Source organism: Pan troglodytes, chromosome 10 (assembly GCF_028858775.2).
Source record: "Pan troglodytes isolate AG18354 chromosome 10, NHGRI_mPanTro3-v2.0_pri, whole genome shotgun sequence".
Classification (NCBI taxonomy): domain Eukaryota; kingdom Metazoa; phylum Chordata; class Mammalia; order Primates; family Hominidae; genus Pan; species Pan troglodytes.
Window position 1 is genome coordinate 45,574,070 of NC_072408.2, and position 265,077 is coordinate 45,839,146.

At 45.8% G+C, this 265,077-nt stretch overlaps 6 protein-coding genes and 2 non-coding genes across 35 annotated transcripts; 4 read left to right on the forward strand and 4 right to left on the reverse strand.

Annotated features, from left to right (window-relative positions):
* Positions 1 to 14,808: 14,808 nt before the first annotated feature.
* On the forward strand, positions 14,809 to 122,587 carry LIMA1 (LIM domain and actin binding 1). 7 transcript variants are annotated; one of them, XM_054664247.2, is made up of 12 exons: positions 44,077 to 44,202; positions 45,162 to 45,209; positions 49,479 to 49,620; positions 66,555 to 66,600; positions 75,781 to 76,245; positions 92,223 to 92,307; positions 93,591 to 93,739; positions 97,405 to 97,512; positions 102,417 to 102,474; positions 105,819 to 105,928; positions 116,324 to 116,457; positions 120,310 to 122,587. In XM_054664247.2, the coding sequence occupies exons 1-12, from the start codon at positions 44,172 to 44,174 to the stop codon at positions 121,313 to 121,315; spliced, it is 2,382 nt and encodes a 793-aa protein (XP_054520222.2). In that variant the 5' UTR covers positions 44,077 to 44,171; the 3' UTR covers positions 121,316 to 122,587. The 7 variants fall into 7 exon arrangements, with proteins under 7 accessions (XP_063641754.1, XP_024203635.3, XP_063641752.1 ...); XM_063785684.1 differs by lacking the exons at positions 44,077 to 44,202; positions 45,162 to 45,209 and adding an exon at positions 14,809 to 14,959; XM_024347867.3 differs by lacking the exons at positions 44,077 to 44,202; positions 45,162 to 45,209 and adding an exon at positions 14,821 to 14,959 and having other exon boundaries at positions 105,816 to 105,928.
* LOC112205079 (U6 spliceosomal RNA) lies at positions 41,920 to 42,028 on the forward strand. The gene has a single exon (XR_002938943.1). It is a non-coding gene; the product is annotated as a U6 spliceosomal RNA (small nuclear RNA).
* On the forward strand, positions 64,059 to 64,127 carry MIR1293 (microRNA mir-1293). The gene has a single exon (NR_035646.2). It is a non-coding gene; the product is annotated as a microRNA mir-1293 (primary transcript).
* An 8,052-nt stretch (positions 122,588 to 130,639) lies between the features above and the next one.
* Positions 130,640 to 168,174, forward strand: CERS5 (ceramide synthase 5). 12 transcript variants are annotated; one of them, XM_016923425.4, is made up of 12 exons: positions 130,640 to 130,968; positions 154,021 to 154,126; positions 154,877 to 155,007; positions 155,971 to 156,028; positions 159,447 to 159,497; positions 160,244 to 160,336; positions 161,993 to 162,121; positions 162,221 to 162,327; positions 162,507 to 162,623; positions 163,297 to 163,453; positions 164,930 to 165,032; positions 167,282 to 167,443. In XM_016923425.4, the coding sequence occupies exons 1-12, from the start codon at positions 130,775 to 130,777 to the stop codon at positions 167,293 to 167,295; spliced, it is 1,260 nt and encodes a 419-aa protein (XP_016778914.1). In that variant the 5' UTR covers positions 130,640 to 130,774; the 3' UTR covers positions 167,296 to 167,443. The 12 variants fall into 12 exon arrangements, 10 of the variants coding, with proteins under 10 accessions (XP_016778914.1, XP_016778913.1, XP_016778917.1 ...); XR_010148304.1 differs by lacking the exon at positions 164,930 to 165,032 and having other exon boundaries at positions 162,406 to 162,623; positions 167,282 to 168,174; XR_010148303.1 differs by lacking the exon at positions 162,507 to 162,623 and having other exon boundaries at positions 163,297 to 163,599; positions 167,282 to 168,174.
* A 9,359-nt stretch (positions 168,175 to 177,533) lies between these two features.
* COX14 (cytochrome c oxidase assembly factor COX14) lies at positions 177,534 to 185,859 on the reverse strand. 4 transcript variants are annotated; one of them, XM_063786684.1, is made up of 3 exons: positions 185,707 to 185,773; positions 179,440 to 179,498; positions 177,534 to 177,961 (listed from the first exon to the last, which is right to left on the reverse strand). In XM_063786684.1, exon 3 carries the CDS (start codon positions 177,951 to 177,953, stop codon positions 177,780 to 177,782), a length of 174 nt encoding a protein of 57 aa, XP_063642754.1. In that variant the 5' UTR covers positions 177,954 to 177,961; positions 179,440 to 179,498; positions 185,707 to 185,773; the 3' UTR covers positions 177,534 to 177,779. The 4 variants fall into 4 exon arrangements, with proteins under 4 accessions (XP_063642754.1, XP_063642753.1, XP_063642755.1 ...); XM_063786683.1 differs by lacking the exon at positions 179,440 to 179,498 and adding an exon at positions 185,014 to 185,060; XM_063786685.1 differs by lacking the exon at positions 179,440 to 179,498 and having other exon boundaries at positions 185,707 to 185,859.
* An 829-nt stretch (positions 185,860 to 186,688) lies between these two features.
* On the reverse strand, positions 186,689 to 194,027 carry GPD1 (glycerol-3-phosphate dehydrogenase 1). The gene is made up of 8 exons (XM_001154939.6): positions 193,920 to 194,027; positions 193,260 to 193,437; positions 192,323 to 192,463; positions 191,588 to 191,726; positions 191,097 to 191,209; positions 190,214 to 190,447; positions 189,884 to 189,990; positions 186,689 to 188,585 (listed from the first exon to the last, which is right to left on the reverse strand). Exons 1-8 carry the CDS (start codon positions 193,958 to 193,960, stop codon positions 188,489 to 188,491), a joined length of 1,050 nt encoding a protein of 349 aa, XP_001154939.1. The 5' UTR covers positions 193,961 to 194,027; the 3' UTR covers positions 186,689 to 188,488.
* A 3,347-nt stretch (positions 194,028 to 197,374) lies between these two features.
* On the reverse strand, positions 197,375 to 212,823 carry SMARCD1 (SWI/SNF related, matrix associated, actin dependent regulator of chromatin, subfamily d, member 1). Of its 6 annotated transcripts, XM_063786678.1 has the most exons (14): positions 212,455 to 212,800; positions 211,653 to 211,840; positions 211,335 to 211,377; positions 211,120 to 211,242; positions 210,513 to 210,635; positions 209,360 to 209,476; positions 208,011 to 208,112; positions 207,592 to 207,753; positions 207,404 to 207,501; positions 203,414 to 203,549; positions 201,011 to 201,133; positions 199,202 to 199,303; positions 198,451 to 199,070; positions 197,375 to 197,963 (listed from the first exon to the last, which is right to left on the reverse strand). In XM_063786678.1, exons 1-13 carry the CDS (start codon positions 212,629 to 212,631, stop codon positions 199,017 to 199,019), a joined length of 1,548 nt encoding a protein of 515 aa, XP_063642748.1. In that variant the 5' UTR covers positions 212,632 to 212,800; the 3' UTR covers positions 197,375 to 197,963; positions 198,451 to 199,016. The 6 variants fall into 6 exon arrangements, with proteins under 6 accessions (XP_063642748.1, XP_016778920.2, XP_063642749.1 ...); XM_016923431.4 differs by having other exon boundaries at positions 197,375 to 199,070; positions 212,455 to 212,818; XM_063786679.1 differs by lacking the exon at positions 201,011 to 201,133 and having other exon boundaries at positions 212,455 to 212,760.
* A 1,555-nt stretch (positions 212,824 to 214,378) lies between these two features.
* On the reverse strand, positions 214,379 to 240,378 carry ASIC1 (acid sensing ion channel subunit 1). 3 transcript variants are annotated; one of them, XM_016923434.4, is made up of 13 exons: positions 240,058 to 240,378; positions 238,840 to 239,217; positions 238,019 to 238,214; positions 220,934 to 221,026; positions 220,631 to 220,781; positions 219,867 to 219,994; positions 219,417 to 219,573; positions 219,014 to 219,070; positions 217,939 to 218,092; positions 217,405 to 217,496; positions 216,812 to 216,891; positions 216,629 to 216,733; positions 214,379 to 216,447 (listed from the first exon to the last, which is right to left on the reverse strand). In XM_016923434.4, the coding sequence occupies exons 2-13, from the start codon at positions 239,199 to 239,201 to the stop codon at positions 216,343 to 216,345; spliced, it is 1,680 nt and encodes a 559-aa protein (XP_016778923.4). In that variant the 5' UTR covers positions 239,202 to 239,217; positions 240,058 to 240,378; the 3' UTR covers positions 214,379 to 216,342. The 3 variants fall into 3 exon arrangements, with proteins under 3 accessions (XP_016778923.4, XP_001155207.4, XP_009423708.5); XM_001155207.6 differs by lacking the exon at positions 220,934 to 221,026; XM_009425433.5 differs by lacking the exons at positions 220,934 to 221,026; positions 238,019 to 238,214; positions 238,840 to 239,217; positions 240,058 to 240,378 and adding an exon at positions 223,733 to 224,433 and having other exon boundaries at positions 214,381 to 216,447.
* Between the last annotated feature and the right edge of the window lie 24,699 nt (positions 240,379 to 265,077).

Consider the following 265,077-nt stretch of genomic DNA (forward strand, 5'->3'; position numbering starts at 1 on the left):
AAAATAAATAAATAAAAAATCTGCATACTCAGAACCTGACAAAATCCCAAAGGTTTATGAAGTACAGGAATATTCGTGTATGTGTGTTTAACATCCTAAAAGAGTGAAAGGAAGTACACTAATCCTGCCAACAATAAGTTTTTTAAAAAGGAAAATCACTTCCTCCTTCATTTATTGGAATTGCTTGGAAGCGGAAGTCAGGAAATCCCCTTCCTTGATTTGTGGTATTTATGTGGCTAACTGTTGTTCCCAAAGAACAGAATTTATTCTAGTTTACCCTTTGAAATGTTCTATATATTTTTTCATTATTCTTTAATAGAATCTGGTTTTGGTTATTTTAAAGATTTCCACATGATGAGTTTATTTTACTCCCTTTTTTATATTTGGAGAAAAATGAAACTCAGGCAAAGTATGCCTAATTACTTCTTACGCATAAAAATGCACATTCAATACAATGATAACTTACTATCCTAGAAATTAGTTACAGAAAATACCTTTAATATACACATATATTTCCGGTTAGAGTAAGAGATGTTTGGGAAGAATGCAAATTGTTCACACGTATAACATTCAGCCTGGCCGGGCGCGGTGGCTCTAGCTTGTCACCCTAGTACTTTGGGAGGCTGAGGCGGGCAGATCACCTGAGGTCAGGAGTTCAAGACCAGCCTGGCCAACATGGTGAAACTCCACCTTTGCTAAAAATAAAAAATGAGCCAGGCGTGGTGGCACATGCCTGTAATCCCAGCTACTCAGGAGGCTGAGGCAGGAAAATTCCTTGAACCCAGGAGGCAGAGGCTGCAGTGAGCCAACATTGTGCCACTGCACTCCAGCCTGGGTGACAAAATGAGACCCCATCTCAAAAAAAAAAAAAAAAAAAAAAGATTCAGCCTTTTTTCATAATACCTAAAAATAACTTCAGAGTTCTTTTCACCAAAGTAAAATAGTTTTCTTTATTAAAAAGATTATCATAGACATATAGTAAAACGGAATAGAACAGAATTTCCAAAAATGGACCCACACAAATATATTTATTTAACTTTCAACAAAGCAGCCAATGTAATTCAATGGGGGAAAAGATAGACTTTTCAATAATAGTGCTGGAACAACTGGATATTCACATGGAAAAACTCTGACCCTTAACTATAGGTTAGAGCTAAAACTATAAAACTTCTAAATCTATAAAACATAGGAGAGAATCTCTGGGGCCTTGGGTTAGACAAAGATTTCTGTTCTTTTCTTTTGAGACGGTCTCCCTCCATCACCCAGGCTGGAGTGCACTGGAGCGATCCCGGCTCACCGCAACTTCCGCTTCCCAGGTCCCAGCGATTCTCCTGCCTCAGCCTCCCGAGTAGCTGGGATTACAGGCACGTGCCACCACACCCAGCTATTTTTTTTGTATTTTTAGTAGAGATGAGGTTTCACCATGTTGGCCAGGCTGGTCTCAAATACCTGGCCTCAAGTGATCTGCCCACCTCAGCCTTCCAAAGTGCTGGGCTTATAGGCATGAGCCACCACACCTGGACAAGAAAAAGACTTCCTAGGTAGGATGCTGTAATCCCAGCACTTTGGGAGGCTATACAGAAAAATACAAAAATTAGCTGGGCGTCATGGTGTGCACCAGTAGTCCCAGTTACTTGGCGGGCTGAGGTAGGAGGATTGCTTGAGTCTGGGTAGTTGAGGCTGCAGTGAGCCATGATCATACCACTGCACTCCAGCCTGGGCAACAGAATGAGACCATGTCTTAAAAATAAAATAAAACAGGATGCAAAAAGCACAAGCCATAAAAAAAAAATTGGTAATTTGTACTTGAAAATTTTAAACTTCTGCTTTTTTTTTTTTTTTTTAGATGGAGTTTTACTCTGTTGCCCAGGATGGAGTGCAGTGGCACAAGCTCGGCTCACCGCAACCTGCAATTCCCGGGTTCAAGCGATTCTCCTGCCTCAGCCTCCCGGGTAGCTGGGATTACAGACGCAGACCACTACGCCTGGCTAATTTTTTGTATTTTTAGTAGAGATGGGGTTTCACCATGTTGGCCAGGCTGGTCTGGAACTCATGACCTCAGGTGATCCACCTGCCTTGGCCTCCCAAAGTGCTGGGATTACAGGCGTGAGCCTCCACGCCCAGCCTAAACTGCTTTTTGAAACACACTGTTGCCGGGCATGGTGGCTCACGCCTGTAATCCCAGCACTTTGGGAGGCTGAGGCAGGCAGATCACCTGAGATCGGGAGTTCGAGACCAGCCTGACCAACATGTAGAAACCCCATCTCTACTAAAAATACAAAATTAACCAGGCGTGGTGGCAGATGCCTATAATCCCATGCCTGTAATCCCTAGGGAGGCTGAGGCAGGAGAATCACTTGAACCTGGGAGGTGGAGGTTGCAGTGAGCCGAGATCGTGCCATTGCACCAGCCTGGGTGACAAGAGTGAAACTCCATCTGAAAAAAAAAAAAAAAAGAAAGAAAAGAAAAATTAAGAAATAAGCTACAGACTGGGAGAAAACACTTTCAAAGCATGTATCTGATAAAGGCCTTGTATCCAGGCTATATGGACAATATTTTCAACTCTATAATAAGACAAATAACCCAATTAATAAATGGGCAAAAAAATTGAACAAATACTCCACCAAATAAAATATAAAAGCAAATAAGCATGTGAAAAGATGTACAACATCATTGGTTATTTGTGAAATGCAAATTAACCACAATGGGCTATCACGGCACCCAATAGAATGGCTGAAACTTAAAAGACCAGCAAGATCAAGTACATTAGAGGATGGGGAACAACTAGAACTCTCATGCATTGCTGGTGGGAATGCAAAATAGTACACCACCTTTGGAAAAATTTGGCAGTATTTTAAAAAGTTAAATGTACATTACTATACAACCCAGCAATCCCACTCCTAAGCAGTTATCCAAGAGAAATAAAAACACACGTCTATATGAAGACAGTTATGTAAATGTTCACAGCAGCTTTATTAATAAATAGCCTAAAACTAGAAACAACCCAAATGTCCATCAACTGGTGAATCGATAAATTGTGATATGTGCCTATAATGGAATATATTACTTGGCATTAAAAAGGAATTAACTGGCTGAGCGTGGTGGCTCATGCCTATAATCCCAGTGCTCTGGGAGGCCAGGCAGGATCCCTTGAGCCCAGGAATTCAAGACAGCCTGGACAACATACTGATAACCCATCTCTACAAAAATAAAAAAATTAACTGGGGTTGGGCACGGTGGCTCATGCCTGTAATCCCAGTATTTTGGGAGGCCAAGGTGGGTAGATCACCTGAGGTCAGGAGTTTGAGACCAGCCTGGCCAACATGGCGAAACCCAGTCTCTACTAAAAATACAAAAATTATCCGGGCATGGTGGCGGACTCTTGTAATTCCAGCTACTTAGGAGGCTGAGGCAGGAGAATCGCTTGAATCTGGGAGGTGGAGGTTGCAGTGAGCTGAGAGCCATTGCACTCCAGCATGGGTGACGAGCAAAATTCCGTCTCAAAAAAAAAAAAAAAGAAATTACTTGGAAGTATTGTTAAAAATACAGATTTGGGGACTTCACTCCAGTGATTTTGATTTTTAGATCTGGGGCAGAAAATAGAAATGAGCATTTTTTTTTTTTTGAGACGGAGTCTCGCTCAGTCACCCAGGTTGGAGTGCAATGGCACGATCTCCTCTCACTGCAAGCTCCGCCTCCCGGTTCACGCCATTCTCCTGCCTCAGCCTCCTGAGTAGCTGGGACTACAGGCACCCGCCGCCACGCCTTGCTAATTTTTTTGTATTTTTAGTAGAGACGGGGTTTCACCGTGTTAGTCACGATGGTCTCGATCTCCTGACCTTGTGATCCGCCTGCCTCGGCCTCCCAAAGTGCTGGGATTACAGGCGTGAGCCACCATGCCCAGCCAGAAATGAGCATTTTAAACCAGACCTCTAGGTGATTCTGATATAGGTAGTCTTTAGCTTTAAGGCACAGGGTTAAGAGTTCCCCAGTTCTCCTAAGATAGAATTCAAACTCCTTAACATGTCTTCCAATGCCTTATAAGATCTAGTCCCTGCTTAGCTTTTCACCTTCATCTGTAAGTACCACCTCCTACAACCTAGACTTAAGCTATACTGTATTTTCCCATTTTTAAAGTAAACATAGCCCTATAATGCTTTGTTCTCCCCTGTTGATCCTACCCCATCTAACCTTTCAGCGAGCCAACCAAACACACACACACACACATAATGATACACACCTCTGCCTTGCTAATACCTATTTACCATTCAATTTAGACATCAATTCCTCTACTACGAAGACATCCTTGATTCCCAACTCTGGGATAAGTACCCCTCCTAAGGGCTACTAGCCTCCTGTATTTCCCTTACCATAACACAGTTATCTAAAGTATTCCACCTATTTAATTATTCATCCCACTGAATCACTGTCTTGTTCTCCAGTGAATCCTCAGTGCTTCACACTGTACCTGGCATATTGTATGTACTTAATAAATATTTATTGTATTTAAAAATGAATGACTTTTACCTATAGAAGTATGAAGTAAGGGAAGCAGAATTTAAAAATTGTACTTACTCCAGCCTGGCTGGAGTAAGTACAACATGGTGAAATGCTGTCTCTACTAAAAATACAAAAATTAGCCAGGTGTGGTGGTGCACTCTTGTAATCCCAGCTACTCAGGAGGCTGAGGCAGGAGAACTGCTTAAACCTGGGAGGCAAAGGTTGCAGTGAGCCAAGATCATGCCATTGCACTCCAGCCTGGGGACAAGAGCGAGACTTCGTCTCAGGGAAAAAAAAAAAAGAAAAAAGAAAGTAATCCTATTTACAATAGCTACAAATAAAACAAAATACCCAGGAATTAACTTAACCAAAGAAATAAAAGAGCTCTATAGTGAAAATCATAAAACACTGAGGCAAGAAATTGAAGAGAACATGAAAAAATGGAAATATATTCCATGTTCATGGATTGGCAGAATCAATATTGTTTAAATATCCATACTACCCAAAGCAATCTACAGACTCAATGCAATGCTATCAAAATATCAATGACATTCTTTACAAAAATAGAAAAAGCAATTCTAAAATTTATGTTTCAGATATAAATTTATCTAAAATTTATGTTTCAGATATAAATTTATCTAAAATTTATGTTTCAGATATAAATTTATCTAAAATTTATGTTTCAGATATAAATTTATCTAAAATTTGTTTCAGATATAAATTTATCTAAAATTTGTTTCAGATATAAATTTATCTAAAATTTATGTTTCAGATGTAAATTTATCTAAAATTTATGTTTCAGATGTAAATTTATCTAAAATTTATGTTTCAGATGTAAATTTATCTAAAATTTATGTTTCAGATGTAAATTTATCTAAAATTTATGTTTCAGGTGTAAATTTATCTAAAATGTATGTTTCAGGTGTAAATTTATCTAAAATGTATGTTTCAGGTGTAAATTTATCTAAAATGTATGTTTCAGGTGTAAATTTATCTAAAATGTATGTTTCAGGTGTAAATTTATCTAAAATGTATGTTTCAGGTGTAAATTTATCTAAAATGTATGTTTCAGGTGTAAATTTGTCTAAAATGTATGTTTCAGGTGTAAATTTGTCTAAAATGTATGTTTCAGGTGTAAATTTGTCTAAAATGTATGTTTCAGGTGTAAATTTGTCTAAAATGTATGTTTCAGGTGTAAATTTGTCTAAAATGTATGTTTCAGGTGTAAATTTGTCTAAAATGTATGTTTCAGGTGTAAATTTGTCTAAAATGTATGTTTCAGGTGTAAATTTGTCTAAAATGTATGTTTCAGGTGTAAATTTGTCTAAAATGTATGTTTCAGGTGTAAATTTGTCTAAAATGTATGTTTCAGGTGTAAATTTGTCTAAAATGTATGTTTCAGGTGTAAATTTGTCTAAAATGTATGTTTCAGGTGTAAATTTGTCTAAAATGTATGTTTCAGGTGTAAATTTGTCTAAAATGTATGTTTCAGGTGTAAATTTGTCTAAAATGTATGTTTCAGGTGTAAATTTGTCTAAAATGTATGTTTCAGGTGTAAATTTGTCTAAAATTTATGTTTCAGGTGTAAATTTGTCTAAAATTTATGTTTTAGGTGTAAATTTATCTAAAATTTATATTTTAGATATTTTAGCCAAAGCTATCCTGAGCAAAAAGAAAAAAAAGTGGAAGAATCACATTACCTGACCTTGAATTATACTACAGAACTATAGTAACCAAAACAGCATTGGTACTGGCATAAAACCAGGCACATAGACCAATGGAACAGAATAGAGGATCCAGAAACAAATCTATACATCTATAGTAAACTCATTTTCAACAAAGGTGCCAAGAACACATATTGGGGAAAAGACAGTTTCTTCAATAAATGGTGGTGGGAAAACTGGATATCCAATATGCAGAAAAATGAAACTTAACCCCTACCTCTCACCATATACAAAAATCGAATAAAAATGGATTAAAGACTTAAATCTAAGACCTCACACTATGAAACTACTAAAAGAAAACATTGGGAGAACTCTCCAGGACATTGAAATGGGCAAAGATTTATTGAGTAATACCCCACAAGCACAGGCAACCAAAGCAAAAATGGACAAATGGGATCACATCAAGTTAAAAAGCTTCTGCATAGCAAAGGAAACCATGAACAAAGTGAAGAGACAATCCACAGAATAGGAGAAAAATATTTGCAAATATTTTCTCAGGATATATAAGGAGCTCAAACAACTGTATAGGAAAAAAAATCTAATAACTCAATTAAAAATGGGCAAAACATCCGAACAGACATTTCTCAAAAGAAGACATACAAATGGCAAACAGGTTTACGAAAAGGTGCTCAACATCATTCATTGATCATCAGAGAAATGCAAATGAAAACTACAATGAGATATCATCTCACCCAGTTAAAATAGCTTTTATCCAAAAGACAGGCAATAATAAATGCTGGCAAGAATGTTGAGAAAAGGGAACCCTCGTACACTGTTGGTGGGAATATAAATTAGTACAACTACAACAGAGAACAGTTTGGAGGTTCCTCAAAAAACTAAAAATAGAGCTACCATACAATCCAGCAATTCCACTCCTAGGTATATACCCAAAAGAAAGGAAATCACTTTGTCAAAGAGATGTCTGCACTCTCATATTTATTGCAGCACTATTATTCACAATAGCCAAGATTTGGAAGCAACCTAAGTGTCCATCAACAGATGAATGGGATAAAGAAAATGTGGTGCCTATACACAATGGAGTACTATTCAGCCATAAAAAAAAGAGAGATCTCATGGGTGCAGTGGCTCACACCTGTAATCCCAGCACTTTGGGAGACCAAGGCAGGTGGATCACTTGAGCTCAAGAGTTTCAGACCAGCCTGGGCCACGTGGTGAAACCCTGTCTCTACAGAAAATACAAAAATTAGTAGGATGTGGTGGCATGTGCCTATGTAGTCCCAGCTACTCAGAAGGCTGACGTGGGAGGATTGTTTGAGCTCAGAGGTTGAGGCTGCAATGAGCCACGATCACACCACTGCATTCCAGCCTAGGCAACAGAGTGAGACCCTGTCTCAAAACAAACAAACAAACAAAACCCCCTAGAAGTTCATATTTTGGTATGTAAAAAATAATTTGGAAGTGGATAGTTACTCTTTGGTTGACTCAATTCTTCCAACTATGGAAGGCAAGCAGAAGAGAGAATATGGTTAAACAGATCTTGATTCTCAAGTTTATAATCTAAGGTAAACAATATTTTTTCAAGAATGTTTACTGCCCAGGTGTGGTGGCTCATGCCTGTAATCACAGCATTTTGGGAGGCCAAGGAAGGCAAGTCACTTGAGGTCAGGAGTTCAAGACATGGTGAAACCCCATTTTCTTTTTTCTTTTTTTCTTTTGAGACAGAGTTTTGCTCCTGTTGCCAAGGCTGGAGTGCAATGGCGCAATCTCAGCTCACCTCAACCTCTGCCTCCCGGGTTCAAGTGATTCTCCTGCCTCAGCCTCCCGAGTAGCTGAGATTACAGGCATGTACCACCAAGGCCGGCTAATTTTGTATTTTTAGTAAAGACGGGGTTTCTCCATGTTGGTCAGGCTGGTCTTGAACTCCCAACCTCAGGTGATCCACCCACCTTGGCCTCCCAAAGTGCTGGGATTACAGGTGTGAGCCACTGCGAATGGCCAAAACCCCGTCTTTACAAAAAAAATTAGCCAGGCGTTGTGGTGCACACCTGTAATCCCAGCTACTCGGGAGGCTGAGGCATGAGAATCCCTTGAACCTGGGAGGCGGAGGTTGCACTGAGCCGAGATTGTGCCACTGCACTCCAGCCTGCGTAACAAAGTGAGACTCTGTCTCAAAAAAAAAAGAATGTTTACCTATCTATCATAGCTTGCCAGGAATAAGAACAAAATAAAAAACAAGAATATTTACCTAACAAAAAGACATCTGATTGATCAACTATAACTATAAACTGAAATGAAAAAAAAGTTTGGCAGTAAGTAGACTAGATCTAGATAAATAACAATATATGAGATTATTAACTATAAATAATTTTGGAACATTTTTCTTTGGTTTATTCCTAAGGACATGGCAGAAGTTTCATTTTACCAAATGCTTAATGAATTACACCTTTATATACTAAAAGAAGAAGGAGGAACAGAAATCTAAGCTCCTAGTTTGTCAGCTAAGTAAGACATGCCATTTTATTGAATCCCCAAAAGTCAATTAGGAATGAACCTGTAATTCCCATTAGGAAACTATGGTTGAAAAGTTAAGTAACTTGTCCAGGAAAGAACAAAGCAGGTAGGGTGGAAAGTGGGAACAGAGTTAACATTTATTATCAAGTCTGTAGTAAGCAATACCAAGTATTTTACATACATTTTCTTGTTTGAGCTTCACATTACCCCTAAAAATATATACTACTCATTAATGTGCTAATAAACAACCAGCTCCCTGGGGAGATAATGTGTGCATATCTATATCTATCTATATGAATCTATAAAAATGTTACTAATATAAAGCATGTGTAGCTTACAGCTTACAAATAATAAATATAAAATACTCTTTTTGTGAATTCCACACAGCCAGTTGATTCCACAAGCTTTCAGTAATTTTTCCAAACTCTTCTACCTCAGCCAATTTATGATGGCAATTCAACCATCATTCGATGTTTTCAATCTGCTAATCTTTTCCCAACATATTTCTTGTCCTTAAGTCTGACATTTGATTTACTATTAAACTACCATTCCTCATCCATTACCATTTTTCAACCTCATACAAACTTATTAAAATGAAACTTCTTTCAGTTTTAGCACTATTGATTGCAATAATGCTATCTTTTTAGCTTTTTGTATAATTGCAGGGATTGTAATTTTGTTTGATTCTACATTATTACTTGCAAAATCTTGAAAATAACTCAAGGCCAGGCATGGTGGCTCACACCTGTAATCCCAGCACTTTGGGAGGCCGAGGTGGGCGCATCACTTGGGTTCAGGAGTTCGAGACCAGCCTGACCAACATGATGAAACCCTGTCTCTACTAAAAATACAAAAAATTGCTGGGCGTGGTGGCAGGCGCCTGTAATCCCAGCTACTTGGGAGGCTGAGGCAGGAGAATCGTTTGAACCTGGGAGGTGGAGGTTGCTGTGAGCTGAGATCACGCCACTGCACTCTAGCCTGGGCGACAGAGCGAGACTCCATCTCAGAAAAAAAAGAAAAAATAATTCAAAATACATGTTTTAAAATTTCACTTAAACGATATTATTTTCCACAGTGAAGAAGTCCAAGAAGGTGATTTTAACAAATAAAAACAACTTAAAATGATGTTTCTAATAAAAGACATGTATTCATTACTTTTTGGTAATACATTCTCAGGCAGAGGTTTAAATCTATTTTTGACTAGGTGTGGCAGTTCATGCCTGTAAGCCCAGTGCTTTGGGAGTCCAAGATGAGAAGATCGCTTGAGGCCAAGAGTTCAAGACCAGCCTGGGCAACATGTGACACCCCCATCTCTACCAAAAGTTTTTAAAAATTAGCCAGGTGTAGTGGCATGTGCCTGTCGTCCCAGCTACTTGAGAGGCAGAGGCAGGAGAATCACTTGAGTTAAGGAGTTTGAGGTTGTAATGAGCTATGATTGTGCCACAGCACTCCAACCTGGGCAACAGAGTGAGACCCTGCCTCAAAAAAAAAATTATTAAATGGAATGACTTCAAACTGATGACTTAACCAAATATTCAACTTGAGAGTCATGCTTTCTAATGCCAATTTTTAATTTTTCCAAAGCTTTTATAGTGCATTCTATTAATTTTTTAATTTTCTGAATGTTAGTTGATCTTAACTGCAGTGCAACTGAAAGTAATGAAAATTATTTAAGAATATCAATCATTAAAGTAAGGTACTGCAAGAAATTAATATTAGCTGATCTTGTTGCCAGGCCAGAATAAAAAGAATGAGATAAATGCATTTATAATGTAGGATATGTGTGCCATGTAGCATTAGCGGTTGGTAAAGTACATGTCCACCCATCTCAACCTAAGTACTTGGCTAATTTTAATAATTTCGGTTTCAAGTTATTTAGCTATAATTTCCAACTGTTTCCTTTTTTTGAGTTGGTGGTAAACAGAATAAATTTTATCCATAATATTGTTATTTTTTCTTGAGACGGAGTCTCACTCTGTCTCAGGCTGGGGTGCAGTGGCACAATCTCAGTCCACTGCAACTTCCGCCTCCTGGGTTCAAGTGATTCTCCTGCCTCAGCCTCCCGAGTAGCTGTGACTACCGGCGTGCACCACCACGCCCAGTGAATTTTTGTATTTTTAGTAGAGACAGGGTTTCACCATGTTAGCCAAGCCAGTTTTGAATTCCTGACCTCAAGTTATCCGCCTGCCTCGGCCTTCCAAAGTGCTGGAATTACAGGCATGAGCCACCGTGCCCAGACTATGCAGAATATTTTTAAATGATTGACTTGTTTTATTTCAGATACTGAATTATAATTGGTAACAGAACCAAAGATGACATTAGGAAATTTTTCTGACAAATCTGTGGCCACTCCAGTCTTCTTTCCCATTATTGTGAAAGCACCATTAAAACAAAATGCAGCTTACTTTCAACTATTCATTATTAAATTTCAAATATTCATTACTGAAGCCACATTTAAAGTAGACAATATCGGCTGGGCGCGGCGGTTCACGCCTGTAATCCCAGCACTTTGGGAGGCCAAGGCTGGTCGATCACTAGAGGTCAAGAGTTTGAGACCGGCCTGGCCAACATGGTGAAACCCTGTCTCTACTAAAAATACAAAAATTAGCTGGGCTTGGTGGTGCACGCCTGTAATCCCAGCTACTTGGTTGAGACAGGACAATCGCTTGAACCCAGGGGGCAGAGGTTGCAGTGAGCCGAGATCGTGCCAGTGCACTCCAGCCTGAGGGACAGAGCACGACTCTGCCTCAAAAGAAAAAAAGTAAAATAGACAATAATGTAGTAGAAATATAATCTGTGTGGCAGACACCAATTCTTTTTTTTTTTTTTTTTTTTGGAGATGGAGTCTCGCTCTGTTGCCCAGGCTGGAGTGCAATGATGCGATCTCTGCTCACTGCAACCTGTGCCTCTGGAGTTCAAGCGATTCTCCTGCCTCAGCCTCCCGAGTAGCTGGGACTACAGGCGCACACTACTACACCTGGCTAATTTTTGTATTTTTAGTAGAGATGGGATTTCACCATGTTGTCCAGGCTGGTCTCGAACTTCTGACCTCGTGATCTGCCCACTTGTGATCTGCCCACCTCAGCCTCCCAAAGTGCTGGGATTATAGGCGTGAGCCACCATGCCCAGCTGACACCAATTCTTTTAAAGCAACAAATATCTTTACCAGTACAGAAGCTTATTCAACTGTGTACTGGAGATAAATCTCTAGGTAATTTTCTTCCAATATGTAGATGTCTCATCAATTATAGTGCATATTTGCCATTCTCTTCCAAGATTCTTAAATATGTTGACATAATTTCTTTTGCAGTATGTTCTGCTATTCTTGTTGCACCGTATCATGTATGTAAACATTTGCCTGTATCTACTCCATTTTTCCCTTTCAACTCTATTGTTCCCTTCACTATCAGATAAAGGCCTATGAGTTTTTTGTTTGAGACAGGGTCTTGTTCTGTCGCCCAGGCTGGAGTGCAGTGGTGTGATCTCAGCTCATTACAATCTCCAACTCCTGGGCTCAAGGCATCCTCCCACCTCACACTCCCAGGTAACTGGGATTACAGGCACACACCACCACACCCAGCTTTTTTGTCTGTTTATTGTATTTGTTTGTAAAGACAGGGTTTTGCCATGTTGGCCAGGCTAGTCTCTAACTCCTGGCCTCAAGTGATCCCTGCCTGGGCCTCCCAAAGTGCTGGGATTACAGGTGTGAGCCACTGCCCCTGGCCCATGCCCATTCTTTATGTATTGTCTATGACTACTTTGGCACATTTGGCACTACAGTGAGAGCTGAGTAGCTGTGACAGAGACTTTAAGTCCCACAAAGCCTAAAATATTTACTATTTGGCTGTTTACACAAAAGGTTTGCTAACATATGGTCTAGAAAAATCAACAAAACAATAAATCACGCCCTGACTTGCTGCATTTGCCCATTTCCATGGTGTAAATACTCCCCTTACAGCCAATTTCGTGCTACCAATGTGACATTTCTGAATAGAGTTGGGAAGAGATGCATACAACATATGTAGTATTTCCACAGGGGATACAATGGACAAATAACCTCAGGAGCAGAATTATTAGTAAAATGAAGAAAAAAACCACAAAGTGATGAGTTTTTAATATTTATTATCTTTATTAAAAAAAATTTTTTTAGAAATAGGGTCTCACTCTGTTGCCCAGGCTGGAGTGCAGTGGTGTGATCATAGCTCACTGCAACATCAAACTTCTAGCCTCAAGCCATCTTCCCGCCTTAGCCTCCCAAAGCACTGGGATTACAAATGTGACTCAACATGCCTGGCCTATTACTTTTATTTTTATGATAATTTAATTGTAGCTTATATAATTTGATTTCTAATAATGGTTGTGCTTATGAACTGGCTCATAAAATCCCTGAAAATTTAGCAATCAACCTAATGCTAGCTCTATCTTCAAAAGGAGGCTTTGGGAAAGCAAGTAATTTTTGTATCCACTAAAGCACAGAGCTAAAAAAAATATTGGGGGGAGGGGAGACATCTATTGAGGGAACGCCACACGCAGGGTAACGTATTTTCTGGAGTACTATCCTGTATTGATATTGTATGCTCTTTAGCATTCCCATGCTGTCTGCCACTTTTGCTGGAGTCTTGATACTTGATACTGTTAATGCAAAATAAGTAGCAGGCCATTAGTTTGGAGTTGTTTTTGTACCCAGAAAGCAACCCAAAATTTAGAGGTATTCCTTGCACCTTTTGTTTGTTTTGTTTTTTTGAGACGGAGTCTCGTTCTCTCATCCAGGCTGGAGTGCAGTGGCGAGATCTCTGCTCACTGCAATCTCCACTTCCCGGGTTCAAGTGATTCTCGTGCCTCAGCCTCCCGAGCAGCTGGGATTACAGGCACTTGCCACCACGTCCGGCTAATTTTTGTATTTTTAGTGGAGACGGCACTTCGCCATGTTGGCTAGGCTGGTCTCGAACTCCTAACCTCAGGGGATCCACCTGCCTCAGCCTCCCAAAGTCCTGGGATTACAGGGGTGAGCCACCGTGCCCGGCCCCTTGTACCTGATTTTGAATGGAGTTTCAACCAATCACAAACAGACAACCAGCCAAGTGGTTATATAATTAGGGACCTCCCATGTGACCATACCCAAATAAGGCAAAGGCTTAGCTGTAGCCAATCAAATTTCTTTACTTTCGTGTTCAGCCTATAAAGTTTGATGCCTAGGCTGCTAGAGCAGGGGTGTCTGAGCCTCTTCTGGTTTTGACTGTTGTCTGATTCAAAATCTAAGTTTGTTTTGTCTGAAATTTTTATTTCTACAATACCTATCCAGAAATCAGTCTAGGCTGGATATTTGAAGGAAGAAGGCAATAACTGGCTGGCATATTCATCATCTGTTGGAAATCTCTCTTCTCCTTACACATTTTCATTAACTTCTTGAGGAAGTGTAATTACAAGCGTTTTCCCACGAGCAGCCCCTACTAATAACACATCAAGCTGCATGAATTCCGAAAAGCTTCAGAAAACTTGTGGTCTGAAACCCTACTATGCTTGAGGTACAGGAAAGAAGGATACTATCAAAAGGCATCATGCAGCTGGCACGGAACTGGGACAAGAATTTGGGGGCAGGATGGCCAAGTGCTAGGCCAATTGACGGTCTCCAAACCATTAGCACAGCTCCTGTTCTGAGTGGAGGAGTAAAAACAGCTGTTGGAGAACTTGGACGTCATCCGCCCTTGTCAAACCGTTTTCAGGATTAATGTACTTAATTCAGCTTTTTCCACTACACCACACAGCCTCCTGTAAAACACCCTCCCTGCACAAAACTTACCCTCAAAGCACCAGGAACCTAGCCGGCTAGAGTTGAGCTTAGGAAAAACCTGAGTGGCTCCAGAGTCAAACTGCGATAACTTTGAGTCAGAGGAGTTAAGGACAAAGTAGAGCTGCACAGAGGCCCACGTCGTGCAAGTGCGTGTCTCCTTCAGAGAAAGGCGTGCCGAGGTAGACTAGGCCCCGGGCAGCAAAAACCCCGTCCCATCGCCAGCACCCCGCACCGCCAGAGCGACTGGAGCAGACGCGAGCGCTGGGCACGTAGCCGGTGGCGCGCACGCTCAGCCCGAGGCCGCACGGGAGGCTGTCTGGCGTGCGCGCCCCCGCGGCAGTGGGCGGGGTCCGGGGCGGGGCCGCAGGAGCAGTAGGTGTTAGCAGCTTGGTCGCGACAGGTGCGCTAGGTAGAGCGCCGGGACCTGTGACAGGGCTGGTAGCAGCGCAGAGGAAAGGCGGCTTTTAGCCAGGTAAGGGCCTTCTCTCTCCACAACCGGAGAGTGCGGGAAGACCCCGGCTTCTCTCCACACCCTCTTTCTCCTTCGACTTTTGGGGCGGGGGGAGTGCAAGGACTGTGAGTCCCTCCCCCTCGAGATAAGGGGTCGAGGGAGGCTGATCCTCCGTTCTTTCCTCACTTCTGGGGCCTGCGCTGGGTGGGGAGTGCTTACGTCGGGCTGAGCCTTTGCTGCACAAGGGCGGGAGCTGCAAATACCCCGTCCTCTCCCACCGAGAACACTGCATTCTAACTGTATACTTTCTGGTGTGGTGGAGGAAGGTGGCAATTCATTAAAACTCCAAATACCCTCCTTCCAGGGAAATACTCTAATATTCAACTGCTCTTTTTCCTTCATTTTCAGCCATTCCCTCTCTTTTCGATTTTTTCTCCCTTCCATTACGCCAGCTGAACTCTAAGACACTTACACCCTTTTGAGGAATGTTGAGAATATAGCAGTCCTTGCAGCCGATGTGTCATCCCCGAATCGCTATCGTGTATATATCGCTGGCACTTGCCCCCGACATATGTTGGTGTTAATGTAAGGTAATTGTACACCCCTGGCTACACATACTAAAGCTTGAAGTTGTTGCTGCTAGGAACGAACCATCTGGCACCCTTCCTAGCCTCCTTACTGATGCTTGCAAGAACGGTTTAGCTGATCCTGGTGAGAGATATTTGAACTACTATTGTCTTGCACGTAACTCCAGCTTTCAAAAGTCTGCCTTGGACGGGCGCAGTGGCTCACGCCTATAATCCCAACACTTTGGGAAACTGAGGCGGGAGGATCGCTTGAGCCCAGGTGTTTGAGACCAGCCAAGGCAACTTAGCGAGACCCTTGTCTCTACAAAAAAAAAAATAAATAAATAAAAATAAAAGATAAGTCTGCCTAATCCAGATCTGCCTAATCCAGATGGTTCAATTGACTTGACTTTTCAGGTTAGTCAAAGGTAATTAGGGAGTTATCAGTTTTTAAGGCAATGCCCATTTTGGGGAGAGGTTTTCTTTTGCATTAAGTATTCTTTCTTTTGCTCTTGATTTAAATGGTTTAACACAGTACCTTTTATCTGCTTAGTTACCAATACTATTCACAAATGCTAAATATTTCAGGAGCCATGAAATAACACCAATCCTTTCTTCTGAGGTATGATGTAGACACAAAAGAACATGACCCCTAACAACATGTTCTAAGTTCCTGTAGAGGTATAACCTGGGTGCAGGATGATCACGTTTTAGATAGATCTTCAAAAAATTATAGAGTTGGCGTGAAAGAAGGCAAAAAAAAAGTGTGTGTTCATATATGTTTTCTTGTTTTGCATTGATAGAACAACATATATGTACTAGGTAATTAGTTTAGGAACTTATTTCATTCTTTGGACAAAATATTGAGTGCCTTTCATGTCAGTCCTGCTGTAGATTCAAAGTGCCAAACGTCTTTACCCTAAAAGAACTTAAAATCAAATGGGTTAGACAGATCCACATACAATTTATGGTATTAGTGAGGTCATTTCTATACTAGAGGTCAGCCCAGGGTACTGTAGGAGCATAGGGAATATAGGTGTTTTGTTTTGTTTTTTAATTCTCTCTTCTGCTTTTCCTTAAAAACAAAAACCTCTGAGTAATAATGAGTGATTCTCTTCAATCTATGTGTTTGTATCACTTTCATATTTCTTACCCTCTCTTCCTCCAATTCTATGGCCTATGGAAAATGGGATTAGACCCTGTTGTTAATGTGGCATTTAGTAAATAGTTGGATCTGTTTCCACTGTTCTGTATTGGGCTGGGAAGTGTTGTTATGAGGTAGTCCCTGGGAAGAGAACAGTATATTGGCAACATTAGCAAAGGAGTGCCATTTTGTAAAAATTACCTCATTGTATAACTTTCTTTAACTTGGTACACTCAAGCTTTGTTCCAGACTCTGGTTAAAGGTGGGGCTAAATTTCAACCTAATAATTCTAAAAGAAAGCTTCAGAAGCTAAAACAATTCACATCTTGGCGACGGGATACTTTTTCCTGCTAAGATGCCCTCAAAATGTTTTTCTCTTTCTTTTTTTCTTGGGTGGGGAAGACAGGGTAGATAGGTGGGTGGGGAAAATGTTTTTAAGTATAATTTTGACGAGTGTTTCTTCAGGTTTCAAATTCTTATATTTTCTCTGGTATTTTTCACCAGTTAACTGCAATTAACTTAGAGCCCTCGTACCAAAAAAATTTATCAAAGACACACACACAGACACAAAAGAATATTGAGAGTGTGGGAGTTCATTAGACATCTTTGGCATAATAGGGCACCTAACCACAAATTGGAAGAGTTTATTATTTAAATTGACAGTGAAACTAGTTTCAGGCATTCTTAATTCCATACATTATTAGATAGATGACTTTTAGATTAGAATTGTACCCTTTCTGCAGATAGGAAAATGTATAACTTGAGTCCTAAGTCAGTAATTTCCATTAGAAAAGGCAATTGTTTTTTAAGTTTGCTATTGTCTTTCACTGTATGTTTTTTGATAGAAAATTAAGGTACTTCATTTTAGATTGCATACAGTAATCTCCAGGTGAGGTTGCTTAACACAGCCTCTTCAGGTTATTAACAAACCAGTGGTTGTAAATGAAGTAGTTTCTACTTAATGATTATGGAGTTGAGATTCTATGGTGGATGATAAGGTAGGACCATACTGATGAGTTTATTCTGAAGCTGGGTGCAGAGTCCTCAAGACTCAGTCAAATTATTGTGCTACTGAAGACCTCTTTTCATAAAAAGGATGGAGTTTGACCTAACAAGCAATCCATTATTCAGCATGTCAGATGATTTCTTGACACGTGAAAACTTTCTAGAGACTTCCTGTGTCCACTCTTAAGAAGTTAACATGATACCATGAAAATTTTACATTCTTTTGATTTTCTTTTAAATAATTTCTTAATACTACTACCCTGGGCCGGGCGCGGTGGCTCACGCCTGTAATCCCAGCACTTTGGGAGGCCGAGGCGGGAGGATCACGAGGTCAGGAGATCGAGACCATCCTAGCTAACATGGTGAAACCCAGTCTCTACTAAAAATACAAAAACAAAATTAGCCGGGCGTGGTGGCGGGCGCCTGTAGTCCTAGCTACTCGGGAGGCTGAGGCGGGAGAATGGCGTGAACCCGGGAGGCAGAGCTTGCAGTGAGCCGAGATCGCGCCACTGCACTCCAGCCTGCGTGACAGAGTGAGACTCCGTCTCAAAAAAAAAAAAAAAAAAAAAAAAAAAAAAAAAAAAATACTACTACCCTGAAACTAAGAACTTTCATCTTTAGGGGAAAAAAAGATGCAACTTTTTTGTACTTCTGATAACAAGTGTGGATCTATTTTCCCCCTTAATTATTCTGTAACAGAGCTTATGATATGGAAAACTTTACAGTCCTTCAAATATGTTTTGTCTTGCACAAAGTATTGCTATTTTTGTTTCATTACCCATAAATTAGTCCCAATATCCGCTTTACTTAGTTTTAGATTTCCACAATCTTTTTTTTCTCCATAAACTGAAATTCAAGCTAATGCCCCGGGACTTCTTTATTTCATAGTCAGTTTTACTAAACAGGTAACATTTGCTCAGATTTGGCGTCTGAGCAAAAATTTGGCTTCCAGCACTACAGGAAAGCTGTCTGTCCATGCATAGTATCCAGTGGCTTCTGTCTAAGGGTCCTTACCCCTTGGCAATAATTGACCAAGTGAACAACTTGTCTAGTTCTTCCTTTCATTTGCTTTTCTTGACATGACTACTATCTGGTTCTCCACTTTCTAATCTAACCACTTACTCCCATACTCCATTAACTCAGTCTTTTTGCCCCTTAAATGCCGGGTTCACCATAGCCCTGCTCAGCTTCCTATTCTCACTATACTTTCTCCCTTTATAATCTGATTTCTTTCCATGACTTCTACTATCACCTCCATGTAAGTGGCCTGAAAATTTATCTTTTTAAAAAACTTTTTTCATATTGTATATATAATTCTTGTTTTATTTTCATATATGCCAACACATTTAAACATAAAAATTATAGATATTTATATTATTATAAAATAAAAATTATATATGTTTATTATAGAAAATGTGGAAAAAACAGGCCGGGTGTGATGGCTCATGCCTGTAATCCCAGCACTTTGGGAGGCTGAGGCCGGTGATCACTTGAGGTCAGGAGTTCGAGACCAGCCTGGCCAACATAGTGAAACCCCATCTCTACTAAAAATACAAAAATTAGCTGGGCATGGTGGCGCATGCCTGTAGTCCCAGCTACTAAGGAGGCTGAAGCGGGAGAATCCCTTGAACCCAGGAGGCAGAGGTTGCAGATAGCCAAGCTCATGCCACTGCACTCCAGCCTGGGTGACAAAGCAAGACTCCATATCAAAAAAAAAAAAAAGAAAAGAAAAAAAGAAAATGTGGAAAAAACAAATTATAAAGAAGACAAAATAACCCATATTCCATAATCTGTTCCAGAGAGATCTATCATTTGATATATTTCCTTTCAGTGGTTTTGTTTTCTTTGATATACACACACTCACATAAACACAAAGGTAATTGAACTCATACTGTTGCAGTAGATATAGTTTTGTGTCTGCTTTTTTTGCTTTATATTATTTTTCATAGCATCAAAAATTTTTGAAAACGTTTAAATGGATATTTAATCTCCATTGTAATCTATTTAATAATTTATTATATTGAGGTTGCATAATTTATTTGTGTTTTGGTTTTACATTAAATGAAAACAATTGAGAACAAATTTATGCATAAATCTTTGTGCAAATGACTCATTATTTCCTTAGGTTAGATTCCCAGAGGTTGAATTACCAGGTCAAGGAGTGTGAAAATTTAAAAATACTAAACCTGCTCCCAAATTGCTTTTTGTAAAGATTAGACTAATTAACATTCTCAACTGCAGTGATTGTGAGTGCCCATCTTAGTGCAGCCTTGGTAACATTGAATATTATTATTATTATGATTTTTGAGATGGAGTCTCGCTCTGTCGCCCAGGCTGGAGTGCAGTGGCACGATCTCTGCTCACTGCAAGCTCCGCGTCCCGAGTTCGTGCCATTCTCCTGCCTCAGACTCCTGAGTAGCTGGGACTACAGGTGCCCGCCACCACACCTGGCTATTTTTTTTTTTTATTTTTAGTAGAGATGGGGTTTCACCGTGTTAGCCAGGATGGTCTCAATCTCCTGACCTCGTGATCCGCCCACCTCGGCCTCCCAAAGTGCTGGGATTACAGGCATGAGCCACCTCGCCCAGCCCGTCTGGCTAATTTTTGTGTTTTTTAGTAGAGACAGGGTTTCACCCTGTTGATCAGGCTGACCTCAAATTCCTGACCTCAGGAGATCTGCCCACCTCGGCCTCCCAAAGTGCTGGGATTACAGCATGAGCCACCGCGCCCGGCCCGAATATTATTTTTTGATCTTTACTAATTTGATAGGCAGAAATGAACTAATTTGTATTTCTTTGCTAGTGAGAGAGAACATTTTTCATACATTCATTTCTGTTTCTTCTGTGAATTATGTCTGGGTTAATCCCACTCCCATTTTTATTTCGGCATTAACATTTTAATTATGTTGGTTTTTTGTTTGGTATTCTTTTATTTGGAGCGTTTTGTGGGGGAAGCACAGGCTTTTATTAGACCAAATAGAGTGAGTGGAGTGACAAAGTGGAAAGTATACAGAAGTTGGAATTGTGGTGTTAAAAATGCCCATTGTTTTGAGGGGCCAGAGCTTGTGATCAATGAAGCAGTACTGCAGAATGGAAAGGGTGCTGTTTGAGAGTCAGGATTCCCAACTTAATGTTGTCATCAGCCAATCAGGCGATCTTGGACAAGTCATTGATTCATTGACTCAGAGCCTCATCTGTAAAATGAGAGGGTTGGGCTTTTGATCCCCAAGACTGGACAACCTCTGTGCTGAAAGGATGCCTTTGGAGCTACTACTGTTCACTAGACATTCTGGAATTACTTTCTGTCTCATCTCTAACCTTTCACCTAATTTTAGATATATAGAGCCTGAGGAAAGACTGGATGCAGTAAAGGCAGTGTCCACCGGAGTAGCAAGGGGAGCCTGGGGACAGCTTAATTTGTTTGTGCCCTTTAACTTTCAGGAAAATAGAAGTATAAAAAAAAAATTGAATGGGGTTCTTGCTGTGGGGGTTGGGGGTAGAAAAGAAAAAAAAAGCAGTCAAAAAGATTGGTATTTTTTTAGTCATTCCCATAGACTGACACTTGGAAACTGGTAAGATAAAATCACAGAAGCCCTGCTGACCTGTGCCACAAAACTCCATTATCTACAATGTATGTGAAAAATGTCTCATTTTGTGACTAGAGGGTGTACGTCTCCAAGGCAAGTTATTTAACAACTTCTTCTACTTCATACAGAACCATTCTTAGTGTTTTTCTTTGTGATTTGTATAAACTCTTCTAAGAATATTAATTTTTTGTCCTGTGGTCAAATATTTAACCAGTTTGCCTTTTAATTTTGTATATAGTATATTATTACTTATCTATAGATTTTTTTTTTTTTTTTGAGACAGGGTGTCACTCAGTCACCCAGGCTGGAGTGCAGTGGCACAATCTCGGCTCACTCTAGCCTCCTCCTCCAGGGTTCAAGTGATTCTCGTGCCTCAGCCTCCCAAGTAGCTGGGATTACAGGCACATGCCACCACGCCTAGCTAATTTTTGTATTTTTAGTAGAGACAGGGTTTCTCCATATTGGCCAGGCTGGTCTTGAACTCCTGACCCAGGTAATCTGCCCGCCTCGGCCTTCCAAAGTGTTACAATTACAGGCGTGAGCCACCACACCCAGCCTGGATTTTTAAATTTGAGATTTCTTCTGGTGCTGTGATGTTTAGAAGGCCTTCACCATCCAGAGATTGGTTAAATACTCACTTTCATTTCCTTCTGATTTTTACCGTTTTACACTTTATATTTAATTCTTTAATTTGTATTGAACTTACTTTGAAGTACCAAACCAATATGTTTAATGCCTTTGTATATCTGAGCTCCAGATCTGTATTTCCAGCTACCTGTTAGGCTATGTGGATAGTCCCTGTACGCCATGCATCTGCGTACACCCAGATTCACTAAGGAGAAAGCTTGAGGTTGTACTTACCACTTTAATACTTTTCTCCACCCACATTTAATCAATCCCCAAGTTTGGCTGATTCTGCCCCAGGAGTGATAAGAGTTCTTTAATCAGTCTTCTAATTCAGATTCCCCTTTTAGTTTTTTGCCAGAGTCCTTGAGTCCTTGAGTAATCCTTAGAGTTGGCTTCAGTTTTTCCCTTGCAGAAAAGTTATCAGAGTTGTCATAAAAAAAAAAAAAGCACTGATTTTCAAAATATGGTTCCTTTAACTGCCTGTGTTAGAATTACCTGGCAGTGGTTAAAAAGGTAGAGTCTCAGGTCCCACCTAGACCTGCAGATCAGTGTGTCTGAGGGATGGGCCTGGGAACCTGAAGTTTATCAAGTACCTCAAGAGATTTATATACAAACTTAAGGGGAGACAATGCCTAAGTAAATTCAGTCTAACTTTCTGACATGCTCTTCAAGACACCCACACCCCCACTCTGACAGCCTATTCTTTTAGGCTTATCTCCCACAACACGACCCACCCACCTGGCACTGTGACCCTACAATAATTCTCTGTTTCCTGGACCTGCCCAGTTCTTTCCTGCCTCTGTGCCTTTGCTCATGCAGTTCCCACAGCCTCATGCTCCTCCCCTTCCCCACCCTCTTGTTGAAATCCTTTTCCTTAAGAGCCCAAATCAAATGCTACCTTTTTAAATTTTTTTAATAAAAAAAAAGCCTTTTCTAATTTCTTCTACTTGAATCAGTGGCTCCCTCCCCAGTCTTTATACTTAACACTTGATTTTTGCTTCATTTCTTACCTTAATTAATGTTGTCACTATTTATAAATTATTGCTTCCTTGTAAGATTACAAGCCTTTTAGGTATGAGAACCTTTCCCTTCCTTTTCATTTTGTGGCCATTATGCACATATAAACAATTAAGAACTCACTTATTTTATTTTATTATTTTGAGACACAGTTTCATTCTGTCCCAGGTTGGAGTGCAATGGCGCAATCTCAGCTCACTGCAACCCCCACCTCCTGGGTTCAGGTGATTCTCATGCCTCAGACCTCCGGAGTAGCTGGGACTACAGGCACGCGCCACCATGCCTGGCTAATTTTTTTTTTTTGTATTATTAGTAGAGACAGGGTTTCACCATGTTGGCCAGGCTGGTCTAGAACTCCTGGCCTCAAGTGATCTGCCCACCTCAGCTTCCCAAAGTGCTGGGATTATAGGCATGAGCCACCGCACCTGGCCAAAGTACTCATTTAGTACATGAAATATATCTGATCTTGCAAACACACTTTTATATAATAATGTTTGGCTTTGTATCACACATAGAATAAAATTAAAATCCTTTAGCATTGTTATTAATCCGTATTTAATCTGACTACTACTCATCTCTGTGTCATCGCATACTTCTCACTCACTTCCTAGCTATATTATTCCTTCCTCAGGGCCTTTGCATTTGCTTTCCTCTGCTTGGAAAACTCCCCCATCTATTGTCTTCACCTTGCTGGCTGCATATGTTCTCCCCATCATTCAGGTTTCAGTTCAAATGTCATTCACTCAATGAGGCCTTCCCTGATCACTGCCTAAAGAAGCTGTTCGTGTCCCTGTTCCTACCACAACTCCAGTTACTCTTTTTGTATTTCCTTCACACCACTAATCACAGTCTTTAATTGTCCGGCTTCTCCAGTGGAATGGAAATTTCATGAGAGTAGAGACCATGTCTGTCTTTTTTTTTTTTTTTGAGATGGAGCCTCACTCTGTCACCCAGGGTGGAGTGGAATGGCACGATCTTGACTCACTGCAACCTCCAACTCCCAGGTTCAAGAGTCTCCTGCTTCAGCCTCCCAAGTAGCTGGGACTCCAGGCGCCCGCCACCACACCCAGCTAAATTTTTTATTTTTGGTAGCGACAGGATTTCACCATGTTGGCCAGGATGGTCTGCATCTCTCGACCTCATTATCCGCCTGCCTTGGCCTCTCAAAGTTCTGGGATTACAGGCGTGAGCCATCGCGCTCGGCCTTGTCTGTCATTTTTAACATTATATCTTCAGCACTTGGAACACTGCCAAAGACTTGGTAAATGCTAAATAAATATTTGTTGAATGAGTGAATAAGCCTTGAAGATGGACTTTTCATTTGGACAAGTCTTGTTTTGTTTTGCAATCCAAAGTGTTGTATTTTTTTTAACTGGACAACAGCTGAGGTCGGTCCATCTGGGTTCAAATTAGGTAGCAGTCTCTGAGGAGTTCGGAAGGTAGCAGGACAAAAGTTTGGATACTGTGACAACCAGGATTAAGTTCCATCTGAGTGCAAGTTTTCCAAGGTGTTTCCAGGATCCAGGCCACTATTTTCCTACCACTATAGCCATCTACTTCCCAGGTTGTTACTCTGGATTATACTAGTCTATCAACTCCTATTACATTTTCAAAAGCCAGTGTGGCAAAACTAAAACCCAATTACTGGAATCCACAAACAACCAGAAGTTTTCTTCTGTTTTCATTCTCTAGGAGAAAAATTAAAAAGCTATCTAGAATCTTCAAGAAAAAATGAAATGATTTTCATTATACTTACTATTAACACATGCTCTGAAATAGGACAGTGTACTGATTAGAAAGATTTTCAGCAACAGCTTTAAACAAAAGGTTTCTTATTAACATCTAGTTGAACCAGACATTATAATGAATTAGTTCTAATTTCTATTTCTTTTCATTGGTTAGTCTTTTTTAATTCCATTTTTTTTCTTAATGCTGGCTTGAAGTTTTATTTAAAATAATGCTTTGTAGAGTAGCTGACAGTTTTCAAAGTACTTTTGCTTTTATCCTTTCATTTAGTCCTCATAAGCATCCTGTGTGAATCAATACCTGTTTTTGAGATGAAGAAATTGAGGCCCAAAGACAGTGATGATCTTTCCCCTGCCAACTGAAAGACCACTACCCAGCAAATGCCTCTCAATAACTATTTTCTACAGTCCCGAATTAAATATAGCTTTTAGAAGCTAATCATTAAAATTCAATTGAAACGGTAACATTAATATGTTTATAACCAGGCCAGGTGTGGTGGCTCATGCCTGTAATCCCAGCACTTTAGGAGGCCAAGGCTGGCAGATCACTTGAGGTCAGGAGTTCGAGACCAGCCTGGCTAACATGGCAAAACTCCATCTCTACTAAAATTACAAAAATTAGCCTGGGAGAGTGAGTAAGGCTCCCTCTTAAAAAAAAATGTTTATAACCAATTCTTTTTTTTTTTTTTTTTTGAGACAGAGTCTCGCTCTGTTGTCCAGGCTAGAGTGCAGTGGTGTGATCTCTGCTCACTGCAAGCTCCACCTCCTGGGTTCACGCCATTCTCCTGCCTTAGCCTCCCGAGTAGCTGGGACTACAAGCGCCCGCCACAACGCCCGGCTGATTTTTTGTATTTTTTTTTAGTAGAGAAGGGGTTTCACCATGTTAGCCAGGATGGTCTCGATCTCCTGACCTCGTGATCTGCCTGCCTCGGCCTCCCAAAGTGCTGGGATTACAGGCGTGAGCCACCACGCCTGGCCCTATAACCAATTCTTAATAAGATACCTAGCACTGGTCCAGATAAGTAGCCAAATTTTTTTTTTTTTTTTTTTTTTTTTTGAGACGGAGTCTCTCTGTCGCCCAGGTTGGAGTGCAGTGGCGCGATCTCGGCTCACTGTGGGCTCCGCCCCCCGGGGTTCACGCCATTCTCCTGCCTCAGCCTTCTGAGTAGCTGGGACTACAGGTGCCCGCCACCTCACCCGGCTAATTTTTTGTATTTTTAGTAGAGATAGGGTTTCACCGTGTTAGCCAGGATGGTCTCGATCTCCTGACCTCGTGATCCGCCCACCTCGGCCTCCCAAAGTGCTGGGATTACAGGCGTGAGCCACCGCGCCCAGCCAAGTAGCCAAATTTTATCACTTGTGTGGCGGTGTGATTTGGTACATCTTTATGTGATCAGCCTCAGTGATGCTTGTCCTTTATTAAGGCGTTGTTATGTGGTAGCTGCTCAGATTTTTTTTTTTTTTTTTTTTGAGACGGAGTTTCACTCTTGTTGCCCAGGCTGGAATGCAATGGCACGAGCTCAGCTCACTGCAACCTCCACCTCCCGGGTTCAAGCAATTCTCCTGCCTCAGCCTCCCGAGTAGCTGGAATTACAGGCATGCACCACCATGCCTGGCTAATTTTTTTGTATTTTTGGTACAGATGGCGTTTCTCCATGTTGGTCAGGCTGATCTCGAACTCCCGACCTCAGGTGATCCGCCCGCCTCGGTCTCCCAAAGTGCTGGGATTATAGGAATGAGCCACCGTGCCCGGCCAGCTTCTCTTTTAAAGAAAGGAAGGATTAAAGAACTTGCCTAGAGAAGAGTCACTTTTTAGTAAATCCATTTTAATTCTCCTGCTTGAAGGTATTGGTTAAACTGATCTGAACTGACTCTTCAGATTGAGCAAGTCCTGAAAAAAAGCACATCATCTAAAATTTCAGATAAGAATGGAAGCCAGGCCCTTCCTGGAAATGTCCAGAAGTGAAACTAAGAAGCCCTGTATTTGGAGAAAACTTGATTAGTTATTAAGGACAAAGGGCTGCTTTAAGAAGTTTATATCTTTAACAGAAGGAGCCTTCCTAAAATAAGCGTATGTGTTTCTTTTGCTTTGAGATTGTAAAGAAGACTCCTTAATGAACTATTTTACCTTAATTAGGCATGTAATTGGCAAGACTTGTGAGCATGTAGTTTCTCGGCAGATTTTCAGTTATGTAGGTGGGCCTTTGCTGAGATGTGTGGCAATTCAGTACTAGTGTAACACTGTTTTTCATTCATATAACAGATATTTATTGAGCCCCTACATGTTCCAGGCACTGGTATTCAGTACATCTGATGTTAAAGTATGGAAAGGTACAAAGGTTAAAGGAGAAATATGCTGTTCAGAGGAAGTCTGTGCTTTGTCGTGATGGTCTTGGTCAATTGTAAATTTCCACATTCTTTTTCTAATTAGCTATGTTTTTCTCTACTCTTTACTTTAAATTTGAAGCTAGTGACTTAATGATCTGTTTTTCTACTTACTGAAAGAGATTTTTCTTACTATGTGTGAAAAAAAACTACTGGAAAAATAAGAAAACCTCACTTCATTGGATTATGTTTGCCCTTAGAATAAGTTAATGATCAGCTGGGACGGGGAGGGAAGGAACCAAATGAGCAAATAACAAATTTTATTAATTGGGAGAGAGGTGGAGTTAGACTTGAATTTGATCTGGTAATTGTTTAATTTAAAGGGAAAAAAAAAAGATTAGGAAAGTTCTTGGGTGGTTCTTCATGACCTACAAATTTTAGACCAAAGTCAGTTGTTTTTGTTTTTCAAGATAGAGTCTTGCCCTGTCGCCGAGGCTGGAGTGCAGTGGCATAGTCACGGCTCACTGCAGCCTCAAACTCCTGGGCTCAAACGATCCTCCCACCTTAGCCTCCCAAAGTGCTGGGATTACAGGCGTAAGCCACAGCACCTGGCCCAAAGTCAGTTTTTTGTTTGTTTGTTTGTTTGTTTGTTTTGAGACGGAGTCTCGCTCTCTGTCGCCCAGGCTGGAGTGCAGTGGCACGATCTCAGCTCACTGCAAGCTCCGCCTCCTGGGTTCATGCCATTCTCCTGCCTCAGCCTCCCAAGTAATTGGGACCATAGGCACCCGCCACCATGCCCGGCTAATTTTTTGTGTTTTTAGTAGAGACAGGGTTTCACTGTGTTAGCCAGGATGGTCTTGATCTCCTGACCTCGTGATCCGCCCACCTCGGCCTCCCAAAGTGCTGGGATTACAGGTGCCCAAAGTCAGTTTTCAAAGGCTGTAACTGGGGTTACTCTTTTTTACCTGTCTAAATAAGATATGTGAAGATTACCACAATTATGTAAAAAACTAATTTGGGGTTCATAAGCACAAGAAGATAAGATATTCACACAAATGAATAAGGTAATAGAAGCCCTGTGGGAAGGTTATAGTTATGTTCTCTTCAACATAGAGTTCTTTTTTTTTTTTTTTTTTTTTTGAGATAGGGTCTCACTCTTTTGCCCAGGCTGGAGTGCAGTGGCGTGATCTGGATTCACTGCAACCTCCACCTCCAAGGCTGAAGCAATCCTCCCACCTCAGCCTTCTGAGTAGCTGGGATTACAGGCTCAAGCCACCACACCTGGCTAACTTATTTGTTTGTACTTTTTGTAGAGATGGGGTTTTGCCATTTTTCCTAGGCTGGTCTTGGACTCCTGAACTCAAGCAATCTATCCTCCTTGGTCTCCCAGAGTGCTGGGATTACAGGCGTGAGCCACTGTGCCTGGCCCAACTTAGAGTTCTGACAGAGGTGTTGATGTGTTGATAATACCTAAAATTTTATCCCTTTTTTTTTTTTTTGACAGAGTTTCACTCTTGTTGCCCAGGCTAGAGTACAATGGCGCGATCTCGGCTCACCGCAACTTCTGCCACCCAGGTTCAAGAGATTCTCCTGCCTCAGCCTTCCCGAGTAGCTGGAATTACAGGCACGTGCTACCACGCCTGGCTAATTTTGTATTTTTAGTAGAGACGGGGTTTCTCCACGTTGGTCAGGCTGGTCTTGAACTCCCGACCTCAGGTGATCTGCCCACCTCGGCCTCCCAGAGTGCTGAGATTACAGTCATAAGCCACCGTGCCTAGCCTTTTTAATTTTTTATTATTATTTTTTATTTTTTTGACAGAGTTTTGCTCTTGTTGCCCAGGTTGGAGTGCAATGGTGTGATCTCAGTTCACTGCAACCCCCGCCTCCCAGATTCAAGCGATTCTCCTGCCTTAGCCTCCCAAGTAGTTGGGATTACAGACATGCGCCACCACACCCGGCTAATTTTTTGTATTTTTAGTAGAGACAGGGTTTCTCCATGTTGGTCAGTTGGTCTCAAACTCGTGACCTCAGGTGATCCTCCCGCCTCGGCCTCCCAAAGTGCTGAGGTTACAGGCATGAGCCACTGTGCCCGGTCCTAAAATTTTATCCTTAAGAGATATAACTTTTACCAATTTAGACTTTATGGTGCAGAGAAATGGTGTCAGGTCTTTGATCAGATCTGGTGTTCCTGGTAGTAACCATCAGTTTCTCAGAGATTATTACATTAGAGATATTCTCTTTTTATTGGTGATTTAACAGAAATAAGCTGACCCTGAAATATCATGTATGCTAGAACTGCTTTTCTGGTTTATTTTCCGTGCTGCAGATCATTTTGTTTCCAGGCCAACCTCCTAAAAAATGAAAAGAGCTAACATTTATTTAACTTCTTTGGGCCTCAGTTTCTTCATCTGAATATTATTCAATAATACACTTACATAAAGTGAGTCGGTAATAATTCTGAGTGTGTTACTGTGAAGATTAAATAAGTTATATATGCAAAACAATTAAGACAGTATCTGACACATGGTAAATGGTCGATAAATGTTAGGTATTTTTATTACCACCACTGCTATCATTATTAAGTACTTATTTTAGCAATGTGCTAAGAGAACATTTTAGTGATGATGAAACTAAGGCTTAGAGTAATTTTCCTCATGTTACCCAGTAAGTGTGTGGTAGACTCAATATGCAGACTTGAGCCAAAAGGAGCCTTGGGCAGAGTTGGCTTAGATGTGGAATAGGCTGGGGCATCTGGCCCAGCCTTTAATATTCCTAGTTTCAAGACTCTTATAGGATAAGACCGGTCCAGACAGCCCCTAAATACCGGGAAGATGTGGTTTGTAATATGTCATTAGAACATGGACATTATGGTCTGTGGGATTGTTTCAAATCCTAGTTCTATCAGTTATTAGCTCTGTGACCTTGAGCAAGTTATTGAACATTTCTAGAGCCTTAGTTTCTTCCTCTGTAAAATGAGAATAATAAATATTTGCTGACCCGGTGCGGTGGCTCATGCCTATAATCCCAGCACTTTGGGAGGCCAAGGTGGGAGGATCGCTTGAGCCCAGGAGTTCAAGACGAGCCTGGGCAACATAGCAAGACCCTGTCTCTTACAATAATAATAATAATAATAATTGCTTCATGGCAGTGTAAGAATTAAGTGAATAAGATCAAATGGAATGAGATAACATGTAAAGCACCTGGCATATGGCCAGTACTCAATAACCAATCCTCAGGCTTATGCTCAAGGGGTTCAAACTTGTACCTGATTCTGACATTATCTGTCTAGATGGTGAGCGTTTAGGTTCTGGGTCTGCAAAAATTAACATGTTTGGACTCCATATGAGAGGTTCAGATTCCATAGGTGATCCTGATACTCAGAGTACCACCCTTATCTGAAAGCACTAGACTGGGTGGTGGAGGGTAGCAGCAGTGATCCTCTCTCAATGCCTGGGCTGTCAGTGTCAGTCAGGCTTCTTACAGGGCTGTGCTCTGCCTAGAATATTAATGAGCAGTCAGGGGTGGGTGTCCTGCAAAAGGGAACCCCGCAGAAACGAGGCACTCATCTGTATAGTCAAGCGGCATTTTTCTTTGGAAAGAATATTAATGAGATCTGGATAAGAATCAGACACTAGGAAAGGACAGCTGCTGTGAGAGGCAAATCCAATTGTACAAGGAGTTACACATGATATTCAGAAAGTCCTTGTGTAATTAAAAAAAAGTAAGTTGTAGAGATAATAAACAATTTATAAATGACGTTAAAAAAAATAAATGTGGCCGGGCACGGTGGCTTATGCCTGTAACCCCAGCAGTTAGGGAGGCAGAAGTGAGAGATAGGTTGAGGCTAGGAGTTTGAGGCCAGCCTGGGCAACATAGTGAGACCTCATTCTTCACCAAAAGAAAAAATAGGCAGGCTGGGTGTGGTGGCTCATGCCTATAATCCCAGCACTTTGGGAGGCCAAGGCAGGTGGATCACAAGGTCAAGAGATCAAAACCATCCTGGCCAACATGGTGAAACCCCGTCTCTACTAAAAATACAAAAATTCGCTGGGTGTGGTGGCATGCACCTGTAGTCCCAACTACTCAGGAGGCTGAGGCAGGAGAATTGCTTGAACCCAGGAAGTGGAGGTTGTAGTGAGCCAAAATTGCACCACTGCATTCCAGCCTGGCGACAGAGTGAGACTCTGTCTCAAAAAAAAAAAAGTAAATGTGGCCAGGGGGCACGGTGATTCACACCTGTAATCCCAGCACTTTGGGAGGCCAAGGAGGGTGGATCATCTGAGGTCAGGAGTTTGAGACCAGCCTGGCCAACATGGTGAAACCCTATCTCTAAAAAAAAATACAAAAATTAGCTGGGTGTGACCGGGTGCGGTGGCTCACGTCTGTAATCCCAGCACTTTGGGAGGCCAAGGCAGGTGGATCACGAGGTCAGCAGATCGAGACCATCCTGGCTAACACGGTGAAACCCCATCTCTACTAAAAATACATATAAAATTAGCCGGACATTGTGGGGGATGCCTGTAGTCCCAGCTACTCGGGAGGCTGAGGCAGAAGAATGGCGTGAACCCGGGAGACGGAGCTTGCAGTGAGCCGAGATTGCGCCACTGCACTCCAGCCTGGGCGGCAGAGCTAGACTCCGTCTCAAAAAATAATAATAAAAATAAAAAAATTAGCTGGGCGTGGTGGCACGCCCCTGTAATCCCAGCTACTCAGGAGGCTAAGGCAGGAGAATCACTGGAACCCAGGAGGCAGAGGCTGCAGTGAGCCAAGATCAGGCCACTGCACTCCAGCCTGGGTGACAGAGTGAGACTCTGTCTCAGAATAAAAAAAAGTAAATGTATTGAGTGGCCAACACATATTTGAAAATATGCTCAACCTCACTCATGATTAAAGGAGTGAAAACTAAAACAATAATGTACCATTTTCACACATCTCCTATCAGATTGGAAAAAATAAAAATAATGCTTATTACTGACAAGAATGTGGAGAAAGATTCAAATATAAATGGATGTGACTTTTTTGAGGGAAATCTCAGAATATCTATTTAAAAATTTAATGCATAGGCCTTTTAAACTAGAAATGCTCCTCCTAGGAATTTATGCCATAGATGCACCCCACCCCAGGTAGGCAATAGTACAAGCATGTTCGTTCCTTTCTTATTCATAACAGTGAAGAAGCAAAAGCAACCTACATGTTCATCCACAGGGGCCTTGTTAAATAGGTTTTAAACTATTACAGAATGAAATATTATGAGGTACTGAAAGATTGAGATAGATCTGTATGCCCTGAGGTGGGATGTTCAAGAGGAAATAAATAATTGCTGAACAGCACATTAACATGAAACCATTGTATTTCTAAAACATGTTTGTATTTATCAATTTCTCTGTGCCTCAGTTTTCTCATCTGTAAAATAGGCATCCTGATGGTACCTACCTCATGACTTCATTTCTCTTCAACTAATGTTACTACTTCCATTATATAGTGATGAGCAATTTTTTTTTTTTTTTTTTGAGATGGAATTTTGTTCTTGTTGCCCAGGCTGGAGTGCAATGGTGTGATCTTGGCTCACCGCAACCTCCACCTTCCTGGTTCAAGAAATTCTCCTGCCTCAGCCTCCCAAGTAGCTGGGATTACAGGCATGCGCCACCACGCCCAGCTAATTTTGTATTTTTAGTAGAGATGGGGTTTCTCCATGTTGGTCAGACTGGTCTCGAACTCCTGACCTCAGGTGATCTGCCCACCTTGGCCTCCCAAAGTGCTGGGATTACAGGCATGAGCCACCGCCCTGGCCAGCCATGTTTTAAATAATGACAGCAATTTTCAAGCTAAAAAGTCAAACAGCTGAAGCAAATGTAACATTTTTGATTTTTTTTTTTTTTTTTGAGACGGGTCTCACTCTGTTGCCCAGGCTGGAATGCAGTGACACCATCACAGCTCACTGCAGCCTCAATCTCCTAGGCTCAGGCAATCTTCCCACTTCAGCCTGTCAAGTAGCTGGAACCACAGGCACCCACCACCACACCCGGCTAATTATTAAAATTTTTTTTAGAGATGGAGTCTCACCATCATGCCCAGGCTGATCTTGAACTCTGGACTCAAGTGATCCTCCCACCTCAGCCTCCCGAAGTGTTAGGATTACAGGTGTGAGCCACTGTGACTGGCCAGGAATTATTTTTAATCACAGCCTTATTGATCTAAACCTTGTTAAGTCAATATGACACATAAAGTAAGCTAAACCTAAATAGGAGTTCTAGTATCTGAACCTTTAGAATAATGTTTATTGAATGTGGCTTAGACTCTGAAGCATGCGAAGACTGACAAGATCTGCCTCTGATCTCAAGCAATGTGCTGGGCACTGTTTTACATTTATTGTCTCCTTTAGTTTAAAACAACCCCGTAAGGCAGATTTATCATCTTCCTTTTACATAGAAGGAAAGTAAAGTACAGAGAGGTTGCCATGCATCTGGTAACACTAGAATGGGAATTGGAACCAGCTGGTATTTCCATTCTACTGTCCTGCCTCCAGAGGGTCATGGGGTAAGGGTGGGCAAGGTGAGCCCTGGGGGGGCCACATGAGAATTCTCAGGGACCTCAGTGATCATCTGTTATCTAGTCTAATGATTTTCAAGCCATCATTTAAAAATTATAAAGTTTTATTGAAAAATTATATACCATACAATTCACCTATTTAAAATGCTCAGTTCAGCGGTTTTAATATGGTCACACAGTTGTGCAGCCATCACCATAATCAATTTTACAACATTTTATCACCTTCCAGAGAAAACTCATACCCATCAGCAGTCAATTCCTTGTCTTCCTACTGCCAGTCCCAGGCAACCACTAATTCTTTTTCTGTCTCTATAGATTTTCCTGTTCTGGACCTTTCATATAAATGTAATCATACAGTAAATGGTCTTTTGTGGCTGGCTCCTGTCACTTAGCTTAATATTTTCAAGGTTCATCCATGTTGTAGCATGTGTCAGCACTACATTACTCTTTATAGCCGAATAATATTCCCTTGTATGGGTATACCACATTTTGTTCATCCTTTCATCAGTTGACGAACATTTGTGTACAAGTTCTGTGTGGACATGTGTTTTCATTTCTCTTGAGAGTATATATATATACAGACACACACACACAGAGGAATGGAATTGCTGGATCCCATGGTAACTCTGTGTTTATAATCTTTTGAGGAACCACCAGACTGTTTTCCAAAGTGGCTGCACCATTTTACATTCCCACCAGCAGTGTATAACGGTTCCAGTTTCTCCACGTCCTCGCTAACACTTGTCAAACTATATTTTAACTATACCCCACAATAAGAAATATTTTACATTCCTACTCAGTTTATACACATACAAATAACTGAAACAAAAACTTTTAAAAAAATCTACCTATACTATGTCTGATGCACTTTGACATTTTCGATTGCATTCTGTTCTTTTTCATCAAAACAAACATGTTGGTTCTGATCGCTCAAGTTGCTTTTACAACTCACTAATTGTGACCTGCAGCTAGAAAAACACTAGGCTATTTTAACCCCTTCATTTTGCACAAGAAGAAAGAGGACCCAGAGAAGTGGCTTGTTCATGGCCATACCACTAATTAGTGGCAGATTCAAGATGAGAGCACAAGCCTGTTGGCTCCCTGTTTTAACTTTGACCTCTCAGTAAATTATAGTTGCCCTCTTATTCAGTAGATAAAAATAAAATAGTTTCTATTTTTTAACCTTCTTATCTTTCTCAAGCAGCATTTTAAATTCAGCAACAAACCTGGCTAGAGGAAAAAAAAGAATGAGAATAACTCAATTTTATTATCATGAGTCATTGTTTTAACACAATGATTTTGTGCCGTCTGGACAGAGAAGTACTAGGTGAACCTAGATGATGGGCATCAAATTAGGCAGATTGAATTAATCAGTGCAGTGTCTCAGATTCCTTTTTGTCCAAACCTCAGTGTACTTTTAAAGAGCAGCCATTTTCCTTACACTGTCAAATTTGAATGGCAACATGAAATTGAAGTGGGCAATATAAAAAATATTTTATGTTGCTGTCTTTCCATTTTTCTTAGAATACATGTAGGTCTTAAACCCTTTACTTACTTATTTTTGAGTCAGAGTCTTGCTCTGTTGCCCAGGCTGGAGTGCAATGGTGTGATCATGGCCCACTGCAGCCTCGATCTCCTGGGCTCAAGTGATCCTCCTGTTTCAGCCAAGTAGCAAGGATCACAGGCATGCACCACCATGCCCAGTTAATTTTTATTTTATTTTATTTTACTTTACTTTATTTTATTTTTTGGCAGAGAACAGGTCTCACTATATTGCCTAGGCTGGTCTGGAACTTCTGGCCTTAAGTGGTCCTGTCTCCTCAGCCTCCCAAAGTGCTAAGATTACAGGCATGAGCCACTGTGCCCAGCCTTAAACCCTTTAATTCAGTGTTTTCCAGCATTTGATGAGGGAACCTCTGACACTAGAGTTGCTTCAACGTTCTTCTTATTAAAATGTGGGTTTTTTGAGCCCTTCTCCAGACCTAATGAATCAGAATCATGGGATGGGACCTGAAAAATCAGTATTGTATACAAGTTTCCTAAGTGATTCTATGTACACTCAAATTTGTGACCAACTGAATTAAGTGTTTTTCCCCCTTTATTTCTCATCTTCCTTTTGGTTTCTAAAATTACTATTTGGCTTTGTTACCTGTAGAGCCAAATAGTAATTCATTAGCATTTATAAGAAAACACCTAAATTATCTCAGTAGAAGGAGTTAACTAAAACAATATTGATGGGTTTCAGTTTTATTCTACCTTAGTAGAATACTGGAGACCATTTTTTTGATGGCTATCTCCACTGGTTTCCCATACCTTGGAATGATTTATTTTGGAATAAACATAAACAACCTACTCTATTGTTTGATTTCTTTTCCCCAAAAACACTAGTCTCTAAAAATAGCTGAATCCAAAAAATTATTTCAGATGCCTGGGATCCCTCTCTTCATTAACAAATACTTGAGTGCCCCCCATGTGTCAGGCACTGTTCTGCAAGTTAAAATACAGTGTGATTTTAAAAAATTACAGTGTGAGCCAGACACAGTGACTCACACCTGTAATCCCAGCACTTTGGGAGGTTGAGCTGGGAGGATCGCTTGAGCCCAGGAGTTCAAGGCTGCAATAATTATGATCACACCACTGCGCTCCAGCCTGGGAGATAAGAGTGAGACCTTGTCTCAGAAAAAAAATTACCATCTGATCAGGTAGGGATAGGTCTAATACTTTGAGAACTTACAGGGAACCTTTTAGCCCAAGCTTGAGGGGTCAGGGAAGGCATCTGGAACAAAGTGTCACCCAAGCTGGGACCCATAGCAGAAGGCCAGGGAGGCTCAAGCATTTTCAGACAGAGGGTAGCAGTGTCCTTGGGGGGAGTAGTGTGCTCAGAGAATGGCTTGCATCAAGAAATAACTTGAGCATACCTAAAGATGTGAGGAAAAGCTTGTGCAAAATCCATATGTGCAAAGCTTTGTCCAATTTTATTCAAGCTGCATTTATAGAGTTCCTTCTACTTAGAAAGCAATACACTATCACGCCTGTAATCCCAGCACTTGGGGAGGTCGTGGTGGGCAGATCACAAGGTCAGGAGATGGAGACCATCCTGGCTAACACGGTGAAACCCATCTCTACTGAAAAATACAAAAAATTAGCTGGGCGTGGTGGTGGGCACCTGTAGTCCCAGCTACTCGGGAGGCTGAGGCAGGAGAATGACGTGAACCCGGGAGGCGGAGCTTGCAGTGAGCCGAGATCACGCCACTGCCCTCCAGCCTAGGCGACAGAGCGAGACTCTATCTCAAAAAAAAAAAAAGAAAAGAAAAGAAAGAAAAAGCGATATACTAGATGTCAGAAAAGCAAAAGACAAAGCAGGGAGAGGGGTAAAATAGCATTTATTGATAAGTAAATAAGTAAATAAATGACTTCCTTTTTTTTTTTTTTGAGACGGAGTCTCGCTCTGTCGCCCAGGCTAGAGTGCAGTGGCGCGATCTCGGCTCACTGCAAGCTCCGCCTCCCGGGTTCACACCATTATCCTGCCTCAGCCTCCCGGGTAGCTGGGACCACAGGCGCCCGCCATCACACCCGGCTAATTTTTTTTTATTTTTAGTAGAGTTGGGGTTTCACCATGTTAGCCAGGATGGTCTTGATCTCCTAACCTCGTGAACCGCCCACCTCGGCCTCCCAAAGTGTTGGGATTACAGGCGTGAACCACTGCGCCCGGCCAATAAATGACTTCTTAAGCTCTTATTGGGTGCTAGGTAGAGTTGTACATACTTGACACTTAAAAACTTGTTTAATTCTTGCCGCAGTGAAGGAGTTTCTTTTATCCTCAATTTATAGATGAGGAAACTCAGAGTTTAATAACTTGCCCAAGATCACTCAGCTAGTGTTCGTGGTGAGAGATCTCAATAGCTAGATTCTAATCCATGCCCCATGCCCTTAGCCTCTTGCTATTTTCTTTCCAAAATGTGTCCCTGTGTTAGGCATTTTATATAGAATTTTTGACTAGCTAGGGTAGGTAATGGTATATGCCTCAGAGAAGTAAAGAAATTTGCACATGTCACCACAATTAGAGGCCCAGTGAGAACCTGTAAGTTCTCCTTTTAACTTCAAACTTTGTGTACATTTTGTTATACTATGTTATGTGTTATTTTATTTGATAGAAACAAAAATTCATATACCAATTCTTTGGAGAAAAATGATTTGTAATTAAATGAACTTAATTTGAAGAGTAGAGGTTAAAGAAAGGATAATACATATGATTTGGGTTATGTTATGTTGCATATTGGACATATGAAACTATCCAGCATGGAGTAGAAATTCTAGGACTGGGCTGGGCGTGGTGGCTCACGCCTCTAATCCCAGCACTTTGGGAGGCCGAGGCGGGTGGCTCACTAGAGGTCAGGAGTTCGAGACCAGCCTGGCCAACATGGTGAAACCTCGTCTCTACTAAAAATACAAAAACTTAGCCAGGTATGGTGGTGAGCACCTGTAATCCCAGCTACTCGGAAGGCTGAGGCAGGAGAATCACTTGAACCCAGGAGGCGGAAGTTGCAGTGAGCCAAGATTGCGACATTGCACTCCAGCGTGGGCAACAAGAGTGAAACTCTGTCTAAAAAAAAAAAAGAAAAGAAACTCTAGGAGTGGAAGCCAGGAAAGTTAGGCCTTAGGATCCAGCTTTGGGAATCATGTGGAATAAGTGACTTTTGATGAGTTGAGAGTAAGTGAGCTCGCTCAGAGAAGGGAGAGAGACTGACTCTTTATTGATTCCTGGGAGTAAGAGTGGAGGTAGGAAAAGAGGATTCTGCAAGAAAAGAGAAAAGTGGAATTTATTCTCAATTACACAGCCTCATTTTTGTTGCTTTTGCTCTGGGTCTTAGTGTTTTTGAAGGCACAAAATATCCTTTAAAAGGAGATAAAGAGATCAAATATTATTGAAGTGAGTCTGTCCTGATGTAAACATTTACATTCTTGTTGACCCCTGGGAATTTGGTCAATGTTACAATTGTCCTATTGTCTAGATTCATGTTTCTACACATACCTGAAGCTCTTCCAAGAACAGTAGCAGTGATTATTCTAACATGCCTGCAGACTTGTCTATCATCATGTTTCTGAATAATAGAGTAGTGAGCTTGTTATGTATAACATTTGATGTTATTTAGTGGTTCCATTTTTTTATATTGTGAATTTATATGAGAGTTTGAATAAGCTAAAATTACTGGGTAATTCACAGTTCTGAAAAATATATGCTTCCTCATAACTAGTCTTGGGACTGCAGGATAAGCATTCAGTTTCTGTACTAATTGTGTTTCAGATAAAACTTAAAGCTATGTGTAATTTTATGGAAGGCGTATTTATAGAGTTCTTTCTATTTAGAAAGCAATGTATTAAATACTAGATGTCAGAAGGTTAAAAGGCAAAGTAGATCTGTCCTCTGACTTCAAATATCTTGCTATTGAGTAGGAATTATGAAATTATTATAAGGCAGGGGGGATTGACTTATGCTGATTAGGAATAGGGCTAGGGCAGTTTGGAAAAGGGCTATGTGTGTTCTTTCACTTGAGTCTTTTAAGGTGAATAGGTTGAGTACGGGATAACATTTCAAATGGAGTGAAAAAAATATACGGTGTATCATGGGAGGAGAAGCTGGTTATGGCATAATTTTAGAGATTCTAGATCTCTTTTCAGAAATCAAAGTTCTGTGGGGTTAGGCTTTTTACTATCAGAGAAAGAAGTTATAAATAAGCCAAGAGGGAATACTAGAATGAACCTTGTGATGCTGGATTGGAGTCAGAAATATCAGTATGAATTTATAGTTTATAAAATTTTTATAGGGCTGGGCGCGGTGACTCACACCTGTAATCCCAGCACTTTGGGGGGCCGAGGTGGGCAGATCACGAGGTCAAGAGATCGAGACCATCCTGGCCAACACAGTGAAACCCTGTCTCTACTAAAAATACAAAAATTACTCGGGTGTGGTGGCGCATGCCTGCAGTCCCAGCTACTCAGAAGGCTGAGGCAGGAGAGTGTCTTGAACCCGGGAGGCAGAGGTTGCAGTGAGCCGAGATCGCACCACTGCACTCCAGCCTGGTGACAGAGCGAGACTCCATCTCAGAAAAAAAAAAAAAAAAAAAAGTATAGGTAGATATAGAGCTAAATAAAGAAATGTGTGCGTATAGGCCAGGCACAGTGGCTCACACCTATAATCCCAGCACTTTGGGAGGCTGAGGCGTGAGGATCACTTAGGCCCAGGAGTTTGACACCAGCCTGGACAATATGGGGAGACTCTGTCTCTACAAAAAAATTTAAAATATTAGCCAGGCGCGGTGGCATGTGTCTAGTCCCAGCTACTTGGCAGGCTGAGGTGGGAGGATCATTTGTGCTCAGGAGGTAGGCTGCAGTGAGCTGTGATTGCACCACTGCAGTCCAGCCTGGGTGACAGTGGATTCTGTCACACACACACACACACACACAAAAAGCAGTGTGTATACATGGGCCAGTATACATACATATAATTCTTGGTTTTGTCCACTAAGACGCCTAGAAGCAGTGACATCTCAGTGGCAATGAGCATAACTAGTAGTGCCCAGATGTTAACTTCTCCCATAAAAGAAAACAGGGCTCCTTGGGGAAATAGTTGATTCCAGGGCTGAGGCATGGTAAATACAAGACGAGCCTGGAACATCTTGCAGTGCTAGAAAGTAAGGAAGTGCTAAAAACAAAACAAACAAAAAACAGGGCAAGTTGAGAGAACACTGGAGCCAAGCCAAAAACTCCAAGAGCTGGAACAATTTAAGCAATAAAATAAGGATAGTATTGGATTATAATACAGGGAATAAAATAACTATCTATGAAACCATCCTAATATAAATAAATGGTTGGGCTGGATATGGTGGCTCATGCCTGTAATCCTAGCACTTTGGGGGGCCGAAGCAGGAAGATCATCTTGTGGCATACTGCCAAGGTTACTACTTGAGACCATCACTATGACAGTTACTACTGTTACTACTTGAGACCATCATTATAAGACCGAACTAAGGGTGTGGAAAGCAGAAATGAAAACTTAAAAGTAACTATTTTAAAGGAAGGGGTCAGAGGAAGAAAAAGAGAGTTCCCTGCTTCTAGTGAGCAAAGGCAGCCCACTGAGCTTCCACAGCCCTTCATATTTATTGGGTAGAAAGAGCAGGGAGGAGGAGGTAACGATTGGTCAGCTGTTTAATTGATCACAGGTTCATATTACTGTTAACAGGTATCAATTATGCCTAATCACAAGAAACACTGCTGGTGTGACTGCCCTCAGCATTCCTTCTGGGTGGCAGATGCAATTTGTCAGTTTGCCAACATTCTGCATTCATGAGAACAGTTTGCTGTTTACTCATATAGCCTCCAGTGGTATAATGAGTTGATCACGACCCTCACTCTTTCGGCCTTCAACATCATCTGAGCTCAGGAATTTGAGACCAGCCTGGACAACATAGGGAGACTTCATCTCTATGTAAATGGTTCTAAGTAATGTAAAATCTTCTAAGTAAATGGTTGAATAAATGAGGGAGAACAAATCTTTGTTATAGAAGAATTTCAATTAATAAATGTAGAAAGGATGAGAGTAACAGAAAATCACCATTAGAATACCAGTAATAATTGCCATAAGCAAGACACACCCATGAATGCTAAAATTAATGGGAAAAAGTTTAAGGAGAAACAGAGTCAAAGTTTCCCTCATATATTTATGAATTACAAAGGGAAAACAAATAATAACTTTACAGAGGAGAAACCTGATATACTACATTAACCATGTGATCAAGGCTAATGTCGTGAGTAATAAGACATCACATCAACATCATGTACCCTCTGATATGATGCACTGTGAAGGGAACATCAACTCTGGATTATTCCTTTCAAACATTTATAATCTCAATCTAATCTGAGAAAATATCATGTTTTTTTAAAAAACTTTTTTTTTGTTTTGTCTTTTGAGTATTGCAAGATGTTCCAGGCTGATCTTGTATTTGCCCTTCCCCAGCTCTGGAATCAACCACTTCTCCAAGGAGTCTTGATTCTATTTTATTGGAGAAACCAAGAAACCCAAATTGAGGAACATTCTACATAATATCTGACCAATACTTTCAACAATATCAAGGTCATGAAAGACAAGGAAAAGCAGAGTAACTGTCATAGATTGGGGGAGACTTAGGAAGACACGACAACTAAATGCAGTGTATGATCCTGAAACAGAAATAAGACGTTAATTAAAAAACTGGTGGAATTTCAATAAAGTCTATAGTTAATAGTATTGTACCAGTGCTCATTTCTTAGTTTTGCTAATTGTACTATGGTAATATAAGATAAAGCTAGTGAAATGTATATGGGAACTCTTGTACTGTTTTTGCAACTCTTATGTATGAAATTGTTTCAGAATAAAAGGTGAGTGCTCACTTCAGTCATACATATACTAAAGTTGAAATGATACAGAGAAGATTAGCATGGTCCCTGTGTGAGGTTAACACACAAATTTGTGAAGCAGTCCATGTTTAAAAAAAAAAGTTTTTTAAAAAAAAGGTTAAAGAACTATTAACTTCCAGCCAGGCGCGGTGGCTCACGCCTGTAATCCCAGCACTTTGGAAGGCTGAGGCGGGCGGATCATGAGGTCAGGAGTTCAAGACCAGCCTGACCAACATGGTGAAACCCCATCTCTACTAAAAATACAAAAAAAAATTAGCCGAGTGTGGTGGCACATGCCTGTAATCACAGCTACCCAGGAGGCTGAGGCAGGACAATTGCTTGAACCTGGGAGGCGGAGGTTGCAGTGAGCCGAGATTGCGCCACTGCACTCTAGCCTGGGCGACAGAGTGAGACTCCATCTCAAAAAAAAAATAAATAACTATTAACTTCCAAAAAATGTTCAAGAATGTGAATTTAGTCACTATTTTTGTACAGAAATATAAATTTAGAAATGTAATTTTCTGAAAAAACATTATGTAGCAATGTATTTCATGTTGCTTTTATTTAAAATTCCCTTTGCATCTTGAAGTTTTTTAGTTGTTTTTTTTTTTCTTTTAATTGCTCCCTTTTACCTGATGACATTCAAATTGGGAAGAGAGGTTGGTAGAAAAACTAAAACTCTACAATCTATTTCTTAAAAATAATGTTTTTCTTTTCTTTCTTTCCTTTACTTTTCTTTCTTTTCTTTACTTTTTTTTTCTTTTCTTTTCTTTTCTTTTTTTTTTTGACAGGGTCTGGCTCTATAGTCCAGGTTGAATACAGTGGTGTGATCACGGCTCACTGCAACCTTAACCTCTAGGCTCAAGTGACCCACCTCAGCCTCTTGAGTAGCTGGGACTACAGACACACCACCATGGCCAGATAGTTTTCTGTATTTTTTTTTTTGTAGAGACAGGGTTTCACCATGTTGCCCAGGCTGGTCTCAAACTCCTGAGCTCATGTGATCTGCCTGCCTCGGCCTCCCAAAGTGCTGGGATTACAGGCATGAGCCACCACATGTGGTCCATTTTTTCTTCATAAGTGAGTTTGTAGTTTTCACTTTGTTCTAATTTTTTGAGGCTATGTTCAGGAAGCCATACAGCTTGAATAAGTAACCGTCTCAGGAGAAAAAAAAGAGAGGAGGCCACTGAGATCGGATATATAAGAACAGGATTTTATTAGTGGCTTGGGGAGGGCTGGTTGCAGGGCCAGCTCATTTATTTTTTGGTTTGGTTTGGTTTGGTGGTTTTTTTTTTGTTTTTTTTTTTTTTGGTTTTGTTTTGAGACAGAGTCTTGTGCTGTTGCCCAGGCTGGAGTGCAGTGACACAATTTTTCTTCTGCCTCACCCTCCCGAGTAGCTGGAATTACAGGCATGCATCACCACGCCTGGCTAATTTTTGTATTTTTAGTAGAGACAGGGTTTTACCATGTTGGCCAGGCTGGCCTCGAACTCCTGAACTTAAGTGATCCACTCACCTAAGCCTCCCAGAGTGCTGGGATTACAGGCATAAGCCACCGCGCCCGGCTGTTTTTGTCCAAGCCTGGTTTCTGAGAGACAGTTTCCTTGGTCAGGAGAGTCTGTAAATGAATTTATTAGAATAGGTTTCTTGGAGCAGTTACCGGCCTAACCATAAGCAACAGCTTGAGGAAGCAGATACCTGGGGCAGATTTCCCAGTGAGTCACTCTTCAACTTTTCAAGGACCTTTGTTCGAGAGATCTTTATCTCCAAGCTACAGCTTACCCTAGGACAGTTTAGTGGCCCATCTCAAGCTACCTGGTTTGATAAAAGAACATTGATCCTGGGAGTTAGAACTCTAGCTCTAATACTAACCAGCTGGTGACTTTGGAAAATGATTGGAGCTTTATGCATCTCAGTTTCCTCACTGTAAAAAAGGGGATTTGGTTACTTGATTTCCAAGCTACTTTCTTAATGAAAAAAATCTGCCATTTGTATCTGAAACTGAAGGCATCTTCCTTCTCAGCAAACTGTTCCCCTTTCCATGTATACCATTTATTTGTCATGCAACGATCCTTCTAGTCTCTGAAGCTAAAAATCTGTGTTTGTTTTTGTTATATGTTTCCTTTAACTCTTGCAGCCAACTGTCTTCCAATCCAGCAGTTCTTCCTTCACAGTTCATGTGGTAGTAGAATGCATATGACTGAAGAGAATGGGTTTTGGAGTCTGAAAGTCTGAAAATGGAACTCATATCTGAGAGAGACTGTGTGGGTGAGGAGAGATAATATACCTTTCTTTTTTTTTTTTTTTTTTTTTTTTTTTTTTTGAGACAGAGTCTCGCTCTGTCGCCCAGGCTGGAGTGCAATGGCATGATCTCGACTCACTGCAACCTCTGCTTCCTGGGTTCAAGCAGTTGTCCTGCCTCAGCCTCCCAAGTAGCTGGGATTACAGGTGCCTGCCACCATGCCTGGCTAATTTTTTGTATGTTTAGTAAAGACAGGATTTTGCTACATTGGCCAGACTGGGTCCGGAACTCCTGACCTCAGGTGATCCGCCTGCCTCAGTCTCCCAAAGTGCTGGGATTACAGGCGTGAGCCACCATGCTGGCCCCAGTACCACACCTTTAATGCAGGCCAATGAAAGCCAGTTACTACAATGGAGGGTATTCCAAGTGGGCCCAGGATAACTTTTAAGTTTCCCTGAAAGCAGGAATGATTATCTCTGATATTCACCACTCTGGGAAGATACTCACCACTATTCTCTTACTGAAAAATAATTTGTATGGGTTTTCAGCTAGGTGGTTCAGGGATTTTTCTAGCTGGTTTTCTACATTGGCTAAAAGTGGCGGTTTTAATCATTCTTCATTAATTGTAGTTGAAAGAAAATGGACTTTGGAATCAAACAGAATATGCGTTTGAATCCCAGCTCTGCTACTTTATAGCTAAGTGATCTTTGTAAAGTTAATATGTCTGAATCTCAATTTTGTTACCATAAATATAAGACAATTCTGTAGAATGATTGTGAGGATTGAGATATATGCAAAGCATAAAGTTAGTGTCTTAAAATCTTCCAAGAGTCGGATTTCTAACTTTAGCTTTGAATTTGTAGTTTCCTATTGTATATAATTTGGATTTCTCTTGCTGACATGTATGTCTCAACATGTGAAAATCAACAGTCATCATTTTCCCTCTTCTTTCTATATTTACTGTCTCTGTTAATGGAATCAACAGCCTTCCATCATTCGGGTTTGATGATGCCAGCTTTGATTCTCTTTTACCGTAAGTTCATTTTATTCTAAGAACTGTCAATTTCTCTCTTCCCACTTTTCCATTTCCACCTACCCTAGTTAATTTACGAATTTAAACCTTGATTACCTCTCACTTAGTTTCAGGATCTTCTTGACTAGTAATTTAGACTCCAGTCTTTTTCCCTCTTAGCAAGTTGCACACTACTGCTGAATAATATTTTAAAATATGATGTTAGTCATGTTACATGCTTTTTCAGAAACTTTCTGTGTTCCACCAGAGAGACTGTGGTTAATCCATTACAGAGATCTTATCTTACAGGTGTGGATATTGAGGATCAGAAACTTTTTTTGTTATAAAAACCATGCATGTGCTAAGTAAATAGCACATTAAGATTAGACCTAATCACCGATCACTCATGGGTTACTTCTTCCCACTATTGAAATATGGTCCAAACTCCTTAGCATGGTTTTCTTCCCAGTCAGGCCCCATTATGTCTTTTTTTTTTTTTTTTGAGACAGAGTTTCGCTCTTGTCACCCAGGCTGGAGTACAGTGTTGCAATCTCGGCTCACTGCAACCTCCGCCTCCCAGGTTCAAGAGAGTCTCTTGCCTCAGCCTTCCGAGCAGCTGGGATTACAGGCGCGTGCCACCACGCCCAGCTAATTTTTTGTATTTTTAGTAGAGATGGGGTTTGGCCATCTTGGGCAGGCTGGTCTCGAACTCCTGACCTCAGGTGATCCGCCTGCCTCAGCCTCCCAAAGTGCTGGGATTATAGGCGTGAGCCACCACACCTGGCCAAGTCTTGTCTATCTTCAACTTCTCTTGAACCTAGAGTTTAACTCACTCCCCAAAGGTGCTAATGCTATTCTCCTCCTTCCTCCTCCTGCCTTCACTTTGATGAAATTCTGCCCGTTCTTTAAGTCCCAAGTCATCTGATATTTTTTCCTTTCCCTCTCACAAAGCCAGAAAATCAGGTCTTGTATTCCTACACCACGCATAGCCTCTAACCACATTCTGTCTTGTACTATAAATATTTGTGTGTGTGTCAGCAAGCACAGTAGATTATGTACACCATTCAGGCAGGGACATCTCCCTACATCTCATAGGAAGTAGTTATTCAATAACCTGGTACCAGAGTCTATCAAAAATCATGTATTGATTCTCACCTTTATCTGTTTCATAGGTACTAATCACATTGCTAAGAAATAACATTATGCTTCTGTGAAGACAAGTGTGGTCAGGGTGAGAGTCATCTCATTCCCTGAGTGTAAGAACTCTAAGAACTGTGTGCCTCTCCTAGCTGTATACCAAAATAGATGTTCTGACTTTTCTTAACTTTCTGGCTGGGAGTAATCAAAACCACGGACTTAGACTTGGGAGTTAACCTTTTTTTTCTTTATCATGCTCGGTATCTCAAATAATAAATCCTTTTCCTTTTTTAGAAACATACCTTTTTTTTTTTTTTTTTTTTTTTGAGGTGGAGTCTCATTCACTCTGTCACCCAGGCTGGAGTGCAGTGGCATGATCTCAGCTCACTGCATCCTCTGCCTCCAGGGTTCAAGTGATTCTCCTGCCTCAGCCTCTCAAGTAGTTGGGATTACAGGGGTGTACCACCACACCTGGCTAATTTTTGTATTTTTAGTAAAGTCTGGGTTTCACCATGTTGGTCGGGCTGGTCTCGGACACCTGACCTCAAGTGATCTGCCTGCCTCGGCCTCCCAGAGTGCTGGGATTGCAGATGTGAGCCACCGTGCCTGGCCTGCAAATGTATCTTGTATATTTTTTTTCCCCTTTGATCCAGAGTTGATCTTTATGGAAGAACTGACAGTATTTATACCCACAACTATATTGGTAGTATATTTCTACCAAATAATATCTTAAAGCATTCATTAGCATTTCCTTAACTTGCCTTACAGAGTTTTAAAAAAACTATGATAGTTTCATATAGTTAAGTTTAGCTGAAATGTTTGTTGCTTCTGTGTCTTTTTCATCTTAGAGAAGGGGCTGGCATTGTTTGGTGAGTCTGCCAGTTTAATACCAGATAGACAAATAGGTATCATGTATTATTTGGTACATTCCAGTTTATTGCAAAGTACATGTATAGAATTACGATTATTTTGTTCAGGAAGAAAAGAAAACATTAAAAACACTAAACAGTAACTTTTATTGCTTACTTATTCTGTATCAGGGTCTTTTCTTCTTTATCTTATTTATTTCTCATAAGAATACTGTGAAGTAAATGCTATTATTATGGATGAGAAATCCAAGTTTTAGGGAAACTTTTCATTAAGCGATGAGGCCAACATTCCCACTTAGACTTATCTGTCTCTAACCCAGAGCTCCTTACCATTAAAGGGCATACTATGCCTTCCAACATGAGGATTAAAACATATTAACAAAACTAGTATTATTTTCTGACAAGGATTTCATTGGAAGAACAAATATTACATGTGGAACAGTAGTAGTGTGGTCTTTTAGAATTGTCCATTGCTTATTCTGCATCACGGGACTTTTTTTTTTTTTTTTGAGAACATCTTGGTCTGTCACCCAGGCTGGAGTCCAGTGGCGCAATTCATAGCTCATTGTAGCCTCCAACTCCTGGGCCTAGTAGCTAGGACTATAGGTGTGTGCCACCACGCCCAGCTAATTTTTAATTTTTTGTAGAGAAGAGGGAGTCTTGCTATGTTACCCAGGCTGGTCTCAAACTCCTGGCCTCAAGCTATCCTCCCAAAGTGCTGGGATTACAGGTATGAACCACCATGTCTGACCCAGGACCTTTTTTTTGAAACGGAGTTTCGCCCTTGTTGCCTGGGCTGGAGTGCAATGGTGTGATCTCGGTTCCCTGCAACCTCTGCCTCAAGCAATTTTCCCGCCTCAGCCTCCCAAGTCGCTGGGATTATAGGCATGCGCTACCACTCCCGGCTAATTTTGTGTTTTCAGTAGAGACAGGATTTCACCATGTTGGTCAGGCTGGTCCTAAACTCCTGACCTCAGACCTCAAGTGATCCACCCACCTCGGCCTCCCAAAGTGTTGAGATTACAGGCGTGAGCCACCATGCCCAGCCTGACCCAGGACTTTCAATGTGAAATGGCAGCTTGAGTTGCTGGATTTAAATACTCTCTGTGTTCTACAGCTGTCAAGGTTATTGAAAGCAGTACCTGATGAACCATACATTCAACCAGATCAGTTATGCTCTTCGGTTGCCAAGAGCTGCAAGTAGTACTTTATTTTTCTTTTACTTCTGGTAAGCTGTGAATTAGCAGTACTTTATTATTATTTTTTTTTTAGTTTTCAAGACTCCTGGATCAGAAACAAAGTGGTACTTTATATTTTTCACTCTTCAAATAAGGAAACTGTTGACTCATTTCTAATCTCTCGTCTTCTGGACAAAGGTTGGAACTCCTTTCCTTTGGTAATTAGTGGGGCAAAATAACCAAACGATCCACATTAATGGGTAGGGACTAGGTGATATCAAGGGTATGGCTTTATGTATTCTTTGGCTGAAAGGGATGTTAGAAAATAGGGTTTGTCTCCTGAACTTAAAGTACGTTATACTTCTCCTTGATAAAGACTTTAAAATGATAATTATAACAAGAGTTAATGATAATAATTATACTTAAAATGCTCTTAATACTACTGTAATATACCCAGTATTTTAAATATATTATCTCCTTAAATCTATATCAAAACCTCCTAAAGATAGATATTATCCTTATTTTTTAGCTGAAGAAAGTGAAATGGAAAATATTACATAATATGTTCAAGGTAACAAAGTTAGGATTTCCCCGAAGTCTGTCTCACCTTAAAGCCCTGCTTTTCCTATTACACCACGCTGCGCCCCCAGCTCTCTCCCTGGCACTGAGTGGCCAGTGCTGCAGAGCTTGGGGAGAGAGGGCAGCCAAAAGAAACTTGAATGTAGGTAGAAACTAATTTGGACCTGGCTCTACTGAGATTCTGACTGTACCTCCCCTGGGATGTAATTCAGAAGAGGGAAACATTTCACTCCAAATGTGACTTTGGAACAGACTTCAGTTCAGGGAAAGGCCAATTGATGTTTGCACAGTGGGGTCAGTCATAAAATGGAACTGGAAGGGACCTTAAAGGTCATCTGGTGTAGCCTCCTTTTATAAGAAACCACAACCCAAAGATATTGGATCATTTGACCAAGGTTACACAGTTTGGGGGAGAACAGTGGAGGAATGTGGTCTGCAAGTTTAGGGCTCTACCACACCACTGCCAATCCTTGGATGTTGGAGAATCCTCTTCTGTGTCTAATGTTCTGACTTTCTTTATTGCATAGGTATTTCAGTGTCTGTAGACAAGATGGAATCATCTCCATTTAATAGACGGCAATGGACCTCACTATCATTGAGGGTAACAGCCAAAGAACTTTCTCTTGTCAACAAGAACAAGTCATCGGCTATTGTGGAAATATTCTCCAAGTAAGTGCTGATCCTGGTCCAAAAGGACCATCTGTCTGGAGCACACATTGCCACCTGTCAGGGAAATTGGTGAAGGAAGTACATAATGTAAAATAATTTTATTGGGCGCCTCGTGGATTTTAAACACTATATGAGGCACTGTGGAGAAGGAGGAGGAGGGTAATAATCAGAAGATACATTCTATTCTTTGAATTTTTGTTTAGTTTGTGGAAGAAACAGTTATAGACACAAAAATTATTTTAAAAAAGATAATTATGAAATAATTATAAAGCAAAATATCAGCAAGTCTAAAATGAATAGGAATGAGGATTAGGTACAGAATAAGAGACAGAGCATCACGGACAGGAGCTCATCAGGAAGGCTTTCTGGTTGAGATGAGTTTTGAGGCGAGTTTTGATTTGGTTGAATGGTGCGTTAAGCACTCTCTATACCTGCACTTTCCAATGTGGTAGCCACTATATAGGTGGCTATTTCAGTTTAAGTTAATTAAAATTAAATAACATTTAAAATTTAGTTATAAATGTTTACCAGCTGCATTTATCACTTTTCAAGTGCTCAGTAACTACTTGTTGTTGGTGACTGTCGTATTGAACAGCACAGAAACATTTCATCATTGCACGAAGTTCTGCTGAAAAGTGTAACCTACACAGGCACACTACAGCCCACTGGCTGCTGATTAGTAAATAAAACTTTATTAGAACACATCCGGTCAGGCGCGGTGGCTCATGCCTGTGATCCCAGCACTTTGGGAGGCCGAGGTGGGTGGATCACTTGAGGTCAGGAGTTCAAGATCAGCCTGGCCAACATGGTGAAACCCTGTCTCTACTAAAAATACAAATATTAATCGAGCGTGGTGGCACATGCCTGTACTGTAGTCCCAGCTGCTCAGGAGGCTGAGGCAGGAGAATTGCTTGAACCCAGGAGGCGGAGGTTGCAGTAAGCTGAAATCGTGCCACTGCACTACAGCCTGGGCAACAGAGCGAGACTCTGTCTTAAATAATAATAATAATAATAATAATAATAATTCCAGCATTTATTTTGCTTTTGAATCTCCAGTTTGGGCAGGATCTCTGCTCTACTTAGCATCAGCCAGGGTGGCCCAAAGGCTGGGAGCTGTAATCATCAAAAGGCTGGCTCACTCACAAGTCAGGCGGTTGATGCTGTCATCTGGGATCTCAGCTGGGGCCATGGTAGGAACACCTACACATGGCCATTCCATGTGGCTGTTTGGCTTGGTGGCTCAGTTCCCAGGGCAATCATCCAGAGACAGAGGGAAGGAGGGAAGAAAAGGGGGAGTTCAAAGTTGTGTTGCCTTTTATGACCTAGCCTCGGAAGTCATACAGTATCACTTTTACCACATTCACTTCATTAGAAGTGAGTCACTAAAGCTGACTCATTTCGGGGAAGGGCAATTTGACTCCACCTTCTCTGATAGGAGGAATGTCAGAATTTTTTGGACATTTTAAATTTTTTTAATTAAAAAAAAAATGTTGAGACAGGGTTTCACTCTGTCACCCAGGCTGGAGTGCAGTGGTGTGACCACACAGCTCAGTGCAGCCTCAAACTCCTGGGCTCAAGCAATCCTCCCACCTCAGCCTTCTGAGTAGCTGGGACTATAGGCACACACCACTGTGCCTGGCCTGGACATGTTTTAAAATCATCCTATATTCTGATTCAGTATGTGTGGATAGAGTCCAGGAAATTATGTTTTTAACAAGTATCCCAGGTAATTTTTACCTTCAGGGAAGTTTAAGAAGCACTGGTAGTGGAAGGGATGGACTTGTGGAGTCAAAGCACTGAGCTTGAAGTGGAATGAGTCGAGTCTAAGATAGGAGATTGAAGCAAAGGATTATGGAAGCCGAACACGAATAAAGGGAATAGGAAAGCAAGCAGTCTGCCATGGAAAAATACAAAAGGGAGAAGGAACTGGTGTAATTCATTTAGGGCCAGATGGAAGACCTCGGATGCTCTGCTAAGGTTAGGATTTAGTAAGAAAACCAGGGAACGCAATTGGTTTTCATGTGGGGAGAGTGACATGATCAGACCGGTATTTTAGAAAAAGCCTTCTGGCAACAGTGTAAAGCTATATTAGAAAGGTGAGAGATTGGTAACATGGAGACAATTTATGAGGCTCTCTTGGGAACCCAAGTGAAAGCTGTTGGGGGTCAAGGGGGAACAGGAATAGAGAGAAAGGGAAGGATATCAGACGGTGTTGAGATGTGATTATGGGACTTGGAAACTCCCTGTCCTGCACAGAAACTTCTCCACGTTCTTACCCTTTTCACCCTCCTTAGCCCTACCTGTCTTTAACTAAACTTGGCTTTCCCTTGACATGCATGACATGCATTCTGTGTTTGAGCAGTGGCTGCCTGCTCTTTCTTTTTTTTTTTTTTTTTTTTTTTTTTTGAGATGGAGTCTCACTCTGTCGCCCAGACTGGAGTGCAATAGTGCAATCTCAGCTCACTGCAACCTCCGCCTCCTGGGTTCAAGCGATTCTCCTGCCTCAGCCTCCCAAGTAGCTGGGATTACAGGCACATGTCACCAAGCCCGGCTAATTTTTGTATTTTTAGTAGAGATGGGATTTCATCATATTGGTCAGGCTGGTCTTGAACTCCTGACCTCATGATCTGCCCACCTCGACCTCCCAAAGTGCTGGGATTACAGGCGTGAGCCACCACGCCCAGCCTGGCTGCCTGCTCCTTCTGCACATGCTTCCCTGAAATATTTTGGGGGCCAGGGTTGCTACTCTTCTATATCTCCAATACTGTTTCCCATTCATTGTTTCTCATGCCTGCTTCTGAAGTTCTAGACATGTGCTTTCAGGCTCACATCTAACTATAATGCACTGTTATCCTCCCCTTCATTGCAGTGGCGTGCCAGCCTCCAGGGGACGCTGGCTTCTAGCATCATTTTTTTTTTTAGTGTTTCTCACTGGGGGTGCTATAGCATTTGGGGTAAGGCAGATCTTCCCCATGCAGGATATTCATCATCATGCCCTCCTCTAAATGAACCCATGACATTGTGACAACCAAAAAAGAAAAAAAAAAGTGATAGGGGAGAAAACCCAACAAGATTCTAACACGTGTGTCTAAATGTCCCCCAGGGCCATTGGCACCAATGGTGTCCTCATTGAAGAATCACTGGGTCCACATCAGTGACCTGTCTGATACTTTGGGCTCATAATTTCTTTTCTTTTTCTCTCTCTTTTTTTTTTTTTTTTTTTTTTTTTTTGAGACAGGGTCATACTCTGTCGCCCAGGCTAGAGTGCAGTGGTGCAATTATGGTTCACTGCAGACTCGACCTCCCAGGCTCAAGCAGTCCTCCTGCCTCAGCCTCCCAAGTAGCTGGGACCACAGGCATGCACCACCATGCCCGTCTAATTTTTTATTTTTGTAAAGACAGCGTCTCACTATGTTGCCCAGGCTGGTCTTGAACTCCTGGATTCAAGCGATCCTCCTGCCTCAGCCTCCCAAAGTGCTGGGATTACAGGTGTGAACCACTGTGCCCAACCTGGACTCATAATTTCTTGATCTTCCCTGTTTCTGCAACCTGCATGTTGTCTCCCATGCCTCTGCCTCCCGTCTCAACCTATCATCACTCAGAATCCTTCTCTGAAATGGTGCATTTGGAGAACCTACTGTTTGATTGCAGCCTTCTGTTTTTCCACTTGTTTAACTCTTATTCCCAGTGACCCTGTGTTTTGACCTCACCAGGACACCCAGCCCTGGATGTCAGTCCCCTTCCTGGCCTCACTTTCTTCCTTGCCCAGCTCAGTCACTTCAGTGAGGCTCTCACCTCTTCCCCAGTGCCTTTCTCACCACTCTATTCTGTCATTGTCCAGCCCAGCCAGTTCTCATTAGGATTTGGGTCCTATAGTAGCACTAAGGAGAGTTAAGAGGTTGGAAAAGGCTTCATCTTTAGGGCCTTCTTAATCTTGCAGAGAGAAAGTGCAGAGGGATCTCACAGGTCCTTCTCACGGTATACTGGGTTCACTGTCTTTTCTCCATGAAGGCTGAAAGGATTGCAAAACTGTCAATCCTGAACCCATTAATTACAATCAGTGTGCCAGGCACCATGCTAGACCCTTGATAGAAACACATACTATTTTGGCTGGGCACGCTGGCTCATGCCTGTAATCTCAGCACTTTTGGAGGCCATGGCAGTTGGATCATTTAAGGTCAGGAGTTCAAGACAAGCCTGCCCAACATAGTGAAACCCCATCTCTACTAAAAATACAAAAAAATGGCTGGGCGCGATGGCTCACACCTGTAATCCCAGTACTTTGGGAGGCTGAGGCGGGCAGATCACGAGGTCAGGAGTTCAAGACCAGCCTGGCCAACATGGTGAAACCCTGTCTCTACTAAAAAATACAAAAATTAGCTGGGCATCGTGGCCCATGCCTGTAATCCCAGCTACTCGGGAGGCTGAGGCAGGAGAATTGCTTAACTGGGACCTGGGGGGCGGAGGTTGCAGTGAGCCGAGATCACGCCACTGCACTCCAGCCTGGGCTACAGAGCGAGACTCTGTCTCAAAAAATAATAATAATACAAAAAAATGCAAAAATTTAGCTGGGCAGTGGTGGTACGTGCCTGTAATCCCAGCTACTTGGGAGGCTGAGGTGGAAGAATCACTGGAGCCTGGGAGGCGGAGGTTGTGGTGAGCCAAGATCATGCCACTGCACTCCAGCCTGGGCAACAGAGTGAGACTCCGTCTCAGAAAAAAAAAAGAAATATATAAAATATATACTATTTTGAATCCTAACAAAAACTATATGAGGAAGGGGCTTTACCCCTCTTTTATAGTTGAGAAAACTGAGGTAAAGGAAGTAACCTGCTCAAGTTAATATTTGAGTTTGTTCCTGTCACATATTTTTCTTCTGATGTGCTTAACACATGGAACTGGTTTGGAAAGATGAATAGAGTTATTTGGTAGGCTTGGAGAATGCTGAAGACATTCCAGAGGAAGGGGAGCAACAGGAGGTAAAGGCATAGAAGTAGGACAGGTGGTGGTGTATACTGAAAGGAGTGAAAACCAGGGAATCAGCCTGGATTTCTGTTCTAGGTTTTATACTCAGTGGAAACACGTTGCTAATATTACTTAAGGTTTGTAAGGTTCACTCACTGCAGCTTCCCAAAGAAGACTGCAGGACTATTTTCCGAGATCAGTTGAGATCAGGCGCGTTGAGGGTGGTATGCCTGTAGACTACAGGACTATTTTCCACAAAGCGTATACTAATGTCTGTTTCCAACACCTAGTGGCTTTATATTATGGGGTTTGCAAATAGTGAGTCCTATACAAGCCTAGCTAAAAACAGTAGGAAAACTTAGGAGGTCTCTGATCAGAGATTAATATGAAAGTGTTGTTTGGAGGAAGCTTAATCTAGCTGATGTTTGTAGATAAGTCAGCTTTACTTTCTAATTGTTAACAGTGCATTTTGTGTTTATATGTATAGAAGAGTACTTTTTCTAGCATCAGAGCTTGTGTCCCATGGTCCTTTATAGCTGCAGGCTTATTTCTCTGACTAAGCCTCTATAACAGTCGTTAAATTTGAGGTAAGAAGTTCCTATTGATACATCCATTTGAATAGCTAGCTTTGGTTTCACTCACCACTGACTTCAGCATAATATGATCCTTCATTTGATAACAGTTGACTCTTTGGGTGGAATTTGTTTGACTCATACATTTTTGGAATTAAAGAGAATCTAGCCTGGTAGTTTTTAAACTATCTTAATTGCGGTCTTCAGAGGAATCTCAGGGCCAGTTCTCCAACAATTGGAACACCCTAAGGGCTAAACCCAAGCCCAGATCCCAGGCCCAGATCCCAGTCCCAGATCCCAGGCCCAGCCCTTTAGATTTTCCATTCCAGCAATCCTGCTTTGATCCCTTGTAAAGGTTAGGTTCTATGTAAGACAGCATTTGAAGAGAGGGTTCTGCAGCTAGCAGAGCTTGAAACCACTGGTCTGGCTAGCATTTGCCCTACTCCTTTGACAGATTAGGAGCTTGAGGATTAGCAATTATGACTGAAGGTCATACACCAAGATGGTAGAATTGATGAACACAGCACGAAGATCCCTAACCTAACCCCCTGCCAGCATGCCTCTACCTTATCACAGCTTCTCCTGTTTTTGTTATAACTTTACCCATTCCTAGTTCCAGGAAACAGGAGGAGGCCGGGTAGAGAGGATCACTTGAGTCCAGAAGCTCAAGGCTGCAGTGAACTATGATTGCACCACTGCCTTCCAGCCTGGGTGACAGAGTGAGAACCTATCTTAAAAAAAAAAAAAAAACAAAGAGCATTCATATTTAGTTTTCTGTGACTATTCTTCCTTCAATAAGAAAAAAGTTGACCTTCAAGTCAGCCTGGTTAACTTCCTCTTCTTTCGCTTCTCTGTAGCATTTTAGTGTTGAAATTTTTCCAGAAGAAAATACATTGCTTAAACCTTGGGAGTTTCTGTTTTCCCTTTTTGGCTCAGCATTCCCTTTGCTCTATTTGAGGGCATACAAGCAAGAGTCATGGCTCAGGAACTCTGTTTTCTGGCCTTAGAAAAATTTGAGACACTGTTATTACTCCCCAGATAATTTTAGCGTCCTCCATCAGCTGCCTGCCCCACAGCTGAGCATTAGTGAGCAGTTGCAAGATTAAATTCCTTATGTAAAGAAAAGGAGGCTGGACCGCAAAAAAAAGAAAAAAAATCTGGGAAGGAAAGAGGAACAAAATTTTAATTACAGAAATTTTATTGTAAATGTTTTATTTTCTCAAATTTGGATCTTCAAAATGGTGCCCCCATTTTGTGTCCTTCACATTTTGTGTCAGAAGAATGCTAGTTGCTGTAAGGGCCTCTGAGAAAAGTCTGAGGCCTGAACACTGAATTCAGAAGTATTGAGCCTCAGTCTTGTGGCAATCTAAGAGTACAAAATATAAAAGTACCAGGGATCTAACTTGGAAGAAAGAGGTGGTGTAGAGCCTTTCTCCCTGTTATCTACTATTTAGCAGGAACTTCATTACAAATAAAAGGTGGAGATATTTGAGTAGGGGTTTGAGAACAGGATTAAAGACAGCCTTTGGTGTATACACCTGGTCTTACAGATGCCTCCATGCTAAAAGGACAAGGCTAAAGATGAGAACTATTTTTATTTTTTTTTTAATCTATGTTTCTATTAGACACTAAAGGGAAGGGAACCTCTGAGCTTATTTACTCAACTAACCACAATGTAAATACCTTGCCTTGGAGAACAGTTGGCTAAATATAAACCTGTCTGCCAATTGGTTCTAGTTTTCATATATTGTATTATTGCTGTAATATACTGTAGATGATTATCCAAGGGGTGTGGAAACGCAAGTTCAAGGCCAGTTCTAAGTTCCTTTTTATAATAGCTACAATCCACTGTATCCCTGAATTCTCACTTTTAGGGAATCTCTTAGACAGATATATTAGTACAAGTGGGAAAAATATACGTACAAGGACATTCCCCAAAGCGTTATTTGCAATGGTGAAAAACTGGAAACAATCCAAATGCCCATTAAAGGAATATGGGTGAATTAATTATAATGAAAGAGGATTGCCAAGATTACCAAACACTTCCGTGTTGCTAAATCAAAGGGATGTTTTTTGGCCTTTATCTTACATGAACTCTCACCACTTTTTCCCTCCCACATTTTTGCTTCTCTTGGCTTCTCTGGCAGTCTCATCATTTTCTTCCTCCCCCTCTGTCTCTTCCTTGTCAGTCTGTCTTATCATTTGTTCTGACTGCTGAAATGTTCGAGTCTCCAGGACTGAGTTCCAGGCATCTTCTCACACTACACACTGCTTGCAGATGTCATCTACTCCTGTGGCTTTAATACCATCCATGGGCACACAAGTCCTAAATGCATACAACTAGCTCAGAGCTTTCTTCTGAGCTCCGGACACATGCATCTCATCACTGCTACCACCAAATGGATGTTTTAGTTAACATGGCTAGCATTGAACTCTTGATCTTCCCCGTTTCCAAATTTGCTCTTCTTTCACAATTCCTCGTCCCAGGAAGCATTACTTCCATTGACTCAGCTGCCAGAAACCTAGGAATCATTCTCTCTTCCCCATCTGATTACTACCCTACTGATTCTTCCTCGAAATATATCTCAAATCTATTCACTTTTCTTTATCTCTAGTGCCATTATCTCTGCAGCCCAGCCAGCATTATCTCTCATTAATGCCACCTCCATTCTCAGCCCCTCCAGTCCATTCTCCACACTCCAGAGCACTCTTTAAAAACACGAATTGAATCAGTGACCATCCTACCATTAAATTCAAAGTCCTTAGCATTACCTGTATGGCCCATCCCTGCCTCCTGCCTCATTGCCTGCCCTTTCCCCTCTCAGTGAGCTTCTGCAACACTAGAGTTCTTTGTGCACTCTATATACATGAGACACTTTCTTGCCTTGAGGCCTTTATGCATGGTGTTTTTCTGTTCCTGGAATGCTTTCCTCCCTTCCTTTTGTCTGGCTAACTTCATCTGGTCAAACTTCACATCTCAGCCTACAGGTCATTTTCTCAGTGAGGCGCTCCTTTTAAAAATTATTGTATTGTATTGTATTGTATTGTATTTTTATTTTATTTTATTTTGAGATAGAGTCTCACTCTGTTGCCCAGGCTGGAGTGCAGTGGCGCCATCACGGCACACTGCATCCTCAAATTCCTGGGCTCAGGTGATCCTCCCACCTCAGCTTCCTGAGTAACTGGGACTACAGGCGCATGCCACCAAGCCCTGCTAGTTTTTTTTTTTTTTTAGAGATGGGGTCTCGCCATGTTGCCTAGGCTTTTCTCAAACTCCCGGGCTCAAGTGATTGGCCTGCCTTGGCCTCCCAAAGTGCTGGGATCACAGGCTTGAGCCATCGTACTCATCCATTTGTTTTTAGCTGACAAAGAATAATTTTACATATGTATGGGGTCCAATGTGATGGTTTTTTGTTTGTTTTTTGAGACAGAGTCTCGCTTTATCACCCAGGCTGGAGTGTGATGGTGCTATCTTGGCTCACTGCAACTTCCTCTTCCCAGGTTCAAGCGATCCTCCCGCCTCAGTCTCCGAGTAGCTGAAACTACAGGTGTGCACCAACGTGCCTGGTGGCTAATTTTTGTCTATTTAATAGAGACGAGGTTTCTCCATGTTGCCCAGGCCAGTCTTAACTCCTGGCCTCAAGTGATCTACTCAACTCAGCCTCCCAAAGTGCTGGGATTACAGGCATGAACTACCACATCCAGCCAATGTGATGTTTTAATACATGAATACGTTGTGGAATTATCAAATCAGGCTAATTAATATAAGTGAGGCTTTCCTTGATTTCCTCTTCCTTTCTCAATTGTATTCCTTTGTTATTTAATAATATACCCTGTTCTTTTTTTTCAAAGGACTTACCACTCTGTGTGTGTGTGTGTATGTGTATGTATATTTGTGTGCTTCTGTTTTTAGTGTCTAAATTGTAAGTGTCGGAGAGCAGATATTATGTCTGTTTTGGTTATTTCTTTTGTTACTTTTTCTCTAGTGCTTGGAACATAGTAGACAGCAATAAGTATTTCTCGAATGAAAATGTCAGCTTCTCTGAATTTCTCTCTGAAATGGAGAAAGGGAGAAGCAGAATAGTATGTATCACATTATCTCATTTTTGTTACTTAAAACTCAAATATGAGTTGCAAATATTTTCTCCCACTCCATGGGAACTTTTCACTTTGTTGATAATGTTCTTTTTTTTTTCTTTGTGATTTTTTTTTTCTTCGTGAGACAGAGCCTGGCTCTGTCGCCCAGGCTGGAGTGCAGTGGTGCAATCTCAGCTCACTGCAACCTCCACCTACCAGGTTCAAGCGATTCTTCTGCCTCAGCCTCCTCAATAGCTGGGATTACAGGTGCCCACCACCACACCCAGCTAATTTTTGTATTTTTAGTAGAGACGGGGTTTTACCATGTTGGCCAGTCTGCTCTTGAACTCCTGACCTCAAGTGATCCACCTGCCTCGGCCTGCCAAAGTGCTGGGATTACAGTCATGAGCCACTGCACCCGGCTTGTTGATAGTGTTCTTTGATGTGCAAAAGTTTTTTTGTCTTTTTTTGTTTGTTTTGTTTTGTTTTTTTTGAGACAGAGTCTTGCTCTGTCGCCAGGGCTGGAGTGCAGTGGCGCAATCTCGGCTCACTGCAATCTCCACCTCCTGGGTTCAAATGATTCACCAGCCTCAGCCTCCCAAGTAGCGGGGATTATAGGTGCCCACCACAACACCTGGCTAATTTTTGTATTTTTAGTAGAGACAAGGTTTCGTCATGTTGGCCAGGCTGGTCTTGAACTCCTGACCTCACATGATCCGCCCACCTTGGCCTCCCAAAGTGCTGAGATTACAGGTGTGAGCCACCACGCCAAGCCTCAGAAAAGTTTTTAATTTTACTGAAGTCTAGTTTGTTTTTTCTTTTGTGCCTGTGCTTTTGGTGTTGTATTCCAATAAGGCATTACCAAATCTTGTAATGATGAGATGATCAAAAGATAATAAAAAATTAAAATAAGATGAAAAAATAAGAAAAACAAGAAAAAGAAAAACGACAAAAAATAAATTTCAAAAAATCATTGCCAAATCCAGTGTCATGAGACTTTTCCCCTATGTTTCAACCAAGAGTTTTATAGTTTCGGCTCTTATAGTTAGGTCTTTGATCCATTTGACTTAATTTTTGTATATGGTAGTCCAATTTCATTTTTTTGCATGTGGCTATCCAGTTTTCCCAGCACCATTTGTTGAAAAGATTTTCCTTTCCCCACTGGATGGTCTTGGCACCCTTGTCAAAAAATTATTTGACCATACATGTAAGGGTTTATTTCTGGGCTGTGTGTTCTGTTCCATTGGTCTGTATATCTGTCTTTATGCCAGTACCATACTGTTTTGTTTTAACTGTGGTAAAATACACAGTATATAGCATAAAATTTACCATTTTAACCACTTTTTTTTTTTTTTTTTTTTTTGAGACCGAGTCTCACTCTGTTGCCCAGGCTGGGGTGCAGTGGTGTGATCTCAGCTTACTGCAACCTCCACCTCCCAGATTCAAAGGATTCTCGTGCCTCAGCCTCTCGAGTTGCTGGGACTGCAGGCATGAGCCACCATGCCCAGCTAATCTTTATATTTTTAGTAGAGATGGGGTTTCACCATGTTGGCCAGGCTGGTCTTAAACTCCTGACCTCAGGAGATCTGCCCGCCTTGGCCTCCCAAAGTGCTGGGATTACAGGCGTGAGCCACTGCACCTGGCCAACCACTTTTAAGAACACAGTTCGGTGGCATTAAGTACATTCATATTATTGTACAATCACTACCACCTTCCCTTTGTCCTTTTTGTTGCTGCACAGTATTTCATTATACATATACATTATAATTTACCACTCCTCTGCTAATGGACATTCAGGTTGTTCTCAGTCTTTTGCTGTTATATTTAATGCTATGATAAATAATCCAATATGAAAATCTTTTTTTAGTGTATCTATAGGATAAATTCTGGGAGCAGAAAGAATTGGTAAATTATAACATTTGTGCTTTTATAATTTTGGCAGATATTAAAGAAGGCATAGACAAAATGCCTTCTATAAAGGTTTTACCAATTTACCTTCCCACCAGCAATGTAAGACAGAACCTGTTTCCCCATACCCTCACCAATGTCCCATATTAGCCTTTTTTGTTTGTTTATTTGTTTTAAACAGAAGTTCGGTGGTACAATGACAGCTCACTGCAGCCTCGAACTCCTGACCTCAAGCAATCCTATCGCCTCCACTTCCCAAAGCGCTGGGATTACTGGGATTACAAGCATGAGCTACCCAACCCAACTGCATATTAGCTTATTAGCCGTGTGCGTGTGCGTGTGTGCGTGTGCGTGTGTGTGTGTGTGTGTGTGGTTTTAAGGAGCAGAGAGTGTTTAATAGGCAAGAAAGACGGAAGGAGCAGCTTCCCCATACAGAGACAGAGGGAGAAGGACTCCAAGCCAAGAAAGGGAACCCCCTGCATATTAGCTTTTTAAGAAAATCTTTTCTGGCCGGGTGCGGTGGCTCACGCCTGTAATCCCAGCACTTTGGGAGGCTGAGGCAGGCGGACACCTGAGGTCAGGAGTTGGAGACCAGTCTGGCCAACATGGTGAAACCTCATCTCTACTAAAAATACAAAAAGCTTATCCGGGTGTGGTGGTGCATGCCTGTAATCCCAGCTACTTGGGAGGCTGAGGCAGGAGAATCACTTGAACCTGGGAGGCAGACGTTGCAGTGAGCCGAGATCACGCCACTGCACTCCAGCCTGGGCGACAGAGTGAGACTCCATGTCAAAAAAAAAAAAAAGAAAAGAAAAGAAAAGATTTTCCTACTTAATAGGTAAAATGTTGTTAGCATTGTTTGAATTTGCATTTTGAGGTTGAACATCTTTTCTGTTTAAGAGTCATGAGATGTTCTTTTTGTGAACTGTATGTTTTTGTTTTTTTTGAGATGGAGTCTGGCTCTGTCACCCAGGCCAGAGTGCAGTGGTGCAATCTCGGCTCACTGCAACCTCCACCTCCCGGGTTCAGGCGATTCTCGTGCCTCAATCTCTCTAGTAGCTGGAATTTCAGGTGCCTGCCACCATGCCTGGCTAATTTTTGTATGTTTAGTAGAGACAGGGTTTTGCCAGGTTGGCGGGGCTGGTTTCCAACTCCTGACCTCAGGTGATCCACCCACCTCCATCTCCCGAAGTGCTGGGATTACAGGCGTGAGACACCGCACCCAGCCGTGAACAGTATGTTTATATCTGCCTTTTTATTTATTCAGTTGTCATTTTCCTGTTGATTAGTAGTTATTTATATTCTAGGGAAATTAATTTTTTGTCTGTAATATAAGTTGCAAATATATTTTCAGCTTGTCAATTGAATCACAGCAGTTCTAATCCCACTTTCTTCCTAGTTATGGTCAATGAAGTGCCAGAAATTTTTGGTAGCCCTTTTACCCTACCCCATTAGAGAGTTCTGCTCAATTGCAGAGCAGTACTACATGGCGACTGAGATGCTTGTTAATATCTGATTATTAAAATTAGACAGTGATAGGATTGGGGGCTGGGCACGGTGGCTTACACCTGTAATCCCAGCACTTTGGGAGCCCAAGGCTGGTGGATCACTTGAGGTCAGGAGTTCGAGACCAGCGTGGCAAACTTGGTGAAACCCGTCTCTACTAAAAAAACAAAAATTAGCCGGGCATAGCGGCGCACACCTGTAATCCCAGCTACTCAGGAGAATCACTTGAACCCGGGAGACAGAGGTTGCAGTGAGCCGAGATTACGCCACTATACTCCAGCCTAGGAGACTGAGCAGGACTCCTTCTCAAAAAAAAAAAAAAAAAAAAGTGATAGGATTGGAAGACCCTTTATGTAATACTCTTTCTTGGCTGGGCATGGTGGCTCATGCCTGTAATTTCAACACTTTGAGAGGCTGAGACAGGAGGATCACTTGAACTCAGGAGTTTGAGACCAGCTTGGGCAACATAGCATGACCCTATATCTACTAAAAAAAATTTTTTTAAATTAGTTGGGTGTGATGGTAGACGTCTTTAGACCCAGCTTCTTGCAAGGCTGAGGTAGGAGAATTGCTTGAGTCCTGGAGGTCAAGGCAAGCTACAGGGTCTTACTCTGTAGCTCAGGCTAGAGTACAGTGGCATGATCGTAGCTCGCTGCAGCCTCAACCTCCCTGGCTCAAGGAATCCTCCTATCTCAGCCTCCCTGGTAGCTGGGACTGCAGGCGTGCACCACACCTGGCTAATTTTTGTATTTTTCGTAGAGACAGGGTTTTACTGTGTTGTGCAGTCTGGTCTCGAACTCCTGGGTTCAAGCGATCAGCCCAGCTTGGCCTCCCAAAGTGCTGGGATTACAGGTGTGAGCCACTGCACCAGGCCTGAGGCTGCTTTTTTTCTTCTTCTTTTACCTCCTACTCCAAATGCCTCGTGAATTCTGAAATTCTACCTTTAGGCAGAGGACAGTGCCCTTTGAACAGTGCCCTTTTCCAGGGGTGGGGCTGAGTTCTGCTAAGGCAGGCCCAAGGAGAGGCACATAATGGTGATTCTCCACGTGATGGTGCTGACTTCAATGCATGACTCAGAGGTCTGGAGGAAGCCAGGTTAAGGTTGTTCTAGGGCCAGGCGTGGTGGCTCATGCCTGTAATCTCAACACTTTGAGAGACCAAGGCAGGTGTATCTCTTGAGGCCAGGAGTTCGAGACAAGCCTGGCCAACATGGTGAAACCCTGTCTCTACTAAAAATGCAAAAATTAGCCAGGTGTGGTGGGGCATGCCTGTAATCCCAGCTACTTGGGAGGCCGAGGGATGAGAATCACTTGAACCCAGGAAGCGGAGGTTGCAGCTAGCTGAGATCGTGCCACTGCACTCCAGCCTGGGCAACAGAGCAAGACTCTGTCTCAAAAAAAAAAAAAAAAGGTTGTTCTGGGTGGTCTGGAGATTTGTGCAGCTTGTACCTGCACAAATCTCCGGACCACTTAGTCTTTAAATGGAGAAAACCTGTTCCTCCTTGAAAAGGACTTTACTTTTTTTCTCAGAGGTCTTCCAATCCAAGTAATAAAAATGACAAAATGATAAAAGTAATAACAAATAATTATTTATGAAATCTAAGATGTCATCAACTATAGCTGTGCCACTATTTTTGCATCTCTAAGAAAAAATGCTGATTAAACTAATCACTGCTTATTGCAAACTTTTCTCACATATCACTCTTGTGCATATGTAAAATAATTTTTCCTTAAATGCCAAACATAGTATAATCTTTTAAAAGACATTTTTAAGTGGCATTTAAAACATATAATAATAGCTGTGTGCTGTGGCTCAAGCCTGTAATCCCAGCACTTTGGAAGGCTGAGGCAGGTGGATCACATGAGGTCAAGAGTTCGACACCAGCCTGGCCAACATGGTGAAACCCTGTCTTTAGTAAAAAATACAAAAATTAGCCGGGCATGGTGGCACATGCCTGTAATCTTAGTTACTTGAGAGGCTGGGGTAGGAGAATGCTTGAACCCGGGAGGCGGAGATTGCAGTGAGCCGAGATTGTGCCATTGCACTCCAGCCTGGGCAACAAGAGCGAAACTCTGTCTCAAACAAAACAATACCATGTAGTACAATCAAATACTTTTAACTGAGTTAAAATGACAATATCAATAACTTATACTAAATTCAACATGTACAGGCAATGTGACTATCTCTCAACCATTTGGCTGAGAACAATTGTAAGATATCAGGCATAAATATGGGAGGGGAAATGTATATGTTGGAATTAATGCATTGCTGTATGGACTTAACTAATTTCAAAATGTTTTTACACGTGATTACATTTAATCTTCCTGGCAATCCTGAAAGTAGATTGTAACTTCTTTCTAGATAAGGAAACTGAGGCTTAGAGAGATTAAGTCACTTGCCAGAGATCACATTTAATAAGCAGCAAAACTGGGGCTTAAAGCCCAGACTTTCTGCTCTATCCAATTGTTTCAGCATTTGACCTTATCCACGGGGATCTTGTTGTTATATCAGAGCAGATGACTGGAATAGCTGCAGGAAGTGAGGTCTGCTCTGATTTACAGCTTCTTCTGATAGAGTTGATTAAAAGCAACTGCTGGCAGAAATAGGTATGCAGACTGTTTTTTTGGGTTTGTTTGTTTTGAATCTCGCTCCGTCACCTAGGCTAGAGTGCAGTGGTGTGATCTCAGCTCACTGCAACCTCCGCCTCCTGGGTTGAGGCGATTCCCGTGCCTCAGCCCCCCGAGTAGCTGGGATTATAGGTGTGCGCCACTATGCCTGGCTGATTTTTGTATTTTTAGTAGAGGTGGGGTTTCACCATGCTGGCCAGGCTGGTCTTGAACTCCTGACCTCAGGCGATCCACCCACCTCGGCCTCTGGAGTGCTGGGATTACAGGCATGAGCCACTTCACCCAGCCCAGAACTGGTTTTCTTAAAGATTAAAAGTGGCTGGGGGGCTGGGCCTGGTGGCTCATGCCTGTAATTCCAGCATTTGGGGAGGCTGAGGCCAGCAGATCACTTAAACTCAGGAGTTTGAGACTGGCCTGGTCAACATGGTGAAACCCTGTCTCTACGAAAAATACAAAAAATTAGCCAGGTGTGGTGGTGTGCATCTGTGGTCCCAGCTACTCAGGAGGATGAGGTGGTGGGATCACTTGAGCCCTGGAGGCGGAGGTTGCAGTGTGACAAGATCACGCTACTGAACTTCAGCCTGGGTAACAGAGGGAAATCCCATCTCAAAAAAAAAAAAAAAAGAAAAAAGAAAGTAGCCAGGCTGGTGGCTCATGCCTGTAATCTCAATACTTTAGGAGGCCGAAGCATGAGGATCACTTTAGCTCAGGAGTTTGAGACCAGCCTAGGCAACATGGCAAGACCCCATCTCTACAAAAATAAAAAAATTAAGCCAGGTGTGGTGGTGTGCACTTACATAGTCCCAGCCACTCAGGAGGCTGAGACAGGAGGTTCGCTTGAGCCTGGGAGGTCAAGGCTGCAGTGAACCATGATGAACCATGGTTGTACCACTGGATTCCAGCCTGAGCAACAGAGTGAGACCCTATCTCAAAAAAAAAAAAAAAAACTGGGCACGCACTTTGGGAGGCCGAGGCAGGTGGATCACTTGAGGTCAGGAGTTCGAGACCAGCCTGGCCAACATGGTAAAACCCCATCTCTACTAAAACTACAAAAATTAGCTGGGCATGGTGGTGGGTGCCTGTAATCCCAGCTGTTCTGGAGGCTGAGACAGGAGAATCACTCGAACCCGGGAGGTAGAAGTTGCAGTGAGCCGAGATCGCACCACTGCACTGCAGCCTGGGCAATAGGAGTGAGACTTCATCTCAAAAAAAGATAAAAAATTGAAAGAGTAAAAATATAAGTTTAATTTGAGACATTCTTTCCTTCCCTTCTCTGAAGGTACCAGAAAGCAGCTGAAGAAACAAACATGGAGAAGAAGAGAAGTGTAAGTATTCAGAAATTCCAGGGCATGTGGCACTTCTTGAGCAGAATTGTGTGGCCAAGCCACCTGCAGCCTCTGTGGGGCTTGGGTTCTTTGTCAGCTGAGTGGACATTTGTGCCAGCTGGTGTGATCTCTGAGCCATTTGCTCAGGACAACTTGGCTCAGTGCAGGGAATCTTATTTTTTCACTGCTTTTTTCCTTTTGAACCACTTTTTCTTTCCTGTGTTGAGTGAAGGACAAGAGGCCAAATGCTTGCCTGAGGTTAGTAAAATGGCTTCTACTCAAATGAGAACACAGGGTTTCCTAGGTGGTCTTCCTTTTTTCCAAATCAGACAATCAGAACTTCTACATCTGTGCATTTAAATGGTAGTAGCTGTGCAGTTGTTGTCATCTTCTGGGTTTTTTGTTTAAAGCAAACTTCTTGACCCAATCTAGTTAGCAAGTTTCCTAGCTGCAGGATCTACCAAAGACAAAAACCTCCAGAATAAACTCTCTGCTTCTACCCGTTCTCTAGTCTCTGTGCTTGCTAACTTCCGGTGAGGCTGAATAATACATGTCTTTTGAAATTTTACTTGATTTAATCTTGTGAGGAAAAAAACTCATATGTTTGGTCAATAATTCCTTAATTTGGATGGCATTACAAAAACATCCTCCTGGCAGTTTTCAGTAGCTAACCTATTTAAATTAGTGCATAATATGTTCCTGTAAATTTGTTCTAAGGCTAAGGTCCTTGGCTTCATTTTCCTGTAATTAAAAAATGGATCTCCTCTGGTGCATTATAAGAAAAAACTGGCCGGGTGTGGTGGCTCACGCCTGTAATCCCAGCACTTTGGGAGACCGAGGCGGTCAGATCACAAGGTCAAGAGATCGAGACCATCCTGGCTAACACGGTGAAACCCCGTCTGTACTAAAAATACAAAAAAATTAGCCGGGCATGGTGGCGGGCGCCTGTAGTCCCAGCTACTCGGGAGGCTGAGGCAGGAGAATGGCGTGAACCTGGGAGGTGGAGCTTGCAGTGAGCCGAGATCACGCAACTGCACTCCAGCCTGACTCTGCAGTCAGCCAGAGCGAGACTCTGTCTCAAAAAAAAAAGAAAAAGAAAAAAAGAAAAAACTACCATTACTTTACTCAACTGCTGGTTTCTTTTCTTCCTTCCCTCTTGCCTCTGTTTTTCCCCCAACTTGCTCCTTTCTTTCTTCCTTCCCTTCACTGTCATCCATTTAACAAGTTTTCACTGAGCACCTACTACATGTCAAGCACAGACTACATCCCAGCCCTCGTGGAATTTACATTCTAGTGCAAAAGACAGACAAGAAATTGTGTCAGTATGGCTGGGCGCGGTGGCTCACGCCTATAATCCCAGCACTTTGGGAGGCCGAGGCAGGCAGATCACCTGAAGTTAGGAGTTGGGAGACCAACCTGGCCAAGATGGTGAAACCTTGTCTCCACTAAAAATACAAAAATTAGCTGAGTGTGTTGGCACATGCCTGTAGTCCCAGCTACTCTGGAGGCTGAGCCAGGAGAATCACTTGAACCCGGGAGGCAGAGATTGCAGTAAGCCGAGATAGCGCCACTGCACTCCAGCCTGGGCGACAGAGTGAGACCCGGTCTCAAAAAAAATAAAAAAATTTAAAAAAGAAATTGTGTCAGTAGTGATTAGTGCTGTGGAACAGCATGAGGCAGGTAAGGAGGATAGAGCCTAGGGTGGTCAATGAAGGCCTGTGGTGAGGAAACGTTTGAGCAGAGATTTGAAGACATGAGCCAGGGAGAAGAGTCAGGCAGAAGGAACCACTTGTGCGGATGTCCTCAGGCAAGAACAGTCTTGGTGTGTTTGAGGAATAGAAGAGAAAGGTCAAATGGTGTCATTGTAAAGACCTGGGCTTTAACTCTGAATGCAAGGAGGCCTTTGGAGAGGGTTTATATGCAAAGGAGTGATGTGGTCTGACTTAAATTTTTTTTTCTTTTTTTATTATTATACTTTAAGTTCTAGGGTACATGTGCACAACATGCAGGTTTGTTACATATGTATACATGTGCCATGTTGGTGTGCTGCACCCATTAACTCGTCATTTACATTAGGTATATCTCCTAATGCTATCCCTCCCCGCTCTCCCCACCCCACGACAGGCCCCGGTGTGTGTGATGTTCCCCTTCCTGTGTCCAAGTGTTCTCATTGTTCAATTCCCACCTGTGAGTAAGAACATGTGGTGTTTAGTTTTTTGTCCTTGCGATAGTTTGCTGAGAATGATGGTTTCCAGCTTCATCCATGTCCCTACAGAGGACATGAACTCATCCTTTTTTATGGCTGAAGAGAAGGCTCTAATCCCAGCACTTTTGGAGGCCAAGGCGGGAGGATCGCAGGAGGCCGAGGTGGGAGGATTGCTTGAGGCCAGGAGTTCAAGACTAGCCTGGGCAACCTAGTGAGACCCTGTATCTCTATTTTTTAAATGTAAAAAAATAGAAGGAAGAGAATGTAGAGGAACAATAATGGCAGGAGCATGGAGACCAATTAAGAGACAATTATAATGATTTAGGCCAGGTATAATATGGTTTGGACTAGAGTAGTAGCAGTATAGGTGTTGAGAAGTGGTCAGGATGTATGTTGAATGTAGAGAGAAAGAAGAATCAAGAATGGCAGCGGTGGCTCTGCCACAGTGGCTTGTGCCTGTAATCCCAGAACTTTGGGAGGTCAAGGCAGGAGGATCACTTGAGGTCAGGAGTTCAAGATCAGCCTGGGCAATATAGCAGACCCCATCTCTATTACAAAAAGTAAAAAATAAAAGAATAGCAACAATGTTTTTGGCCCAAACACAATTAAATTAAAATACCATTAATTGAGATGGGGAAGACTACAGTAAAAGCAGATTAGAGAGGGAGAAATAGTAGAAGCTCAGTTTTGCACATGTAAACTGTAACATGTTTTTTTAAGACATCCAAATGGAAATGTCAGTAGGAACTTGGATACTATATAAAAATCTAGAATTGGAAGAGATCCCCGCTGCGGATAAAATGGACATGTGTCAAAGTGTCAGTGGTACTTAAAGCTATGAGGTGCGTGATATAAGCTAGGAAGTGAGTGTAGACAGAGAAGTGGTCTCATGACTTAGCTCGGGGCACCTTGGTGTTTAAAGGTTGGAGATATAAGGAGTAACCAGCAGAGGAAACAAGTGCCAGAAGCCAAGTGAAGAAAGTGTTTCTAGAAGGGGAGTTAACAGAATCAAACACACAGGTAAGCTGAGAATTGACCATCGGATTTGGCAACATGAAGGTCATTGGTCATCTTGTGTTGTTTGGGAGTGGTAGAATAGAGGCCTGAATTGGACTAGGTTCAAGACAGTGGGTTAAGAGAAGTTGACCCCACGAGTATAGACAATCATCTGTGGAGCATCTCTTATGTTCCAGCTCCTGAAGACACAAGAAGAATAAGATGTATTCTCTACCTCCAAAGGGACTGTTTAGAATTTGGAAAATAGAATTACAACCCAGGTGTGATAAGTACCATATCAGGCCGGGCGCGGTGGCTCAAGCCTGTAATCCCAGCACTTTGGGAGGCCGAGGCGGGCAGATCACAAGGTCAGGAGATCGAGACCATCCTGGCTAACACGGTGAAACCCCGTCTCTACTAAAAATACAAAAATTAGCCGGGCACGGTGGCGGGCGCCTGTAGTCCTAGCTACTCGGGAGGCTGAGGCAGGAGAATGGCATGAACCCAGGAGGCGGAGCTTGCAGTGAGCCAAGACTGCGCCACTGCACTCCACAATCCAGCCTGGGTGACAGAGCGAGACTCCGTCTCAAAAAAAAAAAAAAAAGAAAAAAAAATTACCATATCAAATAAATACTCAGAGTGGGCTGGGGGAGAATTTAGGAGGGACCTGAACTGTGCTACATCTAGAAAGGCTTCCCAGAAGAGGCAGTGCCTGACTCAACCCTAAAGGACCAAGAGGAATTAGCTAAGCAGAGGCGACAGGGAGTGGCAGAATCTTTGTATTCTAGATGGAGGAAGCAGCACACGCACAGCATGAAGGCATAAGAGAACAGGCCTACTTGACAGATGAAAAGATGGTTGTCGCATTCACCAAGATAGACAATTCAAGAAAAGAAACAGGTTAGAGAGCGAGGAGTAAAGGGAAGACTTCGGGCCTGGCATGGTGGCTCACATCTGTAATCCCGGCTGAGGCAGGTGGATCACCTGAGGTCAGGAGTTCGAGACCAGCTTAGCCAACATGGTGAAACCCCATCTCTACTAAAAATACAAAAAATTAGCCGGGCTTGGTGGCTCACGCCTGTAATCCCAGCTACTCGGGAGACTGAGGCAGGAGAATTGCTTGAACCCAGGAGGCAGAGGCTGTGGTGAGCCGAGATTGCACCACTGCACTCCAGCCTGGGTGACAGAGCAAGACTCCATCTCAAAAAAAAAAAAAAAAGAAAAGAAAAAAGAAAGTGAAGACTTCAACCTTAATCAAGAAGGAGTTTAAGATGCCTCTAGCACTTCCAGGTAGAATTGGTAGAAAAGGAGAGATGTCTGTCTAGAGATAAGTTCTATAACTCTGTCTATATAGATACACAGTATACATCTATCTATGTATTTGTTGATACTATAATCTATATGGTGGGTGAAATCGGGATGAATAACATCATATACAGAGAATATGTAAAGTAAGCAAAGCAGAAGACCTAAGACAAAAACCCTGAGGGACCCCACCATATAAGGGAGGGACAGAGGAGGAGAAACCTGTAAAAAAAAAAAAAAGAAAGAAAAAGAATTACTAAATTATGAAACTGAGTAGTGGCTAGATAAATGAGAAGAAATCTTTTTTTTTTTTTTTCATATGGAATCTTGCTCTTTCGCCAGGCTGGAGTGCAGTGGCATGATCACAGCTCACTGCAACCTCCGCCTCCCGGGTTCAAGCGATTCTCCTGCCTCAGCCTCCCGAGTAGGTAGGATTACAGGCGCACGCCACCACGCCCACCTAATTTTTGTATTTGTAGTAGAGACAGGGTTTCACCATGTTGGCCAGGATGGTCTCAATCTCTTGACCTTGTGATCCGCCCGCCTCGGCCTCCCAAAGTGCCAGGACTACAGGTGTGAGCCACTGCGCCCAGTGAAATCTTTTTTTCATTATTGTTTTTTTCTACACCCTTCTTGCATCTCAAAATGGGAAGAAATCTAAGAAAAAGGGGTATCACAGAAAAGTTGGAAGCAATTTTTACCAGGGAGAGTGGTCAGTAATGTCAGATGCTATAGTGAGATAAAATAAAGCAGAAGCCTCCAGTGCTTTTAGCAGTTGAGGTAAGTGGACGTGAATAGGTATTTAAAGAAGAGGGTGGGCATGGTAGCTCACACCTGTGATCCCCACACTTTGGGAGGCCGAGGTGGGAGGATCACTTGAGCCTGGGAGTTTAAGCCTGGGCAACATCGTGAGAACCCTCTCTATAAAAATTTTAAAAATTTAGCTGGGCATGGTGGCATGGGCCTGTGGTCCCAGATACTTGGGAGGCAGAGGTGGCAGGATCACTTGAGCCCAGGAGGTCAAGGCTGCAGTGAGCCGTGATCATGCCACTGCACTCTAGCATGGGCAATAGAGCAAGACCCTGTCTCAAAAATAAATAAGTAAATAAATAAATAAAATAGATAACAAAGAAGTAACAGTGTAAAAAAATGCTTAGCCTCACTGATGATCAGATAAATGTAAATTAAAGTAATAATGAGATATAAATTGTAATCTAAACAGTTGGCAAATAATTTTGAGCAATACATATATTCATCAGTGGGGGAATGGTAATTGCACATACAGTATAATATACTATATGGTTATTAAGATTTTGGCCAGGCGTGGTGGCTTACACCTATAATCCCAGCACTTTGGGAGGCCAAGGCAGGTAGATCACCTGAGATCAGGACCAGCCTGGCCAACATGGTGAAACCCCGTCTCTACTAATAACACAAAAATTAGCCGGCATGGTAGTATGTTCCTGTAAGCCCAGCTACTTGAGAGGCTGAGGCAAGAGAACTGCTGGAAACTGGGAGGCAGAGGTTGCAGTGAACCGAGATCGTGCCACTACACTCTAGCCTGGGTGACAGAGTGAGACTCCGTCTCAAAAAGAAAAAAAGATTGAAGATTTCATGTATGGGCATGAAAAGATATCAAAAGCACATTAAGTGATTAAATGCAAAGTGTAGAACAGTAAGTACAGTATGATTTTGTACAAAAAAATACATATAGTGTACAAAATAGAAAAAAAAGACAACATATATACCATATAAACTGTCAGGACTGGGTATCTAGGTTGGGAGAGGTGGGGAGTCAAGTAGGGAAAATGGCATGTATTATAGCATCTATTCATGTCGGGTACATATTTCTATATTGATTGAGAGTTTTTCCCCCAATAAGTTATTACTTTTGTAATTGAGAAAAATAATAAATTAAAAATAAGATAATGTTATGAACATTTTAAAGAGACAGTTGGGGCCAGGCACAGTGGCTCATGCCTGTAATCCCAGCACTTTGGGAGGCTGAGGCAGGCAGATCACCTGAGGCTGGGAGTTCGAGACCAGCCTGACCAACATGGAGAAACCCCGTCTCTACTAAAAATACAAAATTAGCCAGGTATGGTGGCGCATGCCTGTAATCCCAGCTACTCAGGAGGCTGAGGCATGAGAATTGCTTGAATCCGGGAGGCCGAGGTTGCAGTGAGCCGAGATCACGCCATTGCACTCCAGCCTGTGCAACAAGAGTGAAACTCCGTCTCAAAAAAAAAAAAAAAAAAAAAAATGCCAGGCATGCTGACATACACCTGTAGTCCTAGCTACTCAGGAGGCTGAGGTAGGAGGATCACTTGAGCCCAGGAAGTCAAACAGCTGCAGTGAGCTATGATTACACCACTGCATTTCAGCCTGGGTGACAGAGCGAGACCCTGTCTCTAAAAAAAATTAAAATAGGATCATGCTGTCTTATAATTTGCTTTCTTCATTCAAAAGTATCCTATGAGCATCTTTTCATGTCAGTAAGTATACTTTGATCACATGATAGGTATCTGAGAAAAACAGTGTCCACTTACCAAGGCAAAGTGCCACTTTGATTGTCAGGGCTCCTGTGTGGTTACAGTAAGGGCAGGTGAAGTCAGAGACCTAGATGACTCATCCATTGTGTGGCACGAGACCTTACAGAGCCAAGAATGCTGCTGGCAGTTAGGGTAGAACCAGCTTCTGGAGCTGTTCTGTAATTCCCTCTTTTCCAGCAAGAAAACTTTTTAAGCTTCTTATATCTCTGATGCATACATTCTTCCCCCAATGGATCATTTTGTAAGCTAAAATTTAAACACTAGAATCAAGCAGTTCTATAATTTCTTTTCAAGCCTTATTTCTACTTGATGAAGTGGCTTTCAAGAGTATATTCAGAAGAGTAATAGGGTGAGAGACTTAATTCCCAAAATAGCTGCTAATCCTGTTTAATTCCTAGGTTGTTTGTCCTTTCTTTCTTAGTTGAAAGACTGGTGAGTCACAGACTACAGGAGAGAAGGTATTGGAGTTTGCAGTTTGTTGGGAAGGTGGTGCTGTTCAATTTATTTAGGAGTACAGTCCTTTCAAAGTACGGGACATTTAATTTAATTTAATTTTTCTTTTTTTTTTTGAGACAGAGTCTCACTCTGTCACCCGGACTGGAGTGCAGTGGCGCGATTTGGGCTCACTGCAACCTCCGCCTCCCAGGTTGAAGTCATTTTTCTGCCTCAGCCTCCTGAGTAGCTGGGACTACAGGCGCGTGCCACCACGCCCAGCTATTTTTTGTATTTTTAGTAGAGACGTGGTTTCACTGTGTTGGCCGGGCTGGTCACGAACTCCTGACCTCAGGTGATCCACCCGCCTCGGCCTCCCAAAGTGCTGGGATTACAGGCATGAGCCACTGCGCCCAGCCGGGACATTTAATTTTCAACAAGCGTGTTTCCTCTATTATGGAACAACAGTGACAATTTCCAGGTTGTTTTCAGTCTGTCTTACATGTATAAATTAATTCCATTTTTGGCCCTAGTGAAAGTGAACTCTCTTAGATATGTAAATATGTGTCCTTTGATCATCTGAGTGATAAGTAGTGGTATTTGCATTTGAAGCCTGCATATTTTACAGCCAGAGGATCTGTAATACAGTGAATTTCTTGATAACTGAGAATTTTTTTTTTTTTTTGGTTGGGGGATGGCGTCTCACTTTGTCACCCAGGCTGGAGTGTAGTGGTGCAGTCTTGGCTCACTGCAACCTCCATTTCCCAAGTTCAAGCGATTCTCCTGCTTCAGCCTCCAGAGTAGCTGGGACTATGGGCATGCACCACTGCGCCCAGTTAATTTTTGTATTTTTTTTAGAGACAGGGTTTCTCCATGTTGGTCTGGCTGGTCTTAAACTCCTGACCTTGTGATCCGCCGGCCTTGGCCTCCCAAAGTGCTGGGATTACAGGCGTGAGCCACCGTGCCTGGCCCTGATAAGTGAGAATTTATACACAGATAAACTTGTAGAGAAGAGCAGGGAAAAAAAAAAAGATTAAATTCTTATGAAAAATAAAATTTGACTGCTCATATGCATGTAAATTATGTCAGATATAACTAAATATTTATGCAAATACTTGGAAAGTCTGGGGACTTCTCCAGGGTTCTACAAATTGTTTCAATCCTTGCTGCCACTATCCGTAATTAATGGTATAGTTTCAACTATCCTGCAACTATCCTGCATCTTTGTCTTATTTAAAAGAAGAAAAAAAAACCCAGCAGAATTTACCATGTTATTTTATGGCAGGTACTGATGAACTTTGCTGATGTGTAGTTACAGTGTTTCAAGCACTTGTATTTTGCTTTTTCTTTCTTGTTTTTTTCCCCATTAATCTTTGGGTAAAAATCTCTTGTTTCGCATGTAACTATCATTAGAGCTGGGCTTGCCTTTCTTCTCATTTTGTCCTTATAAGGCCATCCTGTTTTATCACTTCCTGCTTCAGCTCCTGACTTTTTCTCTCTTCCCCTCTCCCTCTCCCTCTCCCGGGTGGATGCTTTCTCCATGTGGCAAGGCTGTAACTGTTCACAGCTGTCTGAAACAGCAGTGGACCAGGAGCAGCTTGGAGTTTTAACTTTCATTTTACAAAGAACAACATGTTTGAATGTTTCAGCAGGCAAGTTATAACTGGCATCTACTTCTTGTTCTTCTAGAACACCGAAAATCTCTCCCAGCACTTTAGAAAGGGGACCCTGACTGTGTTAAAGAAGAAGTGGGAGAACCCAGGGCTGGGAGCAGAGTCTCACACAGACTCTCTACGGAACAGCAGCACTGAGATTAGGCACAGAGCAGACCATCCTCCTGCTGAAGTGACAAGCCACGCTGCTTCTGGAGCCAAAGCTGACCAAGAAGAACAAATCCACCCCAGATCTAGACTCAGGTCACCTCCTGAAGCCCTCGTTCAGGGTCGATATCCCCACATCAAGGACGGTGAGGATCTTAAAGACCACTCAACAGAAAGTAAAAAAATGGAAAATTGTCTAGGAGAATCCAGGCATGAAGTAGAAAAATCAGAAATCAGTGAAAACACAGACACTTCGGGCAAAATAGAGAAATATAATGTTCCGCTGAACAGGCTTAAGATGATGTTTGAGAAAGGTGAACCAACTCAAACTAAGGTAAGAATTGGGCGGGTTTGAAACTTGAGAAAGCCAATTCAAGCACTAAACAAAGCTGTTTTTCCAATCTAGCCATTTTGAGTAGAGGCGAATATGTGGTCAGTATGTCTTGATTCCAGTTAGATAAGTTAATAGTCTCTCAAATGCATTATTTACATAGATGCTAAGATTTGTGAGTCTCTGACACAATTTCATGTTAAATCAAGTTCACACTGGGATTCAAATTGGTATCTAGAAATGAAGAGAGTTTAATACCGATTGGATTATGTGTTTTTGTACACTTGCCCTTTTAAATTGTCTTCCTGTGTTCTTTATCATTTGTAGCTTTGGGGGTGGAATTACTGCCGAATAGCTCTCTGCTTGGACACAGCTGCAGACTGAGTGTTAAGGCCGGAGTTTAACATTAAGACTGAGGCTTACTTGTCTCTGCTAGCTGAATCCCTTCTCTTCTTCTCAACTTCCTCATCTGTGCCTTCCAACAAATGTTTTCTATCAGCTAAAATCCTCTCTCAGGCAAAATCAATGAAGATAGCCAGACTAGCTATAGCTTTCGGGAGTTTTGACTTGCAAATGCACAGGGTTGCGTTTTCCTACAACTGCTAATGAAATTTGATCCTTCATGTGGATTGCAGACCTCGTCCCCAGAGGGAATTACTTAACTAGAAAATGAGTTACATATGCTGGTGATTTATAACACAATCCAGAGGCCACAGAGCTGGTAAATTTTTCCAGTTTTCTCATACTTTCCTATATATCTGGCTTTGTACATGGGGATGGTTCGTTACAACAGTTGTTATAATGAAATAAACAGACCTGATGGGGAGCAAAACCATCTGTTACTCTAGATTCCACCTAGATGGGAAAGCTGGATTTTTTTTAAGCTAAATATTTGGCCCAAGTCCCTATGTTTGGAAAGTAATATAATAATATTAAGCATTCTTTCTGAGATAAAAAATAACTCATCCTGTAGTCTTCAGTTATATTAGGTGTGATATTGTCAATCCCTTCCCATGACTTGCAGTGCCAGTCGCTTTTCTGCTTAGAATTAGAAAAGTTCTTGAATGTTTGCGGGTCATGTTTGAAGTTGTGCGAGTTTTTGACGATGTGTAAAGCTACAACACTTCTCTGTGCATGAGCTTTAGCTCTACTTTAACAGTGAAACCAGTTGGCAAGAGATGTAACCACAAAGCAGTTTTATAACTTTGCTTAACTCTCTTCCCTCTCAAGTTTTTAGACCTTTAGTCCTGCCAACTCCTTCTTTCCCCTTTATGGTTTTAATTTAAAAAATTTTTTTATTTAAATGGGAAGAAGAATTTTAAGTGGAAGGAAAAAATGTCAGAAATCCTAAATAGAGAGGAAGGGGTTTTGTTGTGACTCAAAGCACCATTGTAAGTCTCCTCCTCCCAGACCCTGCTCGGAACAGGACAGCTGATGTCATGCCAGTACACACAATGTAGATTCAGTGTAAAAGGCTGCTGCATGTTGAAACTGGCCAAAGGTAGGAAATGACTGGGACTGTAGCAGACAAAAATGCTGATTATGTGTAAGGATATGGTGAGACACTTTTTCTCATAAATATCTGTGAGATATGGGTCAGAACAAGCCTATCTCCCTAAGGCTGCTTGGAGAGGAGAAAAACTTTCCATATAAGATCTTACTAGTCCGGGCGTGGTGGCTCAAGCCTGTAATCCCAGCATTTTGGGAGGCAGAGGTTGAGGGATCACTTGTGGCCAGGAGTTCAAGACCAGCCTGGCCAACATGGTGAAACCCCGTCTCCACTAAAAATACAAAAATTAGCCAGGCATGGTGGCATGTGCTGGTAGTCCCAGCTACTTGGGAGGCTGAGGCAGGAGAATCACTTGAACCTGGGAGGTGGAGGATGCAGTGAGCCGAGATCATGCCACTGCACTCCAGCCTGGGCAACAGAGTGAGACTCTGTCTCAAAAAATATATAAAAATAAAAATAAAGATCCTACTAAGATGGCTGATAGCACTGGGCCACCAGATTGATTGCTAAAGGTATAGGAAGATGGAAGAGGCTGGGCACAGTGGCTTACATCTGTAATTCCAGAATTTAGGGAGGCCCAAGGCAGGAGGATTGCTTGTGCCCAGGAGTTTGAGACCAGCCTGGGCAACATAGTCAGACCTCGTCTCTACTAAAAATTTAAAAATTAGCCAGGTGTGGTAGTAGGCATTGATAGTCCCAGCTACTTAGGAGGCTGAGGCAGAGGATTGCTTGAGCATGAGAGTTTGAGGTTGCAGTGAGCCATGATCGCCACTGTACTCCAGCCTGGGCAACACAGTAAGATCCCTGTCCCTTAAAAACAAGAAGATGGAAGAGACATAAGATTCACCTGGGCTTCTAGGTTTCATTGCTTTTTGTGTGTGCCATTTTTAATTTCCTGATTTGTCACTTAATGGACTGCTTAGGGAGTGGAAAACACAGCCACCCTTGGTTTTATTGCTGTTTGTAAATAAGCATCATTGTCCATACTGAAAACAGTCTAGATTATATTTATTTATTTATTTATTTATTTTTGAGACAGAATCTCTCACTGTTACTCAGGCTGGAGTGTATTGGTGCGATCTCGGCTCACTGCAACCTCCATCTCCCAGGTTCAAATAATTCTCCTGCCTCAGCCTCCCAAATAGCTGGGATTATAGGCGCCCGCCACCACGCCCAGCTAATTTTTGTATGTTTAGTAGAGACGGAGTTTCATCATATTGGTCAGGCTGGTCTTGAACTCCTGACCTCAGGTGATCTGCCTGCCTCAGCCTCCCAAAGAGCTGGGATTACAGGCATGAGCCACCACGCCCAGTCTCAGTCTAGATTATTTTTAACAGTTCTGTCAGGTATTCTACAGTCTGAGCTCAACCTACCTGTATAGTCTCACAGCCAATCTTATACTCAAACCTTGGAATACTCATCCCCCAACTGCTACTTTTTGAATCTTTTATTCTTAATATTTCATGTTTTAACTTCAGTGTGTTTATACTTTTTGAAATGAGACCAGAACATAGTAGACTTTATAGAGAAGACCAGTTTTACCTAGATTCCAAAGGAAGAATTAAACTGCTGTTATTGTTTGAAATGAGTTTTTTTTTTTTTTTTTTTTTATGGAGATAGGGTCTTAACTCTGTTGCCCAGGCTGGAGGAGTACAGTGGTACAGTTATGGCTCACTGCAGCCTTGACCCCCCTGCCTCAGCCTCCCAAATAGCTGGGGCCACAGGTGTGTACCACCACTCTCAGCTAATTTTTAAAATTTTTTATGGAGACAGGGTTTCGCTATGTTGCCCAGACTGTTCTTAAACTCCTGGGCTCAAGTGATCCTCCTGCCTTGGCCTCCCAAGCTGGTGAAATTACAGGCATGAGCCACCACACCCAGCCTGAAATTCTTAAAGGATGAGAGTGTCAATGACAGAGCACCTTGGCATCATTGTGCCTAACCTGGGAGACAGGGAAGAAGCACACCATGGGAAGTGTTTACACTTGGGTACAGCTGTGCTAAGTACTGTGGAGCCCATAGCCTTGAGGTAGACGGCTACTTTGCCTTTTTTCTTGAACTGTCTTGCAGAATGTGGATTTGGGGTAAGTGGTCTTGAAGCACTCATTTAGTCACCCTCAAATTAAGATTTTTACTTCATCTTGGGCCTGTACCTCCAAGATGACAAAGAAAAGAAGAAACAATGGTCACGCCAAAGAGGGCCGCAACCAGGTGTACGCTATTCACTGCAGCCAATTTGCTGCATAAACTGTGCCCATTGTGTGCCCAATGACAAGGCTTATTAAGAAATTCATCATAGGCCGGGCACGGTGGCTCACGCCTGTAATCCCAGCACTTTGGGAGGCTGAGGCGGGCGGATCACGAGGTCAGGAGATTGAGACCATCCTGGCTAACACGGTGAAACCCTGTCTCTACTAAAAACACAAAAAAATTAGCTGGGCGTGGTGGCGGGCGCCTGTAGTCCCAGCTACTCGGGAGGCTGAGGCAGGAGAATGGCGTGAACCCGGGAGGCAGAGCTTGCAGTGAGCCGAGATCGCGCCACTGCACTCCAGCCTGGGCAAGAGTGAGACTCCGTCTCAAAAAAAAAAAAAAAAAAAGAAAAGAAATTCATCTCTTGAAATGCTTGAAATGTAGAGGCTGCAGCAGTCAGCGATATTTCTGAAGTGAGCGTCCTAGATGCCTGTGTACTTCCCAGGCTGGATGTGAAGCTACATTACTGTGTGAGTTGTGCCATTCACAGCACGGTAGTCAGGAATCAAGGTCATGAAGCCCGCAAGGATCGAACACCTTCCCCCCACTGTAGACCTGCGGGTGCTGCCCCATGACCGCCAGGAATCAAGGTCATGAAGCCCGCAAGGACCGAACACCTCCACCCCACTGTAGACCTGCGGTGCTGCCCCATGACTGCCACCGAAGCCCATATAAGGAGCAGAGTTCTTAAGCACTGAAGAAAAACTAGCCTCTGGAGAAAAATAAAATTGCAATTGTACTTAAAAAAAAAAAAAAAAGAAGATTTTACTTCATAGGCCAGGCTTGAAGTTCTGAACACTTTGAAGTCTCCAATTATGAGGGATCCAGTCTAAGCCTCTGGCTTTTGCTATTTAGCAATAGGTGTTCTATGATGGGCTGATTTGGAAGGAGGGAGTCAGCCACTCTTGAGCCACTGCAGTGAAGTCACTTGATCTCAGTCTGGAGAGGAACACTTTAATAGCTAAACATTCTAGCTTTGATTTTTCTGAAGGGAATACACCTGTTTTCAATTCTGGGGTTTTTGGGGTGCTTGCTTGACTGTATATGAACTTGTGATCCAAGGAAAAAATAGGAGAAAGAACAATGTTGGCTTTTTAAGTCAGGATAGTTTTATGTTTGCTACTAGATAAGGCAAAAATAAAAACTTATTTTTATAAATTCAAGAAGAAAAGTAAGGATGTTTTTATACCCTAGTGGTCAATAACTTAGTTCATAGTATTTATTTAATAAAAGGAAGGTGGCATTGGTGGTATAGTGGTAAGCATAGCTGCCTTCCAAATAATGAAAATGGATTAAAGCCTATTTCTCATTTATTCTCTACGTTTGATGAATAGATAGGTTATTTAGGTCAGGTGGTTTAGCTGAATATGATGGTTTTATTTATTTATTTTTGAAACAGAGTCTCATTCTATTGCCCAGGATGGGGTGCAGTGGCACGATCTTGACTCACTGCAACCTCTGTCTCCTAGGTTCAAGCAATTCTCCTGCCTTAGCCTCCGAGTAGCTGGGATTACAGGTGTCCGCTGCCATTCCTGGCTAACTTTTTTTGTATTTTTAGTAGAGATGGGGTTTCACTATGTTGGATAGGCTGGTCTTGAACTCCTGACCTCAGGTGATCTGCCCCCCTCAGCCTCCCGAAGTGCTACCGCGCCCAGCCTGAATGTGATGGTTCTACATCCTATGAGTGAATGAGTGGTATATGGATTAATGTAACCTATCGTCAAAAGAAATGCCACAGTGGGCCGGGAGCAGTGGCTCACGCCTGTAATTCCAGCACTTTGGGAGGCCAAGGCAGGTGGATCACCTGAGGTCGAGAGTTCGAGACCAGCCTGACCAACATGGAGAAACCCCATCTCTACTAAAAATACAAAAATTAGCTGGAGATGGTGGTGCATGTCTGTAATCCCAGCTGCTCAAGAGGCTGTGGCAGAAGAATCACTTGAACCCAGAAGGCAGAATTTGCAGTGAGCTGAGATGACACCATTGCATCCCAGCCTGGGCAGCAAGAGCGAAACTTCTCTCGAAAAGAAAAGAAATGCCACGGTGACACTTAGCGAATGTGGTTTAGCATTCCTAATTCCTTATATGTATTAATCTGGATTTTAGGTGGCCAAGATAACCATTCAGGACAGCCTTTTATGAAAAAGATAACTGACCAACTAGTTATGACCTATGTTTAGTTATTGTCATGTTGCCTTTTTTTTTTTGAGACAGCCTTGCTCTGTTGCCCAGGCTGGAGTGCAGTGGCACCATCTCAGCTCACTGCAGCCTCCCAGGTTCAAGCAATTCTCTGCCTCAGCCTCCTGAGTAGCTGGGATTACAAGTGTGCACCACGAAGTCCAGCTAATTTTTGTATTTTTAGTAGAGACGGGGTTTTGCCATGTTGGCCAGGCTGGTCTCGAACTCCCAGCCTCAAGTGATCCACCCACCTCGGCCTTCCAAAGTGCTGGGATTTTATATTATAAAAATAAAGCAGGCCAGGCGCTGTGGCTCACGCCTGTAATCCCAGCACTTTGGGAGGCCGAGGCAGGCGGATCACGAGGTCAGGAGATCAAGACCATCCTGGATAACACGGTGAAACCCCGTCTCTACTAAAAATACAAAAAAAAAAATTAGCCGGGCGTGGTGGCGGGCGCCTGTAGTCCCAGCTACTCGGAAGGCTGAGGCAGGAGAATGGCGTGAACCCAGGAGGCGGAGCTTGCAGTGAGCCGAGATTGCGCCACTGCACTCCAGCCTGGGCGACAGAGCAAGACTGTCTCAAAAAAAAAAATAAATAAATAAAATAAATAAAGCAATATATTCAGGTAAAATAGACATATATAAAATAACAAAGGAAGTTTCCTTTGACTCATCACCCTTTTCTCTTGTTTGTGACCTCTCCCCGTAGACTCCCAGCCCTTCAGCTTCCCTCTGAATTTCAGTTCTTCTTATCACCAGGATCATGATATGTATAGATAGCATCAAAATGCCAACAAAAACTTCACTTGTTCCAACATCTTTGTGGTTTTTCTTCTTGTAAGTTCCTGGAAGTGACACTTGGTATTTTGTTTAGTTTTGCATAACACTCGTACATAAGAGCGTATATGCGCTGATGTAGTAGAATGAGTCTTTAGAGAGTAAGGCAACCAAGCTAAAGTGTGATGATCTCTGTTCATCAGGTACTTATTCATAGACAATTTGTAATCTGCATCAAAGAAATAATTTATATAGGCCTTCTTGATGAATGGGTAGGTGTCCATAGGGAATCCCCAGATTGTTGCAGAAATTATTCATAACATCTTATCTTCCTCTTAGTTAATAATTGTATGTGTTCCTTTATCTACTTAACGTTAAGATAAAAAAATTTTCTTCTGCTTTCTGAATATGTCTTATTTAGAATTATATCCCAAGAAGAATACAATTCTGAGGATGTTCATAATTGTATTAATTGCATAGTTTTGTTTGTTTGTTTGCTCTGTCTCCCAGGCTGGAGTGCAGTGGCACAATCCCAGCTCACTGCAACCTCCACCTCCCGGGTTCAAGTGATTCTCCTGCCTCAGCCTCCTGAGTGGCTGAGATTACAGGCGCATGCCACCACACCAGCTAATTTTTGTGTTTTTAGTAGAGACTGGGTTTCACCGTGTGGGTCAGGCTGGTCTTGAACTCCTGACCTTGTGATCCCCCCACCTTGGCCTCCCAAAATGCTGGGATTATAGGTGTGAGCCACTGCGCCCAGCCAAATTGCATGGTTTTAAGTTAAAATTTTAAAGTAAGTTTGGGGAGGAAAGGTATTTGAATAACTATTAACATCAATGTGGAGTCTATACAGTCATCTCAATGTAAGGGAGTATATCTTTAATTTGCCTGTCAGTGAATCTTGACTTTTACCTTGACCTAACATTTAATCTTCAATAGATACATTGCTAGTGCTTTAAATGTGGATAATTGGTTTTGCATGTTATTGTTAATTGTACACAAGAATTGTCTTTGTTTTTCTATCAATGCATTCTTCCTTACATATCTTGGTAAAACTAACTTTTTGCTGATTTAGCATATTCACCTATAGTTTGTAGCTTCTCTTGTCATTTCAAAAATGTAAATAAGGCTATCCTCAGCATTATTTTGACTGACATCTATTTATAGTGGTACCTTTCTTGTAAAGACTACATATCAGCATAAATTTTTTATTTACTCTTAATAACTCTGAGTAATCTCTTGTGTGTGTGTGTGTGTGTGTGTGTGTGGTAAGATAATAATTGATCCAGGGTAAAGATGCAGTCAAAGAATTCCAATCTTTTTAACTGTTCCTTGCCCTAAATGACTGTCCTTGATGTGCCAGCTAGAGACCACTCATCTCTTCTTCTCTGCTTACTTTCATGTCCACTAACTATGTACTGGTTTTTAACCAGTTTCATTATAGTAAAACATATCAACAAGCAATGTTGGGGGACTGGAATATTCTTTAAGCAATGTTGGCTATATTAGACTTCAAGGGGGCTAGAAAGACTTCATCTCCCCCCAGTACAAATATTACTACCTTTGTCTTCCTGCTAGTGGGCTCATTCCTAAATTAGACAACACAGGTGTGTATCCAGATGAATATATTTACAAGTCATTTCCTCTAGCCTTCTAACTCATTCTAACTCATCAGTGAGTTACAATGAGTGAGAAATCGCTATCAAAATTGTTGACATATAGATCCTAGAACCTTAAGAGAGTTTAAGAAGTTATTTAATCCAGCTCACTGCCCTCAGTCAGTTAGAACTTTACAATCCCAATTTTACAGATGCGATTAGATGAGGTCAGAGAAGTTAATTGATATGCCCCATGGCATGTGGCTAATTAATATCAGAACAGGATTGAAATTGGGTAGTACCCCTTCTACCATATAACACTATCTTCATGGATATTATAATAACTATTTATTGGATAGAAACAATGGGCCCTACATATCTTTGAAATCTAAGGAAACTGGCAAAAATTGAAAACATAAAAACAGCTATGTTCTCAAAGACTTTAACTCTGTCTTCCCACAGTTTATGCTTAACTAATTGAAAAGCATCAGGACAGTGAACAGAAGAAATACATTGGAATGCAAGAGATATGAATGAAAGCACTGGAGTTAGAAGCTTGTGAGTTTGGGGCCTGGCGTGGTGGCTCACACTTGTAATCCCAGCACTTTGGGAGGCCAAGGCACAAGGCACACTTGTAATCCCAGCACTTGAGGTCAGGAGTTCGAGACCAGCCTAGCCAACATGGCAAACCCCATCTCTATTAAAAATACAAAAATTAGCCTGGCATGGTGACATGCGCCTGAAATCCCAGCTACTCAGAAGCCTGAGGCAAGAGAATTGCCTGAACCTGGGAGGCAGAGGTTGCAGTGAGCTGAGATCATACCACTGCACTCCATCCTGGGCGACAGAGCAAGACTTTGTCTCAAAAAAAATAAAAAATAAAATTAAAAAGATATAATTCATTAAACATTGTTCTTACATCAAAAGGTATGATTTATTGTTTATTCTTATATATTTTCAGCTTGTTCTCAAGATTATAACACCACTAGTACAATATAAGGACACATTCCCCAAAGCATTAGCATTTGGTTTTACCATTTTTGTCTACTTAAATTAATAGATATGACTTGTTATCCTTTCTTTTTTTTTTTCTTTTCCTAATTGTAAGACTAACACAAAGTATTTGCAGAATGCTTGGGAATACAAAAAATGTAGAGAAATCCTACCACCTGGAGATAAATCTCTTTTTATGTGTATTATTTTACTTACATTAACTCTCTTTCTAAGAGAGTCCCTGAAGAAAGAAATTTTTCTCTCAATACTTTAATAAATCAAGGCTAGGTTTTATCTATGCCCCGATTTCCATGCATAGTTCAGCAGAGTTCCATTTTTCCCTAAAAGCCAACCTTCCTCTGCCCTTGACTTTGGTGAGATGACAGCGTCCAAAGGAAGCTGAAGTTGAAAGGTTGAAGGAAGTGGCTAAGTGAGGTAGGGGACTCTCAGTAAATTAAAGTGTTGAGAATCAGCTTTTAAAGATAATTTTTTCTGAAGATAGGTGTAGAAAAGACAGGAAATCCTGCTTTGTTACTTATTTAGAATCTAACTTACTTTATTTCTGTTTTAAAAAATACAGAAAAAAATTCTACAGACTACTGTCTAAAAGCCCCAAACTTTTATCCTCTTACTAGTACATCTTGGTGCATTTGATTTATGGATTCACAGAGAATATTTAAGGGATGTTCATACTAACAAGAGTTATTGTCAGCTGACAGGAAGGAGGACTTCAGGATAGGGTGAGGCCAGGCCTCAGGAAATTCCAGAAAGTCTTAAAAGTATCTTGTCTATTCTCTTTCCTTGACATTAGAATGATTAAGGCTCCCTCAAGTGTCTGAGTAAAAAGAGCTAAAATGTGATAAAAGTCTGTTACAGAAGAGTATTTTGGTATCAGATTTCGTGTGTGTGTGTGTGTGTGTGTGTGTGTGTTTTGTGTTCCTTTACTTCCTTGAGAAATATTGGAGGAAACCCCTCCTTCTTCCTGTACCTCAGATTACCACTTGGAAAATGTGGATCATAAAACTCATCTTAAATGCATTTGAGATCATTTTTGTTTGTTTGCTTGCTTTTGAGACAGGGCCTTGTTATATCGTCCAGGCTGGAGTGCCCTGGCACAATCATAGGTCACTACAGCCTCGACTTCCTGGACTCAACCAATCATCCCACTTCAGCCTCCGGAGTAGCTGGGACTGCAGGCATCACCACTATGCCTGGCTAATTTTTTTTTTTTTTTTTTTTTTTTAAAGCAGAGACAGGGTCTCACCATGTTGCCCAGGCTGGTCTCAAACTCCTGGCCTCAAGCAACCCTCCTGCCTCTGCCTCCCAAAGTGCTGGGATTACAGGCGTGAGCTACCACGCCCAGCCTTGTTGTTATTCTTTTTTTTTTTTTTTTTTGGGGGGGGGGGTGGGCGGAGTTTCGCTCTTGTCGCCCAGGCTGGAGTGCAATGGCGTGATCTCGGCTCGCTGCAACCTCTGCCTCCCAGGTTCAAGCGATTCTCCTGCCTCAGCCTCCCAAGTAGCTGGGATTACAGGTGTCCACCACCATGCCTGGCTAATTTTTTGTATTTTTAGTAGAGATGGGGTTTCACCAGGTTGGCCAGGTTGGTCTTGAACTCCTGACCTCAGGTAATCCACCTGCCTTGGCCTCCCAAAGTGCTGGGATTACAGGCATGAGCCACCATGCCCAGCCAAGCCTTGTTATTCTTAATGTTTGAGTGGTTTAAAGGTGAAATATATTGAAAGTAATGCTGTGCTTCACTGAACCTGCGATATCATGAAAACCCATCTTACCTCACAGCTGTGTTTCTCCTCAGAGCCACAGTCTGTATGAGGGATTTTTCAGAGACAGTTCTCTTCCTATTTTTCTCTGAGACCAAATGGCTTTGTTCATGTACTTTTTTAGTACTTGAAATAAATTAATGCAGAGTTTTGATACCCCCATGGAGCAAAAGTCTTCAAAAAAAAGGTAAGGGGGCCTTATTTTATTTAACCCAGCAGTTTAAATTAAAAGCTAACAAAGATGGGAAATTTTATGCATTTAAAACCAAAGAAAGCCTCTGCCCTGGCAAGGTGTATGCTCTGGTTCTAAATGATTATGCTCCCAATAACAGCAGTGCAGGGACTTCACACAAGACAGAGAAGGATGTGTAGCTCCAACTAGACAGAAAACAGCTCTCTGCAGGTTGTAACATGTAACACATATTCTTGGAATTGTGCTTGGACTTTGACAGAAAGCAAATATCTGTATTAAGAACACAGAACCCGTTTCCTTTTGGTTGTTCTTTTCTTTTTTTTTTTTTTTTTTTGGAAATGGGGTCTTGCTCTGTTGCCCAGGCTGGAGTGCAGTGATCTTGGCCCACTGCAACCTCTACCTCCCTGGTTCAAGCGATTCTCCTGCCTCAGCCTCCCCAGTAGCTAGGATTACAGGCACATGCCACCATGCTCAGCTAATTTTTGTATTTTTAGTAGAGATGGGGTTTCGCCATGTGGGCGAGGCTGGTCTCAAACTCCTGACCTCAAGTGATCCACCTGCCTCGGCCTCCCAAAGTGCTAGGATTACAGGTGTGAGCCACTGCACCTGGCCCCTTTTGGTTTTTCAAAAGAAGTTTATCAGTAGGCTTTCTCCCATTTTGAGTTTTGAAAATTCTAATTTTTGTAGTGGTTATCTTCCAGCGCAGCAGCATTTGGAATAAATATGTGGAATTTTCTTTATTTTAATGATCAGCAAATAAGAAGTATGTTGAAAACAATATAAAAAGGTGGGCCAGGCGCGGTGGCTTACGCCTGTCATCCCAGCACTTTGGGAGGCCAAGGAGGGCAGATCATTTGAGGTCAGGAGTTTCAGACCAGCTTGACCAACATGGTGAAACCCCAACTCTACCAAAAACTCAAATAATTAGGTGTGGTGGCAGACGCCTGTAATCCCAGCTACTCTGGAGGCTGAGACAGGAGAATTGTGTGAGCTTAGGAGGTGGGGGTTGCAGTGAGCTGAGATCACACCACTGTATTCCAGCCTGTGTGACAGAGTAAGACTCTATCTCAAAATAAATAAATAAATAAAAATTAAAAATGTGGATTGAGGGTATCCTGCCAGACATATCTTTTCCTCTTGACCAAGATCTTCATTATCTTTTCTTTTCTTTCTTTTTTTTTTTTTTTTTGAGATGGAGTCTCGCTCTGTCACCTAGCCTGGAGAGCAGTGGCACAATTTCTGCTCACTGCAACCTCCATCTCCGAAGTTCAAGTGATTCTCAACCTCAGCCTCCTGAGTAGCTGAGATTACAGGTGCGCACCGCCACCCCAGCTAATTTTTGTATATTTAGTAGAGACAGAGTTTCACAATGTTGGCCAGGCTGGCCTCGAACTCTTGACCTCAAGAGATCCACCCACCTTGGCCTCCCAAAGTGCTGGGATTACAGGTGTGAGCCACCGCACCCAACCACTTCATTTTCAGATAGCGGCTGCTCCTAGAGCAAGAGTATGTTGAGCTGTGTGAGTCATATGGATGTATAATAATTCATGAAAGTATGCCTGACCTGTGTGTGATGTAGCACGGATAGTGTTGTTCCAGCTTCTTTTAGTTTTTATTAAAAATAGACCAAATCAGGCCGGATGCAGTGCCCACACCTGTAATCCCAGCACCTTGGGAGGCCGAGGCTCCTTGAGCCCAGGAGTTTGAGACCAGCCTGGGCAACATGGTGAGACCCTGTCTCTACTTTAAAAAAAAAAAAAAGAAAGAAAGAAAAAATAGACTTAAATCAACAATATAAATTGCAAAGCTGACTGGATATAAATTATTATTATTACTTTTTGAGCAGGGTCTTACTCATCACCCAGGCTGGAATGCAGTAGTGCGGTCACGGCTCACTGTATTCTTTTTTGTAGAGATGGAGTCTTCCTATGTTGCCCAGGCTAGTCTTGAACTCCTAGGCTCAAAGGATCCTCCTGGCTCAGCCTCCCAAAGTGTTGGGATTACAGGCATGAACCACCAAACCCAGCAAGGAGACAAATTATACACACACACACACACACACACATATATGTAATATGTATATAATATATTTTTATTTTTATTATTTCTTTTGAGACAGGGTCACACTCTGTTGCCCAGGCTGGAGTGCAGTGGCATGATCTTGGCTCACTGCAACATACACCTCCCAGGCTCAAGCAATTTTCCTACTGCAGCCTTCTGAGTACCTGGGACTACAGGCGCGTGCCATAATGCCCAGCTAACTTTTGGTTTTTTTTTGAGAAGGAGTCTTGCTTTGTCACCCAGGCTGGAGTGCAGTGGCCTGATCTCTGCTCACTGCAACCTCCGCCTCCTGGGTTCAAGCGATTCTCGTGCTTCAGCCTCCTGAGTAGCTGGGATTACAGGTGCGGGCCACCACGCCTGGCTAATTTTTTTGCATTTTTAGTAGAGATGGGGTTTCACCATGTTGGTCAGGCTGGTCTCGAACTCCTGACCTCATGATCCTTCTGCCTCGGCCTCCCAAAGTGCTGGGATTACAGGCGTGAGCCACCGTGCCCAGTCTAACTTTTGTATCTTTTTTGTAGAGACAAGGTTTTGCCATGCTGCCCAAGCTGGTCTCAAACTCCTGGGCTCAAGTGATCCACCTGTCTCAGCCTCCCAAAGTGCTAGGATTATAAGCTTGAGCCACTGTGCCTAGCCTTGGGAGATATATTAAATATATATTGAATTTGAAAGAAACTATTCTTACTGGTGTGGTATAAACAGACCAATCCTTGGCTCTGATTTCTGATGTGGTATGTTTTCTGTCTCCAAGGAGGGGGTATAAAAAATATGTAAAAGTGATAGTTCACTTTCTTTTCTTTTCTTTTCTTTTTTTTTTTTGAGACAGGGTCTCACTCTGTTTCTCAGGCTGGAGTGCAGTGGAGTGATCTCTGCTCCCTGCAACCTCTGCCCCCCTGGTTCAAGCAATCCTCCCACCTCAGCCTCCCAAGTAGCTGGGACCGCAGGTGCATGTGACCACACCTGGCTAATTTTTTGTATTTTTAGTAGAGACAGGGTCTCACCATGTTGCCCAGTCTGGTCTCAAATTCCTGAGCTCAAGCAGTCTGCCCGCCTTGGCCTCCCAAAATGGTGGGTTTACAGGTGTGAGCCACCATGCCCAGCCTCACTTTCTCAAACTTTACAGTAAAGTTGATTAGTCCATTGAACTTAAAGATTTAGTAACTATTTACTAATGTTAAACTCAAAAGGGTGCTAAGTGTTTTATTCTTATCTCCTGTCATACTGGATTTCAGATATCTTTTTTAACCTCAAGTTGTCTGGAAATAAACTGAGATTTGAATGATAGGATCTGATGTAAGGCTCTCATTATAAGCTGAATAAACATGATATACTCCCTGTGTACTATGTCTGGGAATATTCTTTGACACTACAGTCTTAAAAATTATAATTTGTAACTTTCATTAAAGATCTACCCTAGATATGACAGAGATAAATGTAGTAATTTAATGGAATCACAAAACACTTTATTAAAAAAATCTTTGTTGGCCAGGCGCAGTGGCTCAAGCTTGTAATCACAGCACTTTGGGAGGCCGAGGTGGGCAGATCACCTGAGGTCAGGAGTTCGAGACCAGCCTGGCCAACATGGTGAAACCCTGTCTCTACTAAAAATATAAAAATTAGCTGAGCATGGTGGCAGGCGCCTGTAATCCCAGCTACTCAGGAGGCTGATGCAGGAGAATCACTTGAACCTGGGAGGCGGAGGCTGCAGTGAGCCAAGATCACATCACTATACTCCAGCCTGGGTGACGGAGTGAGACTCTGTCTCAAAAAAAAAAAAAAATCTGTGTCATCCACTTTTCTGTAAGTCCTGGAAATATATGGACAAAAAGGCATGGTCTCTGCCCTCAGTGAGCTTACAGTGCAGTAAAGGGACAGTCACCCAACAGTTTGACCAGGTACCTTGAGAACAGAGGAAAGATTACCTAAATTTATGTTGGCAAGGTACTCAGACTTCATAGTGCTTACACTGAGTCTTTGAAAGAACAGGCATTTGTAAGGCAACAAAAGGACAAAGGAGGCTGGCTCGGTAGGGATCAGATCTAGAACAGGACTTCTGTGACTTACTAAGCACTTCGAGTTTAATTTCAGGAGTGAGTAGGAATGCTGAAAGAATTTTGAAAAGGAGGGTAAAATAGATTTATATTTTTGGATAATTACTTTGTATTATTGGGGATAATGGTAGCATCATAGAGACTGGATTGGAAGATAATGAAGAACCAGTTAAAGAGGTATAATGCAGTAGTCCAGGGGAAAGATGATGAAGACATGAACTAAGGCAGCAATAGCAGAAATAACGTGAGACGGAGAAAGGAAACAGCAGATTCTGCATCAGCACTTGGCAGTTTAGAAGGACATGTCATTGTCATCTGGTATGTGAGGATTCCCCTCCAATAAGTGTTACAAAGCTTGCTGGTTAGGAAGCCATCTTTAGCAGAGAATATTACCTATATAGGGTTACTTATTTTTCCCTGGGCACCTGTGAATATGTAGTGCTTGATATTTGTAATTTTTAAAAAATTCTATGGAATATAAAATATAAAATCAAATCTGGATTTTATTTATAAAGAAGGTTTGCAAGTTGAACCTTGCGTCAAGATTTCCCATTGTTTCTGCAAAACTTATCGTTGGGTTTCGTTTTCCAGATTCTCCGGGCCCAAAGCCGAAGTGCAAGTGGAAGGAAGATCTCTGAAAACAGCTCTTCTCTAGATGACCTGGAAATAGGCCCAGGTAAGCAGAGAGTTCCATGTGTATGAGGTCCTTTAGGAAGTACTCACTAGTAGTAACATCTTTTGGACTTGAAGCCAATGCTTTTAAAGGAAGAGTGGCACAAATTAAAAGGAAGTCTGCCTATTAGATGCAAGCCATTCTCAAATCTCATTGCTCTCGATAAATAGCTTTTTTTTTTTTTTTGAGACGGAAGGTGACGTGCTCCCAAAGTGCTGGGATTACAGGCATGAGCCGTCATGCCCGGCCGCTTTTTTAATATTTTTAATCCACCCTTGTTAGTGGTAACCTATGGTAACCAAAGGGTACTTTGAGGAGCTATAAGTAAAGTGCTACGATCAGTTTTGGCTCCAGTCATCTGGGGTTTGAGGGCTTCAGTAGATGGGCTGTGTCCCCTATCAGGTTTGGTTACCCTGTATTACCAGTGATAACATAACACTTTGAGAGTGGAATTATGTTTTAAAGGGGACATATACAGGCACTTCACAAAAGAAAAAATCAGTAAAAACAGGAAAAGCATCGGCTACCTAGTCGTCAAAGAAATGCAAATTAAAAAGCATTGAGATCTCTTCTTTTTCATGTTAAATTAGCCAGAATTTTAAAATACGAGCCCAGGCATGGTGTCTCAGACCTGTAATCTCAGCACTTAGGGAGGCTGAGACAGGAGGACCACTTAAATCCAGGAGTTTGAGACCAGCCTGGGCAACATAGACCTATCTCTACAGAAAAAAAAAAAAAAAAGCCCAGCGTGGTGGTGCATCCTTGAAGTCACTGCTACTTGGGAAACTGAGGTGGTTGGATCATTTGAGCCCAAGACTTCAAAGCTGCAGTGAGCTATGATTGTGCCACTGCCCCATACTCTAGCCTGGGTGACAGAGTGAGACCCTGTCTCAAAAAATAAATAAAATATGCAATCCTCAATTATGGTAAGGTTCTTTTAATGCTAAGAAAGTGAGTGAATATTACTTTATAAATGACAATTATATTCCTGATTTTCTTCTTCGTGCTTTTAATAGAAGATATTGGCCATTAGATAACAGTAACCCAAAATTTAGAATTTTGAAATTATTTGAATCACTTTTATCTTCTAATAAAACATGTTGGCCAGTCACGGTGGTTTACACCTATAATTCCAGCGCTTTGGGAGGCTGAGGCGGGAGGATATCTTGAGCTCAGGAGTTCAAGGCTGCAGTGAGCTATGATCGTGCCACTGCACTTCAGCCTGGGTGATAGAGTGAGACCCCATCTCAGAAATAAAATAAAACATGTTATTTGGATGCTTCCAGGTCAATTGTCATCTTCTACATTTGACTCGGAGAAAAATGAGAGTAGGCGAAATCTGGAACTTCCACGCCTCTCAGAAACCTCTATAAAGGATCGAATGGCCAAGTACCAGGCAGCTGTGTCCAAACAAAGCAGCTCAACCAACTATACAGTATGTGTTCTGCATCATTCATTCATTCATTCATTCCATCATCCAGCAGATGGTCACTGAGTACTGGAATTAGGAAATGTCACTAGACCCTTATATCTGAGCCCTGGTCCCCTAGCTGTTCTCTTTTCACATGAACCCTACCCTCGCTGGATTTGCAGTTCTTACCATGGTCTAATCCTGACTTTGCTTTCTTAGTCCTGGTTCCCACCCCACTCACTTTTTAGTGATGTTACCAGTGAGTATCATTGAGAGTTTCCCTGGCTCTTCTACTTAATCTTTGTGTTGTTAAAGAAGTAGTATTTTATTAGTTTTAATATAACTCTTATTTTATCTTGGTTGTTGAGGGAAGAAGGAAGAAGACTGGAGAGCTTATTTTGGCTTTTGAGGGAAGAAAGAAGAAGACTGGAGAGAAATATCAGCTGTGTTCATTAACGAGGGTTTTTTTTGTGTGATTTTTTACTGAGATATAACTCACATAATATAAAATCACCATTTTAAAGTATACAATCTTGTGATATTTAGCATATTCACAAGGTTGTACAACCATTACCACTGTTTAATTCCAGAACCTTTCCATCACCCTGAAAAGAAACTTCATACCTGTGTAGTCACTCCCAACTTCCCCTGCTCTCATCCCCTGGCAACCACTTATCTACTTCCTGTCTTTATGTATCTGCCTATTTTGGAAATTTCATATGAAGGAGTCATACAGTAGATCGTCTACTTAATCTTTAATCCTTACGATGTACTGTTTTCCTAAAGAAGTAGAATAGTAGATAAGAAAAAGGGAGAGATCACAAGAAGGTGACGTGCTCAGTAAGCATGAAAATTTTGATATTCAGCTGGGTGTGATGGCTCACGCCTGTAATCCCAGCACTTTGAGAGGCCGAGGTGGGCAGATTGCCTGAGGTCAGGAGTTCAAGACCAGCTTGGCTAACATGGTGAAACCCCATCTCTACTAAAAATACAAAAATTAGCCAGCATGGTGGCAGGCACCTGTAATCCCAGGTACTTGGGAGGCTGAGGCAGGAGAATCTCTGGAACCCAGGAGGCAGAGGTTGCAGTGAGGCAAGATTGCGCCACTACACTCCAGCCTGGGCGACACAGCAAGACTCCATCTCCAGGAAATAAAAAAAAGATTGGTATTCAAAATACAATGGAGGGTCCTTCCCCTTTACATTGTCCTGTGCTTAACGGGTAAGCTGACACTACGGAACTGCTAAATTGAAGTTACCTTATAGCCAGGCGCAGGAGCTCACACCGTAATCCCAACACTTTGGGAGCCTGAGGCGGGTGGGTCATTTGAAGTCAGGAGTTCAGAACCAGCCTGGCCAACATGGTGAAATCCCGTCTCTACTAAAAATACAAAAAAAAAAATTAGCCATGTGTAGTGGCACACACCTATAATCCCAGCTACTAGGGAGGCTGAGGCAGGAGAATCACTTGAACCTAGGAGATGGAGGTTACAGTGAGCTGAGATCGCACCACTGCACTCCAGCCTGGGTGACAGGGTGAGACTCCATCTCAAAAAAAAAAAAAAAAAAAAGTTACCTTTCAAATGCCATTTGTTCACATATATATGTATACACACACATAGATACAAATGTACACACACATATTTTTGTATCCTTCAAGCATTTGTTCTAAGATTTCAAATTACAAACCATTAATCTCTTGATGTCCTAATTGTCTAACAAAATCAAAAAGAACAATATTGAATTTTATTTGTTCTTAGGCAGATCGAAATTGGTGCATATTGGAAACCATAATGAATATTCTGGGAGTTAAGCCTTCTCTTCCCCACATTATTAAGTATACATTCTCTAATAATATTTGGTGGACTAATTCTCTGGGCAATGAATAATTTCATCTTGGTTTTTTCACTGTAATTTTAACAACTTTATGTTTTAAGAAGAGATGATGTGTGTAAATCAATTAGCAAAGTGGAGTATCACAGGCTGATTATGCACCGTGAATGTGAAAAGCGAGCAAATTTAGACTTCCCTTAGAAGGCAGGTCAGGAGATACAGCAAATTGGGATCTGCGAAGCTGAACTTCCTCTTGTTACCAGATTTTACTGCTTCTCAGTGCCCTCCTGCTGTAAACATTCCCACCAGGTGACTCCCTATGTGGGGAAACCTGTTGAGTAACTTTTTTTTTTAACTCCTAACCATTTCTGCATTACAGTTCTCCTGCTCTGGAGATTTTAAGAGTTGAAAACTCTTCGGGAATTCTTGTAAAAAGTACATTTTGTCTCATCCCCAAAGAATTTCCCAGGCCCCTTACAGAATATGGTTGTAACAAGGCACATACATACTCTCTGGCAGCAGTTCTGGAGGTGGGGCTTTGAGATGGGGTCAGGAATAAGTTGTTGGGCTATATAATGTTCTGCAGTGCTAGCTGCCAGCTCCTCCTCACAGATGCACCTCCGGAGCTGTGGGCCGTAATCTAGAATACCATCCCTAGGTGACTAAGTCATACTCACATTCCTTTCATTGACCCGGTGGCCATAAATTGTTTCCTCCCATGCCTAAAGATTCACAGAGAACAGAAAAGTACTAGATTACTACATTATTAGCAGACTAATGGTGGGAAATGTCTATAGTCATCGGCCTCTATGTTTATTTTATTTTATTTTATTTTTTTATTTTGAGATGGAGTTTCACTCTTGTTCCCCAGGCTGGAGTGCAGTGGCGTGATCTCGGCTCACTGCAACCTCTGCCTCCCTGATTCAAGCGATTCTCCTGCCTCAGCCTCCCAAGTAACTGGGATTACAAGTGTGCGCCACCACACCTGGCTAATTTTTTGTATTTTTAGTAGAGACGGGATTTCACCATGTTCGCCAGGCTGGTCTTGAACTCCTGACCTCAGGCGATCCACCCACCTTGGCTTCCCAAAGTGCTGGGATTACAGGCATGAGCCACTGCACCCAGGTTCTATGTTGATTTTAGATGTAATAGATGAGTTAATTGTAATATTCACCCCAGTGTCCTTTGCAAGGAAAAAAATGCAATTATCCTTATTCCTTATGACAATAAAATGCATGTTCTTTTATGTTGAGGCTCTGTTATGAGAAGTAAAATAAATTATGTCTTTAGTACAATATATGAATTGTATACGGAAAAACATGCTTTTTGAAAGTCCCACCAAAAAGGTTGCTTTATGGTATCATTAAATATAATTTCAGTTTTTATATGTATACATCATCCCTGTCTCTCTTTCCAGGCCGGGCATTTATATATGTATGGTCAGTATATTTTCTATTATTGGCACTTGGCATCTCCTTTCCCCTGCTCCAGAATGGTCTTTTCTGATAAAACTCACAAGCTTTGCATTACCACAAGCTCTGCTGCTAGAAGAGTGAATCACAAGAATGTTGTATGCTCGGGGTGTTCTGTGTGCCTGTGTTGATGTGTCTGTATTCTAATGAGCAATCCAGTTTTACACTAGCGTACAGATATTTAACTCTGAGGTATGTGTCCACAAAGCTGCTTTTGTCATTTCACTAGTCAATGGGTTTTGCTTGTGAGAGTTAGGGGGTTGATTTGACCTGAGGCTTCTTAGAAGAATTTTTTAACATTCCAAGTTTATCTAATAGATGTGCTATGAAGAGAACAGAATGATGGGACTTTAAAAAAATTTTTACAGTTATTTTTATTTTGTAGAATGAGCTGAAAGCCAGTGGTGGCGAAATCAAAATTCATAAAATGGAGCAAAAGGAGAATGTGCCCCCAGGTCCTGAGGTCTGCATCACCCATCAGGAAGGGGAAAAGGTAGGTTGGAAAGTCTGATGTCCAGTTGCCAAGGAAGCATGTGTTCTAAATTAGATGCTTGAAATTAGAAACAACTCTAACTCTAGGCTGTAGAGTGTCTGGGAATTTGGTAACAGCTGCCAGGACAGATTGCCATTTTTGCAGGTCACATAATTTCAGTTGAGTAGCTCTGCAACTTATAGCTGACCAAATAATGAGCCTTCATTAGAAAATTATTTTGCTCAGCAGATGCTCAGAAGGCAAAGAGCTGAAGTGATTTTTTAAAATCTATTTGGAGGCTGGGCACAGTGGCTCACGCCTGTAATCCCAGCACTTTGGGAGGGTGAGGCAGGTGGATCACCTGAGGTCAGGAGTTCGAGACCAGCCTAGCCCACAGGGTGAAACCCCATCTCTACTAAAAATATAAAAAGTAGCCGGGTGTGGGGGTGCATGCCTGTAATCCCAGCTGCTCGGGAGGCTGTGGCAGGAGAATCGCTTGAACCCAGGAGGTGGAGGTTGCAGTGAGCTGAGTGCACTGCACTCCAGCCTGGGCGACAGAGCAAGACTCTGTCTCAAAAATAAATAAATGAAATAAAAATCTATTCGGGCCGAGTGTGGTGGCTCACGCCTGTAATCCCAGCACTTTGGGAGGCCAAGGCAGGCAGATCATCTGAGGTCGAGAGTTCAAGACAAGCCTGACCAACATGGAGAAACCCCGTCTCTACTAAAAATACAAAAAATTAGCCGGGCATGGTGGTGCATGCCTGTAATCCCAGATACTCAGGAGGCTGAGACAGTTGAATCGCTTGAACCCAGGAGGCGGAGGTTGCAGTGGGCTGAGGTCACACCACTGCACTCCAGCCTAAGCAACAAGAGCAAAACTCCATCTCAAAAAAAAAAAATCTATTTGGGAGAGCATAGATTCAGGGCAACTTGATTCCATGCTCCTGGGAAGAATAATTTACAAAAATAAAATAAAAATATATTTGATTAGAGATTATCTTCAGATACTCATATATTCTTAATTTAAGTATACATTTAACACATTTTGTGCAAGAAAATCTTACTCTTCCACTCATATTATTTTGAAAGGCAGTCACTATGCTAAGTAAGCATAGGAAATAATAAGCTTAAAAACTTATTGACAAACCATTCCATGTGGTCTTTATGTGCAAGAAAACAGAGGAGAGATTAATAAGAGGTCAGCTATCATAAAAATGTATGATAGGTGCTGTGAGGCTGTGAGAGGGGTATACAGGACCACAGAAGCTCAGAGTAAAGATATTTAACCTGACTTCCTCAAGAAGGTGATGTCTGAGCTGAGTCTTGAAGAACGTGTGGAAGTAGCCCAGGTGAATGAGGGGAAGGTTGAGTTAGAAATAGAAGGCTATTCCAGGCAGATACAACAGAGATTTGGAAACCAGAGATGATGGCTGAGGAATTACAGGGATTGTTTGTTTGTTTGGAGATGGAGTCTCGCTCTGTCACCCAGGCTGGAGTGCAGTGGCGTGATCTCAGCTCACTACAACCTCCACCTCCCAGGTTCAAGCAATTCTCCTGCCTCAGCCTCCCAAGTAACTGCGATTCCGGGTACGTGCCACCATGCCTGGCTAATTTTTTGTATTTTTAGTAGAGATGGGGTTTCGCCATGTTGGCCAGGCTGGTCTTGAACTCCTGACCTCACGTGATCCACCCGCCTTGGCCTCCCAAAGTGAGGGATTACAGCTGTGAGCCACCGTGCTTGGCCAGAATTACAGGTTTGCTGACTTGGCTGGAGCATGAGGTACACATAGGCAGCAGTGAGAGACAGGTGGAAGGAGAGGGCTAGGGTAAGGCCTGGAAAATCTTTATGTCACCCTTAAGGGTTTGGATGTAGTGGTGCAGCAGGAGAAAGCCACTGAAAGATTTTAAGCAAATCATATTTGTGTGTTATGTATTAATCATTAGATGAATGGCTTAATTGAAATAAGTAACAGTATTTATGTCAGGGGAATTATCATGTTCTCTACCATTGCCCATTGTCCAATTCTTTTAGTCTTTCAGTCAATATGATAATCGAATGTTAAATGAGATGAGGAGAAAGGGTTTTCAAATCTATTACAGTGATTTAATCTTAGGAGAAAAGCCATTGCTTCTGTTACACGTATTGACACCCTTGACGCCATTCTTCCAAAAGACATGGAGATCATTAAATGGATTAAGAGCAACAGTTCTCAAGCTTAGTTGGAATTTGTATTTTTTAAATTTTTTTAGAGATGAGGTCTTGCTCTGTCACCCAGGCTGGAGTGTAGTAGTGTGATCATAGCTCACTGTAGCCTCCAACTCTTGGGCTCAAGTGATCTTCCTTTCTCAGCCTCCCAAGTGGCTGGGACTACAGGTGTGCACCACCACATCTGGCTAATTTATTTTTATCTTTATTTTTTGTAGAGACAGGGTCTCGCTATAATTCTCAGAATGGTCTCAAACTTCTGGCTTCAAGCAATCCCCTCAGCCTCAGCCTCCCAAAGTACTGGAAGTACAGATGTGAACCACTGCACCCTGTCTCAAACTTATTTGACTACAACAGACTTTACAAAGTAGGATGGTATATTGTCAGAATACTAACAGGAACTCATGAGATATACTACACTCTTGGATCAAAGCAGACCCACAGAAAAATGGTCTCAAACTGATGGCTACAAAATTTGATTCAAAGACCAGAACAGAAAAAAATATTAGAATAGTTTATTTTATAAAAACATCACAAATGTATGTTGGAATAACAAGACAAAATACTTGGCAGTCATGTGTTACATGGTCATATAATCCCCCATAAATTGCAAACATCCTTGCAGCAGTGGACTCAGGCATTAGCCCATGAGGCACATGCCATGTATTAAGTGAGTTATCTTGTTAAACTGTCTTGTTTTCTCATCTTTTAAATGGGAGATTATTTCTTAAGAATAACTGACTAAATATTTTTGAAGTTTTTCTTATATACTGTAAAAAAAAAAAAAAGAAGAAAGAAATTTTAAGAGAAAAATATTCCCAGCGTTGAAATATCCCCATCTTTATCCCAGGAGCATAGTTTGGGAAACAGTCATTTGGGAAATAATGCTTGAATTGTCCCTGTATCTAAATTCATGTTTCCTTCTTCATTGTCTTCATGCTGATTTGCAACTGGAACTCTGAACTGAACTGGAAGATTAGAACATTTTAATTATAGCCTAAAAGGACATTAGTGCGACTGTGAATCATGAAGTGGGTGGGGAAGAAAGGAGATAAAGACAATACATATTCTTCAAGCACATGCTGCAGGTTTACAAACTCTCAGCTGCCTTAAAATTCGCAATGTTTTTCAGACCCTTAGCTATCCTTTTGGCTGTTTGCCTAGCTTTTGTTAACCAATACCTAAGTGTTATTTGAACTTCAGCTTGTTAAAAAAAAAAAAAAGGACATGTGCCTGGTGAGGTGGCTCATGCCTGTAATCCTAGCACTTTGGGAGGCCAAGGTGGGCAGATTACCTGAGGTCAGGAGTCTGAGACCATCCTGGCCAACATGGTGAAACCCTGCTCTACTAAAAATACAAAAATTAGCCGGGTGTGGTAATGGGCACCTGTAATCCCAGCTACTCGGGAGGCTGAGGCAGGAGAATCACTTAAACCCAGGAGGCAGAGGTTGCGGTGAGCTGAGATCGCACCATTGGATTCCAGCCTTGCAACAGAGCAAGACTCCATTCAAAAAAAAAAAAAAAGCAAAGATTACCTCACAGGTTCAAGGTGACCAAATTAAAGGTGAGAGAAGAACATCCTGGGATGGAGGTACCTACTAATTCTCAAGAACTGAAGAGCTTTTTGTAGGCATGCACAACTTTCAGAAAATTTATTTCATATCATTAGATAAAATAGTGCATTTGTAAGGCGATTAGTTGAATACCTGGCACATAGTAAACACCCAGTAAATGCTGGTTGTAATTATACCGGTTTATTTTATGCCATGTCAGAATTCCTGTAATGAAGAGAGTAGTGGAAAAAATAACCATGCTGGAATTCAGGTGCAGTCAGCCAGCAACTTAATCTTCATTGTAAATCTATTCAGTTTGTCAGACATCCTGATATAAACACTCAGCATTGCCCATAAAATCCATGGCATCTGAATAAAAGGAAATTATGTGAAGAGTGCACATTGGGTCACCTGTTGACTCTTCATGATTTTGGATGTGGAGTAAGATACCAGGAAGGCGTGGGGGCCAGTAGAAAGGAGGGAGAGCTCTAATAGAGAGTTCTTTTATTTAAATTTGATGGCTTTTGAGAAAATGATATATACACCTATACGTAAGATCTGCCATCTTTTTAAACATTGCCATTTTGAGACTGGGATTAAAAGAGAAACTGTCCTCAAAGATAATACTGAGGTTAGTTTTAGGTAAATTTGTTTTATAACTATCAAAAGGTCTTCTATATAGGCAAGCTCGTTTCAGCAGGATGTAGTTGGTTGGGAAATAAGAATTAGGAAAATTTAAAAATAAGAATGGTTCCTATATTTAAATACTTTATCTTTCCTTGGAGTGGGTTATGGTTATACGGTGAGGAGCTTTGCTCTCCTTGATAGAGGGCTTTGTTTTGCTTTGTTTTTTGAGAGCAGAAAAATATGGTTTAGAAGTTGTTTTATAAAGGGAGATGATGCACACTTTTGGCAGTTGAGTGCAGTCTGTTTCTCGGGTTACTCTGTAATTGAGAGGCATGTTAATATCCTCATAAAAGACATTTTGCTGCCTCTTGTTCAAATGCTCAGCTGTTCTGGTGCCCGTTATTTCCCCTAGGCAGCCAGTGACTGACTGGAGTCAGCAGGTTTTTATGGCATTAACAGCAGTTTGCTCTTTTATTTTTAATATGACTCTTAATCCCTCTCTAACTTTTTTTTTTTTTTTTTTTTTTTTTTTGTAGATTTCTGCAAATGAGAATAGCCTGGCAGTCCGTTCCACCCCTGCTGAAGATGACTCCCGTAAGCATTCTTTCTTAGATCTGGAGGATGAGGTTCTTGTTTTCTATCTGTATTTGGTTCAGGGGTGTTCCCATTACTGTCAGTGTTGAGAAAATAACGTAGTAAATCCTCTACTTGAATTTAAGGGCTAATGCTTGAATGTCCTTTACACACTTCATGGCTTAGGGAGAAGTTAAATTCAATTAAATATAGTTAACTTGGGACAAACTGAATACTTGTAATGCTTTTCTTATTGAATTTATCCTACTTTTTGCACCAAACCCTTTCAGAATTAAAGCTGTATAAACTAATTTTGAAGTTTCATTTTAACAGAAGTTTGGCCAATACAGATTTTATTCATTTATAATGTTATTCATAAATACCTATTCTTTAGTGAATAAGTATTTGAATAATCTGTTAAAGATACATGTTTTTTCCCTGTTTATCTAAATGTATATTATAGTCAACCTCCTAGCCAGGTTCTAGGGATTTTCCTGCTGACAGTGAATTTTGTCACCTTTCATCCTATTTTGGAGTCATTTTGAGCCTCCCTTTTCCCAAAGACAAAAATGTTTTGTTTTGTTTTTTACTTGACTATGTCCACTTTTTATTCTGATTTTCAGTATAACTTTTAATTTTCATTTTTTAGAGACAGGGTCTCTTTCTGTTGCCCAGGCTGGAGTGCAGTGGTGTGATCATAGCTCACTGCAGCCTCAAACTCCTGGGCTCAAGCAGTCCTCCCACCTCAGCCTCCCAAATAGCTAGGACTACAGGCACACACCACCATACCCAGCTAATTTTCTTTGAGGGAGTCTCACTCTGTCACCCAGGTTGGAGTGCAGTGGCGCAATCTCGGCTCACTGTAACCTCCCCCTCCCAGGTTCAAGCGATTCTCCTGTCTCAGCTTCCTGAGTAGCTGGGATTACAGGCGCACACCACCATGCCTGGCTAATTTTTTGTATTTTAGTAGAGACAGGGTTTCACCATGTAGCCCAGGCTGGTCTTGAACTCCTGAGCTCAGGCAATCCACCCGCCTCGGCCTCACAAAGTGCTAGGATTACAGGCGTGAGCCACCATGCCTGGCCGTACCCAGCTAATTTTTTAATATTTTTGTAGAGAAAAGGTCTCACTTTGTTGCCCAGGTTGGTCTCCAACTCCTGGTCTCAAGCAGTCCTACCACCGCAGCCTCTCAAAGTGTTGAGATTACGGGCGTGAGCCACTGTGCCCAGCCCATTTAAAAATATATGTTGCTGGGCCAGGCGCAGTGGCTCACACCTGTAATCCCAGCACTTTGGGAGGCCTAAGTGGGTGGATCACTTGAGGTCAGGAATTCAAGACCAGCCTGGCCAATATGGTGAAACCCCGGCTCTACTAAAAATACAAAAATTAGCCAGGCGTGGTGGTGGGCGCCTGTAATCCCAGCTACTCAGGACACTGAGGCAGGAGAATTGCTTGAACCCAGGAGGTGGAGGTTGCAGTGAGCTGAGATCGCACCATTGCACTCCAGCCTGGGCTACAGAGCGAGACTCCGACTCAAAACAAAATATATATATATATGTTGCTGGCCAGGCACGGTGGCTCACGCCTGTAATCCCAGCACTTTGGGAGGCCAAGGCGGGTGGATCACCTGAGGTCAGGAGTTCAAGACCAGCCTGGTCAACATGGTGAAACCCCATCTCTATTAAAAACACAAAAAGTTAGCCGGATGTGGTGGTGGGTGCCTGTAGTCCCAGCTACTCAGGAGGCTGAGACAGGAGAATTGCTTGAACCCAGGAGGTGGAGGCTGCAGTGAGCTGAGATCATGCCACTGCACTCCAGCCTGGGCAGCAGAGTGAAAATCCATCTCAAAAAAAAAAAAAAAAAAAAAAAAAATATATATATATATATGTTTCCTGGGCGCTATGGCTCATGCCTATAATCCCAGCACTTCGTGAGGCTGAGGCAGGCAGTTTGCTTGAGCTCAGGAGTTGGAGACCAGCCTGGGCAACATGGTGAAACCCTGTCTCTACCAAAAGTACCAAAACTTAGCTGGGCATGGTGGCATGCATCTGTGGTCCCAGCTACTTGGGAGGCTGAGGCAGGAGGATCACTTGAGCCCAGGAGGCAGAGGTTGCAGTGAGCCGAGATCATGCCACTGCACTCCAGCCTGGGTGACAGAGTGAGACTCTGGAAAAAAAAAAAAAAATATATATATATATATATACACACACACACGTATATACATGTATATATATACACATATATACATGTATATATACACATATATACATGTATATATGATATATATACTATATATGATATATATATCATATGATATATATATCATATATATGATATATATCATATATATGATATATATATCATATATATGATATATATCATATATATGATATATATATCATATATATGATATATATCATATATATGATATATATATCATATATATGATATATATATATACTATATATATAAATTTCTTGTAGGTCACAAGACAAAAAAGAAAAACATATATATGTGGATTTCTAGCATCTCCCCAGGCTAGTTTACTGGACACTGAAAACCCTACAACTGAAATAAAATGATGAATTAAACAGATCTCTAGTAAATCCTACCTTAAAATTTCAGAGAAAAACTCCTTCTGCTTGAATCCAGAAACATTCTTTTTTTGCAATCATTTTTCTGGGACTAGAAATGTTTCTGAGTTTTGACTAGGTTTATGAAACATTTTTTTGAAAAATAAGCCTTAATATTTTAGTACTTTGTTGACTCACCTCTTCATTTTGGCAGGAAAGTAACTCATGTAGTTGGAATTTCAATGATTATGAAAAAAACTTCATGGAGCCCTTTTCCATAATCTTCATCCATGGGTATCTGCTATAGAACTGACCAAAAACAGTGTCAGGTTACATGTATACACAAATGCGCACGCACACACACACACACACACACGGTACAAAATTTCTGCCCTCACATCTCCCCCTTTTTCCAACTTCAGTTGAAACACTTCAGAAAAAGTTATTAGGAATGTTAATGACCAAAAAGACATCTAAGTCTATAAACGGCCTTTAAAAATGACAAATGGTACAAGGAAGAAAGTTCTTTATACAGAGTGGTTTGGATTTCCGCTACGTGTGGCAGAGGGTAAGAAAGCCTCCTCACTGAGAACCTGATTTCTGACAGGACCAGAGAATACCTGAGCCATAGTTGTTAGTGTTCGAATATTCTTCAACAGAAAAGCAGTGTTTTTCCTGGTGTTGGAAGGATCTGTCATTAATGGAAGTGCCCAAACTTTGCTTTTCGGAAGAACACTTTCCAAGACATTCCATGAGATACTGTAAAATGTCTTCCTTTTGTAACTCAAGCAGGTGACTCCCAGGTTAAGAGTGAGGTTCAACAGCCTGTCCATCCCAAGCCACTAAGTCCAGATTCCAGAGCCTCCAGTCTTTCTGAAAGTTCTCCTCCCAAAGCAATAAAGGTATGATGGCAATTTCTCTCTGAGCCTTTGGACATTGGTCTACTGGTGAGCTAATTGTACCTTTTATGATGATGATGTTGATTATAACCTGGTTTTGCTTTCCTGTGGATGATAATGCCACAGAAGAGCACACTGAAGCCAGTCGCTTTCCCTGGAAATCTTGCTGCTTCAGCTCAGGTCTTTGGCCCGGGAGCGAGAAGCCTCACTAATGACTCTCAGTTTGAACTCTGGAAAACTCATGAAAGTTTTAAAATAATGTGGGTTTTTTTATTTTTGTTTTGTTTATTTATTATTATTATCTTTTTTTTTTTTTTTTTGAGACAGAATCTCGCTCTGTCACCCAGGCTGGAGTGCAGTGGCATGATCTCGGCTTACTGTAACCTCCGCCCCCCCATGTTCAAGCAATTCTCCTGTCTCAGCCTCCTGAGTGGCTGGGATTACAGGCATGCACCACCATGCCTGGCTAATTTTTTTGTATTTTTTGGTAGAGACAGGGTTTCACCATGTTGGCCAGGCTGGTCTCAAACTCCTGACCTTGTGATCTGCCTGCCTTGGCCTCCCAAAGTGCTGGGATTACAGGGGTAAGCCACCACACCTGGCCTTGTTTTTGTTTGTTTGTTTGTTTTTGTTTTGTTTTGAGACAGAGTCTCGCTCTGTCGCCCAGGCTGGAGTGCAGTGGCGCTATCTCGGCTCACTGCAAGCTCCGCCTCCCGGGTTCACGCCATTCTCCTGCCTCGGCCTCCCAAGTAGCTGGGACTACAGGCGTCCTGCCACTACACCCGGCTAACTTTTTGTAGTTTTAGTAGAGACGGGGTTTCACCGTGTTAGCCAGGATGGTCTCAATCTCCTGACCTGGTGATCCGCCTGCCTTGGCCTCCCAAAGTGCTGGGATTACAGGCGTGAACCACTGCGCCTGGCCTGTTTTGTTTTTTTGAGACAGGGTCTTGCTCTGTTGCTCAGGCTGGAGTATGGTGGTGTGATCACGGCTCACTGCAGCCTTGACCTCCCAGGCTCATGCAATCCTCCTGTCTCAGCCTCCTGAGTAGCTAGAACTATACGCACATGCCACCATGCCTGGCTTTTTTTTTTTTTTTTTTAAGAGATGTGATTTTGCCATGTTTCCCAGGCTGGCCTCAATCTCCAGGCCTTGGGTGATCTGCCTGCCTCGGCCTCCCAAAGTGCTGGGATGGGATTATAGGCATGAGCCACTGTGTCCAGCCAGGAAAAATCTGTTCAACTAAAATCAGCACATTGGACGAGATGTGCAATTTCACCTTAAAGATAATGGCTTCCTAATCTGCAGAGCTTGATCTTAACCTGTGGTTAGCTTTTTTTTTTTTTTTTTTTTTTGAGACAGGGTCTCACTTTGTCACCCAGGCTGGAGTGCAGTGGTGTGGTCACAGCTCCCTGCAGCCTCTATCTCCTGAGCTCAAACCATCCTCCCGAGTAGCTGGGACTATAAGCACATGCCACCACACCCAGCTAATATATTTTTTACATTTTTACAGGGATGGGGTCTCACTATGTTGCCCAAGCTGGTTTTGAACTTTTGGCTTCAAGTGATCCCCCCACCTTGGCCTCCCAAAATGCTGGGATTACAGGTATGAGCCACCAAACACACCTGGCCCTGTTGTTCCCACCTTTTTTTTTTTTTTACGACCTGTTGTTTACAACAATGTCATTAACATTTTTAACGAAAGAATGTGTCCACTGGAACGGGGGCTGGCCAGCCCATTTTCTGAAAAAAAAAAAAAAAAGTGAAGCCGGGTGTGGTGGCTCACGCCTGTAATCCCAGCACTTTGGGAGGCCGAGACGGGCGGATCACCTGAGATCGGGAGTTCAAGACCAGCCTGAACAACATGGAGAAACCCCATCTCTACTAAAAGTACAAAAAAAAAAAAAAAAATTAGCCGGGCATGGTGGCACATGCCTGTAATCCCAGTTACTTGGGAAGCCAAGGCAGGAGAATTGCTTGAACCCGGGAGGCAGAGGTTGTGGTGAACCGAGATTATGCCATTGCACTCCAGCCTGGGCAACAAGCATGAAACTCTTGTCTCAAAAAAAAAAAAAAAAAAAAAAAAAGACATTCAAACAACACTTATACTAAGAGTATAACATTAGATATTAAGAATTGAGGCCAGGCACGGTGACTCACAGCTATAATCCCAGCACTTTGGGAGGCCGAGGCAGGCGGATCACGAGGTCAGGAGTTCGAGACCAGCCTGGCCAACATGGTGAAACCCTGTCTCTAAAAATACAAAAATAGCTGGGCGCAGTAGTGTGTGCCTGTAGTCCCAGCTACTTGGGAGGCTGAGGCAGGAGAATCACTTGAACCCGGGAAGCGGAGGTTGCAGTGAGCCAAGATCACACCACTGCTCTCCAGCCTGTGTGACAGAGTGAGATTCCATCTCAAAAAAAAAAAAAAAATTGGCCAGGCATGGTGGCTCACACCTATCATCCCAGCACTTTGGGAGGCCAAGGTGGGCAGATCACGAGGTCAAGAGTTTGAGACCAGCCTGGCCAACATGGTGAAAGCCTGTCTCTACTAAGAATACAAAAATTAGCTGAGCATGATGGCAGGCACCTGTAATCCCAGCTACTTGGGAGGCTGAGGCAGGAGAATTGCTTGAACCCGGGAGGTGGAGGTTGCAGTGAGCCAAGATCGCGCCACTGTACTCCAGCCTGGGCAACAGAGCTAGGCTCCTCAATCTATAATCTGCTTTTATTACCCAAGTTTTAAAAGTCGTCTTTTCCTCTTCTATGGGCAAATATATATTCCCATAAAAATAAGCCAAAAAATGTTTATTAAAAATGCAAAACTTATTTTAGGTTTGTTAGCTGACTTGTTTTAATTGACTAGCTTGCTAATGAGGGGCTACTTCACTCGTTTGGATTACCCACACTTCTTTAGTGTCTTTCTCCTCTAGTGCTCTTTTAAGTAGCAGGGTTGTGTTTCAAAAGTTTTAGCATTTGAGAGAAACTCAATAAATAGAATGAGTTTTAAGGTGGTTTGTGCTGCTCCCAACTCATGCTCATATCTGCCGTGCTTATACCTCTGACTGTGAGCATGATTGGTCCACAGATAAAAGTTTTACTGCACACAAAGCATGAAGAGGAGGGGACATCAGGGAGGGTTTGGAACAAAAGGAGGAAAGGGGAGAATCCAGGATTTAAAGAGTGGATTTAAAAGGTGAGCAAGGTGAAAAAGATAAAACATGAAAATTTTAAAGGAGGCAGAGATTTATGAGAAGAGTAAGGTTTATTGAAAAGGAACAAAAGGTAAAGAAAGCAGAAAGAGAAAGCAAGTCCAGGAAGAATGGGCGGGGTCATGGTGATTGAATCTGTACATGTGCTCCGCATGGCTGTGTTCTGGCCTTGAAGGTTGGCTGATGCTGCCATCAGCACTTTCTTTGTCAGTATCTGGAGTCTCACAAAGTAGCAAACCCCACAGGGTTACTTTCCTCTCTGACAGCAATGCTGCCTAGATGTGAGTGCTCAGGTTGTGGTTGGGGATCAAGAACAGCTAGCAAATCTAACTTGGTGATGGATTCTGTGTAACCCAGGACCTGGGGAAATATAAGAACTAAAATCTGTTCTTGTGACTATTTGAATTCTCAATGCAGTCTTGCATCCCTTGTTCAACTGCTTGGCCAGACTTCCTTGTACTGGGTGGGGATCCCTCCCCACTCAAGTTCCATGGTGTGAGCGGATGAGTGGTATGTGAAAGGGCACACCTCACTTAGGTCTCCTTTGGCACCAGGGAGAGGAAACAGAGGTAAAACTGTCTCTGTCTCTGCCTCAGACCCATGCCTACTCCTTTGGCACTGGTCACTCAGCAGTAGAATAGTAGTATAGTAGTAGATGGCCCTATCTGCATAGTCACACACCTCGGGTTTTGAGCATTGTGTAATGACCAGAGTAAACTGGCCTGGCTGTTTGCCTCTGGTCCACAGCTCAGATGATCATGGTGTACAGAGCCTGGTGGAACCCAGTTACATCTCCACTGTTATTTAAGGGCAATTTATTTGCTCTTCCTCAGAGTTCCCCTTTACAGTCTGCAGGCAAATATACAGATACTTTAGTAAATGTTTATAGGAAGACCTGCTGGCAGAACTGGTCTCATGGCTGCAGACTATGAACAGAAGTTGTTTCTCCACTTTGGGAAATTACATACAGCTAAGAATAAACTTGTTCACTCAGAATAGATTTTTGGATCCCACACATCCTGGAAAAAACTGTTTCTTAGTGCCTGTCTGTTATTGAAAAGAGGACATCTAAGGTAGAGATTCAATTCATTTCAAATTTTAGCTTAATAAAGTAAAAAGAAATGATGGAGGTCTTTAAGGATTCTGTACACTTTGAACACTGGCCACAGAGCTTACTTGGTAAGACTTGGTACCAATGAAGTTACAGGTTCATTCTCAAAAAGGGTGTCGTTCTGAGAGCAGAGCCTAGTGGACCCTGTGAGAAGTATCAGGCCTTTCTACTTCAAGAGACTCGGAGATCTCTTAGGCTTTATGTCCTCCCATTTGAAAGAAATCATCCCCTAAATGTTCCCAGAGGAGAGGATAGGGGAGGAAGAGGCAAGGAGATGTGACTGGCCCTAGGGAACAACTGTCTGCCCTCACTGTGTACGGGACAACCAAGTCCCAGGCCTCCTCACAGCGTTTTGCTGATGAATGTTGAGAGAGAACATGGCAGTCTACGTGAGAGGGCAGCACACACTGCACTGCCCCTCTCAGTACCCTGCCAGCTGTTCCTCCCCCTGAAGACACAGTGGGAGGTTTTATGCTGGCTTGCAAAGCTGTCAAAATTATGCTAGAAGAGCATCTAGAATCTTTTCTCACTCACTCACTATTACTGCCTTTTCACAGGACTGTCCTTTCTTCTCTGTGTAGAGCACTCTATTTAAGATATGAATATTCCCCAAAATGCTTTCATAAAGAGTTTCACAGAAAACCAGAGGAAGGGTTAAGGCTGCACAGGGCTGGCCCAACCATTTGCTGTGTGGTGAAGAATTTCAGTTTCATTACCTAGATATTTTACACAAATTGGAAGGAATGAAAGGCATTTTGTGGTATTCTGAGGAATAGAGGCTTGACATCAATACAGAATTTTCATCTTCTTTCACTATGTCTAAAGGCTAGTTAACATCAGTGTCTGTTGTCAGCTGCTCCCCCCTACCTCCCACACACACCACAACTGGGGCCTTTATTAGACTAAAAAATATATGAGACAAGAGGGTAAAAGAATGTAAATGAAGCCATGCAAATTTGTTAGAAAAACAGCTTTAAGTAGATGGTAATCAACAGAGGGTCTGTAATATCCCTCAAACGGGAAAGACAGTATTTATGAACATCAATTATTTATAGATTACCTCATTCACTCTAGAATATCCTGAAGATATTATCTACACATTTTTATTTGAAACAAAGGGAAGACCATAGTTTGTTCAAATTGCTGTCGTGGGATTAATTTCATTTGGGTTAGCATCTGCTCTCCTCCCCAAAGAGTTTCCCTTGGCTGTGGAAATTTAACATTCCAGAACAATTTAGAAAATGCTCTCTTGGTTTGTGAGTCAGGAGTTCTGAGTTTGTGCAGTGAGCAGGTCTATGCAGACCTACCCACAAAGCCTGAGGGAGCTGAGAAGCCAAAGAAAGAGGCTGACAAATCCAGTTTCTCAAAAAGAAACATTTAATAAGAGCTTATGAACAGAAGTGATGTCTAGGAGGCCATGAGACAGTGGATCCCTGCACCAGCCCTCCAGAAAATATCCTTTATATAGCAAGGTTTTAGGATAAAACATGTGCAGCTGGTCACGCTTGACTTTCTTGCAAAACTTATCACTGGAGCGATTGGATAAGCATCTTTATGAGGGGTTGTCTATGCTCTGGGCACTATCCCTTTATGAGGGATAATCTATGCTACAGGCATTGTTTAAAGACTTTGCTGCAGAACAAACCACCTTGGTATGCAGGAGTCAAACCACCAGTTAGCATGGTGGTTTCACTCCAAGATGGCATCACTCCTGCCATGCAACAGGCTGTTTTCCTACAGTTTTAATTCTAATTCTGTTACTGACTATGTGAACTTTGATAAGACCTGGTGTTTAACTTTCTACTTGGTAGGGGCAAAATGGTGGGAGAAGGGGAATGAAAAAAAAAATCTCTTACTAACTGAAAAAATATACTGTGAAGATAAAAAATGTCTAACATTGTCGTATTGGCAGTGTTTTAAACATGGCTGTGCCAAGTCTGAGCATGCCATGAAGGCATGGGCAGGATGTATGCCAGGCCTGTGATAATGGTAGAGATTTTTAGGTACTGACTATGCTTCCCGTTGTCTGAATAGACATGGGGGCAATTACAGAAAAGTGGCTGAGAGCCCAGGACATAGAAAATAAAGGGGAGGCACAGCCGCAGCCGCTGTGAGTTGGCATTTTACCATGTCGGGACCCTCTTGTCTTTATGAAACTAGAAGGGGCCCTTAGGCAGCTGCTGCTGCGTAAACCTTAAATAATATTGAAAAGGGTTGATGTGAGAAATGAATAGGAATAATGGGACTCTGATAGGTCTGGCTAGTTAGAAGCTCAAGGTTAGTCAATTATGTGAGCTAGCAATCTATTAACTTGATGTTAAGGAGGAAGACAGACTTTTTGCTCCATGTGGGTGAAGGCTCTATTAAAGAGAGAGCCGATGTGGGTCAGGTGTGGGAGGTAGTAAGACACTAAAGAATTGTTAATGAGACACTCCTTGTGTGGGTGAAGGCTCATAAAAGCTCGCTCTCCTGAGCTGGGATATGTTCCAGCCTCAGGTAGATACGAGTGAGGCTGATTTTGCCATGATTAGCAGAGTTACTTAAAAAGGAAAAAAAGAAAAATGTGGTCTTATTCTTGGATCTGAGTCTCTGAGTTTCAGCTCAGCTGCAGTAAAGCTCTCCAGGGCACGCCAAATGCTGTGTATTCATTGAAGGTTCCTGTTTGTCTCTTCCAGCTTCTGCCTCCTGCTCCTGGTACCTAATTTCTGCTCCTGCCTTCCACTTTCCTCCTAATGTGAGCTCAACTTTCAGCTTTCTCACAGGTTCTCCTTTCCTTCTGTTCCCTGGGCTGCTTCCCCCTCCCACAGTGTGCCTCCCCTCCGTGTGTTTGTGATGGAGGCGTGCTCTGCGTCCTTCAGTTCCCCTTTAGCAGAACAGTATCCATCTCCTCTTATCCCATGTGAAGTTTCTGTCTCCTGCTGTGTCTTTACTGACCAGAATGAGCACTTACTCTCCTACATCTATTTCAAGTGTTAAAAAATACAGAATTCCGGGCCAGGCGCAGTGGCTCACGCCTGTAATCCCAGCACTTTGGGAGGCCGAGGTGGGCAGATCACAAGGTTAGGAGTTAGAAACCAGCCTGACCAACATGGTGAAACCCCATCTCTACTAAAAATACAAAAATTAGCCGGGTGTGGTGGTGCACGCCTGTAATCCCAGCTACTCAGGAGGCTGAGGCAGGAGAATCGCTTGAAACCGGAAGGTGGAGCTTGCAGTGAGCTGAGATCGCGCCACTGCACTCCAGTCTGGGTGACAGAGTGACACTCTGTCTCAAAAAACAAAACAAAACAAAAAACAAAAAATGCAGAATTCCCTTTCTGCAACTGAAAATGATTTTTAATCTAATAAATACATTTGTCCTACTTTTACATTATGTGAATTGTGATTTGTATAGGCTCTCTCCAGTAGCATCCATTATACTATTACACCAAAAATTTGTTCTGCTTTTTAATATCTCTCCTTTTGTTGTTGTTGTTTTTGAGACAGAGTCTTGCCCTGTCTCCAAGGCTGGAGGGCAGTGATGAGATCTCAGCTCACAGCAACTTCTGCTTCCTGGGTTCAAGTGATTCTTGTGCCTCAGCCTCTCTGGTAGCTGGAATTACAGGCGCCCGCCACCACGCCCAGCTAATGTTTGCATTTTTTGTAGAGACAGGGTTTCACCATGTTGGCCAGGCTGCTCTGGAACTTCGACCTCAAGTGATCCACCTGCCTTGGCCTCCCAAAGTGCTGGGATTACAGGCCTGGGCCATCGCACCTGGCCAGTGTATCTCCTACCTAGACAAAGACCTAGTCCTTTTAGAGAAAACTTAATTAAAACTCTGCAAAGATATCTCCATTTAGCAGTGTCCATATAAGAAAAAAAGAATTCTGAGCTCCAAATACGATAATGTGTTAATTACTTGCAACAACATTCATTACAATAACATTTGGTTATATTTAAATACCTCCCTTATGCTTGGTAAACTAGGTTGTAACCTGTGGTCTTTTGATTCTTTAGATGTTTCTTTTTAGCACATTGCCCCTAGAATGAAGCAGAGTCCTGGTAACTAGCCATTTCCACTCAGCTTTGTTCCTTCCTTCTTAAATCCCTTGGGCACTACTTGGGAGTTTACCACTAATTTTATTAAACTTCCTTTTATAGATTTCTTTATTTTCATTTTATGCACATTTTCTGCTCTCACTTCCTGCCCAAATCTACTTGGAAAACCATTTTTATTTTTTGCTTTACCTCCTAGTGAATCATGTGGCAAGTGAACCAACAGTCTGAATTTTTTATGGGCCTGTTTTGGGGTTTTTTTTTTTTTTTTTTTGAGACCAAGTCTCACTCTGTTGCCCAAGCTGGAGTGCAGTGGCTCAATCTCGGCTCACTGCAACCTCTGCCTCCCAGGTTCAAGCGATTCTTGTGCCTCAGCCTCCCGAGTAGCTGGGACTATAGGCACACGCCACCATGCCCGGCTAATTTTTGTATTTTTAGTAGAGATGGGGTTTCACTATGTTGGCCAGGCTGGTCTTGAACTCCTGACCTCGTGATCTGCCTACCTCAACCTCCCAAAGTGTGGGATTATGGGCGTGAGACACTACACCCAGCCTATTTTGGGTTTTTTTTACTCAAAATTCTATCTTGCCCATAACCTGGTTCATTTCAGGCTTAACTATCCAGGTCCTGGGCCTTGGGATTAATTTGCATTACTTACCATCATGTGTTTTCTGGTGAGAGCCCAGGCTGATCATGGCAGCAAAAGCACCTCCTAATTGCTGATGGAGCTTCCTGGCCACCTAAGCTGTCTCCTGCATCTACTGGTTGAGGTGTTTGTGTTGGGCAAGTCAAGGGTTAACTCCCATACACCTAGGGACTTTGCATTCCCATCTACTCCCCACCCCTTAGTAGCCATGTAACTATTTCTTTTCTTTATTTTTTGAGATGGAGTCTCACTCTGTCGCCCAGGCTGGAGTGCAGTGGGGCCATCTCGGCTCACTACAAGCTCCGCCTCCCGGGTTCACGCCATTCTCCTGCCTCAGCCTCCCGAGTAACTAGGATTACACGAGTGTACCACCACGCCTGCCTAATTTTTGTATTTTTACTGGAGACGGGGTTTCACCATGTTGGCCAGGCTGGTCTCGAACTCCTGACCTCATGATCTGCCCACCTCGGCCTCCTAAAGTGCTGGGATTACAAGCGTGAGCCACCGCACCTGGCCCATGTAACTATTTCTTATCATGTAAAAGCTTATAATATTTTTGGAGTTCTGGCTTTTACCAGTGCTAGAATACCAAGTGTTTAATATTCTTTAGGATTGAGTTTATCAGGTAGAACCACTGTGCCCATGTTTGTTCCAACTTTACAAACAGTTCATGAATTCCCAGTCATTAATACATTAACCAGTGTGTTTCCCATTGCATTAGTTTTTCTCTCCATTGGTTTTTAGAAATATTATAGAACCTATAGCTTTAATGGGCTATGCTTCCCTCTGGTGTCCTAATAAAATAGTTTGTGTCTCTTATAAATTGTTCCACTCGTGTGTCAGTTTTGACTTGTTTAAAAAGAGTATGTCTAGTTGATTGAACAAATCAAGATTATAAGCAGAGGAGAATAAAAGGGGCTTTACTGAAATGTCTTTCCTAATTCCCAAGCCAAATGCTCTTCCTCTCCTTGAAATTTATCCCCTTTAGAATCTGTCTTGTGTTTACTTGGCACTTGAATCAAACTTCTTTCTTCTGTGTGTGATAACATTTTCTCCTAATCCCTGCGCCTCCCCCCACCCCTTCCCCCATCCCCTGCTCCTAACATTTTTTATGTGGGTCGTGACTTGTCTAAGCCATTCTTTGTAATCCAGACGTAGCTCCACCTATCCTTGGTGGCTGCTACATTTAGAGCAGCCAGACAGTTTGGGAAGGGAATATCAAGAGAGCCTCTTGGCTTTAAAGAGTCAGCTGATAGAATTGTAGCAGGTTTAGTGCTCCATGAGAATTGACTGACCAGCTAAGGGAGCCCTTAGACAAAGTAAATTCTAGGGTCCATCTCAAGACAGTGCTAACTCATCGCTGCCCATGCTAAAGTTGTCTTTTTGTTTTTCCTAGAAGTTTCAGGCACCTGCAAGAGAGACCTGCGTGGAATGTCAGAAGACAGTCTATCCAATGGAGCGTCTCTTGGCCAACCAGCAGGTGTTTCACATCAGCTGCTTCCGTTGCTCCTATTGCAACAACAAACTCAGGTAAGTCAGCCCAAAACAAGCCATCTGTCTGTAACTGGAACTCTAGAGGGAGTCTTTGGCTTTTAGAGCACTGGTGCTTAAAGCTACTGTGCTAATGATATTCTGTTGAAGGCTCTTGAATAAAGTAAAAAGCATCATTTAGTGACAAGTCTTTCATACCAAATAATGATGGTGTTTGGAACTTCTTGGTATATTGATATGTTAATTTACATGTTAGGACCGAAGCTTAAATAATATGAGTTGCAGGTAAACCCCCCTGTGACCTAATTTAATAGAATGTTTTCCCTTGGTATCACAGAATCACAAAGTTAAGAAATCTCAAGAGGTTACTTGTTTAAGCCCTTACTTGTCTTAACCACTGTATAAATGATAATAATGGCAATAATAATAGCCCCTGGAGAGCATGTCTTTTTCTCTATGTTGCCTCACTTTATTTCTGAGAAAATAGTTGTTACATATCACTTCTTCCAAGTAACTCAAAGTGCAAATATAAATGTGACAAATCGGGGAAACATTCCAAATTAACTCATTTTAATCATAGAGTCTTACAGAAGGAAGTAACCAAGATGTCACTTTCTCCAGCTTTCCTTCCTGAGCAATCCTTCCTAAAATACTCTTGAAAGATGTTTTGGCATCTGCGTGACATTTCTAGCTATTAGATAGCTCTAGCTAGACAGCTTCTCCAAACATGCAGCCAAAGTGTACCTCAGTCACTTCCACTCATTAGTTCTTCTGCTGCCCACTGTGTTAATTTTTTTCTCCAAAGCACCTTTTTTTTTTTTTTTTTTTTTTTTGGAGACAGAGTCTCACTCTGTTGCCCAGGGTGGAGTGCAGTGGTGTGATCTCAGCTCACTGCAACCTCTACCTCCTGGGTTCAAGCGATTCTCCTGCCTCAGCCTCCCAAGTAGCTGGGACTACAGGCGCCCGCCACCACACCCAGCTAATTTTTTGTATTTTTAGTAGAGACGGGGTTTCACTGTGTTAGCCAGGATGGTCTTGATCTCCTGACCTCGTGATCCACCCGCCTTGGCCTCCCAAAGTGCTGAGATTATAGGCGTGAGCCACTGTGCCTGGCTTAAAGCACCTTATTTCTTTTGTGGAAGTGCTGCCGTTTTATACCCCCTTTAACATTTGTCACTCTTCAGAATGGTTCGTAACTTAAGGGAAAAAACTTTAAAAAGATAAAACTTATCATCCTGCAAGAGACACCAAATCTCCTAAAGGCTTGTCTAGGACTGACATTAGGGAAAGACTACCTCCTGTCACCATTCTTCTATTAATCAAGCTTATATCTAGGTGTGGATATAAGGATCACACCTGTAATCCTAGCATTTTGGGAGTGCCCAGGTAGGAAGATCACTTGAGGCAAGGAGTTCAAGACTAGCCTGGGTAACATAGAGAGACCCCATCTGGTTTTTCTTTTTGAGATGGAGTCTCACTCTGTTGCCCAGGCTGGAGTGCAGTGGTGTGATCCTGGCTCACTGCAACCTTTGTCTCCCAGGTTCAAGCGATTCTCATGCCTCAGTCTCCTGAGTAGCTGGTATTACAGGCGGGCACCACCACGCCCAGCTAATTTCTTTCTTTTTTTTTTTTTTTTTCCGGAGATGGAGTCTTGCTTTGTCGCCCAGGCTGGAGTGCAGTGGCATGATGTCAGCTCACTGCAACCTCCACCTCCCAGGTTCAAGCGATTCTCCTGCCTCAGCCTCCCGAGTGGTTGGGACTACAGGCGTGTGCAACATGCCTGGCTAATTTTTGTATTTTTCATAGAGATGAGGTTTCACCATGTTAGCCACGCTGGTCTTGAACTCCTGACCTCAGTCAGTCTGCCCTCCTTGGCCTCCCAAAGTGCTGGGATTACAGGTGTGAGCAACCATGCCTGGCCAATTTTTGTATTTCTTAGTAGAGATGGGGTTTCACCATGTTGGTCAGGCTGGTCTCAAACTGCTGACCTCAAGTGATCTGCCCACCTTGGCCTCCCAAAGTGCTGGGACTGCACCTGGCCGGAGATCCCATCTCTATGAAAAATTTGGGGAGGCTGAGACTGAGGCTGGAGGATCACTTGAGCCCTGGAGGTCAAGGCTGCAGTGAGCTATGATCATACCATTGCACTCCAGCCTGGGTGACAGAGCAAGACCTCGACTCAAAGAAAAGCAAAAAACAAAAAATGGCCGGGTGCAGTCGCTCATGCCTGTAATCCCAGCACTTTGGGAGGCCGAGGTGGGCAGATCACGAGGTCAGGAGATTGAGACCATCCTGGCTAACAAGGTGAAACCCCATCTCTACTAAAAATATAAAATATTAGTCAGGTGTGGTGGCGAGTACCTGTAGTCCCAGCTACTCGGGAGGCTGAGGCAGGAGAATGGCGTGAACCTGGGAGGCGGAGCTTGCAGTGAGCTGAGATCGTGTCACTGCACTCCAGCCTGGGTGACAGAGCGAGACTCTGTCTCAAAAAAAAAACGAAAATGGCTGGGCGTGGTGGCTTATGCCTGTAATCCCAGCCCTTTGGGAGGCCAAGGCGGGCAGATCACAAGGTCAAGAGATCGAGACTATCCTGGCCAACATGATGAAACCCCGTCTCTACTAAAAATACAAAAATTTGCCATGCATGGTGGCACACACCTGTAGTCCCAGCTACTCGGGAGGCTGAGGCAGGAGAATCGCTTGAACCCAGGAGGCAGAGATTGCAGTGAGCTGAGATCATGCCACTGCACTCCAGCCTGGAGACAGAGCGAGACTCTAACAAAACAAAACAAAACAAAAAAATACAAAAATTAGCCAGGCGTGGTGGCGCACTCCTGTAATCCCAGCTACTCAGGAGGCTGAGGCAGGAGAATTGCTTGAACTTGGGAGGCAGAGGTTGCAGTGAGCCGAGATTGTGCAACTGCACTCCAGCCTGGGCGACAGAGCGAGATTCTCTCAAAAAAAGAAAAGAAAAAGAAAAAAAAAAATATATATATATATATGTTTTTATATACCGTTAAGAATAGAGTTAATTCAAGCACAAAAGCTTGATGATGACTACCCAGAAACACTGACTCCAAATGAATGGGGTCAGCATTCCAAAGTGGAGAAAGTTAAAAGTTTCACTTACACAGAAATTTTAGCAAAGATTATGACATTTTTCATATAAGACCAGTGCATATACCACAGTGATTTGATTGGGTACAGATTGGTACATTCCAAGGAAGATTATCACTCGCAAAGAAGGGATAGTGATCTGAGGGGGTCTTATCTCTGGTGCCCTTTGGTCTTCATAATTTATAGTGAAAAGAAAGAGTTGCAGCTACATGCTGTGTGACCCAGGTTGCATAGCCACATTCCTCTCAAGGCTCAGAATGATTTAAAGTTTCTATTACTGTTGTTTTTTTTTTCTTTTTTTTTTTTTTTAAGACAGTCTCACTCTATCACAGTGGCACAATCTCAGCTCACTGCAACCAACCTCTGCCTCCCGGGTTCAAGTGATTCTCCCACTTCAGCTTCCCAAGTAGCTGAGACTACAGGCATGTGCCACCACACCCAGCTAATTTTTAAATTTTTTGTAGAGATGAATTCTCACTATGTTGGCCGGGCTGGTCTCAAACTCCTGGGCTCAAGCGATCCTCTCACCCTGGCCTCCCAAAGCGCTGGGATTACAGGCATGAGCCACCGCACCCAACCCGTGCTTTGTGTTATGATAAGAAAACAAATGTGCTAAAATGGGGGTAAGGAATTCCTGGTCACTGAAGGGCTTTTAAAGATCTTTTTCTTACTTGGCATCTTCTGAAAATACTGGAATTGCCAGGTTTTAGCCTCCTGGTATAAGTGAGAGTGTGAAGATTTGCTAACTTTATGCTTTTTTTCTTTTAATGACAGTCTAGGAACATATGCATCTTTACATGGAAGAATCTATTGTAAGCCTCACTTCAATCAACTCTTTAAATCTAAGGGCAACTATGATGAAGGCTTTGGGCACAGACCACACAAGGATCTATGGGCAAGCAAAAATGAAAACGAAGAGATTTTGGAGAGACCAGCCCAGCTTGCAAATGCAAGGGAGACCCCTCACAGCCCAGGGGTAGAAGATGCCCCTATTGCTAAGGTGGGTGTCCTGGCTGCAAGTATGGAAGCCAAGGCCTCCTCTCAGCAGGAGAAGGAAGACAAGCCAGCTGAAACCAAGAAGCTGAGGATCGCCTGGCCACCCCCCACTGAACTTGGAAGTTCAGGAAGTGCCTTGGAGGAAGGGATCAAAGTGTCAAAGCCCAAATGGCCTCCTGAAGACGAAATCAGCAAGCCCGAAGTTCCTGAGGATGTCGATCTAGATCTGAAGAAGCTAAGACGATCTTCTTCACTGAAGGAAAGAAGCCGCCCATTCACTGTAGCAGCTTCATTTCAAAGCACCTCTGTCAAGAGCCCAAAAACTGTGTCCCCACCTATCAGGAAAGGCTGGAGCATGTCAGAGCAGAGTGAAGAGTCTGTGGGTGGAAGAGTTGCAGAAAGGAAACAAGTGGAAAATGCCAAGGCTTCTAAGAAGAATGGGAATGTGGGAAAAACAACCTGGCAAAACAAAGAATCTAAAGGAGAGACAGGGAAGAGAAGTAAGGAAGGTCATAGTTTGGAGATGGAGAATGAGAATCTTGTAGAAAATGGTGCAGACTCCGATGAAGATGATAACAGCTTCCTCAAACAACAATCTCCACAAGAACCCAAGTCTCCGAATTGGTCGAGTTTTGTAGACAACACCTTTGCTGAAGAATTCACTACTCAGAATCAGAAATCCCAGGATGTGGAACTCTGGGAGGGAGAAGTGGTCAAAGAGCTCTCTGTGGAAGAACAGATAAAGAGAAATCGGTATTATGATGAGGATGAGGATGAAGAGTGACAAATTGCAATGATGCTGGGCCTTAAATTCATGTTAGTGTTAGCGAGCCACTGCCCTTTGTCAAAGTGTGATGCACATAAGCAGGTATCCCAGCATGAAATGTAATTTACTTGGAAGTAACTTTGGAAAAGAATTCCTTCTTAAAATCAAAAACAAAACAAAAAAACACATTCTAAATGCTAGAGATAACTTTACTTAAATTCTTCATTTTAGCAGTGATGATATGCATGAGTGCTGTAAGGCTTGTAACTGGGGAAATATTCCACCTGATAATAGCCCAGATTCTACTGTATTCCCAAAAGGCAATATTAAGGTAGATAGATGATTAGTAGTATATTGTTACACACTATTTTGGAATTAGAGAACATACAGAAGGAATTTAGGGGCTTAAACATTACGACTGAATGCACTTTAGTATAAAGGGCACAGTTTGTATATTTTTAAATGAATACCAATTTAATTTTTTAGTATTTACCTGTTAAGAGATTATTTAGTCTTTAAATTTTTTAGGTTAATTCTCTTGCTGTGATATATATGAGGAATTTACTACTTTATGTCCTGCTCTCTAAACTACATCCTGAACTCGACGTCCTGAGGTATAATACAACGGAGCACTTTTTGAGGCAATTGAAAAACCAACCTACACTCTTCGGTGCTTGGAGAGATCTGCTGTCTCCCAAATAAGCTTTTGTGTCTGCCAGTGAATTTACTGTACTCCAAATGATTGCTTTCTTTTCTGGTGATATCTGTGCTTCTCATAATTTACTGAAAGCTGCAATATTTTAGTAATACCTTCGGGATCACTGTCCCCCATCTTCCGTGTTAGAGCAAAGTGAAGAGTTTAAAGGAGGAAGAAGAAAGAACTGTCTTACACCACTTGAGCTCAGACCTCTAAACCCTGTATTTCCCTTATGATGTCCCCTTTTTGAGACACTAATTTTTAAATACTTACTAGCTCTGAAATATATTGATTTTTATCACAGACAGTATTCCCAGGGTGAAATTAAACCAACTATAGGCCTTTTTCTTGGGATGATTTTCTAGTCTTAAGGTTTGGGGACATTATAAACTTGAGTACATTTGTTGTACACAGTTGATATTCCAAATTGTATGGATGGGAGGGAGAGGTGTCTTAAGCTGTAGGCTTTTCTTTGTACTGCATTTATAGAGATTTAGCTTTAATATTTTTTAGAGATGTAAAACATTCTGCTTTCTTAGTCTTACTTAGTCTGAAACATTTTTATTCAATAAAGATTTTAATTAAAATTCGAACTTTTCAATGTTTCTCTTCCATTATTTTCTTACGTTATTACTGTCTCTCAGGATCTACTTTTGCAGTTTGGGAAGAAAAAAATGGTACCACTTTTTTAAGTTTTAGTTGAATAGAAGCATTATCAATACATCTCACCACTAGATGGTAGTGTTGGGCTGATCTTGGATTTCAATCCTCCCTGAAGGAAGACAAATTTTTCTGGAAAATTGCAGGCAACTTGGCAAGAGAATTAATGTGTGCATTCAAAATGAGGTATTTTACCAATTCGAAATCTAGTGGTGGTTTTTATTGTTTATAACACTCAATATTGAATAATTCACCTTACAATTATGCCTAGCATGCTGAATGGATTTCCAAATGTCTCTGCTGAAAATGGACTTGTTTTTCACTTTAGGCAGATGCTTTTTTTTTTTTTTTTTTTTTTTTTTTTTTTGTAGACCGAGTCTTGCTCTGTCGCCCAGGCTACAGTACAGTGGCACCATCTCGGCTCACTTCAACCTCCGCCTCCCCGGTTCAAGTGATTCTCCTGCCTCAGACCTCCTGAGTAGCTGGGATTACAGGAGCCTGCCACCACGCCCGGCTAATTTTTGTATTTTCAGTAGACTCAGGGTTTCACCATGTTGGCCAGGCTGGTCTCAAACTCCTGACCTCGTGAACCACCCACCTCGGCTTTCTAAAGTGCTGGGATTACGTAAGGTGTAAGCCACCGTGCCTGGCGCTTTTTTCTTTTTTTTTCTTTCTTTCTTTTTTTTTTTTTTTTGTTGTTGTTGTTGTTGTTGCTGTTTTAAGATCAATGTTTGGCCGGGTGCAGTGGCTCACGCCTGTAATCCCAGCACTTTGGGAGGCCGAGGCGGGCGGATCACGAGGTCAGGAGATCAAGACCATCCTGGCTTACACGGTGAAACCCCATCTCTACTAAAAATACAAAAAATTAGCCGGGCGTGGTGGCGGGCGCCTGTAATCCCAGCTACCTGGGAGGCTGAGGCAGGAGAATGGCGTGAACCCGGGAGGCGGAGCTTGCAGTGAGACAAGATCGCGCCACCGCACTCCAGCCTGGGCAACAGAGCTAGACTTTGTCTCAAAAAAAAAAAAATCAATGTTCACACCAAGTGGGCAGATGCATTTTTGATTGATTGATATCCTTGCCTGTAGAGGCAACTGTCCCAATTGTTCAGGCTTTCTTTTTAATTGGTAGGGTTGAAATGTGGATTTCCTTGGAGAGTTAAGGCATGCTTTTTGAGTCATCTGTTACATTTTCCAGGATCCCTGTGTTTTCTAGAGTCTTGCCTGGTTTTCTGAGTGGTTGGTAGGATACTACTTTCTGCTCTTGCCCCCACTGAGTCATTTAAAGATCCATGTTCAGACCGGGCGCAGTGGCTCATGCCTGTAATCCCAGCACTTTGGGAGGCCGAGGCGGTCGGATCACCTGAGGTCAGGAGTTGGAGACCAGCCTGGCCAACATGGAGAAAACCCATCTCTACTAAAAATACAAAATTAGCCGGGCGTGGTGGCACATGCCTGTAATCCAAGCTACTCAGGAGGGTAAGGCAGGAGAATCGCTTGAACCCGGGAGGCAGAGGTTGCAGTGAGCGGACATCACACCATAGCACTCCAGCCTGCGCAACAACGGCGAAACTCCGTCTCAAAAAAATTAAAAGCCGGGTGCGGTGGCTCATGCCTGTAATTCCAGCACTTTGGGAGGCAGAGGCGGGAGGATAACCTGAGGTCGGGAGTTCCAGACCAGCGTGACCAACATGGAGAAACCGCGTCTCTACTAAAAATACAAAATTAGCCGGGCATGGTGGCAGGTGCCTGTAATCCCAGGTACTAGAGAGGCTGAGGCAGGAGAATCGCTTGAACCTGGAAGGCAAAGGTTGCGGTGAGCCAAGATTGTGCCATTGCACTCCAGCCTGGGCAACAAGAGCAAAACTCCATCTCAAAAAAAAAAAAAAAAAAATCCATATTCACATTAATCCAAAAGCTCCCATTGATATAAAATATCCAATCCTGGCTTGAACTTCTGTGACTTGTGTTTTACTATAATCCATCCACATGATACTCACATTATGCACTGACTTTATACAAAAAAGTTTAAGTACCTGTGGATATCAGTTGAGTGGGCCACCACTTGGGGACTGAGATTACCCTCAGAAGAACTCTTTTTGACTGGGTGCGGTGGCTCACGCCTGTAATCCCAGCACTTTGGGAGGCTGAGGTAGGTGGATCACAAGCTCAGGAGTTCAAGGCCAGCCTGGCCAGCATGGTGAAACCCCATCTCTACTAAAAATACAAAAATTAGCTGGGCATGGTGGTACATGCCTATAGTCCCAGCTACTCAGGAGGCTGAGGCAGGAGAATCACTTGAACCCAGGATGTGGAGGCTGCAGTGAGCCGAGATTGCACCACTGCACTCCAGCCTAGGCAACAGAGTGAGACTCCATCTAAAAACAAAACAAAACAAAACAAAACAAAAAAAACCTCTTTTCTATGCCTTTCAAGGGCTAAGATATAGACATATCATGGGTACACAGAGTAGGAACAAGGAATAGCTCCAGAGTCAATATAAAGAAAGGATGTCCTAGCCAAAAGAATGACCAGATAACACCGAACATTCTTAGAAAACAAAAGCAGCCAAACAGAAAAAGCATTAATCATTTGTTCTTTTAGCTCTCTAAATGAAGGCTACCTTGTTTGGACCTGGTATATCACTGGTGACTATAGGGTGATGAGAGCTTTTCTGTAAAGCAGAAAAAGGGGCCAGCTTGGGACTTATGATGGTTAAGGAGGCTCTGCTCATGACTGCTACAAGGCCAGCTTGGTTCCAGTGACTTGCTGGATCACTCTTGGGCAAGGTGAAAGTAAATTTGCTTTGCATTACATATTTCATTAGCAATGTTTCCCAACAGCCAAGAGACTGGGAATTGGTACATGCTCATTTTTCTGGGGATAGAATCATGAACAGGGGCCAGGCGCAGTAGCTCATGCCTGTAATCCCAGCACTTTGGGAGGCCAAGGTGGGCAGATCACCTGAGGTCAGGAGTTGGAGACCAGCCTGGCCAACACGGCGAAACCCCGTCTCTACTAAAAATACAAAAATTAGCCAGATGTAGTGGCGTGCACCTGTAATCCCAGCTACTTGGGAGGCTGAGGCAGGAGAATTGCTTGAACCTGGGAGGCGGAGGTTGCAGTGAGCTGAGATGGCGCCACTGCACTCCAGCCTGGGTGACAGAGCAAGACTCCATCTCAAAAAAAAAAAAAAAAAAATCATGAATAGGGTCTCAGACCAAGATCATTGTGTACTGGTGGTTCCTGTATGCTAAGTTAGTATGTCCTCTGTTCCTTGAGATGCTGATTGAAAATCCCATGGGGCTGGGTTTATTACTTCCTTTTAAAATACATCTTTTTTTTTTTTTTTTTTTTTTTGAGATGGAGTCTCCATTTGTTGCCCAGGCTGGAGTGCAGTGGCACAATCTCGGGTCACTGCAACCTCCGTCTCCCGGGTTCAAGCGATTCTCCTGCCTTAGCCTCCCGAGTAGCTGGAACTACAGGCACCTGCCACCATGCCCAGCTAATTTTTATATTTTTGTACAGGTGGATTTTTGCCATGTTGGCCAGGCTGGTCTTGAACTCCTGACCTCAGGTGATCCGCCTGCCTCAGCCTCCCAAAGTGCTGGGATTACAGGCGCGAGCCACCGTGCCCAGCCCTTTAAAACTGTATCTTAATATAGTGTAGTTACCATGAAGCTATTCCTGGGTTTGGATGGAAGTGGCTTCAGGCAGTGGTTCACAGAACAGCAGCAGTGGCATCACCTATGAGTTTGTTAGAAATGGGAAATGCAAATTCATAGATCCTACCCCCAAACTCATGAAAGCAGAATCTCTCTGGATGGGGTCCAGGAACTTAAAGAAACTCTCTTTGTGCGAGATGGGACAAGCTGATATCTGAGCTGATGCTAAAGTTTGAGAGGCACTGAACTAAAATGAAGCTAACCAGCTGGGCTCGGTGGCTCACACCTGTAATCCCAGCACTTTGGGAGGCCAAGGCGGGCGGATCACCTGAGGTCAGGAGTTTAAGACCAGCCTGGCCAACATGGTTAAACCTCGTCTCATAAAAATACAAAAATTAGGCCGGGCGCAGTGGCTCATGCCTGTAATCCCAGCACTTTGGGAGGCCAAGGTGGGCGGATTACAAAGTCAGGAGATTGAGACCATCCTGGCTAATACAGTGAAACCCCGTCTCTACTAAAAATACAAAAAAATTAGCCAGGTGTGGTGGTGGGCGCCTGTAGTCCCAGCTACTAGGGAGGCTGAGGCAGGAGAATGGCATGAACCTGGGAGGCGGAGCTTGCAGTGAGCCGAGATCGCGCCACTGCTCTCCAGCCTGGGCGACAGAGCTAGACTCCGTCTCAAAAAAAAAAAAAAAAAAATTCGGCCGGGTGTGGTGGCTCAAGCCTGTAATCCCAGCCATTTGCGAGGCCCAGGCGGGTGGATCACTTGGGTCAGGAGTTCCATGGCCAACATAGCGAAACACTATCTCTACTAAAAATACAAAAATTAGCAGGGCATGGTGGAGCCTGCCTGTAATCCTAGCTACTCGGGAGGCTGAGGGGAGAGAACAGCTTGAACCCAGGAGACGGAGGCTGAAGTGAGCCGAGATCCCACCAGTGCACTCCAGCCTGGGCTACAGACCGAGACTCCATTTCAAAAAAAAAAAAAAAACTTTAGGCTGGGCGGAGTGGCCTCACGCCTGTAGTCCCAGCACTTTGGGAGTGTGAGAAATCGGAAAGTTCTTCAAAGATTATAAAAAGTCACAATTTCTTACTATAAGATTGCTATCCACTACGTGTGTGTGTGTATGTGTGTGTGTGTGTGTGTGTGTGTATATATATATATATATATTCCAAATCAGCTGTCCTAGATTGCTCCTGCGTGCCTGGACAGAACTAGACAAGCCCCAGTCCACAGTGCATGCCATTCCTTATTTGGTGATGCTTCCTTAATGATCCCTGGGCAACTTCCTTTTCTTTCTTTGTTCTGTTCCCCTTAACCAATTTTAAAAGTTTTAAACTAACAGCCAATCAGGTAAAGTGTAAAATGTGAGGTCCTATTCCAGCCAATGGAAAACGGACACAGCAGTAGGGTAGACGCCTCAGATTATAAATAACTCTGTCTCCTTTGTTCGGTGTGCTCTCATGGCTAGACAGCTTTTGAGTAGCAGCACCCTTTCTGCAGAAAGTAAAGCTCTCCTTGCTGAGAGATCATTTGTTCCCGTGTTTTTTTTTTTTGTTTTTGTTTTGTTTTGTTTTCTTTTTGCAACACCAAAAACTTCATTCCCAACAGGGAGACTGAGACAGGCGGATCACTTGAAGTCAGGAGTTCGAGACCAGCCTGGCCAACATGGTGAAACCCCAGGCTCTATCAAAAAATACAAAAATTAGGCGGGTGTGGTGGTACGTGTCTGTAGTCCCAGCTACTCGGGAGGCTGAGAAGGGAGGATCTCTTGAACCCAGAGGTGGAGGTTGCAGTGAGCAGAAATGGCACCACTGCGCTCCAGCCTGGGTGTGAGACTCCTTCTCACAAAAAAACATGCAAACAAACAAAACAGCCAAATTTAAAGGAGTTTTTTGTTTGTTTGTTTGTTTTGTTTTTTCTTTCCAAGACGAAGTCTCACTCCATTGTCCAGGATAGAGTGCAGTGGCGCTATCTCGGCTCACTGCAACCTCCGCCTCCTGGGTTCAAGCGATTCTCTTGCCTCAGCTTCCCAAGTAACTGGGACTACAGACACGCACCACCACGCCCAGCTAATTTTTGTATTTTTAGTAGAGACGGAGTTTCACCATGTTAGCCAGGATGGTCTCGATCTCCTGACCTGTGATCCGCCTGCCTCGGCCTCCCAAAGTGTTAGGATTACAGGCGTGAGCCACCGTGCCCAGCCTAAAGGAGTTTGAGCAATGTATGATTCTCAAATTGGGCAGCCCCTGAATCACAGCACATTCAGAGAGACCCAGCATATCCACAGAGACCCAGCATATTCACGTGGTGGAAGATTTACGGACAGCAAAATGAAAGTGAGGTACAGAAACAACCAGATTGGTTACAGATCAGCGTTTGTCTCATTTGAACTTGGTTGGAACAGTTGGCTACATTTGATTGGCCAAAATTCAGTGATTGGCACCGGTGTGGTCTACGTTCGATTTACACCTCCACTTGTTACAGTTCACAATGTACAGAAAACCTTCAGGCCGAACTTAAATATGTAAGGAGGCAGCTTTAGATTAAACTTGACTTAACACTAGCTACCACTTCTTACCTACATAACTTTGGGCAAGTTGTTTGGCCTCACTGGACCTCAGTTTACTTACCCAGTGGGGATAACAAGATCAACTTTATAGGGTGAAGGAGTGAAATAACCTGTGTAAAATGTTCCATGCAGTGCCTGGCACACAGGAAACCTCATTAAACATTGGCTATTTATTTTGTTTTGCCTTTAGGTCCTTTAGATATACTTTTTTTTTTTTTTTTTTTTTTTTTTTTTTTTTTTTTTTTGAGACGAGTCTCACTTTGTCGCCCAGGCTGGAGTGTAGTGGTGCAATCTGGGCTCACTGCAAGCTCCGCCTCCCGGGTTCACGCCATTCTCCTGCCTGAGCCTCCCAAGTAGCTGAGACTACAGGCGCCCGCCACCATGCCTGGCTAATTTTTTGTATTTTAATAGATATGGGGTTTCACCGTGTTAGCCAGTATGGTCTCGATCTCCTGACCTCATGATCCGCCCGCCTCGGCCTCCCAAAGTGTTGGGATTACAGATGAGCCGCGCCCGGCCTTTTTATGTTTGTTTTTGTTTTGAGACGCTCTGTTGCCTAGGCTGGAGGGCAATGGCGCGGTCTCGGCTCACTGTGATCTCCGCCTCAAGCAATTCTCCTGCCTCAGCCTCCCGAGTAGCTAGGATTACAGGCATGCACCACCACACCCGGGTAATTTTTGTATTTTTAGTAGGGACGGGGTTTCACCATGGCCAGCCTGGTCTCGAACTCCTTACCTCAGGTGATTCTTCCGCCTTGGCCTTCCAACGTGCTGGGATTACAGGCGTGAGCCACCACACCCGGCCTGCCTTTACGTATACTTTTTGAGTGCTTCCCTTTTCACTTTGTTTTTCTTCCATTTCCTTTTCCCCAAGAGAAGAATAAAAGGATTTTTGTAAACTTTTTTTATTTTTATTTTGGGACGGAGTCTTTGGTCTGTCGCCCAGGCTGGAGTGCAATGGCGCGATCTCGGCTCACTGCGACCTCCGCCTCCCAGGTTCAAGCGATTCTCCTGTCCCAGCTTTCCGAGTAGCTGGGATTACAGGCACAGCGCCACCAGGCCCAGCTAATTTTTGTATTTTTAGTAGAGACGGGGTTTGGCCATGTTGGCCAGGCTGGTCTCGAACTCCTGACCTCAGGTGATCCGCCAGCCTCGGCCTCTGAAAGTGCTGGGATTACAGGCGTGAGCCACCGCGCCCGGCCTTTTGTAAACTGTTAAGTCCATTTTTTTCTGAGGAAAAGTGACGAATTTTTAAGGGATAAAGCAGTGAAAGTAGGCTGAGGTCACGGGGCACGAAGGGAAGAAAAGGTTGGGAGCGAAAAGAACTCTAGTGGCGGACAGTAGTGGGCAGGACCAGCTGACATCCAAGAGAAGCCCTGACCTGAGAGATCGATCTGGCCTCCGGGAGTGGAGACAGAGGTACCGCCTGGGTGGGAGCCGGAACGGATTCGATTCCAACAGGCTGAGAAAGGAGAATGTCCCTGTAAAGGAGCTAGGCCTGAAATAAGGGGTGTGGCCGTGGCTGGATGGAAGAGTGAGGGAGGAGTAGAAGCGTGGCCTAGACCAGCAGCAAAAGAGGGCGGGCCCAGGGCCGCCCGAGGCGTGGTCCCAGGGCCGGGCTGGGCGAGTCAGAGGCTCGGGAAGGGGCGTGGATCCCCGGAGGCGGTCCCCGGGTTGCAGTGAGGGAAATGGGCCGGGAGGAGAGATGGGCGGTGAAGAGGCCCGGCCCTGCCAGGGAGGCGGGCGGATCCGTGGCAGTGACCAGAAGGGGCCGGAAGGGGGTGGCCGCCGGCCGGGCCCCGCCCTGGGGCCGCCTCCCCGCGGGTTCCGTTGGCTGTGGCGGCAGCTGACGCTTGTGGCGGCGGTGGTTTCGGGGTGGGCGTAAGATGGCGACAGCGCAGGGACCCCTAAGCTTGCTGTGGGGCTGGCTGTGGAGCGAGCGCTTCTGGCTACCCGAGAACGTGAGCTGGGCTGATCTGGAGGGGCCGGCCGACGGCTACGGTTACCCCCGCGGCCGGCACATCCTCTCGGTGTTCCCGCTGGCGGCGGGCATCTTCTTCGTGAGGCTGCTCTTCGAGCGGTGAGAGCCCGGGAGCGAGCGGCTCGGGGGCCGGGCGCGGGCCGGGGGCGCCCCGCTGTGGGAAGGGCCGAGGGCCGGAAGCAGAACTGCAAGGAAAGCCCGGAAGCAGGGGCTGGGGGAGCTTGGGCCGCGGCGGGTGATGCTAGGCGCGTGGGCGAGGTGGTAGCCTAGATGGAGAAGGAGTTTGGGGCGTGGGCAAGAGAAAGAGTGAGGGTCTAGGGGAATGCTGGGACCCTTCAATGTTAGATCCGGAGTTGGATTGGGGGGGTTATATAGGCCTCCTCCCAACCTCCAAGGGTCCTACAGATGAGGAAACAGGTTCAGTGTGAGCTCTGGCAGAGGCCCCGAAGAGAGGGATAGGAAGGGGCCAGGAGAACCAGAGCTAGTTGTGACCATGGAAGCCGAGGGGTCAACGCAAGGGCCAGACGTTCCAAGGGAAAGGAATGGACTCATCAGACTCTTAAGATTTGTTAGGACGCTTGAGTTTCCGAGAATTGGGGGGAACAGGATTAGTTTGGCCCTAAGAGTTGGTTTGGTATGTCAACTCATGCACGTTTGTTGGTAGGAGGGTAGAAATCTGGTTGGGATAGGGTGTGGTGGAGCCCTAGGCTTCCAAAGTAATGGAAAGATGTCAGATTAGTTGCAGAACAGGCCTTGGGGCCTGAAATGGAAGGAGGAGTGTTCGAAGGCATGGAGGAGAGCCACAGGGCTTTATCAGAGGACAGCTATATTGAGCCAGATTCTTTTTTTTTTTTTTTTTTTTTTTGAGACAGAGTTTCGCTCTTGTTGCCCAGGCTGGCGTGCAATGGCACGATCTCGGCTTACCGCGACCTCCGCCTCCCCTGTTGAAGCGATTCTCCTGCCTCAGCCTCCCGAGTAGCTGGAATTACAGGCAGGCGCCACCACGCCCTGGCTACTTTTTGTATTTTTAGTAGAGACCGGGTTTCGCCATGTTGGCCAGGCTGGTCTGTAACTCCTGACCTCAAGTGATCCGCCCGCCTCTGCCTCCCAAAGTGCTGGGATTACAGGCGTGAGCCACCGCACCCGGCCTTAAGCCAGCTTCTAAATGAGTTTAGCAGAATTGCAATATACTTTGTTCAACCACGTGATTTCACCTTTAAGTGAATGGATCATATGTTTGTCCAAGATAAAGATATTCACTGAGGCTTTGGTGTGTGATATTATAATGTGAATTTATACCTGTGGGTGATTTTGATCAAGTCTACTCAGACTCCAAGAAAGGAGACATGTTTCTGCCATAGGCCAGGTAATGAGGGTGGTTCTTGGACATCTGTTCGTTTTGCCTTTATCCAAGCATAAATGATTGTAATGCAGGAATGCCCTTTCTAGGATGGGAATATGTTGCAGGTGAAATAATCTGTTAATTTCTGAAAGATAGCATCTGTTTGGGATTGCTTCTTTGATTTGCCTACTGTTTTTGACTCAAGTCTTTCAAAATCTTGTGTTCTATTTAGCTAGTCACGCATCCATTTATTCGTAGTATTTGTGCATCATCATCAAAATGCTCTGCCAGACGTTCAAGTGCAAAAATAAAGATGCTTAAGTGAAGCAAATGAAACCCAAAGATCTAAATGGCTTTCCTTGGCCCTCAGGAACTTGGTGTAGCAAGGTTTTCTTTTTTTCATTTTTTTTTTTTTTTTTTTTGAGATGGAGTCTCGCTCTGTCGCCCAGGCTGGAGTGCAGTGGCGCGATCTCAGCTCACTGCAAGCTCCGCCTCCCGGGTTCACGCCATTCTTCTGCCTCAGCCTCCCGAGTAGCTGAAACTACAGGCGCCCGCCACCATGTCCGGCTAATTTTTTGTATTTTTAGTACAGACGGGGATTCACCGTCTTAGCCAGGATGGTCTCGATCTCCTGACCTCGTAATACGCCCGCCTCGGCCTCCCAAAGTGCTCGGATTACAAGCGTGAACCGCCGCGCCCGGCCTTGTTTTGTCTTTTTATGTGTAATCGTTGTATTTAGTCATCCTGGAGTGGAGGCACAAACTGCTTGTCTGTCTTTGGAATAAACTAGATCCAGGTACTCTCTTCGATAGTCTCTGTATATGAGGGCCAAAAAAAAAAAGGAGGAAGGCAATGTAATCACTACAAAGGAAAATACACAAGTCAGGACAAAATTTTTTTTTAAAAGGTGATTTTCATAGAAAAACATCTCTGCTTTTCATATAAATATGTGCCAATATGGAAATTTCCCCATGTTAGTAATAAGAGGAAATAGTTTGTTGCTTATAAACACCCATTTTATATAAACTTACGTATCTCTTGAGATTCCAAAGTGTTCCCTCAGATGGCTGAAGACATATATCCCCTGGCAGAGCTGCTGGAAGGGATCCTTTACCTGTGGGAATTCTATCTGAGTGTTTCTATGGTGCTCCAGTGTCAGAGGAGTACAGGTGGATGGGAATACTGAGCTGAAAGCATTCTAGTATGATAATTCTTGGCTAGTAAGGACAGGCACCTTGTTTGTCTCATGTTTGCTCTTAGGAAAGTTTAACCCTAGAAGCACTCTTGCTATTTTGTTTCTTTTAAGACCCATTACCTCAGTAATATAATTCACTGCTGAATTGCCAATTCCTCTTTTACCGTTCTGGTCTTCCATAAAGAAAATAGACCACTCCACTCTTATTGTTGTTTTTGAGACAGGGTCTCAGTCTCACCCAGGCTGGACTGCAGTGGCACGAAGCTCACTCCAGCCTCGACCTCTTTGGCTCAAGCAATCCTCCCACCTCAGCCTCCCAAGTAGCCAGGACCATAGGTGCACACCACTATGCCCAGCTAATTAAAAAAAAAAAAAAAAAAAAATTGGGGGAGCGGGGCATGGTGGCTCACACCTGTAATCCCAGCACTTTGGGAGGCCGAGGCAGGGAGATCACTTGAGGCCAGGAGTTCGAGACCAGCCTGGCCAACATGGTGAAACCCCATCTCTACTAAAAATATAAAAATTAGCTGAGCATAGTGGTACATGCCTGTAATCCCAGCTACTCAGGAGGCTGAGGCATGAGAATTGCTTGAGTTGGAGAGGCAGAGGTTGCAGTGAGCCAAGATCACACTGTTGCACTCCAGCCTGGGCAGCAGAGGAAAACTCTGTCTCAAAAAAAAAAAAAAAAAAATTGTAGAGGCTGGGCATGGTGGCTCATGCCTGTAATCCCAGCACTTTGGGAGGCCGAGGAGGGCAGATCACTTGAGCCTAGGAGTTTGAGACCAGCCTTGGCAACATGGTGAAACCTTGTCTCTACAAAAAAATTTAAAAATTAGCTGGGTGTGATGGTGCATGCCTATAGTCTCTAGTCTCATCTACTTGGGAGGCTGAGGCAGGAGGATTGCTTGAACCCGGGAGGTTGAGACTGCAGTGAGCCATGATCAAACCACTGTACTTCAGCCTGGGTGACAGAGTGAGACCCTGTCTCAGAAAAATAAATAAAATAAATTTTTGTAGAGGCCTGAGCTCCTGGCTTCAAGCCATCCTCCTGCCTCAGCTTCCCAAAGTTTTGGGATTACTGGCATGAGCCACTGCCCCTGGCCTAGAGCCACTTGTAGAATGCAATAGAAGGCATATCAAAAATATCGGGGCATGGCCTTGCATGCTGGCTCACACCTGTAATCCCAGCACTTTGGGAGGCCGAGGCAGGCAGATCACTTGAGGTCAGGAGTTTGAGACCAGCCTGGCCAACAACATGAAATCTCATCTCTACTAAAAGTACAAAAATAGCCCCGCGTAGTGGCGGGCGCCTGTAATCCCAGCTACTTGGGAGGCTGAGGCAGGAGAATGGCTTGAACCTGGAAGGTGGAGGTTGTAGTGAGCTGAGATCGTGCCACTGGACTCCAGCCTGGGCAACAGAGCGACACTCCGTCTCAAAAATAAATAAATATTGGGGCCTGGCATGGTGGCTCACACCTGTAATCCCAACACTTTGGAGGCCAAGGTGAGAGAATTGCTTGAGACCAGGAGTTTGAGATCAGCCTGGGCAACATAGCGAGACCCTGATTCTACAAAAAATAAAAATGTTAGCCAGATGTGGTGGCATGCATCTGTAGTCCCAGCTACTCAGGAGGCTGATGCAGGAAGATGGCTTGAGCCCAGGAGTTCAAAGCTGCAATGAACTATGATAGCACCAGTGCACTCCAGCCTGGGCAAAGGAGTGAGACCCTGTCTCTTAAAGAAAGAGAGGCCGGGCGCAGTGGCTCATGCCTGTAATCCCAGCACTTTGGGAGGCTGAGACGGGCTGATCACCTGAGGTCAGGAGTTCGAGACCAACCTGGCTAACATGGTGAAACCCCATCTCTACTAAAAATACAAAAATTAGCTGGGCGTGATGGCATGTGCCTATAATCCCAGCTACTTGGGAGGCTGAGGCAGGAGAATCTCTTGAACCCGGGAGGTGGAGGTTGCAGTGAGCCAAGATCACACCACTGCACTTCAGCTTAGGCAATAGAGCGAGACTCTATCACAAAAAAAAAAAAAAAAGGAGAGAGAGAGAGAGAAATAAAGAGGTATATTGGGACAATTAGTCATCTTTCCTACATTTTCTCTTTTTTTCAGAGCCCAGAATACTTGCATACCTTTTCTCATTCTAAAATCCTACCTATTTAGTTTTTTAGAAATGATTTATGTAGTAATCATAGACTGCTAAAAGCTAGAACTCCGACCTCCTTTTACAGACAGTTACTAAGGCTTAGAAACATCCTTCAGCTTTTTAGAGGTTGCAACATACAACTGGTCTTTTTCCCCAGCCCAGTTCTCTTTCACTGATAGGGCCGTTCATCTTTTCCTATTCCTTAAACCCCCTTTCAAGTGTTAAGATTTAACCTCTTGTTCTAGTATTCTAGTATTTGAAGAACAAATTTACTTCCTGTTACACACTTCATATACATTTAAAAAAAAAAAAAGGAACAAATCAGCCAGGCATGGTGGTTCACGCCTATAATCCCAGCACTTTGGGAGGTCAAGGCAGGTGGATTAACTGAGGTCAGGAGTTCGAGACCGGCCTCGCCAACATGGTGAAACCCTGTCTTTACTAAAAATACAAGAAATTAGCTGGGTGTGGTGGCACGCGCCTTAAGTCCCAGCTACTCGGGAGGCTGAGGCAGGAGAATCGCTTGAACCTAGGAGGCGGAGGTTGCGGTGAGCTGAGATCATGCCACTGCACTCCAGCTTGGGCAACAGAGTGAGACTCTGTCTCAAAAAAAAAAAAAAAGAAGAAGAAGAAGAACAAATCTGTATTCATCCTGTTCTTAGTTATTTAACATTATCCTTTTAACTTGAACTTTGCTTTTTTTTTTTTCTTTTTTTGAGACGGAGTCTCATTCTCTCACCCAGGCTGGAATGCAGTGACTTGATCTCAGCTCATTGCAGCCTCTGCTTCCCAGGTTCAAGCAGTTCTCATGCCTCAGCCTCTCGAGTAGCTAGGAGTACAGGCACACACTACCACAGCCAGCTAATTTTCATATTTTTAGTAGAGACAGGGTTTTGCCATGTTGGCCAGGCCGGTCTTCAACTCCCAGCCTCAAGTGATCCACCTGCCTCGGCCTCCCAAAGTGCTAGGATTACAGGCGTGAGCCACCGCATCTGGCCAACTTTGCTTTGTTTGTTTGTTTCATATCATTGCATATTTAAATGCATCTTACTCTATGTGCCTAGATACATAGTCTCTATTTGTGTTTCAGGAATCTCCCAAAGAATAAATATAGAGGGTACAATTTGGTCTTACTTTCTCTTCCTTCTCATCAACCACACTGAGCATTTATTAAATATTTTTTAAGTTTCCATATTCCCTATAGAGAACTGTAGCCTCACCTGATGGGGATGACTTGGAAAGCCATCTGACCATAAGTTAAGCATATTTAGCTATTTTGTTAAAGAACTGCAGAAAGGTGATTATTACCCACCAAAGCACAGAGGCTTGCCTTTGTGGGCCTCTGTTGACTGGTTCATTGCAGTGGACTGTACTCTTGCACAGTGCCTCAGTGCAGCATGTGAGTATTTACAGAATGATTGAGAAGGGTCTATTCTTGTCCACTCAGATGCCCTGAGGAGTAACCCAGAATCTAATTCTTCAATCTGAAATAGATATTTGGCTTAAGAGAGGTGAAATTATAATTTCTTTGTTTCTGTTGTTAAATTTCACCATACTATGTTTGCATGTTGTACACTTTTCTACAGCTTCTCTTTCTCCCCTTTCCTCTTACACACACTCAGGCTACCCACTGTTACCTATCGAAAGAGAGATAAGAAAGTCTTCCACTTGTTGCTTCTTTGAATATTGTGTGCTGATTAGGGAAAGAATAGTCCAAGGTGTGGTCCAAGTCCAAGTAGGCCTCTTGGATCTGACTTAAACTGAATCTTAAAGATAAAATTGTTTGAAACTTAGTATTTTGTCCCTTGAGCATATTTTCCCTGGGATCAAGTAGGAGTTTGAGACAATATTGATACCATCAGATCTATATAGGTTCATTTATTTTAAATACGGTACTATAATAGGAGCTTTATGTTGCCAGAAGAAAGTAATTTTGCGAATTATACAGGAGATAGCTGAGAGCTTTCACCGCTGCTTATTCATTATTCCAATCCCCTCTTCTCTCTTATTACTTCAAGGCAACCTCACTGGGGTGTCTAAAGAGCCCTCTCAATGCCATTCTCTCAGTGGGGATTGAACAGACTCATTCGCTGGCCTGTCATGTAACTGACAACAAGAGTAGTGATTCATTTTCTTGTGCATGTTTCCATTTATTTCCTTTTTTCTTTTCTTTTTTTTTCTTTTCTTTTTTTTTTTTTTTGAGACAGAGTCTCGCTCTGTTACCCAGGCTAGAGTGCAGTGGCACAATCTCAGCTCACTGCAACCTCCGCCTCCTGGGTTCAAGCGATTCTCCTGCCTCAGCCTCCTGAGTAGCTAGGACTACAGGTGTGTACAACCACGCCCAGCTAATTTTTGTATTTTTAGTAGAGATGGGGTTTTGCCATGTTGGCCAGACTGGTCTCGAACTCCTGACCTCAGGTGATCTACCCACCTCGGCCTCCCAAAGTGCTGGGATTACAGGTGTGAGCCACCACACCCGGTCTCAATTTTTAATTGATTACATATTGACAGTACTTTTGACATATCAAGTTAAACAAAATACATTGTCAACATTAATTTCACTTGTTTCTTTTTCACTTTTTAAAATGTGGATATTAGAAAATTTTAAATTACAGGCTGGGCACGGTGGCTAATGCCTATAATCCCAGCACTTTGGGAGGCTGAGGTGGGCAGATGACCTGAGGTCAGGAGTTCGAGACCAGCCTGACCAACATGGTGAAACCCCATCACTAAAAATACAAAAATTAGCTGGGTGTGGTGGTAGGCACCTGTAATCCCAGCTACTCAGGAGGCTGAGGCAGGAGAATCGCTTGAACCTGTGAGGTGGAGGTTGCAGCGAGCCAAGATCGCACCATTGCACTCCAGCCTGGGCAACAGAGCGAGACCCTGTCTCAAAAAAGAAAAGAAAATTTTAAATTACATATGTGACTCACATTATATTTCTGTTGGATGGTGATGACAGTAATTCAGACAATATTAATAATAATTGAGAAAATAATTTTAATGTAAATTCACATTTGATATACTTTTTAGGATCAAAAGATGATGCAAAGGTATTAGATGTTCCTTTAAATAATGAATCTAAGACATTTTAGTAAAAATAAGATTTTTAAATGTAAATTATTTTCTGAAATATTCAAGTGACTGGTCATATTCTATTTTGAGTAATTTTTTGTTTTTTTGAGACAGAGTCTCGCCCTGTGTCGCCCAGGCTGCAGTGCAGTGGCGGGATCTCGGCTCACTGCAAGCTCTGCCTCCCGGGTTCACACCATTCTCCTGCCTCAGCCTCCCGAGTAGCTGGGATTACAGGCGCCCGCCACCACACCTGGCTAATTTTTTGTATTTTTAATAGAGATGGGGTTTCACCGTGTTAGCCAGGATGGTCTCTATCTCCTGACCTCATGATTCTCCCGCCTCGGCCTCTCGAAGTGCTGGGATTACAGGTGTGAGCCACCGCGCCCGGCCGCTTGAGTAATCTTTGATTGACAGTTGCTTCTAGCCAAGCATTGCTCTATAATTTTGCCTTTTTACATCTATCTTCTCGGTGTTAATGATCTATAAGAAAGTTTGTCAAGTAGGTAAATGTCCATGCAGAACTGCATAGCTCTGATAAGGCATTGAGAATAATCACACTCTTACTATATCTCTTCTGGAAAATACAAGATTTCTTGTAAGGATATTCCTTGTAGTTTTTAGTTTTTGGGTATTGTCAGCATTAGTAAGCAGTCGCAATTACAGGCATAAAGTGTCTCAAACTAAATCAGATTGTTATGGTTGTGTTTAGGGCAATCTCCAGTTATAGACTGAAATCGGTTAACTTGAATATCTACTGATTCCCCAGAAATCAGTCATCTCCTACACTTGATAAACACCAAGCTGGTAGGTTATCTGATGACCCAGGAGGATAAGGCTGAGTTTTAATTTCATCCTTACAAGTGGCACACTTCCATGAAACACTTTGCCTCTTAGTTGAGAATTAAGTTTTCACCCATTTGTTCATCTGTTCATTCTTCAACATCTATTTATTGAAAGCTTAGGATATGTCATATCAAACTATATGTGATGGTTTTAGAAGTTGGACAAGATAAATGTAAAAATAAATAAATAAAAAGGTATCAAACTATGTGCCAAGGATTAAAAGGTGAATAAACCATGATTTCTACCCTGGAGAGAGCAACAAAATCAGTGGTTATCCCTTATGTGTGTTTGTGTTTCTATTTTAAGCAAATGCATTAAGTTGTATAATTATCCATTGAAAAAAGGTAAATATGTTTAATGAAAGGAACAAGTGGGTTTACCCTACCACTTTGGCCTGAATTCACTTTAGTGTCCTCTCAGTAGAATTCTTCTAGTACATTAGAATGATTGGATTTACAAAAATATACAATCTACATGCATTCCTTGAGAAAAACATCTATTACAGATTTTTTTTTTTTTTTTTTGGTCATGGTCTCGCTCTGTCACCTAAGCTGGAGTGCAGTGGCACAATCTGGTATCACTGCAACTTCCACCTCCCTGGCTCAAGCCATCTTGCCACCTCAGCCTCCCAAGAAGCTGGGACTACAGGCATGTGCCACTGTGCCTGGCTAATTTTTGTATTTTTTGTAGGGATGAGGTTTTGCCATGGCTGGTCTTGAACTCCTGAGCTGAAGTGATGCTTCCACCTCGGCCTTCCAAAGTGCTGAGATTACTGGCATGAATCACCATGCCTGGCCTACAGTAGATTATTTTGCTTCTGTCTAGATAGTGTCAATTATTGTTTCAGGTTTGATCTTTTTTTTTTTTTTGGACAATTTCTTTTTTCCTCATCTAATATTCTCCGTTGTATGCCTTTAATGAAGTCAAGGATCTAGGTAAAGTGAATAATGTCAGAAACGTTTGTCAGGTCACAGCTGGAATTTGAAGAGAACCACTTCAGAGATCTTGAATGAACTGCCTTATTTTTGGGGAAAGACCTTCAGATTGGGCTCTGTTTATGGACTTGTCTCCCCCATGAAACTGTAGGTATCTAATGCAGTGCTTTGTACATTCATATTAGCTATTCAGTAAGTGTTTATTGAATGAATCACTCTGAAACCTACTTCTGCTTGAGATGTTGCGACTCTAGTACAGTAATTACTTTTTTTTTAAATTTTCCTTCCTAAGAGATGGAATCTTGCTATATTACTGTATCAGTCAGGGTTCTCTAGAGGGACAGAACTAATAGGATGGATATATATATGAAGGGGAGTTTATTAAGTATTAACTCACACTGTCACAAGGTCCCACAATAGGCCGTCTGCACGCTGAGGAGCAAGGAAAGCCAGTCCAAGTCCCAAAACTGAAGAGCTTGGAGTCCGATGTTTGAGGGGAGGAAGAGTCCAGCACGAGAGAAAGATGTAGGCTGGGAGGCTAGGCCAGTCTAGTCTTTTCATGTTTTTCTGCCTGCTTGCCATGCTGGCAGCTGATTAGATGGTGCCCACCCAGATTAAGGGTGGCTCTGCCTTTCCCAGCCCACTGACTCAAATGTTAATCTCCTTTGGCAACACCCTCACAGACATGTGCAGGATGAGTGTTTTGCATTCTTCAATCCAGTTAAGCTGATACTCAGTATTAACCATCACAATTACCCAGGCTGGAATTCAGTGGCCATTCACAGGGCTGATGTCACTACAGCCTTGACCTCCTGGCCTCAATCAGTCCACCTGCCTCAGCCTCCATGGTAGCTGGAACTACAGGCCCAGCTACATAATTCCCTTTTTGACTCCTGAGATTCCTATGCTGTACAGCAGTGGGTTCTCAAATCTTTTGCTCTCAGGACTCCTTTATATTTTAAAAAATTATTGAAGACCCCAAATAGCTTTTGTTTATATGAGTTATATCTATCAATATTTTCTCTATTAAAAACTAATACTGATAAATTTTTTAAGTATGTATTAAGCCTCACTCTGTCAGCCACGCTGGAATGCAATGGCATGATCATGACTCACTACAGCCTCCACCTCCTGGCTCAAACAATCCTCCCACCTCAGCCTCCCAGTAGCTGGGACCAGAGGTGCATGCCACCACACCTGGCTACTAATTGTTTTATATATATATATAGTTTTTTTGTTTGTTTGTTTTGAGACGGAGTCTTGCTCTGTCACCCAGGCTGGAGTGCAGTGGCGTGATGTTGGCTCACTGCAAGCTCTGCCTCCCAGGTTCACACCATTCTCCTGCCTTGGCCTCCCCAGCAGCTGGGACTACAGGCGCACGCCGCCACACCCGGCTAATTTTTTTTTGTATTTTTAGTAGAGACGAGGTTTTACCGTGTTAGTCAGGATGGTCTCGATCTCCTGACCTTGTGATCCACCCACCTCAGCCTCCCAAAGTGCTGGGATTACAGGCATGAGCCACCACGGCCGGCCTTTTTTTTTTTTTTTTTTTGAGACAGAATGTCGCTCTGTCACCCAGGCTGGAGTGCAGTGGCACGATCTCAGCTCACTGCAACCTCTGCTTCCCAGGTTTAAGCAGTTCTCCTGCCTCAGCCTCCGAGTAGCTGGGACTGCAGGTGTGCCACCACACCCAGCTAATTTTTGTATTTTTAGTAGAGACGGGGTTTCACCATATTGGTCAGGCTGGTCTCAAACTCCTGACCACAGGCGATCCACCTGCCTTGGCCTCCCAAAGTGTTGGGGATTACAGGCGTGAGCCACCATGCCCGGCCACTAATTGTTATATTTTTTGTAGAGACAAGATTTCACCGTGTTGCCCAGGCTGGGCCAATTTTTTTTTTTTTTTTTTTTTTTTTTTTTTTGAGATGGAGTCTCGCTCTGTCGCCCAGGCTGGAGTACAGTGGCGCAATCTCGGCTCACTGCAAGCTCTGCCTCCCGGGTTCATGCCATTCTCCTGCCTCAGCCTCCTGAGTAGCTGTGACTACAGGCGCCTGCCACCACGCCTGGCTAATTTTTTTGTATTTTTAGTAGAAATGGGGTTTCACCCTGTTAGCCAGGATGGTCTCGATCTCCTGACCTCGTGATCCACCTGCCTCGGCCTCCCAAAGTGCTGGGATTACAGGCCTGAGTCACTGTGCCTGGCATTTTTTTTTTTTTAATGGCCCTCAAAGGAAACTGCAAAGATCACTTGAGCACAGACCATGCAAGAAATGTTGGGTTTGGTGGTATAGGTATCTTGAAAAGTGCAATACCTTGTATACAAGGAATCCTCTTCTTTTAAGAATTTACTCAGAAGAATACATTGTAACTTTTTGTTCTCAGGGATTGTTTTTCACTTTTAAAAATTACTGAGGACTCCAAGGAGCTTTTGTTTATGTGGGTTACATATACCCATCAACTTTACCATATGTTAAATTAAAATTGAGAAATTTAAGAAATGCTGACCGGGCACGATGGCTCACCCCTATAATCCCAGCACTTTGGGAGGCCTAGGTGGGTGGATCACCTGAGGTCAGGAGTTCAAGACCAGCCTGGCCAACACGGTGAAACCCCGTCTCTACTAAAAATGCAAAAATTAACCAGGCATGGTGGTGCACGCCTATAGTCCCAGCTACTTGGGCAGCTGAGGCAGGAGAATCACTTGAACCTGAGAGCAGAGGTTGCAGTGAGCCAAGATAGCGCCACTGCACTCCAGCCTGGGTGACGGAGCGAAACTCTGTCTCAAAAAGAAATTTAAGAAATGCTTATTAATTCATTAAAAATAACAACAGGCCAGGTGCAGGGGTTCACACTTGTAATCCCAGCACTTAGGGAGGCAGAGACAGGAGGATAGCTTGAGCTCAGGAGCTCAAGACCTGTGTGGGTAACATAGCAAGACCTCGTTCTCCACAAAAAGGGAGAAAATAGACAAAAAATAATAATAAATTGATTTACATGTTAACATAAATAAGCCTTTTGAAAAATATTATTTTCCAAAAGAAAAAATAGAAGAACAGCATTGATTTTACATTTTTGCAAATCTCTTTAATATCTGGCTTAATAGAAGACAGCTGGATTATCCTAGCAGCTTCTGCATTCAATCTCTTCTGATACATTGTTTTGATTGAAGTATATGAAGAAAAGATGGCCTCACACAGCTTTGTCATTGAAAAGCAGGAAGTATTTTAATAGCCCTTTCAAATAATTTGATATTTATCTTTGATACTACACCAAAACACAAGTAGCAGTTTTTTGTTTTGTTTTGTCTTGTTTTGAGATGGAGTCTTGCTCTGTTCCCAGGCTGGAGTGTAGTGGCGCGATCTCACTGCAACCTTCGACTCCCTGGTTCAAGCGATTCTCCTGCCTCAGCCTCCCGAGTAGCTAGGATTACAGGCATGTGCCACCATACCCAGCTAAGTTTTGCATTTTTAGTAGAGATGGGGTTTCACCGTGTTGGCCAGGATGGTCTAGATCTCTTGACCTCGTGATCTGCCTGCCTCGGCCTCCCAAAGTGCTGGGATTACAGGTGTGCCACGCCCAGCCACAAGTAGCAGTTTCTTAAACGTTGATTGCTAGGTAGAATCTGAAGCCATATTAATGAGCTTTTCATTTTATTATGTTAAAATCCATTGTTCTGTGTTCATTGTGTTTTGTTGTTGTTGTTTTGAGGTGGTGTTTCGCTCTTATCGCCCAGGCTGGAGTCCAATGGTGCAGTCACAGCTCACTGCAACCTCTGCCTCCCAGGTTCAAATGATTCTCCTGCCTCAGCCTTCCAAGTAGCTGGGATTATGGGTATGCGCCATCACGCCCAGTTAATTTTGTATTTTTAGTGGAGATGGGGTTTCACCATATTGGCCAGGCTGGTCTCAAACCCCTGACCTCAGGTGATCTGCCTGCCTCAGCCTCCCAAAGTGCTGGGATTATAGGCGTGAGCCACCATGCCTGGCCTATATTACAGTTTGAATGGACATCATGTATCCATCATTTGGAAAATACTGGTTCATTCAGTTATGCAAATGTCCCACATGTCAATATGTGACATTATACAATATTTAAAAATCTTGCCTGTAATCCCAGCACTTTGGGAGGCCAAAGTGGGCGCATCACGAGGTCAAGAGATTGAGACCATCCCGGCCAACATGGTGAAACCCCGTCTCTACTAAAAATACAAAAATTAGCTGGACGTGGTGGTGCATGCCTCTAGTCCCAGCTACTCGGGAGGCTGAGGCAGGAGAATCGCTTGAACCCAGGAGGCAGAGGTTGCAGTGAGCCAAGATCATGCCACGGCACTCCAGCCTGGCAACAGAGTGAGACTCCGTCTCAGAAAAAAAAAAAAAAATCATATTAGTTTATCTCATTATAACTAATCTCATCAGAAAAGTCTTAAGTATTGAGAAGTTGTCAGGCTGAAAGGCAGGTAAAAGTTTTCTAAACATTCTAAGTTTCACTTGAAAGCTTGAATTTTATCATTGGCAACAATGCTTTTCTTGAAATGACGGGCTCACTTATTATAATTATTACTATCATTATTATTATTTTGAGACAAAGTCTTGCTCTGTCGCCCAGGCTGGAGTGCAGTGGCAGGATCTCAGCTCACTACAACCTCCGCCTTCTGGGTTCAAGCAATTCTCCTGCCTCAGCCTCCCGAGTAGCTGGGATTACAGGCGGCCACCACCACGCCCGGCTAATATTTATATTTTTAGTAGAGATGGGGTTTTACTATGTTGGCCAGGCTGGTCTCAAACTCCTGACCTCAGGTGATCCGTCCGCCTCCGCCTCCCAAAGTGCTGGGATTACAGGCATGAGCCACTGCATCTGGCCTCATTTATTTTTGAGAAAGTGTTTGCTAAATACTCAGAGCTGAATAACGTTAGTTTGTCAGTCCTTTCAGGTAAAAGTGGTATTCTATGGAAAAAGCGACTTAGTTTATTCAGCTTGCAATAGTCATACAAATGGTTTTCCTTGAGAGCCATATACTTTGGTATGCATCAGAAGTGCCTTTTGGGTACATCCATTTTATCACAGAATAAGTGGAGACTGGGTTTCACTATGTTGGCCAGGGTGGTCTCGAACTCCTGACCTCAAGTGATCTGCTTGCCTCAGCCTCCTAAAGTGCTGGGATTACAGGCATAAGCCACTGTGCCCAATCACAGAATACTTTTAAAAAATATATTCAAGGGTCAAGATTTAATAAAAGTAATAATTTGTAGTGCTTCATCAAGGACATTCTTAAGCAAAACTGGCATGTTTTAAAAATTGAGAAGACATAGCTCTACAGTATAGTAACTACTAGTATGGTTTGGTGTCACTACCTTGATTTGGTCTAAAGTACCATAATGTTTTACCTACCATTGATTTGCACAATCACTGCAAATGTCAACACAGTGAAAAAGGCAAATAATAATATTGTTATGAAAATAGTTTAGTTTGTAGAGCCCCTGAGAGTGCCTCAGGAACCCTCAGGGATCTGCAGTCCATACTTTGAGACCCTCTACCGTAACTGAATGAGGTTACTGAGGGTGAGCGTGTAGAGTACGAAAAGAACCTCTAAGTGAACCCTGAGGAAACACCATGTTTCAGGAAAAGGCAGAGGAAAAATAAACTGCAAAGGAGATAGAGGAATGACAGCCATACGTTATTTGATAATATTAGTAGTTGGTATAGGCCGCGCACGGCGACTCACGCCTGTAATCCCAACACTTTGGGAGGCCGAGGTGGGTGAATCCACTTGAGGCCAGGAGTTCGGGACCAGCCTGGCCAGCATGGTGAAACCCGTGTCTACTAAAAATACAAAAGTTAGCCAGGTGTGGTGGCGGGCACTTGTAATCCCAGCTACTCGGGAGGCTGAGGCAGAATTGAACCTGGGAGGTGGAGGTTGCAGTGAGCCAAGATTGTGCCATTGCACTCTAGCCCAGGTGACAGAGGGAGACTCCATCTCAAAGTGGGTGTTTAATAAGTGTTTACTTTGTCCTAGGCATTGTTCTAAGTGCTAAGCTTGAATCCTCTTTAGTAAGTTTATGAGGTAGGTAGGCATTACTGTTATCCTCATTTTACAGATGAGAGAACTGAAGCACAGAGGAACTTGTCCAAGGTGACTCAACTAGCAGTGCTTACCAGGCAGTCTAGTTCCACTGCCAAAGAGTTAGAGGGAGAAGACTAGGAAGAGTGGCAGTAAGGAAGAGAAAAGGGCATTTCAAGAAGGAGATTAGTCATTAATGTATTTGGTTGGTGCAAAAGTAATTGTGGTTTTTGCCATTAAAAGTAATGGCAATTACTTTTGCACCAACCTAATAAAATGCTGCTGAAAGGTCAAGTAAGATAAAGGACTGAAAAGCATCCATTTGTTTTCACAATATGGAGATCATTGACAACTTTGGCAAGAACAGCTTCAGTGGAGTGTAGGGACAGAAGCCAGAGGGGAGAGAAAGGAGAGTTGAGGAATGAGTGGGAGTTTAGTTGTGAGGTTGGGGAAGGCCAGAGGGTGCTAGGGACCAGGAGGGCTGTTTTAAGATGTGAAAAACTTGAGCATATTTAAGATCTGATGAGAAGAAAAAAGTTGAGAGTGAGGCTGAAGATAATAGAAAGAAGGAGGGATAAGTAGAATGAAATTTCTGATCAGTAAAGGGTGGGTCTAAAGCACAGGGAGATTGGTTTTAGATGTGATTAGTTTAGATTGAGTGATTCTGATGCCAAAGTTGAGGACATTCCATTTTCTTCTTAGCCTAAATGCTTGAGGGTTTGGCTATTTCTACTTCTTTCCTCCTATATCTTTAACTGCTTTAACTCACTGCTGTGTTTTAGAGTCTTTATTTTACTGGAATTTCTTTAGTGAAGGTTACTACAGATCTCCAAAAATTGCCAAATCTAGTAGATACGGAAGTCCTTGTCTTGGTCTTTCCCTTATTTGATACAACTCCACCTCTGACCTTCCTGTCCCCTAAATTCACCTTTTATGCTGATGTTATCCAGGGTTCTGACCTCAGTTCTCTTTTAAGTTTATATTCCTTTCATATGTAATCACAGCCACCCCCACAAATTTAGCTACCACTTATATTCTCATTCATTTGTATTCGTATATTCTGTTCTTTCTCTCTCTCTGTATATCATACCCAAGCCCCTTTTCCAAGTGTATTTGCATCCTAGACAGTTCCATTTCAGTGTCCCATGGGTACTTCAGATTCAGCATACACAAAACTCAACTCATCTTTCACTCCCAAACTTTTTTTTATTTCATTATTTTATGTTTTGGAGATGGCGTCTCACTCTGTCACCCAGGCTGGAGTGTAGTGGCACAATCAGGGCTCACTGCAGCCTCCTCCTGGGCTCAAGAAGTCCTCCTGCCTCAGCCTCCCCAGTAGCTGGGACCATGGGCACATGCCACCACACCCAGCTAATTTTTAAAATTTTTTATAGAGACGGGGTCTCACCATGTTGCCCAGACTGGTCTTAAACTCCTGTTCTTTTTATATGTCTACTTTGGCACTTTATATTTTTCCAGAAATTGATCTAAGCTAGTACTTCTCAATCTGGAAATATTGCTGCACACATAAAAAATAACATTTGTGGCTGAGTGTGCTGGCTCACACCTGTAATCCCAGCACTTTGGGAGGCGAGGCAGGCAGATCACTTGAGGTCCGGAGCTCAAGACCAGCCTGGCCAATGTGGTGAAACCCCGTCTCTACTAAAAATACAAAAATTAGCTGGGCATGGTGGTGCACGCCTGTAGTCCCAGCTACTACTTGGGAGGCTGAGGCACAAGAATTACTTGAACCCGGGAGGCGGAGGTTGCAGTGAGCCCAGATCACGCCACCACACTTCACTTCGGCCTAGGCATCAGAGCGAGACTCTGTCTCTAAATAAATACATAAATAACATTTGCATTATACAGTAAGGTATATGAGGCCAGAGACTACAGACTAAAGGTTTCTGGCTACCCGAAGGCCCCATGGATCACCCTGAGAGCTAAGATCAATATCTCAGCATAAGTATAGCCCATTTGTGTTACTTGCCACAAGAGTTGAGAAGCTTAATCTAGACTTTGGTTTTATTTGTGTATAATTCATATTCATCAGTGGTGTAATGAATCACAAAAGTAGCATTGTGAATATACATCCTGTCTTTGATAGGAAAAAGTGAAAGCACTAGGTAATTTCATCCTAATTAACCCAGGCTTAGGTCAACTGCTGCCATGTATCTGGAGAGCAGGAAAAGGGCAGAGTGAAATGATCTCTACAAAGCAGGACAAATCTAATACTGTTAGGATGGGTCACTAGACTTGTGTTCTTGGAGTTACAGGTGGAAAGTAGTAGCTTCTTTTTATAGACCACTAAATGCCTACTTACTAAAATCTGCCAGGAAAGGAAAAATCTTGTCTGACAAATTATTTTGAAATGTGGATTGATCCTGGAGAAGACAGAAAGCCACACTAAAAGTATAATTTCTCAGTATCATCTAGCACAGCAGTTTTCAAACTATGATCTCAGGACTCCTTTACAATCTTAAAAAATTTTCAAGGATCCCAAAGAGTTTTTGTTTATGTGGATAGTACCTATCAATGTCTACTGTTTTAGAAAAAAAATGGGGAAAATGTACATGTTTTCTACATGTATTTATACATGTATAAAATGTCTACACACACACACACACACACACACACATATATATATATATATATATATATTTTTTTTTTTTTTTTTTTTTGAGATGGAGTCTCGCTCCGTCACCCCAACTGGAGCGCAGTAGCGCAATCTTGGCTCACTGCAACCTTCGCTTCCCGGGTTCAAGCAATTCTCCTGCCTTAGCCACATGAGTAGTTGGGAATACAGGCGTGCACGACCATGCCCGGCTAATTTTTTGTTGTTGTATTTTTAGTAGAAGATGGCATTTCGCCATGTTGGCCAGGCTGGTTTCAAACTCCTGACCTCAAGTGATCAGCCTGCATCAGCCTCCCAAAGTGCCGGTATTACAAGTCTGAGTCACCACTCCCGGCCTATTTATTTATTTATTATTGAGACAGAGTATGCTTTGTCGCCCAGACTGGAGTGCAGTGGTGAGATCTCAGCTCACTGCAACCTCTGTCTCCCGAGTTCAACAAGAGATCCTCTCACCTCAGCCTCCTGAGCAGCTGGGACTACAGGTATGTGCCGCCATGCCTGGCTAATTTTTGTATTTTTTGGCAGAGATGGGGTTTCACCATGTTGGCCAGCCTGGTCTTGAACTCCTGAGCTCAAGCAGTCTGCCCACCTCAGACTCCCGAAGTGCTGGGATTACAGGCATGAGCCACCGCATACAGCCTATTTATTTTTGAGACAGGATCTGGCTCTATCACACAGGCTGAAGTGCAGTGGCGCAATCACAGCCCTGCAGCCTCGACCTCCCAGGCTCAAGTGATCCTCCCACCTCAACCTCCCAAGTTGCTGGGACCACAGGCATGAGCTACCACACCTGTCTAACTTTTGTGTTTTGGGGAGAGACAGGGTTTCACCATGTTTCCCAGGCTGGTCTCGAACTCCTGGGCTCAAGTGATACACCTGTCTCAGTCTCCCAAAGTGCTAGGATAACAGGCATTAGCCACCATGTCTAGCCCATATTTATTCATTTAAAAATAGCAATGGCCTGGGAAAGAAACATGGTGAAACCCTGTCTCTACAAAAAAAAATTTTTTAATTAGCTGGGCATGGCCAACACCTGTAGTCCCAGCTACTTGAGAGGCTGAGGTGGGAGGATCGCTTGAGCTTAGGAAGTCAAGGCTGCAGTGAGCAGTGATCACACCACTGCACTCCAGCCTGGGTGGCAGAGTGAGACCCTGTCTCAATATAAATAAATAACAATGAACTCATTACATTTTATGAAAAATAACTATTTTCCAAAACAAAAAACTGTGAGAAGAGTAGCATTTTAACATTTTTGAAACTATCTGGCAGCTGTAGTCTCATGTCAGCGTCTGCATTCAGTCTGTTGTTATATGTCATGTAACTTATGGAAAGTTCCACTGTACTCTCATGAGAGAGAATAGATTTTTATGAAATTATAGAATTATTATGAAGATAGTTTTGACCTTGTAGACCTACTGAAAGGGTCTCTGGATCCCCCAGGGGTCTCTAAACCACACTTTGAGAAATGCTGATGTAGCAGAAATGATGAATGCCAGGCTCTGGAAATTGACCACCCTAGGTACCTTTTTTTTTTTTTTTTTTTTTTTTGGAGATGGAGTCTCGCTCTGTTACCCAGGCCAGAGAGAGTGCAATGGCATGATCTCAGCTCATTGTAATTTCCGCCTCCTGGGTAAAAGCAATTCTCCTGCTTCAGCCTCCTGAGTAGCTGGGGTTACAGGCACACACCACCACGCCTGGCTAACTTTTTGTATTTTTAGTAGAGATGGGGTTTCACCATGTTGGATAGGCTGGTCTCGAACTCCTGACCTCGTGATCCGCCCGCCTCAGCCTCCCAAAGTGCTGGGATTACAGGCATGAGCCACCGCGCCTGGCCTAGATACCTATTTTATAAGTTATACCAAATGCCAGCCTTTTGTATGATGTAGAATTAATACTTTCTCAAAAGCTATAATTTCAAATAATTTCATTTTCTTCAGTAAGGTAATTCATTAACTGTGTATAACTAAATCTATATTTAATTTTTATCACAAATTAGAAAAGATTATTTTCCAATCACATCTGGAAAATATAATAAAGCTTCATTCTGTAGCACAAAATAAACACTCAACAAGTATTTGTCAAATGTTCTTTTTTTTTTTTTTTTTTTTTTGAGACGGAGTCTCACTTTGTCGCCCAGGCTGGAGTGCAGTGGCGCGATCTCAGCTCACTGCAAGCTCCGCCTCCCGGGTTCATGCCATTCTCCTGCCTCAGCCTCCCGAGTAGCTGGGATTACAGGCGCCCGCCACCACGCCCGGCTAATTTTTTGTATTTTTAGTAGAGACGGGGTTTCACCGTGGTCTCGATCTCCTGACCTCGTGATCCGCCCGCCTCGGCCTCCCAAAGTGCTGGGATTACAAGCGTGAGCCGCCGCGCCCGGCTGTCAAATGTTCTTAGGCTCCATATAGCTGGAACTGACTGGATATGAGTAGCTTTATGCTTTTCACCGAACTCTGAACTAACGAGGGCAGGATGTGAGCTAATGACAATTCTAGATTGTTAAGTCCACTCCATGATCCAGATAATAGTAATTTTAAAATTGGCTTCACCGAGGTGAGCAGAATATAGACCTGTTATATCAAAGAGTATTTCTTGCTTCTCACTTTCTGCTGGAGGTACCAGAGAGTACCCAGACTGAAATATGTTTCTAGTGAAATAATAATAGCTACTCTTTAATGAATGTTTGCTAAGTGTCAGGTATTGGTGTAGGCATACATTGTTTCATTTTATCTTTAAAATAACCCTGTGAGGTAGATATTATCTCCATTCTATGGGTATGTAACAGTCACAAGGTCTTTCAGCTGGTAAAATCTGTCTAACTGCAGATCTGAGTTTTAATCACCTGATTGCCTCTGGATTAAAGAAGCCTGGGTTAGGGGTAAGAGTAGGAATTGGAAAGGCTGTTTTCTGCCTTTGGATTTTCATGCAATTATGTCGATAGGAGAAAGGAGGAGACAGGGTTTTTAGATGATTTTTATCTCTGATATGGCATCAACTCAACAACAAAGAATGACGGCCTCATTTACTCTTCTGAATGCTGATTAATTTTGGGTCAGAATTGACCTCCAATACAACAAGAGTGGGTTTCACTAAAACATGTTGCTTGTCAGTTACTGAGCAACTGCTGAGCACAGTACCTTGGTAAATATAAAAGCAGTCTATTTGTGTTTACAAGGAGTTTAAACATGAGTTGGGGTTTAAATATTATTGGTATACAGAATAGTATACCAGTAAATGTAAATTAAGGTATCCACTGGCATTGGCCTTTGAATGGAACTATTTTTTTATTATTTTTTTTTTTTACCACCTGTGTAAAAGAGAATGTGTTACAGATGTGGCTAACTTTATGCTCTGAATAAATATTACTCTATGGCTCAGGAACTTTGGTGATAAGGTAAAAAGTTTTCATAGAGGGAGATAAAGTTTCTTATTCTCAATCCCTCCTTTAGAGATAATATATTCTAGGTTCAAATGCAGCTCAAGAAAATAGGTTAACGGCACTCCATTTTACACCTCCCAGTCATATTTTCATTATGGGACTCCTTAAGATGCTAAGGGCTAAAACTGGTTTTGACTTATCCTGAAAGTGGCAATATAGAGTTTTCCTAGTGCTGATGTTCTTAAAAATCTCTGATTACGGGGGAGAGTGAGATCTTTCTTGAAGAACCAAGGAATAGTTCCTCAATTTTCAAAGATTCAAAAGTTGGAAATTAATTATAATCAATCAATGATAACATCATAGAATCTTAGATATAGAAAAAAATCTTAGAAATCATCTCATATAACCTCTTTTTATTTTTTATTCTTCTTTTTTTTTTTTTTTTTTTTTTTTTTTTGAGACGGATTCTCACACTGTCGCCTGGGCTGGAGTGCAGTGGCACAATCTCGGCTCACTGCAACCTCCGCCTCCAGGGTTCAAGCGATTCTCCTGCCTCAGCCTCCCAAGTAGCTGGGATTACAGGCGCCCACCACCACGCCCAGATAATTTTTTTTTGTATTTTTAGTAGAGACGGGGTTTCACTATGTTGACCAGGCTGGTCTCCAACTCCTGACCTTGTGATCCTCCTGCCTCAGCCTCCCAAAGTGCTGGGATTACGGGCGTGAGCCACCACGCCCGGCTTTTTTATTCTTTTTAAAAATTTAAATCCTTGGGACTCTGCTTGATATAACCTCTTCTTTTAGATGATGAAACCAAGACCCAAGAGGTAAGTGATTTTACCAAGTTTATATGCCTTATTAGTAGATCTGAGACTACGATAGAGTGCTAATAGGTGATTTCCTTCTCACCTTTCCTAGCTTCCTGATTTCTTTCTTCTCGACTCCTGAAAGAACTAAGTATTTCCATAATCTCTTGGTTAGGCAGGAAGGTATCCAAGATCCAGGATATCTATATGCAGGAAGAGCTTAGTCTCAGTTCTACTTTTCCCTCCAATTAAGATCTTGGTCTTTTGATGTAAGGAAACTGCCATTTATTAATCACCTCCTTTGTGCCAGGGTCTTTCATATACATTATCTCACTGAATTACTTACAAGATTCTTATGAAGTAGATTAGTGGTTCTCACATTTTAATGGACATGTGAATCACCTGGGGATCTTGTTAAAATGCAGATTCTGATTTTGCAAGTCTGAGATGGGCTCAAGATTATGCATCTCTAAAAAGCTTCCAGCCAGCACAGTGGCCCACGCCTGTAATCCCAGCATTTTGGGAGACTGAGGCTGGTGAACATTGTCACCCTAAAGAAGTGATAAATGTTGAAAGTGATGGATATGGTAATTACCCCAGTTTAATCATTATACTATGTATACATGCATTGAAACATCACATTGTACCCCATAAATATGTACAATTATTATGTGTCAATTATAAATAAAATTTTTTTAAAAAGAATTGGCCCGTGGGTTTTCTCCATTACAGATTTATTGCCAAACCCTGTGCACTCCGTATTGGCATCGAGGACAGTGGTCCTTATCAGGCCCAACCCAATGCCATCCTTGAAAAGGTGTTCATATCTATTACCAAGGTAAGTGGGCAAAGAAACAGAGAGGAATATTCACATAAGGCGTTGCTCCATGGGGCAGGGGAGGATAGAGAGCACGTACCTCTAAGGGTAAGGATAGGATGGGATGATCTTTCATATTTGAGTAGTCCATGTAGCTATATGGAGAGCTTTATCCCCTCAGGGAAAACCTTTGGGCCCTACGTATGTCAAGTTTACATACATAGTATGTTTGAGTTTTAGGCCCAGCAGCCACCCTTACCCCTCTTTCCCCAGACACATACCATATCTGGTTTTTGTTTTTCCTTGTTCCAGTTTCTGTCACTGCCTAGTTGTGTAATTGAGATGGAGACAGTACTGATAGCCTTTGCAGTTTGGGTTTTTTGTTTTTTGGAGAGACAAGGTTTTGCCATGTTGCCCAGGCTGGTCTCGGACTCCTGGGCTCAAGCCATCCTTCGGCCCTCAGCCTTCAAAAATCCCAGGATTACAGGCATGAGCCACCATGCCTGGCCTGCAATTTGGGTTTTTAATATCCTTTTTTACTCAGCTTGGGCTGGAGGAAGAGACAAAGCAAGGATATGTATAGGTGAGCAGTACAGGTCCTTGATATGTAAGATAAAATTTCTTACTAAAAATGACTTTGGGATAAAACTTGGAAAGATAAACATCACTTGAGCCACTTATGGCTATCATACCTTGTCCCTCAGCTAGTCAATGGGATTGAAGGAGGGGTATGAGGAGACGGGTGTTCTGACTCTGGTTATACATTCACAGTATCCTGATAAGAAAAGGCTGGAGGGCCTGTCAAAGCAGCTGGATTGGAATGTCCGAAAAATCCAATGCTGGTTTCGCCATCGGAGGAATCAGGACAAGCCCCCAACGCTTACTAAATTCTGTGAAAGCATGTAAGTACGCAAGGAGGGAGGGAGGGAATAAGGAAGACGGTGGGATACAACTGGACTGAAGTTTCTGTTTTGAACATCACTTCTGTTGTTAGGACAACAGTTAATGGATATAGAGAACTAACTCAGCCTATTATAGGTAGGAAAGAAGGGAACTGGAACACTGATTCCCTTAAGTTTCTTGGGCATGTTGCCACTAAGCTAGGTGTGGTTCTATTTTGTTCCCTTTTCCTAAATAGATTGGGAGTAAATCCTTATAACTGTACTTATGTAAGTAGATGTACTAACACATGTATACCTTAATAGAGGGAGTACTAGCTTGCTTGCTATAAGTTGACAATTTTTAGGAAGCATTCCTTTTCTGGGAAATACTATTTTTCATTTTATTGAGCTTTTTCTCATTATCCTGTCTGTGAGCACTGTATTAGTAATTGTCATGTAAAGAAAAATGCTAGGGAGTCTGATGATACAGCCTAATATTTTCCTAATGGAAGATGATGCTGCTTTGGCTTTTTTTTTTTTTTTTTTGAGACGGAGTCTTGCTCTGTCACCAGACTGGAGTGTAGTGGCACAGTCTCTGCTCACTGCAACCTCCGCCTCCCATGTCCAAGCGATTCTCCTGCCTCAGCCTCCTGAGTAGCTGGGACTACAGGTGCGCGCCACCATGCCCAGCTAATTTTTGTATTCTTAGAGACAAGGTTTCACTATGTTGGCTAGGATGGTCTCGATCTCTTGACCTGGTGATGCACCTGCCTCGGCCTCCCAAAGTGCTGGGATTACAGGTGTGAGCCACCACTCCTGGCCCCTGTCTTTGGCTTTTTAAGTGACAGTAGTTGCCTATTCTAGGAATTGATCCTCTTTCTCACCAGTAACTCTTATCCCCAAATTTGCTAACTTGACTTCCGTAGCCTCAGAGGCTTTGGTTTGAGTGGACATTTGTCTAACCTCTACTCTTTGCCCACCCAGGTGGAGATTCACATTTTATTTATGTATATTCTACTATGGAATTAGATTTCTCTGGTCGGTGAGTCTTAACTTTCTCTAGTCCTCTGTTGGGTTCTAATCATGCCTAGATCTCTAGAAGTAAGAGTTAAATACCTTTAGTTTTTTTTGTTGTTTTTTTTTTTTTGAGACGGAGTCTCGCTCTGTCACCCAAGCTGGAGTGCAGTTGTGGAATCTCAGCTCACTTGCAACCTCTGACTCTTGGGTTCAAGAGATTCTCTTGCCTCAGCCTCCCGAGTAGCTGGGACTACAGGTGCACATCACCATACCTGGCTAATTTTTGTATTTTTAGTAGAGACGGGGTTTCACCATGTTGGCCAGGCTGGTCTTGAACTCCTGACCTCAGGTGATCCACCCGCCTTGGCCTCCCAAAGTGCCGGGATTTCAGGCATGAGCCACTGAGCCTGGCCTAAATACCTTTAGATCTTTATATTTCCCCCAACTTTTCCTCTGTGATGCCCACAGCCCAGGTTTATATCCTAATAGATTGTCTTCTGTCTGGGGCCTGACTTCAGTAACTTTATAACTTTACTGCTTCTCCCCTAGAAGATACTAATAATACTAGTAATAACTAAATCAGCATAATACTTAATGGTTTACAAAGCACTTGACAAAAATTGAAGGAGGAGAAATGGAATAAACCCTTTAAAGTGGGTGAAACAGGTATTATTCCTACTTTTTAGTTAATTGTCAGAATCAAAGAAGAATTTCAGGGGGCCGGGCACAGTGGCTCACACCTGTAATTTTAACGCTTTGGGAGGCCAAGATGGGCAGATCATTTGAACCCAGGAGTTCAAAACCAACCTGGGCAACATGGTGAAACCCCGTCTCTACAAAAAGCTACAAAAATTAGCCTGGCGTGGTGGCGTGCACCTGTAGTCCCAGCTACTCAAGAGGCTAAGGTAGGAGAATCGCTTGAGCCCAGGAGGTCAAGGTTGCAGTGAGCCGTGATGGAGCCGCTACATTCCAGCCTGGGTGACAGAGCAAGACTCTGCCTCAGAAAAAGAAGGAAGAAGAATTTCAGGCTTTTTGATTCTTTAGTTCATGTTTTTTTCCCCATACCATACTGTTTCTCTCTAAATGTATCATTGTGTTTTCAAAATATTATAGACAAAAAACTGGCAGAACTAAAGGAAGAGAATAGACAAATATACAGTTGTATTTGAAGATTTTAATACTTTTCTCTCAGTAATTGACCTAAACCCTAGGCAAAAAAAAAAAAAAAAAATCACTAAGGGTGTAAAAGATATGAATGACATGATCAACCAGTTTTACCTTATTGACATTTATAAAACACTACACCAACAGCTGAAGATACATATAATTTTCAAGTGCATGTAGAAAGATAAACTAATGCTGGGCCATAAAATAAGTCTCAGTAAATTTCAAAATATTGAAATCTTAAAGAATGTGTTCTCTGACCATAACGGAATTAAATTACAAGTCAATTGTAATGAGAGACATGGAAAACATTTGGAATTCGCCTGCATGAGGTTGCTCACACCTGTAATCCTAGCACTCTGGGAGGCTGAGGCAGGCAGGTTGCCTGAGTTCAGGAGTTCAAGACCAGCCTGGGCAACAGGGCAAAACTCTATCTCTACTAAAAATACAAAAAATTAGCCGGGCATGGTGGCACGTGCCTGTAATCCCAACTGCTGGGGAGGCTGAGGCACGAGAATCGCTTGAACCTGGGAGGCAGAGGTTGCAATGAGCCAAAATCATGCCACTTCACTCCAGCCTGGGTCTCTGTCTGTCTCAAAAAAAAAAAAAAAAAAATTGGAAGTTAAACAACTCTTCTCAATAACCTATGGATCAAATAAAAAATCACAAGAGAAATAAGAAAATATTTTTAATTGAATCATGCTAAAAATCATATCAAAATTTCTGGGATACAGATAAAACAGAGGGAAATTTATAGCTTTAAATGTTTATATTACAAAAGGTTTAAAGTTGATCTAAATTTCTGCTTTAGGTTCTTGAAAAAGATAAGCAAAATAGGTTAAAGTAAGGAAATAATAAAAAATAAGCAGAAATTGGCCAGGCGTGGTGGCTCACCCCTGTACTCCCCTCACTTTGGGAGGCTAAGGTGGGAGGATCACTTAAGCCCAGGAGTTCGAGATCAGCTTGGGCAAGATGGCGAGATCCAGTCTCTATAGTGAGACCCCATTTCTAAAAAATGATAATAAAGTAAGTAAGTGGAAATTAATGAAATAGGCATTAGAAAAACAATGGATACATTTGTGGGGTTTTTGTTTGTTTGTTTGTTTGTCTGAGACAGAGTCTCACTCTGTCTCCCAGGCTGGAGTGCAGTGGTATAATCTCGGCTCACTGCAACCTCTGCCTCCTGGGTTCAAGTGATTGTCCTGCCTCAGCCTTCCTAGTAGCTGGGACTACAGGAGTACGCCACCAGGCCCAGCTAATTTTTGTATTTTTGGTAGAGACAGATTTTCATCATGTTGCCGGGCTAATCTTGAACTCCTAACCTCAGGTGATCCTCCCACCTCGACCTCCGAAAGTGCTGGGATTACAGGCGTGAGCCACCACGCCTGGCCTGTTTTGTTTTGTTTTGTTTTTTAAAGACAGGGTCTTACTCTGTCACCCAGGCTGAAGTGCAGTTACGTGATCACAGCTCACTGCAGCCTCAACTTCCCAGGCTTAGGCAATGCTACCACCTCAGCCTCCCAGGAAACTTGGGACTACAGGCATATGCACAACCACACCGGGCTAATTTTTGTATTTTTTGTAGAGACGGGGTTTTACTCTGTTGCCCAAGTTGGTCTTGAACTCCTGGGCTCAAGCAGTCCACCCACCTCACCCTCCCAAAGTGCTAGGATTAACAGATGTGAGCTACTGTGCCTGGCCATGGATAAAATTAATAAAGCCAAAAGTTCATTCTTTGAAAGGTTTGATTAAAATTGACCAACTCCAACAAAAAAGGAAATATGAATTATCAATATGGAAAGGGTTATCACTACAGATCCTATAGTCATTGAAAGGATAATAAGACAGTATTATGAACAATTTAATGATAAGAAATCCAGCAGCAAAGATGATATAGACAAACTCCTTAAAGGACATAATCATTATTCCATTAGAGATGATTACTTTTGACTTCTGAACATGGCATGGAGATATCTTTCTTGGTTATCATATGAATCATTGTCTTCCTGTATATATATTCCAGGTAGTGATATTTCCTAAAACTAGCCTAAAGCTCTCACTGTTCTTATTTACCTCAAAGCATTGTTTTTCTATTTATAACATTCTGTTGTAGAAGAACAGTCTAGCTATTTATTGATCCTTTAGGGAGCCCTAAAATCTGTTTGGGGGCTTTCCTGTCCTCTTTTGCCCCAGCCTAGAGAGAAGGGGATTATATGAGGTAGATCTTGAAGCCAGGTGAGAATCTTGAGGACTGACATGGATTATCTGTTTTCTCTTAGTCACCTTGGTTCTGGGACATCCGACAGTGCTGGCATAACTATCCATTTCAGGTAGGATCTGAGTCGTTTCAGGATAGGGGTCTTGAATGTGTATAAGGTGGAGTGAGTGAGGGTCCTTTGCCAGTCCCCAGGACAGATGGTGCGTTTCCTTGGGATTGAGGGATTAGGGACTGAGTCCCTTTAAGTCATATTCAGGGTATCTATTCCCCCCCCCCCCCACTGCTAAGAGTCATATGAGGTATCTATTCCTGAGGCCCGCATAGCAATGAAATCCAATGAGTTTTTTGTTCTGATTTTCCCCATTTAATTCCCCCTAATTGGGCTAAAAGAAAAGCAGGTTTCTGGTATTTAATGAGGTACTTTCTGGTTCAGGCGTCTTTTTTGTATCAAGGGTAACTTGGAATCCCAGTAAGAGCATCTTGGTTGTAACCTATACTGGAAATATGTCTAGGAACTGCTAAAGGGGTGGAAGAGAAGGCCTATGTGTATTTAATCCTGTGAAAAGCACTAATTGCCCAGAATCCTAGACATACTGATTTGATTGTGTTACAGTATGTGTTAACTGTATCTCATCTCTGCAAGATGAGAGCTGAAGATGTGTGTGCAGAGGAGCAAGGGAAGAGGCTTAAGTCTCTACACCAATCCAAAGTCTGTTAGCTATTGCATATCTTGGCAGATAATGGGGAGGAGAGATGTCTAATAATTTGGGGTATTGGTCCTCCAAGGCACAGAAAGTTGGAGAGATGGAATGCACCTTTGACTAGCCGGTAATCTAACTACTTCTTTCTCTCTTCCAGCCTCTTTCAAGTGGGCTTTATTACTATTATATCATGGAATTGGCCTTCTATTGGTCCCTTATGTTTTCTCAGTTTACAGACATTAAAAGAAAGGTAAGGATGTTGGCTCCCTCAATTCCCCAACTTATTACATCCTCCTTTCTAGCAGCTTCCATGACTGCCATTACGATGTATTATCTTCCCTGAGACTGCAAAAGGAGAAACTGGGTTTGATGGACTCTTAGCTTGTCGTAATGTTCCCAGAAATGAGACTGAATTAATGATGAAGTATATTTAAGACATTCAGGGAAGCCCCAGGATGAGAACAATTAACCAGCTAAGAAGCATACTTTTTTCCATATTCTTCTTTAAGCTTCTTACACATCTAAAGCTCAGGAAACTAGTCAGAATTGGGGGATAGCAATGCCTTATTCAGAAAAAATGTCTGATTCCAGAAAAGCTGGATATGGCTTTCACATGGCATTAGGGACCCTTGCTCTCTCTGTTCTCCCTTTCTGGTTACCCCACTTACTCAAAGAAAGTCAATTGGAAGGGGTTTTGCTCTCTTCCTGCTATTGTTTAGGAAGCAAAGATTGAGAGAAGTGAGCTGACTTGCCCAGATAGTGACAGAGTTGGAAATGACTTAAGTTTTATACAACTTAAGTCATTTAAAGGCAGAATCTTTACCTTTTTATTAGTGTCTACCTGAAATAATGTGGTTCTAGCAGCTCTAACCCTAATCTGTCACTAACTCAGGGTTATCTTTGATGAAGAAAACCAGGGTTAGCATTTATGGGAATGAATTAAAACTTACCCAGGTTGTTAGTGTTAGCTAACATAGAAACTTGATACTCAATTTTTATGCCTTTTACTCTCCTATGGTCAGAAGACACAGGTCAATTTATTAAAATTTTATTTTAATTGTGATACATATAAGAAAGTTTGAAATACATATTTAAGTTTTAAAAATAATAAACTGAGAAGTATTTAACAGATGTGTCTGATAACTCAAGTATTTAGAGACTTCCCCAGGTCTAACTTGACATTTGAACCCAAGAGGAAATTAGAGCCACAAACCTCTCCCTTCCACTAGGTCCTTGTGGTTGACGTTTCTCTCATTAAAGCAGAAGAGTCATAGAATCTCAGGGAACTCTAAGGCTTGTATGTCTTACTGGGATGCTATCCCCAAGTGTCAGCTTAGCATCCATGCTATACGTATTCTGCAGTTACCAATGGAAATTTTTACTTGCTGGCCTCTGAGCTGCATTAACATAGAGTATGGGTCAGTCACTGATGTAGGGAGTGTTCAGTTAAATGCTAGGTAGCCAAGGGAGAGTCTAAGCGAATGGAAACTTTTTTTTTTTTTTGAGACGGAATCTCAGTCTGTCGCCCAGGCTGGAGTGCAGTGGCGCGATCTCAGCTCACTGCAACCTCTACCTCCCAGGTTTGAGCAATTCTCCTGCCTCAGCCTCCTGAGTAGCTGGGATTACAGGCACGTGCCACCAAGCCCGGCTTATTTTTGTATTTTTAGTAGAGACGGGGCTTCCCCATGTTGGCCAGGCTGGTCTCGAACTCCTGACCTCAGGTGATCCGACCACCTTGCCCTCCCAAAGTGCTGGGATTACAGGTGTGAGCCACCTCGCCCGGCCAATGGAAACTATTCTATATGGGGTGGGGTAAGATTCTCAGAGAATAATGCAGGACGTTGGGTTGGCTGGTGTTTCTACGGCCCAGCTTTTACCTCCCTCTTCTATTTCCATTCCTTCCTAGGACTTCCTGATCATGTTTGTGCATCACTTGGTCACCATTGGGCTTATCTCCTTCTCCTACATCAACAATATGGTTCGAGTGGGAACTCTGATCATGTGTCTACATGATGTCTCAGACTTCTTGCTGGAGGTAAAAACCCAATCTTTCTTTCTCCATCTTCTTCTTCTCTTTTCTTCCTATGTGAGGACTGACTTTCTCCCCAGCTCAATTCTTTCTTCCTTTCTCCAGGCAGCCAAACTGGCCAATTATGCCAAGTATCAGCGGCTCTGTGACACCCTTTTTGTGATCTTCAGTGCTGTTTTTATGGTTACACGACTAGGAATCTATCCATTCTGGTAAGTGGTAGGCTGTAGAGTTGTGGTAGGTATGAGCCTAATGATACCTTTTTGCCAATTCTCATTTTGCCCATTCAGTTTTTCTGTTCTATTCTATTCTACTTTCGCCAATAGAACACAAGAACCCTATTGCCCTGCTTTTACCTTAGCCTGTGCTGACCTTCTGTGGACTCTCACAGGACCTCTGCTGCCTCACACCGTATTTCTAGCAAGGTCGGATCCAGACTCAGAGTACCCGGCTTGGTTGGCTTCTCAGGACTGACTCATCTCAGGAACAGTCCTCATTTTATGCCTAAGTAATTCCTTTGACTTCTTTTGCACTGTTGATACAGTTCTCAGGCCCTTCTTGCTTGTGTTCCTGCTCTGGTCCCAACCCTGACTGACACACACACACACACACACACACACACTCACTCCTCTCTCTCTCTTCCACACACACACACACTCCTCTCTCTCTTCCTCCCTCTCCTCTCTCTCCCTCCCTCCCCTCTCTCTCCCTCCCTCCTCTCTCTCTCCCTCCCTCTCTTCTCTCTCCCTTCCTCTCTTCTCTCTCCCTCCCTCCCTCTCCTCTCTCTCCTTGTCTCCTTTCACTTCTACATTCACTGCTCTATGGGAATCAGCTACCTACTGTCCTATCCTATATGTGCCTGAGGAGCTCAGTCATTCCTAGGATTAGAGTCCCACTGCTGTCCTAATTTCGTGAAACTCTGGATATTTGAAGTGATTAATAATGTGACTTAATCCATCAGTTCCTAAGATTTATATATCTTTCTCTGTCCCTAAGGATAGAAAACACAACAGGCTCCTCCCTTTCTTTATTTTCTTACTGTGGATGACGGTCCCTGGAACTTCAGCTGATAAAAGGGCTCGTAGGAAAACACACAGGGCTCTGCATCCCCAGGACTCAGCTTCATCCCTGTCTGCTGAGCTTTGACTCTAGAATCTTGACTATTGGCCTCCCTCTTCTAGGATTCTGAACACGACCCTCTTTGAGAGCTGGGAGATAATCGGGCCTTATGCTTCATGGTGGCTCCTCAATGGCCTGCTGCTGACCCTACAGGTTCTGCATGTCATCTGGTCCTACCTAATTGCACGGATTGCTTTGAAAGCCTTGATCAGGGGAAAGGTGAGGATGAAAGATGGCTTCTTTCTTTTGGGTATGGAAGATAGGGATTACTCAACAGACGTTCTCTCTCCATCAAACCTGGTGAGCCCCATCTACTCAAGCAGGCCAAGCAAAAAGCCTAGGGCTCCAAAGTCTTCACCTCTTCGGTAAGTGTTTTGCCTTTTTTATTTTAGAGACAAGGTCTTGCTCTGTCACCCAGGCTGGAGTTCAGTGGCATGATCATGGCTTACTGCAGCCTCACACCTGGGCTTAAGGGATTCTCCCACTGCAGACTCCCAAGTAGCTGGGACTATAGGTGTGCACCACCACGCCTGGCTAATTTTCTTATTTTTTGTAGATAGGGTGTCACTATGTTACCCAGGCCAATGTCCAACTACTGGCCTCAAGCAGTCCTCCCACCACGGCTTCCCAAAGCGATGGAATTACAGGTGTGAGCCACCACACCAAGCCTGTTTTACCTTTTTTTTTTTCAGATGGAATCTCGCTCTGTTGCCCAGGCTGGAGTGCAATGGCATGATCTTGGCTCACCACAACCTCCACCTCCTGGGTTCAAGCGATTCTCCTGCCTCAGCCTCCCTAGTAGCTGGGATTACAGGCGCATGCCACCATGCCTGGCTAATTTTTGTATTCTTAGTAGAAACGGGGTTTCACTATGTTGGCCAGGCTGGTCTCTAACTCCTGACCTTGTGATCGGCCCACCTCGACCTCCCGAAGTGCTGGGATTACAGGCGTGAGCCACCGCACCTGGCCTGCCTGTTTTACCTTTTAAGATGTGACTTAGACGCAAGAGGAAAGTTCTACCTTCTTCCTGTCCCTTAGGAATGGCTTTTGTTAAAGGATGATAGGGTTAAGAGTTTTTTAAGAGATGGCCTCAACCATTTCCTACCCTTACCTACCTGCTTCAGTGGATTTCATATTTTTCTTTTTGACATGGGGCCCTTTTCAAAGGAAATCATATGCAGAACCATATAAACTGTATAAAAGCAGATTGTTAAGTTGCCTAGAAGTGGTGTGTGGTAGTTCAGAAGCCACCACAAGGTGACCATGCTGTGATATTCAAGATATGGTTTATATAAGGAACTAAATACCCACCTCACCCCACTAGTGTATGAGGCAAGTGTCCTAAGTGAATGGGTATGTAGTGTTTCAAATACCCATCTTATGCCAAGAGCGAAAGAAAGGTGCCACTTAATGATAAACTCATAATTGAACTTTGCAAGTTTTGAAGCAGTCAGACTGTAGTCAAAGGGCTAGGGATTTCAGCCTAAAGGAATACAGAATCCCAAGTGGGAGGGGCTCTGCTTGAGCAGGTACTGATACTAGGACCAAGTGATGGAATGTGGCCTAGATATTGATGATCTCCTGCATCATTATTCCTTATAGCTGCCATTGGCTCAGAACTTGCTCAGTGTGCCTGTGCATCTTGCTGTAGCTACTGGACATCTCTGTTCTCTCCTGCTTTTCTTTCCTGACTAGGTGACCTGTCCAGGAAGGATTAGACCCTGTACTCTCCATTCTTTCCTCACCTCCTTCCTTTTTTCTATGCCTGGCAGGAGCTGGACAGTTTCATCTCTTGCATGTAAGTGTATCTGTGCTTCTAGTATTCAGTGAGGCATGTCCATCTGAATGTGGTTCTCTTTCCTCCTGCTCTCCTTTCTGTTCCCTTGTGTTTGTCTCAGAGCATGCCCTCTCTCCTGACTTTTTGGGGCCATTATTGACTAGAGCTGCAGTTGCCAGATTTTTTCCTAAACTGAGGAAAGAATTGAGTCTACTTTTTTTTGTTTTTCTTGAGTCTCTGTTTACCTCAAATCTAGAGACACTCTGCCCTCTAGTGGAAATTTCCTAAAGGTCAGGTAATCAGTTAGTCATCTGAGTTCAGAAGTCAACAGCTATAATCAACTGTAGAAGACCCATCCAACACAAATTCAAGGAGCTGATCCAAAGCAAATGCCCACCTCCTTGGCAACAGTTGTTACAGCTGTGTTCCTTTTCACTTCCTTCTCTCCTTTACTTAAACCACATTTATTATCCTTCAGTTCTGGAGGTCAGAAGTCTGACACAGGTCTCACTGGATTTCTGTTCTTTACTATTAGAGTCCAGGGTGATTTTTTTTAAATTTTTATTTATTTATTTTTGAGACAGAGTTTAGCTCTTGTTGCCCAGGCTAGAGTGCAATGGCGTGATCTTGGCTCACCGCAACCTCTGCCTGCCCAGTTCAAGCAAGTCTCCTGCCTCAGCCTCCTGAGTAGCTGGGATTACAGGCATACGCCACCACGCCTGGCTAATTTTTTTGTATTTTTAGTAGCGACGGGGTTTCTTCATGTTGGTCTGGCTGGTCTCGAACTCCCGACCTCAGGTGATGCGCCCACTTCAGCCTCCCAAAGTGCTGGGATTACAGGCGTAAGCCACCATGCTCGGCCCTTTTTTTTTTAGAGACAAGGTTTTGCTCCATTGCCCAGGCTGGAGTACAGTGGCGCAATCATGGCTCACTGCAGCCTCGACCTCCTGGGCTCAAGAGATGCTCCTGCCTCAGCCTCCCAAGTAGCTAGGACTACAGGTGCATGTCACCATGCCCAACTGATTTTGTCATTTTTTTATTTTTTGTAGAGACAGGGCTCTCTCCATGTTGCCCAGGCTGGTCTCAAACTCTTGGGCTCAAGCTGTCCTCCTCCCTCGGCCTCCCAAAGTGCTAGGATTATAGGTGTAAGCCACTGTGCCTGGCTCATGGTGGAGAAATTGAAATACTTTGCTTGATATGCAGGATAATTTAGATTAGGAAATGCTGCTGTAATCCAGATGCTTCATTTGAAAATAATACAAAACAAAAAAACTCAGGTTAATAAGCATTCACAGATGGTAGCATGATTGATTAGAACTGGGATTCTTTTCTCATTGACTGCCAATCCATTTGTGTTTTCACTATACTGTGTATCTTGGGGATGCTTAAGTTTCTTTCTTTTTTTTTTTTTTTTTTTTTTTGAGATGGAGTCTCACTCTGTCGCCCAGGCTGGAGTGCAGTGGTGCGATCTCAGCTCACTGCAACCTCTACCTCCGGGGTTCAAGAGATTCTCCTGCCTCAGCCTCCTGAGTAGCTGAGATTACAGGTGCGCGCCACCACACCCGGCTAATTTTTGTATTTTTAGTAGAGACAGGGTTTCTCCATGTTGCTCAGGCTGGTCTCGAACTCCTGACCTTGTGATCCGCCTGCCTCAGCCTCCCAAAGTGCTGGGATTACAGGCGTGAGCCACCATGCCCAGCCAGGTGTCTTACAGTTTCATAAGAAAAGTGATCTTGCTATTGGGAAAGGGAAGAAGATTGGAAAACAGTGTCATAGGATAGTGGTAGTTGAGCCCAGGAGTGGGAAACTACTAAAAAAGGCCTGTTATGGATCAGCTTTGGGGATAAAGCAAAACAGCATAACCAATATGAATAAATGCATTGTCCACAACCACCAGAAGATAGAAGCATTGCTGACAGTCATATGTATTGTTTGTGTTGGCCTTCCCTGTTCTTTGAAGTGGAAGAAGAGAAAGGGTGTCTGAAACCTAAACCAGGTCTCAGTGAATGATGTCAGTTCTCTTAGGCTGGTCCTGAAAGACACACTCCTCTACCAAAGTAGCTTCAATTCCACAGAGAACAGAATTGGAGATGACAAGGGAGAAAACTAGAAAGCAGGCAAAGCATAGTCACAACAGTAGCCATAGTCCAGACCAGACTGGTCCAGAAAGCAGACCAGACTGGGAACACAGTGCCCACACCTGGGTCTCTGAGCTTAGGTGTCTTACAGTTCTTTCCTCACTTTTCTGTCTTTGGTCTCATCCCACCCAGGTATCGAAGGATGACCGCAGTGATGTGGAGAGCAGCTCAGAGGAAGAAGATGTGACCACCTGCACAAAAAGTCCCTGTGACAGTAGCTCCAGCAATGGTGCCAATCGGGTGAATGGTCACATGGGAGGCAGCTACTGGGCTGAAGAGTAAGGTGGTTGCTATGGGGACTTCAGCACACATGGACTTGTAGGGCCACTGGCAACATACTCCTCTTGGCCCTTCCCATATCTACTCTTCTGTGATTGGGAGACTGCAAGGCACTGAGGAGTATCAAAGAAGCAAATATTTTCACTTTGAAAGAAAACTGCCATTTTGTATTTAATAGTCTCCAGGTTCTTTCAGTAATGTTATTTGCTCTGTGTGTTTTTGTGTGTTTGTTGATGTGCGTTTGTGCATATGCGTGAGTTTCATTGCCGGGTTGGGGCACAATTGTGGACTGGGGCCGTGAGGCCTTCCCTGGTCCCCACTGAACCCACCTTAGTTCCACATTTGGCTGCATCTTGAATTATGCCGACTCCAGACTGTCTCCTCCTTTTTTGCCCTTGGCTCTTGACACTCTAAACCCCTGGACCATCTGAATGGAGCAGTCAAGTGCAGTCCCAGATTTCTGTACTGTTCCTCTTTCACAGCTGGAATATGTCACATGATGAAGTTGTATAGAAACAGAACCATGGATGGATGGCCAGGATTGCCGTGGTCCCTAGCTAGATCCCCTTCCTATCAATCACCTGATAGCAACAGGGACAGCTGCCAATACCCTGCTCTTTACTCAATGGTACCCAGGGAGGGAGCATGGGAAGAGGGTGAGCTGAGGGCTGGGGGAGGGCAACAGCCACTGGGTGAGCTGTTCACGGTCTTATACTATTGTTTGTGATTAAAAGTGCTTCAACCCACCTCTACTGTCTCAACCTCTTCAGTGACTCTATCTGCAGTTTCCTGAATCCATAAGCTAATTAAGAGCTTTTCCAGGTCTGATTCAAAAGGCCCTGGACACCAAATTTTTCCTTTCTGTGCATGGTAGGAAGAGTCAGCCAGGGTGCTTACATTTTAGAGCTTTATGTTTTTTAAGAAAAAGAAGAATCACTTGAACCTGGGAGGCAGAGGTTGCAGCGAGCCAAGATCGTGCCACTGCACTCCAGCCTGGGCGACAGACCGAGACTCTGTCTAAAAAAAAAAAAAAAAATTAGGTCATACTTTTAGTTCCTCAACTTGCTATATTGAATAGACTAATTGTTGTGAAATATGAATGAATATGCTTTTGAAAGTCAGATGAGAAATGTATTTTGCCTTCTGAAATTTGAACAATTGCCTTGTTAATACAAACTGGATTGGTTGGTGTAGCTAATCTGACAAAAGATGCAATTGGATAAAACAATAATAAAAATAGTAACTAACACATGACTTATTACATGCTAGGCACCGTATTAAACACATATGACAATAGGAGGCAAAAAGAGGTTAACTTGCTAAAGTCAAGCAGCTAGTAAGGAGTCAAACCCTTACTATTCCTATCTTATTTACTATCCCTCTCTATCCCTAACCACCGTACTATCTATACCATAATCTAATTAACCACTCTGCAGTGTCTACCAGCACTTCCCAAGATTTCATGAGGAAGATTAGATGTTGCAGAAACATTCAGCCAAAGGCACAGACTGATTATATTAGTTTGCATTGGATAAATGAATTAAGATGAGGGCCAACTATTGGAACAGAATCTTGTTCTGAGAAGGAACTGTGTGCATATGGTTGGGGTGGGGGTGACAGGTAGGGTTCTAGAAAGTTTGAATACAGAGCTAGAAGATAACCGTTATTGGTGCTGCAAGACTGTCATAAAACCAGTTTTGTAGATGGCCTGGAGGGACCCAAATTAGTGGAGTAGGTTAGATACAGACTAACATCATCTATACCAGAGAACCAGGAGTATTTTTAAAAGAAATAAGGCGTTACCTCTCATCTATTAGCTATAAAAGGGTTTTAACTTTATTATTATTCTTTTATTAGAGATAGGGTCTCACTCTGTCACCCAGGCTGGAATGCAGTGGCTTGATCATAGCTCACTGCAGCCTCGATCTCCTGGGCTCAAACGATCCTCCTGCCTCCCAAGTAGCTTTATGATTAACTGAAAAATGACTTATGTTTGTATAGTGCTTTACTGCTTAGAAAGTGATTTTTTTTTTTTTTTTTTTTTTTTTTTTTTTTTTTTTTTTTTTTTTGAGACAGAGTCTTGCTCTGTCGCCAGGCTGGAGTACAATGGCACAATCTCGGTTCATGTTCAAGTGATTTTCCTGCCTCAGCCTCCTGACTAGCTGGGACCACAGGTGCGTGCCACCATACCTGGATAATTTTTATGTTTTTAGTAGAGATGGGGTTTCCCCATGTTGGTCAGGCTGGTCTTGAACTCCTAACCTCACGTGATCCACCCATGCTGACCTCCCAAAATTTTGGGATTATAGGTGTGAGCCACCACGCCTGGCAAAAGTGATTTCACATACAACAATAACTAAAAGGTTTGAAACACTTCTGTTAAAAAAAAAAAAATAAAGAAAAAAGAAAAGAAAGAACACTGGCTAAGCCAAGTATGTTAAAAAAAAAAAAAAAAAAAAAAAGAAAACACTGCTGTAGAAGTAGGATTATCCCCATTCCATAAATGAGTGTTGTGATTATCTATTAATATGTAACAAACCACCCTAAAACATAGTGGTTTAACAGAATATTATTATTGCTCGTGGTTGTTTGGTTGAGCTCAGTTGGAGGTATCTCATGTGGTTGCAGTCAGATTGCAGCTGGGAATGGAGTTATTTATTTGAATGAAGATGCAGCTGAAATGGACGTCCAAGATGATTTACTTACCTAGTTTTGCCTGGCTATCAGTCGATGCTGGATTTTCCCTAGGAGCTCAGTCAGGGCTGTCAACTGAAGTGCCTGTACATGCCTCTCCATTATCTTGGGCTTTGCACAGGTGGCTAGGTTCCAAGAGGCAGGAAGCAGAAGCTGCTAGGACACTTAAGAGTGTTGTCTAGGCTGGGCATGGTGGCTCCCGCCTGTAATCCCAACACTTGAGGAGGCCAAAGCAGAAGGATTGCTTGAGGCCAAGAGTTTGGGACCAGCGTGGGCACAAGGTGAGACCCCATCTCTACAAAAAATTTAAAAATTAGCCAAGTGTTATGGTGTACACCTGTAGTCCCAGCTATTCTGGAGAATCAGGTGGGAGGATGACTTGAGCTCAGGAGTTTGAAGTTACAGTGAGCAATGACTGCACCACTGCACTGCAGCCTGGGCAACAGAATGAGACCCTGTCTCAAAAAAACAGTGTTGTCTAGTAGTGGCACCCATCACTTCCACTGTATGCTACTGATCAAAGTAATCACAGGAACTGCCCAGATGCAAGGCAGGGTGGTAAGAGACTCTACCTCTTGATGAAGAAGTGGCAAGGTCACTGAAGACCAGTGGAATGGGAGACATTGCTGCAGCCATCTATGAAAGATTCAATATGCCACAATGAGGAAACCTAGTCTCAGAAGTTGTTTAAAAAGGCCAGGTGTGGTGGCTTACCACCTGTAATCCCAGCACTTTGGGAGGCTGAGGGAGGAGGACTGCTTGAGGCCAGGAATTCAAGACTAGCCTGAGCAACAAAGGGAGACCCCATCTCTACAAATAATTTTTTTAATTAGCCACAAGTGGTGCCATGCACCTATGGTCCAGCTACTCAGGAGGCTGAAGTGGGAGGATCTTTTGAGCCTGGAGGTCAAGACTGCAGTGAGCCGTGATTATGCCACTGTACTCCAGCCTGTATGACAGAGTGGACACACTGTTTTGTTTGTCTCAAACAAAACAAAGACAAAAAACCAGATTGTCCATCCTAATCCTAAAAATAATTACGTAAGTTTAGTTGGTGGGTGATAAATGAAGTTCTTCAGACTTTAAATCCAGTATTCATGGCCAGGCACAGTGGCTCACACCTGTAATCTCAGCACTTTGGGAGGCAGAGGCAGGCAGATCACCTGAGGTCTAGAGTTCGAGACCAGCTTGGCCAACATGGCAAAACCCCATCTCTACTAAAAATACAAAAATTAGCCAGGTGCGGTGGTTGCCACCTGAAATCCCAGCTACCAGGGAGGCTGAGGCAGGAGAATCGCTTGAACCCGGGAGATGGAGGTTGCAGTGAGCCAAGATCACACCACTGAACTCCAGCCTGAGTGACAGAGTGAGACTCTGTCTCAAAAAAAAAAAAAAAAAAAAAAAAAAGCCGGGCGCGGTGGCTCATGCCTGTAATCCCAGCACTTTGGGAGGCTGAGGCAGGTAGGTCATGAGGTCAGGAGTTCGAGACCAGACTAACCAATATGATGAAACCCCGTCTCTACTAAAAATACAAAAATTAGCTGGGTGTGGTGGTGCGTGCCTGTAATCCCAGCTACTCAGGAGGCTGAGGCAGGAGAATTGCTTGGAGCTGGGAGACGGAGGTTGCAGTAAGCTGAGATCACACCATTGCACTCCAGCCTGGGCAACAGAGCAAGAGCGAGACTCCATTTCAAAAAAAAAAAAAAAAAAATCCAGTATTCATGCAGGAAAATATTTTCAGTTCAGTAACATAGTCATTAAGTACCTACTTTATGATAGGCACTATAGCAGGAGCTATAGACACAAAGATGAACAAGATCTGGTTTCTATCCTCAAAGTGCTCATACTCCAGTAAGGGGGAAATAAAATGCAATGTGATAAGAACTATTCTAAATTACTCTTGGCAAGGTGGAGGAAAACTTGAGAGTAAAGCTGGGCCATTAGAGTTAGGTGGAGTTTTGCCAGGCAAAAAAGCAATGGAAGGGAAGGGTATTATGTTTAGAAGAGACATGAGAGTATATGAAAGGTATCAGTTCTAGCTTAATGCAGACTAAAATAAACTGAGACAAACATCTAGAAATGATAGATGAAGTATTTTCTAAGCTGTTTTTTAAAAATGCATAGCAGAGCTTCCAAGAAAGACTAAAGACAAAGGAACTGAAAACTGGAGCAGACAGGAAAATAGCCGATGCAATTACTGAGGGTATAAGGGAAACGTACCTTAAGGACTTGTTTTAATACTGACAACTAAAGACAAGACTGGCTCCAGGCAGGAAACTGAAACCCCCAGTTAAAGCTGGGACCCTGAAAGAGCAACAGCCTTAGTGAAAGAGGGGAAACCATAAAAAACCCCACCCAGGTGGTGAAAGGAAGAAGCAAGGAAGTCTGAATGCCTAGGCTTGTGAGATCAGGAGATTGTTGAAAATTCTGAATCCTGGGCCTGCCCCTTATGTCAATTTTAGAACCTTTCTCATGTGAATAATGAGTGCTCTTCCGTATGGTCTGGAAAACCACCACTCCCACCAAATCCCCAGCCAAGAAGGTTCTAAAAAGTGGTCTCAGATCCACTGTCCACAGGTTTGCTCTGGAGAGACATATGATGCAGGCAACATGGAACTCTACAGCCACCCTCACCCTATAAAAACTCCAAAAGATGATTTCAGTCAAACCTGCAACCCATGTAACTAATAAAATACTATTATCCAGAATATATAAAGTACTGCCTACAAACTGTTTTTTCAAAGAAGACAACTCAGTAGAAAGAGAAGTGGGGCCCACAGTGGCTCATGCCTGTAATCCCAGCACTTTGGGAGGCTGAGGTGGGTGGATCACCTCAGGTCAGGAGTTCGAGACCAGCCTGACCAACATGGTGAAACCCTGTCTCTACTAAAAATACAAAAATTAGCCTGGCACGGTGGCATGTGCCTGTAGTCCCAGCTACTCGGGAGGCTGAGAGAGAACTGCTTGAACCCGGGAGGTAGAGGTTGCAGTGAGCCGAGATCGCACCACTGCACCCCAGCATGGGCGACAGAGCAAGACTCCATCTCGAAAAAAAAAAGTGGGGGTGAGGGAAGGATATAAATAGGAAAATCCCAGAGGGTAAACATACTAATGGCCAATAAATCAATAAAAAAAGTCCTCAACCTTATCAGATATCAATGATATGTAAATTAAAATTAATAGAACCACTCAACACCAACAGAATAGGGAAATGCTGGTGAGAGTGAAATTCACATAACCACTTCGGAAAAGCAACTTAACAACTGGTAAAGCTAAATACCAGTGATATTTCCTCCTTTGGAGAAACTAACACATAGGCCCAAGTAAACATACAAAATACTCACTGCATTGCTATTGATTTATAAGAGGGGAAAAGTGGGAACAACCCAATAACACTTCACTAGGGTAATGGAACAAATTGATATGCTCATTCAGTGGCATATTATACAGCAATTACAATGAATGAACTATTTTCCTGTCAATATGGATGCATTAGTCTGTTCTCCAGAGAAACAGAACCGATAAGATATATAGATGAGAGACAGAGCTTTACTATATGGAATTGGCTTCTATGGTTCTGGAGGCTGAGAAGTCCCAAGATCTGCAGGTGATAAGCTGAGGACCCAGAAGAGCCAATGGTATAGTTCCAGGCCAATTCCAAAGGCCCGAAAACCAAGAGAGCTGACGGTATGAGTTCCAGTCCGAGTCCACGTCACAAGGCAGAAGACTGATTTTCCACCTCAAAGACAGAGATTCTCTCTTAATCAGCCTTCCTGTTCTGTACAGGCCTTCAATGGATTGAATGAGGCCCAGAAATATCCTGATACACCCAGAGTAAGACCAAATATGTGGGTACCCTATGACCCAGTCAGGCTGACATACAAAATTAACCATCATAGCCAGGTGTGGTGGCTCATGCCTGTAATCCCAGCATTTTAAGAGGCCAAGGTGGGAGGATTGCTTGAGGCAAAGAGTTTGAGACCAGCCTGGGAAACAGTGAGACTCCATCTCTACAAAAATAATAAAAGTAGCCAGGTGTGGTGGTATGTGCCTGTAGCCCAGCTACTCAGGAGGGTGAGGCAGCAGGATCACTTCAGCCCAGGAGGTTGAGGCTGCAGTGAGCTATGATCATGCCACTGCCCTCCCGCCTGGGCAACGGAGAGGAGACCCTACCTCAAAAAAAAAAAAAAAAGAGGTCTTGCATATCATGAGAGGGAATGTGTTATGGACTGCATGTTTGTGTCCTCCTCAAAATTCCAATGTCAAAACCCTAACCCCCAGTGGGACAGCATTAGGTGGGCTCTTCAGGGGGTCATTAGGTTCTGAGGATGGACTCTCGTGATGGGATTAGTGCCCTTATAAAACAAACAAGGAGAGCTTGCTTCCTCTTTCTGCCATGTGAGGACACAGCAAGATGACCATCTGCAAACCAGGAGGTGTGTCCTCATGATGCACTGGATCTGCTGGCAACTTGATCCTGGATTTCTCAGCCTCTAGAACTATGAGAAATAAATTGCTATTACCATCTATGGTAATTTGCTTTAGCCACCCAAACCAAGACACTGCACTGACCTTGACCCTGTACCCAGTGGTTCTCATTTATACAGCCCAATACCTTTTGAGTTTTTTGGGTTTTTGTTTTTCTTTTTTGGAGACTAAATAGTCTCATTATGATGCCCAGGCCTGATTCACACTCCTGGGTGGGATCAAGTGATTATCCCATCTCAGACTCTCAAGTAGCTGGGATTACAGTCATGTGCCATGGTACCCAGCCTTTGGGCTACTTTCTATATTTACAACACACCCCCTACCTTTTTTTTTTTTTTTTTTTTTTAATTGAGACAGGGTCTTGGCCAGGCGCCGTGGCTCACATCTATAATCCCAGCACTTTGGGAAGCCAAGGCGGGTGAATCACTTGAGGCCAGGAGTTCGAGTTAACCAGCCTGGCCAACATGGTGAAACCCCATCTCTACTAAAAATACAAAAATTAGCCAGGTGTGGTGGCACACACACATAGTCCCAGCTACTTGGGAGGCTGAGGCAGGAGAACCGCTTGAACCCGGGAGGCAGAAGGGTGCAGTGAGCCGAGACTGCGCCACTGCACTGCAACCTAGGTAACAGAGGAAGACTGTCTCAAAAAAAGAAAAAAAAGACAGGGTCTCACTCTGTTGCCAGGCTGGAGTGCAGTCGTGCAATCATGGCTCACAGTAACCTCTAACTCCTAGGCTCAGGCAATCCTCCACCTCATCCTTCCAAAGTGTTGGGATTACAGGCGTAAGCCACTGTGCCTGGCCTTAAAACACTCTACTATCCTGTGCAGACTGATATATATTCTGTTGTATCAGAGACTCAAACACCAGGAGCCAGCTCAGCCATTAATGGCACGATTTTCTGAAATGGTGAACAAACTACTGTACAGTCTTGCCTCCATTTAGTTGCATGCCTGCAGAACTGTACAAAAAATACTTTGTTTTTATGTAAAAGGGAGTTAGGTTATATGCTCAGCTAATTATTATATAAACTTTTTTCACCTACCAAATATCTAGGACATCTGATAGTTGTGCAGGACTTAGGACAATTTGTTGTACAAGACTACCCCAGGGACCAGGTACAGTGGCTCACGCCTGTAATCCCATCATTTTGGGAGGCCGAAGCGGGAGGACCACTTGAAGTCAGGAGTTCAAGACCAGCCTGGACAACATGGTGAAACCCTGTCACTACTAAAAATACAAAAATTAGCCAGGCACAGTGGCATGCGCCTGTAGTCCCAGCTACTCATGAGGCTGAAGTGGGAGGATTGCTTGAACCTGGGAGGTGGAGGCTGCAGTGAGCCGAGATCACGCCACTGCACTCCAACCTAGGCGAAAGAGCGAGACTCCATCTAAACAAACAAAAAACAACAACAAAAAACAAACCTTGAATAGCTGTTTTGGTGTGGGATAGAGGGCCTTAAGCAAGTTTACATACTCGAAAGAAGAGGGTGAGTTAGAAAGGGTAATTAAAGGAGCAAGGTCCAGGCTTGGTAACAAGACAGATGAAGGCAGAGACTGCAGGTGCTGGTGAGTTGTTCAGGGGATCATCTATGGGCATATGCTGGACAAGGAAGCAGTGCAGGCAAAGGGGGCTGACAGATTGGGGAAAAAATGGAATCAAGAGACCTGAAGTCTCCAAGGTCTAGAATGGTAGAAATGAGAATATAAGAAAGTTTGTCAAAAAGGACTAATCTGATGCTTGGGTAGGGAAAGTAATATTCGAAAGTGGCACTGAGGATCTGGGAGAATTATGACCCTACTGTGGGAAAGCAGAGCAGGCAGGAATGCCTAGGCTGACACAAAGATGGGAGTACAGGGGTTGAGGATATAGGAAAGTTGGTATGTATATATGGATGGATGGATTTGGCTGGCAGGGTCTCTGTCACCCAGGCTAGACTGCAGTGGCACAATCAGAGCTCACTGCAGCCTCAGCCTCCTGGGCTCAAGCGATCCTCCAGCTGGACTACAGGTATGCACCACCATGCCTGGCTGACTTTTCAAATTTTTTTGTAGAGACAGGGTTTCAACCATGTTGCCCAGGCTGGTCTCAAACTCCTGGGCTCATGGGATCCTCCTGCTTGAGCCTCCCAAAGTGCTGGGATTATAGGTGTGAGCCACTGTGCCCAGCTGAAAGTTGGTGTTTTAAAATCATGGAAGAGGTTTATGAGCAGGGGCAAAGGTCAGTGCAGTCTGCACATGAGTGTATGGGAGAGGATAGGTGTCCAGAGAGGCTGATATTCTGGGCAATCACCAAGAATGAGGTGAACCAGCTGAGCCTCAAAGCTCAAAATGGAATGGTGGCAAGGATCTCTCACTTCCTAATGAGGTCTTGAAAGCACTTTGTTTTCTTTCAAATCCTCTTCACATCTCTGCAATAAAACCTCCAGGTAGGTTTCCTGTGCAGTAGCACAGTGAATCTATCCTTATGCTCTACTACACCCACTGAGCTTAAGGAGGTGAACTGCTTTACCACACACTGCCCAACAGCCCTTCCTCTTGGGAACTATCCTCCTCTGCTGCATGCAGTTTGATTACGGCTGTCAAACAAGGGCCTCTACCCTCCTTGATGCAGAGCTGCACATGTGGCCATGCTGGCCAGAGTAACCAGATACCTAGATCCAGTAATCAGCTCAGGAATGGGCTCTACCCAGAGAAAAGCTCCTTACAGAATTCTTTCAGGGGATTTATATAAATCCTGGGACAACCTTTCCTCTAAGATCATGAGGGCAGATACTACTCCTGGAGCTGTATATCACCCACTTCATGGGTGCTAAGAGCTCAAGATATGGTAATCCAGTCTATACCCAGAAAACTGGTAGTCAAGGCTCCCCTTTTGTGGTCCATATGCTATTTGGGTAAACAAAAAACACCAAGACACAGACACAGCAAATTATTTAATGTCTGTAGGTGTACCCCACCCTCACATTGCTATTACGATTCAAAAGCCTCCATAAACTGTCAAACTGGCACAGACTGGCAGAACCAGAGAAACCATGGGCACTTTCTTCCAACAGGGTTTGAAAACCATCAACGCTCTAGTCCTGTTGAGCTGGAAATGGTGGCAGGTGAAGTCTCTCCACAGCATGCCTTGGGCCTCTCTGCTCAGGAGAAAAAGCCCCCCAGTTCTACATGATTCCTGAGGTCTTCTGTTCTTCTGCGGCCTGGCGCTGGGCCCTGCGCCACTGGAAATAGTGGTAGACTCGGACACTGCAGAGGTACCCCCCATACACAGTGAGAAGCATCATGGAGGTAGAGAAGGTCTTATAGCCAATGTCAGCTAGCTGCTTGCCAGTTGGCATCTTGTCCCCTACAAAGACAGATTGAATTTAGACCTGAGGATAAGGCCTCATCTGCCCAGCCCATCTCCCTGTTTAACGCCATTCCATAACTTCTGCATCCTGCTTGGTCTGTCTGCACTCTATACTGAATGGCCCCTATATCTAGGTAAAGTCTCATAGGGATACTGGAAGATATCATTTAGGAACTCTATGATTCAAAAGGGCAAATAAAATGTGCCTACAAGATACAGAAACAAGCCCGGAACCAGGTGTCTCTGAATGTCATCAAAGCCAACATTTGGCCTTCCATGCCTGTGGACAGAAGTGACTGGCATGGACCAGCCTGGACTGCTGGGGTTTGTTTTGTTTTGAGACAGGTTCTCACTCTGTTGCCCAGGCTGGAGTGCAGTGGTGTGAGTATGACTCATTGCAGCTTCAACCTCCTGGGCTGAAGTCCACCCTCCCACCTCAGCCTCCCAAGTAGGTGACGCTACAGGTGTGTACCACCACACCGCCCAGTTTTTCTACTTTTGTAGAGACAGGGTCTTGCTATGTATGTTGCCAGGGCTGCTCTTGAACTCCTGGGCTCAAGTGATCCTCCCACCTTGGCCTCCCAAAGTGCTGGGATTGCGTACAGGCATGAGCCACTGCACCAGCCAGGGCTGCTCTAACTGGTAACATTAAGCAAGCATCAGTTTTTCTAGCTAGGAGGGAACTAATGGAGGTAGCAGAAATGAAACATTTGCAGTGAATTATTCTCTCTAGGAAGATCAAATGGGAACCTTTCAGGCAATATCCTATTTGTTTCCCCATAAAAACGATCTTATTCATGGTGGTTAGGTTTCCAAGTCAACACTAAAGCTTGTTTAAGCCATAATATAACTGAAATAGTGTCAAAAGTACTTTTATATTATTTCAATTATACTTAACCTTCTACAGTATTAATTCTACGTTCTAAACCCAACACTAAGAACCTATCCCACAGGCTAAAAAGAAACTTACTGGGTCCCCAGCAAATTGTTAACTCATATTTGCATGAGATAAATTACTTCTAATTTAACTGTTCCCTGGATATTCCAAGCTAGGAAACAAGAGAAAGTTTAGTAGAGAATCCCTCATCTGGAACAAAATGTCCCTCAATTTGGGACTATGAATGTGTTCCTAGGTGCTACTCTGTTGAGGGAATTGAAATTAAAAGACTGACTGAAATTAGTGAGATAGGTTTCTTAAAAGTCAGGAAGACTACCTCAATAAAATAAAAAATACATATATAGATATATAGATATATTTTTTGAGACGGAGTCTCACTCTGTCCCCCAGGCTGGAGTGCAGTGGCGCGATCTCGGCTCACTGCAACCTCCACCTCCCAGGTTCATGCCATTCTCCTGCCTCAGCCTCCCGAGTAGCTGGGACTACAGGCGCCCGCCACCACACCCAGCTAATTTTTTGTATTTTTAGTAGAGATGGGGTTTCACCGTGTTAGCCAGGATGGTTTTGATCTCCTCACCTTGTGATCACCTGCCTTGGCCTCCCAAAGTGCTGGGATTACGGCGTGAGCCACTGCGCCTGGCCAAAAATACATATTTATTTTTAAAGAAACAACAACCAGAGCATGATGTCCATCAAGGACGGGGTAGGGGTATGTGCAAGCTGCACGAAGACTGACAGAAACTGCAGTGAAAGGCAAGACTGTGTTCAGAATGCCAAGGTGGGACCGGATGCAGTGGCTCACGCCTGTAATCTCAGCACTTTGCAAGGCCGAGGAGGGTGGATCACCTGAGGTCAGGAGTTCGAGACCAGCCTGGCAAACATGGTGAAACCCTGTCTCTACTAAAAATACAAAAAGTAGCTGGGCATGGTGGCGCATGCCTGTAATCCCAGCTACTCGAGAGGCTAAGGCAGGAGAACTGCTTGAACCTGGGAGGCGGAGGTTGCAGCGAGGTGAGATTGCACCAGTGCATTCCAGCCTGGATGACGGAGTGAGACTCCATCTCAAAAAAAAAAAAGGGGGGGGGGGTGCCAGGTATGGTGGCTCACACCTGTAATCCCAGCACTCTGGGAGGCTGAGGCAGGTGGATCACGAGGTCAAGAGATCGAGACCATCCTGGCCAACATGGTGAAACCCTGTCTCTACTAAAAATACAAAAAATTAGCTGGGCGTGGCAGTGCGTGCCTGTAGTCCCAGCTACTCAGGAGGCTGAGGCAGGAGAATCACTTGAACCCGGAGGCGGAGGCTGCAGTGAGCTGAGATCGTGCCACTGCACTCCAGCCTGGTGACAGAGCAAGACTCCATCTCAAAAAAAAAAAAAAAAATTAGCCCAGCGTGGTGGTGCATGCCTGCGTCCCTGCTACTCAGAGGCTGAGACAGGAGAATTGCTTGAATCCCGGAGGCAGAGGTTGCAGTTGAGCCGAGATCGCATCGTTGCACTCCAGCCTGGGCAACAGAGTGAGACCCCGTCTCAAAAAAAAAAAAAAAAAGAGAGAGACAGAAAAAGAGTGCCAGGGTGGAAGCCAAGAGGGGAATGTCTCAAGGACCTTTGGATCCAGTCCTGAGGAGCCTTGAGAGAACTGGGCCCAATAAGCCTGCCAGTGAGGCCTAAGAGGGCCCTATTTTTAGTTTTTGGCAGCTTGCTCTCCACTTAATGGCTCTCAGCACTGTAGGCAGAGACACTTAAAATCCCGCCCCTTACCATGGCCACGCACACACACACACCAAAGCATACACACAAACAACAAAGTCAAGAACCTAGGCAGGGCATGGTGGCTCACACTTGTAATCCCATGCTTTGGGAGGCCGAGTCAGGAGGATCACTTGAGGCCAGGAGTTTGAGACCAGCCTGGGCAACATAGTGAGACCCCGTCCCCACAAAAAAAAAAATTTTTTTAATTAGCCACGCATGGTGGCATATGGCTGTAGTCCCAGCTACTCACGAGGCTGAGGTGGGAGGATTGCTTGAGCCCAGGAGGTCGAGGCTACAGTGAGCTGAGATCGTACCACTGCACTACAGCCTGGGTGACAGAGTGAGACCCTGTCTCAAAAAACAAAAAAAAATTGAAAGTAAAGCTCAGGATTCGCTGGTTTAGAAGGGTCAGACATGGGTACAGACATGTAAATACTTCTCAGAGTAAACCCTAAGGGCTGAACATTGCCTTTGAGGCAGGTCTTGAGTGTGGACCCCAAGCTGAGCTGAGACACAGCTTCTTTGAAATATAATCCCACTATGGAAAGTGATATTAAGTAAGGTCAGAGGAAGAATACTAAGTGACACAAGTTCAAGATGAGAAAGGATTGTGTTCAGGTTTGAAATCTGAGGTTTGAAATGGCCCCAAGCTGTGCATGCGATAGTGAACAAAACACACACCCATGGAGCTGAACGCTAAGCCCCCTGCAAAGAGCCCTGCAGCCTTCAACTTCCCTGTCACTTATTCCTATTCCTACTCATCACCCTAGCTAGATGCTTAACAATTATAGGACCACCTCTTCCAAGGGCTGGAGGAAAAGAGCTGGAAGCATTCACCAACCAACAAAAACAGGATGGTACAGCTTGGCTAGAAAAGTGACATAAAACCAACTAACAGACATAATCCTGCTGTCTAGAACCTTACCTTCCCTCTCTTGTCTTAATCCATCCTGTGGTTTTCCCTAATATCCAATTAGCAAAAACTCTTCAGGCCAGGCGCAGTGGCTCACGCCTATAATCCCAACAGTTTGGGAGGCTGAGGCGGGCAGATCACCTGAGGTCAGGAGTTCGAGACCAGCCTGGCCAACATGGCAAAACCCTGTCTCTACTAAAAATACAAAAATTAGCCAGGCGTGGTGGCGGATGCCTGTAGCCCCAGCTACTCAGGAGGCTGAGGCAAGAGAATCACTTGAACCTGGGAGGCAGAGGTTGCAGTGAGCCGAGAGAGCGCCACGGCACTCCAGCATGGGGGACAGAGCAAGACTCTGTCTCAAAAAAAAAAAAAAAAAAAAACTCTTCAGATTCTGAGCTAAAGCAGTGGTAGCAGTAGAAATGGAAAGAACAGATGCAGAAGATACTTTGGAAGTAGAAAAGGATTTATCAATGGAGCGAATTAGGGCAAAGCTGAAAATATTAATACCTCCAAGTTAGGAAACTTTGTAGACTGGGATACTGTTAACAGAAATAAGAAACAAGAGAAGAGGTATGTATCACTGTATATACAGGGTGGTGACAGTGTCCATCAAGAAGATCATGTGGCCGGTGCAGTGGCTCACACCTGTAATGCCAGCACTTTGGGAGGCAAAGGCAGACGGATCATTGAGCCCACGAGTTTGAGACCAGCCTGGGCAACATGGTGAAACCCTGTCTCTACAAAAAATACAAAAATTAGTGGGGCGTAGTGGCATGCACCTGTAGTCCCAGCTACTCAGGAGGCTGAGGTTGGAGGATCGCTTGAGCCCAGGAGGTAGAGGTGCAGTGGGCCGAGATCATGCCATTACACTGCAGCCTGGGTGACAGGGAGACCCTGTCTCAAAAAAAAAAAAAAAAGGAGGATCATGAGCTGGGCTTGAACGCGTTAAAATGAAGATGCTCGGCCGGGCGCGGTGGCTCAAGCCTGTAATCCCAGCACTTTGGGAGGCCAAGGCGGGTGGATCACGAGGTCAGGAGATCGAGACCATCCTGGTTAACACGGTGAAACCCCGTCTCTAGTAAAAATACAAAAAAATTAGCCGGGCATGGTGGCGGGTGCCTGTAGTCCCAGCTACTCAGGAGGCTGAGGCAGGAGAATGGCATGAACCCGGGAGGCGGAGCTCGCAGTGAGCAGAGATCGCGCCACTGCACTCCAGCCTGGGCAACAAAGCCAGACTCCGTCTCAAAAAAAAAAAAAATTAAGATGCTCAGCCAGGCATGGTGGCTCACACTGGTAATCCCAGCACTTTGGGAGGCTGAGGCAGGAGAATCGCTTGAGCCCAGGAGTTCAAGACTACGCCTAGGCAACACAGCGAGACCCCATCTCTATTTAAAAAAAAAAAACAAAAAACCGGCCGGGCACAGTGGCTCACGCCTGTAATCCCAGCACTTTGGGAGGTCAAGGTGGGCAGATCACAAGGTCCAGAGATTGAGACCATCCTGGCCAACATGGTGAAACCCCATCTCTACTAAAACTACAAAAATTAGCTGGGCATGGTGGCGCCCGCCTGTAGTCGGAACTACTCCGGAGGCTGACGCAGGACAATTGCTTGAACCCAGGAGGCGGAAGTTGCAGCCACTGTACTCCAGCCTGGCGACAGAGTGAGACTCCATCTCAAAAAAAAAAAAAAAAAAAAATTAAGATACTCAACACAACATTCATGTGATGATGTCTATCAGGCAGATGGAAATACAAATTGAGATAGATACAGCTTAGAAGGGAAGCTATGTTTCAAATACATATGGAGGTAATAAGCAAAACCAAAGGAGAGGATAAGACCAGAGAGAGAGAGAGAGGCCAAGGGAGCAACAGTTCAAATAAGGCAACAATTAAGGAGAAAAGGCAGGTAGGAAATTCCAAGGCCCGGCGGCAGTGGCTCACTCCTGTAGTCCCAGCACTTTGGGAAGCCGAGGAGGGCGGATCACCTGAGGTTGGGAGCTCGAGACCAGCCTGACCAACACGGAAAAACCCCATCTCTACTAAAAATACAAAAATTAGCCAGGCGTGGGGTAGCACATGCCTGTAATCCCAGCTACTCAGGAGGCTGAGGCAGGAGAATCGCTTGAATCCAGGAGGCGGAGGTTGTGGTGAGCTGAGATCGCGCCACTGCACTCCAGCCTGGGCAACGAGTGAAACTCCACCCCTCAAAAAAAAAAAAATTCCATAAACACCTGTTTTTTTTTTTTTTTCATTTAACTACATCCCCCTTCCTGGTTGAGAACCACTGCTGAATCAAGTCACTGCCACTGATGGAGGTGTACTGTATCTTTCCAGTGTGTTAGGCTAGAATAAAAATTGAGAACCATAGCTGGGTGTGGTGACATGCACCTGCAGTCCCAGCTACTAGGGAGGTTTGGGTGGGAGGCTTGCCTGAGCCAACGAGTTTGCGGCTGCAGTGAGCTGTGATCACGGCCCTGCACTTGCAGAGCAAGACTGTGTCTCTAAAAATAATAATAATAATGATAATAAAGAAAAAAAAAAGGCTGGGCGTGAGCCACCTGTAATCTCAGTACTTTGGGAGGCAGAAGTGGGCAGATAACCTGAGGTCAGGAGTTCGAGACCAGCCTGGCCAATATGATAAAACCCTGTCTTGACTAAAAATACAAAAATTAGCCAGGCATGGTGGCACATGCCTGTAATCCCAGCTACTCAGGAGGCTGAGACAGGAGAATCATTTGAACCCGGGAGGCGGAGGTTGCAGTGAGCCGAGATCGCGCCACTGTACTCCAGCCTGGGCGACAGGGTGAGACTCCGTCTCAAAAAAATAAATTAAATAAATAAACAAATAAATAAATAAATAAATAAAATAACGGCCGGGTACAGTGGCTCACGCCTGTAATCCCAGCACTTTGGGAGGCCGAGGCGGGTGGATCACGAGGTCAGGATATCGAGACCATCCTGGCTAACACAGTGAAACCCCATCTCTACTAAAAATACAAAAAATTAGCCGGGCGTGGTGGCAGGCACCTGTAGTCCCAGCTACTCTGGAGGCTGAGGCAGGAGAATGGCATGAACCCGGAAGGCGGAGCTTGTAGTGAGCCGAGATCCCTCCACCGGACTCCAGCCTGGGCGACAGAGCAAGACTCCGTCTCAAAAAAAAAAAAAAAAAAAAAAATTGCGTAAACGTATGGGTAGAAGTGCGATTTTGTTACATGCATACACTGCATAGTGGTCAACTCAGGGCTTTTAAGGTATCCATCATCTTTTATCTACTTTTTATTTGGCACTTAGAGAGTAGTACATCGGCCGGGTACGGTGGCTCACGCCGGTAATCCCAACACTTTGGGAGGCCGAGGCGGGAGGATGGCTTGAGCTCAGGAGTTGGAGACCAGGTTGGGCAACATAGGGAGACCTTTTCTCTATTTAAAAACAACAACAACAACAACAACAACAACAACAACAACAACAACCTTTTTTTTTAAATTACCCGGGCGTGGTGGCGCACACCTGCAGCCTGAGCGACAAAGCAAGACCCTGTCTCAAAATAAAATAAAATAAAATAACATAAAATAAAGTACATTATGCTACGGAGGCCGCTAAAAAGAACATGGCTTCTGTCATACAGGAGCTTATGGTCTCATGGAGAGGCACTGTGAGAGTTCAGAGACAACAGCTCAAAGACAGGGTGGGGGCTTGAGAAAACTTAGCAGAAAGGTGTAGGGGTGGGAATCGGGGTGGGAGTGGAACTGTCTTTTTAGAAGAGTGGGCTGGAGAAGAGGAGCAGTGAGAGCATTCCAGGAAGTGAAAGCGGTCAAGAGGTGGAGCTGGATAGCCGATATGCACGAAGGGTGCCCCGGAGAGCCACTTATCAGGACGCAGAGGTCTATAAAGCAAGGAAGAGGCAGAGTTGGAGCGTGGAGGGTCGAGACGCCAGGCAGGAGTCGAGGTTTGACAGGATTAGCGCTGAGCTCTAGCAAGGCTGACCTACTGCTGCGAGGAGCTTGGGCTTGGGCAGGAAGCAGTGCAGCTCGCGGTCCGCAACGCAACAGAAGCGGGTGAATTCAAGGGCACCAGGCCTGCAGACTAGGGGATGGGAGGACGCGGCAAGCGGAGACTGACCCAGGTGGGCGCGCAGGCAGCGGGACTGGCAGCCCCTTCTCGGCCCTAGCCGGCAGCGTACCTGGATGCTGCAGCTCCTTCGCGTCCAACCGAGGCCTCCTCAGGCAGGCAGGGTCTCGAGGCCACTGTCTACGCAACTTCCCAGCACAGCCGAACGCAGCACTCGGAACGAGACACGTGAGGGTAGCGTCCCTGGACAACCCTGAACGCCTCAGCTATTGGTCCAGAAAGCAACTTTCTCCCTCCCACCTGCCGGGTTAGCCTCTAGGATTCGGCTTGCCACGCTATAAAGGGAACTGCGCATCAGACGCGGCACAACTCCGCCCACTAAGGCGGGAGTCCGCGCAGGCAGTCACTCTGGCTGGAGGCCGGCTTTGAACTTCCGGCTTCCGGGCCCGTTATCCTTACTACGCATCCTCAGACGCGCCGTGCTCTCGGAGAGGCCCGCTGAATTCTGGGGGCTGTGGTTTCTCTCCCTCGAGGGAGGGTCTTTGGCGAGCCAAGCTCTGGAACCGGAAGTTTTAGGATGCTAAATCAGAGTCAGCCAATCCTCAGCCTACGGTGCGGTGACGTCGCCAGTAGCTGGGTAGATTTTCGCAGCCGGCCTTCTGGAGGTGGATCGCGCGCCCCCTAGAGCCCGGCTGTGGGCCTAGTCCAGGTAGGGACCCGAGGGGCACCGCGATGCCTGGACCGCCAAGGATGCGGCAGCTTGGCCCGTGACCAAGGAATGGGCACAAGGGATGAGAGTCTAACGTTTCCGTCCCGTGTGTGATCTCTATTCTTGCAGGAGGCATGATAAAGCCCCTAAGAAGGGCCGGCAAGGCCGGGGCCAGCTTGCGGCGAGGGCGGGAGGCGGCGCTGGCGGGAGGGGAGAGAGAGGGATGGGGACTGAGTGGGCACCGCAGCTGACCCCTGGAGTAGCTGCGATTATGGAGGAGGGATTTCTTTTTTCATTTTTCCTACGGTAAGAGGGAAAACATACGTGCAATGATACGCGCCAGCACACGCACTGCCACATGCACTGAAGCTCCCTCTCCCAACTCTTCTTGTTTCTGGAAAAAACACACTTTATTGGGTAGACAAATAGGCCTGATGGGAAGGCCTGAGTCACAGTGCACTGGGGAGTGAACAAAAGTAGGCAAAGTGCTTGAAGCTTCCCCTTTGCCCCCACCTTAACCTCCTGGGGAGGCAGCTCTGGACACTCAGTACCCAGACCTGGGCTCAGCAAGGCCTGGGGTGACTGTGCCCCTCACTCCTGCTGCCTGATCTGAGCAGCCCCACCCTTCACTGGTAAGACAGAATTCTCAAGGGATAGGCGCAGAGAGGAGCCCGCCTCCCCGGATCGTTGGAGAGTAACAGGGTTTTAGCATAATGCTGGCCAGAGCCAGTGTGCCAGGTGCTGCCACACAGGAAGCTGACAGCCCTGCTGGACGGGCGGGAGCCTCTCGGGCCCTCCGGACTATTTATAGCTGGAGGCCTAGGCTGCTGACCTGTGACATTCGTCTGCTGCCACCCCATCCTGGAGCAAGGCAAGTGCAGAGCACACTCCTCCTCCTCCCCTCCTGTTCTTTCCTCACCCCAGGGAGTAGGGTGGTTTTGATTTTCTTCCTCCTCCTTGAGTTTCCCAGCTCCCGAGTTGCTGGTGTTGTCAGTACCTCACGAGAAGGCCCTCATTCAGCAAAGAGAGCTGCCCTTGGAATATTGGTGCCCACCAACATAGGAATCTGCTCACCCTTCCCTACCGTTCATCAGCCTTTGGGCCACCCTCTAGCCTGCTGGCTTCCAGATGCCAGGCATGGTTAGCTGGTTACCCTGGCCAGTCTGGAGCAGCTGAGGAAGAGGTGCAGAGTTTGGGAGGAAGAAAGGGGTGGAGTCAGGGATGTCCTCTGGGGAGATAGCACAGGAGGGGCCCAGCTGACACCTCCCCCAGCTAGAGCTACTGAGAAGGAAGCCTGGGTGAATACAAAGGTCACAGGGAGCTGAGTGATCTGAGCCTGTTATGAAAGGTGTAGCTCTGTCAGCAGATTAAGTTCCTGCTCCCCAAAGAGGGTGCTGGCAGGGAGGGTGAGGGAAGGCTTGGAAAGGTCGCACAGAGTGGGGAGGAGCTGGCAAAGAACTAGGAACCAGGAAGTCCCTGGGGAGAATGTCAAGCCACCGAGCTACAGATGCCAGCATGGCAGCAATTTGGGTGCCAGGGCAGCCTGGGGGAGGGGGAAGGGGGAGAACCAGAGGTTTCTGAGGACACAGATGTTGCTAGGAGAAGCTAAAAGGGGTTTCTTTGAGATCTTTGTATTTTGTTAACAAACACTGAGATCCATCGAAGCTGTGTGGGTCCTGGCAGAGGTCAGCAAAGGGGTCCTTGGGGCCTGCATCAGCTCAGAAGCCCAGACCCCTCCCTGACAATCCTTGCCTCATTGCTCTTGTGGCTAAGATACTTTTTCAGCCCTTTAACAGGATTCCTGGTGTATGTGAGACAGCCACTAGCAGCCCCTGCCCTACCAGCCTCTCCCCCAACCCTTCTCCACATACATCACCCCCGCCACCAAGCAGGCAGCACTGGGGCTTGATTCCACCCCTCCCAGAGGATATGGAGAAAGCCCCACATCTGGAGAGGGACAGGGCAACTGCATTTCTGGCAAATGTGGTGGCATGAGGCTGCCAGTGGCTTGACAGTTCAGGATCTCCAGGTGCGTAGCTGGGCCCCATAGCCTCCTGTCCTCCAGTGAAAAGATGAGAAGACTCTGCTCCCTGGGAGTCCTGGAGATCCTGGTGACTAGGTACCCCAGGCTTCTGCTGGTCTCCACTGGGGTAAAAAAGCGGCCTGGCCTGGGCCCTGGCCCCACTCACATATGTTCTGGATGATTCTGCAGGCAGTGGATGAATTCACCCACTGGCTGGCCCTCGTAGCACACCTTGTACACAGCCATGAACAAGGGAAACCTAGATTGGAGAGGGAAAGGCTCAGCTTAGCCTCCCACTCCTGGTCCACTCTACCCCCACCCCCACTCACTGCCTAACCCTCCTGTCCCTTGCCCTCCCACCTTGGAGCTCAGAAGGATGGCTGTGAGTTTCTACCTTCTGAGAATGTGAACTCCCTAGCCCTAGGTTTAAGGTCAGATTGCTAATTGCCCTGCTCCCTACCATGTTGAACTGGCCTGCATGATTCTCTGGCTTGGATTTTCTGTGCCAACTGGGCAACCCACTGTTTTTTTTTTTTTTTTTTTTTTTTGAGACAGACTCTCGCTCTGTCGCCTAGGCTGGAGTGCAGTGGTGCAATCTTGGCTCACTGCAACCTCCGCCTCCCAGGTTCAAGCGATTCTCCTGCATCAGCCTCCTGAGTAGCTGGGATTACAGGCACACACCACCATGCCTGACTAATTTTTGTATTTTTAGTAGAGATGGGGTTTCACCATGTTGGTCAGGCTGAGCTCAAACTCCTGACCTCGTGATCCACCCACCTTGGCCTCCCAAAGTGCTGGGATTACAGGTGTGAGACACCACACCCAGCCTTGAGCAACCCACTTAACCTCTCTGAGCCTCAGTGTCACCAACTGTAAAATGGGGCCAATATAACAAAGGAATGATTGTGTATGTGAAGATGTAATTAGGTATGATGTGAAAGTGCTTAATAAATACTCATTTCCTTCTTACTGTCCTTTTGCCCAGCTGCTCCCTTTTCCAAGCTTTACCCTGACCAGTCATGAGTGGATCTTCTGAACCTGTTTCATACTCTCTTCTTCTAGGAGTCTTTCTCAGACCAGCACAGCTCTGCTCTGATCAGCCCAATCACCCCCACTGTCTTTCTGAAAACAAGCACCTTGAAGCAGAGCCCATCCTTCTCCTTACACCTCAGCACCCAGAACAGGATTCAGGGAACAGATGGGTTGGCCTTGGGGAAGAGACTCAAACTAGGGGTGATGGACAGAAGTGGGATGAGCTTATTCCTGCTGCCCCAGAGCTCCAACCCCAGAGCAGAGGACAAGGAAGGAGGGGCACAAAGGGATCCAGGTAATGTAGTGTGAAGAGCACTAGACTGGAAGGAGTTCAAAGACCATGAACTAGCTGGCGGACAATGGGCATGCCAGGCTCTGCAAGCTCTGGACTCTGTCTGAAATGTAAGGTAATACTCCCCTTTCTGTCCACTTCACAGATTTGTGGCAGGTTTAGGAAGATGATGAACAGGGTGAGCACTTCTGGCCGTGGCTCCCTTAATCAGTGGGGCTGTGGCCAATACTTACTTGTCTACCAGGCCCTTGTGCTGGAGGATGCTGTGTAGCTCCCGGGCTGTCTCGGGCCCCTGCAGTTTCTGCCCATTCAGCAACTCTTTCTCCAGCTGCTCAATGGACTGTGCAGAAAACAGGATGAGTGGATGGAAATGGGAGAGAAGGGTTGTCAGTAGGGGGTGGAGAAACTGGAGCTCAGATGGGAGTGGGGTCTTGGGAGGAAAAGAGGGATGGGGATGTGCACAACAGTCTTAATGTTTGTGCTCCAGAGATGCCTCCCACCAAGCACCTCTACCTGGATGCCTACAGAGCCGCCCCTCTGTTCTCCCTTCTCCCGGGGCCCACCTTTCCTGTACGCGCAAAGGCCTCAGCCACTTTCCGGTTCCTCCCTCCATAGCAGGTAGTGATCAGGTCAGCAACACCACAGCTCTCCAAGAAGGTGGCAGAGGACACAGGGCCACTGCAGAAGAGCTTGGCGAAGGCTATCATCTCCATGAGTCCCAGCCGGATCACTGCCGCCTTGGTGTTGTCGCCAAAGCCCAGGCCATCACAGAAGCCAGCCCCCACGGCCACTACATTCTTGAAGGAGTGGAGGTCATAGGTGAGAAAAGACCCCCTCCTATAGGCCCCATGTGGAGCCCCCTCATACTCATTTCATCAGCCGTGACACCCACTGCAGAAGAGAGGTATAGTGTGTGGCCTTTTAGAAGCCTACTTCCGCCTCTTGGTTTCCCCCCTTGCTGTACCCCCTTTCTTAAGCCCTGCCCCATACTCCCTCCTCGAGGACATTTTCTGAAAACCACTCTTCTCTCTAGCTGACCTTCCCATCTATGACCATTCCGTTGTACAGCCCTCAAGTCAACAGCTGTCCAGGATCCATAGTTCTGGCCATTAGTCTGTCTGGGTGTCATGGATGTTTTGTCTCCCATTAGCCTGGGCATCTCCTTGTCCCCCTGGACCACCTCCTGGAGCCAGAGGGTAGGGAGTCCCACACGGGGCTAAAGTGGGAAAGGAGCAAGGGGGTCCACGGTCTGATGATGAATAATCAGCCGGCCTGAATGGCCCTGGCCTTGCTTCTGCAGCTCCTCCTATATGCATGGGACATGGTAGGAAAGGGGAACCACTGCTCAATAGTGAGAGCCTGGAGTACCTGCAGCCTTGCAGAGCTCAGCCAGACCTCCTTTGGGGCCTTCTCCTCACCCCATAGCTGCCTCTGTGCCCCTCTCACCTTTAAGGCTCCACAGATCTCTACTGTGTCCACCTCTTGCACCACTGTGATACGGAAGTTTGGTGTCTGCATCAGCTCTTTCAGGAGTTGTCCCTGGGCCGGGTCCTTGCAGCCTAAAGTGAGGAGGGGGCAAGGCTTTGAGGGAAGGACTCTTTTTAAAAAATATTTATTTTATAGAGATGGGAGTCTCTCTCTGTTGCCCAGGCTGGACTCAAACTCCTGGGCTTAAGCGATCCTCCCGCCTCAGCCTCTTAAGTAGCTGGGACCACAGGTGTGCCACTGCACCAACTCTGAGGGAGGGCTCATCACTGTGTTTCCCTAAGCAGGCCCTGAAGCCCCTTCCCTGGGGGTGTCCCAGCCTCCTTCACCTCTGATGCTTGTATTTTCCTTTCTCTGCCTTATGGGAAAGAGATGGCTAAGTGGGATTGGGGCAGTTTGGGGAGGGGATGCAACTAGATGCACTGTGTATGCAGGTGGCAGGGGGCTCTCACCAATGGTTGTCTCACAGAACTTCTCATCAGCCACCTCGCTGGCAATGTTGGCCCCCATCAGCACACTCATGGGGATGCCGAGGCGCTCCCCAATCACTTCCGAGATGAGCTTCAGCCCATTGGGGCCCTCGTCTACCCCCTGAGCACAGGATGGAGCTCAGGCCAGGTGCCCTTTGGGCCCACCTGCGGGCTTCTGCCCAGAAATTCTGTCCCTTCCAAATCCATTGCTCATCTGTGTCCCTCCCGACAGGTCCTGCCCCATTCCAACCCAGCTCAAGTTTGCTGTGAGGAGGCCAGACAGCATGTGACCAACTGTCCTGCCACATACCCTCAACCAGTCTACCTCTCCAAGGCAATGGGTCCCCTCCTCATCCCTAGGCAACCCCGCCTGACTGCCCCAACAAACTGCCATTCAGTGACCAGTCACTGCTCCAAACCAGCTACTCTTCACACTTCTCAAACCAGCCCGCTTCTCATATCTCCCAGGCATTCCTTTATACCTCTGAAACTCCCCGAGAGGACCTCCAAACCAATCTCTTGTCTCCTCCCTTCAGCCTCCCTTCCAACCCAGCACCTCACTGCTTTCCTAAGCCTCTCCAGAGCCAACTGCCTCTCTTTTCTCCAGCAAACTCTTGGCCTGCGTCTGCCATTTTCTGTTCTCCTTGCTTCACCCACCCTGAACCCCACAACAGTGAGCCGCACCCTCCCCCATCCACATGAAGGTGTCCCTGGCACCTTAATAAGAGATATGCCAGTGGCGTTTGCCTTCAGATGGCCCTTGAGCTGGTCACAGATCTTGCCGATGAACTGATGGGGCACCACAAAGATCAGGATGTCAGCATCCTCTGCAGCCTGGACCACATCTGGGACAGCCACCTGTGGGGGTGACCAAGTGCTTGCGGGCCTGGCAGACCTCCCCTAGCCCCTGTGGAACCCTATTCAGGAGATCTGGGAGCCAAAGAGTGAGGCTGGTAGGGGAGCAGGAAGGCTTGTTTGGGACTGAATCTAGAAGGACTGAACTTGGAGGAATAAGACACTCTACTCCCTCCCCCCAGCTACCACTCTGTCTCCCTCCAGCTGTCCTGGGCTCTTGAGGACTCCTGGAAACCTCATCCCAGCACTCTCCTATCCCCTGGCTGTGGGACAGTGCAGGAGGCCAAAAGCAGCCTGGGCTTGGCAAAAGAAAGAGCTCAAATAAGATTTCATCACCCAGCTCCTCAGGAACCCCAGCTGGGAAGGGGGAGCCCCAGCCTTTCTGCTCTCTTCCCTGCTTCCCCTTTCCAGGTGGGGAGAGCCACGTGGATTTGACCAAAGACCATAAGTCCAAGGAGCAGCCTCCAAGTCGGCTACTCACTCAGTGAATGAGTAACAGGATTAGTGCCGGAGGCAGGCACTACCGGACCCCAAGTCTGGGAGCCCAGTCTTTGGCTGCCATGGAGACCAACTTGTTCTCCCATCCCTTCCCCACCCACCCGCCTGGGAGCCTGTGAGGGGAAAGCATAGGTTCTCCTCAGTCCTCAGGAAAGGGCCCAGAGCAGCCCTCCTGAGACCTTCCCAAGTCCTGCTGCACCTGAAGCGGCCCTCTCAGCAGGAGGCACCTGTTGAGTAAGGTCGGCTCCGACTCCTGGCCCTCCCTTCCTCTCCCTGTTCTTCGCAGGGTGTTGGGGCTCACCACATTTGGGGGCAACTTGTGCCCTGGCAGGTATTTGACATTCTCATGCTGCGTGTTGATGATCTCAGTCAGCTTTTTGCCTCCAATGTCTTCCTCAAATACCCACATGGTCACCCGTGGGTCAAACTGTGCCAGCTGGGCTGCATTGCCACCCACGATCTTGGCGATGGCTGAGCCCCTGGTGGGAGGGGGAGCACAGGAAAGTACAGGAGGAGGGAACAGTGGCAGGAGTTGGGGCAGCGCCCCACCTCAGGATCTCACAGCAGCCCCCCAGGCTGTTCACTCCTACCTAGCTTCCTTATCACCTCCACTCCCATGACAAATAGTCCCCAGTGACCTGGCAGTAGAAAGGAGACTCAGTCTCCTCACCCTTTGCTACTAGAGAAGGGAGCCCCCCTTCTCATCTTCCCACCCCCAAACTCAAGCGGCTCTTCACATAGAGAGCTCTGGAGACGCCTTCCCATGGTGAACAGGTGCAGCTGCCCAGGCAGGCGGGGGTCAGGAGAGGGCCGGGCACCGTCTGTCCTGTGCTGCTATGATAGAAGATAGCAGCAGGGGCTGAACAGGAACCTGAGGGCCTTTCCCACCCATTCTGCCTCCTACCCACCTCTGTCTTGGGGGGCCTACCCTTCCCCCATATCACTTGACAGAGCTGCTTACCAGTTCCCGGAGCCTACAATGCAGACTTTCTTGCTAGCCATGGTGCCGCGTCTCTGCCTGAGCCGGCTCAGTGCCACACTCCCTAGCTCCTCTGCCGGCTAGGAGCATTTAACTCCACCACACGTGGGTGCAGCCAAGCCCCGCCCTCCAGGGGTGGGTGGGGAGGCTGGCGCCCAGGGAGATAGTCTGGCAGAGCCAGGGAAAGGAGAGACAGGGGTACAGACAGGTGGGGAACAGGAATGGGGCAGAGACTAGGCCCAGCTTTTTCTCCTGGGCTCATCGGCTGACAGTGCTGGCAAGCTTCTTCCCTTGGCCCCAGCCCAGCTTCCCACCCCCTCCCCACCATGGTCTCATTTTGAGGTCTGCTAAGAAAATAGCCCAGATAAGGAGCAGGTGACTGCTCTCCCTTGCTCCCTTCTGTCCCCCAGCATGAAATAAATTGTATTTAGCTTCAGTAGCAGCTAGGGGAATGCTTTTCAGAGGTAGGCTCCTCCATAACCCCGTATCCCCCCCCCCCCCACCCTGCCACATACCCTCGCAGGACCCTGTTCCACAGTTCTGTCCTCTAGCAGGCCCACGCTAGCTCCACTGCAGGGCTGGGGTGGGGGATGTGGGCCCACTTCCCGCCTCTAAAGATGAGGCCACATAAGAGGTAAGGGCCTGCTTTGAGGACAGCCCAGCTCAAAAAAGGATAAGAGACTCCAGGTGCCTCAAAAGACAAGATTGTCTTGGTCACCCACAGAGGTCATCTTGGGGACTCATCCATGGGCCTCTCAGATGATCCCCACCCAAAAATGTGTTCTAGGGAAGGTGGGAAAGGTTAAAGTTAGAGAGCTCTGAGAATTGCGGTACACAATTTTGTTGTAGACTCTGGGCTTAAGAGGACAGGAGAGAATAGGAGGCAGGCAGAGTGCACACTGTCCTTGAAAGGCTTTGAGCCTCCTTCAACTCCTCCTCTCAGGGGTTTCCAAGGTACTGCCCCAGGGGCTTCATCAGGTGAATGGCTAGTTTGCAGAGGCCAGAAAAGGGGAAGGCAGGCAGCACCCGGGGCAGCTGTGTCCGTGGGGCTTTGTGGTCTCAGATGCTGTGATTGGGGGTAAGTTTGGTGTATGTTTTTTGGGGAAGGGCGAGAATGGAAGGAGCATACTCAGCAGTTCAGGGCTCTGCATTGCCCATGGCCATCTGTCTAAGACGAGGGAAGCTCTGGTTTCCAGGCTGATCTGGAGAGTGGAGCAAGAGGCTCCTAACACTGTGCACCTTGGCCTAGAGGGCAGACACCACCGTGTGCTCATGTGCTGACCTCCTGGCTTGGCAGACGGCTAGGTGGGTGTTGCCATCCCCCTGGGCTGTTGCTGGCCAGCAACTGGTAACAAGCACTGGGCTACAGGGGAGTCTGTGTGCAACCCATGGGTAGGAGTAAGCAGGCAGGAGGTCAAGACTGGGGAGAAATGGCTTTCTAAGTTCCAGGGACTGCCCAGGAAAAACCAACCATATTCTCCTTCCATGGCCAGTAATTTCCCATAGGGAAACGGACATGAAATCAGTAGTTGGCTGTTTTTCTTAGCACAATGTTATACCTAATACAGAAACAGCCTCCCACAGACCACTCCTTTATTGCACTGGCACTGAGATGAAGGCTCCAGTGCCAGGCTGCCAGCTGGGAGCACTGATTACGGGTGATGGAAGAGAAAGGATGCTTCTGTCCCTGGCACAAATGATGGGAGCCCCAAAGAATGGATGTTTATGCATAAAATAACCCCCTTGTTTTTGCCTAAATGCTTCCCTCTCTCATTTTGCCCCTACAATCATTTTAGGTAGTGTGGAGACTAAGAATGTGCTCATTTACATGGGAATAAAGAGGGTGCAGAGATTCAGAATTGGCTCATCACAGGAAGTTATCTGTATCACTAGAGCTCTTTTCCCAAGAGCAAACTGTAGATTTGCTTGAAATTAATAATGGTTCATCAGCCATTCATTACACATGTAATTAGCCTGGGTAAAAACAGATGCCATTTCAATGTCCTTGACATCAATTTTCTCCACTCCTAGTTATCAGCCCAACCACTCCTCTCTGCTTTCCCTTCTCAAGTCTGATAAACCCCAAGTTCCGGAGTAGGAACAGTGGTTGGATTTTTTGGTGGGTTTGATTACATATATTGAACAGGCAATACTAGAATGTTCCCATCCAAACAGGCAAAGGATAATTTTTAAACTACAACTTTGGAAAGTGGTTGTACTCTGATCCTATATTCCAAACCCCATTCTTGCATAATGACAAAGGAAAAAAGTCATGAGCCCCCAGGTGGGAAGCAGGCAGAACTGCAGGCGAGTTTCAAGTGATTGCTAATGGGAATCCCTCCTGAGCTGAATTCCAAACTCTGCCAAGGAGGGGCTAGTTGTCTACAGTATGAGGATGACAACACAGAACTTCCATGGTGCTCTTAAGAACCAGCTACTCAGGAGGCTGAGGCAGGAAAATCACTTGAACCTGGGAGGCGGAGGTTGCAGTGAGCCGAGAACGTGCCATTGCACTCCAGCCTGGGGAACAAGAACACAACTCCATCTCAAAACAGGCAAACAAAAACTGAACTCTTACTTGAACCATGAAAGCGGAACCTTAGAGTAGCAGGCACAGGCTGGGCACGGTGGCTCACACCTGTAATCCCAGCACTTTGGGAGACTGAGGCGGGCGGATCACGAGGTCAGGAGATCAAGACCATCCTGGCTAACACGGTGAAACCCTGTCTCTACTAAAAAATACAAAAAATTAGCCGGGCGTGGTGGCGGGCACCTGTAGTCCCAGCTACTCGGGAGGCTGAGGGAGGAGAATGGCGTGAACCCAGGAGGCGGAGCTTGCAGTGAGCCAAGATCGCGCTACTGCACTCCAGCCTGGGCAACAGTGAGACTCCGTCTCAAAAAAAAAAAAAAAAAAGAGTAGCAGGCACGAAAAGCAAAAATGTCTTTGGTTGTCCAGATCCTGCCCACATCTAAACAGAAGCCCTGGGGAAGAAGTGAAACTCCTCCAAAGAAGGCTCAGGTTCGTCAAACCTAAGGGATCACGGGCATCTATGGCTCACTCCAGCCAACAGGTGCTCTGGGGAGCTCAGATGGACAAGGGGGAAAATGACTGCCACCAACCTGTTAGTACCTGCCTAGCAAGTCGGGAAAGGGCTCTTAAGATCCAGTGGTGAAGCCCAATAATCCCAACCAGCAACTAGGCTGCTTGGACCACTGGGGCAGACAGCAATCTCTTAAGGTAAGACCCTGAGGTCCACAAAAGTAGAAATCTCATTTTCCACTTTATCTCCCGTGTCTAGCATCACAACTAGCACATAGCAGGTGCTCAATAAATACTTGTCAAATAAAATGAACAAACACTACAAGCGTGGCTAATGGTATTGAAGGAAGAAGAGCTCAGGGAAGAGCTCTCTCACAGTAGGTAGGAGGACCCATACTTCAGAAGATTCTTTTATTAAAACTGGGTAACATCAATAAGGGGACAGTACAAAAAAAATTTTGGTCCATGAAAAAAACAATTCAGTTAATAAAAACAGTTATCAACAGGGACACTGTGGGAAGTACTGAGCTTCCTTCTCATGGTTCCAGCCAGGAGGCGGCCAGGGCTCAGCTGCCCCAAGGTTGTCCAGTGTCAACCTTTCAAGGGAGGGAAAATGGCAGGAAGGGGAAGACGGGGAGAAAATTCTGCTGTCCCCAGTGTAGAACAGGGAGGGATTTGGGGGTGGGGGTATGCTCGCAGGAGCCTGAGGAGGGGGTGGGGAAGCAGGGGCTTTGTCAGTTCTGTGGGTTTAGAGCCCATGCTGAACGGAATTCCCCCGTTGTGCCCAGCTGTCTCCCACCCTTGCTGTGTTGAGTCTGCGAGCCTGGGATATGCTAACTCGGGGGTGATACAACCTGGAAGAAGAATGTGAGGCTCTCCTGGAAAGATGCAAAAACCATCTCAGATCCAAGGGGCCAAGATCACAAGGTCCTGCTGCTACCTGAGGGGTCTGAAGCTTTGAGGGCAGGGGCTGGGGAGTCACAATCCTGTGAGGCAGGGAGAGGGAAGAGTCACAAACCCAACTCAGCACTATTCTCCAGCCCTAGGCGCTTTCACTCCTCAGTGCCCTAGAAGTCACCAGTAGGTGTCAACTGGGCAGACAAGGGACAGGAAGACAGGGATGGCCCAGGGCTTTTTACCCGTTTGGTTTTAGGCCTGTTTCTCCATTAAGGGACGCAGAGGCAGGGTGGAGTGAGTGAATGAATGAGTCACATCTCCAAACAGCAGGAAGGAACAGCCTCTGCTGGCAATGACAGTTCCCCAGATGAGATCCCTGGGGCTCTGAAAGGGAAAGGCAAGATTCCCCCACCCAAATGCCCGGGATTAGGGCAGATCTGAGGGAATCACAAAGGGCAGCCACAGGGAGTGTCTGGGAGGGAGCAATAAAGAACAAACTCCAATACTGATGTGGACCCCAACTAAGGAGTGAGAGAAGCACTGACAGCAGGCCAACCCAGAGGGCTGGGGACTGACCTGGGGCTCAGTGGAGCCCAAGAACCAGGGTTTCTGTAGTGCTACAGGGCAACAAGTGAAGGGAGAGTTTGTTCCAAACCTGTGGAGGGAAGGAAGGAAATTGGATTCTGTTATCAGGAGAGCCAAGATCAACTAGCTTATAGAGTGCCCACAGGCCTGAGTCTTGGAGAAGGAGCTAAAGCTCCCAACTCCTGGGTCTCTGAAGGGCAGGATCAGTGTAGCTGGTCCCCTTGAAGACCACCTGGCCTTAGGCCCAATCCATTCCAAGCACTCATTACCACTACATGTTCTCTCTCTAACACTATCTAGAGGTCCTATGTAGACCAGGGGAGGGTACAGGCACATGGGAACTTTGTGGGGCAAAGGGAAGCTGGGGGTGGGAAGGGATAGGGTGAAAGAAGAGGATAACAGGTGTCTTGTGAGACCCTCTTCATTCTGGTGTTGTCCTTGAACCAACAGCATCCCCTGGAACGCCCCAAGCAAGACCAAGGCAGATACTATGAGGCAGGCAGCACAGGGCCCAAATCAAGAATTGGTGCAGTCAAATCAGGGCTGTGGGAGAGGCCCTATGTATTCCGGATTCCCAGGGCTTGCTCTAATTCTTGTCGTCTCTGCTGCACCTAAGGAGAAAATAGTGAAGGGAGTGGAAGATGAGACAAACCAGAAGTTGGTATCTAACACCACTGACCCCCATCAGGGGTGAAAACCCCGTGCCTTTTGTCAATTTCCCCCGTGCACCCCATGTACTTACCTTGGAGTAGAAGTATCGGCACACAGCCTCCTGAGCCCAGGGCTGGAAGTAGAACTCAGCTCGGCGCTCCTCCTCTGGGTTACCCACCACATCAGTCATTGTCTGAGGGAAATGGAGATGCAGGGTGGAGGAAGAGAGAGGAGAAAAGGCTTGTTTCCTTCCTTCACACCCATTATTGGGTAAATTGTATCCTTCCCCAAAATGTTGAAGTCTAACCCCTAGTACCTGTGAATGTGACCTTATTTGGAAATAGGGTCTCTGCAGATGCTCAAGTTAAGATGAGGTCATTAGAGTACCCCCTAATATGACCGGTAGGTTCCCTTATAAAGAGGGGAAATTTAGACATGGAGACAGACACATACAGAAGGAAGACAACGTGAAGTCACACAGAGACCACTACCTACAAGCCAAGGAACGCCTGAGGTACCAGAAGCTGAGAGATGCACAGAACAGAGTCTCCCTCCCAGCTCGCGGAAGGAAGCAGTGCTGCCCACAACTGATTTTGGACTTCCAGCCTCCACAACTGTGAGACAAGCCTGTTGTTTGAAACTGCCCAGTTTGTGGTAGTTTGCTACAGCAGCCTCAGCAAACTGATACAACACCCAGTCACCTCTGCAATCAACAAGTCGTTGCCTTGTTCAGGGATCTTTCCTGGCATCCCTTTTCCCTTGCTCCTCTGCTCAGCCTCTCTAACTCGTCACAGTCAGCACAGGAGGGGTGACAACGGATGAGTTCATACTCTGTGCCCATTCCTATCTTCTTGCCTGAGCTTACTGTGCTCCCCTTTCTGGGAACGTCTTCAAATCCCAAATTTTCCATGAAGCCTTCCCCAGAGATTCTAGTCTCACTGATCTCCCTTATCTGAATCATCTTATTGGTCCTGGTCAGTCTAATAATGTCTTTTTTTTTTTTTTTTTTTGAGATGGAGTCTCACTCTGTCAGCCAGGCTGGAGTGCAGTGGTGCAATCTCGGCTCACTGCAGCCTCTACCTCCCAGGTTCAAGCGATTCTCCTGCCTCAGCCTCCCGGGTAGCTGGGATTACAGGCACCCGCCACCACGCCTGGCTGATTTTTTTATTTTAGTAGAGATGGGGTTTCACCATGTTGGCCAGGCTAGTCTCAAACTCCTGACCTCAGGTGATCTGCCCTCCTCAGCCTCTCAAAGTGCTGGGATTACAGGCGTGAGCCACCGCACCTGGCCTGATAATGTCTTATATTTACTACTTTGTATCATACTAGCCTAGTTTCTTTTTTTTGAGACAGAGTTTCGCTCTGTCACCCAGGCTGGAGTGCAGCCGCACGATCTTGGCTCACTGCAACCTCTGCTTCCTGGGTTCAAGCAATTCTCCTGCCTTAGCCTCCCAAGTAGCTGGGATTGTAGGCGCGCACCACCACGCCTGGCTAAGTTTTTATATTTTTAGTGGAGACGGGGTTTCGCCATGTTGGCCAGGCTGGTCTCAAACTCCTGACCTCAAGCGATCCGTTGGCCTCGGCCTCCCAAAGTGCTGGGATTACAGGTGTGAGCCACCGTGCCTGGCTATACTAGCCTAGTTTCTTCAGACAGAATGTAGGCTGCTTTGAAAGCAGAGATCAGGTCTTCCACTCTGTATCCCTGACAAGATGAAGCACAGTGACAGACAAGGCAAGCACTAAATCAACACTTGATGGCTCTGCCCCCATTTCCCTGCTTAACTGCAAAATGGACCCTGGAACATGCTAAAGAAAAATCTGGCCCCTCACTCCTTCCTCTGGGTCTCCTACCAGCTGCTACATGACCTAAGTCCCTTCAGACCTCTCCTAGGTTCTTTACCTTGAGGTCCCTGCACTGGGACTGAAGCCAGTCATTGATGAAACCCTGAGGGTCTCTGGCAAAGCTCAGCATGAACTCCCGCTGAGTCTTCAGCTGGTTGATGGTTTCTATTGTCTCATGGATCTGAAAGGAAGAACGAAGCTCATACCATTTTCAAACTAGAAAAATGAGAAGTTAAATGGCAGGTGGTGCCTGACAACTCCACATGCCACTTCCAACCTAGTCACCATGCTGCCCACAGCTGGCACTATCATATAGAGCTCCAACTGCTCCGACCCTTGGCATTCTTTCAGCAGGTAATTTGCCCTTGTTTCTGTCTCTCTGTATACCCCATGTGAGGAAAGCTTTCCTTTTGGTCTCCCCAGTGCCCACTATGGGCAAAGCTACATGATGAATACTTACTCCACAGCACAAATGGGTCCAAAAGTGTTCTCAGGAAGAAAAGGACTGGCATCTGGGGCTGTCTCATAAGCTCTCATCTCTGGGTTTTGTTCTCAACTCTCTTCTCATTCTGCATACTCCTCCCGGCAATTTCTTTGACTTGTATGTCTTCCATTACCACTGACGGGGTAATGAGTCCCCAGTCTGCAGCCCAGAGTCTATCTTCTATACTCCAACCAATCCAACTGCTTAAACTTGACATTAAATTCACTACCCTTTCTCCAATACCTGCTCCTCCTCCTCCCCTCTTCCCAGTCATAGTAAATACTACTGTCCACCCAAGCTAGAGACCTGGGAGGCATCATAACATTTCCTTCTCATTCATCCCTCACTCTAATAATCCAAACAGTGGCCAAATTCCTTCAATTCCACCTTGACACCTCTCAAATCTATCTACTTATCTCCACCCTCACTGTCGGGACTGTAAATTTAGGGCCTCAACACGTCTCACATGGATTACTGCACCAGCCTCCTAACTGGGCTTCCTGCCTCCAGCCCTGCCCTCTTGACAAATTATTCTCCATTCACCTTCCTGCAAGTGATCATTCTATATACAAATAGCATCAGTCCCTCCACTGGTAATGATCTCTCAACCAGCTGTCTTACACAGTCTTCAGGATGAAACATAAACCAGCTTTCCCTGAATCAAAGGTTCTTCATGATTAGGCATCTGGCTCCCTATCTAGCTTTCCTTCCCAAAACATACCGTCCTCGGCACTCTATGCTGCATCTAGCATACTAAATGGCTCGTACTTCTTTAAGACACCAGGCTCTCTCTCTCTTCTCTGGACCTTTACATGCCCTATTCCCTCTTTCTGGAACGTCTTCTGCCTCCTATGCCCCCAGCACTACTATCCTTTTTGCCCTTTCATTAACACCCACTTTGTCCTTCAAGATTTAGTTGGGGCCGGGCGCGGTGGCTCACGCCTGTGATCCCAGCACTTTGGGAGGCCGAAGCGGGTGGATCACCTGAGGTCAGGAGTTCAAGACCAGCCTGACCAATATGGTGAAACCCCGTCTCTACTAAAAATACAAAAATTAGCTGGGCATAGTGGCAGGTGCCTGTAGTCCCAGCTACTCAGGAGGCTGAGACAGGAGAACTGCTTGAACCCAGGAGGCGGAGGTTGTAGTGAGCCAAGATCATGCCATTGCACTCCAGCCTGAGCGACAGAGCAAGACTCCATCTCAAAAAAAAAAAAAAAGAAAAGATTTAGTTGGGGCATCAACTCTTCCAGCAAAGCCTCCCTTTCTCCTTCATGTTCCCAAAGCACTTTTGGCTTTATTTGCAAGGACTGCGTCTAATAATAACAACCCAGATAACAATAATAGTAGCAGAAGTTACCATTTGTTGTTTTTATGTGCCAGATACAGTCTCAAGTCTTTACACACACTCCCTCATTTAATCGTCATAGCAACCTGATTAAAATAGGTACTATGGGCTGGGCGTGGTGGCTCACGCCTGTAATCCCAGTACTTTGGGAGGCTGAGGCGGGCAGATCACTTGAGGTCAGGAGTTGGAGACCAGCCTGGCCAACATGGTGAAACGCCGTCCCTACTAAAAATACAAAAATCAGCCGGGTGTGATAGTGGGTGACTGTAATCCCAGCTACTTGGGAGGCTGAGGCAGGAGAATCGCTTGAACCCAGGAAGTGGAGGTTGCCGTGAGGCGGGATTGCACCACTGCACTCCAGCCTGGGCGAGAGAGCGAGACTCCTGAAAAGAAAAAAGGAAAAAAAAGGTACTATGGTCTCTATTCCACAAATCAGAAACTGAGGCTCAGTGCTGTTGAGAGTATCCCCACAATCAGAATTCATTTGAGTCTAGCTCAAACCAGCACCAAGCACAGTACCTGACATATACTGGGTGTCACCGTATTTTGAATGAACACTAAGAACCAAAAGGAGGCCTTGAAGCTGTGATAGGGGCTGGTGGTACCCAACTATCCAGGGCACAGACCCCTACCTTGTTGTCTAGAGTAGCAATCTCCTGTTGGCTGGCAGTGGACAGCAGAAAAGAATTCATCTGGGTCTTCAAGGTGTCATCCACTTCAACATCAATGTCATAACAAGCTGTCTTTTTCTGATCATTCGGGTCAACACTGGACAGGAAACCAAAGGGGCCTGGTAAAGAGCTTGTCCCCTAAGACCTAATTACACAGGGTCAAAAAAAGATGACCCAGGATGAAGAGAAAAGGGGCTAACTGTAAAAGGGCCCAAGAACTTTCGGGTGTGACAGAAATGTTCTGCACTTTATTGTGGCAGCTACATGGTGTACAGATCTGGCAAAAATCTTCAAACTACACTTTCAATTGGTATAATTTGTTATATATAAATTATACTTCAATAAAGTTGATTTATTTAAAAAGTCAGTGGTAAAAATTCAAGCAGTACAAAAGGCATCCTGTGAAAAGGAGTTCCTTCCTCTCCAGAGGAAATCACTGCTACAGTCTCCTATATATCTTTCTCCCTTAAAAAAAAAAAATTTGGCAGCCAGGCGTGGTGGCTTATGCCTGTAATCCCAGCACTTTGGGAGGCCAAGGTGGGCGATCACCTGAGGTCAGGAACATGGTGAAACCCCATTTCTACTAAAAATTAGCCAGACGTGGTAGCTCACGCCTGTAATCCCAGCTACTGGGGAAGCTGAGGCAGGAGAATCTCTTGAACCCGGGAGGCAGAGGTTATAGTGAGCCAAGTTCATGCCACTATACTTCAGCCTGGGTGACAGAGTGAGACGATCTCTAAAAATAAAAAAAATTTGGCGAGCCATGGTGGCTCATGCCTGTAATCCTAACACTTTGGGAGGCTCAGGTAAGAGGACTGCCTGAGCCCACGAGTTTGAGACCAGCCTACACCACACAGACCCCAGTTTCTACAAAAAATTTCAAAACAATTCCTGGGCGTGGTGGCACACATCTGTGGTCCCAGCTGCTCAGGAGGCGAGGTGGGAGGATCACTTGAGCCCAGGAGGTCGAGGATGCAGTGAGCCATGATTACACCACTGCACTCCAGCCTGGGCAACAGAGAGAGACTCTGTCTCAAAAAAGAAATAATAATAATAATTTTTAAAACTTCTTTGGCCAGGTGCGGTGGCTCACACCTGTAATCCCAGCACTCTGGGAAGCCAACACGGGCAGATCACTCAAGGCCAGGAATTCAACACTAGTGTGGCCAACATGGCGAAACCCCAATACAAAAAGTGGTGCACGCCTGTAATTACAATTACTTGGGAGGCCGAGGCACGAGAATTGCTTGAACCTGGGAGGCAGGGGTTGCAGAGAGCGAAGATCATGCCACTGCACTCCAGCCTGGATGACAGAGCAAGACTCTGTATGTTTAAACAAACGAAGCCTTTTTTTTTTTTTTTTTTTAGATGGAGTCTTGCTCTGTTGTCTATGCTGGAGTGCAGTGGCGCAATCTTGGCTCACTGCAACCTCTGCCTCCCAGGTTCAAGCGATTCTCCTGCCTCAGCCTCCCAAGTAGCTGGGACTACAGGCGCCCACCACCACGCCCAGCTAATTTTTGTATTTTTAGTAGAGATGGGGTTTCACCATATTAGCCAGACTGGTCTTGAACTCCTGACCTTGTGATCCACCCACCTTGGCCTCCCAAAGTGCTGGGATTACAGACGTGAGCCACTGCGCCCAGCCAAACAAATCTTTTTTTATTGTTTCAGAGACAGGATTTTACTATGTTGCCCAGGCTGGACTCAAACTCCAGGACTCAAGTGATCTACCCACCTCAGCCTCTGGAGTAGCTGGGTCTACAGGAATGTGCCACCGTGCCTGGCTTTCTCCCTTTTAAACTAAAATTGACCCCAAAAATAAAGTCAAACACAAAATTAAAAGTGGTCTAACTTTAAGCATAGGAATATAGGACAGACCAACTTCTACTGACCTAATTTATAGGTTGAGGAGTTACTACTGTGTAAGTGAAGGTTCAGGGTCTTATCTTTTTTCTTTTTTTCCCCTCCCTCTCTGTCATCTTGTAGGTTCAGGGTCAAAAGAAAAAAAAAAAAAAGCCCACCGGGTGTGGTGGCTCACACCTGTAATCCCAGCACTTTGGGAGGCCGAGGCGGGTGGATCACGTGATCAAGAGATCGAGACCATCCTGGCCAACATGGTAAAACCCCGTCTCTACTAAAATACAAAAAATTAGCTAAGCATGGTGGCATGCGCCTGTAATCCCAACTACTTGGGAGGCTGAGGCAGGAGAATCGCTTGAACCCAGGAGGCACAGGTTGCAGTGAGCCGAGATTGTGCCACTGCACTCCAGCCTGGCAACAGAGTGAGATTCTGTCTCAAAAAAAAAAAAAAAAAAAAAAGAAAGAAAGAAAAGAAAAGAAAAGAAAAGAAAGCCCTTACCGGAATTAATATGGAATAAAGGAAGGAAGACAAAGAGACTATATCCAACTACAGAGACACGCTGCTTTGAGAGGGAAATTTTCTTCACTCCCTATCTAGAGATGCCTTGCTCTGCAGCTTCTAAACAAAAAAGTGAATAGAGGTAATGGAATTGGGAGGCTTGGACTAGAATGCTGTACCATCCAGAGAAAAGATGGCTGCTGAGCCCTTCCATGAGTGAAGAGCTGGTACATGTTTAACAACTGATCTTCCAAAGGAGAGTGGGAGGAGGTGCCCAGATGTGTGGCATTTGCTTATCTTTGGGCTTTAAATATTCTGATTTCAGCCGGGCGCGGTGGCTCACACCTGTAATCCCAGCACTTTGGGAGGCCAGGTGGGCGAATCACCAGAGGTCAGGAGTTTGAGATCAGCCTGGCAAACATGGTGAAGCTCCGTCTCTACTAAAAATATAAAAAAATTAGCTGGGCATGGTAGCAGGTGCCTGTAATCCCAGCGACGTGGGAGGCTGGGGAGGGAGAATTGCTTGAACTCAGGAGGCGGAGGTTTCAGTGAGCTGAGATCATGCCACTGCACACCAGCCTGGGCAACAAGAGCGAAACTACATCTCAAAACAAAACAAAACAAAAGGCCGGGCGCAGTGGCTCACGCCTGTAGTCCCAGCACTTTGGGAGGCCAAGGCGGGCGGATCACCTGAGGTCGGGAGTTCAAGACCAGCCTGACCAACATGGAGAAACCTGGTCTCTACTAAAAATACAAAATTAGCCAGGCATGGTGGCACATGCCTGTAATCCCGGCTACGGCAGGAGAATCACTTGAACCCAGTAGGCAGAGGTTATGGTGAGCCAAGATTGTGCCATTGCACTCCAGCCTGGGTAACAAGAGTGAAACTCCATCCCAAAAAAAAAAAAAAAAAATTCTGATTTCAAGCTACCAACATTACATTACTGTTCATGGGAAGAGATGCACAGTAACACATAAGCACATCATTATATCATATTTCCGCCAGATGGATACAACAGGCAAAAATAACCTCAAGAGCACAAATACAGGCTGGGCGTGGTGGCTCATGCCTGTAATCCGAGCACTTTGGGAGGCCGAGGCGGGCAGATCACGAGGCTCGGTGAGCAGATCACGAGGTCAGATTGAGACCATCCTGGCTAACATGGTGAAACCCCATCTCTACTAAAAATACAAAAAATTAGCCAGGTGTGGTGACGGGTGCCTGTAGTCCCGGCTACTCGGGAGGCTGAGGCAGGAGAATGGCGTGAACCCAGGAGGCGGAGCTTGCAGTGAGCCGAGATCGCGCCACTGGACTCCAGCCTGGGCGACAGAGTGAGACTCTGTCTCAACAACAACAACAACAAAAAAGCACAAATACAATAAAATGTAATAATTAGGAAGTTATACTTTTTTGAGTATATGTTACCCACTTTTAGTCTAATATATTTAATTATAAGTTTATGTAATTTAATTGTAAGTAACAGTTGTGTTTAACAATCTGTTTGCAAAATTCCTGAAAATTTGACAACTGGCTTGTGCAAATTGGTACAAGGCAGCTCCGGCACAGCACTGCCTCCCACACACAGGCCTACCTGATGACATGATTAATGATGATAGGTTCTGGTGGCATAAGCAAGGCATGGAGCCGCTGAGGGATCTCTGAAAACTTCATACGTTGAGACTCAAAGATCTGTAGCAAAGGGGAGAAGCACGAGGTTAGCAGTTTGAGCATAACTAGTGTTCTAATGGATTCTAGCAAAAGAATGGGTCCATTACTTACCTGCTGCAGGTACTTGTCACAGATGACAAACTCCCGCTCGTGAGGGTCCTGGAGCTTATGTGTCTTAATATATTGCCACAGTGCTTGGATGATCACTGGACGAGTCTGGGTATGGATGCCCAGGAGTCGAGCTAGGCGGGGGTCTAATTTAAACTGGGGAGGCTGCAGGGAACCAAAGGGTATAGGGGATGAAGCTAGTTAGCTGCGTCTATATGCAGCAATACATTCAAGCTATTCAACAAATAATGTAGTGCTTTTTCTGGGACAGAAAAATTCTAGGAAGAACTCAGAGATGACTAAGACTCTATCTCTGTGCCAAAGTGGCAAATTATTCACAACTAGACATAAACTCTTTAAAGTGAGACTGCTGATGGGATGTGGCTGTGAAAGCTGGACCCCCTCACACCACCACAGAATACCTGGTAATCCAGCATCAGTAGGACAGTACACCGTACATTCACGTCTCCCGGCCGCTTCACCTGAAAGCCATCGGTCTCCTGGGTAGTGGCGGTCCTGTGCCACTACAGAGAGGAAGATGTCAGGGGGTGCTCTCCCAGAGGAAGAGCTGGGGTGGGAGGGAAGAGCTTCTGTAATGACTGAATATTCAACTTTGATTACTGAGGCTAATGGAGAAGAGTAATAGCATGAAGCATTTTAAAAAACTGCATATGGCTTTGGGATTACTGTCTGTGTATAAGTAGATTAACCTTTTAATTGTTTGTGGTTGCATTTAAATAAGCCTGAATGTCCAGTGATAATTTTATCCACAAAATGGATAATACACATGTGAACAGTAACATAGCTATCATTTACTGAATACTTACTATGTGTGAGAGTATTCTAAGACATTTACCTGGATTATCTCACTTCCCGAACATCTATACAAGATAGGCACAATTATACTTATTTTACAGATGAGAAAACTAATGCTCAGCATAATAAAGTAACTTGCCTAGGTCAAACAGCCAATAAGTGGTGGAGCCACCATTTGAGCTCTGATGTGTCTGATTCTACAGTCCACATCCTTAGCCACTATACTCTACTGCTATAAAATTAAATATATTTACAAGTTTCTATTGATTCTATGACTTACTTCCCTTATTAGATGGTAAAGACCTCCCCATGTCTCTTAGTGGTTGAGGTTAAGGGGCTACAGCTACACTGGCAAAGAAAGGAGCAGGTTAAGTTCACTTGGAGTGCTGGCTGGACTGTCATTCTGGTTTTGCCTGTTTCCCAAAGAATACTGTTGCTAACATGGGCTTCAAAACGTTGTGCAATCAGGCATCATAATAAAGGATTTTTGGTGAATTGGAATGTAAATGTAAACAGAGCAGAAACCAAGAGGAAGTCCCAGATCTATAATGGTAACCTTGGCAAGTACTAGTACCCTATCAGTCAATCACTCTCATTACAGCAACTGCTGCCAAGAAAAATGGATAACTACATCTCACCATTATTAACAAGCAAGATACAGAGATGGCCTGGCACATACAAGAGGCCACCAGTAGACTTTCCCTTGAAAGAGGTGGCAGTGATCAGGATAGTAACATTAAAAAGATGGGACAAGTTAGGTTACAAGAGCCCTTGGTCCTAACTAAACATGCTAGTGCCACCTAGAGGTCAATGTGCAAACTGTACACCTGGAGCGGTACTGTGTACACCTAGAGTGACTACTTTATACCTCCCCCTCTCCTTAGACATTAAAATACGGCTCCCAAGTCCATCATCCTCCAATCAGAGTCAAAGCCTAGAAGGCAGAACTACTCACTTCTACCAGATGGTTGTCTGGCCCATACAGGTCTTTGTCCAGTTCAATCACCAAGGACTTAAAAAAGGAAGAGAACTTCCTCTTTTGTTTAGTGGCATCATATTTGGACAAGGCTGACTAGAGGAGAGAAAATAAAAATCACATTAGGAAAGGCCAAAAGAAACTTCCCAAGACAAAATCCTATGAAAAAGGAACCCCAACAACAATGGGAAAAAACTCAAAAAATATCTTCTGAATATCTCTTAAGAGAGATAGGCAAAATAGGCATCTGCAGGTATTAAACCAATCATGGTAGCAACAGAACCCTGAAGAAGCAGCCTAGAACACATAGAGGGTCACTGTTTTACCCATCTCATTTGTCCAAGGGAAATGAGGCAAGTTAAGCAAACCATTGCACATAACTAAGCGAGTTTGAACAGAGAAAAGTCTGACTCTAGAGGGGAAATGAATCACAGGCAATAAGCAGCCAGAACAAAAACAGCTTTATTTGGACAGAATGACACCACCAGCAGATGGACCGGACCTATATAGAGAAGGAGGCTCTGACACTGAGCCCTGGTTCTCCTGCAAAAGTGCATTCCAATTAGCTTGCCTGCGAGCAGCTAAAAATAAGAGCCAGAGAATGTAAGGGAATGAGAGAAAGGTGAGCTTCCCCGAGGAGCTTCTGGGGTGGGAAGTTTGGGGACTATCACCTGTCAGCTGATGCTCCCCAGGAAGCAACAAAGAGCCTGTCAAGAGAAATCTATCCTACTTAAACTGTGGGGTGCCTCCAATGAAAGTTGAGAAGATAGAGATACCACAAGGACTCAGAGAGGAAACACAGCCTCAAATTAAGTGCAAACTCGATTAAAAAAAAAAAAACTAAATAATCTACAGATATGGCTAAATCCAATGGCCAGCAGCACCAAGAGGAAGGTAAATCACAAATCAGATCCCAGGACAATAAGGTTCTCCATATGATACCAGTGAGGGCCAAAGGTGTGGGGGCAAACACAAAGGACCACTGTCTTTCAGTGCAGGGAACAGTGTCCCTCTCCTTACTGCTCCCAAAAGGAGCTGTGAGCACCAGTTAGGCTTCCTGCTGACCAGACAACACTGTTCATTCCCAGCAGCTCCCACCCTAGATGCCAACCATTGTGGACCTTGAACTCACATCCTCCAGGAGCCGTCCTTCTACCCGAAGCTCCCAGGAAGCCACCGTCCCTTCCCCATCCTCGGCATCTGACTTAGCCGGATTGAAAGTGTTAGAAATGAAAATTCGCAGCTTCCGTTTTTGCTGAGGAAGGCAGAAACAGGATTGATCGTGGGGCTTCAGTGGTCTGATGTTGAAGACAACGGTCTCCCCAAACCCCAAAATTACTCCTAACAGACTGGCTTACTGTCTACCCAGTCCCTTGGGTGGGTGGATGAAGATTCCATTTAGAAGAGGAGTACTGGCCATCAGCCTAAGTACAAGTGCATATAGTGGGATGCCAGGTGGACAAAGTCATGCAAGGTGCCAGGTTCCCAAGGTAGCAGAGCAGTTACAGCGAAAACATGGACAAGGGTATATTTGTAGTGCAAGAGACATCAAGAGCCCCTCCCCCTTTGCCATTCTGTTCTTATCCTCCTAATGTAATTCTCAGTTTGTAGGCGGAAGGGAGAGATGCAATTTAAATGCCAAGGAGAGTTGTGCTGTGCCTTTGATTTCTCATCCTAATTCTGCTGAAGGTTCCTGGGTCCTCTCCTTTGGCTCTCTGCCTAGTACTTTCCTGTGTTACCTTGATGGGACGTTTCAAGGCCTCTTGGATATCTAGCCGTTTCCTCATGATAGTCTGGTCCAGTTTCCTTTCAAAAGCCAAGAGATCCATATAGGCCTGGGATTCTGGTACCAGTTCACGAATCTTAGGAACAGAAAAATTAATTGAAATCTAGGATGATCATCTCTATACTCAAACTCACCACACTTTCCAGAAGACATATAGCCTGGACTCACCCTTTGAGGTAGAATTTTGTCAGCCATCTTCTTTTTCTTTGCACTGTTGGGAATAAATACTATTATCAGGTTGGGACAGAACTAGTCAGAACGTGAAAATAAGCTGTCAGCACGTCCATTTATAGTAATGTGAAGGGATTGCAAAGCTTCTCTCAAAGAACTACCACCACCACCACCACCACCACCAAGCATTCTCAAGGATGAGTTCTGTAGCACCATCTGCTGACACAGCACCACCACTTCTTGGTTCAGGTACTCCCACCACCTGTGTCCTCCCAGGCTCCCTCCCTCCCTCCCTCTGCCCCAGGATCATCTTACTTGTGGTTTCGATTTTGGACCGCCTGCTGCTGGACCTGCTGGATCTGCTGAGGGGCAGGTCTCTTGCGGGACTGATCCATCCCTGACTGGGCCAGGCCAGGTCGGACTGAAGGGTTCCCCCCATAGCCAGGGGGTCCCATGGAAGGTCCCTGAGGTGTCATTCGGCTGCCTGGCAACATACCTGGTCTCTACAGAGGGGAGAGGACCCAGAGATGTCATGGTTTCACCTGCTAAACCCCATCAAGAAAGAAAAGCAGGGAACGCCTGAGATCTTTGAATGAAGTAAGGTTTAGGGATGGAATGGAGGACAATGAGAGGAGAACCCTTTGCTCCAGTAGTGACTCCATAGAAAAATAGAGTCCAAAAGCTAAGCGAGAGCCAGATTATACTCAAATTCTCAGTCTATTTTGGATGGGACACATCGGACATCGCCAGTTCCACATTTACTCTGCTAGCTACTATCTCTTTAGAAGCTGACCTCAATTTGTCAGCTACACGTTCTGTGTTCCTCTGATCACTGGAGCTGCTCAAGCCCCTTTGCACTCCGGCCCTCATATAGGTATCCCTGGACCCACTTCACCCACCCAGGTTCTCTACCGACTCCCCACGGAAACAATGCCCCTAGGAGCAGGTGTGTAACTGCCTCCCCCTCTCTTTCTGCGCACAGCCTCCCCCAACCCGCACCCAGAGCCCGAACCCCTCCCAAGGGAGTCCCTCCTACTTCTCCCCCCACCCCTGTCACTCCCACGTCCCCGCTCGGCCCCGCCCCCGGCCCGCGCGCCCCTCCTCCTGCCCCACTCACCGGATAGGCCGCTCCGGGCATCGGGGAGCGGTACAGCCCTTGACCCGGAGCCGGGCCCATTCGCACAGGAGGCCCCGGAGTTCCGCCCGGGCCCAAGGCAGCAGCCGCGCCCGCCCCTCCTGAGGCTCCGGCGCCGCCGCTTGGAGCCACAGACTGGAAACCCGCCCGGGCCGCCATCTTCCCGGAGCCGCCGATGCAGCCGCACAAAGAACCGGAACCGGAACTCCCCCCGCCCCCCGAGCGCCCCCCGAGCGCCCGCCTGTTCCCCCGGCCGGCCGGCCGGCACGGGAGGCTCAGGGCAGCGAGACTACGGGCTAGAGCGGGGCGACTAGCGGAAAAGGCGTGCTGGCCACGCCCTCCCGCCTTCACGGTCCGGGAGGGAAAACCATAGAGAAGAGCTCTGCAATAGAGAGGCCGCGTGAGCGGGCGCCCCCAGGCCGACGGGAGGAAGACAAGGACCTGGAAAGGGGGACGGACCACAGCCTCAGCCCCAGTCTCAACCCCAACTCGAGCCCTCTGATGAAGAGGGGCTTGGAGTAATAGCTTCATCTTGGCGCATGGCGTTAACTTTACAAAACGCTTTGACTGCTTTTCGTTTCGTTTTCTTACTGCTATAACTATCAGGGGCTGAGGAGGGAAACACAGTTTATTCCATTTTACAAATGGGAAAGCTGAACTCACAGGTGAATGACTTGGCAAAGGTCAACCAGCAAGTTAGCCATAAAGCCGAAGCCAAGATTCCAGATACCCTTGCTCATAGCCCGGGACTCATTCCACAGATAAAGTGCCTCAATAAGTACCTCACGTGGGAACTTTGTCCTAACTTTCTCTCTGACCTAACCTGCTTCCGGATTATTATTTTTTATTTTTTTTGAGATGAGGTCTGTCTCTCTCTCGCCCAAGCTGGAGTGCAGTGGCACCATCTCAGCTCACTGCAACCTCCGCCTCCCAGGCTCAAGTGATCCTCCCACCTCAGCCTACCAAGTAGCTGGGACCACAGGCATGCACCACCATGCCAGGCTGTTTTGTATTTTTGGTAGGGATGGGGTTTCGCCATGTTGCCCAGGTTGGTCTCGAACTCCTGAGCTCAAGCGATCTGTGCTCCTCAGCCTCCCAAAATGCTGGGATTACAGGTGTGAGCCATTGTGCCTGGCCTCAGATTTTTTTTTTTTAATATTAAGAAATAGGGATGGGGGGCTGGGCGCGGTGGCTCATGCCTGTAATCCCAGCACTTGGGAGGCCCAGGCGGGTGGATCATGAGGTCAGGAGATCGAGACCATCCTGGCTAACACGGTGAAACCCCGTCTCTACTAAAAACACAAAAAAATTAGCCGGGCGTGGTGGCGGGCGCCTGTAGTCCCAGCTACTCGGGAGGCTGAGGCAGGGGAATGGTGTGAACCCGGGAGGCGGAGCTTGCAGTGAGCCGAGATCGCGCCACTGCACTCCAGCCTGGGCGACAGAGCGAGACTCCATCTCAAAAAAGAAAAAAAAAATAGGGATGGAGGTTTCACTATGTTGCATAGGCTGATCTCGAACTCCTGGCCTCAAGTGATCCACCTGTCTCAGCCTCCCAAAGTGCTGGGATTATGGGCATGAGCCACCGTGCCAGCCTGCTTCCAGATTTTATGATAAGTTCCAGTTTATCTTGAATTTTGACTCTGCTCTCTCTCTCTAAAGCATCCTTTGTATTGGGGATTCTGTTTTGGAACTTTGTTGCCTTTGACTTCTCCCTCTTTCCCTGCCCAGTGGTTCAAACTATTCCTGATATAATGGTCAGCCTGTCCCATCCCAGGGGGACCACAGTGTCCCTACTCAAACCTTCTCCTTACTCATCCCCTAATTGGCCCCAAACCAAGCTCAGCTTTAGGCACTTAGTGAGAATATCTAAATACTTTTTCAAATAAGAGAACAACACTGAAGAGGAGATGGTTGAAACCCAGTTTATTAGACCAGAGGCATGCGTCACCCAGAGCCCTGCCTGCTGTTCCCCTATCCAATGCACACTTTTTGGCCTCATTCCTGCTTCCCTCTGGGGAGGTATGATCTCTGAGGAAACTCTTAGGAACCAAGAGATTCCAAAGATCCTATAGCCTTACTCTCCAGCTCCAGGCCAATGCAGCTGCTCACAGGTCCTGTTCTGGGATTGAAGACCAAGACACAGCTAGGGAAGGAAGGCCTGAAAAGGGGTTGGGGCTCAGGCCTGGAAGGAGTGTCTGGTGGAGGGAGGGGGGGCAGGCCCTCCACCTCACTTGTCTCTCATTAAGATAGGGTGGGACAACAGCAGAGCTTTCAACTCCTCCTCTAGGCCTCTCTTTCCTCCCAAACCCACCTCACCAGAAAATAAAAGTGGTGGGCTTGGGTATCAGGTGAGGAAAGGGGGCTGGGCACCCAGAAGGAGGAAAGGCCACTGACTGAGGACCTCAGCTTCTGCCTGTCAGCATCCCACTGCCCCAACTTCAGGAGTCGCCAATCCCCAGCTCCCTTCTGTCTCTGACACACTTGGCTTAGTGTCCAGGGTAGACCTCCATCCCCTGGGTGGGGGCTATCTCTACAGCAACCCCTTCCCTGGGGATGCCACTGTCAGCTGGGCAAGGGGCAATGGGATAGGAGGAGCAGGGGAAGAGAATGTTAAGGCTGCAGGGAGGGCCGAGGATGCCCGGGTTGGGGGACAGGGTGAGGCCAGAAAGAGGCAGAGCTTGTGATTCACAGCTTCCTTTGTCGCCACTGAGACAGTGCAAAGGTTACAATGCGCGTGTCGTCTCCTTGTGCTTCTCAGAGGGATGTGTGTACACAGTACAGACACCAGGGGAGAGAGTCCAACTCTTTATACAGGCGAAGGCATTCAGAGACCAGGGAGGGAGTAGAAACATAGAAGGTGGAACTTGGGGTGGGAGAATGGTTCTCAGAGACAAGAGGGGATGGGGTGGAGACAGACAGGGCTGGGAAAGTATATACAGAGATATAGCAATATAGAGTCTGTATCATATAGAAATAGAAAATGCAGATGAGGTTGTTGAGAGAAGCAAATGAAGTTGGGGAAGAGGATGTGGGAGAGTTCCATAAGAAAATTTATGGACGTGGCCCTCTACAAGGGCCTCCGGGAGAGGGACCAGTGAGGTTAGGCACTAGCGCCCTTCTCCCTGAGCTGGACGCTAACCAGCCAGGTCTTTAATGGGATGGTGAGGAAGGGCTGCCTCTTGGGATTTCTCTCCAGCAGCTGTGGGGTGGGGGTGAACTTATAGGTATCAGGATGTAGCCTACAGCACCAGGGCCGCATCTTGTCCCCATTACCACTTCTTAAGGGGATCCCCGACCCCCACGAGATTCCACATGGTGTGAGAGAGTGGGGCTGAGGTTTTAGTTCCTGCCAGGAGACTTGGGTTTGGGGACAGTCACTGGGCTGAGAGGGTCTCTTAAGGCTGGGGAAGCCTCCCTCCCCCACACTAGCCCTCCCCCTTAAGGTACATTCTCTGGTTTGGGGCCAAATTCCAGACCCCAGAGATCCCTTCCACCCCTCACTGGGAAGGGCCTTTGGTGACTGGTGGCAGCAGAATGTAGATGGACACTCAGATGGCAGACGGCTAGATAGACAGAATTCAGGCTGGGAGCTAGGGGAGGCAGCATGGAGGAGAGAGGGGCAGCCTGAGGTCCCTTGCCCCGTTCTCCCTTTTTAGTTCTTTTTTAGATTAGTTTTGTTAAATGTAAAAAGAATGGGATAGAGGCAGAGAGAGGACTCTATGGTCAAGACTCCTTCCTTACCACAGACAAGAGGAAAGATCTGCCCCGGAGTGTGGGGAGTCCCCAGGGCAGATGTGAGGAGGCAGCTGGGGGCCCCCTCGCTCTCCTAGTCCTCCCCATCTAGGCCTTTGGTTCAGCGGCCTGCGGGGCTCAGCAGGTAAAGTCCTCGAACGTGCCTCGGGCCGGATGGTGAGGTAGGATGTTGGCAGCGTATGTCATCCCGGCAGGGTGGCCCCGGAGGCTCTCGCACGGGTTCTGGGGGAAGGGGACAGGACAGGGACGGGTTATCCCTCGGAAGGGCTTCAGGTAGTGCTGGGGCATTCGGGAGGCAAAGGAGAGAAGGTGGTGGCAGAGGCGGGTGGGCGGGGGTGGACAGGGGTTCCTGGGGCGGTGGAGGCACAGGCGGGCTGGAGGGCGCCCTCGCTCGCTCCCTCACGTGTCTTTTGACGTCGTCCAGGCTGAGGGCCACGCCCTTGTCCGCACTGCTCCTTTTGGCCTGCTTCTGGCATTTTCCTCGTCGGCACAGCTTGTGTTTAATGACCTAGGACGGGGACGGGGCAGGTGGGCGGGCTGGACCCCGCCCCCACGTGGCCCCGCGCCGGGCCTCGCCCCCGCTTACCTCGTAGGCGTAGTCAAAGAGCTCCAGCACCGTGAGGATGCTGGCCCCGATGAACAGCCCCATCTGGCCCCCGATGTCACCTGCGGGGGCAGGGGCCAGGGGGGTCAGTGGGGTCAGGACATCGTGGGGGCAGCAGGGTTTACTGGGACTGGGGCAGGCAAGTTGTATTCTCAAAGGGATTGGTAGCCTTCGCACAGAAGGATCGCAAAGCCAGATTCAGGTGGAATTTTTGTTTTCTTCTCTATGCTTTTCTGCGTTTTTCTACCTTTCTAAAACGAGCAGGTGTTTTTCAAGAAAAATAATCGTTTACAAAATACCACAACCCTCTTAGTTTAAGGGGCATATGAAATAGTCTCCACTTCCATGCCTACCCCTCCCTCATGCCCACAGGCCTGTCTTTTCTCTTTTCCACTTTGCCCTAAGAGAAGGCTCAGTTCCCTTCCCTCACCACTTACCAAGACAACAGGGTTTGGGGAAGGGCCTCTGGGGTGGAGGACCCTCATGGGACAGAAGTGAGCACCCTGCTTTTGGATGATAGGGAGCCACGCCATGCCCATGGCATGAGAAGGGGACAGGTGTCATCAGTAGCTCACCCAGGAGCCCTGCAATCTCATAGGCCTTCTTCTGTTCAATGGTCTCATAGTTGAGGACTTCAAAGAAAATGTCCAGCACCAGGATGTTCTCCCTGCACAGGGATTGGGGGAGGAGACCTAGGTTCAAGTCATATCTCTATCTCTTACTAACCAGGTGACCTTGGCAAGGCAGCCTCTCTGAATCTCAGTTTCCATATCCATAAAATGAGATGCTGATGGAGATACCTGCCTTTTAGGATTAAATGAGATGGCATATATGAAAAAATGTTCTGTACCATATGCAGTATGCATCAAGTATAAAGTGACTCCGGTTACAACAATGAGGATGAAAAGGGAGGATAAAGGGGTGCTTCCCTGCTTATTCTGGCTTGATCTTCCCTGCATACCCACCCTAGACTCTTTGCTTGCCTTTTGGACCTTCCCCGTATTATCTCAAGTTCCCCCTGCCTGCCAGCCCCCACCCCCATCAAACCCCACTCATCCATTCCACAGTCCCAACCCAAGGGCCTTGCTCTACCCAGCCAGAGCCCTTACCCTATGTATTGCTCAGATTTGTTGAACTTCTTGGCCAGGTACTTGGCTGAGGCTTTGCTGGGGATCTTGACCATGGACAGCTCCTTGCCATAGCGGGTCAGGTTGCAAGGCATTTCACACACGCAGTACTCCTGGTCCTTCTCCACCAGGAAGTCTGCACTCAGCCAGGTGAGAGGTCCCAGTTGAGTGGTGCCCTTCTGCCAGCACCTTCCCACATGCACATCCTAGCTCTGCCCAGAGAAACTCTGGGCCCCTTTCTCTTTCCGTGACCTGCCCTTCACCCTGCCTGGATGCTAAACTCTGCCAACATCCTACCTCACCATCCAGCCTAAGGCATGTTTGAGGACTTTACCTGCTGAACCCTGCAGGCCACTGAACCAACGATGTAGATAGAGAGAACTAGGAGAGTGAGGAGAACCCCAGCTGCCCCCTCACAGCTGTGTCCACCGTGTGCTAATTCTCACCAAGCCTCCCCATGGATATTTCTTACTCTTATATCTCACTTCCTCAGGACCCTCCAGGGTCAACCAGCTGAGCGGCTGATGAAAGAAGATGAAGGCCATTCCCAGGTGACCTCTGTTCATTTTTCATAGGGGCCTCTGAAGATGCTATTCTCAACTTTATTGATTATTATTATTATTCTCAGACAGGGTCTTGCTCTGTCACCCAGGCTGGAGTGCAGTGGTGCAATCTCGGCTCACTGCAACCTCACCTCACCGGTTCAAGGAATTCTCCCACCTCAGCCTCCAGAGTAGCTGGGACTAGAGGCACATGCCACCATGCCCACATAATTTTTTTTAAATTTTTCATAGAGTCAGGGTTTCACCATGAAACCAGGCTGGTCTCGAACTCCTGGGCTCAAGCAATTTGCCCACCTCAGCCTCCCAAAGTGCTGGGATTACAGGTGTAAGCCACCATGACTGACCATTCTCAGCTTTAATGTCAGACACAAGAGAGGGTGCAGCCCAGTCCAGGAGTTATGTGAGGCTTCTGGGAGCGTGACCTGAAACTCCTGCGCACGTGGCTGGCAGCAACTTTTCCCTCCCCCAGACTGCCCCAGGCCAGGGGCGCTCACCCAGAGCAGGATCTGCACACTCCTTGTACTGCTCTGGAGTACAGTATGGGGCATCCCCTACAGAGGAGAAAAGACAATGATGCAGGATGGGGATTCAAGGGGTCTGGTGATGGTGGTAGTATCAAAGGCCTAGAAGGTGTAAGCTGGGAGAAGATGGGAAGGGAGGACTGGCAGGCCCCCATGCTGCCCCAGAAGTGACCCACTCCAGGTCCATACCTTCTAGACCCTTCCCACCCATCCCTGGGGGTGCAGGCGGGAACTGAGGTCAGAGAGACATGAGCCAGGTGGGTGTGGGATGGGGTGGGCTGGAACTGGGGTTGGGAGATTGATATGGATGGGGAGCTAGTGAAGGGCAGCAAAGGCCCAGGGACCCCAGGAGTATGCTCGGAGCCCCAGGCCTGACCTGGCATGTGCACCATGCGGCAGTTGCAGTTCTCCACCAGGTAGCGCGTCTCACAGTCGATGCGGCAGGCAGTGATGCTGTAGGAGTCGAAGAAATCCAAATCCGAGTCCATGGTAACAGCTTTGCAGGTGCCCCAGGGCGGGGGCAGGTAGATGAGCTGCTGGGAGAGCCGGGGAGCTGGGGGAGTGCGGGGACTTCTCCCCAAATCAGCTTGATGGACTCCTCTGACAAGATGCAGATCTCTGGAGTTCTGCTCCCCTCTCCCTCTGCAGCCTCCAAAGGTCTCAGAGTTTACAGAGCATTCTTGTTCATTCGATCACTCATGCTTCTGACTAGCCAGATTACCACCCAGGTCCTTGCTCACCTGTCCTTCCCATTACTGATTGCCCACCACTCCATCTGGACCCCTCAATACCCCACCCCAGGACCAGCCTCCCATGGCCCTCTCACCCGCTGCTCCTGGCAGGCCACAAAGGTCTGGAAGCCTGGGGCCACGCCAAAGCCCAGCTGGTCGATGAAAGGAGGTTCATCCTGACTATGGATCTGCACTTTGATGCCTGCTTCGAAGGACGTCTCGTCTAGGGGAATGAGGAGTGTGTGGGTTGGGAGGGCTCCTGACTCCCTAACACCCCTCAGACCTGGGGACATCCTACCTCTCCTGGAAATAAGCATAGGGTGCACTGGGGCTGGGGTGGGGGAAGTCTATAGGGTCCTAGCCCACCCCCTAGCCTCCTTCTGGGTTTACCAGCTCTGAGCTGCTCCGATGACCCCTGCATCCTACACACTTCTTTTCTTACCTGGCTTCTGCTCTGCATCTTGATGTTTCAAATACTTTCTCCCAGAGTGTCACTGTTTCAGATGCTCTCCATTTCTCCCACTCCCTTTTTCCCTTTTCCCCCATCTCTCTCTGCCCCAAGGCCCCCCGAGACCAGACAGGCAGGCAGCCTGAGAAGAGAGGGAGTTATTTATAGAGTGGCGGCGGCATTGATGGAAGAGGATGGCTGGTTACCTTGGAGAGTAACTGAACCAGGAAGTGGGAGCCAGAGAGATGTGAGTGTGGAAATCAGGTAGAGTCAGTGATACAGATGGTGAGATGCTGGGGGGAGAGGGGAAAGCCCGGGCCCTGCCCAGGTCTCACAGTGAAGCCCAGGAATCCCCTGGCAGAGGCTGGGGCCTAGAGCCATGCAGAGGGGCCCCTGAAGTGGGTGACGTACCAGTCTCCCCCCACACAGGCAGGTACTCGTCCTGCTGGATGTCCAGCATGATTTCCAGCCCATTGCCCGTCCCACCCTTCATGGTCTTCAGCCGCGGCCGCCCATCTCGGCCCGAGTTGAACGTGTAGCACTTTCCATAGCGTGTGAAGACCTGGCGAGGGCAGAGTGGAGAGCCTAAGAGTCCTGCCAGCACCCTCTACTCACCAAGGGCTGTTCCTAGCCACCCCAGCTGTTGGAATCTCAACACCCTTTGGGAATGGTTCCTCCCGTGCAGCCCATTCTCCATTTGCTCCCCTCTCCCACCTGTTTCTCGCCCTTTCTTGCCCTCTGTGTGCCCTGGAAAACTGTTCCTGGTAGGGTGCATCGCCTGAGCTCCTTTGCCACCTGCATGGGCTTCTAGTTGGGGTTGACAGTTGGGAGGTATTGGTAATGGCTCAGAAGGCAGGAGGAAAGATTGGGGTATGAATCCTTCCCCAGCCCTCGCCCCTCTGTAGCTCTAGTAGTGGCTTAGGCCCTCCATGATTACAGATCCTGCCAGGGCTCCCTACAGAGCACTGTCTTCTTTTGTGCTTCTTCAGCCTAGAAGTGATAACAATTTCCTAGTACTGCTCACTGCCTCAGTCCCCCTTATGCGTTTCCTTAACCCTGCCCCCAGCTCTGTCAGCAGTCCCTTTGTTAAAGTCTTCAATTAAATCATCAAGTAGCTGTCTTTTTCCCGCCAGGACCCTGACATATACATTTTCATCACCAGGATCCTAACACGGCCCCTCCTTGGGACACTTTCCTCAGGCCCAAGCTCCTGAGGCCCTCCAAGACATATCTTCTCTTCTCCTAGATTTCACTCTGGGAATCTGAAATTATGCTTTCCCCAAGACCCAAACTCAGTTTTTTTTTTTTTGAGATGGAGTCTTGCTCTGTTGCCCAGGCTGGAGTGCAGTGGTGCGATCTCAGCTCACTGCAACTTCCGCCTCCTGGGCTCAAGTGATTCTCCTGCCTCAGCCTCCCAAGTAGCTGGGATTACAAGTGCACAATATCACACCCGGCTAATTTTTGTATTTTTAGTAGAGACGGGGTTTCACCCTGTTGGCCAGGCTGGTCTCAAACTCCTGACCTCAGGTGATCCGCCTGCCTCAGCCTCCCAAAGTGTTGGGATTACAGGCATGAGCCACCGTGCCCAGCCAAACTCAGTTTTTTGGTTTCATTCAGCCCCTAGCCCCTTGGGTCCATCATTATTCCATTATCCCATTATCAGCAGAACCTGAAAGTAGACCCAGTTGCCATGCCAAGGACCACACTCAACCAAGCACCAGCACCTCTTCTTCCAGCACTTGGGACTGAGCCCCCAGGCCATGGTGTGTGCATTAATGCTTTTGCAAAACTAGGAGGGCCTCAGAAGATATCTCAGCCCCAGGGGCTGTCTCCCCAGTCTTCTCCCCACTCCATGCCCCAGTGCAGCCCTGGTCACAGTGCTGATTAAAAAGCTGCAAAGAGAAAAGTAAACCAGTTATTCTTGGCCTTTTCCCCACAGCCTCCTTGAATGTCCCCAAGTTGGGGTGGCTGTGCTTTTACTACTGCTGGATGGTGACAAAGTCCACAAAACAGGTCATAAGGTGAGTCAATACAGCCCAGAGCAGGGGAGAGACAAAAGAGTTTCAGGCCAGACTGGAGCAGCAATGGCAGTAGGTTACTAGGGAATACGGTCTTTGCCCCCTTCCCCCTTCCTAGAACAGCCTCCTCCATTGACCTCCAGAAGAGGAGACATACTGCTCTCCCCACTTTGTGGGTGAGGTCCAGAGATGAGGCAAAGAGAGAACTCCAAGGGCTCCTAGTCCCCAGCCCCATGACCAGGTCTTGCGGCACCCAGCCACAGGCTCCAGGCTGGACATATGCCCATGCCTACACTCCATCCGGAGTTGTATGGGATTAGAGGTGTCTGAGGCCGGCTAGCAGCCCTGTCTTGTGCCGGTTCAGAGGACTGGGCTGCTGTACAGTGGATTGCTGCTGCCACCTGGTGGGCCTGGGTGAGAACTGTCTGCTCTACTCTCAGGCCCAGAGGTAGACACATTCCTATGGCTCCTGGCCTCTCTGAGGCCCAGTGGCCCAAACCCCCAGGCCCCTGTATGCCTGCAGTCATCCCATGATGCACGGGTATGATGACACCCCCTGCCCCTACGCTAGGGAGGGGGTGGAGGACTGAGGGATGGGTGTGTGGGGCAGGGAAGGCCTGGCATCTGGGAGCTGGTGGGGCAGGAGAGCAGTCGGGCCAGACAGACCTGGAAGATGAACTTAGGAGAGACAGTGGGGTACCAGGTGGCCCCCTAGCAGGGAAAGCCCTGGACCCCTGGGTGGGGGGCCAAGCAGAAGGACAGTTCCCAGTGAGAGCTTCCCCTAGGAAGAGGGTCCCTGGCCACTTAAAGCTGGGGAGAGGGATATGATTTAGAGACCTGTTATTTACCCTCAGACACACACACACACACACACACACACACACAGAGCTGGTGGGAGTGGGGTGTCCATAGGAGGGCACAGGAAGACCAAGTGAAGATGCACTGAAGTCCCTGCTGCAGGAGATGCTGACAAGGGCCACGGTGGGGTGGGGTTGGGGGATATCCCCACCCCTCTACTGTCTCCCTTTCACTCCCTTCTCTTGTACCACCAGAGACCAGGCAGCACCCACCCCAGCTTCAGTCCATGGGTGCTAGTCAAAATAGTGAACAACTGGCCAGGCACTGGCGTCCACCAACAGATCAAAGGTTGACCTCACAGATGGAGCAAGGTCCCGGGCCCTGCTGGACCATGAGGAAGTCTTGAGAAGGGCAGGTAAAGCTGGAGGACATGTTGGGAGGCAGCAGCAAAATACCAACTAAGACAGACGTGTTTCAAGATTCTAACAGGAAAAGCAGCACTGGTGTGGACCTGGGAATACCAGCCCAGCTCCAGGCCCCGGACTCCTGGGTGAGCTCTGGCCTGTGTCAGCCAGATGAGGTAGGGGGCAGCACAGTCATCAGCCCCAGCCCCAGCCCCAACCCCAGGAGGTGACAGTCAGGGACAGCCATGGCGGACACTCTTGGGGTACTGTGGCAGGCATGGGGCTCCACTCACCACTGAGAAGTTGTGAGGGCCGCAGGGTCCCCCTTGGTAGGAGCAATAGAGCAGCATGTCCTCCAGCCGGTGGCAGGAGCGATTGTAGAAGCGGTGCAGGTTAAAGGGCTCCCCAGAGAAGGCCTCAGGGCCCGGTGGAGCCAGGGGCACCCCGGGGTCATCACTTTCATCCAGTCCCAGCATGGGGGCCAAATAAAGCAAGTCAGGGTAGCTGAGCTGGGACAGCCGCACAGCATTAGTGTTGCAGAGGGTGACTGCCGGGAAGGCCAGCTCCGTGGTGGCCACTTCGTTTAGAAGGGTCACGTGTGGGTAGCTGAGGTAATAAGCAATGCGGTCCCCTACCTGGCACAGGAAGGCACCCAGTGCCAGGACAAAGGCCACCGCCCACAGCACCTGCCTTGGCCCTGGACCCCCCTCCACAAAAATGTGGTTGGTGCCATGGAGGGTGCAGCTGTTGGCAAAGGCCACCAAGTCCATGGGTGAATGCCCCTCACTGGCCTCCTTCCTCACTGCCTCCTTTTCCTTCTCTTCTTCCTCCTCTTCCGATTCTGAGATGTCTTGCTGCTGCTGATGGTGGTGGGGACCCCAAATATCTCCCAAGGGCCCTGGGGCTTCCTCTCCAGAGGAGAATGACATGGAGCAGAAGATCTGGATGGGCATTTTCTCCAGGGGCTTCCTGGTGCCAGGGATTTGCAGGAGGAAGGGGGAAGGTGCCAGAGAGGAAGGCGATGTGACTCCAGGCAGAGTCTGGCAGAGCCAGCCACCCAGCCCGTCAGCCAGGTATCTCAGCCTGGCTGGCCGTCCTTCCTCACCAGGGCCTCTGTGGCAGTGTGGCTGGGGCGGGGCATGGGAGGAGGACCAGCCTGCCCTGCCAGGGAGGGCGGGTGTCTGGGCTGATGAATAATTGATGGCAGTGGGAAAGGGAGGCTGATGGAGAGCAGGGGGCTGGAGCCCCTTTCCTGTCACCAGCTCCGGCAGCACAGAGAGGGTTTAGGACAGAGTGGAAACCCTGGAAAAGCCTAGGGCTGGGATTCCTGGAACCCACCCCTCCCAGGTGAGACGGGACCTAGCACCATCCTTTGCGCCCACTGCCATGATGATCACAGCGACCACAGTCCCCACCCCCCCAGGACACACACAACACACACTCATGCTCTCTGTCATCCTCCAATCTGTTCCTCAGCATATCCCTCAGTGTCCTCATCCCAATTCTGGGTCCTCTCCCTTATTCTCCCTCGTCCAGTTATTCCTCTGGGATACCTGAGCCCCTCCGTGCCCCACCACCAGGTACTCTCTCAGACCTCCAATTCCAGTCCCCGACCCTGTTTCTCTTCCCTTCCCTCCCTGGCCCCAGCTCTATTTCGGGACAGCATTACCAGCCCTCGTCCTACCCCCCTATGCTGAGATGTATTTTGGTTCCTTTCCTCTCCCCTACCCCTCCTGTGGCTTGTGGGCCAGCCCAGGTTCCATTAGCAGCAGTCTCTCACTGACCACAGACTCATTTCTGACCAGTTCCCGGCACTAGGGGGAGGGACCCTGTCTCCTGCAGTGGGAAAGCTTCCTGGCAGATCACCACTACCCTTTTTGGCTTGCCCCCCGCCCCTCGAACAGCTTAGTTTGTTCGAGGAATTCTCTGGTGGGTGGAAGAAATTGAGATCAGTGCTAGGGGTGGGGCAGGGGGACCTGGGTCAGGTAGAGAGTATTGGGAACCAACTTGGGGTTCCCACCAAAACCCTCAGCCTTGCAGACTCCCGGCCTCAGTCTCTGAGGCTCCCCTACCGCTAATTTACCATTCCCTGCCCCCAGGCCCCTGGCCCCTCTGTGTGTTCTGATTACTCAGGGCCACTGGTTGAGGAACTTGAGCCACCAGCCAAGTCTCCAGGGCCAAGAAGGTGACCCGAGGGGAGGAGGGGAAGCGGGGGAGGGAGGTATAGCAGATTAACGCTTTCTCTGCAGGGCCAGAGGAGGAGCAGTGGGGCTAGACCGGGGCTAGGTGGGTCTGCTTGGGCCTCCCCATTCCTTAAGCATCCCCTAGCCCCAGGCCATGTTCCCCTTACTCCTCCTCTCTTCTCCCTCCCTGCTCCCACCATCTTCCCTTCTCCATTTGCAGAGACCCTAGAGTGTGTTGGGGATGTGAGGCAGGGTGTCAGGTTCTAGCAGAACTGAGTGATGTGGAACCTTTGGCCTCAGCTTTGCTGCCAGGGACAAAGAGGCCTCAGAGGCAGAGTCTTGAGCTCTCGCCCCTCTCCATCCTTCTGCCACTGCCCTCAGACTGGCCTAAACAACAGCCACTGTCCTCCTCTTTCTGCCACTGCCCTCCTCTTTTGCCTAAACAACAGCCTCTCAGCTGGTCTCCCTGCCTCCCTGCAGTTTCTCCCCACCTTTAGTTCGAGTTGTGTGACTCTGACCATTGTTCTGCTTAAAGACCTTCTCTAGCCAGGCATGGTGGCACGTGCCTGTAGTTCCAGCTGCTTGGGAGGTTGAGGCAGAAGAATCGCTTGAACCCGGGAGGCGGAGGTTGCAGTGAGCCGAGATCGCACCACTGCACTCCAGCCTGGGCGACAGAACAAGGCTCCATCTCAAAAAAGTAAAGACCTTCTCTCACTCCCCACTGCCTCCTGGCAAAATGTAGTCCTCTCTTGTAGCCCCACAAAGCTGAAAGCAGCCGGGCGCGGTGGCTCACGCCTGTAATCCCAGCACTTTGGGAGGTCGAGGTGGACAGATCAAGAGGTCAGGAGATCAAGACCATCCTGGCTAACACAGTGAAACCCTGTCTCTACTAAAAATACAAAAAAAAAAAAAAACAAAAAAATTTAGCCAGCCGTGGTGGCAGGCGCCTGTGGTCCCAGCTACTCGGGAGGCTGAGGCAGGAGAATGGTGTGAACCCAGGAGGTGGAGCTTGCAGTGAGCCGAGACTGAGCCACTGCACTCCAGCCTGGGGGACAGAGCAAGACTCCGTCTCAAAAAAAAAAAAAAAAAAAAAAAAATGCTGAAAGCAATGTACCCTCCACCTCAGGCCAGCATCCAGCCACCACCACCCGTCCCCAGACACACGAGGCTCATCCACAGTCCTGTGCCTTCCCTGGACTCCATCTGGAGAATTCCTACTCATTTTTCAAGATCCTACTCACATGTTACCTCCTCCAAGAATCCTCCCGACTCCACAGGGCGCTGTTAGTGCCCACCCAGGGAATAGACTAAAGGGTCCAGTTCTGCTCAAGGCCCTATAGCTATGAGTAATGACCGAGAGCAAAAGAGCAGGACCAAGAGACCATGTGCAGGAACAGGAAGCAAGGAAGGCCAGGAACACCCAGGGCAACCAGAGATAAGTCATTGCAGAGATGAGGAGAGACTCCCCCACCTTCAGCTGCTGTCCTCAGGCTTCTCCTGCATGAACCCGTGTGTCCTGTCCTGTGTGTATCTTTTTCCTGCCTGCCAGATCTTGAGCTCTCAGAGGGCAGGGGCCTCCTCCTTTGCATTCCCCAGGAAGTGCTTCAGAGAGGACTTCCAGACTTGGGTGGAGTGGGGCTGAGGCTTGGGCTGAGGAAGCTGCAGCTGCCCATGCGTTCCCACTAGAGGGCACTGTCCCCCTCCTTCAGATGTTTTGGAAGGGGAAGTAGATTGATTTCCAGAAGGAAGCAGCTAAGGCAGCGGGAGCTTCCAGCTTGGGAGCCCCAGCAAAGACAAGGGTGTGCACGCACAGACAGTGCCAAAGGACAGTAAGTTGGGTGCAACTGAATACCTCTTCCCCCACAGCAACCAAGACCACACTGCACACTTGCACATTACCACACAGACACGCAGCCCTGGTGTGGGGCGACACACACACCCCAACACACACACACATGCCCCAACACACACACAGCCCAACACGCACACACCCCAACACACACACACACACCCAACTGCACGTCCTCTCTCCTCCATCGCCTGTATGCTTGTTCAAACAAATGCTTATTCTTCTAACATTCTTTCCCATCTTCATCTTGTTCAAGTAATTGGGGGATGAGGAAAGTGTCAAAGGGCATACACAGAGGGCCCCTGGAGAGGTGCCCAAGCAGACACACACACAGAGCTGCAATCAGTCCTGAACCCTCTGTCCAAGCATACAGCGCCCCCCACCCAGACCTTCTCTTTAGCAGTGTGTGCTGAGTGGTTTCTGACTTTTTCTATATCCCTTTCTTCATTCCAGCCACCCCTCATGTCTGTGTAATGCTTCATGGTTTTCAATTGTTATCTCATGGGATCCTCACACAACCCAGTGAAATAAGCAGGTTTGAGTAACTTCATTCCCATCTGACAAGTGAGAAAACTGAGCCACACCAGCCTATTCAAGTCTTAGGGAGAGCAAGAAGTGGGCTGGAGGCTGGAATGAGGTCATCTGTCTCCAAATCCCTTGCTTCTTCATTCTTGCATTTACTCATTGACACAGTGGAGAACACATCATGGATCTGCCCTCATGGAGCTTACTGTTGAACAGGGAAGACAGACCTCAATTCAAAAATGAAAAAAACAAATATCTAATTGCAAACCATAAGTGCTATGAAAAAAAAAATGACTCTATCAGAGTGAATGACAGAGGGACTTTCCCCAGACTGGGGAATTAAGGAAGCTTTCTCTGAGGAAATGATGTTTGAATTACAGTCTAAAGAATAAAGAGGAGGCTGGGCGCGGTGGCTTATGCCTGTAATCCCAGCACTTTGGGAGGCTGAAGTGGGCGGATCACTTGAGGCCAGGAGTTCAAGACCAGCCTGGCCACCATGGTGAAACCCCTTATCTACTAAAAATACAAAAATTAGCCAGGCATGGTGACACATGACTGTAATCTCAGCTACTTGGGAGGCTGAGGCATGAGACTTGCTTGAACCAAGGATGTGGAAGTTGCAGTGAGCTAAGATTGCACCACTGCACTCCAGCCCAGGCAATAGAACGAGATTCTGTCTCAAAAAAATAAATAAAATAATAAATAAATAAATAAAATAAAAAATAAATAAAGAGGAGTAATTAGGTAATGGTGTGTGTGTGTATATATTTGTGTGTGTGCACGTGCGCACTAGCGCTTACCCCTGTGGAGGAGGGAGGATATTCCAGAGAGAGAACAGAGTGTATGCAAAGGCCTGGAAGGAGAGAGATGAGAAGGGGCAAGTGTGGCTGGAGAGGTGGGTAAAGGCAGGGAGGACCCAGGTCACTCAGGGCCTTAAAGGCCACGGTGAGGATTCTGGCTGAGGGACAATGAAAGACTCCCCATGGAAGGCGTTCAAGTGATCAGAGCTTTGATTTGAAAAGACCACTCTGGCTGCAGAGTGAAGGATATAGAAGGGCTGCTGGAAGGCCTGTCAAGGAGCCATTGCCGTGGCCCAAAGAGACATGCAGTGGTGGGATGGCCCGGAACAGGGGGTAGAGTGGAGATGTTTATGAGGCAAAAGTGGCAGATCCTGTCAAGGCAGGTGAGGGAGATGGAGTGTCAGGGATGATTTCTGGTTTGCATGACGGGGTGAACAGTGGGTGGCTCACTAGATCAGGCACACAGGTAAAGAACTAGTTTGGGAGGTAAGATGATGACTTTGGTTTTGCACATGCAGGTTTTGAGGAGTCTTAGGGACATCCAAGTAGAGACGTTAAGTGGGAAAATTGGCGACTGGAGCTGATGCTAAGAGGAGAGAGCTGGGCTGAGACATAAATTTGGCAGTTGTCAGTGTGTAGATGGTAATTGAAGTGATGAGTGAAGATGAGACTGCCCAAGAATAGAATATAAAGTTTAAAAAAAAGATAGAAAAAAAGGTCTGATTTGGCAGTATCCACTAAAGCTAAACAGAATCATACCCTATGACTTAACCATAGCTCCATAGCTAGTCATGTGCCCAGGAGAAATGAGTGCATATATCAACCAAAAAACATGAACAAAAATGTTCATAGTAGCTTTATAGATAAGAGCCAAAAACTAGTAACAACCCAAATGTCTAGCATCAGTAGAATGGATCAATTGTGGCATATTCATATAATGAGATACTATACAGCATCAAAAAAGAACTAACCACTCCCACACACAACAACATGGCTAAATCTCACAGACATAATCACAAGCAAAACAAAACAAAACAAACAGACACAAAAGAGTATACACTGTATGGAGGATACATATACTCCAAGAAGTTCAAGAATGAGGGAAATTGATCTATACTGTTTGAATAGTGGTTAACTCTTATGGGGTAACATTGACTAGGAAACAGCCTGAAGGAACTTTCTGGGGTACTGGAAATGTTTTATACCAATGTAATATGCAAAATACTACACTGTAAGACATACCAGTGTAAAAATTTTTCAAGCTGGTGCATTGTACTCTTATGATTTAAAAGAAGATTAAAGCTTGAGATTGAGCCTTCAGTAGTGATGACACTAAATGGCCAAGTAGAAGAAAATGAACTGGCAAAGAGACAGAGGAGTGGGTAGACATAGGAGGAAAACAAAGAGAGTATGATTGTCAGGAAAGCGAATAGTTCAAAAAAGAGGTGGTGGGGGCCGGGCGCAGTGGCTCACGCCTGTAATCCCAGCACTCTGGGAGGCAGAGACAGGCGGATCACCTGAGGTCGGGAGCTCGAGACCAGCCTGACCAACATGGAGAAAACCTGTCTCTACGAAAAATACAAAAAAAAAAAAAAAATAGCCACACATGGTGGCACGCATCTGTAATCCAGCTACTCAGGAGGCTGAGGCAGGAGAATTGCTTGAACCCAGGAGGCGGAGGTTGCAGTGAGCTGAGATGGTGCCACTGCACTCCAGCCTGAGCAACAAGAGCAAAACTCCGTCTCAAAAAAAAAAAAAAAAAAACAACAGAAGAGTTGGTGGGCAACTATTTTAAATGCTATTGAGAGATCAAGAATAATAAAAAAAAATTTGCTGGATTCGGCAACATGAAGGTGACCACCGGCCTTAGCTAGATCCATTTAGGAGGAATGGTGATGATGGGGGAAGAAGGCAGCCTGGAGTGGATCAGAAAGTGAGTTAGAGATGAGGAAATAGAAACAGTGAAATAAACATATCACTTTTAGGAACTTTGTAAAGGGAAGCAGAGAGATACTATAGGAGCTGGCAGGTGCCGTGGAGTTGAGAGACACATATGTTTTAGTTTTTATCTTAGCACAAAGACCGATACATAGCAAGTTCTCAATATATGTTAGCTGTCGTTACAGCTATGTATTTTAAGACAAGAGCATCTTCAGCATGTTTCATTGTCAATGGGGTTTCACTTGAGAAAGAGCGACCAACTGTAGAGCAGGGAGAGACAGAATTAGCAGGAGAAAGATCTTAAAAAGGCAGAGGGAATAAGATGAAAATTCTAAGTTGAGACTTTATCCTAGATAAGATGAATGTTCCCTTCTAGGGCTTGGTACCCAGAAGAAGGACAAGATCTTGTCTGAGGCTTCTATTTTCTCAGTGAAGTAAGTGGTAGCCAAGGTCATCCGCTGAGGGTGAGAGAGGAGCTAGGAAGGGTGACTGAGAAGAGTGGAGAAGTTCGAAGTAGTCATCAGAGAGAGCAAGTCGACCACGAAAACACAGTGGGGTTGCCAGGCAGCACTGCACGCCCATTTAAGGATGTTGAGCATGAATGCAATGTGATACTAAGCTGCCCTGGTATGTGACTTCCTCAGGGAGGTCCTGACTGCCCTGGTGTGACCCTGGGGAAAACCGGTGGTGGGTTCACCTAAGATTGGCACTTGGCCTGATGATGCAATGAAAAGACAAAAGCATCAAAAAACTAGGCCTACTCAACTTGGGAACGGGATTCCTAGGGTCTCTTCTCTATACCCTTTCTTGCCCTTCCTGCCTCTCCACACTGCTTCTCAACAGAGCACCCTCCTCCATACACACTCCTACAGCCACACACAAAAAACCCGGACTTAGAAGATCTGAAGTCAGGGTCCCACTCTGTCATTTCCCAGCTGTGTGACCTCAGGCAAGTAACACAACTCCTCTGAGCCTCAGTTTTCCCATCTTTCCAATGAAGATGTTAATAATTTCCTTCCTACAAGAATTATGAAGATCACGTGAGCTAAAGTAAAGGGAATTTGTAAATTGCAAAGCACAACTGAAAGAGATGTTTAATTTTGCTAGTATGTGCTCTGCATGCAACCAGAGGTTTGCCTACACAGAAGCTTTCTCCCACAGCCACACACGCCAAGCTGCATGGGCCCCCATACACCTCCACATGCTTCCACTTCACACTCTACATTCACACTTCCCCGCAGACACACACAGAGGTGCACATGTGTGCTTGCATGCTCGGGGCGCATATGTGATGAGGGTGTTGTGAGGAAGTCTGAGATGGCTGCTGTCCATGGCCAAGGCCACTGCCGCAGTCTCACCCCCAGGGATGTTCTCAGCCTGGCATGCTGGTGTGACACCAACTAGAGACACATGGCACTAAGCTGCACAGCCCAACCTCCTGGGCCCCCAGAACTGTCAGCCACACAGAGGGCATGCAGAAGGGTGGGAAAGCATTTTCTATCCAAGAACTGATGGGATCTCAGAAAGATCACAATTGACCCTCCCTCTCCCTGGAGAGTGGCCTTGGAGAGCCTGGGGTGGCAGTGTCTGTCCTTACAGTTCCTTAAGGGAACTTCCCTTTAAGGTGAATACACAGCAGCTTCATGATCATTTTTAAATATTCTATGAGGAAGATGTCCAATTCCTGTGTCCAGGTAGGTTGGCGCTGCACATCCATTACACATGGGGCAGCGTGGGCTTGGCCAAAGAGTCCTAGAGGAAGGGCTGCCCCTCAATAAAGAATAATTTTACAACCTCCTTACAGGAGATTGGGCTTAGAAGCTAAGAAGTGGGGCCAGGTGGAACTTTGCCCAAAATAGAGACCAGGAGCCCTAATGCCCAGTCCTATCCTCCACCCAGCTAGGCACCCCTTCTCATTCTCACTGTCTCCTTCCAGCTTTGCCTCCCAGAATGCACATCTAAGGGTCCTGACTGGGACGTTATAGGTCAGAAGGTAGAGGCTTCTGCATTGGCCACCCCAAACATACAAGTGAGGGAAAGCTTGGGGGTGGGGGTGGGCAGGGGTTGGCCAAGGCGGAAGAATGGCCGGAGAGAATTGGCCGGTTGATTTAGTTAGCTGGGGAGACACCAACATATTCTACAAACCTGGCATTTTCCGAGAGGCTGAGTTTGGCTGGGGAGATTGGGAGGACTCCCCCTGGATGTTGAGAGTCTGCTCATCCCCAGCATGTTCCCCCTTGTTCTGAAGCCCACCCCACTGGGCCCCCTTTAGTACCACCCCCATGGCTCTCAGCCCTGAACCTTCCGTGCTGCACTTAACTGCCCCAGCGCAGGACCTGGCACATGGAAGTGGCACTGTCTGCTATGGGAATGAATCCAGTGGAGCTTAACGCTCCCCTAATCCCAGCTTCTCATTCTGAATATTCTGTCTCCCTCGCTATCCCCAGAGAATTGAAATTACTTTCCACAAAACTGAAACACACTCAGAAGCAACCTCCATCCACAGCAGAACATTCCAAGCCTCTCTGTGGGCCTACCCTTCTGCCTCCAGGACACACTGGGCATGCAGTGGCCATATCCAGGAGTTCTCCACCAGCTGGGCAGTGACAAAGTCCCAAGACTTAGAGGTGCTCCTCCCCAGCCCTCCACTTCCAGGTTTGGCCCCCAGAGGCACTTAGTTACTGAATTCCCTATTACTTTAGCCAACAGCCCCCAGGTCAATTAGCTTAGAGTAGTTCTTAGCTGATAGCTGTCTGAGAGAGGGATGGAGTCAGAAATGGCTGGGGTCTGGGGAGAAGGGGAAGAGGTGAGAGAGGAAATTGGGCTACCTGAAGGATGTTTGTGTGTATCTGTGTCTGAGAGAGAGGCAAAAGGAGACATCTGAGACCCCAACCCAGGGACCAACCACTGGATTCCTGCAACTGCAATGGGCTCTGCTCCCGTCTCCTCTCTCCACCCACCTGTGTTCAGTTTAGGCACTTCCTGGGAGAGAGGGACAGATGAGAAGGATAAGGCAGGAGGTGGTAGCCATGAACCCCTAGGGCAGGAACCCTTCCCCCAAAGTTCATGAACCCCATGAACCCCTCCTCTAAAGTTACTGTCTCCAGGTCGGCCTCTTCTATCCCTCTGCAATCTGTGCATGTTCCCCCTTCCCACCCATGAAGACCACCAGGCCTCTGGGTGGGGCTGCCCGAGATTCCCCTACCCCTCTCTGCATGGCAGTCTGGGCAGCCTTTCCCTTCAGCAGCCCCTCCACTCCCTGCCTAGCTGGAGGGTGCAGACCCCAGTAGTAAGGTCAGGCCCTCCCAGGGGACTTCTGGTCTGAGCTTCTATGGGGCAGCATGGGGTGTGGGGATGAGGGGTGGGCCCTAGGGATGAATAAACTCCATGCTAGTCCTGGCTCTTGCCGGGCACTGCCATCCCTGGCTCTCCTGCTTTAAGATGACTTCTCTCTCCCAACTTTGGGTCCCAGGATCAGGCGCCCATAGCCACCTCTCATTGCAGCATCTTACTTCCCTAGGTGCTCCAGGGGATGCCCGGGCCCCTTCAGAACCTAGCAGTGGATTGCAGGGGAGGCTTCTGTGCTCATCCCCATTCACTCCACCTCTTCCCTGGGAGATTCTGGTCTCCAATCCAGGGTCCTGAGAAGGACTCCTGTGGACCCCTCCCAGGGATTCCTGTCCCCCAATTTCACCCTCCTGAGAGAGATTGAGTCACACCACATGCCCACCCCAGCATTTCCACTCTGCCCTCCTCTTCCTTCTCTTCCAGGCCCCAGAAATGAATTCCTGCTTCTCTCTCCGCTAGGCAAAGGGTCTAGGTCTCAGCGGAGGAGGGGGTGGCATAGGGCAGACTGGGTGACCATCTGCCAGCCCCCTCCCCTTGCTGCTGCTCAGCATTCTGGCCACATCAGCTGCTCCCACTGCCAGGGACAGATAAGGTGCAGCTGGAGGCTGGCACCAGCTGCGACTGTGCTCACTTCTCTGGCCCCCACCCAGACACCAGCAGACAGCTGCACCCCAGCCCCCCTCCATGGAACCCCTGCCCTGCCTTGGCCTGGCTGGCCTCAAGGTGGGGCAGGAGAGAGGAGCCACGGACCCTGTTGTCTTGGCAACAACACACCCTACCAGGAAGAAAAGGAGGTGGCCGGGAAGAGGGGGCCTTGTGGTTGGGTCACTGTGGTTGCTCAGGAGGCAGCTATTGAGACCTTCCCAGCCAGGTTGCTGTGGGGATACTCCCTGCCCTGCCCTTCCCTTCTCCCTCTTCAGTCCCGAAGGATTTCCAAACCAGTCTCTCCCAGATTCAGCTCAGGCTCCCCATATTCACCCCCACCCTCCCAAGCTGACTCAGCCACACCTGGGGGATGGACCCTGGCCAAATGCTTTGTGACCACCAACTATTCCCTGGGGTTGAGCTAGATCCAGGAGCACATCTGGAGAAATGCCTGTTACTGCAGATCCTCATCAGGGGAGCTGGGGTCTTTGAGTGACCAGAGTAGCCTCCCTGAATTGTCTTCTTATGCCTCCCCCAACCAGCCTTGAGAAACAGGATTCTTATTGTTGAGATGAGGGTTGCCCTTAGAAATCTACAAAAGAGTCCACACGTGCCCCCGCACACTATACTTTGCAAAAGCATTGAGCAAGGTCTTGGACAGTGGGGGGTGGTATCCCACAGCAATCCTGTTGGATGGGGCCCAGCAGCTTCTTCCTGAGCTACTGAAAGAGCAACCAAAGCCCTAACCACAAAGCCTCTCTTCCCTGACTACCTTCTTTCCTCAGTGAAGAACCTCTGCTCTGAAGGCTGCAGAAGATGCCAAGATGGTCTCCCTTAGATCGACCCTATAGACAGGTGTTTCCTGTCAGTGCTACATCTGCCCAGGGCTAGAGACACACTCCCAACACATCTCTTGGCCTAGCAGAGAATGGCAAGGATGTTAATCATGAGACTGAGGAGAGAAGGGGGAGCATGGAGTATCAGGCAAGGAGTGTGGGAGCCCTTAGGACTGGGGAGCTGGAGGAGAGAGCCTGCCAGGCCCTTCTCCACCGGGGAGGTGTCAGACATGGACTCCAGCCAGACGCCCATCTGTGTGGGAACATCCCTATGGGTAGAGCTCTTGACATGGAGAGGGGCTGGCAATGAAATCAACTGAAGAGAGCAGAGGGAGGAGTGAGAGCTTTGAGTCCAGCAAAATTCAGGGTCAGGTCTTTGACATGGGCTGCAAAACAGCAAAAACCTGGTCTTCCCTGACAACCCAGAAGCAAGAAGGGTCACAGCTGGGGCTGCAGGGTGCTAGCCTGTGTGTCTCTACCCCCGAGTAAGAGGAATAATTCAGACTGCTCCAGAACTTTGTAAGCCAATCACATCTCCGTCTGACTACTTAGAATGGTCCCCTCAGACAGCATGGACCAATCACATCTCAGGGTCTCCATTACCATCAACCAAATGTTATCTTAGCATCACCACTTGGAATCTTTCTGGACATGATGGACAGATGGAGCCTCAACTGAATACTTTCTATGGACTAACTGTGCCCAAATTTATATCTTAGCACTTCCTCAGATTGAGCCAAGCACTTCCCTCCCTCATCCAACACTACAAACCACTCAAACAAATATGTTTTCTCCATCTTTCTCACGGGTCCCTCCTGCTTGTGTGTTGGGTGTGTTGGAGGGAGGGGGCTCTGGCTTTTGCTTCCACCTTCACCTACAGTCCTATTACTCTTGGGGGCAGCACTTGTGAGACTGCAAACCCTCTGGTCTCAAGCTCTGGGGAATCCAGGACTCTCCTGTTATGAAGCAGTAAGAGAGGGAAGGAACTGGTTCTTGCATCTCGGCTAAGCTCCCCATCAGCTTGGCTCAGCAAAGAGTGCAGTCATGTGAACTTTGTCCAGCAGGATTGACAAAGGCCAATGAAACTGGTCTGCAGAGCAAGGCTTAAGGAGATTGGGAAGTCTTGCACAGCAAGAAACACTAAGCATGACTATGGCGCCATCCTTTCTGCACAAATACACTTCATATTCCCATACTGCAGGAGGAAGCAAGCAAGCGGGGAGAAAATAGGCAGGAAGAAGGGAGAGAATCCGAGAGCTGAGTAGGCATAGAGAGCAAAGGGTCCTGGAAAAGACTGGCAAGAATTTGAAGTGGACACAATAACCCCAGGGTCCACAATATTAATTAAAAGAGTAAAGGACATTTTCAGCTTAACAAGACATGGGTTCTAATCCTGAACCTGTCACCTGTCACTAACTGTGTGAGCTTGGGTAAATCATTCTGCCTGTGTCTCAGTTTTGTGCATTTGTAAAATAGAGGAAATGTGATTATGTATCAAGGGGATTGAGGGGAGAGCCTAGAAAGCATTTGAAAGAGTTACAAGCATTGTCCATTCATTTGGTGTTATTGTTCCTGCATGGCTCCAGAGCCTCTGGTCTCTTTGCCATCCGGGTCCAGGTCTTAACCCTCAGGAATCTGTGTGACTTGCCCAGGGTTGCCCAGCACATCAGATGCCAAAATCAGTTTCCCTATGCCCTCCCTGAGGTGCTGGCCTGAGGCAGCCACATCTGTGGGGCATCTCCATTTTAAGATGCAAAGGAAGCCTCCAGGGCAGCCATGACTGGGTGTCCCGATGGCCTTCCTTTCCTCAGACCCTGGCTCTGTGGCTCTTGCTGGCAAGCAGGGAACCTAACCAAACAGTGTATGTGTCTATGTATGGGTGCGGATGGCACACAGGGAGTTACTGTCTGGCTATTTAAGAGAAGGTTTCCCTTACTTGTGCTTCACGGTGCTTCTCAAACTTTAGTGTATACTCCAGTCACCTGAGGATCTTATTAGATGGAGATTCTGGTTCAGTAGGTTTGGGAAGTGGAGGGGCAAAGTCCTGCATTCCTTTCAAGCTCCCAGTTGATGGTCCTGGACCTCACTACAAGTAACAAGGCTGTAGCTTACCCACCTGTCTGCTCAGCTCTGACACCTGTGGCCTAGAAGGTAAGCTTGGTGGGTTTGTGGCTATGCCAGACCACGCGCGTGTGTGCATATATGTGTGTGTTGTGCACTGTAGGCTCTCTTTCCTGCCATCATGGCTGCAAGGCTGAGGCTCAGGTGCTCATGCAGTGAGTGCAAATGTGCCCCTATGCTGAACAAACTCTCCTTCTACTAGAAGCAAACCCCAGGACATACAACTTCCTCTCCCAGAGTAGCAAGCACCCGGAGAGGCCCAGCCTGCTCCTTGTCTCCTCCTCCTCCTCTGTGGGCCAGGCTGACTCACACCCCACACGAGGGGACTCACCACCTTGAAGTCTTCAGCGCTGCAGACCTCCCCCCGGAAATGGCAGGAGAGCAGCATGTCTCGAATGTCGTGCCCAGCTCGGTCGTAGAACTCACGCATGTTGAAGGGTTTGGGTTTGAAGCTGCGGAAGTTGGCTTTGTCCTGCAGTATCTCCAGCTGCTTTTCATCTGCCATCTGTGTGTCTGGTATCTCATACCTGGGGTCCGGGGGTGAGTGACACACGGGTCAGTACAGCCATCAGTGTCCTGCACCCAACTTGGGTGATGGGGGCAGCCTCCAGCCCTGGGGATCAGTCCCAGGTGTAGGCAAGGAAGGAGAGCTGGGCAGGCAGAGGCTCTACCACATGGGTCTGAAATGACAGGAGGAACTGTAGTGGCTGCCCAGGGGCAGGGCATCCCAGCACATGGGTGAGAGGAAGCATGGATAAGGTGGGCAGAGAGACAAGGCAGGGGCTGTGGCTTTTATACTGTAGTTTCTACCCTTTAAAGATGTTCTGTCCCAATCCCCCAACTGACGAGAAGGTCAAGACAGAGTGGCCAGAATGAGGGTAAAGCTCACTCCAGAGAGGGTGACAATGTCTCATACCTCAGGCTGGGTGGGGGTCGAGCTGTTCTGGACTATGCTGGGATCGGAGGCTGGGTGCCCTTAACTGGGTGCTCAGCAGCACCCTAACTCCTCTGCTGTGAGTGGCAGGTTTGGGGGTGGGGGTGGGTTAAAGGGCAGGGTTGGCTGGGCTCTATGGTGGGTCAGGGAGGCAGACATCCTGACTGGAACTCAAGCGACTCCAGGAGCAGGGCTGAGGGAGGGTGGGAGCCACCCACCTGTTGTTGAGCAGGGCCAGCAGCTCCCCAGCATGATACAGGTCATTCTTGGAGACTTGGCTAAAGCGGAACTCGTTGAGGTTGCACAGCGTGACAGCAGGGAAGGTAAGCTGAGAGGCAGCCACCTCGTCGAGCTTGGTGACATGGTGGTAGTGGAAGTAGTACTGCACACGCTCGGTGCACACACACAGCAGCACAGCCAGCGAGCCCAGGAAGCACAGGGCCCACAGTGCCCGCTTCAGAGACAGCCGCTCGTAGGAGAAGATGTGGGCCAGGCCGTGCAGCGTGGAGCTGCTGGCGAAGGCCTGGATGCTCACCGGCTGGACGCCACCCACCTCCTCCTCCTCGGCCTTCAGTTCCATCCTTGTCGAGGGGATCCTGGGGGAGGAGGGAGGGACAGTCTGTCATTGTCCTGGGATGAAAGTACACATGGAGCCCCTCCACATGTGCCCATCCAGAATCCTCATCTCCAGAGGTCACCATTCCTCGGGCAGAAGACTTCCCTGCTTTGCAAGCCCAGAGGTGGCTGACCAAGGGACACATCCAGGGTTCCTCCAAATACAGAGGCACAGGGGGTCAGGTCAGGCCAAGAGAATGCTCCCCAGAGAAGCTTCCCAGGCCCGGGGAGACCCCAGATATAGTCATCCGAGGTTGAGGGGGAAGTCCCGATGCACCCATAGGCAGGCGCAGGAGTTCCCTCCAGATGTGGGGTCACTCTGGGACAAGAATATCCACCCCATCCTGGAGATGAAAACTCACCCAGATGGGCTGACCCCGGGGTAAGGAGCTCCTGTCCTGGTCACGGGTATTCCCTGGACGGGGCTGTGGTCCTAAGGGCTAAACTGTGGCCAGAAAACCCCCAGGGAGGTGGCTACATCTAGGGAGGGGCCCAGCCTGAGTCCTCACCTGCGGGTGTCTCCAGTTCTCATATAAGCGCAGGCTGTGTGTATGTTGGGAGTGGGGGGTGGCGGGCTGCCCGAGGTGGATGTATGGAGGGGGGGCGCGGTTCCCTATGACAGCGAGCTGTCCCCGCCCCGGACGCAGCCCCCCCCACCCCCAGTCCAGCTTCTCGTCGCAGTCAGATCCCCAGCTCGGCCCCCGCCCCCCTCCCCAGCCACCGAGCCGCCCCAGCAGCAAGGGAAATCCAGAGGGAGGAGAGTCCCGGCTTCGGGGTACCGAGGAGCCTCGCGGCCAAAGGCAGGGGTATCGGAAACCCACCTGAGGGGGCTTCGGCAAGCCGGCAGCCGGCGGCGGGTCCTGGGGCGCTGGACCGGTCGCGGGCTCAGCGCCGAGTCGCGGAGGGGCTCATGGCCCGGGGCCGGAGCCCGCGGCCGCCGCGGCACGCCGCGCAGAGCCCTGCAGGGAGCGGCCCGCCCGGCCCCGCTCGGCTCCGATCTGTCCGCCCGCCCGCGCGCGCTGGCTCTCTGGCTCGCTCGCCTCGGCTCGGTCTGCCCGGGCTCGGTGCGGTGCGCGGTGCTCTCAGCCCTGGGATCTGCAGGGATCCATCGTCCGGCCGGGAGGCGGCGGGAGGGGAGGGGGAGGGGAGGGGGAGGGGAGAGGGTGCGCGTGCGCGCCTACGAGTGTCTGCGAGGCTGTCTCTGGGCCGGTGTGCGCGCGGGGCCCCGGACCCGGGAGCGGGACCCAGGGCTCCCCGCGCCGCCTCGCCCCTCCTCGCGGCCGCTTTCGGCGGCGCTGCCTCTCTCCAGTCCCGGAGCCGTCTCCCTGCCTGCGAGGCCCTATGGCTTGTGTGTGTGACTCTGTGTGTGGTGTGTGTGCGCGCGCGCGTGTGTGCGCGCAGGAGGGAGGGTGTCTGCCCCTAGCGTCCCCCTCCCCGCGCTGTCTCCTTCGGATCGATGCTCCTGCCTCTTGCTGCTGCTTCCTCTGGTGGCACACACGCGCGTACACACACACATACACACACACACACGCTCCGAGTCACACTTGACTAATTCAAGCACTTAGCCCATATGGAGACAGACACACATACCGACCAGAGTCACACCACACCATTCACAACCACACCCCCACCCCAACAGATGTCCACGTATCCCGGGGGCCTGACCCACATGGCAAGCACTCACCTGCTCTTATCCCTGCTCCCACCTACATGTGACACATATACACGTGCACATATGTGAGCCAACACGCAGCCTTGACCACTCAGATCCCATCCTTGTAGCTTTGGGCTTGTGGGGGGCATGGTCGCAACCCCTTACTGCCAAATCTCCAAAGAAGGAGCAGAGAAAAGGAAGGAAAAATAGCCAGAGGTCAAGGGAATTTGGACAGAAGGAAGGGGGCAAAGGGAGTGAAGGGGACAGGGTGAGGAAGGGTTGGAACGGGGAGCTATGCTCAGGGATGGAGCAGAAGTCTCAGCACAGAACCCAGGCCTGGGGGCTGCTCCTGTGGCTCTCACCTTTCTCCTTCCCTGCCTCCCTCCTCTTCTCTGAGAGGCCTTGGGGAGGGGGGCCCTCCCTATCCAATTAACAGAGAAGGAGCAATCAAGGGGAAGTTGTTAATTTGCTGATGCTCATTAGGGGCTCTTAGCACAGAGGCTGTTGAGGTCTGATGGTGTCAGATGATGAGGAGGAGGGTGCGGGGGACCAGAATTCTGTCTCTAGTGGCTCCTTCGCTCTACTTGCAGGCTGGTGCGGCTCGGGGAGAAGGATGGTGAGAGGTGTATTCCTAGGACATGGTGCCGGGCTTTAAGTTAGAAGAAAACCTGTAACGAGAAGGGGATGGCACACTGGAAAGAAGTTGGATGAGAAGTTGGGAGTAGTGGACATGTAGGAAACCAGAGAAGGGGTCTAGAGGTCCCTAGTGGGAGAGTGGACTTAAGACTGTGGAGGAGGGAGGTCGAGATCCATTTACTAGGGGACTGGACACGGAGCTGCCAAAAGGAAGGGAGGATCTTCCATTCAGGTGTTGGGTTGGGGAGCTGTTCAGCGGTACCAGGCAGTGCTGGAGGGTTGCTATGCCCCCGGGCAGCCACTGGGTGGCAGCCCTCTCCCAGATACTTAGAATCAACTTGTGGGGGGCATTTGAGAGTGGGAAATCACCTGGGAGGGTCCCAGAGACCTGAGGAAGCATCAGGCAGAGTCTGATTCCTGAATTCCAAATATCCTCAGGGGGAGGGGAACACTATCTTGGAGCATCTGTAATTTCCCCACCTCCCCGCGGCTCGCAGGCTGACTGACACGTGGAGCCTCTTCAAATGGCTGCAATTGCTTCAGTCACCTGGGATGTTACTGAGGGAGCAGCGGGGGTGGAGGGAAGGTGATGAGGTGAGGTGGAGGCAGGCGAGGACTGATTGAGGCCAAGGAGCAGCCTCAGGAGGAGTCTGGGGGAAGACAGAAGGTATGAATCAGGAGAATCAGCTTCCAGACCTGGCCCTGCCATTCATTAGCATAGGCAGGCCCCTTGACCTCTCTGGGCCTCGGTTTCCTCATCTGTAAGGCAGAGATAATATTTATTTCACAGGATTTTTCGAGGATTACATGAGCTAATGCATGGAAAGTGCTTAGTACATTGGCATGTACCTAGTAAATCCCAATAAGTAAATAACTATTATTAGTATTAGCATTTGGATCTAGTGGTAAAACCACCAGTGCAGCCAAACCAGGGCAGAATCTGAGGCACTGGTTCTTAACCCAGGCTGCACATTCGAATCACCTGGCGAGCTTTTAAAACTGCAATGCCAGCTGGGCACGTTGGCTCACTCCTGTAATCCCAGCACTTTGGGAGGCTGAGGAGGGTGGATCACCTGAGGTCAGGAGTTTGAGACCAACCTGGCCAACATGGTGAAACCCATCTCTACTAAAAATACAAAAAGTAGCTGGGCGTGGTGGCGGGCACCTGTAATCCCAGCTACTCGAGAGGCTGAGGCAAGAGAATCATTTGAACCCGGGAGGCGGAGGTTGCAGTGAGCCAAGATTGTGCTATTGCACTCTAGCCGGGGCGACAAGAGCGAAACTCCATTTCAAAAAATAAAAATAATAAGATAAAACTGCAATGCCAGCCAGGCGTGGTGGCTCACGCCTGCAATCCCAGCACTTTGGGAGGCCGAGGTGAGTGGATCACCTGAGGTCAGGAGACCAACCTGGCCAACATGGTGAAACCCTGCCTCCACAGAAAATACAAAAATTAGCCAGGTGTGGTGGCACGCACCTGTAATCCCAGCTACTCAGGAGTCTGAGGCAGAAGTGCTTGAACCCGGGAGACAGAGGTTGCAGTGATCGGAGATCGTGCCACTGCACTCTAGCCTGGGCAACAGAGCGAGACTCTGTCTCAGAAAAAAAAAAAAAAACTGCAATGCCAGGGCTCCACTTTAGACCAGTTAAATCAGAATCTCTGGGGCTGTGGTGCGATCTTGGCTCACTGCAAGCTCAGTCTCCTGGGTTCACGCCATTCTCCTGCCTCAGCCTCCCAAGTAGCTGGGACTACAGGCACCCGCCACTACGCCTGGCAAAGTTTTTTGTATTTTTAGTAGAGACCGGGTTTCACCGTGTTAGCCAGGATGGTCTCGATCTCCTGACCTTGTGATCCACCCGTCTCAGCCTCCCAAAGTGCTGGGATTACAGGCGTGAGCCACCACACCTGGCCTTTTTTTTTTTCTTTTCTTTTTTAAGTTGGGGTCTCACCCTGTCGCCCAGGCTGGAGTGCAACGGCACAATCTCGGCTCACTGCAACCTCCGCCTCCCCGGTTCAAGAGGTTCTTCTGCCTCAGCCTCCCGAGTAGCTGGGATTACAGGCGCACACCACGACGCCTGGCTAATTTTTTGTATCTTTTGTAGAGCTGGGGGTTTCACCATGTAGGCTTGAACTCCCGACCTCAGGTGATCCACCCACCTTGGCCTCCCAAAATGCTAGGATTACAGGCATGAGCCACTGCGCCCGGACAATCGCCCAACTCTTTGAGGCCTTTAACATATAGCCAATCTTGAGCAACCTTGCTCTTCAGAACCTATGGGTCTGAATTATGGTTTCATAGTGTCACAGGCCCCAGTCTTAGGAAGTTCTTTCTTATATACAACCTAAATCCCTCATGCTGTTGTTTCTTCTTTGTTTGAGAAGTGATGGGTCCTTGCACACACACATCCCCTCATCCCTACCCTGTACATCGCAGCAAACCTTCACCGAGGGTTTTCCTGGATCAAGCCCCAAGATTGACCCTGTGGACATGGTGAGGATTGGCGGAGTCCTTGCCCTCAAAATATCCCAGTGTGGAAAGAGAGACAAACATGTTGACTTGTGACTCTAGTGCAAGGGCCAGGAGTGAAATAGAAGGCTGAGCCAGGGCTGCCAGCAGAGAGAAGCAGGGGGGCAGTCACTCTGACAGGGGTTTGTGGGACAAGGATGAGGAAAAGAGGAAGTTGGTGTTGGCAGGGCCTTAGTAAGATAACACTTGAGGGATCCAAGGGCTGTGATTAGTGTCTCATTACTTCTTTCTGCTTCTCTGGCCCACCCACCCCTTGTCCAAGTCCTGACAGAGGATACTGGCTCCTTCAGCATCCTCCCAGCTTCTTCTCCATGCTTCGTTTTCTCTGGCCCCTGCAGTCCTTAGACCTCAGTACCCTTTATCCCCACCACGGACTGAGAGGGAAACAGGCGTGAAGATATTTCTCCTTCTGCTGGCAGGAGGCATCTAGCCAGGGCCCACTTAGGACTTTGGCCTTGTGCTCACCTAGGTTCAAATCTCAGCTCTGTCACACCAGTGCTGTGTGGCCCTGGGCAAGTAACCTAGCCTGAGTCTCACTTTTCTCCAGAAACCATAAAACCTAGCTAATGCCCATGCTGTTGAAACAATGTGTGTCTAGCAAACAGTAGGGGGTGTTCCATCAATAGTGGCAAGCATTATGATCATCCCTGAAAGGCTGATGGGGGCAAATTCCCCATGGATGCTTCCCTTGCAGATGGCCCCATCTGCTTTAGGTGCAGAAGCGCCCTCCAGCCTCTCAGAGATGGGTGAAGAGGGAGGGTAAAGAGGGGGACAAGACCCCCTGGGATTTCCAGGCAGCTCTTCTCCGCTCCCCCGTGCGTGAAATCACACGCGCCCCAATCTGTCTGCATCCACTTCATCTGCCGGCTCAGCAAATGCAGAGACAATTAAGGAGTTAATTAGCACGCATTGGGAAGGGACTGGGGACCTAAGGCTGATGGGACCCAGCAACACGGCCTCCCCACCCTCCATACTCAACGTTGTCCCCCCACCACCTGCCAACCCATAACCCTCATCTTTTCCACTGCTTTCTCTTTTTACCAGTCCAAACACTCCTCTTACCCCACTCCCACACTTACCTGCTATCCTCACCCTTTCTCCCCCCACCTTATGCTATCCTGTCTCTTTTCTCTCATTCCTCTCTCTAATCTCTTCTCTCCTCCTCCACTCAGCTTTTCTCCCTTTTCCCACTCAAGTCTCTGTCTTCTCCATCCTTCTAGGACTCACCCTTTCCTCCTCCCCACTTCCTCCTTCTAATCTAGCCCCCTCTTCACTCCCCATCTCTTCTCCCTCTCCTATTCATCACCTTTCCCTCTCCAACTTGAATATGGGTCTCAACAAATGTGCCTGTCCACTGGTTCATGAACATGGGGCTCTGTATCTGCTACAGGAGTCCATGGGTTCCAGGTTGCCTGTCAGGCAGGTGTCTGCCTCTGCAATCCTGAAGGAGTGACCTCTGGTCCTCACCGTTCCCCAGCACCTCTCATTCCTGGCTCTCTCGGTGTCTCAGGCTCTCTTTCTTGTGCCAGTGCATCTCTGGGGGGCTCTCTCCCCATACTGCTGCCTCTGTCTGGGTCTCAGCAGTTTGTCTGCACATCCAGGACCATGTTGAACCCTTCTTTTTTCTCCCCAATTAGGGGGTTGGGGGACAGCAGATGGCCACCTTCCTTCTATGGCACATTACAATTTGTGTGTCAACATGCCATTTGGGGGAGTCAAGACTTCAGAAGGGAGGGATCATTAAAGAGACAATAGGCTGGGCATGGTGGCTCACACCTGTCATCCAAAGCACTTTGGGAGGCCGAGGCAGGTGGATCACTTGAGGGCAGGAGTTGGCCAACATGGCGAAACCCCATCTCTACTAAAAATACAAAAATTAGCTGGGCATGGTGGTAGGTGCCTGTAATCCCAGCTACTCAGGAGGCCGAGGCAGGGAGAACTGCTTGAACCCGGGAAGCAGGGTTTGCAGTGAGCCGAGATTGCGCCACTGCACTCCAGCCTGGGAGACAGAGCCACACTCCATCTCGAAGAGAGAGAGAGAGAGAGAATATACAGAGAGAGAGAGGTGGAGAAATCGGGGCCAAGGCAGAACTTCAAAGGGCAGATGGACACACAATATGGAGTGAGAGGGAGGAGTGGAGACAGATGGAGAGGAAAGAGAAGAGAGAAGGTAGGGAGAGATGGAAAGATAGAGACTTCAAGATAGGGAAGAGACTGTTAAGGTCCTTCCCTGCTTTCAAATTCTGGGTCTTTGAGAACAAGCAAGAAAGGAGAGAAACAAAAGGTTCACATAGTGCCTGGGGTTATTTCCCCTCGCAGGAAACTTCCCTGGTTATCTCCCTACGGTAGCACTGACCCCCACTTCCCCCCTACACCACCTGCCCTAGTTTCTCTGTTTTGGGGGCTCTGGCTGGCCTGAGAGCAGATCTGTCCTGTCTCCTCCTCTTGCACCCCCTCAAGTCGGGGTGCTCCCCCAGAGCGAGCAGCGGCTGTCTTGACTACCAGAGGAGGTGACGGAGGGGGAGAAATGTGGCTGAGACAGGCCTGGTGAGAGGAATGCGCCCAGGTCCAAACACAGCCCGCATTCGGTAGGTGCATTGTATTGAGGGCGCCCTCAGGCGGGACTGGCTCTCTAGCTCTGGGGTGCTGGGACCTGGCCTGAGTCTGGCAATCGTAGCCTCTCAATAGCGTTTAATGAGTTGTATAATAAGGAGCACCCCTGCGGGGGTTCTGGCTGGGTCTGGGCTTCCCAGGGCCTGGGGACACCTTCTTCCCCTGCATCAGTTGGCTTTTCAAGGCGCTTGTGTCTCTGAGCTGTCCCCCAGCTAAGTACAGTCCTCCCCTCTCCCCATCCCCCATAGGAAGACCCCTCTACAGTCTGCTGCCCTTCCCCACGGACCCCCCTCCCACCCTACCCAGGCCCCTCTGGAAGACGCAATCTCAGCGCCCAGGGCGGCCGCCCAGCCAGAGGAGGCAGTGCCGGTGAATAATTCATGGGGCTGGGAGGCCCTTATCTCCCTGGCCGGCCCCACCCGGGGCCCCGGCGCTGGGCCGCCGTCCCGCGGCTCCCCGCTTTATCTCGACGCCCAGCTTGTAATGCAGCCCGCCATATCACAGGCAGAAGGGGAGATTAATTTTCTGGTTTTGCATGGGCGGGGAGGGGGAGGGGGCGAGGGGAGGTGCTGGGGAGCAGAAGCTGGGATCTTTCCGATTTCAGACTCCAGCGGCTTAATCCTCTCCCAGGCCTGCAGGAAGGGGAGGAAGAGGTTGTTGCAAGCCAAATTTCATCATCAGCGGCAGCCCCAACAGAGGGAGGAGGCGGCGAGGGGCAAACAGACGGGAGAGGCAGCGGCGCTGGCGCAGAAAGGGGAGTTGTTTGGAAACAGGGTAATAGGCGGCCCTCTCAGCCTCGGCTCACAGGAGGCTCAGCTTGTCGGGAGCTGGAACTCGAGGCCGTGTGGGGCTTGCACGTGGGCACATGTATGTGCACACACAGGAGCTCCGGGCACATAGGCATACTCTTTGGGAACAGACACCAGGCTGGTGTCCGCTGCACCTCACACAGTGCCTGGCACAGAATAGACAAAAAAAAAAAAAAAAAAAAGTTGACTTACTGAGGGGCTAAATGTCTGAGAGAATGTTGATGATCTGAGCACACACAGCTCCACATGCTCCTGGAATCTGGCTCTGCCGTCTTCTTGTCATCTGCTCGGTGGACCCTGCATGTACAGACTGCTGGCTTCGTTGGTTTTCTGTACCCTCATGGTCTACACAGGTCAGTGAGGGTGGCCTGGGAAACCTGCAGGTTCCTGCTGCTTCTGCTTAGATGACACAACTACCCAGAGCTAGTAGAATCCACCATCTGTTAGCTGAGCACCTATTATATGCCAGGCCTTGGGCTGGGCAGCCCTGTGTTTCCCAAGATCAATCAGAAGTGGGTCCTGCCTTCAAGGAGCTTATGGGTCAGCAGGGATGACCAGACACATAGGTGTTTGGCTCTGATGCAAGAAAGAATGTGATGCTTGCCAAGAAAGAGGTACTATTAAAGAGTTCAGAGGCAGGAGAGAGTTGGAGATGACCATGAAAGCATATTGGAAGAAGTGGTATTTGAGATGGGTTTTGAAGGATGATAGGAGTTTGCAATGGCCATAATGGCATGGGAGGGAGGCAAGGTATTTCAGGTGGAGGGATAGTATGAAAGAAATGTTGATGATGGAGGACCAGGGTGAAGCATAGGGAGGAATTTAATCTGTCTGGTTGGCTGGAGGTGGCAGGGAATAAATAGTGAGGGCCAAGGCTGAGAAGTAGGAAGAGGTGAGGACATAAGTGTCCAGGGAAATTGGATTTGCCCTGGGGTTACTGGAGAGCAATTAAATGGTTTTGAGCAGGAGGTGGCATAATCAAGGTAGTACTGGGATAAGATAAAGACAGCCAACATTTATTTAGCAAGTATGTGCTGGGCATTGTAGTAAGTGCTTCAAAAGGAGTTATTAAATCCTCACAACCTTCTTAGGCAGTATCATCCCATTTTATAGATGAGGAAATAGAGTCACAGAGATGCAAGCAATAGAATGGGGATCAATTGAAGACCCAGAAATCAGAGACAGGAAGCTTAGGATAAATTCTTTAACACCCCAGGTGCTTTTGGGTATGGAAAAAAATGTTTGTTATTTTTTGTACTTTGATGTCCAATTTATTAATCTCTATTCAAGTAATATTCCCCAAATACTCCCATACTATTTATACAACCAATAAATCAAAACTCAGAAATTTAGCAGGTTATGTTTCCTCAAATATTTAAACATTGATTGCAAATGAAATCAAATATCAAACTCTTCATAAATCTGTTTTTCTTTTCTTTTTTTTTTTTCAGAGACAGTACCTTACTCTGTTGCCCTGTCTGGAGTGCAGTGGCACAATCATAGTTCACTGCAGCCTCAAACTCCTGGGCTCAAGCAATCCTCCCTCCTCAGCCTTCCAAGTAGCTAGCATTACAGACATGTGCCACAACTCTTGGCTAATTTTTGTTTTTGTTTTTGTTTTTGTTTTTTTGAGATGGAGTCTAGCTCTGTCACCCAGGCTGGAGTGCAGTGGCGCAATCTCCGCTCACTGCGACTTCCGCCTCCCAGGTTCACGCGATTCTCCTGCCTCAGCCTCCTGAGTAGCTGGGATTACAGGCGTGCGCCACTACGCCCGGCTAATTTCTGTATTTTTAGTAGAGATGGACCTTCACCATGTTGGTCAGGCTGGTCTCGAACTCCTGACCTCGTGATCTGCCCGCCTTGGCCTCCCAAAGTGCTGGGATTACAGGAGCCACCGCGCCCTGCCTAATTTTTGTATGTTTTGTAGAGACCAGATCTTGCTGTATTGCCCAATACAGGTCGGTCAGTACAGGTCAATCAGGCAATACAGGTATCTCTATATTGCCCGAAATCCTGGCCTCAATCCTCCTGCCTCAGTTTCGCTTATAAGGTTTAAACACCTTTAAAAGCAGACAAAACATACAATACAATTATTGCAAAAAAATCCACCCACCCATTAAGAATTTAAATTTCTCTGTTTAATATTTCCAATATTATGTTCTTTATTTTTATTCTTTTTTCTTTTCAGAGATAGGATTTTTTTGTGACTTAAACTAGGGAGTAGAGATTTACCTTCTCCAACAGGCTGAGGCTGCAGAAGGAGTTGATTGGAGATGGTTTGGGACCGGGCACACAAATCCTGGCAGGGTGGGGCTTCCAAGGAGATTTTCGGGGAGTTCATTATGCAGCTCTTCACCTATTTCATCAGAAATTGTCCTCTTTATGCTCAGACCAATCATAGGTTCTAGTTTTGTGTGCGTGTGACCCTAATCTTTTCTCCAAATAATTCTAGTTTTGAGTACCTTATCTTTACAGCACAGCCCACCATGTAACCACTGTTCTCGGTGGAGCCTGGTCTGGTTCACTTAAGTCAAAAGCCCTTGGTCAATTGGTTAACTGGAACTATATCCCTTCCTTCTCATCAACCACTAAGACCTACAATATTGTCAGCTAGGGTGCTGAAGCAAGGGTCTAAGACGTGGTATTAAGAGCTTGAATTAGGGCAGTGGCAATGGAAATAAAAAGGAAATGACAGTTTTCAGACACTCCATGAAGGCAAAATTGACTTCTATTAAATGGGGGATAATAGCTTACCTCATAGAATCAAATGAAAACACGTGAAGTCCTTTGTACCTTATAAGCACCATTAAGTCCTAGTTGTTTTGGCTTTTGTTATGTTACTAGTACAAGCGGTCAAGGAGGAAACCTTCGGGGTTTCATCAAACTTTAAGGGGTAAACAGAAAGCAGACGCAGATAAGAGGCTGAAAGACAAAGGGACCTGAGAAAGATTGGCCAAAGACATGGGAGAAGAACAGGAGAGGAGGAATGTCCCTTAGGCTGAGAGGGTGGGAGGCAAAGGAACAGTTACAGAGGCCCAGGAGTGAGTTACAGAGGCCCAGGAGGGAGGTGGTGAAGGCCTGAACTAGGTGGGAACCATCTGGGTGTGTTAGGATGTCTCCTGGGACACACCTGGGCTGTAGGTCTTAGTGGTTGATGAAACAAAGGGATATATTAGGGGGAATTGCAGATGGTGGCTGACTGGATGCACTGATGAGTGTGAGGGGAAGCTGGCAATTGTAAGTTCGTGTACTTGGGGCCTGGCCAGGTGCAGAAAAGGAAGGTTGGGGTGGCCCTAGGTTCCTACAATGCACAGAAAAAAGGTACCCTATTGTGACTAGGCTTGACTCTCCTTTGCAAACAGAAACTACTGTCTTAACCATGTGGCCCTCAGCTTTCTAGTGCAGCTAGCACCTTCTGCTCAACCTCCACCCTTTTCCTGGGAAGCAGAATTATAGAAGTTTCTTTTTTTCTTTTTCTTTCTTTCTTCCTTTTTTTTTTTTTTTCTTGTGAGATAGAATCTCACACTGACACACAGGCTGGAGTGCAGAGGCACAATCACGGTTCACTGCAGCCTCAACCTGCCAGGCTCAGGTGATCCTTCCACCTCAGCCTCCTGAGTAGCTGGAACTACAAGCACATGCCACCACACCTGGTTAATTTTTGTATTTTTTGTAGAGACGGGCTTTCACCATGTTGTCTAGGCTGGTCTTGAACTCCTGAGCTCAAGTGATCTGCCTGCCTTGGCTTCACAAAGTGTTGGGATTATAGGTGTAAGCCGTCATGCCCGACCTATTTTTTTTCTAGTATAATATTTACCTTAAAATTTTTGACCAGGTGCAGTGGTTCATGCCTGTAATCCCAGCATTTTGGGAGGCCAAGGGAGGAGGATCACTTGAGGTCAGGAGTTTGAGACCAGCCTGACCAACATAGGGAAACCCCATCTCTATTAAAAATACAAAAATTAGCCGGACATGGTGGTGCATGCCTGTAAATTCCTGCTACTCAGGAGGCTGAGGCAGGAGAATCACTTGAACTTGGGAGGTGGAGGTTGCAGTGAGTCAAGATCGCAGTATGGCACTCCAGCCTGGGCAACAGAGCAAGACTCCATCTCAAAAACAAAACAAACAAAAAAATTGGTATAAATTGCAAGGTTATCTATGTAAGTATTAACCTTTTTTCCCTTCCTCCCCTTATTTATGCATGTATTTGAGACAGGGTCTCTCTATGTTGCCCAGGCTGGACTTGAACTCCTGGGCTCAAGGGATCCTCTCACCTCAGCCTCCTGAGTAGCTGGGATTACAGGCATGTGTTTATGGAACTGGCAGGGTCTTTAGAAATGATCTAATCCAGGCCGGGCGCAGTGGTTCACACCTGCAATCCCAGCACTTTGGGAGGCCAAGGTGGGCGGATCGCGAGGTCAGGAGATCAAGACCATCCTGGCTAACATGATGAAACCCCATCTCTACTAAAAATACAAAAAATTAGCCGGGAGTGGTGGCAGGCACCTGTAGTCCCAGCTACTCAGGAGGCTGAGGCAGGAGAATGGCATCAACCTGGGAGGCGGAGCTTGCAGTGAGCCGAGATCGCGCCATTGCACTCCAGCCTGGCTGACAGAGCGAGACTCCGTCTCAAAAAAAAAAAATGGCCTAATCCATCTTTCACCTTTATCATTTAACAGACAAGGATACTGAGGCCAGAGAGCATCACAGGCATGATTAGTGACAAAACTGGGATTAGAATCCTGGTATCTTGACTCCTTGTCTAATATCTTTTCCCCCTGGTTACCCTACTGCAAGAGAACTTGGCCCCCATATTACCCATTATCACCTGGCTGCCTGAAGAGATTTTTCTATATAATTAGTCCTTATTATGGCTTGCCAGGCCTAAAAGCCCTGGCACTGGGGTCTTATTAGGGGGATCGTGGTGATCATCGCAGGGATAAACCTTCAGAAAAGATGAGTCCTGGCCGGGCGTAGTGGCTCATGCCTGTAATCCCAGCACTTTGGGAGGCCGAGGCGGGCAGAACACCTGAGGTCAGGAGTTGGAGACCAGCCTGGCCAATGTGGCGAAACCCTATCTCTAGTAAAAATACAAAAAAATTAGCCGGGCGTGGTGGCAGGTGCCTGCAATCCCAGCTACTCAGGAGGCTGAGGTAGGAGAATCGCTAGAACCCTGGGGGCAGAGGTTGCAGAAAGCCAAGATCGCAACACTGCACTCCAGCCAGGGCAAGAAGAGCAAAACTCCATTAAAAAAAAAAAAAAAAAAAGACAAGAAAGAAAATATGACCGCTTTCTGTGCTTATCAAAAACAGGAGTGGGCCAGGCCCAATGGCTCATGCCTGTAATCCCAGCACTTTGGGAGACTGAGGCGGGCAGATTGCTTGAGGTCAGGAGTTTGAGACCAGCTTGGCCAACATGGTGAAACCCTGTCTCTACCAAAAATACAAAAATTAGCTGGGCATGGTGGCGGGTACTTGTAATCCCAGCTACTCGGGAGGCTGAGGCAGGAGAATTGCTTGAATCCAGGAGGCGAAGGTTGCAGTGAGCCAAGATCACACCGCTGCACTCCAGCCCCAGCCTGGGCAACACAGTGAGACTCTGTCTCAAAAAACAAACAAACAACAACAACAAAAACCAGGAGTGGTGTTGGGGAATTTCAAGAAATAGAAGATCATCAGAAGTAGGGAGAGATTAGAGGTAGGAGATGGAGGCCGGGGCTGGAGTGGATGGGCTCCCATGGGCTCCTATGGGCTCAGTGAAGCTCTGATCTAAACCCTATGTGAAGGACTGAGAGAGGGAAGATAAAGTGATGGTGGGGTGGGCGGTGTCTACAGCGGTGTGGTAGACCAAGGACATGGGGTTCAGTATAGAATAGGGTAGATGGCTTTATCCAAGTTGAAGGATCCACAGTCCAGCCCCCAAACTGGCAGCACCTCTCCATCCCCCCTGGGCCTCTGACCACTCTTTCCCCATCCCCCTTGGACCGCTGGAGGTAATTGCTCTCCATTTGGCCATTACTTAGCTCATTAATTGTCTAAAGAGGAAGAGCAGCCTGGAGTGAGAGTGGTTGGCAGAGAAAGCAATGAGTAGCGAGGACTCTAGGGGAATGGATGTGGGCCTGGACCTGGAATGGGGCTGGAACATTGTGGGGAAGAGTGGGTCTCATATATCTGGCTTGGGCCAACTGAATGCCCCTGCTCAGATCCAGTGTGAAGGAACCACTTTTCAATTCTAATAGGCCACCAATGCTTTCACTCTCAAATACCCTAGCATCCCTGATCTAATCACCACTCTCCAACTTCTCTACTGTCGTCATCACCACCATCGCCATTGTGGTAGGCAGCCTCTAAGTTGGCTCTCAGTGACCCCTGCCTCCTGGCATTCATGCCCTTCATTGCATGGCATTCATGCAATCCTATCCCTTTGAGTGTGGGTTGTATTTAATGACTCACTTCTAGTGAATAGACTTCAGCAGAGGTGACGGGATGTCACTTCACGATTAGGCTACAAAAACACTGTGGCTTCCGTCTTGGTTACTCTCTCACTTGCACTGAGGAAAGCCAGCTGCCATGCTGTCAGCTACCCCACGAAGAAGCCCACATGGCAAGGAACTGAGGAAGACCCCAGGCCAACACTCATCAAGGTCCAAGAGCCTAAAACGAAATGAATCCTGCCAACAATCATGTGTGTGAACTTGGAAGAAGGTTGCTTCCAGTCGACACAACAGATGAGGCTGCAGCCCCTGCTGACACCTTGGTAGCAGCTTTGTGAGAACCCCTGAGCCAGAGGCACCCAGCCCTAAGCCATGCTCCAATTTCTAATCTATGTAAACTGCAAGGTAATAAATGTATGCTGTTTTGAGCTCCTAAGTTTTGGGGGTAATTTGTTATGCAGCAATAGGTAACTAATACAGCCACCATCGCCACAGTCATCTTCAAATTCACATCATCAGTATCACCATTACCACTCCCAACACTACCATGCTCTCAAACTCACCACCAAAACTGCCATCATAGCCATCACCACCACTACTTTATACTCAAATGTGGATTCTATCATGAGCATCATGACCACGATCATCACCAGTAGCTGCAAAATTCATCCTAGTATCCAATATGTCCCAGACCTTATGTAAGCCCTAAGGTTATGAAGGGGCAAAAGACATAGTCTGTGCCCTCAGAGAATCAGCTGGGGACTCTAGTTAAGAGATTAGAACACATTCATAAAAAGTGGCTCATGCCTATGATCCCAGCACTTTGGGAGGCCAAGGCAGGCAGATCACTTAAGGTCAGGAGTTTGAGACCAGCCTGGACAACGTGATGAAACCCCGTCTCTACTAAAAATACAAAACAATTGGCCGGGCATGGTGGCAGGTGCCTGTAATCCCAGCTACTTGGAAGGCTGAGACAGGAAAATCGCTTGAACCCGGGAGGCAGAGGCTGCAGTGAGCCGAGATCACGCCACTGCAGTCCAGCCTGGGCAACAGAGCAAGAGTCCTCCTCAAAAAAAAAAAAAAAAGTGAATGGTAAGTCAAGAAAGCCTATGCTTATTGCCACTGTGGGTCAGAGTGGGAGGGAAGGGTTCATGGAGGAAGGGACCTCAAATCCAGGGGATCAAAGAGATCTGGATAGGCAGAGGAGGAAGGGGAAGACGTGAGTCAGCCTGATGGTTCATGTGAAAAATGAAGTGAGGAGATCTAACCAGAAGGAAGGCCAAGCAGGAGAGCAGTGAGAGATGAGGTTGGAACCAGAAAAGAAGCATATGAAGGTATAATGCATTGTAAGTTTGTGCATGACTCTATACTTCCCAGAGCATTCTCTGTGCCATCCTCTTTAACAGATGAGAAAACTATGGTTTAGAGCAATTTACAGATCTATCCAGTTTTTAGCTCAGGCATGGGGAGACAGGCCTGGGGCTGAGGCCTCCAACCCTCTGCTCCAATGGGAGGCAGTGTGGAGTGATGGGATCCATCCAACCTGAGTCTCGGTTCCTTCCAGCTGGTAACAACGGGCAATTATTCAACGGCCACATCCACTATACCTACCTCTCAGGCTGTAGTATGGGCCAGATATATGAAAAACACTTCCTATATCTGCATGGTGCTTGGCACATGGCAGCCTGGTAATAAATATTAACTCCATCCCCTAGCCTCCCTCCACCATCTCCTCTCCATCACCTTGTCCACTCACTGGAGGCTGGGTGGAAGTTGTCTCGTTCTGTATTCAGGCAAGCCTGCCACCCTGCACCACTCCGGGGCGCACCATTCACAGGAGGACATAAGGGTAGGAGGAGTTAGGAAGGAGACACTATTGACCAACTGCCTCTCAAACCTCCCTCTTCAGAATGTCTTTCCGGATTGGTCTGAGGAGAGTTGACAGCTACTCCTCTCAGTTCAGGATTGTTTGTCCAAGAAACTGCCTTATCTCCTTTCCCAGACAGACTGTGCCCTCACCCCACTTCGGGAGGGCAGGGACCAGAACTGGGATCCTAAGACAAGAAGGAACCCTGTGGAGCCATGTCCAGGCCCAGCCTTCAGTCAGGGAACGCACGAGGAATCCCATTGTCTTGTAACAGGACAATGCTATTGGCACAATTGTTTACAACTTTCATATCTCCGGCTTTGTTGATACTCACTATCACCTTAGGACGCAGGCCTTATATTTGTGTCACCCGCATTTTATAGATGAATAAACCGGAGCTCAGAGAGGTTAAATGATGTTGCCCAAGACCAGTGAAGCAGCGAGTGGCTGAGCCTCCCCTAGGGTCTAGGGATGCCGAATGCCGTTGTTCTCTCCCTTACCCGCACTGCCCCAAGGCTTAGAGAGGCTTAGTGACTTGCACGAAATCCCTGCACTTGGAAGCGGTAGGGGGGTTAGAACCCAGGCCTCCTCTCCAGCCCCCAGAGCAGTGTTCTTTCTGTTCCATCACCCTGCACTGGGTAGAAAAACTGCTGCGGGGAAACAAGTTTGGCAGTTGAGAGGGAGAAAGGAGGGGAGGGGAGGAGGAAGGAGCTTGGGCTCTGCTGGTGACTGTGGAGAATGGGGTCGATATAGAGATGGGAGGGTTGGGACACCAGGGTCCCCAGGTGGCAGGGCCTGGGACCAGCCCTCCTCACTCTGTCAGGCCTGGGACCAGCCCTCCTCACTCTGTCAGGCCTGGGGCTGCAGGCTGCCAGTGCTCTTCCTTCAAGACCCCCAGAGAGTCTGAAATCAAATATTCCTCCTCCCCTGCTCAGGCAGGCTTACTGCCATTGACAGCAAATGTATTGCTCTAATCTTTTCTCATTTTGCCAGGATGGGCTCCATTCTGACCTCCCTCCCAGCCTTGAAGGCTTCACAGAGGCAGGAGGGAGGCACGGAGGAACAGGAGGAATGAGATGGGAGGGAGGAGCAGGGGTTGGGCTGTAAATGGGGCAGCCACAACGATTCCAGGTTTCATATGGCCTCGTCTCTAGAAGGCTGGAAGATACTTCGAATTTGGAGGAAGTCAGTTCCTCTGCGTTCCCCGAGGGTTTCCCTGGGAAAGCAGATGGGAAAAGCTTGGTAGGCAGTAAGGAAGCAGGCCCTGGGGCCCCAGAGAAACAGACCAGGCTGGGTGTGTGTGGGTGTGTGGGGGCGGATGCTGGAGCCAAAATTCCAAGCTTGGGAGACTATCCTGTTGAGAAGAGGGGTAGGTTGTGTGTGTGCACCCTCTCCAGAGTGGCTGGCCTGCCTGCCTGTCCCGCTGTCCTCTGCCATCCAGGGAAGCCTTGCCAACATGAATGGCCCTGCTCTTTTGCCTGCCTCTCCTTCTGGCCTTCTCTGCTGGGAAGCACTCACTTGGGAAACCTCAGACAGGCATTGTGGGAGAATCAGAGGTGTGGGAGGGTGGGTGGAAGAGTCCTGGGAGGCACTTGGCCTGGGGGACAGGGATGGTGCCCAGAGCCCAGGCAAGGGGTGGAGGGGCAGATAGGGCAGAGGGGTTGTGGGAAAGAATTAGAAGCTCAGAGCCAGCTGGGGTCCATGAGAAGGGAAGAGCAGATGAGTGGGGCTTGGCTGGGAAGGGGAAGGGTGGCACCTCCAGAGCAGGAGTGAGGCAGGCAGAGTCCAGTGCTCCGCCTGAGAAGCTGGGAGGCCAGAGGCCCTGGATTCTACTTCATTTGTTCTGCTAAAATCAGCCCTGAGCATGTGTGTGTGCGTGTGTGTGTGTGTGTGTGTGTCTGTCTGTCTGTCTCTCCCAAGGTAGGGTAGAGTCCCTGTGCCCCATCATGGTGGGCATCCCTTTGTCTGAGTGTATCTTCGGGTTGGGCCAGAAAGTTTTCTGGGTCCTGATGGTTTATGAGTGGAGAGGGCCTCAGCCTCTGGCGGTGGGTAGGGGCGGGTGTGAGCTGCCTTGTCCCTTTGAGGCTCTCTGGCCCTTCCCAGGGAGAAAGTCCTGGCTAGAGTGTCTGAGCTGGGTGGAGCTCTGCCCAGGATTCAGCAGGGGAGGGAAGGGAGTGGAAGGAGGGTTCTGGCCTCCCAGTCCTCCCTTCTGGCAGTGAGCTGCTGCCTTCTACTGCTGGGCAAGGCAGGCCCTGCATGTCAGCAAAGATCTCAGAATTGTTACCTTTCTAGACAGACCCCCCTGCCTGGCATGATCTTCCTTCTCTCCTCTGATTGTCCCCAGCCCCACTTTCAGAATGGCTTCCCTGACTCCATAGGTCTCCATCCATTCCCTGCACTTGCGAGGTCCATGGGAAGCCACTCACTTGGGATAGCCATCCTGCCTTGTAGGAACATTTCCTCCTCTCAGTCCCTCTTGTCTGAGGATAGCTGAGGTGGAATTTGAGAAATTCTCTGTTTCTATGCCTCCAAGGTCCAACCAGACAGGAATGACTACTGGCTGCCACAGGAGCCCCCATGCAGGTGTGAGTCCAGTGCTGCGGACCTGGGACAGGTCACCCCACCCTGGGCCCCTTACCTCCCCCAGCTCTGGAGAGACACCTCCCTTACAGAGTACTTAGGTCTAACAGGTCTCAACTGTGGTCTATAGAGCCTGGCCCAGAAGCTTGACCTCACCCCTCTCTCTGTTTAGAGCCTGTTCACCATGGGCCTCAGCTTCCACGTTGCACAAGGGCTGCAGCGCCCCCTGGTGGCCCAAAGTCCTTTCTCCCAGGTGGCTGCGGAGGATGGCAGCTGATAAGGCCTTTAGAGGATATCTACACCAGGGGCTTCCAACATTTTTATTCTTTTATTTTTTTAACTTAAGCCAGGAGCAGTGACTCACCCCACCCAGTAATCCCAGCACTTTGGGAGGCTGAGGTGGGCGGATCGCTTGAGCTGAGGAGTTCCAGACCAGCCTGGCCAACATGGTGAAACCCATCTCTACTAAAAACACAAAATTCGCCGGGCATGATAGCACTCGCCTGTAATCCCAGCTACGCAGAGGCTGAGGCAGGAGAATCGCTTGAACCCGGAAGGCAGGGGTTGCAGTGAGCTGAGATCCCGCCATTGCACTCCAGCCTGGGCGACAGAGCAAGACTCTGTCTCAATAGTAATAATTAAATTTTTTTTGCAGTGATGGGATCTCACTATGCTGCGATGGAATACCTGGCCTCAAGCAATCCTCCTGCCTCAGCCTCTGAAAGCATTGGGATTACAGGCGTGAGCCACCATGCCTGGCCCAACCTTTTAAATTTTTTATTTATTTTTTATTTTTAATTCTTCTAGGTAACTTATAGAACCCAGCATAACCTTTCTATTTCCAAAAAAATTTCCCTGACCATGACCATATGGCAATAGCTGTACTTTTGTTATCTTTTGACTGAGAAAATACATAATGATTGAGTTCTGGATCGCATCATTAAAGCTCATTTGGATCTCGTCTCCCAGCAATCACACAGTTACACAGTCAGTTACACACAGATGGGCTACTCAGTCTTTATGGAGGCCAGGGGCTGAGTCTCTCATGATCACTCCAAGGTTTCTACAGTTTGGGAACCACAGATCTATATTCTTCTTATGTAACAGATGAGGCCTAGAAAGGGGAAGGAACCTGATAAAATTCACACAGCTAGAGAAGTTGTGCCAGAATTTGAATTCAAGATAGATGCTTGTCAAAGGGACCGCAGGGGCTTAAATAGGGAGGAAGGTGCAGACAGGGCTCGGAGGAGGGGGCAGCAGAACAGGGCTGTCTCCAACAGGGGCAGGGAACCCCACCTTATTTCCTTACCTTTCAGATTCAGGTAAGATATGCCCATAAAGAATGACCTATGGGAAGGAGATGTCAAAAGAACAAATACAAGGATGAGGGGAGAGGAGCAGCCAGCTCTGCTTAAAGCCCCTTCCCCTATATACCCAGACTGTGCAGGTCATTTTAACCTCTAGGTTAAGAGTCATTTAACCTCGGCTAGGGGCAATGGCTCACGCCTGCAATCCCAGCACTTTGGGAGGCCGAGGCGGGCGAATCATAAGGTTAGGAGCTCGAGACAAGCCTGGCCAACGTGGTGAAACCCCGTCTCTACTAAAAATACAAAAAATTAACTGGGCGTAGTGGCAGGCGCCTGTAATCCCAGCTACTCGGGAGGCTGAGGCAGGAGAATCGCTTGAACCCAGGAGGCGGAGATTGCAGTGAGCTGAGATTGTGCCACTGGACTCCAGCCTGGGCGACAGAGTGAGACTCTGTCTCAAAAAAAAAAAAAAAGAAAAAAAAGAAAAAAAATTACTTGCCTAGAGATTAAATGACTCTTTTTTTTTTTTTTTGAGACGGAGTCTTGCTCTGTTGCCCAGTCTGGAGTGAAGTGGCAGGACCTTGACTCACTGCAACCTCCGCCTCCCAGGTTCAAGCGATTCCCTTGCCTCAGCCTCCCGAGTAGCTGGGATTACAGGCGCCTGCCCTCATGCCCAGATAATTTTGTATTTTTAATAGAGACGGAGTTTCACCATGTTGGTCAGGCTGGTCTCAAACTCCGGACCTCAGGTGATCCACCTGTTTAGGCAAGTCACTTAACCTCTCTGAGACTCAGCTTTCTCAATGGTAAAATGAGAGTGAACCATAATGTCTTTCTTACTCCTCATGACTGTTGTAAAAACCCAATTAAATATGTATGGAAGTTTTGGTAAATAGCAAAGTGATGGCTGGGTGTGGTGGCTTCACGCCTGTAATTCCAGCACTTTGGGAGGCCGAGGCAGGCGAATCACGAGGTCAAGAGTTTGAGACCAGCCTGGCCAACATGGTGAAACCCCGTCTCTACTAAAATACAAAAATTAGCTGGGCATGGTGGCACATGCCTGTAATCCCAGCTACTCGGTAGGCTAAGGCCGGAGAATCGCTTGAACCCAGGAGGCGGAGGTTGCAGTGAGCTGATATCGCACTCCAGCCTGGGCGACAGAGTGAGACTCTGTCTCAAAAAAAGAAAAGAAAAGAAAAGAAAAAAAAGGTTATGGATGCCAAGTTCCTTTCCCCAGTCACTTTGCTATTTTTTATTTATTTATTTATTTATTTTTGAGATGGAGTCTCGCTCTGTCACCCAATCTCAGCTCACTGCAACCTCTGCCTCCTGGGTTCAAGCGATTCTCCTGCCTCAGCCTCCTGAGTAGCTGGGATTACAGGCATGCGCTACCATGCCTGGCTAATTTTGTATTTTTAGTAGAGACAGGATTTCTCCATGTTGGTCAGGCTGGTCTCGAACCCCCGACCTCAGGTGATCCGCCTGCCTCAGCCTCCCAAAGTGCTGGGATTATAGGCGTGAGCCACTGTGCCTGGCCCCATAACCTCTTATTTAATCTTCAGCTCAACCCTGTGAAGTAGGTTATGTTATTCTCATTTCACACTGGAGGTCAAAGAAGCAGAGTGTAACAGAAACGGAGGGAAGTTTAATAGGGAGGAAGAGAGCTGAATTTGACTCCAGGTCAGACTAGGGAGAACTAGCTCCTGGCTTGTCTTTCAGAGTTAACAGTTAGTAGAAGTGGCACTTGTTACAATTTACGTAAATCTCTGGTCTGCTTTTTAGAACCAGCTACTTCCTCTCACTCTTGGCAGCCCATTCCTCTATAGTTCCAGCCATCTTGAACCCAGAGCAGCAAAGTGTGCCCTGAATAAAGTGCAGACAGGCAGTGGGCTTTGCTTGAGGCAGGAGTTAGCTGAGGTGGGCAGAGTACAGGACTGTGTGTGGCAGTAGAATACCAAACCTATTTGCACATAAGAATCACCTGGGAAGATGATTTTTGGAAAATCTCTGAGTCCTACACCTCATGATTCTCAGCTTTGGACCTGTATTTTCAATGCTGATGACCAGCTGAGCTTGGGAAGGGGACGGTGAGGCTACTTTACCGTCTCAGATACAGCCATTCAACATGTTGTTATAGAGCGGTGGTTCCAAATGTGGTTCCCAGATCTGCAACATCAGCATCATCTAGGAATGCATTCAAAATGAAAATTCTTGGGGCCCATGGAAGACGGATGGAATGAGGAACTCCATGATGGGTCCCAGCAATCTGTATGTTACCAAGCTCTCCAGGGGATTTTGATGCACGCTAAGGTTTGAGAAGCACTGGTATAGAACAGGGACTTACTGTGAGTCAGACACATTGTTCGGCAGGGGACAGGCTGGGGTGAATAAGCTACGGTCTCTGTTTTGTTTTTTTTTTTTTTTTTTGAGACAGAGTCTTGCCCTGTCACCCAGGCTGAAGTGTAGTGGGGCGATCTTGGCTCACTGCAACCTCCACCCCCCGAGTTCAAGTGATTCTCCTGGCTCAGCCATCCGAGGGGCTAGGATTACAGGCGTATGCCACCATGCCCAGCTAATTTTTGTGTTTTTAGTAGAGATGGGGTTTTGCCATGTTGGCCAGGCTGGTCTTGAGCTCCTGACCTCAGTTGATCTGCCAACCTTGGCCTCCCAAAGTGCTGAGATAACAGGCATGAGCCACCACACCCGGCCTATGGTCTCTGTTTTTGTTTTTTAATTAATTATTTTTTTTTTGAGATGGAGTTTTGCCCTTGTTGCCCAGGCTGGAGTGCAATGGCGCAATCTCAACTCACTGCAACCTCTGCCTCCTGGGTTCAAGCGATTCTCCTGCCTCAGCCTCCTGAGTAGCTGGGATAACAGGCATGTGCCACCATCCCTGGCTAATTTTGTATTTTTAGTAGAGACAGGGTTTCTCCATGTTGGCCAGGCTGGTCTCAAACTCCCGACCTCAGGTGATCCACCTGCCTCGGCCTCATAAAGTGTTGGGATTACAGGCGTGAGCCATCGCGCCCGGCGGTCTCTGTTTTCAAAGAGGTTGGACTCTAGTAGAGATGAGTTCAGCATGTCAATAACTATATCCCCTCCTCCAAGCAGGGCTCCCCAGAGCCTGGACACCCAGGAGAGACACAGGCGTGTTTCTAAAGGGGGACTTGTTTCTATTTGTTCCTATTAGAGTTTTGTTGTTATTGTTGTTTTGTGGGTGGTTTGTTTTGTTTTGTATTTTTTGAAACAGAGTCTTGCTTTGTCTATTACAGTTTGATTTAGTTCAACACTTTATTGAGTGTGAAAGGGTGATTCCTAGGCATGGGGCAGGGAAACATTGTTTTTGATTTTTTTTTTTTTTTTTTTTTGATGAGAGAGAGAGAGAACATCAAAAAAAAAAAAGAGGAAAGAAACAGAGAATGTTATATGTAAATGCTTATTTAGAAATAAAATGCTTGTTCCCTGGTGCCACAGAGAAACAGCACTTAAACATAAATCTAATTCTCTTAGCAAAGCCGTTTTTACTTTCTGCAGAAAGGGTGCTCATCACAGATGGAACAATGGCAAGAGCACATTTGAACAAAAGAGGGAAGCAATTTTTATTCCTTATGCAGTTTTTCCCTGCTACTGTCTTGTCTCCATTGGCTGGAGCCAGACTGCACAATTTAAAACCCGATTGGCTAGCAGTTTAAAACTTTTCTAAATAGGTAAAAGTAATGGAAGGATAAAGGAAAAGAGGAAGTTGCTTATGTCAAACAGGGAAGGGGCATAGGCTGCGAGCTGGTACCTGCCTGTGAGCATGTCCAGCACAAATATTTTGGTTAAGGTACAAGGACATAGAATGTACTATATGCCTGTGAGTGTGTTTAACAGCTACATAGGATAGGGCCCAACAAAGAGTTATTACCATAAAATAAGGAGGCTTAAAGCAAGTTAGTCTTTAAAATAAACTATTATTTCTAACATTATTTATTTTTTTAACAAGAAGGGAAACTTTGAAGAGGAACTTTTTACTTTCTACAGAGAGGAAGACAGAGGGATACAAAATAATTATAAGTAATACTCATGGAGTTACTATGTGGCAGGCACTGTGCTAAGAGCTTTGCAAACACTCATTTATTGCTCCCAACAGTGCTTTACACTATTATTATCATCCCCATTTAATAGATGTGGAAATGGAGGGACAGAGAAGTTAAGTTGCCCACTACACAGGTCATAAATGGTGGAAGTAGACCTTCACCCAGGGCCAAAATAACTCCAGGCCTGTGTGTTTACCCACTGTGCTTACTGTTTCTCTTAAAGAAATAGGAAGAAAACCTTCAATGGCTCACTAGTCCCTCAGGAATTACACTGAATTTATCTGGCCTGTCATTCAAGGTACCTCAGCTCTGCTCTCAAAAGTCCTTCCAGCCTGTGGGGTGTGATGGCTCAGGCCTGTAATCCCAGCACTTTGGGAGGCCAAGATGGGAGGATCACCTGAGGTCAGGAGTTTGAGACCAGCCTGGCCAACATGGTGAAACTCCATTTCTACTAAAAACACAAAAATTAGCTGGGCGTGGTGGTGTGCGCCTGTAATCTCAGCTACTCAGGAGGCTGAGGTGGGAAAATCGCTTGAACCTGGGAGGTGGAGGTTCCAGAAAGCCAAGATCGCGCCACTGCACTCCAGGCTGGGAAAGAGAGCGAGACACTGTCTCAAAAAAAAAAAAAAAAAAAAAGTCCTCCCAGCCTTACCCGCCCCCCAACCAAGATCTTCTCACTCCAGTCAGGCTGGACTGACTTCCCTATTTCTCTCAGCACTTCCTGCCTACTTCAGTCCCCAGCCTCCTCCCTGTTGGGGTCCTATTCATCCTTCAAAGCTCAGCTCAGAGGTCTCTTCTTTGACAGTCTTGAGTCCCAGCCAGAGGTGGGCCCTCCCTCCCTGGACCCCCAGAACACAGCCCCCACCTCCGCACTCTGCGCTGCAGGCCCTGGCCTTGCACCCCGCATCGCCCCACCCCCGCCCCTGGGCTTAGCGCACAGCCTGGAAGGCAGAAGGGCTCAAAGCTTCTTGGTGTAATTCACAGGGGGAACGATAATCCTGGATGGGAGGTAGGGAGCCAGACCTCCAGAGGGCAAGTGAGGAGGCCATGGGAGGCGGAACCCAGCGAAGGCGAGAGAATGAAGACACGCATCGGGCTGTGGCCAGACGGTTGGCAGCCAGGGACCTAGCCAAGCCTCCCTGCCTCCGACGCCCGCGTCCAGGGGTCGTCGATGACAGTTCGCCTGTCGGGACATCCGATCAGGCGGCCGCCCCTGGGGAGGTGAGGGCCGGTGGGGCACGGGCGCGCTCGGGAGGTCACCCGCAACCACCTATCAGCACCAACCCCATCATTGGTGCCTGGGCGCGGGGGAGCACGTGGGAGGGGGCGCCCCCG

Coding starts and splice junctions, on each gene's coding strand:
- SMARCD1 (XM_016923431.4), bottom strand. CDS start 212,631: ATGGCGGCCCGGGCGGGTTTCCAGTCTGTGGCTCCAAGCGGCGGCGCC. Junction 207,502..207,591: donor GTGACAAGTACCTGCAGCAG/GTAAGTAATGGA, acceptor CCTTTGCTACAG/ATCTTTGAGTCTCAACGTAT. Junction 199,304..201,010: donor CCCAGTGCAGGGACCTCAAG/GTAAAGAACCTA, acceptor CATTTCCCTCAG/ACAATGACTGATGTGGTGGG.
- COX14 (XM_063786685.1), bottom strand. CDS start 177,953: ATGCCAACTGGCAAGCAGCTAGCTGACATTGGCTATAAGACCTTCTCT.
- CERS5 (XM_016923424.3), top strand. CDS start 130,775: ATGGCGACAGCGCAGGGACCCCTAAGCTTGCTGTGGGGCTGGCTGTGG. Junction 154,127..154,876: donor TGTTCATATCTATTACCAAG/GTAAGTGGGCAA, acceptor ATACATTCACAG/TATCCTGATAAGAAAAGGCT. Junction 162,328..162,506: donor CTAGGAATCTATCCATTCTG/GTAAGTGGTAGG, acceptor GGACTCTCACAG/GACCTCTGCTGCCTCACACC.
- GPD1 (XM_001154939.6), bottom strand. CDS start 193,960: ATGGCTAGCAAGAAAGTCTGCATTGTAGGCTCCGGGAACTG. Junction 191,727..192,322: donor CTGGCATATCTCTTATTAAG/GTGCCAGGGACA, acceptor TCCTGTGCTCAG/GGGGTAGACGAGGGCCCCAA. Junction 190,448..191,096: donor AGATCTGTGGAGCCTTAAAG/GTGAGAGGGGCA, acceptor CACTCCTTCAAG/AATGTAGTGGCCGTGGGGGC.
- ASIC1 (XM_009425433.5), bottom strand. CDS start 224,392: ATGCCCATCCAGATCTTCTGCTCCATGTCATTCTCCTCTGGAGAGGAA. Junction 217,497..217,938: donor AAATCTGAGCAATACATAGG/GTAAGGGCTCTG, acceptor ATCCCTGTGCAG/GGAGAACATCCTGGTGCTGG. Junction 216,892..217,404: donor TGAGATTGCAGGGCTCCTGG/GTGAGCTACTGA, acceptor CTGCCCCCGCAG/GTGACATCGGGGGCCAGATG.
- LIMA1 (XM_054664247.2), top strand. CDS start 44,172: ATGGAACTCATATCTGAGAGAGACTGTGTGG. Junction 44,203..45,161: donor ATCTGAGAGAGACTGTGTGG/GTGAGGAGAGAT, acceptor TGGAATCAACAG/CCTTCCATCATTCGGGTTTG. Junction 97,513..102,416: donor CCCATCAGGAAGGGGAAAAG/GTAGGTTGGAAA, acceptor TTTTTTTTGTAG/ATTTCTGCAAATGAGAATAG.